The following is a 271657-nucleotide window of genomic DNA, read 5'->3' on the forward strand; positions in this document are numbered from 1 at the left end:
GAACAAAAAAAAAAGACCCTGACGGCACAAAAGGGGGCGTAAAAGGAACGTTTTAAAAACGAGGGGGAACAGGGAAATAAAGAAAAAAATTAGAAAATAAGGACTGCGAGCTAAAACAGAAGATGAAAGAAAATTTTTAAAGTCACAGCACTAAGGAAAGACAAGACATAATTAAAATAAGGGTATGGAAATAAAGAACAGCAAATGGGATAAAATGAGAAAGAAAATTTTTAAAGCAATAGTGATTAAGGAAATAAGGAAAAAAAATAAAAAATAGCACTGTGAAATAAAATGTAGATGCAGAAAGAAAATCTACAAAGGTATGTTGTAACGGTTCAAGGCTAGTCACGCTATTAAACCGAGGGCGGACGCTAGTAAGCCCTTTCCTGCCCCGCCGGGAGGGGAAGAAAAAGATAAAAAGCAGAGACACTTCAAGGTTGGAAAGTTGAAAAAGTTTTAATGAACTATAACAATGAAAAAAGAGTATAACAATAATAATGGAAATCACTACATATATACAAACATATGCAAAACCAAGATCGGACTACCCTGACGACGGTTACGTTGCCGCTCTCACTGCAGGGCGAGTGAAGCGAGTGAAGACTTCTTCGCTCCGGGAAGACCCGGACCGCTCTCGGAGACGGACGGGAACGCACGGATCGGGATCGAAGACGGGAGAAAAATGGACGGAGTCCTCTGCGGATACCGGCCCTAGCAGAAAGACGGCGAGACCCTCGTCATCTCCCAGCGTTATACTGAAAATGAAAAGTATGGGATGGAATACCTCTTTGGTCGCTTTTGGGTAACGTGTCCTGTCCGCTCCTCCCTGCGGGTGCGACCCCGATATGGCTCTTCGCTCGTAAGTACCGAGGAATTTAGCGGTGACCGGGCTTTCTCTAGGAATAATTACACACGAGAGCCTTTCTGTGTACCGTTTCCTACCGGTACCTCGGTAATAACTATAAACTTGGAGCGTTATCGGTCCTAGAAGCGCACGCTGCCTGCGAAACGTGCGGTTGGTATCGGAAAGTGCGCTTACTTAGAAGAACCTTACCTGAAAGTAAAAATCACTGAAAGGAACATTGCTTCTGTTTTAGTCCAAACCAGGACAGATCTCAAAAAATCAGAAGAAGAAATAACTATTTAAAGACAGTGAATGAGAAAAAGTAGGCATAAAAGAAACATTTGAAAAGCAAGGGTGTGGGGTTCCCACGGGACAATGGTGGGAACGAGGTACTGAACGAGCTATGTCCAGGCATGTCCAGGGGGGTGGTAATGGGGTGGTGATGAACTAGCCAATCATAATACAGAACAAGGGCCTTGGCTATGAGACCAACAAGATATGGGAGAAGTTGAAAAATAAGAAAGAATGCTGCACCTGCAAGATATAACTTTTTAGCATAAGCCAATCAGAACTAATATAGAGGCGTGTGAACAAAGCATACTAACCAATCATAATAGAAATGACATGTACACACAGCGTGTACAAAAACAGAATAGTATAAATGTACCCTCAGCTACGCGAATAAATGAGATCTGCTTAACGATCATATTGGTCTGCATGCATTTACTCCGTGCCCTCTCAACACAAGGGGTATTAGGGTAATAAAGGGAAAAACTAAATAATAGAGACAGCAAGCTAAATGGAAATGTACAAAGAAAATTAAAAAAGCAAGGGTGCTAAGAAAAGAAGTAAACACAGCTAAGGGACTAAAAACAGTCGTAAAAAGAATAATTAAAAAGCAATGTGTATTAGGAAATTAAAGGAAAAAATTATGAAATAGGGACAGCAAACTAAGAGATAGAAAGAAAACTGACAAAGCAAGGGGGCTTAGGAAACCGCGCCGCTGGCTCTGATGTGACACGGCCCCTGCCACCCGCCCTCGCTCCTGGCTCTGACACGGCACGGAGCCCCTGCTGCTACCTGCCTCTGACGTGAACCCCACCTGCCCCGCTGCGCCCCCACGAGCCCCCCTCCTGAGGGCTTTCCCCAGTACCGATGGCCGGTCGATGGCGCGGCCTCGCTCGCCTTCTCCCTCGGTGCGGCCGCAGCCCTGTGACGCTTCGTGACGGCTCCGCTTCTCTCCTAGCTTCTACTGGTCCCTCCGAGGCCACCTGATGCAGGCAGTACAGGCCCCTTCCCAGGCACCCACCTCTTTATAGAGGCCAGCAGCCTCAGGTGCCTCATGTGTGGGCCATCAGCCTCACTGCCTGCACCTGGAGCTCCTCCAGGCCTGGCCCACAGCCAGAGCCCAGCAGTAAGTGCCATGGCCTGACCTCCAAGGTTCATCAACTCTGGCCCTGGGCTCTGTCATGGCCCCTCACAGACTACAAAGCAAGGACAAGTGCAGCCAGGAAGGTTAAGGTAACAGCTGTGTTTATTCAGTTTATTCACATAACAAGTCCAGGCAGCGAGTCTGCTCCGCAGCTCTGAATCCTGACCCTCCCCCAGGACGCCTTGGCACTCGTTCCCAGAGTAGTGCTGGTCGGTTGGGCGGGGAACGCGCGGTCGTCGGCTCCTGGAGCGATGGCTTGCGGGGCACAGATGGAGACGGCCAAAAGTGACTAGCACGGTTCAGGACGCTAGAAGAGAAGAAAAAAATGGCAGCTGTCTGAACAGAACGCTGATAATAAGAAAGCATGAAGCGGGGAAGAGTACGGCAAAAGACTCGGGGAGCCGCACGGAGGTGCGAAAAAAGCGGCAGGGAGAGGAATAGAGGCGGCAGAAAGAGGGAGAGAGAGCTGGACGTACACCGACCGAAAAGGACGGGGACCAGGATGGAGATGCAGAAAAAACCTGTAAGGGGTGGCACAACATAGAAGAAAAAAGAACAGTGGCAGGAAGCTAGACCAAGAGATGAAGGAAGACCAAAAAAAGCTACAAAGACCAGGGAAGAAAGGGAGAAATGAAACTGCAGGGACAGGGAGCCGGGACCCGGAACGATAGATAGGAAGGGGCGAGGGGGGCAAAATGACGCAAAACAAACCGCATAGCTACACGGTAGGGCGAGAGAGAGAAGAATTAAGAAACAGGGAAATGGACACAGAAAAAGGAGAGCTAGAGAACAAAAAAAATAACTGCATATAGAAAGAACAGAAAGAGAATTCTAAAATAGGATCAACAGGGAGCCACAGATGGTGACAGGGAGAAAGGACAAAAGTAACTGGGTGCACGGTAGACAGGAAGGAATTAATGAATAAGGACACAGCTGGACTGAGACAAAGAAAGGCAAAGGATCCCACGAGCAACAGTGCGATTCAAAGACCAGGGACTGGGAACCAGACAAAGAAGCAGAAATTAAATACGAAAAAGCGATGTGCCGCAGGGCACAGAGGGAAAAACTGATACATAAGGACATGTACCAAGATGGAGTGCAATGAAGAACAGAAAAAAAAAATAGCTCTGAGCTACAAGGAACAAAGAGGAATAGAAGAACCAGGACCGGCAGCCGGACAATACAAATAGGGAGGAAATTAAAAATAGTGGCATGGAGCCAAACAGAAGTGGACAAATACAAACAAATACTGTGGGGCTACAGGACAGAAAATGGAAAGACGGAGCTGGACAGACACGGAGACCCAGGGAAAAATCCAGATGGTCTACAAAGGGCATACGGAGGCATTAAAACTGGGGACAGGGAGATGAATGGACGGGGACCGTGGAAAATACCGCCGGGTGCGGTAAGTGCGGCGACTGAGCTGCGGTACCTGCTTTGGGCCGCCGGCCTTCCCTGAGCATTTACTAGGCTGAGAAATGACTATGCCCTTCTCCCACATACGTGCAACCCAAGCAGTAATATTCATTGCCTCAGTACCAAAAATCATCTGAGTGTTTTGAGCGTTTCAGTCCTTATAGTTAACTGCTTTAAAAGTCTATTGGTGTTTTTTTGTCTGCGCCCCCCACCTGTGACGGAAGAAGGAGAAGCAGGAACAGGTTTGCTTTCCCGCGCTCTAAGCCCCGGGGATCGGCGTATCGGTCTGCACGTGGCGTCGGGGGTGACAACGATGGCGGCAGGTCATCAAATGCTGGTGAGAGATTTAAAAATAAAGAAAAAAGGAGAGACAGACGAGATCGTGAAGGCAGGAGAAAACAGACAGAAAGATACTGTGTGTGAGACAGATAGCTCTGTTTAGTAGGTAACAGGACATCCAAGCTGACCGAATGCGAGCGGCTGATGCGCGAAGGAGGCGTACGCTGGTGATCCTTGGGAGTTGTTGGCTGCTTTCTGCCTTTCCTCTCCGCTGTGCTATCGGTACTCTGCTCTCCTGCTTCTGCATACCCCTGAGGCTACCTGAGCAGGGCTTCTCTGCCAGCATGCTAACTGACTGGATGTGAACTGGGAAAATCAAGTGGGCCTATTGGTATATTACATGCCCTTCGTGGGCAACCGTAGAAACCTGGAAGTTCCGTCTTTGCTCTGCGCAGGAGCGTAGCTCCGCGCTTGTCGCCGAGCGGCGCGCTTGCCTGTCGGCCCTGTGGCGCGCGATACGCGATAGGCCGGAGCGGCGGGCCGATATGCTGGGCGAGTGGCTCGGTTCCTTTGGCTGCCTAATTTGCCTCCTTAAAACCATGGCTTCATCGCTCCCTTTCTTTATTTCAGACCCCTCTAAAGATCTCCTGCCTGCCAAGTCAATTTCAGCTACCAACACAGTTGAAATACAGAGCTGGTAGAAATCCAGCTGTTGAGCTGCTTCTGTGGCAAAAGACTTTTGTAACTTGAACCCCAGAATGTTTTGGCATCGAGGCTGCAAGGAGAGAAACGTGCCTCGAACTGCTGTGCGCGGTGAGATGTGGCTACCTCTGACGGACCCCGTTTTCTGCTGAAGCCGGAGCACGGCTCCTTTGTGAAGAGCCGCTGGAGCCGCAGGATATATGTCAGCTTTCCCTGTACCGGGACGCCTGAGAACAGCATCTTAGTCTGACTAGAGAGTGTTGCGGCCTCTTGTCCCGGCCCCTTGAGAAAATGACTCCCTGTAGCAGGAATAAACCGGCTACTGTCCACAGGACAAAGGAAAGACTTGGCGTTAACATATCATTAAGGCACCCAGGAGGGAACGGTTCCCTCCTTTGTCGCGTGCTGACTGACCTTCTTATGGCGCTCCGCTCGGCCTCTCCTTTGGTATCCGGCTCCCTCCTGTGCATCTGCAGCAAGAAAATAGAACCAAAGTACCCCAGCTACTGAAAAATACCCTAACAAACACTTAACGGTCCCCGTTCTGACTACTTTGCTAAATCGCTATGTGCTTTGCGTGCCAATCTGCCGTGCTTGGTCAGCTGCATGGGTGAGTACAACAAATATAGAAATATGCTTTATTAGCATACACCCCACCCTTTTCTTTCACCCATCGCAATAGCCACATCCCAGACTTACCCTTCCCTCAGCAGGCAAATTTGGGTTTGCCTACCGGACTCTACACCCACAGGCAGGGCAGCTCCGACCCACACACACACACACGCCCACTCCAATGCTACACGAAACGCTACAAACAAGGTGCCTCAAAGATCAGAGAAAACTCTCAGCGAGGATGACGACGCCAAAAGAGAAGAGGCTGCGGGGCGAGACCGCCTGCAGGACCGTGACGGGGATGTGTGGAGGCTCTATGGCGACCCCACAAAGAAAGTAGAACATCAGGGCCAGTGACAAGAAGTGACTCTCAAAACAGACAGGATGTATATGCGAGAAGCCTGGCTCCAAGACCTCACCACCTAACGATGCACGGAATAAAGCCCAGTCCGTCCAAACGGACGCCTGGAAAGAGGAGCCGCTCGTTTGGCAGCGAATTACCCTGCAAAAGAGGACCGGCCGGAATCTGGCAAGATGGAAGAGCGAACCACGCTTTAAGCTTGTTACACAAGAAAAGAAGCGCCTGATTGGCACTAGACTGATGAGTATAGGTATTCAAGACTCTAGGGATGGCGGCCGAGGTGCGCGGCGTGCTCCTTGAGCACAATGAAGACATCGAGACCTGAGGAAGTTCTGAGACGCACGAAACACGCCGCACAAACTACACAAACACACGTAGGCTGGAACTGCCCTGGCCTGCCACACGCTATCATTGTGCTGAAAAGGAACCCCCTCCCTGAGCCTGCCTAAAGTGGACTGTTCCTGCACAGCCCTCTCCCCTACACCAACTTTAAAACTCGAAAACCGCTTCCTGAAAGTGCCAACCTTGTCTCCTCCTTCCCACCACCAGCGCCTCAACTTAGCTTTCAGACGGCCAGGACTCCGATTCCATCTTCAAAAAGAAAAAATACAATCAGCCCATTGCATGAATCCTGCGGTCACCAGATTGCTCTTCATCACCTGAAAAAAAAAAAAAAAAATTACAATCCACACCTCACAAGGCTGTCACTCAGCGTCACAGCTGGCACAGACCTTTCCCACAACATCACCCACCTCGGATGCATCGTGCCATTACGTGCACCTGCTCCGTGCCGATTCCAGAGTCGGACGCTGCGGCTGTCGTCGTTCGTGGAGCTAGGATACCAAATGACAAGAAATTACCGTGCCACTGGCAAGAAATCACCAGCCCCCTGTTCCTACTCTCTACGACCCGGCTCACCTCAAATGCTCATCCAAGTCCAAAGGCTGCCCCGTACAGAACCTGCAAAACCAAGGAGAAACGCTCCACTGAGTGGCCACTTAATACTTTCCTATTAGACACCGACGCAGCCCACGACCGCCTCACCTTCTCAGACCGCGCCTTGGAACGTGGCTTTACCTCCCGGAGCCTCTGAGCAGCACCTGCAAAAACACAAACAAAAAGGCACGTGCTGAGACACTGCCCAAAACCACGGAACGCCCCTACCGGTCGCCTTCTAGCACGCCTTTACCGTGACAACTTGCCTGTCTGGCCTCCGGCAGTTTAGGCCGCCACGTTGACATTTGCACATCACATGTAAAACTCCAAAAACACGGGTCGCTTACGACTGCACCGCCAATAAACACCGGAAAACTAACTGCTGCTTCAGCCCACGAATCGGCACTCACCTTGCCCAAGAGTTCCCTGCTCTGCCCGTATCCCGTGGCGCTCCTCGCTGGGAACCTTCAATTTAAAAAACAAATACAATAAGGTAGTGTCTTCGTTTAGCCCGCACCCTGGGTTAAACATGAGCAGTATTTCTCTCTCCCAATGTCCCTTCCCCAAATGAGGAAGTGAATACGGAAAAAGAGAGGGAGACTTCATAAGAATGAAGTGAACCAGATTTAATGAAAGGAAGAAATCAATATAAAGGACAACACAAAAGAAACCACTGTATACTCATCCACAGACCACTGGCAAGTTGCTCCAGGAATCACAGCAAGGAAGAGAGGAGGGAGCAGAGGCAAGGAGAGCAGGAAAAAACCCCACCTCTTCCCAGCAAACCCTCTTTTACAGTGAGCTTGATGTCAGTGATATAGAACACACCTGGGGGCCAGTCAGGGTCAGCTGCCCCGCATTTAACTGCTGAGGGCTTTGATCACCATGGCTGGCAACTAACTGAAACCAAATCCCTATGAAATCAGGACACGTAGGCATATCACTACCAGTCATCTTCCCTCTAACGCCACACGGCGACCCACCTTCTTACGGCGCTCCGCTCGCCTCTCCTCTTTTGTCCTGCATGGCTCGTCCATCTGCATCTGCAAAGACAATATTGAGTAATTCACCTGGACTCAAAGCATCCCTGTATTAGTTCCAGACACCTGCTTCCCATTAAGGAATACCATCCACAGACCAACTCCAGCCTGCCACTAAAATAATTAATTCAAATGTTAAGCCTTACACAGAGAAGCCTCAACACCTTAGAGATTCCATCTGCCCAACTAGCCCTCTCGCTGCCTCTCCCAGAGGGCTCCAGACATCTCCTCTGCACCTTCAAAAGGTTACAGAAGTTACTGGCCTCACCTGCTGCAGACAGCTAATCCGTCCAAGGTGACTCTACAACCTTTACCCCAACAGTCTAGGCATATCAACATATTAACCATAGACACTTATAGCTATTCCACCTACCCCTGACTCTACACCCGCAGGCAGGGCAGCTCCGACCCACACACACACACACGCCCACTCCAATGCTACACGAAACGCTACAAACAAGGTGCCTCAAAGATCAGAGAAAACTCTCAGCGAGGATGACGACGCCAAAAGAGAAGAGGCTGCGGGGCGAGACCGCCTGCAGGACCGTGACGGGGATGTGTGGAGGCTCTATGGCGACCCCACAAAGAAAGTAGAACATCAGGGCCAGTGACAAGAAGTTACTCTCAAAACAGACAGGATGCATATCCAAGAAGCCTGGCTCCAAGACCTCACCACCTAACGATGCACGGAATAAAGCCCAGTCCGTCCAAACGGACGCCTGGAAAGAGGAGCCGCTCGTTTGGCAGCGAATTACCCTGCAAAAGAGGACCGGCCGGAATCTGGCAAGATGGAAGAGCGAACCACGCTTTAAGCTTGTTACGCAAGAAAAGAAGTGCCTGATTGGCACTAGACTGATGAGTATAGGTATTCAAGACTCTAGGGATGGCGGCCGAGGTGCGCGGCGTGCTCCTTGAGCACAATGAAGACATCGAGACCTGAGGAAGTTCTGAGACGCACGAAACACGCCGCACAAACTACACAAACACACGTAGGCTGGAACTGCCCTGGCCTGCCACACGCTATCATTGTGCTGAAAAGGAACCCCCTCCCTGAGCCTGCCTAAAGTGGACTGTTCCTGCACAGCCCTCTCCCCTACACCAACTTTAAAACTCGAAAACCGCTTCCTGAAAGTGCCAACCTTGTCTCCTCCTTCCCACCACCAGCGCCTCAACTTAGCTTTCAGACGGCCAGGACTCCAATTCCATCTTCAAAAAGAAAAAATACAATCAGCCCATTGCATGAATCCTGCAATCACCAGATTGCTCTTCATCACCTGAAAAAAAAAAAAAAAAATTACAATCCACAATCCACACCTCACAAGGCTGTCACTCAGCGTCACAGCTGGCACAGACCTTTCCCACAACATCACCCACCTCGGATGCATCGTGCCATTACGTGCACCTGGTCCGTGCCGATTCCAGAGTCGGACGCTGCGCCTGTCGTCGCTTGTGGTGCCTAGGATACCAAAAGAGACAAAATTACCGTGCCACTGGCAAGAAATCATCAGCCCCCTGTTCCTACTCTCTGCTATCCAGCTCACCTCAAATGCTCATCCAAGTCCAAAGGCCGCCCCGTACAGAACCTGCAAAACCAAGGAGAAACGCTCCACTGAGTGGCCACTTAATACTTTCCTATTGGACACGGACGCAGCCCACGACCGCCTCACCTTCTCTGACCGCTCCTCGGCAGGTGGCTTCGCTCCCCAGAGCCTGTGGGCAGCACCTGCAAAAACACAAACAAAAAGGCACGTGCTGAGACACTGTCCAAAACCGGAGCTCGCTGGTGCCTCTCCCCTTCTCACACTCCTTTACCATCCCAGCTTGCCTGTCTGACCTCCAGCAGTTTAGGGCACCACATTGACTCTTGCACACCACCTGTAAAACCCAAAAAATACAGGTCGCTTATGACTGTGGCGCCAATACAGCACCTGAAAAATAACTGCCGCTTCAGCCCACCGATCGGTGCTCACCTTGCCCGAGAGTCAGCTCCTGTGCCTGTATCCCGTGCCGCTCATCGCTTTGCACCTTCAAATTAAAGAAAGAAAGAATACCATAATCTAGGCATATCTCCACCAGTCATCTTCCCCGTAACACCACACAGCGACCCACCTTCTTATGGCGCTCCGCTCGCCTCTCCTCTCTCGTCGTGCACGGCTTGTCCCTCTGCATCTGCAAAGGCAATAATAAATAAGTCACACAGATGCAGAGCATCACTTTAATACTTCCAGATATCTCGTTCCCATTAAGGAATACCATCTACAGCCCAATTACAACCTGCCACGAAAATAATTAATTCAAATGTTAAGCCTTACAGAGAGAAGCCTCAACACCTTAGAGATTCCATCTGCCCAACTAGCCCTCTCTCTGACTCTCCCAGATGGCTATGTACATCTCCTCAGCACTTTCAAAACGTTACAAAAGTTACTGTCCTCACCTGCTGCAGACAGCTAATCCATCCGAGATGACTCTACAACCTTTACCCCAACAGTCTAGGCATATCAACACAGTAACCATAGACGCTTATCGTATTCCACCTACCCCTGGCTCTACACCCGCAGGCAGGGCAGCTCCGAGCCACGCACACACACACACAGAGTCTAATGCTACACGAAACACTAAAAACCAGGTGCCTCAAAGATGAGAGAAAACTCTCAGCAACGATGATGATGCCCAAGAAGACGCTGCGAGGCGAGACCGCCTGCAGGACCGTGACGGGGACGTGAGGAGGCTCTATGGCGACCCCAGAAAGAAAGCAGAACGTCACGGCCCATGACAAGAAGTTACTCTCAAAACTGAGAGGATGTATGCACTAGAAGCCTGGCTTCAAGACCTAACCACCTAAGGATGCAGGGAAAAAAGATCGGTCTGTCCAAATAGACACCTGGAAAGCAGAGCCGCTCGTGTGGCTGGCGATGACGCCGCAGAAGAGGACCGTCTGGAAACTTGCAAGATGGAAGTCCGAACCACGCTTTAATCTCGTTACAAAAGAAAAAAAGTGCCTGATTGGCACTACACTGATGAGTACAAGTGTTCAAGACTCTAGGGATGCCGGCTGAGGTGCGCGGCGTGCTCCATGAGCACAAAGACAACATTGAGACCTGAGAAAGTGCTAAGATGAACGAGACACGCCGCAAAAACTACACAAACACACGTAGGCTGAAACTGCCCTGGCCTGGCAAACACGACCATTGTGCTGAAAAGAAACCCCCTGCCTTAACCCGCCTAAAGGGGACTGTTCCTGGAGAGCCCTCTCCCCTACACTAACTTTAAAACTTGAAAACCGCTTCCTGGAAGAGCCAACCTTGTCTGCTCCTTCCCCCCACCGCTCTCCACCATCAGTGCCTCAACTTACCTTTCACATGGCCATGACTCCAATTCCATCCTCAAAAAGAAAAAATATAATCAGCCCATTGCATGAATCTTGCACTCACACCAGGTTCCTCTTCATCACCTGCCAAAAACCCAAAAATTACAATCCACACACAACAAGGCTGTCAGTCAGCATCACATCTGGCACAGACGGTTCCCCACAACATCCCCCACCTCGGATGCACCGTGGCATCCCTCTCGCGTGCTCCGTGCCGATTCCACGGTCGAATGCTACGGCTGTCGTCGATTGTGGTGCCTAGGATACCAAATGACAACAAATTACTATGGTACTTTAATGAAATCATCAGCCCCCTGCTCCTACTCTCTACTACCCAGCTCACCTCAAATGCTCATCCAATTCCTAAGGCTGCCCCGCACAGAACCTGCAAAACCAAGGAGAAACGCTCCACTGACTGACCGCCAAATACTATCCTATTAGACACTGACGCGGCCCACGACCGCCTCACCTTCTCGGACCGCTCCCCAGCAGGTGGCATCGCTCCTGTGCGCAGCGCCTGCAAAAAAACAAACGAAGAGACACGTGCTGAAATACTGCCCAAAACCACGGCTCGCCCGTGCTGGTCCCCTCCTCACACACCTTTACCATCACAACTTGCCTGTCTGGCTTCCGGCAGTTTAGGCCGCCACGTTGGCTCTTGCACACCACCTGTAAAACTCCAAAAACACGGGTCACTTATGACTGCACCGCCAATGAACACCTGAAAAATAATTGCCGCTTCAGCCCACCGATCGGTGCTCACCTTGCCCGAGAGTCAGCTCCTGTGCCCGTATCCCGTGGTGCTCATCGCTGTGCACCTTCAAATTAAAAGAAAAGAAATACAATAAGGCAGTGTTTTCATTTAGCTCACAACCGGGGCTAAACATCAGCAGCATTCCTCTCTCCCAATGTCGCTTCCCCAAATGAGGAAGGGCACTGGGAAAAAGGGAGACTTAGTAGGATGAAGTGAACCAGATTTAATGAAAGGAAGAAATCAACATAAAGGACAACACAAAACAAACAACTGTATACTCATCCACAGATCACTGACAAGTTGCTCCAGGAATCACAGGAAGGAAGAGGGAGGAGGGAGGAGAGGCAAGGAGAGCAGGAAAAAACCCCACCTCTTCCCAACAAGCCCTCTGTTTTATAGTGAGCTTGATGTCAATGAAACAGAAAACACCTGTGGGCCACTCAGGGTCAGCTGCCCTGCATTTAACTGCTGAGGGCCTTGATCACCATGCCTGGACACAAACTAAAACCAAATCCCAGTGAAATCAGCAACAATAGGCATATTACCAAGAGTCATCTTTCCTCTAATGCCACACAGCGACCCACCTTCTTATGGCGCTCGCCTCTCCTCTCTTGTCCTGAACAGCTCGTCCATCTGCATCTGCAAAGACAATATTGAGTAAGTCACCTGGACTCAAAGCATCCCTTTACTAGTTCCAGATATCTGGTTCCCATTAAGGAATACCATCCACAGACCAACTGGAGGCTGCCACTAAAGTAAATAATTAATTCAAACATTAAACCTTACACAGAGAAGCCTCAACACCTTAGAGATCCCATCTGCCCAACTAGCCCTCTCGCTGCCTCTCCCAGAGGGCTCCAAATATCTCCTCTGCACCTTCAAAAGGTTACAGAAGTTTCTGTCCTCACCTGCTGCAGATAGCTAATCTGTCCGAGATGACTCTATAACCTTTACCCCAACAGTCTAGGCATATCAACATATTAACCACAGACACTGATCGCTATTCTACCTACCCCTGACTCTACAATGCCAGGCAGGGCAGCTCCGAGCCACACACACACACACACGCATGCACACACACACAGAGAGTCCAATGCTACACAGAACGCTAGAAACTAGGTGCGTCAAAGATGAGAGAAAACTCTCAGCGACCATGATGATGCCCAAGAAGAAGACGCTGCGAGGGAAGACCGCCTGCAGGACCGTGACGGGGACGTGAGGAGGCTCTATGGCGACCCCAGAAACAAAGCAGAACGTCATGGCCCGTGACAAGAAGTTACTCTCAAAACTGAGAGGATGTATGCACAAGAAGCTTGGCTTCAAGACCTCACCACCTAAGGATGCACATAAGAATGACCAGTCTGTCCAAATAGACGCCTAGAAAGCACAGCCTCTCGTGTGGCTGGCAATGACGCCGCAGAAGAGGACCGTCTGGAAACTTGCAAGATGGAAGCCCGAACCACACTTTAATCTCATTACAAAAGAAAGAAAGTGCCTGATTGGCACTACACTGATGAGTACAGGTGTTCAAGACTCCAGGGATGGCGTGCTCCTTGAGCACAAACAAGACATCAAGACCTGAAGAAGTGCTAAGACGCACGAGACAATCCGCACGAACTACACAAACACACGTAGGCTGGAACTGCCCTGGCCTGGCAAACGCTACCATTGTGCTGAAAAGAAACCCTCTGGCTTAGCCTGCCTAAAGAGTACTGTTCCTGGACAGCCCTCTCCCCTACACTAACTTTAAAACTGGAAAAACGCTTCCTGAAAGTGCCAACCTTGTCTGCTCCTTCCCCCAACCTCTCCCCACCACCAGTGCCTCAACTTACCTTTCAGACAGCCAAGGGTCCAATTCCATCCTCAAAAAGAAAAAATAGAATCAGCCCACTGCATGAATCCTGCAATCACCAGATTCCTCTTCATCACCTGCAAAAAAAAAAAAAAAAAAAATTACAATCCACACACAACAAGGCCGTCAGTCAGCATCACATCTGACACAGACCGTTCCCCACATCATCCCCCACCTCGGATGCACCGTGCCATTACGTGCACCTGCTCCGTGCCGATTCCAGACTCGGACGCTGTGGCTGTCGTCGCTCGTGGTGCCTAGGATACCAAAAGAGACAAAGTTACCGTGCCACTGGCAAGAAATCACCAGCCCCCTGCTCCTACTCTCTACTACCCAGCTCACCTCAAATGCTCATCCAAGTCCAAAGGCTGCCCCGCACAGAACCTGCAAAACCAAGGAGAAACGCTCCACTGAGTGGCCACTTAATACTTTCCTATTACACACCAACGCGGCCCACGACCGCCTCACCTTCTCGGACCGCTCCTTCGCACGTGGCTTCGCTCCCCAGAGCCTGTGGGCAGCACCTGCAAAAACACAAACAAAAAGGCACGGGCTGAGATACTGCCAAAAACCGCGGCTTGCCCGTGCCGCTCCCCTTCTAGCACACCTTTACCATTACAACTTGCCTGTCCGGCCTCCGCCAGTTTAGGGCATCACGTTGACTCTTGCACATCACCTGTAAAACCAAAAAAAACCACATGCTGCTTATGACTGCGCCGCCAATACAATACCTCAAAAATAACTGCCGCTTCAGCCCACCGATCGGTGCTCACCTCGCCCGAGTCAGCTCCTGTGCCTGTACACCCTGTCGCTCATCGCTTTGCACCTTCAAATTAAAAAAAAAAAACAAACACAGAAATACCATAATCTAGGCGTATCGCCACCAGTCATCTTCCCTGTAACACCACACGGCGACCGACCTTCTTATGGCGCTCCGCTCGCCTCTCCTCTCTTGTCCTGCACGGCTCGTCCCTCTGCATCTGCAAAGACAATAATGAACAAATCACCTGAATGCAGAGCATCACTTTAATATTTCCAGACATCTCGTTCCCATTAAGGAATACCATCTCCAGCCCAACTACAGCGTGCCACTAAAATAAATACGTAATTCAAACATTAAGCCTTACACGTAGAAGCCTCAACACCTTAGATATATAGACACTTATCGCTATTCCATCTACCCCTAACTCTACACCCCCAGGCAGGGCAGCTCCGAGCCACGCACACACAGATAGACGATACACGGAATGCTACGAACGACGCGCCTCATAGATGAGAGAAAACTCTCTGTGAGAAGCGTGATGCCTCGAAAGAAGATGCTGTCGGAAGACACTTCCTGCGGCACCCTGGCAGGGATGTGAGGAGGCTCTATGGCCGCCCCAGAAAGAGAGCAGAACGTCACGGCCCGTGACGAGAACTTACTCTCAAAACCGAGAGGATGTACGCGCAAGAAGGCTGGCTTCGAGACCTAACCACGTAAGTATGTGGGGAAGAAATCCCAGTCTGTCCAGAAGGGACGTCTGGAGACCAGAACTGCTCGCACACCCAGGAATGGTGCTGCAAAAGAGGACTGCCTGGAAACTTAGGAATTGCAAGATCAATCTGTTCTTTAAGGTTAAACGAGAAGAAAGCGCCCGATCGGTGCTACGCCGATGAGTACGTGCGTTCGGGACGCTATGGATGGCGGCCGAGACGCGTGGTGTGCTCTTTCAGCACAAAGAGCTATGAGGACATAGAGACCTGATGTGTGTCTAAGACATAGAAGACAGACTATGCAAACTACACGACACACAGAGAAAGGCTGGAACTGCCCTGCCTGGCACACCCTATCATTGCTCTGAAAAGTAACCCGCTCCCTGAGCCTGGCCAAAGGGACTGTTCCTGGACAGACTTCTCCCCTACGCTAACTTCAAAATCCCTCCCTGCAATTCCCGACCTTGTCCCCTCCCTAGCACTGCTCCCTCAACTTATCTTTCAGAGGAGAGGAAGTCTCAATGCATCCTCAAAAAAAACAAACCCCATGGCAGCTAACTAGGGTGCTTCTGCTGTTGCCAGGTTCCTCTTCGTCATCTGCAAAACAAGAAAATACACAAGCACCAGCTGCGAGCATCACAGTGGTCAAAACCAACCTCTTCCACAACACCTCCTCCTCAATAGCAACCTGGTCTTAATTATACTTAGCCCACAGAGTGATGGCAATTTCCTCCTGGGATCACAACCATGGAGAAGAAAGGTGGAGGAAAAAGAGGGAGGAAGGAGGGGAGAAGAGAAGAGAGCACAGATCCACCCCATCCGCAGCAATCTTGCCCTTATATACTGAACCTGACATTAACATTATACAATACACCTGTGGACCAGCCTGGGGCAGCTGCCCTGGATTTAACTGCTAATGGCATTAATCACCATGCCACAGCTGGCCACATATTGAAACAAATTGGAACACAAAAGTGATTCTATAGAGTTTATCCCCACAAAAACAGTACACCCCCAAAAAGAACACAAAAAAAAAAAAACATAACCTTGTACCTTTTTTTTTCCTGTTGGAGCTCATCCCCACCTCAGCATATTGTCTTGTCAGAGCATGAAGTGCAGACGACGTGTGTCCGGATGATACTTGCATGTGAGGAACACATATTCATAAAGAGTCCAGATGTGTAAGACTAGTATCATTTTGTCATTTTATTAATCATAAATCTATTATATTGACCAACGCATCTGCAAAAAAACAACTTATAAATGCAGCACCTCCTTAGGGAAAAAAATGTGTCAGAAACTGAAAAAAAAATACAATTCAGAGCTCTCAACCATAACGGGACACCAAACACAAACAGCAACACCGCCGGGCTGACACCCCCAACGCCCCAGGCCCAAAAGCCCCCGCGGGGAGCAGGGCCCAGCCGCCCCGCCCGCCCCCACGATCCCCCCCGGCGCCAGCAGCCGCGGACCTTTCCCCCCCACGTGCGGGCACCGGGACCCGCCCGGCGCCGCCGGAGCCCCCCCGCACCGCCGCCGCTGCCCGACCCGCGCCGGCAGCGGCAGAGCCTGCCCGGCCCCAATACCGAGCAGCTGAGAGCCGGACGGGGCTGCCCCTGCTCCCCCCCGCCCGGACACGGGCTCGGCCCCAACACCCCCGCGGCGAGCCCGGGACAGCGTTCGGCCCAGGGCCGCTTCCGCGCCCCCCCACCAGCCCCGTGAGCGCAGAGCTCGGACCCCACCGGGGGATGGACCCCACCGGGGGATCGCCCCGAGGGGGGGGATCGCCCCGAGGGGGGGATCGCCCCTCCCAAACCCTCCGTGCCTACGGCCCCTCACCTGCTCCGACGCAGCGCCGCCGCCAACGCCGAGCGCACCGCAACGAAACTCGCGACCGCCCGCGCCGCTCTTGTGCGCCCGCGCCGCAACCCGTCCCCGCCGCGCCAGGTTGCCCGACCTTCAGTCGGCCATTTTGGGAACTTCAACTTGGCTACTGCGCATGCTCGCTAGCCGCCATTTTGCCAGATTGCCCAACCTTCGGTCGGCCATTTTGGGAACTTCATCTTACTACTACGCATGCCCGATAGCCGCCATTTTGCCAGGTTGCCCGACCTTAAGTCGGCCATTTTCGGAACTTCATTTAGCTACTGCGCATGCCCGGAAACCGCCATTTTGCCAGGCTGCCCGAACACCGCGCCCCTATCCCGCCCACCAGGGCGGGGTTCCGCAGGAGACCACGCCCCCGTCCAGCCCCTCGGGGGGGTTCCTCGGCACATCCCGCCCCTGGCACGCCCCCACGGGGACACCGCTAATGTCCCTGTGGGGGCATTAATAAACAAGAGAGTAAAATTAATAAACAAGAGAGTAAAATTAATTGTAAAAGTAACAGAAGTTTAAAAAGTGAAAGTAAAAAAGAGTAAATGTAAAAGAAACAAAAGTTAAGAAAACACGAAAACTACAACACTAAAACCCTAAAAAAAAAAAAAGATTAAAAAAAATTATGAAAGAGCTAGACAGCACGCGGTAGACCTACAACCCAGAAACTAAGGTGGATCTTCACGCCAGAAACTAAGGTGGACTTGGAAGAGGTAGACCAGTAAAAGAAAAAACAAAAAGCAAAAAAAGAAAAACTAACAAAGCCACCACTAATAAAGCCACCACTAACAAAGCCACCACTAACAAAGCCACCACTAACAAAGCCACCACTAACAAAGCCACCACTAACAAAGCCACCACTAATAAAGCCACCACTAATAAAGCCACCACTAATAAAGCCACCACTAATAAACAAAAAAATAAAAGTAATTGTAAAAGTAACAGAAGTTTAAAAAGTAAAAAATAAATATTAAATGTTAAAGAAACCTAAGTTAAAAAACCCTAGCACAGACACTACAACCCTAGCACACTAAAACCCAAAAGCTAAAATACAAAAATTAAAAAGAAAAATTAAAAAATTCTGAAGTTATAATAGTAAAAGTAAAAAAGACCTGCACATCAGAAACGAACGTAGACCTGCACGCCAGAAGGCGGCAAACCAGGCAGAAGAGGTACACCTGGAAGAAGTAGACCAGTAAAAGAAAAAGTAAAGAAAAAGCAAAAAAAGAAAAACTAATAAGCAGCAACGAAGCAGTGGCAACTAAGCAATAAAAAAGTAAAAGTAATTGTAAAAGCAACAGAAGTTAACGAAGCAGAAGTAAAAAATAAAAAGTAAATGGAAAAAGTTAACAAAAGCTAAGAAACTAACTAAAAAGCTAAGAAACAAACTAAAAAGCTAAGAAACAAACTAAAAAGCTAAGAAACAAACTAAAAAGCTAAGAAACAAACTAAAAAGCTAAGAAACAAACTAAAAAGCTAAGAAACAAACTAAAAAGCTAAGAAACAAACTAAAAAGCTAACAAACTAAAAAGCTAACAAACTAAAAAGCTAAGAAACAAACTAAAAAGCTAAGAAACAAACTAAAAAGCTAAGAAACAAACTAAAAAGCTAACAAACTAAAAAGCTAACAAACTAAAAAGCTAAGAAACAAACTAAAAAGCTAAGAAACAAACTAAAAAGCTAAGAAACAAACTAAAAAGCTAAGAAACAAACTAAAAAGCTAAGAAACAAACTAAAAAGCTAAGAAACAAACTAAAAAGCTAAGAAAATGTAAAAAAAATTAGAAAACAGATAGACTGCACACAGTACACCTGCATGCCACATGGAACGTAGACTTGCACACCAGAAACAAAGGTGGACCTGGAACAGGTAGACCAGTAAAAGAAAAAGTAAAGCACAACTAATAAAGGCACAACTAATAAAGGCACAACTAATAAAGGCACAACTAATAAAGGCACAACTAATAAAGGCACAACTAATAAAGGCACAACTAATAAAGGCACAACTAATAAAGGCACAACTAATAAAGGCACAACTAATAAAGGCACAACAGTAAAAGTAGTGGTAAAAGTGACAGAAGTTAAAAAAGTAAAAAACAAAGTGTAAATGTAAAAGAAACAAAAGTTAAAAAACCTAAAACTCTAAAACCCTAAAAAACTAAATCTAAAAAATTAACATTAAAGTAAAAAAAAACCATGAAACAGGTAGACTGCACGCGCTAGACCTGCAACCCACAAACTAAGGTGGATCTGCACGCCAGAAACTGAGGTGGACCTGGAAGAGCTAGACCAGTAAAAGAAAAAACAAAAAGCAAAAAAAGAAAAACTAATAAAGCCACCACTAATAAAGCCACCACTAATAAAGCCACCACTAATAAAGCCACCACTAATAAAGCCACCACTAATAAAGCCACCACTAATAAAGCCACCACTAATAAACAAGAGAGTAAAATTAGTTGTAAAAGTAACAGAAGTTTAAAAAGTAAAAGTAAAAAAGAGTAAATGTAAAAGAAACAAAAGTAAAAAATACGACAACTAAAACACTAAAACCCTAAAACAAGAAAAGATAAAAAAAATTATGAAAGAGCTAGACGGCACACGGTAGAACTACAAGCCAGAAACTAAGACGGACCTGGAAGAGGTAGACCAGTAAAAGAAAAAGTAAAGCCACCACTAATAAAAGCCACCACTAATAAAAGCCACCACTAATAAACAAAAAAATAAAAGTAATTGTAAAAGTAACAGAAGTTAAAAAAGTAAAAAATAAATATTAAATGTTAAAGAAACCTAAGTTAAAAAACCCTAGCACACACGCTACAACCCTAGCACACACGCTACAACCCTAGCACACTAAAAAACAAAAGCTAAAATACTAAAATTAAAAAAAAAATTAAAAAATTATGAAGTTATAAAAGTAAAAAAGACCTGCACACCAGAAACGAACGTAGACCTGCACGCCAGAAGGCGGCAAACCAGTCAGAAAAGGTACACCTGGAAGAGGTAGACCAGTAAAAGAAAAAGTAAAGAAAAAGCAAAAAAAGAAAAACTAATAAGCAGCAACGAAGCAGCAGCAACTAAGCAATAAAAAAGTAAAAGTAATTGTAAAAGCAACAGAAGTTAAAAAAGCAGAAGTAAAAAATAAAAAGTAAATGTAAAAGTAAAAAAAGCTAAACAACTATAAAGCCAAGGAACTAAAGCCACAATAATGTAAAAAAATTTAGAAAAGAGACAGACTGCACGCAGTAGACCTGCACGCCACGTGGAAGGAAGGTAGACCTGAACACCAGAAGGGAGGGAGACCTGAACGCCCAAATGTCCAAACGTTTCACGCTCTGACCGACAAAACAAACGAGACGGGAACCCTGTTCCAAAAAGGCGAATGACCGCAGATTGCTCCCGTGACAAAGGTGGCGGCCCTGAAAGCTATTCCTGCCTGCAATCGTCCCATGTCAGCCCTTTCACAGCCCGAACAACAATGGGCTCCGGGCTTGTTTACCTACCCAAATGTCCAAACGTTTCACGCTATGTCCAAGAAAAAGACAAGCCGAGAGCCAGGCTCCAAAATATGAACGGCCGCCGCCAGGCGCCCACCGAGGCGCTCTATTGCTCGCCCTCCTCAACAAGACAGGGAGAAAATACAACAAAAAAGCTTGTGGGTCGAGATAAGGACAAAGAGATCACTCACCAACTTCCGTCACAGGAAAACACACTCTACTTGGGGAAATTCATTTAATTTATTGTCAATCAAAATCAGAGTAGGGTAACGAGAAATAAGAACAAATCTAAAAAATACCTTCCTCCCACCCCTCTCTTTTTTTTTCCTGGGCTCATCTTGACTCCCAGCTTCTCTACATCCTACCCTCGACCAACGCAGGGGGACGGGGATCAGGGGTGCGGTCAGTTCATCACACATTGTCTCTGCCGCTCCTTCCTCCTCACGCTCTTCTTCTGCTCCAGCGTAGGGTCCCTCCCACGGGGCCACAGGTCCTGCCGTAACACCTGCTCCAGCATGGGCTCCCCTCCACGGAGCCACGGCTGCTGACAGGAGCCTGCTCCAGCGCGGGCGCTCCACGGGGTCACGGCTTCCTTCGGGCACACCCACCTACTCCAGCGAGGGGTCCTCCGTGGCCTGCAGGTGCACGTCTGCTCCACCGTGGACCTCCACGGGCTGCAGGGGGACAACCTGCGTCACCAGGGCTGCAGGGGAATCTCTGCTCTGGTGCCTGGAGCACCTCCTCCCCCTCCCTGCAGGGCAGAGAGAAAAGGATTAAAAAACAGGGAAAGGGAGCTACCGAGACAGAGAGAGGGGCAGAGGGCAAAAGAAACAGCGATGGGCTACAGGCCAGAGAGGAGGGAGGGAGAGGGAACCGGACTATGAGAGATGGAGAAAAGCAAAGATTTCTGATGGGCCACAGGGCAGAGATGGAGAAATTAAAAGAGGGGACAGTGAGGTGGACAGAGAGACACTGAGAAATACCAAAAAACCTCAGTGAGCTGAAGGGGAGAGACAGAGGAATTAAATAATAGGGCCAGGGAGCCAAGACAGAGAACGATAAAGACAAAACCAGGCTATAGGACAGAGAAGGAAGAAATTAAAACATAGAGACAGGAACGTGGAATAAGATAATACAGGAAAGAAAAGTGTATCTAGAATACAGGGCAGAGACAGAGGAAATTAGAAATAGGGACATGGAGCCAGACGGGGGCGGCGGTAATTGTGAAGGGCTAAAGGGCAGATGGGGTGGAATTAAAAAAAATTGGGACAGGAAGACAGACAGATAGATGGAGAAAGACAAAAACAGTGATGGGCTGCAGGACAGAGGATGAAAAAAAGAGGGACAGGGAACAGGACAGAAGTGCAGACAGAAAAAAGAAAGCAGAGAGGCAGAACAACAGAGAAAGAGAGGGACTTGGAGAACGAGAGAGGAAGAGATGCAGGGAAGCGAAAAAAATTACAGCTGTGAGAGAAAGAGAAGGTGGGGCAGGGAAGGACTGCGACGCAGAAGAGGGGCGACATGGCCCCAAGGGTCCAGGACTCACCACTGCTTCCGCCCTTGGAGCTGCTGGGAGAATCTGACAGTTCGGATGCATCTTCCTCTCTCTCTGCCTCCCTTCCTCCTCTCTGGCTCCGGTCACTTGACTCTTATCCACCTAAGAGAACACATTCGTATCATACAGCTCTTACAACACGAGGCTTCCCAGATACACAGCCTCACACATGCCCACGCTTCATGGCTCCCGGAGACCACCTCGGATGTTCAGCTCGGCCGGCCCGCTGCGTGCCGGCCTCCCTCAACTTCGGGCTCCGACGTGACCGGACCCCCGCCTCCGGGCAACGTCCACGCACCCTGCCCACCCGCCGCTTTCCCACGCGGCCCCCCGACGCCCTCCCGCTCCCCCGCACAAGCGGCCAGTTTACCTTCTGCTTTTGGCCCCCGAACCAGCTCACGGAGCGCCCGCTGCGGAGCCCAAAAACCCAGCTGCCGAGCCTGCTCTCCCCCTGCGGGGCGGCACCATCGCAGCCCGGCCGGCACTTTATTATCGCTCTCGCAGGCTTTACTTCTCCGCCATCGCCTGCACCGCCACGCCCGCCCCCCGAACCCCCCCGAGGCCCAAAAATCCCCCGCAGGGAGCCGGGCCCAGCCGCCCTGGTAGCGCAGACCCGCCCGCCCCCACGGACCCCCCCGACGGCAGCAGCCGGGGCCCTTTCCCCCCCACCACCCCGTGCGGGCACCAGGACCCGCCCGGCGCCGCGACCCGCCCCCCCCCACCCCGCCGGGAGCCGCGCGGGAACCGCCGCCGCGCCGAGCCGGGACCTGCCGCCGGGACCGGCACCGCACCGCCCCGGGAGCCGCCCCCGCCGCTCCGGGAAGTTGCGCCGGGACCGGCACCGCGCCGCCGCGCCGAGCCACAGCCGCGCCACGCCGGGACCTACCGCCGGGACCGGCGCCGCGCCGGGACCTGCGCCTGGACCGGCGCCGCACCAGGACCTGCCGCCGGGACCGGGACCGGGACCAGGACCGGCGCCACGCCGCGCCAGAAACCGCGCCGGAAGCCGCAGCTTTGCCGGAAGCCGCGCCAGGACGCGCCCCGCCCCGCCCCGCCCCGCGCGGCGCCGCGACCCGCCCCCGCCGCGGGCCCCCCCCCCCGCCGGGAGCCGCGCGGGAACCGCCGCCGCGCCGAGCCGGGACCTGCCGTCGGGACCGGCACCGCGCCGCCCCGGGAGCCGCCCCCGCCGCTCCGGGAAGCTGCGCCGGCACCGGCGCCGCGCCACGCCACGCCGGGACCTACCGCCGGGACCAGCGCCGCGCCGCCCCGGGAGCCTCCACTCCGGTAGCCGCCGCCCCGCCGGGAACCGCGCCGGGACCCGCCCCGTCCCCGCCGCGCCGGGACCTGCGGAGAAAAAAAAAAAAAAAAAAACGGAGGGAAAAAAAAAAAAGGTAAAAAAGCGGCGGCTGCAGTACCGAAATTTGACCACAGGGCGGCAGCAGAAGGCGCCGCCAGAGCGCCCCTCCACTGCGCATGCGCGACTCCCCAGGGGACCCCGCCCATATCCTGCCCCTCAGGGCGGAGTCGCGCAGTAAACCACGCCCCGTCCCGCCCCCAGGGCGGGGCTCCGTTGGAGGCCACGCCTCCCCCGTCCCGCCCTCTCGGGGCGGGGTTTCGCATGAGACCACGCCCCCCTCCAGCCCCTCGGGGCGGGGCTCCGCAGCACACCCCGCCCCTGACACGCCCCCACGGGGACACGGCCCCGCCCATTGCCAGCACTGACTGAGCAGCCATAGCCGCCCACTGCGCATGTGCAGTTGCCCAAGAGACGCCCCCCCCCCGCTCCTGTCCCGCCCGCGCCCCGTTTAAGCACCGCTCCCTCGGCAAAAACAGCGGCGGCGAACTAAAACGCAGCCGCCGAGAGACATTCTTAAAAACAACCGCGATTAAGAAAAGGACAAAATTAAAAAGTAGGCCCCGAAAACTAAAACGGGGATGGACAAATGTAAAAAGCGACGGCTGCGGCACCGAGCGCGGCCAGAGCCCCCCACCCGCAGTACCGCGCCCCGGACCCCAGGGCGCGCCTTTCCCTCGCTTCTCCCACCAATTGTCGCTATTTTTACGCCGTGACGCCCTCTGCTTTGGGGGACTCACCCGCCCCCCCAGACACACATGCCGCCCGCCCCACCTACCTGCTCCTCCACTGCATCCTTGCCCCCGCATGGGGGACATTCAGGTGCCCCGAATGACATCAGCACCACCCATCCGTCTCCCCGCTTTTTGTTCACCCCAAAAAAAAGGGCACTAAATGAGGGAAACAGCCCTGACCCCCACCTCCTTACTTTAGCAAGGCCATTTACGTGTCTACACGCCCCCTCCCCAAAAAAAGGGGAAAAAGATGGTGCCCTAGCAACCAAGATGGCCGCCTAGCAACCAAGATGGCGTCCTAGCAACCAAGATGGCGTCCTAGCACCCAAGACGGCGTCCTAGCAACCAAGACAGCATCCTAGCAACCAAGACAGCCGCCTAGCAACCAAAATGGCGGCCTAGCAACCAAAATGGCGGCCTAGCAACCAAGACGGCGTCCTAGCAACCAAGACGGCGTCCTAGCAACCAAGACGGCGCCCGAGCAACCAAAATGGCGTCCCAGCAACCAAAATGGCCGTCTAGCAACCAAGATGGCGTCCTAGCAACCAAAATGGCCGCCTAGCAACCAAAATGGCCGCCTAGCAACCAAAATGGCCGCCTAGCAACCAAAATGGCGTCCCAGCAACCAAGATGGCGTCCCAGCAACCAAGATGGCGTCCCAGCAACCAAGATGGCCGCCTAGCAACCAAAATGGCGTCCCAGCAACCAAAATGGCGTCCTAGCAACCAAAATGGCCGCCTAGCAACCAGGATGGCGTCCTAGCAACCAAGATGGCGTCCTAGCAACCAAAATGGCCGCCTAGCAACCAAAATGGCCGCCTAGCAACCAAAATGGCGTCCCAGCAACCAAGATGGCGTCCCAGCAACCAAGATGGCGTCCTAGCAACCAAGATGGCCGCCTAGCAACCAAAATGGCGGTCTAGCAACCAAAATGGCCGCCTAGCAACCAGGATGGCGTCCTAGCAACCAAAATGGCGTCCTAGCAACCAAAATGGCGTCCCAGCAACCAAAATGGCGCCCTAGCAACCAAAATGGCGCCCTAGCAACCAAAATGGCGCCCTAGCAACCAAAATGGCCGCCTAGCAACCAAAATGGCGTCCCAGCAACCAGGATGGCGTCCTAGCAACCAAAATGGCGTCCTAGCAACCAAAATGGCGTCCCAGCAACCAAAATGGCGCCCTAGCAACCAAAATGGCGCCCTAGCAACCAAAATGGCGCCCTAGCAACAAAGATGGCGCCCTAGCAACCAAATAAGGACAGGGAGCGGGAAAATAAGCGGGCACGGAGAGAACATTTAAAAAGCGACACTGCCGAGGCAAGACCAATTAGTAAGACAAAAGACGGCGAAATAAAGGCAGCGAAGGGGATAAAATAGACAGAAAAATTTAAAAGCGACCGTGATTAAGAAAAGAAGGAGAAAGTTTAAAATAAAGCCCCGGGAAAGTGAAACGGAGAAGGGCGAGGAAAGAAGAAGTTAAAAAAAAAAAAAAAAAAGGTAAAAAAGCGGCGGCTGCAGTACCAAAATTTGACCACAGGGCGGCAGCAGAAGGCGCCGCCAGAGCGCCCCTCCACCGCGCATGCGCGGCTCCCCAGGGGACCCCGCCCATATCCTGCCCCTCGGGGCGGAGTCGCGCAGGAAACCACGCCCCTCCCGCCCCCAGGGCGGGGCTCCGCTGGAGGACACGCCTCCCCCGTCCCGCCCTCTCGGGGCGTGGCTTCGCAGGAGACCACGCCTAGTCCTTCCCCTCGGGGCGGGGTTCCACGGGAGACCACGCCTCTGCTCCGCCCCCGCAGGGGCACGGCCACGCCCACTCCCGGCACTGAGGGCGGCAAAGAGCCGGCCACTGCGCATGCGCGGTTGCCCGGGGGACACCGATCACGTCACGCCCGCGCCCCGTTTGAGCGCCGCTCCCTCGGCAAAAGCAGCGGCGGCGAGCTAAAACGCAGCCTCGGAGACATTTTTTTAAAAGCGACCGTGATTAAGAAAAGGAGAAAATTAAAATAATAGCTCCCGAGAACTAAAAGGGAGATCGAGAAAAAAAAACGTAAAAAGCGACCGCTGCTGCACCCAGCGCGGCCGGGGCGCCCCTCCACTGCGCATGCGCGGCCCCCGAGCTGCACTACCGCCCTCCCGACGCGCGGGGGCGCCACCGCCTCACCTCTCCCACCCATTGTCGCGCGGTTTTACGCTCTGACACCCCCCTTCCTTGGGGGACCCCCCCCGTGCCCCACTTACCTGCCGCTCCGCTGCGTCCTTGCCCCGCCTCGGTGACATTCGGGTGCTCCAAATGACGTCATCACCACTCAGACCCCCTCCCCGCTTTTCATTCACCCCAAAAACACGCACTAAAGGAGGGAAACAGCCCTGACCGCCACCTCCTTACTTTAGCGACGCCATTTACGCGTGCACACGCCCCCTCCCCAAAAAAGGGGAGCTCTGCTAGAAAAGTAAAGGGAGGGCACCCCTCCAAATGGCTGCCCCGTCACCATCCCCGTCCTGCAGCCTGTCCCCCCCGGCAGCCGCCCCACGGCACAGGGACACCGTGCCAGAGGACGGTGCCGCGCCTCTCCCTTCGCCTCTGCTCCGCCTCGTTCCCGCGCTGGGACGGGCTCCCCAGGGCCACCGACGCCCCCAGCCCCTCACCCCCCCACACACCCGACACCCCTCGCTGCCCCCACAGCCAGGAGCCTCCGCACACCGCGCCGGTCCCTCACCCTCACAAACGCTTAACAACCTGCGGGCAAACCTGCGCCGGGGGTAGCCGCCGAGCCTCACGACACGCTTATGACAAGGCGGCTGAAAAACAGAACTCCCAGATTAGACTCCGGCACGGGCAAAAAACAGCACAGAAGAAAGCAGAGGAACGCAGTCAGGATAAGAGCCGGGAGAGCAGTTGAGCTAAAGGAGGACTCTAGGTAAACAGGTCAGCTCGAAATACAACGCATCCTTTAAAAGCCCGAGCGGTTTGAACGCTTAACATCGGCATCGAGACTCGCGGACACCGTTTTCAACACGTTCCTAACATAAAAGCTGTCGTACAAATTTTCACATAAGTTGTCGTACAAGTTCTCATGAATTAAGCAGATAAGAATCAACAGAGGTGAAAAAGAATTAAGAATAGAATAATAAATACTAGTCTATCTGACAAACACGGGTGGGCTTTCGCAATCTGTGAATGTAGTTCTCAAAGCTCCTTTGTACAATCCTGACCTATGACTGAACCGATCGTCAGGCAAAGCTTAATGAGTAGCTAAGTAGCAGGCCTACAAGTATTAATTTCTGAGGATTCTAGTAAAAAGGATGTACACTTAACCTTTTTTACCTTAAAAGAATACTCGTGGAAGACCAGCAGCCCGCAAACAGCTGTGCTTTACTTGCAGAGCAGGGGATTCCCTTGGGAAGGCTGCACTGAGAATAGTTCTCGCTGGCTTTTAAGATAAAGGAGCCCTGAGCAGTTCAGGGCACTCTTTGAGGCAATAAAGAAGTAAACCTGTGTTCAAGGGCAGTTCTGAACACAGAACTGAAAACAAGGAATGGCTGTTGATGGCTTGAGCCCACAACACTGTGGCTCTTCCCAGAACAGGGCGGGGGATGAGCCCTTAGCACATGAATGGATGTCCACGTTATATCAAACTGCCTCCTCCGGCCACCGGCACTGTAGCATTTCAATAGGGTACTAGAATAACAATAAAGGAGCCTCAGGGCTTTCCGCCCTCGCCCCCGCTGATCCCAGAGTCCCTGCATTCTTTTCCGCTGGCCGCAAATACTTACAAATAAGAATCAGTAGAAATAAGGTTCTAAATAGAATTTATTATACAACTTAGACTTTACTTGGTTTAGGCTAATACTTAGGAGACGCTGGTCAAGATGGGACGCTGACCACGGCAAGAACATCAAGGATGGGGTGTTGACCGGAGCCCAGGCGGAACCAGAAGATAAAGATCCGCTGACCGACGGAGAAGAACAGACTTCTGTGCGCTCTGGACAAATGAAGAAAGAGGAATTGAAATAGTTCGTGAAATTTTAACAGAAGCTCGTGAGAAGTCTGTGATGCAATTACTTATTAGTTTCTATATACACCGGTAGCGAATTTGAGTCACGTACCATTCGCTGCGGGGGTGGTCCAACTCTAAGTCGCTTCAATAAAGAACCAGCAAACCTAGAGACCCGCACTCTGCCAATTTTCTTTAACGGAATTCGCCACCTCAGACGGGACTCTAGGACACCGCTCCTCGCCCCGTATGTCCCGAGTCGCATGTTTTTCTTACGGCGCAGCTACCCGTCTGTCCTTGGAAACCGCCTCTGTGCAAAAAAAGCAATAATAAAAACAAAAACGGAATAAAAATTAAGTTAAAACATCCGTTTCCATCATCTTTCGCTCATTACGTTTCTACTGGCATCTAGGTGCTCAGCAGTTAACTCTACTGATGCCACATACGACTCAAAATCTAGTCACGCGCATAAGAGGCTATTTCCAACTCGCCCATAAAATGAGCAGGAGCAAACAGAGGACAAACGCTTGACCCCAAAGACCGTAACAGGCAGCCCTTCATTTATCCGGGGTGAAAGTTCCTTCTTTTAGCGGAAAGGAAAACTTTTCTAACTACCGAGGCACCGCTTCGGGAACGAGGCGTGCTCTGTTAGCTGCAGTTTTCCACCAGCTTTTCTGCGAGTTTGCCTTTTCTCTGGGTTTGAGGTGGAGTACCTGGAGGGTCCTCGAACTCCATAACGTTTCTGCCCACTCCCCCGGCCCCGTACATACCATTACCTGAGCAGAGAGCGGAATCGACCGCGCAGGACTTTCTTCGTGTGACGCAGAAGGCGACGCTGGGGAAATAAAAAAAGAGGCAGAAAATGAACCTGTTTGTCGCACCCGGCGGACAGGGGAGGATTCTGCCAGAGGGGCCGTGCCAGGCCAGGCCGCGCGCCCCGGGAGCTCCCACTGGACAGGTTCTCTCCCCTTTGCCAGGTACCAGGGAGACGCCGCTGCCTCGCCCGAGCCCCCTCGCAGCGGAGCTGCCCCAGCACAGCCGGGGGACACCCCCCGCCTCGCTTCTGCCCTCGGGAAGGGGACCGCGAGAGACCCTCCGCGCAGATGGAGGCGCGGATTCGGTCCCCCAGGGAAGAGGTCGGGCTCCCCGCCGGCAGGAGGGCAACTCACCTCCCCGCTGCTCGCTCCGGACGGCGGACGCCCCCCCGTCTCGTTCCGGCTCCCGCTCCCTCCGGTTCCGGCTAATCGAAGCTCCAGCTCCGCACTGAAGCCCCGCTTCGCTTCAGCTCCTTCTCCTTCAGCCCGGCTGCGACAAGGTCCGAAATCAATCGCTGTCACATCGGCACTTTTCCTATAAAACCTCATAGCTGTACGTCATATAAATATGGATTAGTTTGCATTATGGTTTAGTTAATATCCGTTCTAAAGTGGCGCGCAAAGAAGAGCGAGACTCAAAGAGGGCGTACAGGGTCTGAAAAGCACCCTGGCCCCCGGAGACCACCTTGGATGTTCAGCTCGGCCGGCCCGCTGCGTGCCGGCCTCCCGAACTTCGGGCTCCGACGTGACCGGACCCCCGCCTCCGGGCAACGTCCACGCACCCTGCCCACCCGCCGCTTTCCCGCGCAGCCCCCCCGACGCCCTCCTGCTCCCCTGCACAAACGGCCCATCTGCCTTCTGCTTTTGGCCCCCGAACCAGCTCACGGAGCGCCCGCTGCGGAGCCCAAAAACACAGCTGCTGAGCCTGCTCTCGAGCCCCAAAAACGCAGCGCTCCGCCTCTGCTGCCGACCCCAAAACCACACCAGCGAGTCCCCTCTGTCAGCTCCCGAAAACGCACCGCTCACGTCTGCTCCTGAGCCCCCCAAATTAGCCGCGCGAGCCTGTCCTCGAGCCCCAGGAACACAACACCTGGCCTCCGTTATTCGGGCCCCCAAGCAGCTCACCCCGCCTGCTTTCTGACCCCCCCTGCAGCCCCCACGTGCGACGCCGAGGGCTGGGGGGGGCTGCAGCCACCCCGCAGCCCTGCGCCCCCAGGGCCCCACGGGTAGTTTTGGGGAGCGCTCGGGAACCGCGCAGGGCCCGGCCGGCGCTTTATTATCGCTCTCGCAGGCTTTACTTCTCCGCCATCGCCTGCACCGCCGCGCCCGGCCGCCGAACCCCCCCCCCCGGCTCAAAAGCCCCCGCGGGGAGCAGGGCCCAGCCGCCCCGGGAGCGCAGCCCCGCCCGGCCCGCTCCCGGGACCACCCCACCGGCGGCAGCAGCCGCGGCCCTTTCCCCCCCGCACCGTACGGGCACCGGGACCCGCCGGCGCCGCCGGAGCCCCCCCGCGCCGCCGCCGCTGCCCGACCCGCGCCGGCAGCGGCAGAGCCTGCCCTGCCCCAACACCGGGCAGCTGAGAGCCGGACGGGGCTGCCCCTGCTCCCCCCCGCCCGGACACGGGCTCGGCCCCAAAACCCCTCGGCGAGCCCGGGGCAGCGTGCGGCCCGGAGCCGCTTCCGCGCCCCCCCCAGCCTCAGGAGCGCAGCGCTCGGACCCACCCGCGAGAGCCCCGGCCAGGGGATCCCCCCTCCGAGACCCGCCGTGCTCACGGCCCCTCACCTGCCGCGGCGCGGACCGGAACGAACCTCACAACCGCCCGCGCCACTCGCCGCTGCTCTGGTGCGCCCGCGCAGGCGCCGCGCCAGGACCCGCCCCCGCCGTCATAATGCAAAACTAATTCTCTGCTAACGTCAGGTAACTGTTGGCAAAACTGGGAAACTCTTTGTTTATTGAATTCTAATTACTGTCCTCACAAGCTCTGTTCAGTAGTACTAGTAGTGTTCATTCTTTTTCAAGAAATTAACACTTGAATTAAACAATGACCATGAGCTGCTGGACCATGAGCTGCTACAGCTCATCTTATCATGCACAAAGGTTGTTATTTCTGAAAGTCTGGGCATTTCTATGCCTTCTTTATGGAGAGGCTGCTACAAAACCGTGCAGAAAGGAAATGCATTTTGACTACCATAAATGTAAGACTTTGTGCTTCAAACACCTTACCACCAATGAAGCCCAGCTCATTGTTTCCATTTTACAAATAGGGAAACTGAGACACAGGGTGAGAAGGAGTTAGCCCAAAGTCAGCCTTGGCTTGATCTTGACTCAGATGCAGTCAGATGCACTATCCAGTGTATCACCAGTCCCTACCTCCTGTCAAGTTTGATATACACCCCGTGCCTAGTTCTTAACAGCAGAAGTTAAGAACAAAACATACCATGGCTAGTCCTGAGAGCTGCCTCTCCCACTTGCCCAGCTTTCCAACAAGTGACTTATGAGGAGACTCCTGCTCTAGCTTCCACAGCTTCTAGACCTTTTAATGGCAAAAGGTATCATTGGTTGCACATGAGATAAATAACATGGAAGAAGGGACATTTCTGGAATTTTATTGCCAAGTGGGAGATTTCATCAGGCGTTCTAGAGCACAGATAACTGTGAAACAGATAGCTGTAAGTACCAGGTCTGCTTTAATTATCTTGCACAACTAGAACCAGGACAGCATTGAGCCAAACCAATAAATCTGGAGGTTTGTCAATAAAATTTCAGCAGGAGCTGGCTCTTTGGAGCACACACACTCTCCCAGTACGATGGCTTCAGAAGGTGTTAATGTAAACAGACTCTCTCATTTGCATGCAGAGCACTTCATCAATGTACAATGTATTCTCCTTGACCTGGATCTCCTCCTTCAAGGAAAGCTGTCGGCGGCTCAGACCTTTCAGCTCTGCCTCAGCCTGTGCCAGTGTGTCCTTTAATCTAACAGGGAAAATACAGACAGAAATTAGTTGAAAACACATGGATAGTTTTTTGTGGGTTTTTTTTTTCCATACGGGATAAGAATTCTGAGTGAACAAAAAGATGGAATGGGATTCACAGAGAGACAATATCCACGCAGCTTCCCTTAAAGTGTCCTGCCCTTAAGGGAAAAGCAATTCCCAACTTTTCAGGGAGCATAGCTGGGACCCAATGTTACTTTCACTCATTAAATTAACCCAGTAATCTATACCACAGATTTTCCCCTCTTTCATCATTTCCACTTGCCTTTGAATATTTTTTGTAATCTCTTGAACTTCACTAATCAGCCTGTATTGCACTGTGTCATAACACAATTCCACATTGGGGCGATGGTTTCTTGCTTCCAAGCGGGTTTGAGCCACTTTAAGAGGTCCTTCTTTATCAGCAATTGCCTTCTTTAAGGCTGCAATGTTGTTCTCCTGTGAGGCAATCTCATCCATCACCTTAAATCCAGCAGAAAGAAGTGCTGCTTACAATGGGTGAAATCATCATAATCCTCTTTAACAGTTATAGTAATAACAATCAATCACAGTAACACTCATTAAGTTAAGAGGTTATTTCATCAAAGGATATTTTACAAAAGGTCAGCCGGGATTACGATTCCTTCACTGGAAAGCAGGTGACATTGTTCTGAGTGAAACTGGAGATTTATGCTCAGCAATTAATTTTTAACATTAACACTCAGTTTTTGTGTATCAAGTTTTGAGCACATTGACCCTGAGTTTATAAGTTATTAGGCTCTTATATCACAACTGTGAAAATTCTATAGGAGCCCCACGTAACTAAAAATTATAAGGAACCCTGACTTTACTGATGTCTGCAGCAACACCTACATCAAGTGAGTGATTCCAGAAATTCACCTCTGTAGTGGTACACACAGAGCTGAGAAAATAAAATCTAAGACGACTTTTGGGGGGGGGGGCAGGGAGGAAGGAAAATGTGGCAGGGGTTGCCATTATTGCAAAGGTAAAATTCTTAAAGCAAAGTAGCTCAGGCCACTGGATTGACAAAACAGGCAGATAACCCAACCCTTCCCACTTTTTCACTGACTGTCCCCTACCACTTACCATTGCAAGGAGTGTCTCTAGCTTGTGCTTGGCATCCTTGACTTCCTTCACCCTATTTCTAAATGCAGCATTCACCGTCTCACATTGCTTGCGCACGTCGTTTGCTGTCTGTGAGAGGATGCTATCAATGAGCGCCCTCAGTGCCAAAGAATTGTTTCTCTGCTTGTCAGCCTTTTCAACATTTACGGTTGAGAAATCTATCCAGTCTTCAGGGCTAACAAAACTGAAAGAGATTCAAAATAAAAGGTCATCAACTGGCAGCATCAGGCCCTCTGTGGCTTCATAAATATATAATTACTCCACAAAACCCAAAACAAAGCAGTACTATTAACTGCATGTCCCAGTGAGTGCCAGTTGTGCTGGGAATACTACAGGCACAAAATAAAGACCTTCTCTGTTGCAAACATTTCAGAACAAAGTAGACAAGGGTTGGATGGAAACAAATTTGCTAAACTCATGGAGCAACTTTGTGATAACTTTCCTTTCCCTGATAAAGAATTAAGCTGTTGTGGGGGAAACACAGATGATATAACCAATATTTCTTACAACACCTTTCATTAATTTAGCTGTTGTTACTAATATAATTCAGCTGTTACTATTAATAGCAGGTAACTATTCACGCAAAACATTCACTTGTACTCTCACATGGTTCACCACCTGTAAGACAGTCACTTACAGTTGGAGCAATAGTTGGGAAGCCAGCCGCCAGCTGTATCCCCAGAATTGTCAGTTCCTGCAGAGCCAATAGTGTCCTTTGGAGCCTGTCTCACACACACTACTTTGTCAGTATGTTTCCTCTTTTCAGCTCATTTTTCTGTGGTAGCTATTTCTCCATCTAAACCAGTCACACTAACTAACCCACACAGAAGGGGTGCATTTGACAGGTTAATGACTGAGTCAGAAACTGACTCCACACCTCATGTGTCCCAGTCCAGTGCTCTCCCCACTGGGACATCCTGGGAGAGGAGAGGAAGTTAGATTAGTAAATCTATTCTGGGTTTAAGAAACATGTGAAATTTTTCCCTCGCTACCTGTGAGCCTCAAAGACTTTTCAGTAAACTGCACTTCACTGGGACCGTGATTATTGTGCTTATTTCACAGACGTATTACACAGATACTAAAGCAATGGACAGAAGTATAAGAAAAAACAATCTACAGCAGACAGATGATGGACAGATACAGTCTGTTTTACACAAAGTTACTTTAATCTTGCTATTACTGGAACAGTTTATACTAGCTGTATAATTATCATATCTTAATTGAACTAAATAGCCACTTACTTTCCTTCTATTTGCCCTGCATTAGCAGCGTATCTGCTATCAGGAGCGTTGTTTGTCAAGCTAGCACAGTAATCATCAATCATCAAAGCCGTGAACTTGTCCTTTAGATCCGTTTCCAGGTTGTATTTTGCTGAACGGTTTAGTCTAGGAGGAGAAACAACCAGAGTCTAAGCCCAAGTGTAGGCGCTCACAGGTGTTCCTAACATGCATGCACACATGCATTAGGTAATACAAATACTGTTATGGAATTCCTCACGTATGAGCTGTTAGTTGCAAAGTCCCAAAATCTAGAGCATGAAGCTGCCTCCATATAAGCTGATGGTACAACTGCCATTGGATTGAAGGCACAGGACTGGATTACGAGACCAGGGATCGTGTGCAAGTACTTTGAGTTCTAACAAACAGAGCTTCTCACCATTACTGGTTGAATGGTCGGGATTAGGACCAACCTCCTGTCACTGTTTAGCACTGAAGGTAACTTTGGACCTGTGCTCAGCCTGACCCTACAGCTTCGCAGGATTATGGCTGTCCTACTTCTCAGCTACTCAGTGTTCAGTTACGCTCTTTGCCTCTGCACCTGATCTGCTCCTTGGTTTGTTCCAATGTGCGTCCAAGCAAAGCAATAACCCCCTGAAGGACTTCAACTTCCTTCACCAGTTCCTGTTCCACTTCATCATGCACCAAGTCAATGCCAGCTCGCCTCTGTCTAAACAAAAAGAGGAAAAGCCATCAGCCGCATTGTTCAAATGCCTGCAGCTAACAGAAGATGATGAAGCCCAGCTTTCCAAATTGAAGGCTTTTCTTTGCCACATGGGAAGTTTTTCCTTTATGGCCTTGGTTCCCCAGTGTCATAACACCTAAATCAAATTGTGACTCCACTGCAAAGAGAGGCAGGCCTTTAGTTTGCAGCCTTTTTTAGTATTTGTTGAAGGTTCATTACCTAGGGTTTTTTTCTCTCCCTGGATGCTTTTCTTCTTAATTATCTCACCTGTTCAGGAGACACTTTTGGGCAATGACCAGTGGCTCTTTGTAGCTCTCCAAAGATTTCTCCAGCCTTGTCTTCAAAGTCAACAGTACCTCTGTTTCATGAACAATTTGTTCAAGTCTGTTATCTAATTCTTGCTTCCAGAATTTTATTTCTTCCTGTCTCTGTTCTGCAGAATGAGAATTGCAAACAGGTATTAATACAAATCCATCTTATACACCAGAGCACTGTGGGTCAGATCTTAGATATATCTAAAAGTAGACTTATTCCGCAGTGATGTCCATGTAGTGCTGTAGGCTGATGTGTGGAGACAGTTTTGTAACACTGTGTCAGAAGGTTTGGTTGGAATAGCTTTCTGTGTGTTTCAGAGAAGTAATTTATTTGTTACAAAATAAAGAATCTGCATCAAAATATTTTTAAAATATTTTGAATTTTTCCATGAGATATATTCCTATTCATATATTCCTATTCAGTACCAACTAATTTTCTAAGTCCATCTTAAACCTATAGCTCAAATAAACACATCTTGACACTTGCAAAGCACATGAGATTACCTATTTTCTTGTTGACATCACTTTGGGTTTTCTGAGTTGTCTTTTCTGTTTCATCCAGCAGCCTCTGACTCTCAGCTATCGTGCGCTCTGACCTGGATTTCTGAGACTCTGTACTGGCACACTGCATCTTGTTTGCAATGTCCCATTCTGAGGGATGAAACTTGGGTGGAGCTTGCAACAGTCTGGCCATTGTTTTTTTGGAAAGTTTCTGGATATAACACAGGTCAGTTCTTGGAATGTGGAACCTGAAAACAGGAATAGCATTATATTTGGCTGCAGAAACAAGAAGGGGAGAAGGCAGGTCCATGAGGGTGAGAAAAAATCTCGCCCCTTTTCCCTCCAAGATGACACAGGTATGAAAAGAAAAGACTTCTTGCTCAAGGCTCCCCAAGACTTTGCTAAGATGTGAGAGGGAGAGTCTGGAGTGGGAGAATGAAGAAACAGAAGAATTTGGGAATGGAAGCTAGGAGGAGAGAGCATAAGAGGCTTGAAAGTGGAACTGAGAGGAAAAGATAGGGCTGTCTGCAACAGGAGGAGACACATGAGGAACGACAGAATTACTAAATGGATAATCACAGAAAACTGAGAGGAAGTGAACAAATCTAAGAGATAGTCTCCCACAGGTTGGAGCAGTAAAAACCTTTTAAGAATATGGCTGGAGAAGTGGATGAACTGTAGGTTATAAAAAAGAAACGCAATGGTCATTACAAAAAAAAAAAAAAAAAAAAAAAAAACAAAACAGGACCTGAAAAGCTGAAGGAGGAAATACAGCAGGTGAATGAGGAAACGGAAAAACCTAGGAAGGGCTAAAGCAGAACAAAGAACAAAGCATACTGGGGACACTGGTTTAATGTAGGGTGAAACCAATGCCCAAAATACATGCAAAGTCACAGCAGTTTGATTATCAATGTTCCTATTCTTGCACTATGCTCATCGAGTGTTCCTGAGACAACTCCTCACCCCAAATGCACACAGCTGCTCCTCAGTGATGCACAGCTTTGCCCACAGTCCAGCACAGGTACCCTTAAAACAATCCCCCTTCTCCCTCACACACCTCTTGGCTGACACTGCTCCTCACCTGGACTGCTCCCAAGGTCAGACCCTGGCCAAGTGCCACGTTGCAGTTCCCTTTCACTGGCGGGGGTTTGCTCCCAGCTGTCTTCCAGCCTCAGTCTCCACAGCAGCAGCACATAGTTTCTTTTTAAATGTGTGACTAAACATTCCAAGTGGTGGCTCAGAATAGCATGGGAGGTAAACAAACCGGTTGCTGTGGAAACAGCAACACCGCCTCAAGCAAGCTTCTGCTATTGCACCGGGTGGAAGAGGCACAGCACACACAGGCCAGCGGTGCTGCCTTTCACCCATGCCTAGTTAAGGGCTGCCTGGAAATAAAAACGTATTCTTGTACATTAATTGAGACAGATCCCACAGCTTCAGACAGTAATTTTTGATTGATTTATGGCAGAAATGCATGAAGATTGTGAAAGCAAATGAAAGGCGTGTTTAAGTATCTACCTATCTAAAACGTCCGTCATAAAATATCCTTAGCAGTGTGCTCCATCTTTGTGACAACTATATTCTTTTCTGGGACAAAAGATATTGGGAGCCAGACAGAAGAAATGAAGGAGACAAAAGAGCATTACATCAGATGGTACGGTTATGCCCCCCCATATAGCCCTGATGTAGTTTAGATCAGAGCAGGGTTTCTCAGAGTTCCCAACAAGGTTTAAAGAGATTGCAAAGTGATAAAGAAGCAAGTAGCATTGGTCAAAGGAAGTTGAGCTGGTCCAAGACAGAAAACTGGGAAGCAACTGCAATTGTTGGCTGCAAATACAGTGCAGTGACAGCTAGAAAGCTGCTAATGATCTTTAATTTCAAACAGAAGCTAAATTCACAGAATCACAGAATCAATCAGGTTGGAAGAGACCTCTGGGATCATCGAGTCCAACCATTGCCCTGACATCACCATGGCAACTAGACCAGGGCACTAAGTGCCATGTCCAGGCTTTTTTTAAACACATCCAGAGACGGTGACTCCACCACCTCCCTGGGCAGCCCCTTCCAATGGCTAATGACCCTTGCTGAGAAGAAATGCTTCCTAATGTCCAACCTGAACCTCCCCTGGCCAAGCTTGAGGCTGTGTCCTCTTGTCCTATCGCTGGTTGCCTGGGAGAAGAGGCCGACTCCCACCTCACTACAACCTCCCTTCAGGTAGTTGTAGACTGCACTAAGGTCACCTCTGAGCCTCCTCTTCTCCAGGCTAAACACCCCCAGCTCCCTCAGCCATTCCTCGGAGGTCAGACCCTCCAGACCCTTCACCAGCTTGGTCGCCCTCCTCTGGACTCGCTCCAACACCTCATTAAAACAGGTAACTACAGTGCCTCTCATGCCAGCTGCCATGTAAACAGAAATCTGCACGTACTCCAGAGGAGAAAAAAAAGGGGTTTCAGCTGAAGAAATGCTGGCTTATAGAAAAACGCAGGTATTTCAGAGTTAGCCAAAGAAAAATACAGGCCTCAGAAGACAGGGTTGACATTAGAGCTGAAGCCATTAGCCTGAGAGGAGAACAACCTAGAGATTCAAGAAGCAGCAGAGAATGGAGCACAAGGCAAGCAAGGCAAATGAGCAACACACGCTAACTGTGCAGGAGGACGGAAAGCTGTGGTCACAGACACTCAGAATGCTCCTGATTCACGAGGCAAAGCAAAACTGTGACTAGGCTGAACACTGCTCAGAATCAATTACATGGACCACTACCGAGGCAGACCTGTAAATCCATGTATCTGGTACTGCACACACGACGTCTGCAACTATTTGTACAAGAGAGCAATGCTTCTGCGGGCTGTCCTGGCTGTCCCTTGATTTGTCCATTCTGGCCCCCCTTGGTCTAGGTATACTCCCCCCCGCCTCCCGCCTAACGAATAGGTTTTTAAACAGATTCTTAACATGCTGAAATGAGTTAGTTGAAATTTTCTTATCCGTACTCTCAGTCACATTCCAAGGCTTTTAGTAATGAGTAAATTAAAGAGGGATGACGAAATGATTCATAATAAACAGAAATGCTGAGGTATTCGAACAGCATATATATGGTTCTCTTTATCACTCATGCTAAACACATTTACTGTCATATATACACACACACACAGAGCAGTTTTTTTAACTAAAAATACTAAAAAATCCAGCACAGGGCATACATTAGATATTTCAGTTTCATCATACAGTCTAATAGTCAAGGTTATTCATTTAGATCAGACTTCTTCTCTTAATGCACAGAACTATAGGTTTTTCTAAAATTATGTCACAGCACGATCTCCCTCATCTTCTTACATGCAAACCACCAGCAGTTAAAATCAGCTTACAGTCTTCTACTCCCCTGCAATCAGTTTGCTGGCAAGTACCAGGAACAAAAGCTCTTGGTTATTTTCATGGATTTTACTGTTATCTGCCACTTCATTCTAAAGAGAAGCAGTAAATCTGAAGAGCATTTGATATATTTTATTATAAATGGTCATCAATACAGAACCAAAGTCATCTTTATAAACATCTACAAAAAGCAGAAATGCAGGTTAAAAAAACGTTCTCTAGCGTGAGCAGAGGACTTGTGGCTTTCAGTTTTCATTTTCTATAAGCCTGTTCTTAGGGAATAAATCATTTCAAAAGGTTTCATTTCTTTAAAGTATGCTTTTTTAGTGGTTTTGTTTTTAACATTCACTCTAAAACCAAAGCTCTGTTGATTTAGCAAAGAGAAAACCAGAAAGGGTGACATATGGCCTTTTTATCCAGTAAATCTGGAATAATCCCACTGTATTGTGGTTTTAACACTCATTTAACTGAAAACAGAAACTAGTCCAAAGCATTTCAAAACTTCCACATCTTTCATACTTTTTTGGCATATTCTGTCCACCTCAGAGTCAGCATAAGGACTGAGCCAAGTAGTAAAGACTTCATTCCTCTCCACGCTAGAGTTGCTCTCCCCCAGAGTCCAAAGCGCACTACAGTCTTGCTTGTGTTACAACTGCTCAGAGGATTTTGTACCTTGCTAGCTCACCCCTTTCCTAGAATTCTAAATCATGCAAACACACAATCTCATACACAGAACAGCCCCAGCTGTTGCTATTATTCATGATCAAGAAATTAATCCAGGACTGCCAGTAGAGGCTTCAGCAAGCCCCTAAGCAAAAACTTTAGATTTGACCATTACAGACAAATGCTCTTGAGTAACACAGTAGTTATTTGTGACCTCGGTCAGCAGGTAAGAGGCTACATTCTCTTTCTGCTTTAAGAGAGCAGAATAATGCGTGTTTAATGTGTGTGTGCGCATGCATGTGTGCTGGAGTGGGGGGCAGGGCTGGAGGAGAGACAATATTACCCTAGTGGTTGAGTACTCCAGGTTGTTATTTGCTAAATGGAATTTTCCTTGTCATATTAACATGCCTCAAATTCAGATCAGGTATCAAGCAGGTGGCATTGGCTGAGAAACTACAAGTTGTATGTCCAGTTCCTACGGATGCCTGGTGCTCTATGAACTCGAATTTCTTTTTTATGATTGATACCAGCAAATTCATTAAGAATCATTCATTATTTCAAGAACAAAATAATAATAATAATAAAAAAAAACAAACCACAGAGAGAAGTAGGGTTTTTTCCTCTTCTGTCCAAGCATAACTCACGAGGCTGATTTCTCAAGTTTAGTGTGTCAGTGCTAAGGCTGGTGAGAATCACAGAGGTGAGAAAGCAGAATTCAAGGACTGCCTGAAGACTGTGAAAGACCTGAACATAGGACTCCAGTGAATTATCCTGTGCCTGGTAAAAACACCTCTGATTTTAGACTGCTGAGTCTCCTGTTCTATGCATTCTCTATGCAGAGCTTTATTATCTTTTTTGGCATGACACATTTAAGTTAGTGATACAGGAAGGATCTACAACAAGAACAATTAAACTCTTTACTGCTGCCCAGCCGCATTAGACTCGAACTGGAAGCACCTCACAGAGATCTAGTGTGATACTCACTCAGCCATGGTGAAGGCCAGCTCAAAGTTCTGCTTGTGATTAGCTGGGTCAAGCTTATTATAATCAAAGCTTCAGGAAAGAAAGAATGCACAAGAGCACAGAATGCCATCCCATCATTCCAGCTTGAGGAGAAGTTCTGGAGGTCAATGTGCTGCCACAATGAAAAAAAACCACGCACGTTAATGCAGCACAGGGAAACAGGGAAAAGCAGCTGCTTTTGCTCACTGCAGTCTTCTGTCCTTCTCTCCCACTAACCAAAGCAACAGAGCACAGGCTTTATGTTGTCTTTGAGAATAGTTCTCGCTCCTTTTAAGATAAAGGAGCCCTGAGCAGTTCACGGGGCCCTTTGAGGCATGAAAGAAGTAAACGTGTGTTGAAGGGCAGTTTGAAGACAGAACTGAAAACAAGGAACGGCTGTTGACGTTCTGAGCCCAGAACACTGTGGCTCTTCCCAGAAGGGGTGATGAGCGCTCAGCCTGTGAATGTTGATGGTATCTCGACCCGCCCAGTCCGGCTCCTGCATTTCACTAGGGCAGTAGAACAGCAATAAAGGAGCCTGAGGCCTTTGGCTTTCAGCCCTCGCCTCCTCCCTCGCAGAGTCCCTGCCTTCTTTTCCGCTCGCCCCAAATACTTACAAATAAGAACTAGTAGAAATAAGGTTCTAAATAGACTTTAGGTATTTTAGGTTAATACTTAGGAGATGCCGGCAGTGGAAACCAGACTCTGGTCAAGACAGGACGCTGGTCACGGCGAGAACATCGAGGATGGGGTGTTGAGCGGAGCCCAGGTGGGACCAGAAGATAAAGATCAGCTGACCAGCAGCAAAGAACGGACTTCTGTGGGCTCTGGAGAAAGTGAACTTAAACTAAACAAGACAGTTTTTAGAGCTATAAGCATATGCATGGATTCCAGTAAAAATATTCTACAAAACTGAACAGTTGCAAGAAAGCGCATCAGATAATAATAATTAAAAAAAAATTAGCAAAAACCTGCAGCGAGCGTTTGCCACGGTTCTTATGAAGGAGTGCAAATTTTCCTTCCGCCCCCCCATGTGAAAGATCACATCCAATCTACAGATCCACACAGCACCTTACTAAAAACATACTTAAGCCTGGTCTTTATGACCACTTTATGTTCTTTTTTACTTTATCAGAACAAAGTGATCTGATAGAAGATAACGCTTTCTAAAGCTTTTTCTGTGCTGTTACTCTAGAAGCAGGCTCTAAATATCAATTCCTGTTTTAAATGCTGTATCAAGGTAGCTGACATTTTGAGGTATCATAAATTTGTGCACATACACCTCTACGTTTCTAATTCTCAGCAGCCAGATGCCCTACTACTGCCTTTTAATTTCTTCTTTGCTCAATACCTGAGGCCCCCTGAAGAGTCTAGAGATCTCAAATAGAGATTTCTTGACTGGGGCTCCCTTTTGGGCCAACAGAGAGAGATGAAAGAGGAATTGAAATAGTTAGTGGAATTTTAACAGAAGCTCGTGAGAAGTTTGTGATGTAATTACTTACTAGTTTCTATGTAAACTGATAGTGAATTTGAGTCAGGTACCATTCACTCACTGCGGCGGTGGTCCAGATCTGAGCTGCTTCAATGAAGAATGAGCAAACCTAGAGACCCGGACTCTGCCAATTTTCTTTAACGGAATTTGGCACCCCAGATGGGACTCTAGGACACCGCTCCTCGCCCCGTACCTCCTGAGGTGAATGTTTTTCTTACAGCGCAGCTACCCATCTGTCCTTGGAAACCGCTTCTGTGCAAAAAAAACAATAATAAAAAAAAAAAGAAATAAAACTCAAGTTGAAACACCCGTTTCCACCATGTTTCATTCATTACGTTTCTACTGGCATCTAGGTGCTCAGCAGTTAACTCTACTGACGCCACATCTAACTCAAAATCTAGTCGTGCTTAGAAAAGGCTATTTCCAACTCGCCCATAAAATTAGCAGGAGCAAACAGAAGACAAACGCTTGACCCTAAAGAACGTAACGGGCAGCCCCTCATTTATCCAGGGTGAAAGTTCCTTCTTTTAGCAGAAAGGAAAACGTTCGTGACTACCGAGGCACCGCTTCAGGAACGAGGCGTGCTCTGTTAACCACAGCTTTTCACCAGCTTTTCTGCGCTGGCGGCGAGTTTGCCTTTTCTCTGGCTTTGACGTGGAGTACCTGGAGGGTCCTTGACCTCGCTAACATCTCTCCCCGCTCCCCCGGCCCCGTACATGCCATTACCCGAGCAGCGAGCGGAACCGACCGTGCAGGATTTTCTTCACGTGACGCAGAAGGCGACCCTGGGGAAAACAAAGGAGGCAGAAAATGAACCTGTTTGTCGCACCCGGCCGACGGCGAAGCAACGGGGGAGGATTCTGCCAGAGGGGCCGTGCGGGGCCAGGCCGCGCGCCCCGGGAGCTCCCACCGGACGGGTTCTCTCCCCTTTGCCAGGTACCAGGGAGCCACCACCGCCTCGTGCTGCCGCCTCACCTCCCTCGCAGTGGGGCTGCCCCGGCACAGACAGGGGACCCCCGCCTCGCTTCTGCCCTCGGGAAGGGGACCGCGAGAGACCCTCCGCGCAGACGGTGGTGTGTGGCGCGGATTCGGTCCCCGAGGGGAGAGGCCGGGCTCCCCGCCGGCAGGAGGGCGACTCACCTCCCCGCTGCTCGCAGCTCCTCACTGGGGACAGCCCTGCCCGCGCCCGGCCGCTCTTCAGCCATGCCGGGAGTGCGGCCCGGCCGACGGACGCTCCTGCTCGTCGCAGCTGCGGCTCACTTGGCCTCTGGCTAACGCACGCTCCGGACGGCGGGCGCCCCGTCTCATTCCAGCTCCCACTCCCTCCAGTTCCGGCTAATCGAAGCTCCAGCTCCGCACCGAAGCTCTGCTTCGTTTCGGCTCCTTCTCCCTCACGAGCTCCAGCTACGTGCGACAGCCTGGGCTTCGGCAAGGTCCGGAATCAATCACTGTCACATCGGGAGTTTTCCTGTAAAACCTCACAGCTGTACGTCGTATAAATACGGATTAGTTTGTATTATGGTTTAGTTAATAACTATTCTAAGCAAAGAAGAGCAAGACTCAAAGAGGGTGTACAGGGTCTGAAAACCTCCCTTGCCCCTGGAGACCACCTCGGATGCTGAGCTCGGCCCGCTGCGTGCCGGCCTCCCAAACTTCAGGCTCCAACGTGACCGGACCCCCGCCTCCGGGCAACGTCCACGCACCCTGCCCACCCGTTGCTTTCCCACGCAGCCCCCGATGCCCTCCCGCTCCCCCGCACAAACGGCCCATCTGCCTTCTGCTTTTGGCCCCCGAACCAGCTCACGGAGTGCCCGCTGCGGAGCCCAAAAACCCAGCTGCCGAGCCTGCTCTCGAGTCCCAAAAACGCAGAGCTCCGCCTCTGCTGCCGAGCCCAAAACCACACCAGCGAGTCCCCTCTGTCAGCTCCCGAAAACGCACCGCTCACGTCTGCTTCTGAGCCCCCAAATCAGCCGCGTGAGCCTGTCCTCGAGCCCCAGGAACACAAGACCTGGCCTCCGTTATTCGGGCCCCCAAGCAGCTCACCCCGCCTGCTTTCTGACCCCCCTTGCAGCCCCCACGTGCGACGCCGAGGGGTGGGGGGGCTGCAGCCACCCCGCAGCCCTGCGCCCCCAGGGACCCACGGGCAGTTTTGGGGAGCGCTCGGGAACCGCGCAGGGCCCGGCCCCACGCCCCTGCGGGGCGGCACCACCGCAACCCGGCCGGCGCTTTGCTACCGCTCTCGCGGGCTTTACTGCTCCGCCATCGCCTGCACCGCCGCGCCCGCCCCCCGAACCCCCCCGAGGCCCAAAAGCCCCCGCGGGGAGTCGGGCCCAGCCGCCCCGGGAGCGCAGACCCGCCCGCCCCCACGGACCCCCCTCGGAGGCAGCAGCCGGGGCCCTTTCCCCCCCCCACCCCGTGCGGGCACCGGGACCCGCCGGCGCCGCCGGAGCCCCCCCGCGCCGCCGCCGCTGCTGCCCGACCCGCGCCGGCAGCGCCACAGCCTGCCCGGCCCCAACACCGGGCAGCGCAGAGCCCGACGGGGCTGCCCCTGCTCCCCCCGCCCGGACACGGGCTCGGCCCCAAAACCCCCCCGGCGAGCCCGGGGCAGCGTTCGGCCCGGGGCCGCTTCCCCCCCCCGCCAGCCCCAGGAGCGCAGAGCTCGGACCCGCCCGCGAGAGCCCCGACCGGGGGATCCCCCTCCGAGAGCCGCCGGGCCCGCGGCCCCTCACCTGCCCCGGCGCGGCGCCGGCTCCCACGCGGCGCGGACCGGAACGAACCGCGCGACCGCCCGCCCCGATCGCCGCTGCTCTTGTGCGCCCGCGCAGGCGCCGCGCCGGGACCTGCCCGCTCCCGGCCCGCCCGCCCCGCGCCCCGTTTAAGCACCGCTCCCTCGGCAAAAACAGCGGCGGCGAACTAAAACGCAGCCGCGGAGAGACATTTTTGAAAGGGACGGCACCGAGGAAAAACAAATTATTAAAACAGAAGACGGCGAGATAAAGGCAGCGAACGGGATAAAAGTAAACAGAAAATTTTAAAAGCGACCGTGATTAAGAAAAGGAGAAAATTAAAAAGTAGCCCCCGAAAACTGAAACGGAGAAAGAAAAGGTGGAGACGGCTGCAGTACCGAAATTTGACCACCGGGTGGCAGCACTGAGGGCGGCCAGAGCCCGGCAGTGCGCATGCGCATTCCCCGAGCTGCAGTACCGGTCTCGGTCACCGGGCGGCAGCCCCGCCCCAGTTGTTCTTGCCTGAGCGCTCGCAGGATGAGCAGGAACTGGTGTTTCCGCCCAGGTTACACTTTCCCGCTTCACTCATTGCTTCGCACCTTCAAAATAACAAAAAAAAAATAAACCCAAGTGAGTCTTAGAGCAAGGAGTCACATCTTCCCTCCGACACCACGTGCTGACCCACTGTCTCCTGGCACTCTCCTTGCCTCTGTCCTGCTGCCCCTGGGCACGCAGCTTGTCCCTCTGCAGCTGCAACAGCAACATCAAACATAAAGCTGCCTGCTGCTCTGCGTGTCGTCCCTCTGACATCCCCTCCGTGCCCTGCCTGTGCTCTTGTTCCCCCCGTGCAGGTGGCCTCCGAGCTCCCAGGTGATGCACAGCCCTCCTCCACCTCCAGGGACATGCCCGAGGGTGACCCAGGTATGTCCCGAATCGAGTGCCACCCCAGCGAGGGCAGGCCTGGCCGAGCTGTGCTGACGAGCGGCAGTGAGGACAGGCCATCAGCACTGCCCACACCGGGGCTAGCCGTGCCTTCTCCCTGCGGAAAGCCCTTGGTGGTGAGGGGCAGGCAGTAGCTTGCCCATTGCCCGCCCAGCCCCGTGCCTGCACCTCTTCCCCCCCCACACACATTGCCGCCCTCTCACACACCCCGGCTTGATGGCGACGGCCCTCCCTCTCCTGGAGGGCGCTCAGGGCTCCGTGCAGGATTTTCTGCTGTGCCTGCATTGTGGGACAGCCACAGCAGCAGCGCCCCGCTGCCAGCGCCAGGCAGGACCCCAGACATGGCGTCTGGCCCTGAGCCTGCGCAGCGTCCCGGGGAGGCACGCGAGGGATGGGTGCATGGACGGCACCCCAGGCGTTCAGCTGCCCTGAGGACATGGTGCTGCCAGCCACCGCTTGGCCATGGACACTTTCTGAGGCCAATAAAAGATGTCAATTTTCCCCGAGTGCTCACCTGTGCCTGGTCCATCTCAGGAGACAGACGGGTGCAGGCAAGGCCCACGCCGGCAGGCAGAGCTGGAGAGCCCCTGTGCTCCCTCTTCTCCACGCCGCAGAGCCTGCGCCCCCTCTTCTCCACGCTGCAGAGCCTGCGCCCTCAGCCTCTACCCGTGCCTCGGGCGCTCCAGCTCCCAACCAGCTGGGGCCTCCGCTGGCCTTGCTCCACGGTTTCCATGTCTGCCTGGACCCGGGCAGCCCCAGCCCGCACGTGGTGCCCAGCCACGGCCTCCCCTGGGTCCAGCAGCACGCACGAACCCCTTCCCTTCCCCGTGGTGCCGCCCGTGCCCTTGCCAGCACAGCCTGGGCTGCGGGACTGCCCTTCCTGCCCGCGCATGCTGCCCACCCTGGCCTCCAGGGCCTTCCCCACAGCCACCGCTGCTCCCCGGCCACCCAGCCCCACCTCCTGCGGGGCGTCAGCCCACCCCCAGACTGGTGCTCAGCTCTTGTCTCAGCTGGGTTTCCTGGGGTCCCCGGCAGCCCATTCCTCTGCCCCGGCCAAGACCCTCCCAAGAGCTCTCTGCTCCGTCCCACGGCCAGGGGCGATCCCAGGGCGCCTCAAGCCTGTCTACCACCACGGGCCCCGGGGAGAGCCCGGCTGGCTCGTCCCAGTCCCCTGCTCCTCCAGCACGTCCCTGGCAACGACGAGCAGGAGCGTTTGTGCCCACGCCTTTGCGGGGACGCAGCAGCCCGGAGGTTGTCCCACCGCTCCTCCTGGCCTGTCTGGCAGACGGCTCTGGCAGGTGCTCAGATCGCCAGGAGTCCCCCCGCATCAGCAGGAGCGTGGCTCCGCACCGGCACAGCCCAGCTCCCCCAGCGCCGGGACGCTCCCCCGCCAGTCACACGCCATTTGGTAAACGGTTTAATGAATCAAGTGGAAGGACGGCTGCCAGCCCGAGATGGAGTTCACCCGCTGCTCTGCTTGGCCGCCAGCCTCTTGTCTCTCTCTTCAGCGATGGTCAGGCGGATGCCCTTTCCACGGGGCAGGGAGATCCATGGCTTGTTGCCCTGCAGCAAGGGGGAAGAAGTCACGAAACCCGGACGGGGCAGAGCTCTCCCTCTCTGGGGGCAAAAGCAGCAGAAGCCAGCCCCTGCCCGTGCTGGGCCACATACACATGGCTGTGGTATTGGCCCAGCAGAAGCCCCTTAGGAAGGTGCCAAAGGTGTACAGGCCTACGTGTGCCTCTTTCCATCACGTGCATGAAGAACACACCTCAGCCAAAACCAACGCACCATCCCTGTCCAGCCTGGACAAAAGGGCCCATCGGGGATGGCGAGAGCAGAGGCTTTGGGCGGGGAGGGCACTCTCAGAGCCACTGCCAGGTCACATCAAGATCTGAGCACTGCTCAGCACCCAGTTCTCAGAAGGTGTAAAAACCCAAAGGGCTGCTGCTTGAAAACGTCCCCACTCCTAAATTTACGGATGCTTCCCCTTCCCAGAGCAGGCAGAACCCCAGGGAGCGGAGCCAGAACCGATGCCAGCACCGGAACTTGGCTGTGTGGGAAGGCAGCTGCCTAAGGCAGACACCAACGCCTCTCTGCTCCAGCCAGCAGCCCCCACCAACAGGGGAGAACCCACCCGCCCCGTGCCCGCGCAGGCTTACCTTGCCAATAACAAAGATGTTGGAGAGCCTGGTGGCAAAGCTATTGCCGTTGGCGTCCTTCACGTGAACCACGTCGAAGGACCCAGGGTGTCTCTCCCGGTTGGTGATCACGCCAATACGGCCCAAGTTGGCACCGCCGGTCACCATGCACAGGTTACCTGGGATGAAGGAAGACGAGTGTGACAAGGGCTGGCACCAGGTGATATGGTGAAGCCTAAGGGCTCTTTGGGCTCTTTGAGGAGCACCGCTGGAGAAGGGCAGGGACAGAGCTGCACTGGCCCACAGAGCAGTCCTGGTGGCACCTACATCTCACAGGAACCCTGGCACACCTCGAGGAGCCAAACAGCTCTCTGGCCCCAAGGCTCATACCAAACATTCCCCCTCACCTTCTCGGTTGTGTCAGCACCAACGCAGTGCTCTCCCACCACTTCTCCTGGCACTGCTCGTGGTTCTGCACCTGAAACCTTCTCCCACAGGAAAGAGCCAGGAATCTCCCTACAGCTGCCCAGAGCTTTTCGCTCACAGGCCTGCGAGAGCCATGCTCAAGCACCTCTCCACCAGCTCGCTGCTTCTACCTGGTGCCTGCTTGCTCTTGAAATCGCTCCAAGTTCCTACGCCAAATGCCTCCCACTGCCAGCACATGGGAGGAATCCCTGCTCCAGCTCCAGATGGAGATGTCTCAGGGAAACAACCCCTTTCCCAAGGCTGTCACGACCTCTCTACTTTAGAGCAAAGATGTCTGGCATTTGTATTTAACTTCCACACTGCTCTCCACGGTGGGGATATGTTTTACATGGGATGCAAAGACCTACCTGTGTCAAACTTGATGAAATCTGTGATCTTGCCTGTCTCCAGGTCAATCTGGACCGTATCATTCACCTTGATGAGGGGGTCCGGATAGCGGATGGTGCGGGCATCATGGGTGACCAGATGAGGAATTCCTTTGGTGCCCACAAAGATCTTCCTCACCTTGCACAGCTTGTACTGCAAACAAAACCCACCACTGCTCAGCTGAGGCGCTGAGCAGCACCGTGGACCAGGGGACTCGTCCTCCAGAGCACCGCCAGCCACAGCAGGCCTCAGACCCTAAGCAAAACACCCAGACACTCCAGGGCTCGCAACAGGAGCCCAGGCAGCGACTTACCCAGCTCACTGCCCCGGCAATGCCTCGTAGGTCTGCCACGCAGCCATGCTACAGCCCCACCGCAAACCACCCACGCTTTGGGAACAGCTGCCCACCCTGGGCTTCGGCCTCCCCCGAAACACTGGCTGCGTCTTCCCAGGAAAGCCCATGCCAGGGCAGTTTCCTCATTTTGCCCTGAAAGCTGTCATCACACAGTGGAGGCAGAGGCTGCCTTTCTTCAGGACCCAAGAGAGATCTGTATCCCTCCTCCAGGGCACCCTGGTTTCCCTCCTGCCTTTCACCCCCAACTCCTTCACAGCCACCTTGGGACTCACGGGTCACCAAAGAGCGGTAGCCAGAGGTAAAAGCCTGTCATGGGGGGGCAGAGAGGCCCCAAACACACACAACAACCGGCTACAGCACAGTCAGCTCTCCCCTCAGCATCGCTGCACGCCTGCACAGCCTGCCCTTAGGAAGGGCACGTGAAGGAGACCACAGACTCACGGCTCAGGCACGCCAACATGCCTGGGTTAAGGAAACACGTGCAGGAGTCCCCGACACCCAGGGCCAGAGGGCAGTTTTGTAAATGCTTCCATAACAGAGCCGGGAAGGAGTTCAAGGCTTCTGCACCACAGGCAGTACCATGTTTCTGATCGCTGTTAGCTTGCAGAGCCCTACGCTAAGGCTCACCACGCCTCAGCAGAGCCATCCCCACCCCAAAGCTCCCTGGGAAGGTAACCCAGCTCACACCAACAGCAGTCACTTCAAGCACCAGACAATACACCTGCAGTCATCTGCGAGTTACTTTCATGTCACCAAAAGATTTCTGCCCGCCAAAGGCTTCACACCCCAACCCTGAAGGCCCTGATCTTCTCAAAGGTGGCACGGACTCAGCTTTCAGGGAAGAGAGCCAACAGCTCCTGTTCAGAAGATGCCAAAGAGGAAACACCACGCTGACCAAACCCAACCGGGCCCGGGCTTATGCCAAGCTGAAGCCCCTCACCTTGGCTTCTTCAGCTGTGATGCGGTGAACAGCAAACCGGCCCTTGGTGTCGTACACCAAGCGGAAATGCTCGCCTGTCTTCTCGATGCTGATGACATCTGATGTCAGAGAGGGAAATAAAAGAGCAGTTGTCATCAGTTACGTTACCCAAGACTGTAACTCCGCATGAAGCTCATGTTTAAAAAGAAGTAAGGACAGCTTCAGGCGTCAGTGACGAGGTTGGTATCTCCTCTTGACCACAGGCTCCCACCTTCTCCTAGTGCAAATGAGCAAAAACTGCCACAGGCTGAAGTCCAAACAGCAGTTTACGCACATGCAAGCAGGCAGTTATAGGTACAGACATCTGGGTTCGGTATTGGATGTGCAAGTAGCTTCTGGAAAAACTGAAATGGAAGAAGGAAGTCTACAGAACGTGGAAAAAGGGACAGGCCACTTGGGAGGAATATGGGAACGTTGTCAGAATACGCAGGGATGCAACGAGGAAGGCTAAGGCCCACTTGGAATTAAATCTCGCAAGGGACATCAAGGACAAGGCGGTGGCCTTCTTCAAGTACATCAGCAGCAAAAGGAAGACTAGGGAAAATGTGGGCCTGCTGCTGAATGAGAAGGGTGCCCTGCTGATGGAGGATATAGAGAAGGTGGAGTTACTGAGTCTTCTTTGCCTCAGTCTTTACTGCTAAGGCTGGCCCTCAGGAATCCCAGACCCTGGAGGGACGATAGAAAGTCTGGAGAAAGGAAGACTTTCCCTTGGTTGAGGAGGATGAAGTTAGAGATCATTTAGACAAACTGGACACCCACAAATCTACGTGCCCTGATGGGATGCACCCACAAGTGCTGAGGGAGCTGGCAGATGTTATTGCCAAGCCACTCTCCATCATCTTTGAAAGGTCATGGAGAACAGGAGAGGTGTCACTCTTGTGACAATGTCACTCCAGTTTTCAAAGGCCAATGTCACCCCACATTTCAAAAAGGGCAAGTAGGAGGACCCAGGCAACTACAGGCCGGTCAGCCTCACCTCCATCCCTGGAAAGGTGATGGAATGGCTCACTCTGGATGCCATCTCTAAGCACGTGGAGGAAAAGGAAGTTATCAGGAGTAGTCAACGTAGATTCACCAAAGGGAAATCATGCTTGAGCGATCTGATGGCCTTCTATGAGGATATGACCAGCTGGGTAGATGAGGGGAGAGCAGTGGATGTTGTCTACCTTGACTTCAGCAAGGCTTTTGATGCTGTCTCCCACAACACCCTCACAGAAAAGCTCAGGCAGTGTGGGTTAGATGAGTGGCCAGTGAGGTGGATTGAGAACTGGCTGAATGCAGGGCTCAGAGAGTTGTGGTCAGCGGCGCTGAGACTAGTTGGAGGCCTGTAGCAAGTGGTGTTCCCCAGGGTCAGTACTGGGTCCAGTCCTGTTTAACTTACTCATCAACCATCTGGACGAAGGGACTGAGTGTACACTCAGCAAGTTTGCTGATGACACCAAACTGGGAGGGGTGGCCGATACACCAGAAGGCTGTGCTGCCATTCAGCGAGACCTGGACAGGCTGGAGAGTTCGGCAGAGAGGAACCTAATGAAGTTCAACAAAGGCAAGTGTAGGGTCCTGCACCTAGGGAGGAACAACCCCATGTACCAGTACAGGCTGGGGGCTGACCTGCTGGAAAGCAGCTCTCAGAGAAAGACCTGGGAGTTGTGATGGACAAGTTCATCATGAGCCAGTAATGTGCCCTTGTGACCAAGAAGGCCAATGGTACCCTGGGGTGCATGAGGAAGAGTGTGACCAGGAGGTCGAGAGAGGTTCTCCTCCCCCTCTACACTGCCCTGGTGAGGCCACATCTGGAGTACTGTGTCCAGTTCTGGGCCCCCCAGTTCAAGAAGGACAAGGAACTACTGGAGAGAGTCCAGCAGAGGGGTACAAAGATGATCAGAGGGCTGGAGCATCTCTCCTATGAGGAGAGACTAAGGGAGCTGGGTCTGTTTACCCTGGAGAAGAGAAGACTGAGGGGGGATCTTATCAATGCTTACAAATACCTTAGGGGCGGGTGTCAAGAGAATGGGGCCAGACTCTTCTCAGTGGTACCCAGTGACAGGACAAGGGGCAACGGGCACAAACTGAAACATGGGAAGTTCCATCTCAATACGAGGAAAAACTTCTTTACTTTTGAGGGTGACAGAGCCCTGGCACAGGCTGCCCAGGGAGGGTGAGGAGTCTCCTTCTCTGGAGATATTCAAAACCCACCTGGACACGACCCTGTGCTACGTGCTCTGGGGGAACCTGCTTTGGTCCCTTCCAACCCCAACCAGGCTGGGATTCTGTGATTCATTGCAGTGCACAACTCCAAACTAAGTAACAACTCCTTATCTTTTCTTCAAATCCACCACAAATGCGTATTTCCCCCCCAACCCTGCCAGCCTCACAAAACATCCCCGCCGCCCAGTGCAGCAGAGGTACCTGCCCCAGCCCTCCCCGCTCACCCATGAAGCCTGCAGGGTAGGTGATGTCTGTGCGGACTTTGCCATCTATCTTGATGAACCTCTGCATGCAAATCTTCTTCACTTCGTCTCCTGTCAGGGCATACTTCAGCCTGTTTCGCAGGAAGATGATCAGCGGAAGGCACTCCCTCAGCTTGTGAGGGCCTGTCGATGGACGGGGTGCCTGCAAACACAAGCTTTCTGCTGGGTGCTCAAACACAACAGCAGCATCAACCATCCCCAGGGGAAGAACGCTACTGCCCTGACAGCTCTCGCAGCAGCACCCGAGGACGGCTGTGCGGAGCCTAACTGCTAAGCAGGCAGTGACAGGCTGCAGGTATCTTTCCTCGGTATTCACAGCACCTTTCCCCCGCCACGTCTGCCGGCCTCACAAAACACTGCCCCCGACACAGAACAACCATCTGCTGACCCACCCCAGTAAAGGAAAAACACAACAACAATCAGGTTAAAGGAGAGCAGCCAACTACCCCGCTGCCATAGCCCTTGCAAACGGGGGAAACACGAAAGCCGTTCGCAAAGCCCCTACCCCAAGCACCCCCTTCTCCCCTGCACTGCCCAGCTGCCCCAGCTCACACCACCCCCCGCGCAGCGCGCCCGAGCACCCCCTCGGTGCGACTGCGAAGCCGCCTGGGCCCGCAGAGAGCGGGCGAGGCCGCTGCCGCCGTCAGCCCGGGCCCGTCCCCATCCCCAACCCCAACCCCGTCCCGCACTCACGAAGACGCCCGTCAGCTTGTCCAGCATCCAGTGCTTGGGCGCAGCCACGCGCTTCAGGTGCTTCTTGGGGCCGCGGGCCTACAGGACGGGACGGGACGCGTTACGGGCCGCCGCCAGGCCCGGCCCCCCCAGCCGTCCCTCCCCGGCCCCCCCGGCCTCTCGCACCCCCCGGCCCTGGCTGCGGGCTCCCTCCCACGCCTCTCGACGCGGCGGGAGCGGCGGCAGCCAGCGGCGGGCTGCGGATGGCAGCGGATGGCGGCAGCAACCCCCCGCGCTCTCACCATGGCTGCGCTCCGCCGGGAAAGGGCCACCGCTTCCGGGCCGCCGCTGATATCCGCGGGCGCGGCGGCCGTGCCACTGGGCGCCCCCTGCCGGCGCGGAGGTGCAGCGCAGACGGGGTGCGTGTCCCCTCCGGGGGACACTTGCCGGGGGGGGCACGGGAGGGGGTGGTGCGGGAGGTGACGGGATCGCTCCCGGGCCTCGCCGATGCCGTGGGACAGCCCCCCACATTGTGCCCCTGCGGCTTGGGAGAGGCTGTGAGGGTGTCGGGGGTGGCACACCCCCCTCCGCCTCCGCGGCAGGACGGCGGGGCTCGGAGTCTCCGGCTCCCCGGGAGGCGAGCCGGGGGGGACACGTGTGCCGGGCCACCGCCCTCCTCTGGCCCACGGCACCGCCCGGGATGGAGCTGGGACAGCACGCGGCCCCCCGAATCCGATCCGGGCCTGAGCACCCGCTCCCGAAGGCAGCTCGGGGGTCAGCGGTCCCCGACCGGGGTCCCCGGGGAGGCTGGCGTGTCCCCTGGTGGAACCGAGGTCCCCGGGGCACCCCCAGCCCCCCGCACCCCACCAGGCAGCCGAGTGGAGCGGCCTCGCACCGGGCGGCCCCCGTCGGGTCCCCGCAGCATCGCTCCCGCAGCGGGGCGCGGGCGAGGCAGAGGTCCCGTCCTCGGGGGTGATACGATGGGGACACCGCGCAGGTGGCACCCCTGCCGCCACCGTAAAGCCGGGAGGACGCACGGGAGCGGCGGGGGGCAGACCCTCCTTCCACCCCGGGCCGCTTCCCACGGGGTCCCCCGCGGAGATGGACCCCCTTGTGTCCCCGCAGCCCCAGCGCTGAGCTGGACAGGGAAAGGGGCACAGCCAGGGGAACAAGGGTCCTTCCAGATTTTATTAGACAGCACCCTGAGACCTCCGCCTGCCCGGACCAGCGAGGCGGCTCCGCGTCGGGGCGGGCAGCGCAGCCCCACTCCCTCCAGCCCCGAGGGCGGCCCCCTCCCCCGCTCGGCCTGGCTCCGAGCGCTCCCTGCGCCCCCACCCCGCCCGCAGCACCGACCCTCGCCCCCCGCCCGCAGCCGGGGGGCACCCCGCGCCCTGCGGCACCGGACGGCGGGTGCCCGGTGGGGCGAGGCGGGAGCCACCCGCCCCCGCCGCTCTCCAGTCTCAGCAGCCGGCCGGCAGGTCCGCGGGGAAGTCGAACTCGTGGTGGCCGAGCCAGAGCTCCGGCAGCGCGTCCGCCCTGTCGAGGCCAAGCTCCAGCACCAGCACCCTGAGCACCTCCTCGTCCACCGGATCCGAGTCGATGATGCCGCTCCCCAAGCCCCAGCCGGGCGGCGAGCCGGGTTGCGGGGGGCGCCGGGCTCCCCCCGCGGCGCGGTGCTGGCTGTTGAGCTTCTGGAGGTGCACGCTGGCCAGGAACTGGGGACCCGCCTGCGGGGCCAGGGGGGCGGCGGCGGCGGCCGGTGGAGCCCCGCCGCCCCCGGCCCCGGCCCCGGCCCCGGCGGGGTAGCGCAGGGTCGCCGCCGCCTCGCGGTCCCTCGTGCCCCGACGGGGGGACCGTAGCGAGCTCATCTCCTCCGGGGCCTGCGGGGACACGGGGCGCTCAGCGGGGCGCAGACTGCCCGCCCCCGGTCGAGTGGGGTCCGGCGGGGTCCCCAGCCCGGGGGAGAGGCTGGAGCGAAGCGGGGAGCGGCGCCCGGCTCCCCCCGCTCTTACCTGGGCGGCCCCGCTCCCCGCTCGGCTCCGCTCCCCGCACGGCCCGGGCAGTCGCCGCCGCCGCCGCATTTATAGCGGCCCCAGTGCGGCCGGGCCGCGGGGAAAGGCGAAGCGGAGCGGGGCCGGCGGGCGGACGAGGCGGGCTGGGACGGGGCGGGACGGCCCCCGGGGGCGGTGCCGGCACCGCCTGCCCCTCCGGTCCCCGGCCGGACCCCCGTGCCCTCCTCTTCCAGGCTGGTTCCCTCTGTGTCCTCCCTGTTTGGGCTGGGACCCTCCATGTCACCCCATCCAGGTTGGTACCTCCCACTCTTCCCCATCCAGCCTGGACACCCCCAGCTCCCCCCATGTTCTCCCACCTGCCTCCCAGCCTCTGGGGTGGAAACCCCCATGTCCCCCCCTGTGCAGGCTGGGACCCCCCATCCAGGCTGGGACACGCTTGTAACACCTATCCTGGGTGTGGGGCAAGAAGGGGGTTCAGTTGGTGCCAGGGCTGGCGAGGGTGACATGGGCTAGTGCCCTCAGCCAGCTGAAGGGAGATTTGGGTGTGAGGGGGACCTGTTGAGAGGGCTCTGGGGGTACCCCCTGAGCCCTTGTCCCACCTTTTGCACTGAGCTGAGCTCCAGTTGTCTCTCCACATTGGGGGATATGGACTGAGATGGTGGAGGGGGTGCTTTACCCCATGCCTCCCTTTCCCCAGCTGTCTGTGGGTGGGCAACCTGGCTGGTTTAGGGTGCCATATCCCTACAGTCCCATCCTTGGGTGCAGCTCTCCCTGCACCTCACCTAAACCTCGTTTAGTGCCACAAAATTTGACCCTTGGGGGGGGAGTTTCCTATTGTGTATTTGTTTTCCCAGTTGTGTTCCTGAAGCAGCTCCCACAGCTCACAGCGCCTGGTGCAGGGACAGAGCATGTGGGGCCCTGAGGTGGGTCAGAGCGGGCAGCCAGCCAGCTTCTCTCTCTCTCATACCCCGCTTTTCTCCTGGCTAAAGGATCCCCAGGGCTGACATCTCCCCTGGGCACTGGGAGCCTTTGCTGTGCCCGTGGCAGCGCCAGCCTCCAGCCAGCAGTCACCACACAAGGCCAGTCTCCCCCCACCCCACCGCAGGAGGTGCTGGGGGGACGTGGGGGGAAGCAGGGAGGGGGTCAGGAGTCACTCCGTGGGGACATGGAAGCCACATCCAGATGAACTCCCTCCGTGCTGGATTTCCTGTTGTTTCGGATCAGCAGTGAAAAACAAGAGATCAAAACAGAGCCAGGCCAGGCTGGGAGTCCCTTCGTCTTGCTGTTTATTCCAGTGCAATCTAATTAAAGCAACAGGAAATATGCTTTCCCACAGCGACTGGATATCTTTAAAAAGAAACAGCACAAATAAAAGCTCTGCAGGCCAGGTGAAGGAGGGGACAAGGGCAGCAGAGGCCAGGCTCCATGGCCCGAAGGACCGGGAGGGATCTGCCCCAGATACCCCTGTACCTGTCCCCTTGCTGAGATGGCTCGCTGAGATGCTGAGTGGCAGCTCTCATGGGGTGCTGGGGCACCTGGAGCTTCATCTGATATGTCCTGGGACAGGAGCTGCCACCCTGCCCCGCATACCCCTTGACACTCTGGAGAGCATCCCCGGGGGCTGGGTCCCCTGCACAGGACTTCAGGAGCCCACCCATCGCCCTGGGGGTGCAGCCTGTGCTGCCTTACGTGATGGGGCTGGAAGGGATGGCCACAAACGCAACTGCAGATCTTGGCTCTCCGGCACTGGCTGGACACCCACTGAACGTGTCAAGTGCTGTGAAAAGAGCACTGGCAAGGCAGGGTGGGAGCAGGAAGAAAGAAAAGGGCTGGAGGACTATTTCAAATACTTTATTTAAAAAAAATTCCCAGTTAAAAACACAATGGCTGTGCCTTTCCGTGGGTGAGAGGCACAGCCCATGCCCCAGGCCCTGGCTGGCCCTCAGTGCTGCTCCCCAGGTGGGCAGCTCAGAGGCCATGCTCCTGCCAGGAAGGCAACGCGGTGCTGAGCTCCAGCTGGGGAGGGTTCACAGCTCTGAGCAGCCCCTCTCTTAAAAAACATTTAAAACCAGTTGTGAGAATAAACTCTGTGGTGTTAAAAGAGAAAGGAGCAAGGGAGGCTCCGCTGGCACTGGAAGGCTGTGGCTGGAGGGCCCACGCTACTGCCTGCAGAGAGCCACGGCGCTCGTGGTGCGCAGCAGCTTTTCTTCTTTAAAGAGGAAAAAAATCAACCAACCAACAGTAATTTCTTCCAAATTTCCCCCACAGCCACAAATTTCACCAGCTGCTCACATAAGCACGCCGTCTTCCCCACGGGAAATGCTCTTGCGGAAACCTGAGCCCTCCTTCTCTGCTAACCAACATGCTTCAGATTCCCTGCAAATAAAAGGAGGCAGAAAAGGATATTTCCAGTGGTATTTCAGCCTGACGCAGTGGCCCGGCCAGGGGGAAGGGTGCCAGCCCTACGCCTGACGGACCGGGCAGCGATACAGGAATCCCAGCCCCAGCGCAGACCCCGGTCCCCGCTGGCCCCCCGCTCTCTTCGCAGAGGCTGCTGCCCTCCTCCAAGCCAGACGTGGGGCACTCCCAAAGGGAGACCCTGCCACCGCTTCTGCTACGAGTTTCTCCTGCAGGCTGATCGCTGGGTCGGGATTCACGGGCCAGCACCGGAGGGGCACACGCTCACTCCCTGCTGCCTCGTCCTTCCTCAGGGCTGGATGCACCGCCAGGAGCGCACAGCATAGATACCTCCCTTCCAGCTCCAGAGCGATGCTGTTCCTCCTCCCCTCCTGGACAGGTCAGGGGGGAAGTCCCCTCCCTAGGACTGGCCTCTGCTTGGGAATGGACACCCCAGGGCACCCATGGCCATCCTATCTCCCACCCACCTCCTCTTACTCTGCTTCTAACGCCAGTACATCACCACATGCACAGAGAGTGAAAAGGGCTGCTAAGCTGTGTCTTGCTGCCCCCAGCTCCTCCTGGGGACAGGGACAAGACAGATGGGCAAGGGCATGGAACAAGGCTGGCAGGAGCTGGCCAGGCTCACCCAGCTGCCTGCCCTGGACTCCAACAGCTTTCAGTCTCCTGCCTGGCTAGAGCACTGTCCCAGCTCCTGAGGAAAGACACTAGAAGACGGCTGTTTTCTGAGTTGCTGCCACCAAGTTGGAGCACCCGTGTTTTCTTGGGGGCAAAGGATGGGAGCTGTGCTCCAGGGCGAAGCACTGCCTCAGAGAAAAGACTCGTGCCAGGGCTGACTGTGTGCCAGGGATACTCTTGCATTGCAGGGTTCACTCTCTAACTGACAAGCTCCAACCAAACCTGCATGCAGCAGGAGGACGTGAGCTCACGGTATAAAAATGCAGAACTTGGACTTTTGATGAAACAAAGGGTGATTTAAACCAAAGAGGCAGAGGAAGGTAAAATACTCTGTCAGGCTTGTAATGGCTGATAAGCACACGCGTGGGAAGTGGTAGCTCACCAAGCAGCGGTAACAGGACTGTCAGCAACTGGGAAGCATGTCTAGGAGTCAAAACCGGGCTGGGGACTGGAGAGGCTGGGGAAAAACTAGACTGGAGAACTGAAAAGCCAGCCATGGTGCAGGAGAAGGGCTTCATGCGAGCTCTCCTCTCCTGAACTCAGACACTGTGGTACGAGAGGGAATGAAAACCATACATCAGAAGCAGCTGGAACACATCCCCCTGAAAGCATCTGCTTCTCATTCAGCCCTACAGAGCCTCCAGGTCCTCCTGCATCCAAATGTTAACCCCCAGCTCCATGCAGTCCACTAAGAGATTTCTCGCTTATTGACAGGGTAATCCCAGCCATGGTACCTTCCCTGCATCCAGGCTGAGACCTGGGCTCCCACCCCCAGCTGCTTCTGTCTCGCTGTAATTAGCTGCCCTCCTCCGTAGGAAGCCTCTGCGCGGCACACGTGCCTGAGGCTGAGGACACCCACAACCACGTCCAGCAAGCATTTTATCTCATCGAATGAATCATAGATTCACAGAACGGTTTGGGCTGGGAGGGACCTTTAAAGACCATCTAGTCCAACCTTCCTGCCATGGGCAGGGACATCTTTCACTGGTGAGGTTGGTCAAAGCCCCATCCAACCTGACCTTGAACACTTCCAGGAATGAGGCATCCACAGCTTCTCTGGGCAACCTGCTCCAGCGTCTCGCCACCCTCGTTGCAAATAATTTCCTCCTTATACCCAACCTGAATCTACCCTCTTTCAGTTTAAAACCATTGCTCCTTGTCCTGCCGCTACAGACCTTGGTAAAAAGTCTCTCCATCTTTCTTAGAAAGCCTCTTTACATATTGAAATGCCGCAATATGGTCTCCCTGCAGAGCCTTCTCTTGTCCAGGCTGAACAATCCCAACTCTCTCAGCCTTTCTTCCTAGCAGAGGGGTTCCAGCCCTTGGACCATTTTCGTGTCCCTCGTCTGGACCCGCTCCAACACGTCCATGTCCAGGTGAGGTCTCAGCAGAGCGGAGTAGAGGGGCAGAATCACCTCCCTTGACCTGCTGGTCACACTTCTTTTGATGCAGCCCAGAATGCGGTTGGCCTTCTGGGCTGTGAGTGCACATTGCCTGCTCTTGTCCAGTTTTTCACCCACCAGCATCCCCAAGTCCTTCTCCGCAGGGCTGCTCTCAATCCCTTCATCCCCCAGCCTGTATTAATACTGGGTGTTGCCCCAACCCCAGTGAAGAACCTTGGACTTGGCCTTGTTGAACTTCATGTGGTTCACATGGGCCCACTCCTGCAGCCCGTCAAGGTCCCCCTGGAGGGCATCCCTTCCCTCAAGCCTACCAACCGCACCACCCAGCTTGGTGTCATCTGCAAACTGCTGAGGGTGCACTCAATTCCTTTGCCATGTCTTTAATAAAGATATTGAACAGCATCGGTCCCAGTGCAGACCCCCGAGGGAGGACCCCACTTGTTACTGATTTCCACTTGGACACCGAGCCATTGACTGCAACTCTTTGGATGCACCCGTCCAGCCAGTTTCTTATCCATCTAACTCTCCATCCATCAAAACCATCTCTCTCCAGTTCAGAGACAAGGATGTTGTGTGGGACCATGTCAAAGGCCTTACAGAAGTCCAGGTAGATGACATCAGTCACTCTTCCCTTACCCACCAATGCAGTCACTCCATTGTAGAAGGCCACCAGATGAGACAGGCATGATTTGCCTTTTGTGAAGCCATGTTGGCTGTCTCTACTCACCTCCCTGACATCCATTTGCCTTGACATAGCTTCCAGGAGGATCAGCTCTACGATCTTACTGGGCACAGAGGTGAGGCTGACTAATTGGTAGTTCCCAGTGTCCTCCTCTTCACCATTTTTAAAAACAGGCATGATGTTTCCCTTTTTCCAGTCACTGTGGACTTCACCTGACTGTCATGACTTTTCAAATATGATGATGATTGTACTTTTCAAGTATGACCTCTCATCATGACTGGCTGTTTATTTGCAGTGTCACCAATTCTTTACAAACCTGAATTTATTTTTAAAAAAACCCTCCTCTTAACAAGGTAACAGAAGCACAACCCAAGCCACTACCAGGCATATTGAGGCCATCCATCCATCAGGAAGATTTCAACAAAAACTGACTTTAATTTACGCTCTCTATGAGATAAGGTTTAAAGAGCTTGGGCATATGGCTCCTATTAAACTAGTCCATTCACAAGGACTCATCTTATGCCAGTGTCTTGCATATCCTACAGGCCAGACCGGGCTGGCCAGAACAGTCCATCTCACCCAAGACCCACTCACTGCCTGCTACCCACAAAAGGTTGGACCAGATGATCTTTGAAGTCCCTTACAACCTGGGATGCTCTATGATTCTAGTAAGGACAAGGCCCTGTGCGCCTCTGCCCAGCCAGAGGAAAGGCAATGGCAGCTTTTGCTAACAGGGACCCACAGCTCTGAGCTGATGTGCTACTAACACTGAGAATCCCAACTGAAGCAGGAGACAGATGGCATTGTACACAATGAGCAGCCAAGTGAATGTGCTTCATCTTTCTAGTCATCGAGAACGACTCCAACGAGCCTTCCTGAAGTCCCCTCTAAGAAGACCTGTAAGCCTGAAGCAGGAGTGTTGGTTTGGACATCTCACCTTTGATAGAGTTAAGAATTTCTTGAATTCTCTGTGGCTCATTGCGGTCTGGTCTGCAGCTCGGTGTGATCTCCAGCACGTAATCAGGACCGTACTCTGTGAAGAACTACAGGGAAGAGGAGAGGAGAGTCAGCAGAGAGCTCTCTGGCTGGCTGAGGCTGGAGGGAGGGCTCCCCATGGGTACCTGTTTGTAAAAAGGCAAAAACATTTTCTCCATCTGAGGGGCACATGTAACTTAACTACACCAAAGAGGTGCTTCTGCAGTGTCTGTGCCCACCTGAAGTTTGCAACTGCTACTAATTCAAGGGCCTGGGAAGCAGAACTCAGTGGTGCAGCCAAAAGCAGTCTCATGTCTATCCCCATGCTTTATTTGGGAAAGCTGTTGACACTCGTTTTACACACGGTGACCTGCAAACCTGATTTTTTAATGAACAAAATTAAAGTGCTGCCTATCAGATATCCTTCCTTTCGGCTCCCCGCCCCACCTTGCAGAGAGCTGCATTGACATGACTGTGAAATACCTGTAAGGAGAAAAATCAGTGTGCTTCAAGGTTAGTAATGTGTCTTTCCTGGCTGAGTGCTCCAACAGCGTGCAGTTGAGCCTGAATGAGAAAATCTGCAGTACGTGGGCTCTACACAGTAACGCAGAATCACAAATGACTGCCAGCAGTTTTACTTCACAAGCATGCAGTGCTGAGCAAAGATGCAGACACACCAGGGTTAAAAATTCAGCAGTGAAGTTGCAATCAGTCCTGGAGAGCTTCACTCCACCGCATGGGGAGCCAGTCCAGACTTAAAGCTATTGTACCGAAGACAGGGAAACTCACAGCATTATAGTTTCTCAAGTGATTGATGATGCACAGCGCTGGGGTTTTCTTTAAGGGTGAGATCGAGGTGGCAGATCTGGCAACCAAAGACCGACATCTCTGCACTAGCAGGGGCAATGAGGGCTTCTCCGAGCAGCCCCCAACATGCCAGTACTGACAAGCAAAGTGACGCGGCTCCTGAATGCTCCAGGTTACAGTCCAGCATTTGAAAGCAAACCTGAAATCATGCTGGGTTTACCAGCCTGTGAACTGCATCGTTAAGGAGCTGCCCGCTCTGTAAGCACGTCAGCTATCCACACAGAATGGGCAAGGCAGCTGGGTCAGGGCAGGCAACGTGCTGCCTACCTTGCTGCCTGCCAGACTTTTTTGTGGGCCAACACAATATTCCACTGAAAAGGGAGGAAAAGGCAGATTTTGACAGCTGCAGCGGCTCATTTGTGCAGTGCCAGCTAGCACCCCTCTAGGAGAGGCAAAAACTTCACACCCGACCGGGCACACACACCTTCCTGACTGTGAAGCAGCCCGCAGTGGCCACCTGCAGGCAAAAACACAAGTGTGGCAGCTGGCTCATGCCTTGGTTCGGTGCAAGCCCTACATGCCTGCAGGTCAGGAGGGGATAGAAATTCCTCTGGGAAGGAGCAGCCAGAGCACACAGGGCCACACTGTGCACCTTGTGACATCCTGCAATCAACTCATTCCCACATTGCTCTTATCCTTCAGGGCAGGAATCATTAACACAACAAATAAACTGTTCAGAGCAACAACAAACAGGCAAAACCTAACCACCTTCAGCAGTTGATTCCTACAGAGGAACCCACCCTTTCCACCTCCCACGTATACGAAAGATCCAGTTTTGTTTAAAACCTCTTTCTGCAGAAACCTGGTTAAAGGATCATATTTAAGCACGACACCTCTCAAAAAGCATCTCGTATCTGTAATCACCAGTTTCTATAATGGTGAATTTCCAGTTTCAATCCACACAAACACTTTACTTCCTCATGCACACTGGTCCGTAAGATCCTTAGACAAAGGCAAAAACATAATTTTCCTCTGTAGGCTTGAACTGTTTTGCACGTGCAGGTTTGTTTCTCTAGGGTCAATAACACTGATCTGCGGTTTGAGACCTATTATGAACCTATAGTTATTCCACCCAAATTCAGTCTAGATTGTGTCCCTCCAACCAGCTGTCCAGCCCTCCTGAAGACTTTCACAGAATCACAGAATCACAGAGTCAATCAGGTTGGAAGAGCCCTCTGGGATCATCGAGTCCAACCATTGCCCTGACACCACCATGGCAACTAGACCATCGCACTAAGTGCCATGTCCAGTCTTTTCTTAAACCCCTCCAGAGATGGGGACTCCACCACCTCCCTGGGCAGCCCATTCCAATGTCTAGTAACCCTTTCTGAAAAGAAATGCTTCCTAATGTCCAACCTGAACCTCCCCTGGCCAAGCTTGAGGCTGTGTCCTCTTGTCCCATCACTGGTTGCCTGGGAGAAGAGGCCAACTCCCACTGCGCTACAACCTCCCTTCAGGTAGTTGTAGACTGCACTAAGGTCACCTCTGAGCCTCCTCTTCTCCAGGCTAAACACCCCCAGCTCCCTCAGCCGTTCCTCAGAGGTCAGACCCTCCAGACCCTTCACCAGCTTGGTCACCCTCCTCTGGACTCTCTCCAACACCTCACCATCTTTCTTGAAGTGCGGGGCCCAGAACTGGACACAGGATTCAAGGTGCGGCCTCACCAGTGCCGAGTACAGAGGGACGATCACTTCCCTAGACCGGCTGGCTACACTATTCCTAGTAGAGGCCAGCACCAGCACTGGAACTGAGACAGTTCATACACGATCTTGAGCAGCACCCGGCCCCACGGCCCACTGCTGCTCAGAAACGCTTCAGAGCTGCACCGGGTACTTTCTGTAAGTCGATGAAAGCAGGGCTAAAATATAAAGCCTTGAGAAAGGCCTGGCTCTTTTCTGGCAAAAGTACGTGCACATCCTAAAGAGCTCTTTGAGCAAACAGGTGACTCCCCCTCCCCAACCCCTCTGTAATTACCTGAGACCAGAGTTTATTGGTGCCTGAGATCCCTTGCAAAAAGATGCGGACAGCCTCGGGTTTTGGGAACAAGCACCCACTATGCTGCTAGGACAGTGTGTTATTGTTACAGGAGTGTCTCAACAAAACAGTATTGAGTGGCAAGGATGCCGTTTGGATTAGGTAGAACGACTCAGCTCTTGCACAAGGAGAAGGGAGGGTTTGTCAAAGCTTTACCTCGTGATCGGGGATCTCGGAGGACAGCGTTCTCCCAAGGATGACCCCAGTCAAGTATGTCCAGCAGCGAGCTGTGTTGGCAAGGTTGTAGCCTCCTGTCTCCAGCCAGAATTGTGATTTTGGAGGGGGAAGAGTGGGGAAAGGGAAGAGAGAGGGAGAGATTTTAGTGGAAGGAACAAATCGTGGACGCAACACACGCAGTGTACTTGAATTCGGCTTACTTCATCCACGCAAGCTGTGCCCAGAAACTGCCTTGTGCACCTGCTGGCTACATGAAGCCAGGCCTGAATGACACTGTATGCAAGGGCAGACCTCCCAAACTGAACCCCAGTTACACCCAGCGTGGCACAAGCCAGGCTCCACCCAGCCACCATCTCAGACCCAGCAGGAGCCCCTGGCCCCATGCGCTGTGCTCTCTCCTGCCCCCAAGGAGGGGTGTTCAAAGGTAATGGAGAGAAGTGCAAGGGCAGCAGTGTGGATGGGGGATTGCTGCTTTTTAATGCCAGCCCTCGACCCACAAAGCATAATACACATGCCCAGCCATTCGCTGGTGAGCTCTTCAGCACTGTCATGTTTGAGAGGACAAATATGAAGCTCATTAGCACAACTTGTGACTGCTTTACAAGGAAACGAGGTTTCACCATCAGTATGGCAATGGCCAACTCCGTGGTAATGGTACATTACCACTGCAATCCTGCAAGAGACTCAGAAGTTTTTTTTCCAGCAAATATGACTAAAATAGTAAGCGAGAAAAACACTTTGAAAAGAGATGGAGACCTTATTTTTCAATGTTCCCTTCTCTTTGGGCTGTGGGGTTTTTTTTGCAAGCATTGACTCCTCCCCAATTTCCACATCAAATGCTTCCACAGGCTGCAGTGGTGGGACACTCCTTTTCATGAGTGACAGCAGCTGTCCCTCATTTTTTGACAGAAGTTTTGGGGTTTCTCTTTGCCTGAAAGGAGCTATCTCCAGCATACGCACAGACATGTCACAGCAGGACTGAACACTCATAACCTTTCCAAAACAAAGTGCATTAGGCACATCAAATTTTAGGCTTAACATGCTATACCTGAACTCCCTCATCTCAAAAAGGACAACTGCTAGAGCTGATATGGCTCCAGGCACAGAGATGGGGGGCTCTCCCTGCCACACAGCGGCTTTTGTTGTTCTGAAATGCTCTGCTGCACAAAGCCTGCCCTGTGCTCTCCCCACTGCACAAGCAGCTGGTTATGCAGCATGGCAGAGGAGCTAAATTAACCTTAGCTGCCGCTGGGTATCAGAGCCTTGCTGCGCTGTGCAGGCAGGCAGTCCTTTTCCCAAGCCTCTGCTTGAATCCAGACAAAATCATCCATTGCCAGATGCCCGAGGTAGGTTTGGGAACACAGCACTCACTTTTGAAGAGAAGCGCTGAAGGGCTAATGAGCAGAGATGGGAATCAGAGGTGCCATTGAAAAGTCAGGGTCAGTTCATCGGGGTTAACAGTCTCTGCTCTTCTCTGGAGGAGCCAAGCAGCCTTTAACTCAACATCTTAGGGTCAGGCTTGAGGCTTGCACCTGTCAGTATCAAGGATTTCAGGCCTGTGTGAAAACAGTACTGCACCAGAGTGCCCTCCTGATGCTGCCCAGCAGCCACCCTGCTAACCTCCAGTCCGTGCTGAGCCCAGGGGAACATGCTTGAGGAAGCGTTGCAGGAGGACAAACTCATTTCCTTGTGAACAGCGACACACATGCACTCACCTCCTCCCAGGATGAGAGTCGCCAGCTGCCACTGCAGGACGTACTTCAGGCACTTGCCCAATCCCTCGGGCGTCATGTTGAAAGAGCACATGGGATCTCCAGCGATGGTGTCTGCCCCCAGCTGCAGCACAACCGCGTCTGGGTTGAATGCGGCGTACACCTCCTTCAGCACGCTGTGGAGAGGAGGAGCAGTGGGGGTTACCGCAAACACAGCTCAGAGGGATGCTGCTGGTATGGCCCTGGCCCCTCAGATCCACCGATGCCTCTCAAGGTTCCTGCATTCTCTGTTCCTACCCTCCTCATACCAGTTACGCTCCCTCTGCTCCCAGTTAGCCTTCTGCCTCCACTACTCTCCTGCAGTACGTTTAGCTCTCAAAGTGCTCATCACAAGGCTGATGAAGGCAAAAGCATCACTGAGAACACAGGGGAGAGGGATCTAGTCCCGATCAGCTTAGCGGTAGCATCAAAGCACACGTTTATGTTGGTCACCCTGAGCAGAAGGGCTGCAAGACCAATCTGGGGCTTGTCTAAGGGCTTCACAAGAGCACCAAAATAAAGACAGCCACCACATCTCTGCACGAGCAGAGCATACCACAGAAACTCAGCATCCAGCTCTAGTGCCATCATTCTCATGGCAGCTCTAAAACTTTTCATCCCTGGCTGCCTTTGTCTTCAAAATTTTAAAGACATCAGGCTTTCCAGAAAATAAAGAAACAATGGCACACTTTGGCCCCCTTTCCACACAGCAGCTATTAATAACAATGCACTTTAATTGGACTCCGTGTCATTCAACTTCCTGAAACAACAGGCAATTATCTGTGTGCCACACCACCTCGAAAGCAGGATGGGAGTTTATCTACTAGAACAAAAGCGATCAAACACAAGCACTGTAATTTATAGAGAGGCAAGTTCACACGCTCTGAGATGCCAAGAGCAAACTTCCTCCGCACTTATTTATATCACTGTGCTGCAGCAGATCAGCCTCCACCGAGACGGGGGAGGCAGTTGTCCCCGGCACCGAGGGGGTGAGACTGTTTTGCACAGCGTCTCCCTGGCTTTTTGCTCCAGGAATGCCTCATCTGGCACCAGCTCGGCAAGGAGCAGAGGGCTGCCAAGGAGCAGGTCTCCTCTCACCAGCAGCGGACACAGGAGAAGAATCGAGGAAAGGCTCTGCACAGGGTGTAGTCAGCCTGCAGAAACCCGTGTCAGAGGGAGTCACGTGCTCCAATCACGCCATGGGTTTGGGAGGCACAGGCAACCATCCTCAGACATCTGCTGGGTGAGACACCCACAGTTACAGACATCACTGTCTCCTGGCCAGGACAGAACTCTTCCTCTTTGCCCACGAGATCTCAAACTTTCTTTGTAGATGCTTTGGTCACATGCAGGTTGGAACCTACGGTAGGTTTTGATGTCCTTCAACAGGGAATACGTGCAACAGGCTACTCCTGACGGGGCTCCTAACCCCTACTCAGCCCCTAAAGCTGCCCTGCCCTTGGGAAACACGTCCCCCGGCAGGACACCAGCTCAGTGACAGAGGGGCCTGCTGGCAGGCAGTTCAGTCACTGGCAGACGTTCAGCCTTCAGCCTTTTATCCTTCCAGCATAGATAAAAGGTGCTTGGAAAACACCTTTTACTCAGCCCCAAACATATCTCCCACAGATGGTCAGGGTTCAGAGCATTTATTTGAAGAAAAAGCATCCAGCCCTAAGTCCACAGCTAAAACGTACTTGTCCCTTCTCAGTCTTTCCTTAACCACACAAGGCTGACCCGTGGCAAAGAGACCCTCCAGCCACCCACAAATGCCTCTGTATATTCAGTTTGCCTCAGGATTCGGACAAGAGCTCTGAGACCTCTTAAGACCTGTGTTCATTGTAATAAAAAACTGTAACAGGGGAAGGGGCAAGCCTTAAGGAAGGACTGTAATTAAAAATAGTAAATAAACAAAATCTGTGCAGTCTCTGCTCTCTAAAATCCCATCCAAGTAAACTATATCAGAGCAAGAGGGCTTACGTTTCACAGATCTGGTAATATTTCTCATCCTGAATGCCATCTTGGATAGGTACATTCACGCTGTAATAGCGACCTTTCCCCAGGCCAACATCTGTCACATCGCCAGTGCCTGAAAAACAGAAACTCCCCATGGTTAATTATGAGGGAAAGGGGATCAGAAGCAAGAGAAATGTGTAGGATGCCTCAGATGCCAGCAGAGAGGCAGGACCTTTGGCATGCTTATGGAGAAGTCCCCTTGCCACCACCAACAAAGGAGTGGTTGGATGGACCTGGTTCTCGCCCTCTGCCCGGTTCTGTCATGCAGCTTTCGAGGGCTGCAGGCAGCCGCCCAGCAGGGGCCCTGCGCAGAGCTTCGCCACAACCAGAACGGGGGAAATGCCAAACACGCGGTTCCCCTTTCCTTCCTTGTCCTGGGTCAACAGGAGAGACAGCGAGACACCTCTGCTGGACAGAAGGGATGGGACTTGCCTTTGCTGGGGCCTCGTCAGCAACGCGTGAACCGAATTAGCACAAACCTCACAAGTTCAACTTGCCTGGGAAAAATCCTGGTGAAAACTTGTGCAGAGAAACAGTCATGACTTTTGAGGTGAAACTAAAGGCATCTTCAACTCCTGCCAGAAAAGGGAAGAGAAAAAATCTTTCATGCATCACGCACATAAATAACAGAGTCTGAACACACAAATGAGCCTCTCAATAAACACGGGGCAGCAAGCAGAGTAGGAAAGGAATGAACAAAGCAGAAAACCAGATGTGGCTCAATAAATCCATCCTTAATCAATAAAGACCCGAATTCAACACCAGCAAAGATCACAACCAAAATGAATTTGGCGGGTCTCACGCCAATCAGTACCAAAGGGATCTCAGTATCTCAGGTCAGTGCCCACGTTAGCAGTGCTTGCCTGGCACTCAGCCTGCGAGGCTGGGGGAGGGATCCGAGCAGGGATGCCCTGGCCAGAGCTTGGCTCTGATTAGAACCAGAGCTCCTGGGCTCTCTCGCTTTTTCTCAGCGCTGCTGCGGTTCAACACGCCTTTTCTTTTCCTTAAAGGCATATTAAAACAGGGGGAGTGGGGAGGGAAAAAGAAGTAAGAGGAAACTTAACAGAAACTAAATGTGGGGGGAAAACGGAGCAAAATGAAACACACCATAAAATTTAGGAGAGCAGGAAATGTTAAATGGTCTTGAAACAATGTCCCTGAAGGAGAGAGAAGTTTCAGCAAGGCCAGCTCTGGCTTTAGTTTTATAGCGTCAAGCCTTCTTTTAAAAGCACCGTTTACTACTGACTGCTTCCCTCTTGCACTGGTGGCATCAAACAATTAAACACTGTCAGCAGCTGTTCTGCCGGGATGGGAAACAAGGGACTGGGGCAAGTGCTTGCTGGAGAGCCACTGGCAGAGGGGATTATTGGAATGGGAACACGCTGTTTGTTGCTTTAGGTACAAGACTGCTGCGCAGACCGTCAAGAGGGGTCTGATGAGCAGCACAGGGCAAATCCATAAAGCAGGACAAGGCAGAAACGGACTGAGGGAACCTGACCGCACTGAAAGGAGGCAAAGCCACGGCTGTTGCAGCAGGTAAAGCCCTGCTGCCCCTTCTCCCATTCCTCCCCCTGAGCAGCTGTGCTGTCTGCAGCCTGCGCTGGGCCTTACCATCCCCATGATGCAAATCCAAATCGATATAAAGGACACGGTCAAATTTCTGGCGCAGCCGCAGGATCCCCAAGACGGCGTCATTCAGGTAGCAGAAGCCAGAAGCTTCATCTCTGTGAAAACAATGTCCACGAGGTTGAACATCGCCAACGCAATCGCCACTGATCTTGGCGTTGGCACTTTTGCTTTGCAAGTTTCCACCTCGCAGGGGCACAGAGGAGGACGAAGAGCCCGGCCAAGGCGCAGCAGTGACCAAGGGATGGGTCAGGAGCAGCTTAAAGCATGGCTGGGAAGCACAGAGAACATGACTGCTTGTGCCAATTGCTTCTCAACCCTGGGCTTGCTGGCAGCTGGTAAAGCATCAGCTGGCTCTGCTGCAGAGAGGCCCTGACCCATGAGGGGATTGGCAGGGTACCTCTGACCATTTCACTGTTGCACAAATAAAACGTTACCTTTCTGCACCTGAGGTATTTTAAAGAAGTTCAGAGCCACTCAACTCAAACCCAGTCTCTGCTGTACCTCCTCTCCCTCTGTGGCAAGAGGACGGGCCCCTTGACAGCCCTGCTTGGCCATTTTCCTGCAAGTGCTGGACAGGCATGGGCAGGCAGCCATTCCATCCCTGCTGTCCAGGCCACAGCTCCCGGGAAGGTCCTGGCAGTGAAGGGCAGGTCCAAGGCAGTCCCAACACTCTGCTGCTCTGTTCCAAAGTCTTGGGGCATGAAGGTTAAGCCTCTTCCCAAAGCAACACTCTCCCTTCTTCCCCACTCTCCCCAAACAGGATGCCCCACATGCAGTCCCTCACAACACAGCTCCTAGGCTCAGCCAGAAGAGAGCCCCAGCAGCCAAAGAGAGGACAGATCTTGCATGGAAGGATTTGTCCCTGAATACATTGGGGGCAGCTTCCATATTGCTGACATCAAAAGAATAAGAAATTTTCTTAATCTCTACTCCAGCCTCACTTCGAAGTCAAGTCCCCATCACCACTTGGCACTAGCTGACTCTTAGGTCAGCCCTGGACAGCTGATTTAAACCAAAGCTTTATACCTTGCAACAGGAGTGTCCAAACCCCCCCTCCCCAGGCTCAAACGACTCCAGGATCTAAGTTGTGCCTCTTGGAAATGCTTCTCGACTTTCAGCCACAGCACTCGGCTCATTTCCCCTGACACTCCCCTGCTCAGCAAACAGCTGCAAACGGTGGGAAGCAAGCACGGGGTGGCAGAACTGCAAATGTCACGGGGCACAGATACTTCCCAGTGACTCTGTTCAGTTACAGCGATGCTGAGAACTGGGATGTTAGCAGGTATCCTGGGAATCTTCCTTAACTGTGATTACACACCGTACTCCTCCCCTCCTTCCCAGCCCACAAGGAAGCAAAGTGAACTATGTCACGTTTCGGGCACTCTCTCCATGCTATAACACACGGTCTCTTTCAAACTCGAGGCCAAGCAGAGCAGGACACCAGCTCGGACAGAGGCTGACCAGCGTCAGAGCTGCAGCTCAGGGCCAACGCTTGGGATTTCTGCCCCCACAGATCCACACAGCAGAGCTCGGACTGTCAGTGCCATAAGGGAGGGCACGGCTGGGTCAAGAAAAGGCACCAACTCAGCATTGCACCTTCTGCCCCAAAGGCACACCAGTGAACTGGGAGCTTCAGAAGCCCCGCGTGACAGTGGTTACCATTCCTACCTTTACGACCTTGGAAAGTAACTAAGCCACCAGACAGCAGGTCTTTTTTGACAAAAGGACATGTATTTTGCTAGGACACAGGTCCTAGCACCAGGCACCTGCACTTGGGTGTCAGTCTGGCTGGACCTTCACACTGAACTGGCACCTACCACAGCTGCTGCCTACCCTGCAGCATCCCATGCCCCCTCACTGGGGTGACTGGGAAGGCTCCTTTGGGATCAGTAAGTGTCAAAGGCCTTTTTTAAACAGACTGCTTGCTTCCCAGAACAGTGCTAATAGCACAGCTCAGTGGCAGCAACACTGCTAAGATTTCTTCTGTTACAGGCGTTTTATAAACCATTGCAATCAAGATAAAGGAGAACAGAAGATATTTAAAAGCCATCCCTCGTGGGAAGAGCAAGAGGGCTCAGCTCAGCCAAGCTACGCTCTCTCCTTTCTCAGCAATCTGCAGCTGAGCCCATATTCAGCAAAGTGTTGACCAGAAGAAGGGTCCTGATGAGACATTGCCATCGCTGAAGTTTGCACGCCACCGTTACACCTCCAGAGCTTCTCTGCCAGGTCAGAAAAGTCACTGGAGCGAGAAGATAAACCTGCACACTCATGTACAAGTTGTTAGACATGTGGTTCGTGCTAATTTCTGGGGCTCCCCAAGGAAACAGAACGGCTCTGCAAAGGCTAGTTAGCTGGCGACAGGGAAGGGTGCTGTCTTGTCTGCATTTGCAGACAGGCCTCATGTTTTGGCAGATGGGGGACACAAGTTATAATAAAACATACATCCAAGGAAAACAGGGAAGCCATGGAAACAAATTATTTTACCACTACAGAATCACAGGATTCAGGGACGAAATTTTTACTTCCTCTCCTGTTGTTCTGGAAGATCGTTACTGACATTACAGCTCAGAGCAAACAGCCACCCACAGAGCATGGGGAAAACCAGAGGTCGGTCCTGTACTTTCAAATCTCTTATTAAGAAACCAAAAAAGCCACACAAAACGATCTGGGCAACATGCTGCCAAGCTCCCATTCTCTTCCAAGTTGGGAGCAACACCCATCGTCTGCCTCTCCGCAGCCCTTCTCTATGGAATTTGCAAAATCAATTCTCATTTGAACCAAGTATCAATGGATGGCAGGACACCTCTGAATACACCTGCCACAGACCCGCACTGCAGTCCGTGATAGTACCGGGACGGGGCAGGAACCAGCCTACTCTCAGGCCTCTGCCCTACACCCTCCTTCTTTCCCATCTACCTCCTGCCTTCCCTCATCCCTCTCACTCCTGGCTCCCTCTTCCAGCTGGATCGCCACGCCCTGAGGGTTCGCAGGGAAGCTGGGAGCTAGGAGGTGGGGTTCAGACACCAGGTGAGAAAACACAAGGGAAGAGATTGTTTTCTTACTTCTTTGCATGATGCCACCCTCCAGGCCAGTTAATCGCTACCTTGCACTTGCCGTCCAGCAGGCACTGGGCTGCGGTGATGGTGGCTCCTCCCACGGCTGCCGCATACTCAAAGATCCCTTCGGTAGCCGGACAGTCGTAACCTGCAGGTAAGAGTCTGCGTGTCAGACACAACTGACATTTTCCTCTGGGGGAAGCACATTCTCTTTGTTTTGAGCTCTCTCCCTTTAACCACTGCTCTAACTTTCTGTTCCAGGCGCAATGAAAAAGCCATGGCAGAAAACCCTCACAACAGGTATCAGATTTGGACTCACACAGCAGATTTAGGGGGCGTAAGTAGGAAAAAAATTGTATTGGGTTTGTGTGGCAGTTTTCGTAGCCAGGGGCAGGCTGCAGGGGTGGCTTCTGTGAGAAGATATCAGGAGCTGCACCGATGTAGGACAGAGATGGCTCCAAGACAGACCCGCCGCTGGCAAAGCTGAGCCCATCAGCAATGCTGGTGGTGCCCCTGTGATAACACATTGAAGAAAGGGTGAAAAATGCTGCGCTGCAGCTAGGAGAGAGGAGTGAGAACGTGTGAGAGAAACAGCCCTGCAGACACCAAGGTCAGCGAAGAAGGAGGAGGAGGTGCTCCAGGTGCTGGAGCACAGACTCCTCTGCAGCCCGTGGTGAAGACCATGGTGAGGCAGGCTGTGCCCCCCAGCCCAGGGAGGTCCACGGTGGAGCAGATATCCACCTGCAGCCTGTGGAGGACCCCACGCCGGAGCAGATGGGTGCGCCTGAAGGACACCGTGGCCCCGTGGAGAACCTGTGCTGGAGCAGGCTCCTGGCAGGACCTGTGGCCCCATGGAGAGAGGAGCCCAGGCTGGAGCAGGTTTGCTGGCAGGACGTGTGACCTCATGGGGGACCCACACTGGAGCATTCTGCTCCTGAAGGACTGCACCCCGTGGAAGACCCACGCTGGAGCAGTCCGTGAACTGTAGCCTGTGTGAAGGACTCACGCTGGAGAATTGTCTCCTGTGGAAGGGACCCCACGCTGGAGCAGGGCAAGACTGAGGAGGAAGAAGCAGCAGAGACGTGTGATGAACTGATCGCAACCCCCATTCCCCATCCCCTTGCACCCCCCAGCAAGGAGGGAGGTAGAAGAGCTGGGAGTGAAGTTGAGTCTGGAAAGAAGGGTGGATGAGGAGTAAGGTGATTTTAGTTTTGTTTTAAATTCTCACTATCCTACTCTGTTATTAATTGGCAATAAATTGAATTATTTCCCTAAGTCAAGTCTGTTTTGTCCGTGACAGTAACTGGTGAGTGATCTCCCTGTCCTTATCTCGACCCACAATCTTTTCCATCATATTTTCTCCCCTACCCTATTGAGGAAGGGGAGAGAGAGCCCATCTTGGTGGGCACCTGGTGGCCAGCCAAGGTTAAGCCGCCACAAAAATCAACAATCAAAATGTGTCCTTGCACTCAGATGAGGTTAATGGTTGCTGGGTTAACGGCTAGACTTGATGATCTTAAAGGTCCTTTCCAACCAAAATGATTCCATGATTCTATTATCATTCACAGATGGGTCCTGAACCAACTTCTGATCTGTGTGCCTGGCTAGCCTGACCTGCTGGTCCCTCATACCAATCTTGCAAAAACACTCCCAGTTCTCTAGCTACTCTACCAAGAAAGCCCTGACATGGTCACCGATGTATCTCCCCCCTAAAACAGACATCCTGAAAGGAGACAGGCATAGATATGCTGCAGGTCTATAGCTAGAATATGATCTTCACCTATTCCTACAGCAGCCTCCCTGGAGCCATTCCCCAGCCAGGCGTGACCCCAGGGCTGCTCCTCTGCCTGCAGACAGATCAGCTTCAGAAATGGAAAGGGCAGATCTAGGGGAGACTCACGAGATCAGCGCAGATTCTACACCACTGCCTCAGTGCCAGCTCACTCCTCCTGCTCCTGGAACTAAGACAGCACCCACAGCCACCTCGCCTGCTTTAACTACTGCCTTGCTCAGGCTGTCTTTAGTCCAGGCAGGCAAGAGCCTTCTGCTCAAGACACAGGCAAAGTCACCAGGCAAACAGCAGACACTCTGGTCGCCGGCTGTAGCTTCAGGCCGTTGTTCACGCGTGCCCTCCACCACAGCAGGCTCGTGGCAGCCAGTCTCAGCTCTGTTCCAAGGGCAGCAAGGGCCTTCTGTACTGCCCGAGATCCACAAAGCAGAAGCAAAAGGCACTGGTTCCCGCTGTGCAAGGGACAGGCCGAGCTGCACGGAGCAGCAGCGTGAGGCTGAGAGTACCCTCTGCTGGCAACAGTGACAACGCCAGCCTGACAGGCGACCGCTGGCTGATGGGGTTCAGCAACTCCCCATCAAAGAGGGTTTTCCTCCGCAAACAGCCCAGCAGCCCACCTGAGCTCACCCCTCTGTCTAAGCTCAGCTCCAGCAAAAACCACCCTGGACCTGACACTCAGTTAATCTCTCGCTGAAGATACACGTCCTTACCCAGTCCGTACTCCACGGACTCCGGATGGTCATCGTCCCCCTCCTCACTGACCTTCTGCAGGTGCTGCAGGTAGGCATCTGTGTGGAAGCTTGCCATCTCCTCCATGGAGGCCACTTTTGGCTTGACTATCCTAGGCAGAGAGGAGGAAGGGAGCATGTCAGGACACGAGGCTCCAGGGTTCAGCTGGAGCACCCAGCTTCAACCTCCTCAGACTAGGGGCCTTCTTTTGAAAATTACTGTTGAAAAGGCAAACAAAACCCCCTCCTCCTCTCACAGTGGACTGTCACTTTGAGTGAGAAAGCCACTTGGCTGAGCTGGAGTAGGCCTTTCCCCCAGCTTGGCACTGTCTGCTGTGCCCACCCCAACAAGGAACGTCTGTAGGTGTTGCCTGCGTTAACCTTTCCACTTTGCTTCAAGTTTTTTTCCCTTTTCTGCATGTTCTCCCAGTTTGAGCAATCTCCAGCAGATCCAACATTCTGGTTACGCAGAGAGGAAACAACAGAGTGAAAGCATCTAGGCCCAGCCCAGTGCTGCAGCAGGACACCAGCCCGCTGGGTCAAGAGCTGAGCGGCACCTCTTACACACTCTTAACTCCGCGTGCGTTCAAAGCAGAGACCGTCTCTGTCCTCAGCAACTCGCACATCACCTTTCCTGGGTTTGGGTGCTTTGCAATCTGTCTAAACAAACCTTGTGACACGTTGAAGCCCTCTCCAAACGTCAGACTCTGCAGGCACACACCGGCAGCACAGTACAGCTCCATTGCTACTGGAAGAATGTAAGAAGCTTCCAGTTCCAGGCCAGCCCAGGTGCCAGGCACCTCTCACCCTATGCCAGGGTGAACAGCTGTTTGGGTCCATCTCTGTGATGGTACCTGCAGCCATTTCCCAAGCACACTACCAAAATGACCAAAATGAAACAAAAAAACCTTTAAAAAAATAGTCCAATAGGACTTTCGAGCCCTGCTGAACTGTAGCATGGGATTTTTTAAAGATTTTATTAGATGCTACATCAGAGAGGCTGAGCTAAGCCTTCTCTTTCCCTTCATATCCCCCTGTAGCAAGAGCCTAATGGGGCAGGAGGGGTCTCACTCTTCCGCCTCAGACCTCATATTGTGTTCTCTCCTGAACAGCACCAAGACCTCACAAAAAGTCTCCCAAATCAATCACAGCACAGCCAAACAACATGGTCCCTCTCAGCATCAGCACCAGCCAGTGGATTCGGAGCAGTGCCAACACTTCTTCTGCTCAGAGCCACAAGAGCAGTGGGTGACAGCGTGCTCTACAGAGAAAGCACAAGGCAATTCGTGCTCCATCGGACCAGGAAGGGTAACCATAAATTACGTCTGCCCTAATTACCATAATCTTGACCATTTAGCAAAACAAGCAGATCACACTGTGTGGGGTCCTAGAACCACGCTGTCAGCAGAGACAGCCTAAGACCTGCAGTTACTCAGTATCTTCCAAACCTTAGCAGAGAAGAAAATATTCTCTTCACAGAAAACGGGAGCACTTACTTCATCTGGTCAAGTAAGGAATACGCTTCAATCAACGAGTGTACCATACTGGCCTAAAAAAAGAATAATAAGCCCATGAGAGCAGCTCTAGCGCAGGCGACAGAAGCACAGCAACCCGGGGCTAAACGACTCACAGCAGAGGCGTAACCGTGACTTCTCCCAGCAGCACAGCTAAACCGGCACCAGCCTGAGCGGGGCCCGGGCAGGGCGTCCCCACGGAGGGGGTGCAGCCCGCAGGCTGTCCGTGGGGGGAGCTCCCGGTGGGTGCGGGACAGGCCCAGCAGCGCGCTGCTCCTGGCGGGGGGGCGCCTGGCAAGTGCCCAGCCAGAGGCGGTGTGCGGGGACGGGCCGGCTCCCCCTCCGGCCCACGCTCCCCCTGCCCAGGGCCGGGGTGCCCGCCGCCGCTGCCCCTTCCCCCAAGCTCCCCGCAGCCGCCCCAAAGCCCCCGGACACCCCGGCAGCCTCGCTGGGGTCCCCTCCGCCGCCAGGCCTCACGCCCGCGCTCCCCCGGCCCCCACGCCAGGGCCCTCCGTTCACCCCCGCCTCCCCCGCCCGGCCCCGGCGCGGCGCTGACCCGCTTGGGCACTTTGCAGAGGGAGTCGCAGAGGGTCACGTACTCCGGGCTGTACACGTACACCGGCACCGCCGCCATCAGGGCCGCCGCGCCGGGAGGCCCGGCCCCGCCGCCCGCCCGGGGCACGCCGGGACGGGCAGTTCCGGCCGCGGGGCCCACCGGGAGCCGTAGTCCCTCCCGCAGCCCCCGGGCCCCTCGCGCCCTCCCTCCCTGCCCAGCCCGGCCGGCTGACGAGAACAGGCCACACACTCGCGTTAGAGACATTTTATTGGGGCCCCCACCCCACGCAGCTCGGGGGGGGTGTTGTTTTTTCTTTAAAAACGTTAATAACCGTAATTAAAACAGGCCCGAGGCCTGCACGCCCCCCCTGCCCGCCCCGAGAGGGGAGGCCTCCCGTGCCCCGCTCCCCCGAGGAGCCCCACAAGGTGCCCAACACTCTGTGCTGGGGCTCCCCGCACCGACTCCCAAACGCAGCTCCCTCCTGATTGTCCCGAGAGAGAGAGAGAAGCCAGGCTGGGGCTCACGGCCTCTCGCAGCCTCCTCTGCCTGGGGCAGGGTTACCACGTGTGGACGGATCAGAGCGCAACACGTACAGAACAGCTGCTCCTGTGAGGAAGCAGCCCTGAGACAACCCAGGAACTACTCTCAAGCCCCGCTTTAAGGCCAAACAGACCCGGAGACCAGAAAACACACAGGAAAACATCAGTCCCTGAGGGGAGCTGCTCCGGAGCTGGCCTGATCCACAGGAGAGTGGCAGAACCGTGTGCATGGGGCCATGGCCGCCCCGGCACCGGGCCACGGCCACCCCCGCACCTATAAAAAGCAGCCTGGGGAGCGAGTGGCCAGAGCGGGCAAACACAGCGTGGGGCGGCTGTTCACACAGAAGGGTGCGCAGGAAGGGCATCATCACCCTACCAGCTCAAGAGGCAAGTCCAGTTGGTGGTCATCACCCTCCCAGAAGGAGCTGAGCTATGGTATCCACCCAGCAGAAAGCCGCATCCTCTGCACTTGCCAGAAGGGATGTGGCAACCCACACAGAGGCCCCACCAAAACAGGCAGCCATTGAGGCTGCAAGGCATGCCTGAGCCTCCCGCTGGTAACAGAGGGCAGTGGTGAGAACAGCTGTGTGAGGTGGGACCAGGGGGATGATCTGCTCAGCCTGGTGGCAGAGCTACAGGAGGAAGTAGAAAGGTTAAGGAGCATCAGGGAGTCTGAGAAAGAGACAGGCTCGTGGAACCAAACTCTGTCCTCCCTGAGCCAGAAACAGGAACAGGACCAGAAAAAAACACAAGATCAAGGGGATCCTGTATCCTCCCCGCGCCAGGCTGAAGGCAGTAGCTTAAAGGAAAGGAGTGAATGGAGGCAAGTCCACGCTGGGGGCAGCAGGTGAACCTCCTCCTTGCCCACCTCACCTTCCCAGGTGCCTCTGTACAACAGGTACAACCACAACCAGGTTGCCTCTCCTGTGCAAGGCTGTGGCAGCTGGGGCAGATGCCAGAGCTGAGCATTGAGAGCACATCTGTGATGGCACAGCTAACTCCGAGCCAAGCAGCCAGCTCAGAGCTGCTTCACAGGTCACATACGAACTCGGGAACCTGCGACTTACCGATCAGCAACACTGCCAGGGACAGAACAGACGGCACGGAGGGGCTGCCACCGGCATCCCCCAGCCAGCCAGAAGCCCTGTCCTCATAGCTTGGTGGTAATAGGGATCCGTTACCACCTTGGGCTGCTCCTGGCTCCCACAGCCTCCCCAGCTCTGCACACCAGACCACCCATGAGGGGGGGACGAGGGGCTGTCTACTTCCAAGCAGCACAGCTGTAGCTAGGTTGGACTGTTCTCATTTTGGGTGTGCTGGGAGAGAGGCGCAGGCGGCACCCCCCTATTCCTCTAACAAAGCTTTTCCATCAGCAGCAGGAAGAGCAAGAGCTCCAGCCTACACACTAGTATAAACCCCGCATATCTGAAATAAAAAGCAGCACAGAACAGGTTAAAAACATCGTATCTGCTGGAGGCAGGAAAAGCATGAGCTGGCCAGGGAGTGCCGCAGTGCCGAGCACACACGCTTGGTGAGGGGGGCCCTTTCCATCTCCCTCAAACACAGGCCCCTCTGGGGGTGATGGCCCAGGAGGAGCTGTGCAGGCAGGCACTTTTAACACAAGCAGGCTTCAAAGCTCAGCCTTTCCCTGCCGGCCCTTGCTCCACAGGCTCCATGCAGGCACAGGTCAGCTTAGCACGTGTGCCTCCTGCAGAGCTACTCGGAAGAGCCGCTCACCCACCAGGCCGGGACTGGGAGGAGAGATGGCCACGCAGGCTGCCTGCAAACTAGCCTAATGCCCACCTTTAAAAGCCGTATGAAACAACCCTCCCGTGGCACCTGCAACCCAGGGAGAGGAGCTGCAAGAGCTACTGCATGGAGCAGCCATCGGTGGGCAGGAACTCATACACGTACATGGCCGCCGACTTGGACAGGTAGGTCATGGTGCCGAACCGACCGCTCGGCGCGCTGTCGTACAGCAGGCTGCAGATGCCTGTCGTAGGATCCTTCTCCAGCATGTGGTCATCAGCACCCAGGGCTTTCTGGATTTTGGACAGGGAAGGAGAAAGGCAGCATTAGGAATAAGGGCAGCCCCCTCGCCGGTTTCCACCCCAAGCACTTGCAGTGTGACACGTCGATGGTAAGCTGTGGGAGGAGGACACTATGTCTTTGCTGTGCCCCATGAACACAATGGTGACAAGAGGCAGGACCCTCCAGATGGCTGAACCCTGTGTAGCTGGGTGCAAGCTGTGGCCCCTGTGTGAGGCCTGGCTCCTACCTGCTCCTCATAGAAGAGGTCGTTGGCCATCTGCAAGATCTTTTCCACAGCTATGATGCCACCAATGGTGTGCACCTCCATGTCGACCAGCATGGTGAGCACTAAGATAGCCTCCACCAGCAGCTGCCTGTACTCTGGCTGGGGCACGCGGTTGAGGACCGACTCCACATGCACAGCAAACTTCATTTCCCCTGGGGTCATCTGTGAGGAGGGAGAAAGAAACTCACCTAGAGCACTGTATCACCAGCACAAGTCCTGAGCTATGCTGGGTGCTCACCCAGGGCAACCCAGCACCCAACACCAACCCACCTGCCCTGTTTCCCCTTCACATAAACCTCCTACCTCTCTGGTTGTTGAAGAGGGGAGAACAAAGCCCTCCACAGAGAGACCATGGCACTGCAGAACAAGGAGAGACCATGGTTAGCACTGTACTAAGACACACAGGTCCAGCCCAACTCACTCCCACTCGCCCTCCCGAGAAGGAGCTGTGCCCAGAGCTGCTTCAGCTGTGGCTCCAGCCCTGCCCCTGCCTGGCCAATGTATAAAGCACCTGAGCAGACCTAGCCCCCCTCTGCAAGGGTCAGCACAATATAAGGTAGGTTCTGTGTGCCTACAAGGCAGCTCCAGCTCTTCCCCAGCTTTCCAGGGCCAGCTGTAGGCCTTGTCCATGAAGCACGTATCTACACACTACCAGGGACCAGCCCAGAGTTCCCATGTGCCCCTGGCAAGGCTGGTGCCTGGGACCACAGGCTCACGTGCATGGAGAGGAGCCAGCCGGACATCCAGCTCACCTTCTGCAGGACCTTCCAGACCTTCTGGTAGAAGCCCACAGGGACACGGTTAAGGGCCCCATCCAGCCGCCGCCTCCGCTGCCACTGGCCCTGGCGGCTGTCCTTGCTGCCGTGGTCTTCTAGCATGCTTGAAAAGGAGCCCTTGCCCAGCAGCTCCGAGTGCCCAGTGGACTGGGCAGACAAAACAAGGACCACAGAGACTGCTGCAAAGTTAAATACCCCAAAAGGACGCAGCCCACTGCTGCCCAAGAGTTTGTGCTCACCCAGCCTGGTTCCCAGGGCAGAGCTGCCACCCCCCTGCCCCCAGCAAAGCCCACCCTGCAGCCCCAGCTCACTGCAGCACCCCCCAGAGCACAGCTCCTTTCTGCAGCTACTAACAGGACAGACCCCCGTGCATGCAGCCAACAAACACAGGTTACCAGAGAGGACTTCAGGTCAGCATCCCCAGACTGCAAACCGAGGGGCTGAAGGAGAAAGGGAGAGACAAAAATCAGACCGTGCCGGAGCAGGGCAGCCGTCACGGCAAGCAGGGCAGCAGCAGCACGGACCAAGCTCAGGTCACCGGGCAGTTACCCCAGGGGCTGTGGTTAGCTGGAGATTGAGGGGTAGCTTCGAAAGGCGAGCTGTGGAACATCTCACGTTAGCATCAGAGGGGAAGGACTGCGCCAGGGCACAGAGCAGCTGCGGGGCCCCCACACGCGGGTGCTGCAGCAGCAGTGGGCTCACGCCGGCTGGCACACAGGAGCAGGGCTGCTACTGCTCTGTTGGCTGCTGGCACAGGCAGGGATTTAGTCTCAGGCAGACTGAAGGGTCAGCAGCAATGTCACTGCCCCTGGACGACCCTCCTTGCCCCATATGTGGTCCCTCTGTGATGTCAGGTTTCACACTGCAGCAGGTTGGCCATAAACCTGCTGCATCAGCCTGGTCCCTGCAGGCCCTGTCTCTTTGAGGACAGGACCCCTCCTAGAGCTCATGACTCCTCCTAGATACACATCAGGCACCAGAGGAGGTCCTTGTCACTTGTAGCTGGGCAGGAGCCTCTTCTGCCAGAGAAGAAATAGCTGGGGAGGCTATAGGCAGGATCCAGCAATCACCAGTGAACTGCCCGGCACAGCCACCGCTGGTCATGGTACTGGAAACATCACGCCATCCTGCTCAGCAAGTTTTTGTGGGTATAATGGGATCTATTTGTCCACAGCAGCTATGGAGCACAGCTCCCAGCTGGTTGTAATGCCAATACACCCACAGCTTAGAGAAGCCTTCCTCCCTGCCAGTCCAAACCTGGCTGGTCCCACTCAAAGGGAAGCTTCCCTGAAGGCGGTGGGGCAGTGCCAGCCCTGGGCCCCCAACGGCATGTCAAGCCATGCCGACCTCTTCCCAGAGAGCCAGCCTCCTTTCCCCGTCCTGAACAGAGCGACCCTGAGCCTGCAGAGAGGGGAAGCCAGCTCATTGCTGCAGCAGCTTGCTCCGCGGGTTGCTTAGGAAAGCTCATTAACACATGCACGCTTGGAAGCTGCCCCGGTGTGTGGCGTGAGGGATAAAAGCTGAGGCTGCAGGAGCACCAGGGTGGCTTCACCTTATTCCCAGTCAGAGACTGCCTACGTTTATCCAATTGCTGCAAGAAAGGAAGGAAATGGAAGTTTCTGCTGCTGCAAGGGGCCCACCAGGACACCAGCCACGCCTGGGATGCTGCGTGGTCCTCCCCAGCCCTGCGCCTTCTCAAGCACCCCTGCCCTCCTCCCATACTGCACTGCCAGAGCAATTACGCCCCCCCCCCCAACAGATTTACCCCAATTCTCCCCCCATGGCAGGACTGGAGCCAAAAGTTGCTCCTGGCAGCAGCTGTAAGCTCTCTGAAGCCCAGGAGCGAGCAAGCTCCTGCTCTCCCATCAATCCTGCCTGTCCTGTAGCTGCTTGTCACCCACAAAACCCGGCAGGAAGAGCCTGCACCACCTGCCCTCACCTGTTTGATCTCACTTTTCAGCCTGACGATGCCAGCACGCTCAGGCTTAGTGGCCCCAACAGCCCCCACCTCACAGATGGAGATAGCGGTGGTGAGCGAGGAGTCGACTGATTTCGCTGGAGAGGAAGAGAGGTCTAGAGTGGGTACCACGGCTCAGCGCACAGACACCCCTCGTCGCTGCTCGGGCACTGGTACCTCTGCACACCCCTGCCCTCTATCCCAGCCAGCACCAGAGATCCACAAGCACAGCACAGAACTGCTTCAATTCAGGCCTGATTGGGCCAAGTACTGAATTAAGCAAAGCCTCAACGGCCACAGGACTCGGGCTCGATCCCCAGAAACTGGCTCAGCGCAACCCTGCTGAAGAGCACGGCTTCTCACTGGACCACTGCAGTACAAAAGCAGCTGTGCTGAACATGCAGGAGAACAGGGACGTCCCCCACGGGAGGGAACACCTGGAGCTGGCCACGCTCTGCACTGGGACCCAGCTTTGCCCAAAGATGCTCTCGCAACCCTGCTGAGAGACTCACCGCTCTTTTCCACCCCAAACTCCTTGCCAGAGAGGATGTGGTAGAGGAGGTTCTTCATGTCCGACGGGCTGAGATTCATCAGGTTCTCAGTGGCTTCTCTAGCTGGAGAGAACAGAGTTGGGATGTCGAACCCTACTTCACAGCCCTCCTGGGACGTTTCTACCCTACACCCCATTCTGTTAGCAGGGGAAGCACTGGTACAGGAGCTCATCCTCCAAGGACGTACACTAACTCCAGGTGTTGCCGACAACAGGGACTCTTCCCCATGCCAGCCTGAAGACGCGCCTGAAGAGAGACTGCAGCGAATTCACCCGCCCACGCTGCCTGAAAACAGTCCCAGCTACAGACCCTGGCACTTTCATGCAGGGTCTTGTCCTGGCGCTGAGCTGCCCATTTTTAACAGCACTTCTCCTTCCTGGCTGACAGGGTGCCAAGCGCTGTAGCACCCACCCCAGCCGGGGTGCCATCCGCGCTGCACGTACCTGAGCAGCGCAGGAAGTGCGCCAGCTCCGTTGCCATCACCTGGATGATGAGCCCAATGCGGATGCGGAACATCTCAGCAAAGAGTGCAGGCTGTGTGCGGATGTACATGGCCAAGTACACCATGATCTCCTGGAGGGGAAGAGGCAGATCACCCCACTGCTGCTCGCCAGGGCAGACACCCAGCTGTGGGGTCCCCCACCGCCCCGGCCCCTCACCTGGGTGAGGATGGACACACTGAGGTTCTTCTCGCTGGCTTCATCAATGAGGCGAACAAGCTTCTCGTAGGGGATCGGGCTGGGGAGGGAACAAACAGCAGAGCAGGTGAGAGGCAGCAGAGCGAGCCCTGCATCCCTCCTGGTCAGTACAGCCTAGAGAAGAGAGATACCGGCTGCGGACAGCCACCCAGAGCCACTCCTGCCCGCGGACTCCAGAGCAGTCCCAGTCCCAGCCCAGCACATGTGGGGAGGGAGAGGTGCCACACTCACGCGGAGATCGTCTTCTCGCGTGGCTCTGGGGGCAGTCCCACTGTCAAGTGCTTCTGGTGAGACAGGAGGTCAGTGCAGGCCTGTGGACAGAAAGGGTCACCCCAGGCATCACCAACAGCTCAGGGCTTGGGGCCTCAGCACAAGGCAGAGGGAGAGAGAGCTGATGCAGCCACGGTTCGCCTGCCCACTCTGCTGCCTCCTCCCCGACAGACCTCAGCCTGCTGGAGGCCGGCTGCACGGTTGTTACCTCATCCAGAGCTTCCACCTTCTTCTTGAGGATGCCAGAGATGTAGCGGATCAGAGCCCACTGGCGCGTGTCCCCCACCCGCACGTACAGCTCAGTGAGGAGCTCCTTGACGGTGGGGCCAGGCTCGCTGTCAAGCCCCGTGTGCCACTCAGGCCCCCTGCAGTGAAGGGGATGCTGGGTTATAGCCAGCAATCTGCCCTGCAGCAGCTCCCTGGCGGCCCCCAGGCTCTGCAGGTTGGGTCACATGCATGGCTGTGCCAGCTCGCTCTCTGCTCAGCCAGCCAGCAGGACTTGGAGCTCATCGTACTTGAGGATGTGGAGCATGTAGAGGATGTCCGCTTGTTCCTGCAGCGTGGGGCAGATGCGCAGCTGGTCCACCAGTGCCTTGCAGTCCACGTTGCCATCGTCATCACGGGGCAGGTTCATCTCTGCATAGAGTGCGTGGCTCTGGGGGAAGGGAAACCCACGCTCCTGGTCAGCACTGCCAGTACCCCGCACCAAGTGCTATCTGGTCATGGAGCCAAGGCCATTCACCCATGGATATTCCCCCTCACCAAACACCAAGCCTTCCCCATGCAGCCCTGCAAGGACCCTCTGGCTCCAGCTGAAAGGATGGCACTGCTCAGCCAGTCCGGGAGGAACAGAGCTCACCTTCCCTTCCATGTCGTGCTGGTGGGGTGAACTCAGCAGCTTGACTGACTGCTGGGACGCCTGGAAGATCTTGCTGGGGACGTACATCCCAACATCTAAAAGAAAGCCAAGGTTGGCTCAACCTCAACGCCAAGCACCACTGCTGTGCCCCAAACCACCTCACATCTGACACTCTGCTCCCCCATCGGCCCCTGCAGAGAAGTCAGCTGTGGGTGAGGCAGCCCCTGCCCACCCAGTTAGAGGAACACCCTGGGGAGCTGCCACCCCTTATCATTCAGCAGTTTCCATGAGGACTGCACAGGCACCAACTGCAAGATACTCCATGGCCAGGACTAACATGATGGACACAATGTGCCTTTGCCCAGGCAAAGGCTGGGTTGCTCTGCAGCCCGTGGCACATTCCTCTGGTGCCCCCAGCATCACACAGCCGGGAAAGCTCCCAAAACACCTCATCCTCACCCCTGGGCTTCAGCAAAGGTGCTGAGGCTGCTGGATTTACTCACTCTGGACATGAAGGTCCTTGGCCTTGGACGCCAGGGACATGAGGTCGCGGGTGGTGTGGACAGCAGCCCGGAAGCGGCTCAGCCCTCCCCGCTGGGCGGTAGGAGGGAGGTTTGACTGGGGAACCGTGCGCTGCAGCAGGTGGTCCAAGTACTGAGCAACCTCGTCGTACGTGTCCGCTGGAAGGGGAGGCAGAGGAGGGGGGGTTCAGTTCACCAGGGCCCCCCCAGACCCCGGAGAGCTCCCCAGTTGTGCCTTGGCAAGGGCAAAGCTTTGCTGGCTGCACAAAGCGAGAGCGTGGGGCTAGTGCTGGCAGCGAGATGGACAGATGGACAGTGCCAGCAGCCGGGGGCTCACAAAGCACGGCAGCCGCAGCACCCCTGCTCCTGCACTACCCCGCTGCCAGCTGGGGCCAAACGGGCTCCCTCCAAGTCCCACCTGGATGAAGGAAGTGATGGGGCTGCAGTACATGTCTGGTCCAAGCCTGCACAAGGACAGCGGGGTCTGCTCAAACCCCACAGTGAAACCCTCGTGCTCTGTCCCTCTGGGGAAGAAGGGCAGGCACAGCCAGGGGCAGCCTGGCCAAGCAGAGACCACTTAGGAGCACCCCAGCACAACAAGGGCCTCATGTAAGCAGGACTCCAGCTCGGGAGCAAGGCAGGGTGGGTTTTTCAACAGTTCTTTCTAACTAGAAATTACCAGTTTCCTCTAATTAGGAGTTGGAGGAGTTACAGCTCCTGCCTTGCTCTCTGCCCAGCCTCCAGCGGCTCCCATTGCTCCCAACACATCAGGAGCTCCAGAGCCACCACTCGCTAACTGAGCACCCTCCTCCATGCTGCAGAGGCCACGTCTGTGCTCAGCCGGGAGGTAACAGCGCTGCCCAGCAGCGAGGGGTGCCCCGGGGAGTAGATGCCCCATGCCAAGACAATGCAATACAACACAGAGCTGTCGAGGCACTTCCAGCCAGTGGGCCAGGGCAAAGCCTTGCTGCTCTCCAGCTGGCAGACAAGCCCCATGATGTGTCTGCCCCAGGAGTGACCTGCAGACTGCATCTGAGGCCAATAGCATGGCATCCCCCTTCCACACCTGGCTGGAACGCCTCATGCCAGCGCCTGAAGGCTCAGTGGGAGTCCCCCAGACATCAGGCCTGAGAACATCATGGTGCCTGGCTGCAGCATCTGACCCCAGGAAAAACTTAAAATTGGGCATCTTCTAGCTGCTGTGGAGAGGCCAGGCACACCCCGTCTCCCATTGGGGCTGGGGGGAAGCAGACACCTTGGAGAAGCCTGGGTGCAGCCTGCAAGGAGACCGCAGGTGAAGCGAGAGGAGGGCAAGAGAAGTAAGTATTCAGAGTCACAGCAGTGCGTTGGCTACAGCAGCAGCAGAGGCAGAGCAGACTGATGGGAAGACTGGGAAGATGACCAACACTAGGTCACACAGCCGGGAGGACGTACCCAGGCCTGCTTGCAAGGGGAGCAGCAAAACTTGCACCCCACAATGGTCTCAGGACAAGGTGGGTCCATCACGCTGTGACGGGCCAAGGCCCTCTCAGGCACCCTATCCACAGCAGCAAGGCCTCAATTTGGCACCCGCTGGAGGAGCTCTGCCCATGGAGGGTCAAAGGCTTCAGGAAAACAATAAGAGATTTCTTGGGGACATGGTGGCTCTTCCCCACCATCTTGGGCACTGTACCATCACTTTCTGCACCATCACTTGTCCACCAAAGATCCTCAGCCAAACCTCCCGAGCGGATGCAGTTTGACGAGCCTTTGTCTCTTCCCCACGCAACAGCCTTTGAAGGTTGGAGCGGCTCATTCCAGAGTGTCCTCCGTGCTCTTTACGGCCACATCCACCAGCCTCAGCCTCGTCTGGTTGGGAAGCCCCTCTGGTGAGGGGGCTACAACAGCTGCATCAATTCACCCCACTGGTGTCACCACAGGCGTCACCCAGACAAAGTTAATTGATGGAGAGTCAGATGGGAACAGAAACATGGTGAAAACCCAAGTGTATTAAGAACACAGTGGCGGACACTGGCAGAGAGGTTGGGTGTTATAGGTTTATGGGTGAGTTTGGCGTTTGCCACGCCACAGCAGTGACTGGCCTGTTCCCCCTTACCATCCTCTGCTATCTGCAAGCCATGCAGCCACTCCTCCGTGTCTAGCTCCTCAAAGCTGTCAGTGCTGAGCTCGTAACTCTTGGCAAAGACCTTACCCTCTGGCCCAGGGTCCATAAAGCTGAGGTGCGTTCGGCACGACGTTGTCAGGAACTCCGACAACTTACCCGTCTGGATCCTGGGTGAGAGGAGGGGAGGTCACACAGAGAGGAACGGGGAGGCAAGATCCTTGGCTTTGCCTCCTGGAGCCAGGGCCGGCCCTTCAGCAGGGAGAGGCGCTTGTGCCCAGGAGCATACACGTGCCCCAGTGCCTGCTTTAGCTGTCTGCAACTTCTCCAGCCACAGGTGGGCATGGAAGGGCTGCCCAAAAGCTATTAGAGGGATCCTGCGGCCAGGAGTTTAAACAGCATGAAGACATATGCCTCTCTTGCATCTCCTCTGTTGGGATTGTAGCCCCAGGGTGCACTTACAGCCTAGCACATCCCAACGTACCCTTCACAGCTTGTTCCCCAACAGCTGGTGCTCAGGCCCAGCAAGTACCCTCCTAACCAGGCTCTCGGAGGCCACCAGCCCTCTTCCCCTCCTGCATCCCAGGAAGCCGTGCTCACCTTGCACCACCGAAATACCCGTCCTGCAGCTTCCGCAGCGTTGCCAGCACCGTGGGGTGCACACTGCTGCCAGTTTCATCTGTTGGGGGCAGAGACACAGGCAGTCAGGCTCTCCCGCTCAAACAGGCTCCCAGAAGGTAATACAGGGCCAGGTGGGCATTCAGGCACACAAAGCGCCATGGCATCAGCCAGACCCTTGCTTTGGGGTGCACAGCCAGGCCGTGGCACCAAAAGCACCACCCAAAAATGGAAATTCAGGACTGTCCAGGCTGGATTCCAGCAAATCCAGGCAAAGACACGCTTCAGGCTCCTGGGATTTCACCCTGGGCTGAAGCTGACAGTACCAGGCAGCAGCACCCAAAGAGCCCCCTGCTCTGTCCCTGGCTTTCACACAAGGCAGCGGAGGGGATGCTGCTGTCAGGGGCAGAAGATACCACAGCAAAGGGCATGCTCAAAACACTAAGGGGATTTCAAGTACACAAGGAGAGCCAAAAAGGCCTGAAAGCAGAACAGAGTCCCTTCCCTGCACCAGGCTCATGGGGAAGCTGTGAGCTGCTCCAGAGAAGCCAGTTTTGCTCTGCACCATTGCACAGCTCTCTGCTCCTTCTGGTTTGCTGTTTTCCCCTCCCTGTTGTCTAGGAAAGCCTTTAGCAGGTAAAGAGTCAAGATGCAGGAAGAGCCCCAAGAACACTTTTACAGGGGGATGATTCTTTTGATCTTGCTCCCAAAAGGCCTCCCAACAAGCCTAGCTGCCCAGAGACTGAGCACCTCCATGCCAGCAAACATCTCTTGAGCTGCAGGCACTAGTGCTTGGCAGGCAGTGCCGGGAGCTGCCAGGACAGCTGCCAACTCAGCGTGGCTCCTTTGAGCAGTAAGCTCTTTACAGGACATTACTGGCTGTTCCAGCCCCACCGTGTCCCCAATACCGAGACAGTCCCCCATCTGCCCACCCCTCTCCTCCCACAGAGGCTGCTTCCCAGGGCTGCTCTACTCAAACGCCTTGCAAGGCCGGAGGATCTATACCGAGCATGGTGTGGGAGATGGGGAAGGTGATGGTTGGCCGCCCAGTCATCCTCCAGCGGCTGCAGAGGTATGAGAGGTCTGTCCTCAGCATCTCCACAATCATCTTGTTGTCGAGAGCCAGGTAGAAGTGCTGCTGGTCTATGAACTGCAAGGACAGCAGGAGAAGTGAGCGGCCCTTCCCACAGCCACCAGGTCCCTTTGGTGCCACTCATGTTTTCCCACAGGCGCTCGGCCAGGCCAGCCACACAGTGCACCCAGGGGAGATGCTCCTTTGCACCAACAGCTCACCCCACCTTAGCTGGTACGTGCCAGTACAGCCTAGCAAGGAACCCTCAACCTCCAGGGCAGCTACTGGCCACCAAAAACTATCAGGAGATAACACTACACCTCAGCAGCAGCATCACCCAGGCCCCACACAGCTGGTTTGTGCTGTGCCTATCCCAAGCAAATACGCACTTCCCACAGCGCCACGCTTGCAACCCTGCTTGTCCCCTGTCCTGCCATCAGCCTCCTCCTGGTGTCCTTGTCAGGGCGAGCAAAGAGATTTTCACCCAACACTGACCATAAGGCAGCTGAAACCACCCCCTCCCAGCACACACACAGCCAGTACCACCAACTCTGCTGCTTCACGCCACAGAGCCGGGGCTGCTCTGCCCTCCCAGGCTGTTCAGAGGGTGCTGGGCCATCCCTGAGAACCACTCAAGTGCTCAGCCAGTGGAGAAACCTCCTGCCCAGTTCCAGATCGCATGACAGCTGCGAAGGAGCCCATGCAACGCGACCCACCTCCGGGGTAAAGGTAAAGATATTCTTCCTGATTTTGTAGAGTTTGGAGGTCCCAAGGACGCCCATGTGCCGGTAGGGCCGTCCCGTCAGGCACATCTGCTTGTTGCGGCCTAGGAGGGCGGGAGGAGGAGGAGGTTTTAGTGCAAGCTCCTCACGAAAGGGGACGATGCAACAGCAGAGACAGGCCCCTGTGCTACCAGCCAGCACGAAAAGGCTGGTTTGTGGTTGGGGTACCCCAGGACCCTGTGTCAAGTTGGCACAGCTCTACGGGACAGTGATACTCTGTCCCCCAGCCCTGCCCAGGGGGCTAGGGATACCCAGGCCCTCCCCAGGGACTCCTGTTGAAACAGGGACACACAGCCCATCTCGACCTCCGCAACATGCCACACATCCAGGTCCTTGGGGATGACAGAAGCTGGGGCAGGGCCAGGGGCTTCCCCCTGCAGAGGGCTGGCTTCCCAAAGCTGACAGCACTATCAGCACTCCCATTGCTCCTGGATTACTAACAAAGCCCAGGATGGTGCAGCGACAACATCGCCCCTTGGTCATGTCAGCCCTGGCAGCTGCTGGGCTGCTCCCCTGCCCCCTTTGCCCATGTCACACTTGGCCTTTTGGGGGCTTAAATTAGCCAGCGCGTGCAGCCTACGGCGGATCAGGTTTCTCCTTTGGCCCAGGCTGGGTCTCCAGCTCCTGCACAACAAGCCCCACGCCCAGGGGATTGCAGCATCAGGGAATGAGCATGCAGAGCTCTGGAGCACACCCTCCCCTCACACTCAGCCCCACCAACCCTCCAACAACAGCCATCCCACCTGAGCTACAGGCTCTGTAAGCCAGTGACTGCTAGGGAACCCTTCTCTGGGGTCTGGCTTGCCTCCCTCATTGAGATCTGCATACAAGAACAAAAGCTGGCTCCTGCCCACACCAGGTCCGTCCTATATGGATCAGAGCCTCTGCCTGTCCCTAGGGAGACTGTGAAACTGCAATGCCAAAGCTTTATTCCTTCCGGAATCACCCGGAACAGCACTGCCTGTCACCCCAGTCCCCCTTGGGCAGGAGTAGCTTTACCAGACCCAGGAACGGGTGGCAGAGCCCTTATCAGCCAGGCAGAGAGCAGCAGGGCAGGACATCAGCATCTATGAGCAGGAGTGCCAGCGGATGGGACACTTCCTTCTGCACCCCCTTTGCTGCAGGAGCATGGTGCACAGCTCACCTAGCCGGGCATAGATGTGGCTGAGGATGCGAGCAGGCTGCACTCTGATGGGGTAGACATCTGCCACAGTCTCCACGTCGATGCCCTCCTTCCTCAGGACAGCCTTGATCCCCTCTGTCTCTGCCAGGATGCACACTGTGGAGGGAAGACAGGCTCAGTGTGGCAGGGGCACAAGGGTGTGACAGCACTACCCCTGGCCTTTGTGGACACATACAAGGTGCCACGTCACGTCCAGGCAGCTGTCTGGAGTCCCTCTGGGAACGAGTTCCCACTGCAGAGGTCTGCCTTGCTCCTCCTAACACTCTCTACACCCTGCCTCCCCCGCTGAGTGGCAGGACAGGACAGTTTTCAAACTCTCTGCAGAGGAGGCTGTAGCAGGTGATATTTCTCTGGGGCAACACAGGGTAGAGTTGAAGGACTTGCACCCCACCTTATACCCACCTTGCCAGGGCTGAGATCTGGCTGCGCTGGCAGCCACTCAGCAAGCAGAGCCACCCCCATGAATTCCACACAGGCAGAGTCCCGAGGCCTGCCAGGTACAGGAGTTTGGGACCAGTCCCTTTCCCTCACCTTGGACCACCACATCGGGCTTGGGGACAGTTGCAAACCGGCGGTTGAGGGGATCTATTTCACCAGGAGCTAGAAACCCCTGAGGAAAAAGAGGTATGAGGAGATGAACATTTCATGGGCAGGGTAGAACGGGTGATGCCTACAGACAACCCACCTTTAAGGGGTCCTGGGGGATGGAAGTGACAACTTGCCCATGCTAAGTGGCTCAGGGTGGCAGCATTTGCCCTTTCAGACCTCAGAGCCTGGCCCCACAGCCCTCCCCACCTCCAGGGGTGACCGTACCTCGGCCATCAGGCAGCCCAGGATGTAGAGGGACTGCCCCCACATGAGCGGCAGCTTGCCCATGGGTATCCTGTCCACAGTGTGGGGGTTCCTGTACTCCTCATCCACCTGGAAGACAAGCCGGGAAATCAGGGAGGGATCCACAGGATGCTGAAGAAAGCATCATCACTGCATTCTGAAGTCCAGCAAAAAACTTACCGACTGTCAGCAAAGCGCCCTCGTGTATGGGGGCAAGAAATGCTTTGGGGGAAAAGAGCAGTTTATCCAACACGGTTTTGTAACAGCTCGAAGCTACACTTATTTTACATGGGGTTTCCGTGCACTATATGTGCTGCTTTACTAACGATTTGGGTTAATAAGCAGTAAAAACTTAATTATCTGGTAATGAGACATTCCTGCTCCCACCGTAGCTCAGGACTGCTCACCTTCTCCGGCGGGACGCTGTACAGCTCTGGCATCAGGCACACTCCGTTCTTCCCCTTGATGAGAATCCCCTCAAGGGCTTCCCGGTACTCCTGCACCTGAGAAGAGAGGAGAGGGGAACTGCCCCGGGTCATGGCTCCCTGCATCCTTCCCCCGCATGTCTCCCTTGCCAGGGACTTCTTTCCACTGGCCCAGCAGGTCCTGCCTCCCTTACCTGCTCCATGTTTCCGCTGAAAATCCCATCAATCATCAAGTACGCCCAGAAGAGAGGCCACTCACACTCGATGTTCTCAAACAGCTTCAGCTCAGCAGGTTCATAGTAGGAGCGGTTGGGGTCCTACAAGGAGGGCGTGACAGCAAGGCAGGTGGGTGGCAGGATCCCCTCAAACTGACAGGGCTCCTACTCCCAAGACACCAGCCTCAAATGCCCTCCCAGTCCTCCTCTGCAGATGATGGCTGAGACAGAGCCAAAAACAGCTTCACCTCCAGGCTGTGTCCTCTCCACCAGCCATCCCCTCCCAAGTCCCCTGCCAAAGGGACTCACCCTTCCTGCACAAAGGGGGCCTACCCAGTCCCCAGAATAGCACCCCAGAGCCTTGTACAACAGCACAACATCCCCTTTGCTGCACTGGGGACACCTCTGTCCCCTTCGCCTTGTCAGCTCTGCCCCAGCCCCTCAGCACCTGCCTCCTCCAGCACCACCAGGCTGTCCCAGCCAGGTGAGAGGGCTTGGGTGGGTCACGCAGGGCCAGAGAGCAGGGTCCCTCCTGCCATTTGGTGTGGCTACGAGCCTGACACAAGGGAAATGGTCAGGATGGAGAGCTACCTTCACCGAATCCTCCCACCCCGGGTGCACGGGGTGTAGTGCCCCAAGGGACCTGTGCTTGACCCTCCCTGCTGTTTGCTACAGAGAAGGGAGAGAGCTGGCTTTAGCAGACTGTCAGGCAGAGGGGACAGCAGGGACAGGGGAAGCAGACGTTGTCTATAGTTCCTGCACCGGCCACAAGCTCCCAATGCCCATCTGACCCCAGCCAAAGCTCGTGAGCGCTGGGAGGGTCAGACTGTAGATGCTGCTGCTCTTCTCTGGCTCTGGAGAGACACAGCCACCCCGGCTGCCTTTTATGGTCAGGTCTGAAGAGGTGCAGCAGAGGAGAAGCATTTAGAGGCACTCATGCCCGAAGGAGCCCCACTAGGTTACGCGCCCTACAGCCGGTGATGATTTAAGAGCTTTCAAGTACCTTTTCCTGGTTCTGTGGTTATCAAATGCAACTGTTGCTTCTAAAATTTTCCCATTTTCCCTCCTCAAAGCAGCAGAAGAAAGTCTCCGCTTGCTGTGCTGAGAGCCAAGCGTGGCGTACACAAGCTGCCTGCTGTCCTGGGAGAGGCAGGAGCAGCTTTGTGACCTCCAGTGCTGCCGCAGAGCCAAGGCCGTCAGGGAGGAGCACTGCACAGTCGCCTCCGCAGGCCCCCAGCCCTCGCTCAGGGCTTGTGCAGCCCCAGGAGAGACAGGGAAAGAGCCCACCTTGGCTGGGTTCCCACACACGGCAGTGGCCCTCTCTTCTCCCAGCCTAAGAGGTACATAACACCAGCAGGTCCCAAGATGCAGGCAGAGCCAGCCTCTGCCCATCTGCTACGGGCGTGGGTGGGAGATGCCACCTCTGCAACGGGCTCTGCCATTTTGGGAAGCCTTGTCCAGACCCACGACACTACCTGGGGCTACTCAGGGCTCTCATCTTCCCAGTGCTCCCCACCACAGCCTTTGCGCTGCACCTGGGTGGGCTGCAAATGCAACCTAGGGCAGCTGCTGCTTGGCACTCAAGGTCTGGCAGGTGGCAGGGCTGGGGACACTTACCTCTTTGGGGGTCCTGTATCCATCCCGGAGGAAGCGGCAGCAGCCATAGCGCCCCTGGAAGGGAGGGAAAGGGGCTGAGCAGGAGGCACAGCATGAGATACCTTGTACCTTCAGTGAACAAGCACGGGGGGGTCTCCTCCAGCCAAATAGCCCCTCACTTGCTCACCTAGTGCTCAGGCACCAGGATCACAGCCTAGGAACACAGTACACAGGACTGTTTCTTTGCACACTGCTGCCTCAGGTCATAGAGACTGGGAGAGGACATGCCCCAGCACCCCCTCCCCAAGCCCGTTTTTGGGGAGAAAAGGGCTACAATAGTTTGGACTGCAGCTGTCTCCCAGGAATCACAGAATCAATGAGGCTGGAAGAGCCCTCTGGGATCATCGAGTCCAACCATGGCCCTGACACCACCATGGCAACTAGACCAGGGCACTAACTGCCATGTCCAGTCTTTTCTTAAACCCCTCCAGAGATGGTGACTCCACCACCTCCCTGGGCAGCCCCTTCCAATGGCTAATGACCCTTTCTGAGAAGAAAGGAAGGGTAAGACAAGGGCAGAGCTGCTCACCTGTAACTTCGTGATGATCTCTTGCTTGGTGATTTCCACCAGCTCACTGTCCTCCACAGCGAATGCTGGGTAGGAGATGACAGAGAGCACGCTGGCGTCCACCTCCTTGGACGTGGAGGCCCTGGGCAGCATTGAGTGGAGGATGGACTGGGCGAAGGGGAAGGAGGGGTGGTTAGGTTGCCAGGCCAGGCATTGTTTACACCACAACCCCAGCAGATCCCAGTTCACTCTGCGATGGCATAAAGCCCACGCAGGCCTCACCTGGCAGTGCTGCACCTCATCCGACAGCACCCGGATCACCGACTGCGGGCCTCCCTTTGCTCCAAAGAGATCCAGCTCATCCAGTGCCTCCAGGGCAGCCTGCAACCAGGGCGAGACCCAAAGCAGCAAGTCCTCCACCACGCTGCTCATCTCTAAGAGCTCTCACCCCGTGCCAGCCCCTCTGTGTAACGCACTGCCCAAATTTAAACAAACTCAAACCCTGCTGTGGCTGCAGAGCACCCCGGTCAGAATGTGACCACATCTCCAAAGTCACTGGTAGCCAGACATCAACAGGGCCCTGGACGTTTCTCCCACACACCCCAATTAATTTCTCACTCCCAGTTCGGGCAAAACTCAGGCAAGAAGGGCACAGTTTTATCCCAGCACACAAGGAGAAAGGTATTTCTCCCCAGGATCCTACCACTGCATGCGGCATTGAGCCTCAATATTCAACATGCTCAGCCTTCCCTGTAAAAAAGCGCCACAGGGCCACCAGTGCTCCCCGACACCCGCCCAGCACCTTTCCCCGGCTCACCTTGGCCATGCCAACGGAGCTGGCATTCAACTCGGTGATGCCCTGGTTTGTCTTGTCCCCTCGCTCCCATATCCCGAAGTCCTGCGCAGAGGCAGTAGCACGTTGGAGCAGGCACTTGTTCACAGCACACCCAGAACGCCATCGAATCCCACCCATCGGTGGTGCTCCCAGCCCATGCTGTGGGACTCTGCCCACTGGGGCTCAGGAGGGACCCACAGCTGCCCCTAGACACCAGCCCACCACCTGCACCCCCGGGGCACACTCCCCTTCCCCAGCATGGGCTACCCACCGCAGTTTTGTAGGCTGCTTCAATGTAGAACACGAGGTTCTGGATAAAGTTGACTTCATCCAGGCTGTGAATTATGTGGAGGCCTGAAGCAGGGGGAGGAATTCACATCAGTCACTCCAAGGCCACAGGCATCCCTAGGAAGGGGCTGCAGTAACCCAGGCCGGACCCTTCCTCCTCACTGCACGCCTGCCCCATGGCAGCCACGTCCTTGCTGGCTCCCATCCCCATCCCCACCCCCACCCCACCACGGCAGCTCTGGGGCTTCAGGCAAACAGGGGCTCTCAGAAGGACGGGCATCGAGGGGCCCAAATCCACCTCGGGTGCTGTGAGCACAAGAAAACAGTGAAGTCGGGGAGGCCACCACAGCAGCCTGGCACCCAGGAAGCTGCACCCAAACTGAGAAGGTGGAGAGCCCTGGAGATCAGCATGCTCAAAGCTGAAACGGCATCCCTCAACAGCGTCACCTGAGGCCGTCATTTGCGCCAGCACGAGCAGGTAGAGGGAGGTGGCATCCATCTGTAGATGACCCCACTCGTGGTCCCCCACCACAGTGGCACAGGTGTGGGTGTTGTACTTGGCATGCAGGCTGTCCCTGGTGCTCTGGCTGTACTTGAACGCCTCCACCTTGTCCACCTTGAGAAGGACAAGGAGATGCAGGGGTTCATAAAACGCTGTCTCCAGAGAGGTCTGGCAGCCTCAGAGCCAAGGGTTGCCCCATGCTCTCAGTCCAGCATGGGGAGCCACGCCTGGTAGGGCAGAAATTCTACAGCCCCCAGGCTGAGCCCCTCCATGCACCAAGGCAGTGAGTGCAGGCTCATGGGCCACCCTAGTGCATGGCTGCGGCCGTGGAGGGCCCACAGCCACACCTGCACCATGGGGAGAGAAAAGGGTCACCCCAAAAGCCTTCAGGAAGAAGAGTTGCAGAGTCCCAGCGCCAGCCAGACCACAAGACAGGGAGCAGCTGGCAAAGGCTCCACTGGCCACCAGCCCACAGCACTGGGACTTCCATCACACCAGGGAGAGAAGCCAAGTCAGAGCTTATTTCAAGACTTGCTGGAAGGAGGCCTTCCACCCTGCTCATCAGGGAATGCAGGGGAGAGCCTGCACAGCTGGGCCTGACAGTCTTTGTGGTAGAGCTGGGCTTTGAGGAAACCACTCCACTCTGGAGCTCCCCAGCCCCTACCTGTCTCATCATGCACTGGAGCAGCCCCCGCATCAGCTTCACCACACTCTGCATGAACAAGGAAAACAGCCTCGTTAATCCCCATGCAGCCAGGAGAAGCCCTGACTCAGGACCAGCTGGCTGCTGACCTTTGCGGGGCTCCAGCGTCCGTAACCGGAGCCCCTGCTCACATTTCCGTGGCCCCTGCTCCTTAGGCGATAGCAGAGGCAGGCAAGATTTCTTGGCCTGCCGGCAAGGCCAAGCTGCTGTGCCGTGCAGGGGAAGGGAGGGCACGGCCGCAGGACGCCGCTCCCCAGCCCCTGGGAGAGGGGCTGTGTCCCCAGATCACCCCAGAGCCAGAGGGCTGGACGCCGCAGCTGGGCTCCAGCGCGCTCTGGGAAGAGCTGGCTCTGACACCCCTTCCTATTGCCCCCCGTGCCTGGGGACAGCCCTGTCCCCGTCCTCAGGGCACAGCCTTCCGCGGCCTTTCGGCCCCACAGTTGAGCCGTGCCAAAAGCAAACCAGCGGGAGGTGACGGCCGGCTCCCCAGCGCCACCGGCCAGGCTGGCACGGCCGGCGCGGGCCCTCCCTCCACCGGCTCCCTCCTACCTGCTCCAGCTCGTAGGCCTTGGCCTTGTCCTCGTCGCGGTCGGCGTTCTTGCGGTAGGCCAGGCCCAGCCCCCACACGGCCAGGATGCTGTAGACGTTGTCCCGCACCCAGGCATCCCGGTGGTCGGCGCTGGCGGGGAGCAGGCCGGTCACCGCGTCCTGCGGAGGGGGGACACACCGGGGGGCCGCGGCCCCTTCCCGGTTAACTCCCCGGCCCGGCCTGCAGGCTCGGCGGCGGCTCCCCAGGCCCAGGGGCCGCCGGGGCCCGCGGCGAGGCCGATCCCGCCCCCCGCCCCGGGCAGGCCCCGCACCTGGTGCCGGAGGATGGTCTGCTGCACCAGGCGCGCGTAGCCGTCCAGCCGCACGCCCGAGTTGCTCCGGCTGCGCATGGCGGCGGCGGCGGGACCGGGCGAGCGCGGCGGGACGGGGCGGCGGCGGGAGCGGGCGGCGCCGGCGGGCACCGGCGCTGAGGGGACGGGACAGGACGGCCCGCCCCGCCCGGGTCCTGGCAGCGCCCCCGCCCGGGTCCTGGCAGCGCCCCCGCCCCGCCCCGCGGCACCTCCCGCTCGCTGCCGGCCGCAGCCCCTCCCCGAGCACCGCGGCACCTCCGCAGCGGCGTCCCCGCCCGCGCTGTCCCGCGCTCCGCGCCGCCGGCGGCGGTCCAGGCCCGCGGGGCGCTCAGTACCGAGCGGACAGGACCCGCCGCCATGGCGGCCGCGGAGGGGGGCGGTGGGCGGCGCCCCCTGCCGGGCGGAGGCCGCGCAGCGCTGCGGGCGGACACGGACACGCGTGAGGGTGTGAGATCGTACAGACGGACACACGGACACGCGTATGGTGTGGGGTCATACAGACAGACACACGGACACGTGTATGGTGTGGGATCGTACAGATGGACACACGGACACGCGTATGGCGTGGGGTCATACAGACAGACACACGGACACGCATGCTGGTCTGTGCATACAGACAGACACACGGACACGCGTATGGTGTGAGATCGTACAGACGGACACACGGACACGTGTGCTGGTCTGTGCATACAGACGGACACACGAACACACGTATGGTGTGGGATCGTACAGACGGACACACGGACACGTGTGCTGGTCTGTGCATACAGACGGACACACAGACACGCATACCGGTGTGGGTGCATGGTCAGACACACAGACAGAGACGTGGACATGTGCATAGGTGTTTGCACGCACACGCGGAGGCGTGGACGTGCACACACATGCACGCATACACGCACCCCCCCCCCCCGCACGGGTACACGTGCACAGGCAGACCCGTGTGTGCACAGGCATCCACGCACACGCGTGTGTACACACCTGCGCATACATACTCGTGCACGTCCATGTGTACACAGCACACGTACATGTGTGGCACATACAGGCACACACAGAGGGGTACGTGCACACATATGTGCATCCACATGTGTACACACACTTACATGCCTACACATACACAACACGCACATCTGTACGTGCACAGGCACACACACACACACAGCCCATGCACACGCACACGTACGCACACGCATAGGCACAGGCGTATCTGTACACCTACACGTACAGGCACAGGCTGACACGCATGCGTACGCGTAGATGCTCACATGGGCGCACCGGCAGCGTGCGGGTGCAGTGGGCTTCTGGGGACCCCAGCACCCCTCACCCTGGGGGCCAAGTGGGTGCTGTGGCGGACTCAGCACCCACCAGGCGAGAGGCAGGAGCCTGCGGGTGCCACACGCCGCCCTGTGCCACCCTGGGGCGCACGTGGCCCTGGCACCCGTGTGACCTGCCCTGGCAGAGGCGGGCAGGGGCAGGAAGCTGCGGGACGCGGGCGAGGGGCAGCAGGTTTATTGCCGGCACAGAGCACCGGTAGCGGCTGAGCCGCGGCGGTGCCCCGGGGGGCTCGGGGGCACAACCCCTCCCGGTCGGGCCCCGCGAGGCACGCAGCTGCCGAGCAGTCCCGTCCCCGCGGTGGGCGCACGGTGCACCCCGCTCTCCGGTGGTCCCGGCGCAGCGTGGGATTCCCTGGGGTTGCAGATGGCTGTCAGCACTCGTACTGCGGTGGGGCACAGCGCCTGGCCCTGTGGGCAGAGCAGCCACGAGCGCTGTGCCAGGGTCCCTGGGAGGGGGGTGTCCCCGGGGCGGGGGACAAAGCCGGGCTCTGCTGGGGCTCGGCCACGGCAGGTGCCTTGGCTGGGGGCACTGGGACTGGGGCGCATGGGAGGTGCCTGGGCTGAGGGCAGCGGGGAGTGGCGGAGGGGTGGGGGGTCCCAGGGTGGAGAACTCCCACAGCTGAGGAGGCTGACGGGGTTGGGGTACCAGTGGGGTCCCACGGCTGGGGGCATCGGGGTACATGGAGGGGTCCCAGGGCTGGAGACACTGTGGGGATGGGGATACGTGCAGGGTGTCAGGGGCACGGGCTAGGCTGGGCGGGGGGGGATGCAGGGGCTGAGCCGGGGGACATGCAGGGGCCGGGCAGGGGTCCTCACTCACCTACAGGCCCTGGTGACGCACTCGAGGCTGTGCTGGCAGTGGGCACCCAGGGGTCTGCTGCCCACCATCCTCCAGAAGGGCGTCATGCGGGGCAGCCGGGGGGCCGCATGCCCCCACACCGCCCGAGGCTCCTGCAGCACCCAGAGGGGCGCATGGGGTGGGGAGGGGGCTACCGAGCCCCCCGGCCCCCGGTGCCTGCCCCCTGTGCCCGGACCCACCTGGAGGGAGCCGGGGAGAAGCAAGAGGAGGGAGAGGAGCAGCGCCAGGCGAGTGGCAGTACCTGGGGGGGCAGGGGGGGCCCCGCTACCTCGGCCGGTGCCCGGCGCGACCGGGGCCAAGGCTGCCATGGTGCCGCCGACTCCAGCTGTCCGGCACCTCCGCTGGGCACTGCTCCTCCCCGGTCACAGCCCTGCACAAATATTTGAGTGGCCCCGGGCGGCAGGACAGCCCCTTGTCACCCCCCCACCCCGGCTGGGAGCTGCCAGCGCTTCTGCGGGGCATCCATGGGGCACCTGTGAGGCATCCGGTGCGTGGGCATCACCATCTGCCTCCAGCTACAGCCCTCGGCGGGGTGCCTGGGGGGCAGCTGTGCTCCACAGCTGGGTGAGCTCCACACCGGGTGCTCCCCCCTTGCCGTGCCCAGCCCAGATTTGCCCCAATGCTGGTAGGACATGTGGGGCAGGTCATCCCCTCCCCGCCTGGTGTCACCCCAAAGGATGGGGCATACGAGGTGGCAGTGCCCGCTTGGGATGGGCAGCAGGAGGGGCAGTGAATGGGGACCAGGTGAAGACAGAGCAAAGCCCCAGCGTGGGGTTTGGGGCAGGAAAAAGGGCTGGGAGTGGGGCAGGCGGGGGTAGGGATGTGCTGGCTGGCCTGGGGGAGAGCGGGGGGCTGGTGCAGCCCCCAGCATGGGCAGCAGCCCCACAGAGCCCTGCCAGAGCGCGGGGTGGGGGGATATCCCCAAAGCTGGAGCTCCTGGTGCGCCCCGCGGGGCTGGCGCCGATGGGGTGCCAGGCTGTGCCTGAGGGGTTCGCACGGCTGTGGGACCCGCAGGAAGGGCCACCCCCGAGGTGCAGCCGGCGGGGGGCCCTGCATCTTCCACCCGGCGCTGCCCTGGCAGCCCCGGCGCAGGCACGGTGCCGAGGTCAGACTGGGACAGCGGCTCTTTCCCTGAACTGCTGCTCCTCTGTCCCTCTGGCAGCTCCTGCCCCGCCACCAGCGCAGAGGAGATCACGCTGCTGGGGCAGCCCCTCGGAGCCTGGGGGTACCCCGGGGAGGGGTCCAGCCCAACAGTGGGCACAAGAGCCCACTGGCACAGCACGTACAAGGACACAGGGCTGGGACAGACAACGCGGTGCCCGTGTGTCTCTGGGCGCCAGCAGGTCCGAGGGGTGCCCACCGCGGGCCGGGGCGCAGGTCCCTGCTAGGGGCAGCACTGGGCACAGGCATCCAGCAGTGCCCAGGGCTGGGAGCGTGCCTGGCTCCCAAGCCTTTCGTCATCGCTTGCCTGGATGAGTCAACACCGCACGCTTAATGATTGACAAGGGAAAATCTTCCCCCGGGGTCAGGTCCATGAGCTTCCAAAAACGCAGATGATGTTCCCCTCCTCACAGCCTCCTGGCTGGAGGTGGCCAGGATGAAGCCAACAGGGGACAAGGGGCAGGAGAGGAGCCTGGGGCTCTGTGGCTTCTCACTCTGCCAGGATGGGGGACAAGCTCTGGGGCTGGTGGGTAGGGGAGGGATGGGGGCTGGCAGCACCCTGCCCCCAGCAAACACCCACAGGAGGGAAGTGCTGAAACATCCCCATGGAGCTTGGGCCAGCACTGAGAGATGGGCTGGAGGCCAAGGGAGAGAGGAGACCCTGGTGAGAGCCATGAGCTGAGGATGCAGAGGCAGTGGCAGTGCCACCGAGCGCTGGGGACAAGGATTACAGCTGCCACCCATGCCTCGCTGCTGAAAGGAGGGGAACTTTGCCCCAGCTTGGCAAACACAGGGCATCGTGCCCAGGAACAGGCAGGTTTGCCTGCAGACACCTTCCCAAAATAACTTTGGCAGCCAAATGCCTTGGCCAGGGTGAGAGACAGCCCAGGGAGACCCTGCTCATCAGTCCCCCAGGAGTTGTCCCGGATAGACGGACACAGGGCATCTCTTGACCCCAGCCCCACCAAGGCAGCTGCCTGCAACCACGTCAGGTCCCCTCTGCCCCAGGACAGGTCTATGCTCCGAGGGAGCCTTTTCTCCCAGCTCCTGCCTGAACCAGCTGGGATTTACCCTCTGCACACAGCAGGGAGCAGCACCCACCACCACAAAGGTGGCTGCACGGTGACAGTCTATGCCACCCTGTCCCAGGGGGCACCCACTGCACCCCAGGGACAGAGCAAGAACAGGCCAAGATGGTCTTTAGCAAAATCCATCAATTTATTTATTTACACAGTCAGCAATAAATAGAGGGAAGCCAGCAGCAGGGGTGCTGGGAGTGGGACCGACCCCTCTGAGAACGGGGACAGGCCAGGAGCCCAACAGAGCCCAAGCCCTGTGGGACAGCAAGGGTGCAAGAAGGCAGAGGGACACCGCGATGGGGGTCCGACCCCTGGGACAGGGTGAGACCTAAGCCCTGCTAGAGGGCAAGCCAGGAGGTGAAGGACAGGGGTGGCAGAGGAAGCAGCAGGCAGCAGCACAGGCAGCTGCCTGGCCCCCAGCACTGGGAGCAGAGCTGGCAGCTCGGGTCCCTCCAGTTTTCACAGCCCCCCAGAGCAGAACTGCGGGGGAGGAGAGGGGCTTCCCCCCCCACCCCAATTCCCAGCCCGGTGAGACGCTGCCGCAGCTGGGACTAGACAGGATGGGGTGCATGTGAACTGGGAAGGAATCCCACAGGCAGGCTTACGCCGGCTACTGACAGCACCAGCTTGGTGCCAAGCACGGGGACACCTGGGCCGCTCACCCTCCCTGCCCTTGCTCCACCAGGAGATCCCCAGCCACCTCCTAAGAGCTTCATGCTCCAGTCCAGGGACACAGCTCTTCTCTGGGAGCATCAGGCCAAGCCCCCCAAAAACAGGCAGCGGCCATGGGGCTGCAGGAAGGACAGATGCCACGGGGCAACTGCCCCAGCACAGGCTCCTGCCTTTAAAAACCTACAATTTACATAAAACTGCCATTGTAAAACCTTCCCACAGAGCAGTGCCATGCGGGGAGCGCGGGACAAACCCACCCCAGGCAGAGCAAGACAAACCCTAAAGTCCAGGTCCGGCAGGGACAGGCAGAGCCCGAGGGTGACGTGCCGGGGCAGCGGGCGTTACCGGCAGGTGCAGGACTCTGCGATCATGTTCTCGTACTCCTTGTAGAGGATGCCACCGTCGCGCTCGATCATGAGGACGCTGATGGGGCTGTAGCGGTACGGGACGCAGGAGGGCCGGGGCACGTTGGCATCCACCAGCTGATGGACGAAGCTCTGCACCACGGCGTGGTTGGGCGCGTGGTAGTCGTAGCGGAGCAGGCGAGGGCAGGCGCCCTTGCAGTAGCGCGGGTTGTAGCGGTGGGGAGCGATGATCCAGTGGTCCCAGCCCAGCTGGGCGAAGCTGACGGGGAAGGGGCGCAGGGAGCAGTCGCTCTTCTCCCCTCCCTGCTCCCGCAGGTAGCCGGGCAGGTCGTGGGCCAGCGTCCCTGCATCGCGCCGATGCCGGCGGGGCTCTGCCGCCGGAGGTGCCAGCCCAGCCCGGGTGTCATTGAGGTAGAGGAGGAGGAAGGGGTGGCTGGGGGCCACGGGGGCATCGCGGCCTCCCGCCCGGCCGGCACGCACGCAGACGTGCCGCAGCACCAGGCTCCCCGTGCTGCCGTCCCCAGGCACCAGGAAAGGGGTGACGTCTGCTTGGGCCCAGCCATGGCGGGGGCGGGCAGCAGGGCTGAGCAGCACCCCGGGTGCCTCGCTGGTGGCCGCCAGCTCCAGGGCGCAAAGGAGGCGACCGCGGGCCAGTGGCACGCTGGGCAGGTAGACCACGGTGGCTTGGAGGAGGTGCTCGCCCTCGGGCTGAGCCTCCAGGCGGTAGGTGAGGGGCTGCACGTACCAGCGACCTGCGGGGAAGCAGCAATCAGTGCCCCCCGGTATGGCACAGCACCAGCACAGCCTTCTCCCGGGGTGCTGCTGCGGCCCCGCACGGCACAGAGCCCGTGGCGTCACCACCCTCAAAGCCCGTAACAGCCAGGTGCCCCACACAAGGCAGGAGCCTCGGCGAACAGCAGCCACGTGCCCTGGCTTGCCAGTGGGGTGAAGGGCAAAGAGCGGCTGGCACGATTCCCGTCCTCTGCACCACCACCACCAGCCTGGCACAGCATCAGGCAGGATGGGAAGGGGAGAGGGGCACACAGGGCAAGTGATGCACTTGCTCATCTCACCCCTGCAGCAGGGAGAGCCCGGGCCCCCTGCCAAGGGGGACCCCACGGCCAAAAGCAGCCCCGCAGGGCACAGGATGTGCCAGCCCTGGCCGGGACAGTGCAAAGAGGGGGAAGGAGGGTGGCAGAGACCCCAGGGCTCAGCCCGCACTGCCCTTGGTGCCCCCTCACTCCTTACCTGCCCAGGGCTGACCCCCGCGGGAACTGGCCCGGACCAGGCGGACGGTGTTGGTGCCCAGGCTGTGGCCGCGGCGTGGTCGCCCTTCGCGGTCGGCGGCGTGCCGATAGAGGTTCAGCATGTAGCGCAGGGGCTGCCCGCTTGCTGGCCCCGCTCGCCAGCCCCGGCTGCCCGGTGCCCGCACTTGCAGGGCCTCTAGGAGGGGCAGGGAGGGGACGGCAGGCAGGGAGCCAGGGGGCAGCAAGGACTGGTTTGCAGCCCAGGAAAGGGGCACAGCGAGGAGGAGGAGGAGGCTGGTGAAGGGATGGAGCAAAGCCATGATAGGTGTGGCGGGGTGGGCGAGGGGGGCAAGGTGGGGCTGGCCGGCAGCAGGATTAGGGGGAGCCTGCAGTCATGCTTCTTGCCCCTGGAGAGGCAGAGCTGGTCGCGGGCACCAGCAAAAGGAAACCCCCAAGTGCTGCCAGCAGCTATCAAGCCAGGACAACCATGCCAGGTGCGTCAGCCTGGCACAGGAACAGGAAGGTGGGGGGGGCTCTGTATGCAAAAAGGGGTGCAAATTCCAGACTAAAACCCAGACCAGGGGCAAAGCCAGCCGGACAGGAGCCTGGCTACAGGGGCTGTGAAAGTGCCGGGGCGGGACAAGGGGGTGAAGGGGGGTGGGTGGGAAGGACCAGCTCGCTCAGCCCACCTGCGCCTGGCCAGCCTCCTCCTGCCGGGTACGAGCTCCCTCCCGGCCGCGGGGCCCGTTTTAAAGGCACGGCCCCAATCAGGGTTTAAAGGGCCAGGAGCTCCCTGGGTGCCGGCAGGGGCTGGAGCCCGGCAGGGTGCTCCGCTGCGGTGAGAGCCCCCCGGGTCCCCCCGCCCCGGGCCGACTCTCCGGCAGTGGACTCGGCACCTTCGTGCCCATCGCTGCAAGCTGGTACACAGAGCCTGGGGGTCTGCTCCCAGAGCGGCCCCGCGGCACAGCCGGTCTGCCCCGTGCCTCGGTTTCCCCAGCTGAGAGATGGGCATCAAGCCCAGGGACGGTGGCACTGAGGCATATGGGTGGGCAGAGCGACCCGGAGCCCAGCAGCGCTGAGCACGGCTGGGTCAGCTGGTCGTACCCACGCTGCGGGCACTGCCATGCCGCAGCTTCGCCAGCTTGGCCGTCCCAGCTCCGAGGTCTTTCTGCCAGTACCTGCCCAAGGCCGGGTGGTTGCGAGGGTGATGCCGACCCTCTCGCTGGCACGGGTCATTTGAGGCATTGCCCTTACAGGGGACTTTGTCCCCCAGCCCCAGTGCCGCTCTGTGGTGCTCGCTCGAGGCAGGCTCCGTGGGTGCACCACAGAGCGGGGTGGGGGCAGCCATGGCCCATGCCCCCGGCAGAGCGCCTGGCGTGGCGCCCAGCCCCACAGGGCACCGCTGCTCTCCTGCTGGGATGGAGGGGCCCGGGCGGGTGGACACTCTGGTTGGGAACCAGTGGTGCAGGCACAGGGGCATGGGGGGAGCTGAGGGTGTGTTGGTGCCTGCTTTGCCCCGGGAGCTGCCCTCCCTTCCCAGTGCCAGCCGGGCACAGCGGTAAGGGCTGGGAGGGCCACATGGGGGGTGCTGGGGCGGGGGGGATGTGGTGCTTAATGGGGTGTGGGGCCACGTGACGAGCCAGGGCACAGAGCCCTCATGCCTGGCTGGGCAGCCCTGGTTACTCATTTGGGGAAGGACACGGGGGCAGCCAAGCCTGGTGGAGGCTGGGGAAAGTCCGGGCATGGCAGGAGCTGGCCTGAGTAGGGGGCATGGCAAGGGGGTGGCATGGCCACGGGGGAGAGCAGGAGAGTTGGGCCAGAGGTGGACGTGTTGAGGCCATGCGAGGGGGGCCGTACATCACTGCTGGGTGGGCTCCAGCGCCACAAACAGCCCAGGGATGGCCCCGTCCCTGTGCCCAGGGACCCCCCGGCGCAGGAACGGGGCACACGTACCGGGCTGCCTGCAGCGGGCTGCACAGGGCACAGGCAGGGCTCAAGGCAGGCGCTGGTGGACGGGGGCTGCCAAGAAAACCTCGAGGGACCCTTCCTGCACCAGGGCTGAGCGAGCCGGGGGGAGCTCGCCGGCCCGGCCCGGTAGCCCACCCTCCCGGGCCGCAGCGCTGCGCCCGCCCAGCCTGCAGGCAGCCGGGGCCGCGGGCAGAGCTTTCCGGGCCAGCTGCGCTGTCTGGGAAGGAGATGAGTAAGAGCCGGGGCCCCGGGCGGGAAGGGGAGGAGCGGGGCTCCCCCGGGAACCAGCACCGATCCACTCCCACCACCCCCAGCTGCCGCCCGCCGCCTCCTTCCCCTGCCTCAGTTTCCCCAAAGGGGCAGAGCAGCCCCTCCTGGACGTGGTGGGGGAAAGGCGGAGGTGAAGCACGGCCATGCTGCCACACACGCCCCCAGGCGCCCGGCAGGACGGGGTGGGGGCCGGAACGGGCAGCCAGACAGGAGCTGGCAGCGCGCGCTCGCCCGCGGGCAGCGGGGCTCAGGGCGCCAGCGTGGCTGCGGGGCGGGGAGCCGCGGGGAGCCCGCTGCCCTGGGGGGCTGTGGCGGGTGCTGCGTCACCCCACTGCCACCCGAGCGGGCACCCCCTCGCACCCGCGTGAGCGCTGACGAACTGCCGGCCACCGTGCTGGGCCAAGCTGTGCCGAGCTGTCCCTAATGGTGCTGGGCCCTAGTGGCACCATAGTGTTCTGGGCCAAACCGGGTTGTGCTGTGCTGAACTGTGCCAGGCCAAGCTAAGCCAGGCCAGGCCATGCTGCGCCAAGCCGAACCGTGCCAGCCCTGCTTGTCCATGTCAACCAGAGCTGAACTGCATTGAGCAAAACCGGGCCAGGCCAAGTGGAGCCAAAGCAGGTCAGGCCCCTGGCCATGCCACACTGTACCAAACTGAACCGTGCCAGCCCCATGTCATGCCATGCTGAGCTGAGCCAAGCCAGAACGTGCCAACCCAGCTGAGCTGCACTGGACCATGCTAGGCCGAGCCATGCCAGGCTGAGCTGAGCCAACTTGTGCCATGCCGTGCCATGCCGTGCCGTGCCGTGCCATGCCATGCTGAGCCGTGCCATGCTGTGCTGTGCCATGCTATGCTGTGCTGATCCGAGCCGACCCGTGCCATGCGATGCCGTGCCATGTCGTCCCGTGCCTAGCCGAGCCGAGCCGAGCCGTGTCATACCGTGCCGAGCCAAGCCGATCGCCGCCGTCCCCCCGCGCCTCATTGGCGGCGCCGGAGCAGCCCCGGTGCCGGGCCGGCCCCGCCCCGCCGCTCGGCCCCGCGCCGCTCAGCCCGGGCGGGGTGTCACTTCCTCCGCCGTGCGGGGCCGGGCCGGGCCGGGCCGGGATGCGGCGGTAGCGGCCATGGAGCGGGCCGAGGGCCGGCCCGGCGCCCCCCAGTACGTGCATGTGCAGCTGCAGGGGGGCGCGCCCTGGGGCTTCACGCTGCGCGGGGGGCTGGAGCACGGCGAGCCCCTCATCGTCTCCAAGGTAGGCGCCGCCGGCCGCGGTCCCGCGTGGGCTCCGCGGCATCGCCCCGCGATCGGCCTCCGGCCCGCGGCGGGGCGCGGGGGGGGGGGGGAACACCCGGTGCGCGGCGGCGCTGGGGGCGCGGGGAGCCCCGGCCGCGGGGTCGCGCGTCCCGGCGCGGCGGGGCCGTGGCGGTCACCCGCACCCCCGACCCCCCGCGACCCGCCGCCCCGAGCCGCGGGGGAGAGCGGGAGCCGTGGGGGCCGAGGGGGCGGGGGGACAGCCCGGGCCCGGCGGCAGGAAGAAATTCCTCCGGCACATCCGTTGGGCTGGCGGCGGGGGCGGCCCCCGCGGCCCCATCGGTCCCGTCCCGCGGCAGCGGGCAACCCCCCTCCGTGTGCCCACCCGTGGGTGCCACGCCCAGGGGCACCCCTGGGACCGGGCTCTGCGGGGACGCTGGGGGCCACGGTGGGGAGGACCGGAGTCCGCCCCGTCCCGTCACCCCGAAGCGCCCGGGCAGGGCCGTGCCCGGGCCGGGGGGCTGGTGTCGGGGTGCCGTGCCAAGCGGGGGGGCGCAGGGCCCGGCCGCCCGCGTCCCTTCCGCAGCCGGGGAGGGCGAGGGTGGGGCCCCACGGCCGCGACGTCCCGCCGCGCAGGGGGTCACCGATTCCCGGGGCCCCGCCGGGGCATCGCCCTCCTGGGAAACCCGCGGGGAGCCGGGCAGCAGCCGCGGGTGCCCCAGCGCCCCGTGCCCCCGCGGAGCCCGGCCGAGCGCTGGTCACTGGGGCTTTGGCTGCCTGCCCACCCGGTGCCACCGTCCTGCAGGGCCCGGGCGCTGGCGGGCCGGGCTGTGCCTCCCTGCCCCGGGCCGGGCTGGCTGCCCCCCGGGCCCTCCACGCCCTGCGCCGGGACGCGGGCAGGATGGTCTGGCTGGGGGAGCTGGAAAAGCGGCTCCGGTCCCTGCCCTGCGCCCCGGGGTGGCACCGCCGGCGGGCGGGAGCCAGGGGCCGAGGGGGCCGCTGCCCACCCCCCGACTCACTGCCGGGCCTCGGGGTGGTGGGTGCCGGTGGGTCCGCCCGCTGCTGGAGGAGGGGATGGGGGCCGGGGAACGTTCCCCACAGCCGCTGAGAATGGAGGGGGGGGTCCTTGCGGGCCGGGGGTGCCAGCCCCCGCGCTCCCCCGGCCGGGCCGCCGCTGCCGCGTGTGCTCTGCAGACAAAGGGGGCTTGTTCCAGGGCTCTGTGCATTCAGGGGAGGGTCCCCCGGGGCGCCCGCTCCGCCGCGGCCGGCCGAGGTGTGTGCGTGCCGGCCCGTGCGGGGAGGGGGCAGTCCCCGCCTGCGGCGTGGGGGGCCCTGGGCCCCGCGCCGGAAAAGGGAAGGGGGTCCTGGCGCTTGCTGAGACTGTTTGGCCTCTGAGCCCGCCCGGCTGGGATCCCTTCCTGTGGCAGAGTCCTATGGTGGGGCTGGCGTGGGCTCCGTGGGGCTACTGAGTGCCCACCCTGGCACAGGCCCTCCCCGGGCATATCGGGGGCAAGGAGGGAGGTCTGCCTGGGGCAGGGTAGGCACAGCTCGGGCTCTGCCGTGGCTGTGACTCCTTCTACGACAAGTCTCTCCTGGGGCAGGCAGATGTTCCTGTGAGCCAGCTGGTGCCCACCATTAGGGCCCAGAGTGAACACCAGGGGTGGTGACGGGGAAGTGCCCGGGGCTGGCCCAGCCAGGCAGGGCAGCAGGCGGCGGGGTTTGGCTGCCAGCGCTGAGTTCACTGGTGGCGAAGGCAGAACAAGGGACTGTTTGTGCCAGATTTAGCTCCTGGTGAGCGATGCCAGGGCTGAGCCGTGTCCGTCCCGGCGTGTGTGGTGGCTCAGACGCGGGTGCAGCCCCAGCAGTGTCCTACACTGGGAGGGGGGACCTGTCACCACTGACTCAGCCCCATGGCCATGGCAGGCAGGACGGGGTGGGCACGTGGCCGGGCAGAGGGCTGGGGTGAAGGTGCAGCCTGCCCTGCCTGCCTGCTCCGCTGGAGCAGCCCGGCGGTGGGCAGCAGCGTGGCAGGGGTTAAACCTGGGAGCTCCAGCGGGTGCATGGTGGCACTGGGAGCCCATGCAGGCAGCTGGGGCTGCGTGCCAGGAAGGCAGCCCCACGGCTGACTCCTGGGTGGGAGGGCAGCCTGCCCACACCAGCAGGCGCATCAGGCTGTGCCCACCCTGGGCATGGCATTGCGATCCCCAGGTCCATGAACAAATGGGAGAGCTGTGGGGCGCTGGGCGCAGCCGTGCCAGGCAGAGCAATGGGGCAGTGCCGGGCTGGGCAGGAGGCCTGGCTGCCCCTGCCTGGCTCCCCAAGTGCCATGTTGCCCATGGGCAGGGGGATACCCCCTGAGCCGTGCCCGGCACTGGGGCTGGGAAGCGGTGCCCGGGGGCACATGTGTGGTGGCCGGCCTGCTGGGGAGCCATGGGTGCCTCCTGGCACTGGGGACTGGCTGCCGCTCAGGCTGGGTTGCGGAGACGGTGCTGCGGATGCTGTGGGCAGAGCTCGTTTCTCTGCTGGGCTGGGAGCCGCAGGGCAGGGTGAGGAGCCCCTGGGCAGGGTGGGCGCAGGAGCCCCAGCACAGGGCCAGGCCAGCTCTGCCCATCACCCTGCGAGTGGCTGTAGGGTCCAGCCAGGTCAGGCTCCACATCCATGCCAGGCATGGGGTCACGGGGCACCCCAGGTCCTGCCCCGTGCCGCTGCCACCACGCAGCCCAGCAGCCGGGATTGCTTGCCAGCCCTGTGGTTTGAAGGGCTGGCCATGGTGATCCCTGGCCATTGGGAACAGCAGGATGGGCAGAAATGAGTGCCAGCACCGGGCGCTCTGCCTGCCCCAGCTGGGCACTGCCCATCCCAGGGCTGCCCGTGATGCACCTACTTGCTGGGGCAGAGGGGATGAGCTGGGGCCCCTCCATCCCGGCAGCACCGTGACCCTGTGTCCTCCAAGCCCCGGCAGTGTGGGGCACCAGGCTCACTTCGGCCGTGGGTGCCAGGATGGGGTAGGTGCGTGCTGGGGCTGGGGACAGCTCGGCACTTCTGCTGCTGGCTCCCTTGGGCGCACATGGCGTGATGGCATCCTTCGGGCACCGAAATAACCGCGGGTGCCCAGGCAGGGCCGACGTGGGGCTGGAGCAGCGGCGGGGGGCTGGCATCCGCGCCGGACAAAGGGCCCTTGTGCTGCCCGCGCCTGCGGGGGAATCTGCTGGGATGGGACATTTTTCTTCTCCCCCTCCCTCCTCGATGCCCTTTCCTTGCTCAGAAATTCATGTGACCAGGGCAGGGAGGGAGCCCGGCACCGCAGATCCTCCACGGTGCCCGGGGTGCAGACACCCGCTTTCTGAAGCCTCTTTCTGCCCTGGCACCTGGCAGCAGGGGCGCATCCCCCGGGGTGTTCCGGGGGGCTGGACCCCCCCTGACGCCCCTGTCTGTCGCCAGGTGGAGGACGGGGGCAAGGCTGCGCTGTCCCGCCGGCTGCAGCCGGGCGACGAGCTGGTGAACATCAGCGGGACGCCGCTGTACGGGTCCCGCCAGGAGGCCCTGATCCTCATCAAGGGCTCCTACCGCACCCTCAAGATGATCGTCCGCAGGTTGGCAGCGCTGCGGGTGGGGGGCAGGGGGGCATCGCCTGCACGGGGCACTGGCAGGAGCCCCTGTCTCCAGCCTGGAGGTGCCCCGTGCCGGGGCGGGGGGCAGCCCCACCATGGCTGCCACGCGTGGTGGGTGGGGGGGGGGTCCCCCAGCCCGGTGTGCCGCCAGCGGAGCCGGGGCAGTGCGGCAGCTCGCCACCCCCTTGCTGGGCGGTATCCTGAGCGTGGCCGCTCCTCTCCCTTCCTGCCTGCTGCCTGCCTGGGAAAGGAAGGAGAGGCAGGGCCGGGCCCTGCAGTCGTCCCCCCCCCAGCCCCGACCCACATCCACTCCCCGGCTGCGTCCGACTGGGCTCCAGCTCTGGCAGCACCAGGGACTGGGGCGGCGCAGGGCACTGGGGGGGCCACGGGGCTGTGCCGGGGCTCGGCATCATCCATGGTGAGTTTGGGGGCTCTGGGGGGAAAGGGACCCCTGTGCAGACCCTGCAGCTTGTCCCTGCCACCCTCCCTGCCCACCCGGCAGACGCTGTGGCAGCGCCGGGCGCTTGGGGGGTACAGGAGATGGCATCTGCCTGCATGTCTGTGCGGTGGCACTGGGGGGACTGGAGACCCCCATGGCTGCCTGGCACGGGGGGTGGGACGGGGCCTGGCACAGGACGCCTCCCCGGGGACGTGATGTGGCTGGCGCTTGCTGCAGATGCTGAGGGACCGAGGAACAAGGGGGGAAGGTCAGGCTTACGGTGGGGACACAGATGTGGCCCCGGGGTCCCCTGACGTGCCTGTGGAGCTGGTCCAGTCCCGGCAGGGACACTCGCCCTGCCCGGGCATTGCCTGTGGACTGCACTGGGGCCCCGTCCTCGGTCCCCTGTTGATGCTGGCAGCAGGGACGCTGCAGGCAGGGGAGCCCTGGTAGCTGGGGGGACCTGTGGGATCCCCCTGCCCTGCACTGGGTGCTGGCAGGGCTGGGACCCTCCTCGCTACCGTCCCCCTCGGGCGGGCGCTGGCCTGGGGGGGACAGGAAGCCCCGTAGGAAGTGACTTCAGCCCCAGTTCCTCGGCCCCGGCTTCCTCCCCATTCTTGTCCTCTCCTGCTGTTGCTCTTGGCAGGAGGACTGTGCCCGTCCTCCGGCCCCATTCCTGGCACGTGGCCAAGCTCGCCGAAAGCCACCCCGACATCCCCGCCATGCACTGCCCCGCTGACGCCTTCAGCCTCTCCTGGCCCTCAGGGTGTGATGTCAGGTGAGACCCCCGACCCACCCGGGGGCACCCTTGGGACCGTGCGAGGGGAGGGGGCGGACGGGGTGCCCGTGTGGGTCGGGGCAGGGCGGATTCGGGCTAGGTGCTCACTTGCTTGTCCCCTGCCGCTGCCGGGCGTCCCCCCGCATCCTGCTGCCGCGCTGCCCTTTCCCCCGGCAGGAAGGGGCTGTGGCTCCGCCGGAGCCGGCCGGGAGCTGCCTGCCCCGGTGCCCCCCTGCCCGAGCGGCAGGTCCCGAGCGGCCGGAGGCACGCGTGCCCTGTGTCCCCGTGCCCGTTCCCGCTGCCAGCGCCGAGGCAGCCTTGGCGCTGCCTGCAGACCCGGGGTGAAGAACAGGTTGGGGCTGTGCCGGTGGGTGCCCCTGTATCCCGGAGGGGGTGTATGTGGTGGGGGGTGTTGGCTCCCCGGGTTCTCGTGCCTGTCGGAGGGGTGGTGGGGAGCTGGGTGGGGGGCGGCAGGCACCCCTAACGCCGGCGTGGGGCCGGGCGGCAGCGAGCTGTCCCTGCAGTGGAACCCGCTGTCCCGGCACTGCAGCACCGACCGGAGCAGCTCCATCGGGAGCATGGAGAGCCTGGACCAGCCCGGCCAGGCCTACTATGAAGGGGACCCCTCACCCGTTGACCAGGGCATGTACCACAGCAAGCGGGACTCTGCCTACAGCTCCTTCTCCGCCAGCTCCGTCGCCTCCGACTGCGCCCTCTCCCTCCGCCCCGAGGAGGCCGCCTCCGCCGACTCCAGCCTCCAAGGCCCCTGCAAGCCCCCTGACGGGCGCTACCTGAGCACGGGGGCTGAGCCGCCCGCCAGCCGGCACCCCGAGGCCTGGCGGGTGCCCGTGCCCCCCCAGCCCCCCATCAGGAGGGACAGCCTGCGGGCAGCCCCGGCCGGCGGAGGGGACGGGCGCCGGGCGTCGGTGGCGGCTGACATGCTGCACGCCAAGGGCCGGTGGATCTCCGACACCTTCCTCTGCCAGCGGGACGGGGAGGCGGAGGCAGCGGGCGGGAGGACGCCGGCGCCATACCCCACCAAGGACCGTCTCTCTGCCGACCAGTATTACATGCTGAGCTCCCACCCGGACCGGTGCCCGGCCGAGTCGCTCCCGGGGGAGAGCGCGGAGCCTGGCGACCGGCTGTACGCGGACGGCAGCGTGCACCGAGTGCTGGATGCCGCGGCGGCAGGCGACAGCCTGCAGCTCTCCCCGCTCAAGGGCCACGCGCCGCACCGGCACAGTGCTCCTGAGCAGCTGCTGGCCTCCCAGCTCCGCTCCCTCCGGCTGGGCACGGGCAGCGGGCGAGCCTCACCAGCCCCCGACGGGCACCGCTGGACCCTTTCCCCGCTGCACCCCGACGGCAGCCGACCAGGGGCCACGGGGGCCGCCCAGGACCCCCTGCTCTGCCTGGAGCCGTGCCGCCGCCTGCCGCCTTGCCGCTTCTGCCCCGAGCCCCAGCCGGCGGGCGGGCAGGACGGGCGGGGGGCCAGCCCGGTGTGCCGCACCGAGGGCCCGGCAGAGGAGGAGAGCCGGGCGGGGGGCCGACGGGCCGGGGGCCCTCCCCACCGCTCCGCTCAGATGCGCCGCCGCAGCGACCGCTTCGCCACCAGCCTGCGCAACGAGATCCAGCGGCGCAAGGCCCAGCTGCAGAAGAGCCGGGGCCCTGGCGCGCCGCCGCCCGGCGAGGAGCCCGTGGAGGAGGCCGACGAGCCCCCCGAGGGCAGCGTGCCGGTGGAGGGACCCCGCGCCCCGGCCGAGCGTCTCAGCCCCACGCTCAGCGAAGATGGCAGGAACCCCGGCTGCTCGGGGGACCGGGGCATCCCCACCCCCGACCCCCTGCTGGTCCCCAAAGGGCCCCTCACCCCCGAGCGGGCGGTGCCGACAGGCCGGGGCCGCTGGCGCTGGTCCCCGGAGCACAAGCTGCAGCGGCAGTGCTCGCCCAGCCCTGGCGAGCTGGAGGGCCATGGCCAGGGGCCAGTGGCCCCCGGCTCCCCGCCGCAGGGCGGCGACGAGGCCGTGCTCCTGCCCTTCGCTGACCGCCGCCGGTTCTTCGAGGAGAGCAGCCGCCCGGTGCTGCCCCGGCACAGCAAGCCCCCGGCAGGGGATCCTGGTGCCTTCCAGCCGCCCGGCCCCGAGCGCCGGGACGCCCGCCGCCTCTCCGTGGACCAGCCCTATGGATCCCCCTCGCCCGGCCGCCCCGGCTCTGCCAGCCCCTACGCCGAGTGCTGCCGGGAACAGCCCCCCTGCTACAAGCCGCTGGGAAGGCCGGGGGAGCTGGAGTACCTGCGGGGCTTCTCCTATTCCTACGGGGGTCCCCTGCGCCCAGAGCCCTGCCGCTACTGCGGGGGGGACCCGTGCCCCCCGCCGCTGCCCCGCGGCCACACGTGCCGCTGCCACCCCCAGCCCTGGGTGCGCTGCCCCGACTGCTGCTGCCCGGCCCCCCGCCCCGGGCGAGAGGAGAGTGAGGCCTGGCCCCCTCGGAGAGCTTTCGCCCCGGTGAGTGAGCCCCTCGGGACCGTGCTGGGGAACAGCACTGGCACTGCCCCGCACCCCCAGAGCGTGCCCCTGGCTTGGGGTGGGGGGTACTGTGCCCACGGGGGAGCCCGGCAGACTCCCTGCGCACCTGGACAGGGATGGATCAGGGGGTGCTGGGGAGCCGGGGTGCTGGGCAGGGAGAGGCTGACGCTGCTTTCACACTCCCTCTCCTTCCCCCACGCAGGAATTTCCTCTGGATGAGTGGGAACCGCCGGCGATAACCAGGAAAACCAGCCAGTCCATCAGGTGAGCCCGTGCCGCGTGCCGGGGCGTGCACGCCACTCAGCAGGGACCTCTGCCAGGGAGGCGTGGGGACCGCTGTGGTTGTGGTTGGTGATGTACAAAGCGCTTCCCTTAGTATCCCGGCCACAGCCACGCTGCGCCCTGCAAAGTGGAGCCACGTGCCGCCTTGGGCAAGCAGGGCCCAGGGGTGCGAGGGGGTGCCCATAAGGGTGTAGGTCCCTCCTTACCCATCCCCAAAGGGCTGGGGGCATCTCTGGGGGGGCTGTGCCCAGCACGGGGGCACTGTGAGAGCCCAGACTTCCCCTGTCAGCGGGGCTGGGTGACTCCAGCTGGGGAAACTGAGGCAGGGGTGGGCATGAGCTGCTGGGGGGGTGACTGTCTGGGGGGGATTGGTGCCCCCTTCTCTCCCCAGCGAGCTCTCCCGCTACCAAGTGGGCTTCCCGAGGCTTGGCCCCTTCCGCCCCTGCTTTGAGAGCGCCGAGCCGGAGTGGCCGCCCTGCTACCGGACCACGTCCACACACGACCTCTCGTGGGATGGTGACCGCCTGGCCCGCTCCCCTGAGAGCCCCCCAGACCCCCTGCACCGCCCGCTGCGGGGCAGAGCCTTCTCCGAGAGCCACCTCAACCTGGAGCCCGCCAGCCCCCGGGGCCGTGACCGGAGGGACCTTCTCCATGCCAAGCTGGACCCCCCCAGCGTCTCCAAAAAGAAGGGTCCCCCACCCCCGCGCCCGCCTCCCCCCAACTGGGAGAAGTACAGGCAGCGCCGGACGTCCCAGCACCTGCCAGATGGTTCTAGGCACGGCTCTGCCTTCACCGCTGCCGCCCCGGTGCCGCCCCGCAGCATTGCTGAGGCTGTGCGTGAGCGGTCACAGAGCCTCACCGGGGAGCAGCGGGGCCGGTCCCGGGGGCTCGCCACTCGCCCCCCTGGCCCGCCGGGTGCCTGGCCCCGAGCTGAGCCCCCCAGATCGCTCCGCAGGACGCCCGAGCCTGATGCTGGCAGCGCTGAGATTTGCAGGCAAGTGCTGCCATGGCGTGGGGGTGGGAGCTGGGCTGCGGGCACAGCTAGGGCATGGGGTGGCTTTTGGGGCCACGTGGCACTTTGAACCCTGCATCAGAGCATCTCAGTTGGGCGGGCTGTGGGGTATTCTCGGGGTGGGGGGTGTCCCTGACCTCTTTGCCTGGGGCGGGCACGGCCCTGCGTGTCCCTGTCCCCCACGGGTGGGCAGGGGAGCTGACGTGGGTGCCCCTGGGTGGGTGTCGGCAGGGCGGCGGGGGCCAGGGAGGAGCGGCTGAAGGCGAAGCACCCCTGGGAGATGGAGGAGCAGCCCCAAAGGCTCAGCCAGAACCAGGAGCGGGGCTGGGCTGGCACCCACAGGGTGGGTGAGGGCTCCCTGCCCCTGCATGGTGGCCCCGGCCCCAGCCACCCCAGAGACACCCAAGGCCAGCCCCGGAGCAGCGGAGGAGGTGAGCTGCCAGGACGGCCGGCCCCAGCCCCACCGCGTGGACTCGGAGGAGCTGCTGTGGGACGTGGTGGGCAGGGACCGCTCGCTGGCCAGCATCCTGGCCCCCTCGACTGCCCTCGGGACCACCGCCGAGGTGATGGGCGAGCTGCTGGTGGCAGGGGAGCAGCAGGCCTGGCGGGAGTGTTTCCAGCAGGACTGGCGCCGGGAGGCCCTGGCGCAGGACAGGTAGGGCTGGCGCGGCGCCGGGCACCGTGCCGAGGACGGGCTGCACCCCGCCGCCCCCCGCGCTGAGCCCCTGTCCCCACAGGCACGGCTTCGAGCCCATCTCGCCGCCCCCCGGGAGCACGGCCAGCTCCACCGCCTACCCTGCGTGCTGCAGAGCCGAGCTGCTCAGCAAGGCGAAGGAGCTGCCGGAGGTGGTGGAGGGGAGCTCGGAGGATGAGGAGGCGGACAGCGAGCTGGTGGAGAAGAAGGTAAAGCGGGCACTGCTGGCGACGATGCCTTTGGGGTTCCCCACTGCCATCGCCAGGTGCTCGTGGGGACCAGGGGCATTGCCAATGCTCAGAGGACTGGGGCATCACTGGTTGCTGGTGGGAACTGCGGGCATTGCTGGATGCTTGTGGGGACCAGGGACATCACCAGGTGCTTGCAGGGACCAGGGACATTGCTGGATGCTCACAGGGGCTGGGACATTGCCAGATGCCTGTGAGGACGAGGGGCATTGTTGGGTGCTTCTGGGGCCTGAGAGCGTCACTAGATGCTCATGGGGACCAGGGGCATCATCGAATGCTCGTGGGAACCGGGGACATTGCCAGATCCTTGCAGGGACCCGGGGGGATTGCTGGGTGCTTGTGGGAACTGGGGGCATCACTGGGTGCTCACGGGAACCAGTGGCATTGCCGTATGCTCACGGGGTTTGAGACATTGCCAGATGCTCGCAGGCACTGGGGTCATTGCCAGTAGCTCCTGGAAACCAGGGCATCGCCAGATGTTCGCGGTCTGTGGTGCCCAGTGCAGCGTGGCACACCTGCACCCCTGTGCCCGTCCCCTAGTCCCAACGGGGGTGGCCCCAGTGGCACGTGACGCCTTCCCTCCGGCAGCTGCAGCTGATCGAGAGCCTGAGCCGCAAGCTGGCGGTGCTGCAGGAGGCACAGCGGGGGCTGCAGGAGGACATCAGTGCCAACGGGGCGCTGGGCGAGGACGTGGCTGCCCGCCTGCAAGCCCTCTGCACCCCGGGGGAGTTCGACAAGTACCGCCTCTTCGTGGGCGACCTGGACAAGGTGGTCAACCTCCTGCTGTGCCTCTCGGGGCGCCTGGCCCGCGTGGAGACCGCCCTGGGCAGCCTGGGGCCACACACCCCCGCCGAGGACAAGGTGGGCACGAGGCAGGGGGCACCTGCGGGGCGTTGGGGTGTGGGACCGCCCACCAACGCCGCCCGTCTCGCCCGCAGGTAGCCCTGCGGGAGAAGCAGCGGCTGCTGGCGGCGCAGCTGGAGGACGCCAAGGAGCTGCGGGAGCACGTGGGGCGGCGGGAGGAGGCGGTGGGCGCCATGGTGGCGCGGTACCTGCCCGCCGAGCACCTCCAGGACTACCAGCACTTCGTCAAGATGAAGTCGGCCCTCATCGCCGAGCAGCGGGAGCTGGAGGAGAAGATCAAGCTGGGCCAGGAGCAGCTGCGCTGCCTGCGCGAGAGCCTCGGCCAGGCCCCCAAGGGCTGCTAGCCCCCTGCCCAGACTTCCCCCAGGACCCTGGCCGTGGCCCCAGCTTGCTGCCAAAGAGCATCCGGCCCCTGGGGGCTCTACCTGCATCCGTCCGGGTGTCTGGCCCCTGCCTTTTATTTATTTTTTGGGGGTGCCAGTCCAGGTGCTGGCAGGGGGTATCATGCCCCAGAGCTGCCCTGGTCTCTACGGCCACCCAGCACTCTGTAGCCCAGCAGGACCAGATGGATGGATCCTGCCACCCCCCCCCGGGTCTTTCTGTGCCCGTGGGGGACCCTCCAGCTTGTCCTGGACACCAGTGCCTGTCCCGCAGCTGGTGCTGCACCATGTGCCTTAAACACCCCCCCCCCGGCTGCCCCAGGGCATCCCCACGCAGCGCCTGGAAGGGTTAAACCATCCTCGCCCTCCATCGTGTCTGTTTGTCCAGCTCCGGTGGGAGCTGGAGGAATTTCGGCCCCAGCATCCTCTTCCTCTCCATTGTGTCTGAAACAATGGCCCTGGCCAGCGGGTCCTTAACCCATTCCCCGCTGCTCCTGGGCACCACGAGAGGCCAAGGTGGGTACTGGGTGGGTGCTGTGCACCCCTCTCCGGGGGCACGCTGTGGTGGGCGCCCCTGGGATGGTGCCCTGCCAGGGCATGGGGTGCTGGGAGCAGTAGACCAGGGGCTGCGGGTACCACCTGCCACCAGTGCTGGGGCATGGGGACCACCCGACCTCATCCAGCCCTCGCTTCCAGCTTCTGCCCCAGCACCGGGAGGGATTAATAGAGGAAAAACCATGCTAAGGATGAAACGGGGCACCTGTCCCCCTCCTCTGTGCTGCAGCAGCCCCAACTAGCACTTAGACCTCACCCTGGGTCGCCCCGCCTCTGTCCGTCTGTCCCCACGGGATGGGCAGGCGCCGCGATGCTGATTTTTCACAGGGGTTTCGTGCAACCAACAGCAGTTTGGGGCAGGGGGGAAGCGTGTTGGGGAGGCAGGATGGGCGCCAGCCCCTCTGGGGGTGGCCACAGCTGGGCAGCCCAGCCCCAGGGTGCAGGCAGTGCCCACAACCGCCTGCTTGGCACAGCAGCAGCCCCCCTGCATGGCTGCTCCCTCTGTGGGCCCCCCCCCCAGCCCACTGAACACTACACCCCACACCTACCTGGCCCTGCCCTGGGATGGTGCCTGGCAGGAGCAGGGTCCCCCACATGCCCCCTGTCTCAGCCACCCAGCGTGCCTGCCCGGGGATGCTGCCAGGACCAAAGACTGCGCCCCTGGGGGGTGGGGGGGACACGCTGCTCTCAGGGGGGACTGGCAGCCCTCAGCAGGTCACCACGCCGGGGGAGCGTGCCAGTGCCAGTGCCAGTGCCTGTGCCCGTGCCCATGCCTTACGTGTGCCGTTGTGCCTCTCTCACACTAAAGGAGCAGCAGCAGCTGCACAACTGTCCGAGCCGTCTCATGTGGTTTGTCACTGCGTCCTCAGCCAGTCGCACCGGGGCTGGTGGGTGCCCACCGTGGGAGGATGCTCCAGCTGGGGTGCGCCAAGCCCTGGCAAGGCCTTGGGACCCAAATGTCCCCGTGGTGCTGCAGGCACCCGGGGTGCTGCCATGGGCAGGGCGTTCGCTGTACCCAGTGCCACCGGGGTGGGTCTGGGCAGGGGCCAGTGCCTGAACCCCGCCTCAGGGGCACATGGAGAGGGCACAGCGCTCGTGTGACAGTTGCAGTGCTGTACCTGGCACTCAGCATCGCTGCCGGAGCGTTTGGGGTGGCACCGGGTTGGGGGTGGCAGTGCCCGGGGCGGGTGGGGCAGTGCTGCTGAGCTGGCTCCGGGGGCACGCCGGCAGCTCGCCCCAGCACGGCGGGCCGGCGCGGGTGGGCACGGTCACCGTCCCCTCGCTGGCCAAAGGTCTTCCCCGGGCCCCTGCGAGCCGGCTGGGCTCTGCGGAGCGGGGCCTGGCACCCCCCTGCCAGCGCCTGGCACCCCCCAGCCCCGGCCGGGCTGGGGCAGCCGCGGCGCAGGGGCAGCACCGGCCGCTGGGTGGCGCCAGCACACTCGTGTGAGCACGGGCACGCGTGTGAGCACGGGCACGCGGGGGGGGCGTGAGCACGGGCACGCGCGTGAGCACGGGCACGCGGGGGGCGCGTGGGCGTGGTGTGTGTGAGCACACGCGCGTTGGCACGGAAACACGGGGGGACGCTTGTGCGTGAGCCGTGTGCGCGGGGTGCACACACATGCGCAGGGGTAGGCGTGGATGCGCGTGAGCACAGACGGGGGCAAACGCGTGCACACACGTGGGAGGATGCAGGTGACTGGCCGAAAGCGCGCTGAGCGTGAGCGCACGGCTGCGGGGGGGAGCACAGGCACACGCACGCCTGCACACAGGTGAACGCATGCACGCACACGTGAGCACACACCGCTGAACACGCACACACAGAGGTGAATGCAGGCACACACGTGTGAGCACGCATGCACACACAGGTGAGTACACGCTGTGTGTGTGAGCACATGTGCCCAGGGAGGAGCACAGTCCCATGCTGGGGAGCACAAGCACCTCTGGCGAGTGACTGCACCTGCGGGTGAACACACACAGGTGAACGTGTCCACATATGTGATGTGCACATGCGTGTGTGCACACACAGGTGAGCAAATGTACAGGCAGGTAAGTGCCCATGCATATCATTCCTGTGCGCGTGTGCGTGTACAAGTAAGCGTGTGGAGGCGTCAGTGCGTGTGCTCACCCGTGCCTGTGCGTGCCCATGCGTGTGTGGCCGTATGCACACATAGTTGTACAGAGGCAGTGTATGTGCTCGCCCACGCCTGAGCTGTGCATGCCGATGCACGTGTGGGGGTGTGCACACATATGTGCGTGGCCACAGTGTGCACGCTTGCCCGTGCCATCCACGTGCATGCCTTTGCCCGTGTGGGTGGTGCACATGTATGTGCACAGCGGTGGCGCGTGTGCTCACCCACGCCTGTGCACACGTATGGGCACGGACGTGGCGCATGTGCTTTCCCACGCCCGGGATGTGCGTGCTTGTGCACGTGTGCCTGCGCGCACACACGTGGGCACGGCAGCCGTGCGTGTGCTCGCCCGCGCCCGCGCACGCACCTGTGCACACACACGTATGCGCAGGGCAGCCGTGCACGAGCTCTCCCACGCCCGCGCGCGTGCCCGCCGTGCCCGCGTGGGTGCTGCCCGCACGTGTGCGCGCACGGCCGCGGTGCGGGTGCCCGCCGTGCCCGCGTGCCCGGGGCCGTGCGTGGGCCGCCCGCGCAGCAGCGCCCGCCGCGCCGGAGCAGGCCGGGGCTTGCGGCGCAGGGGCAGGGCCGGGGCCGCCTGCAGAGGCACATCCCGGCGGGGCCGCGCTGCGGGCCGGGGGGCTGCGGGCCGGGGGGGGCCGCGGGAGGAGCGACCTTGCACCGGCGGCGGCTCGGGGTGCGCAAGGTGTGTGCGCGGGGGGGCCGCTCCGCCTGCCCCCGCCCGGGCGCGCTGCGGGATGCTCAGCGGGGACCCCGCACCGGGCAGCCCCGAGGCTGGAGGTGGGGTGCGGGGCCCGCAGCGAGGGGGGGGCTGCGCCCGGGAGGGAGGGAGGGAGAGGGGGGCGGCAGCGCCGCGGTGCCCTCGCTCCAACCCCCCCCCGCGAAACGCTTGTTGCTGCGCGGGGAGACGGCACCGCGTCTGCCGGCAGCTGCGGGGGGGGGCGGCGGGGCCGGCCCGCGGGAGCGGCGTGGGGCGGGCGCGGCGCCGTGGGGTGCCCCCCGCCACCCCGGCACGGCCGCCCCGCAGCCGGCCGCGCTCACCCACACAGGTAGGTGCCCCCCGGGGCGGGCAGGGCTGCCGTGGGAGGATGGCTTCCCCCGCATGCGGGGAGCCCCGCGCCCCCCCCCCCCCAATCCCACCCGCAGCCACCTGCTTGGGGCTGGCGACCTACGGCGCGGGCCGGGAGATGCTCCCAGCCCTTCCCGGCTGCCGGTGCGAGGTGGGTGGTGGGAGGCAGGTGCTGCTCTCCATGGAGACCCCCCCCCCCCACACTCCCTCCCCGGCCACGGAGGGCAGTCCCGCACCCTGGGCATGGGCACCGGGGGGGGGGAGCTGGCGCAGGCTGCGGCAAGGGAGGTGCACCCCAATGCCAGGGCATGGGGTGGCCGCAGTCTCCCACGACAGAGCGAGGGGTGGCGTTGGGACGCCGGGCAGGGTGAGGAAGAGTTGGGACACTGGAAAAAGGCAAGGAAGGACAACTTTGCCTGCGAGGAAGCCACCCTGAGCGGCGTTCCTGGGCGAGGAAGCGCCGTCTGCCCTGATTTCTAGGATTGCACCTCCCGGCTGGCGGAGCCGTAGAGGGTGAGGGGCCGTGCACCCCCTTTCAGGGCTCTTCCTCCACTCCTGGGTGTCCTTGTCCTCCCAGGGCTGTCACAGGAGGCGGCAGAGCCCTGCACCAAGCTGGGTGGGAAGATGGCTGAGAAGCTGGTGCCCGCGGACCTGTTCCTGAGGAAGACCCGGGAATCGGTGTCATCCCTGGACTCGGACAAGCTGGCACCCATCTCGCCGGAGGCGGGCGGCGAGGAGTCGTCCGACAGCGAGGGCGAACAGGAGGACAGTTCCCACAAGCTCATCCGGAAGGTGTCCACCTCGGGGCAGATGAGGAGCAAGGTCAGGGGCGCGGGGGCCTGGGGCGAGGGGCTGGCCGGGGCGCGGGGTCCCTGCAGGGAACAGGGGGAGGGGTTTGCCCGCTCTGGGGTGTAAATCAGTGCCAGGCACTTACTGCTCGCAGACCCAACCCAGCCAGTGCCCGGGACTTTACCCCACTGTTCAGGGACAGGGTGTCTCCCATTCCTGGACCCCCCCACCCCAATTGCCTTCATCCCTGGGTGTCGCCCCCCACCCCCGGGGAAGGGGGGCTCTTTCGCGACGGCTCTGCCCCACAGATGCTCTGGGGGCGAGATTTAGGGTCATCGCGGTACCACAGGCTCCGGGGATCCCGCACCCTGCTGCAGGCAGCGCGCGTGTGGGGCCTGGTGGGCGGCAAAATGGAGCCGGCATCTTTCCCGGCGCCCCAGATTGCTTTGGCTGTGCCAGCTCCCCCGCGGGCCCCGCTCCCACAGCCCTCCCTAGAGCCAGCCCCCCATCGTGATTTGCTGGGTGGACGGGGACACCTCTGAGGTTGGACACGACACTCTCACCTCCCGGCTGTTGCCATGAGGGCAGCTTGTGTGTGTGTGTGCGCGCGCGCAGCTTGCTCAGAGGAAGCTATTTTGGTAGGACCTACAAAAATACAGGGTGCAGCACCTCTGGCCGAACAGGAGTGGGTGCCTGGAGGTGTTCTAGGTGGGGACGGTGAAATGGCCAGGCACCTCCTGCCTGAAGTGCAGGGAGAAATACCCTGGGCTGAATGGCCAGGTGGGAAGGGGCGAGAGGAGGAGGTTTTTGGGGGGTGTTTTGGGGAGGGGGGGGCCCAGGCACGGCGTGGGGTGGATGCTCTGGCCGACGTGCTGGGTGAGCGGTGCCTTTGCATCCACCTCCCGGCTGCGGGGAGGAGGCGGTGGCGTGAGTCAAAGGCGGTGCCCGCAGCGGGTGGGCATGCGGGGGCTGTGGCGCAGCGGGGGGGACCCTCGCCCTGGGGCCATGCCAGAAATCCCCCCGCAGCCGCCTTCTGTGGGGATTTGGTGGCCGTGCCTCCCCGGGGAGGGGGGAGAACCGAGACAACGCTGCGGGGGGCTGCAGTTGTGGAGCAGGGGGGTGCTCTGGGCTCTGGTGTTGGGTGCCGCAGGGACAGAGGGAGGCAGCGGGGCCGGGGTGGTGTGCCAGGTCCGGTGGCATCCCGGGGCTGGGGCAAGCTCCCTCCCACTGTCCCCAGCCTGGCTGCTGTGCCAGCCTGGCACGGTGGCACGAGGCGGGCAAAGGGCGTTTGCCCGGGGTGCGGAAGTCACATGCTTCCAACCTGGCACCGTGGTACCACTACCACTTGGTAGGGGACGTTTCTGGGGCAGGCAGTGCCGGGGGGCTCTTGCCGAGTCTCTGTGGCGGCTCAAGGAATGTACCTCAGTTTCCCCTTTGGAGCGGGCTGGCACATCCTCTGCCTGCTCCGACCTGGCTGCCAGGTGGGTGCCGTGGGCTGCGCCGGGGTGCAGGGTGTTGCGTGGGGGGCACGGTGGTGAGCCAGACCGGTGGGCAGGGTCCCGGGTCCCAGGAGCCCTCAGCACCTGCCTGGCAGGGCAGCAGCAGCAGCCGCTGGCGTTTGCCACGCAGCATTTGCCGTGCCGGAGGGGTTTGCCGTGCTGCGGAGCACGGCGGGTACCGCAGGGAGTCGTCAATGCCGGGAACCCGAGAGAAAAGGGCGGCCAGGGCCTGTGCCCGTGTCCTGAGCGTGCTGTGAGCCCCCAGCCCAGGCATCGAACCCCTCCGAGCCATCAGCCGGTCTGGCCTCGCCGTCTGACAGGCGACGCGTGGGGAAAGGCTGAGCGGAGCTGCCGGCTCCCCGCCTGCCGCGGCCGCTGCCCGCAGCGTGCCCGGCGTCGGCAATGAGCCATGCGGGAGGCGATGCCGCACAGTGTGCCGGGGAGGCGGGCGGCGTGACGGGTGGGCGGACGGAAGGGACACGGCTGGGTTAATGGCTCAGGGAGCTGGGAGAGGGGGAAGAGAGGGGTGAGAGCTGGGCAGGGCTGGCGCTGGAGGCGGCTGAGAGCAAGCCGTGCGTGCATCCCCCCCAAATCGAAGTGTTTTCAGTGTCGGGGTGCTGAGTTTTCCCCGGGGATCCCTTTGCCTTGGTCCGGGTGGGCAGGACCACGCTTGCTGGCCTTCTCCTCGCTGGATGGGCTCCTCTCTTCCCTACGGAGACAAGGGTTTTGGGATGCGATTGCTGCCGCCGCCCGTGTCGGGCTGCCGCTGGCTCACAGCCGTGCCATGGCACACGTGCTGCCTGTGCCCCCGGCCGTGCCGCGGGGCAGCCCGAGGGGTGGGCAGCGCGGGAGCCGCACAGGCACCTTTCTCAGCCGCTTCAACACCTCTGAGCACCCACACGGGGTTGGGATGGGGGGGAACCATTGCCTGCGCCACAGAGACTGGGGCAGGTACCTAATTAGAGCACAGTTAATGAGGGAGAGTCTGGTGCCAGGGCTGCATCTCCCCAGAGACAACCGGGTTAGCGGTGGGGGGGGCAGACTGGCCTATTTTGTGACCGTCGGTGGCAGTTGGGGTGCTATAGGGGGTGTACAGGAGCCTGCCATATTGGGGAGCTGGGAAGGGTCGGGACCCCCACCCCATTGCCCACCCACACTGACTGGGGGGTCCCTGGTGATGGGAGCGAGCAGCTTCCCCCACGCCAGGGTGTTGTCCAGCCCCACAGGGACAGGGGTGGGTGAGGATCATTTTGGGATCTGCTGAATTCTTCCTGATCGCTGCTCCCCATTCCCAGCGCCCCCCCAAACCGCCCATTCCCCCATCCCCTCCTCAAACCTCCCCATCAATCACGTCTCCCCACTCCACTCCCCCAGCTTGGCTTTCTCCAGGCTGCCATTGCCGGGGCGCCCCGCGGGTCGCTTTGTGCGGGCTTCGGCGCGGAGGCGGAGAGGCCATTGTGCTCGGTGACAATGACAGCTGCCAGCCGCAGGTGCCCCCGCCAGGCTGAATGGCCCCAGGATGGATGGATGGGGTCGTGCTGCCACCCCCTCCTCCTCCTCCGCACCGCGGCCGGGGGCTGCACCAGGATTTGGGAGCGCAGGGGCAGAGCGGGAGGGGGATGCTGCGCTGCACCCCAGCGCCGGTCCCCTGGGGGCCGAGCATGGGGGCAGGGGCGGTGGGGAAGGAGGGAGTGCCAGCTTGGGGTGCATGGAGACACTTGAGGTGCTGGCAGATGGCTGGGGGGGGCTCATCCTGCCTCGGCGCTGCCTGGGCACGGGCTCCCCAGCAGCTGAGCGGAGGCGGGCAGCGATCCGGCAGCTCGGCTCGGTTCGGCTCCGGCTGTGAGGAGCTGCAGCGAGTGACTGGTCCTGGGGTGCTCGCGCCAGAGCCGGGGGCTGCAGGCACCCAAGGGGACACGGTGGGGCGTGTGCCAGGGATCAGGGCATTGCCCCCGGGGTGGGCACAGTGCGCACGGGCATGGTGGCAGGGGCACGGCTTGTCTGCCATTTAGAAAGGGGGGATGATGTCCCCAAATTCCTGATGCCGGGGTACATCACAGCCGCTCTGTGGGGCTGGGGGGCCCCACCAGCATCCTCCCGGAGGCTGGGAGCGGTCAGTGGGATTACTGGTACCCCGAGGTACAAGTCCTCATGGTTCTTACTGGAGGCACTGGGCACCCCGCCGGCTCTGGGTGCCCCAGGGATGGGTAGGGGTAGGGGTGTTGGGGCGGCTGTGGGAGTTCCAGTAGGGCAGTGCTGCCGAGCGGGCTGTGGGGAGGGCTGTCTGCTGAGGGCCCGATCCCCGTCACACGACAAGGAAAGCAATGGGGGGCCCCTGGGGCCAGGCCTGGAAACCTCCTTCCTGCAGCGGGAGGGTGGCACGTGGCTCCTGGGTGGCATGTGGCTCCTGGGCAGCACGTGGCTCCTGGGCAGCACGTCGTCCGGGCTTGACACCGGTGAGGGGCTGGAGCGTCTCGTGTGGGGAGAGCTGGGGCTGTTCAGACTGGGGGGGAGGCGGGGGCCAGGGGGTCCGTGGTGATGTGGATAGGTATTTGAGGGGGAGGGTGCAGCAAAGGGGGAACCGGGCTCTTCTCGGTGGCGTCCGCCGCTGGGACAGTGGGCACAGATTAAAAAAATAGGAAATTGCATCTGAACACAAGAAAACACTTTTTCTCCTGTGAGATTGATCAAACGCTGCCATGGGCTGCCCAGGGAGGCTGTGGAGTCTCCATCCATGGAGATACTCAGGGTCGAGCGTCTCCATGGTCCTGGGCAGCTCCAGGTGACCCTCCGGGCACCAGCCCAGAGCTCCCTGCCAGCCCCAGCCACGCCGTGGCCAGCCGGCACCAGAGCCCATCCGCACCCCAGCTGTGCCCCGCGCTGCTCCCGGCCTGGTGGCACGCGGGCTGGCGAGGGGACCGGAGGGTCACTGGGTCACCCCCGCAGTGGGTCCGTGCCACGGGGCACAGTGACGCTGCCTGGCACCGTCCCTGCTGCAGCAGGGCAGGGGAGGCTGGGCTTGCCCTCGCTAACCGGGGCTCGCCGAGCCAGCGCCTGGGGTGTGAAGATAGCCCCGGTGTGGCCAGCCGGATGTTGGTGAGGTTTCTCAGACGCGCTGCCCTCTCCCCGCTCACATTTTCCATTGTGCAAGCGCCGCGCTCGCCCGCCGGCGGCTGGGCAGGGTGGGGGAGCTGCGGTGGTGCCCGCTGGTCCTCGGGCACAAGGGACGGGGGCACCGGCACACCCCTCGGGGCTGGCGTGGGATGCCCGCCGGTGGAGCGCTTGGGACCGGAGCGGCTGTAGATGGGGAAGCACGAGCTCGTTTCTAAAAAGCAGTTGAAGGGCGTGACTGCTGGAGGATGAGGTGCAGCGGGGATTGCCCTTCTTCTGGGGGCTCCTTCCCTCCTTCCTCTCCTCCCTGTTAATCCTCCATCCACTTTCAGTGGCCTGAGCGGTGCCTCGTGGCACCACGTAATGGCACGGCAGGACCAGTGCCAGACCCTCCTTTCAAGGACACCCCCCAGCAGTGGGAAGGGGGATTTGGGGTCCTGCAATGGCAGCAGGCTGCATCCCCGGGGCGTGCTGATGGAGTTGAGCCTGCGGGGCCGTGGCACCCCCCGGGCACCGAGCACCCCGGCTGCCTGGTCCCGGAAGAGCTCTGCTGTATCGCAGAGCCTGATAACGCTCCCAGCCGACGCCAGCCCACGGGGAGCCCAGCAGATGCGGCAGTGCCGGCGGCCCCGCGGCCGGGCTGTGTGCAGGGCTGCCGGCTCTGCCCTGCCGTCCTGGCACCCGCCGGCTCGGGACGGGGACGAGCTCTGACCCGAGCGGACCCTGGCGCGTGCCTGGCAGCCTGCTGCGTTTGGAGGAGGGCGGCTGCCCGGGACGATGCTGGTGCAATGCAGGTCGGTGCGTCGGCAGGTGCTCGGTCCCCTCTCCTCCTCCCCGGGCAAGTCATAGTGTCACCACAGGGCCAAGCGGGTCCCGTGAGGAGCGGTGTGGGGCTGCAAGGCGGGTGGGCAGCCAGCGTGGTGCCCACCAGCCGCGTGTGCCAGCATTCCCGAGTAACTCAGCCTTCCTGGCCCTTCTCCAGCAGCTCCATTGCTGTCCAAGCTCATCCCAGCAGGAAAACCCTCCTGTCCCCGCCGTGGTCAAACCTGGCTGCACTACGGGCTCGTCCCGGGGTGGCAGTGGCAGAGCTGGGAGAGCGGGGTGGGGGTTCAGAGCAGCATCCCGGGGCTCTGCCTCAGGGCTGAGGGAAGAGCTGGCGTTTCGGGGTGCACACTGGCCTGGAAGGAGCCCTGCTGGGGTACGGTCCCGGGGGGGCATGAGCTCCCTCAGGCTGCACTTCAAGCCCCCTGCCACAGCCAGCCTGTGGCACGATGGCCCCTGGGGACCAGCGCGGTCCTGGCTGGGCACGCTGCCGGTGTCCAGCCACCCTCCTGGGGCTGTTTTTAGCTGCGTCCCCCCGGGCCCCGGTGCCGCTTGCCCTCTGCCAGCTCTGACTGAGCCGGAGGTGGCCGTTTCTCCGCAGACACTGTGTGGTTTCGTTCTTGCCTTCGCCTCCCCATCCTGTGTCTCTGGGACCCCACTGGTGCTGGGCGCACCCCAGGTGGTGCTGAGCCCCCCGGGCTGCAGGGAGCAGGGGGGGTCCCTGAGATGGGGAGGTCTGGGGTAGAGCCGCGCGGAGAGGAGCCAGCCTGGGGCTCGTGTCCGGGCAGGTGGCACATAGCTCTGGGCTTCGGCACGCCGCCTCACCGCCGCTGTGCTGGCACGGAGCCAGCGCTGGCTCGGCCGTGGCTCCCTGCGGTGCTGGCTGGTGCTCAGCGGTGAGCGGAGGGGCCAGGGCTCGGCGCGGGGCCGTGCAGCAGCTGGCGCAGAGCTCCCACCCTCGTGTCCCCAAAAGCTCTGCGGGAGGAGGAGGCAGCCCCTGCCCCGTGCTGCGGGGGCACAGCTCCTGCTCCTGGGAGCTATAGGGTACCTAACAGCCACCTGCTATAGGGGCTTGTGTTATCGTGGTGGCTCTGGAGCCCTGCTCGGGGCTGCGGGGGAGCCCGCGTGGCAGGGGCGATGCCACCCCGGCACATCCCGCCTGCCGCTCGCCCCAAGTGCCGGCCTTGCCCTCCCCACCCCTTTCCTGTTTGCGAAGGGGAAACACGGGCTCGCCCACGCTGCCCGCTGCAGCGTGGCTTCCCCGTGGCCAGCTCTGTGGGTGGCCCTGGCTATCCCGTGCCTCTCGGGTCTCCTTCTGTCCCCAGTGCCAAAAGCAGGGGTCCAAAACCGCCGAGCCACCGGGGCTGCCCCCGGCACAGGGCAGCACCGGCTGCTCCTGGCTGAGACCCACGGACAAACCATCGGTGCCTGCTAATTTGCTGCTAATTTGCTGTTAATTGTGCCTTGTCGCCGTGCGCCGGAGTCTGGTACAGCCGCTGTGGTGGCTAATTGCGGCGGAGCAGCCGAACGGGGCTGCCGGCGGCGTTCAGAGGAGATACGATCAAAGATTAGGCAGTGCCAGGGCATCTCTGCCACCCCGCTCGGCACAGGCTCGTAGCCGCACTGCAAACACTAATTAATTGAGCCTTGTAAACACTGCTGCGAGGAGGGTAAATATTGGCAGGTGCTGTGGAGCGGGGAGGGCAGAGGATGGGCTGCGGGGATGCGCCGCGCTGCAAGGGGATGGAGGCTCTGCCTGCGGGGGGTTGCCCATGGCCCCGGGGTGTCCCCTCCGGGGAGGTGGGGGTGCCAGGCGGGGCTGGGGGTGCCAGGCGGGGCTGGGGGTGCCAGGGGTGCCAGGCAGGGCTGGGGGTGCCAGGTGGAGCTGTCCGCATCCCTGCCATCCGCTCCCCAACCTAGCAAAGAGGCTGGGGCTGCAGTGCCTGGGTGATGCCACCTCCAAGACATGGTCCTGGTGGCTCTGGGGCATCGGTGTCCCCTCCAAGGGAGCTCTCCCAGCCCCAGCTCTGCCCTTGGCTTTCTGGGAGCTGCAGCAGGTCGAGGCTCTCCTGGACGCTGCTCTGGGGATGGGGAGGAGGCGGCCCAGTGGCTCTGTGCTGCTGGAGACCTCCAACCGCCAGCGCTGCTGTGCCCAGCAGCATCCCCCCACGTCACGGACAGTGCCCAATGCCCAGGGTGTGCCGGGTGATGGACATCGTTTACCTGCTGCATCCAGCTCAGCGTGAACCCCAGAATGTCCCATGTGTGCTCTGGGCACCGCTTAGCTCCTGGGGACCCAGGGACTGGCGTCACCGGAGCTGGGGGCGGCTTTGGGGGTGCTGGGGGCGGCTTTGGGGGTGCTGGGGGGGGCTTTGGGGGTGCTGGGGGCTGTGGGAGCTCATGGCCCTGTGGTCTCTGCAGAAGAGTGTGAAGGAGGGGCTGCTGCTGAAGCAGACGAGCTCCTTCCAGAGGTGGAAGAGGAGATACTTCAAGCTGCGGGGCAGGACGCTCTATTACGCCAAGGATGCCAAGGTGGGCTGGGGGGGCTTGAGCCTGTGAGCCTGCGGAGGGGCCCGAAGTCCCTGCCTGGTGCACTGGGGCGCTGGTTTCTCCCCCGCAGTCCCTGATCTTCGATGAGGTGGACCTGTCCGATGCCAGCGTGGCTGAGACCAGCACCAAGAACATCAACAACAGTTTCACGGTGAGGGAAGCGCGGGGCTGCTCGCCGTGCCCCTCCGCCGCGGCCCCTCGTGGGGAGGCACCGCAGACCCCCCATCCCCGCAGAGCCGTGGGGCACCCCACAGCATGGCCTCGTGCTGCTGGAGGTGGCACCGGCGGTGGCGTGCCGGGGTTTGCTGGGGGCTGCTGGCGCGGAGTGGCCTCGCGAGGGGACACGGGGACGGTGGCTGTTGCAGGTGATCACGCCTTTCCGCAAGCTCATCCTGTGTGCGGAGAACAGAAAGGAGATGGAGGACTGGATCAGCGCCCTGAAATCTGTCCAGAAGTGGGAGATCCACGAGGTGATGCAGGCAGGGGCTGCGCGGGTGCCCCCCAGGAGCCGGCGGTGCCTCTGGGTGCTGGGCAGGAGCTGCCGCCCCAGGCGCAGCCCTGCGGTGGGGACAGGAGCCGGGAGCGGGGCTGGGGGGGCTCGGGGGGCCAGGAGGGAGGGGGAGCCGGCGGGGTTCCCTGGGCACTGACGGGGCAGGGCTGTGCCCCCCCGCAGGCCACGCAGTTCAACATGGAGCACTTCTCGGGCATGCACAACTGGTACGCCTGCTCCCACGCCCGGCCCACCTTCTGCAACGTGTGCCGCGAAGCCCTCCCGGGGGTCACCTCCCACGGGCTCTCCTGCGAAGGTCAGCGCCGGGGTCCTGGGGGGGGAGGCTGTGGCTGGGACTGGGGCGGGTTACCCTCTCTGAGGCCGGGCTGGAGCAGGAGGGATGCGGGGTGATGCCCGCTGGCTGCCGGGACAGCACCGTCACCAGCCACCGAGGGGTTGGGGACCAGGGCTGTGCGTCCCGCCGGGACCGTCCCTGCTCCTCACCTGCTCCCCCCGGCACAGTCTGCAAGTTCAAGGCGCACAAGCGCTGCGCCGTCAGAGCCACCAACAACTGCAAGTGGACAACCCTGGCCTCCATCGGCACCGACATCATCGAGGACGAGGACGGGGTAAGCAGAGGAGTCGCGCGGGGGACCCTGGCAGGACAGAGCCCCCAGCAGAGCTGGCCTTGCTGTGCCCGAATCAGGAGTGGGGGGACACCGTGGCACCCAGCTGTCCCCTGCGCTGTGTGGCCTCTGGGCATGGCTGCGAGGGTCAGGCGGGCAGGGACGAGAGGGCACGGGAGGGGACCAGGGCTGCCTTGCCCTGCTGTGGGGCATCATCCCCGTGGCCCGTGTCACCGTCCCTCAAGCATGCGGGGGCGGCAGGGGTGACGTGCCGTTGGCCACTGCCCCTCTCTGCAGGTGGCCATGCCCCACCAGTGGCTGGAGGGGAACCTGCCCGTCAGCGCGCGCTGCGCCGTCTGCGACCGGACTTGCGGCAGTGTCCGGAGGCTGCAGGACTGGCGGTGTCTCTGGTGCAAGGCTGTCGTAAGGATGTGTCTGTCCCTGTCCCCCCCGCCACGGCACAGACAGCACGGCCCCTCCTGGCTGCATCGCTGGGGAAACTGAGGCTGGGGGCTTTGGTGCTGCGTCCCCTGGCTTTGCTTATGCACTTGTCCCCATGTCCCCAGGTTCACAGCGCCTGCAAGGAGCTCTTCGGCAAGAGGTGCCCCCTGGGCCAGTACAAAGTGTCCATCATCCCACCAACGGCCTTGAACAGCATTGATTCGGATGGTGAGTCGTGGAGGGGACAGGCCTGGGCTGCGGGTGGGGGGACGGGCTGTCTGGGACCGGGCTCTGAGCTCCTCTGCAGGCTCTGACTTCAGTGCTGTGCCCGCTTTCCTGTGGGGCGCCAGGAGCACCACCATCAGTAGGCTCCAGAGTCAACGCCCCTCCCGGCCGCACGCTTGGTTGAAGGCTGGTGCCTCGTGCTCTGCCCCAGGGCTGCGGCGGTGCCATGCTTTGGGGTGGCACTTCTTCCCCGCGCACGGCTTCGGCTCCTCCTGCCGGGCTGCCTCGTGGTGGCCCTGGTCACGGTGCCGCCGTGCTGGGGTCAGCCCTGAGCGCCCGACATGGGGTGCCGCCCATTGCACCCCAGTGGTTCAGCGCCTTGCAGGGCAGGATGAGCCCATTGCTGGGGTTATTTCTCAGTGTTTTTTGGTAGTGCAGAGCACAGCTTCCCCCTGGCGCGGGGGCTGTGGGGTGCTGGGGAGGGAAGCGACGCGCAGCCCGGGTAGACCCCCCCGCTGTCTCCCTCGCCCTCTCCGGAGGGGCCCAGCTGGCCTCCACCGAGCAAAATCTGTTCTTCTCCTCCGGATATTTCTTTCCTTGTTCTTTAATGGTTTTCGCTGCTCGGCTCAGATGGTGGCTCATCTGCTTCTCGTTACTCATCGGGATGCTGTCAGGGCAACCGTCACGCGGCTTCTCCTCTGGTGGCGGAGCCGCGGCTGCTCTCGGCTGGGCCCTGGCACTGTCCCTGCCCCGTCCCCTCGCAGCGGCCCAGTCCGCCGAGGCTGGCCCGGCTGTGGGGCAGGCGGCTGGGCTCCGCTGCCGCGGGTCGCAGCCCGGCGGGGCCTCATCCCCGCTGCTGCCGCGCTGTCCCCCGCGTGCGGTTGCCGCTGGCAGTGGCTCCTCCGCGCAGCCCCCGCTCTGACCCAGCAGCCCCGGGTTTGGCTTCGCCAACCCGCTTGCTCGGTTGGGAGCGGCGGTGGGGGGATGCTCGGGTGGGCGGTGGTGGGCTGCGGGGCACGGCTCCCCGTGCGGCGGCAGCACAGGGGGTCCCGGTGGCTGCGGGACCGGGGAGGGCTGGTGCTGCCCCTGCCGCAGCATCGCCGGGTCTGCCAGGGGAAGAAGCCAGCGGGCACCGGCCCGTGGCCCATGAGCTGGGGTGGCCATGCTGTGCCTGCGGCAGGTGTGCAGGCCGCGGGCCAGCTATCGATCCTTCACTGCCTCGGGCACGTCTCGCTCCCCATCTCATTCCTTTAAGAGCTCGGTGCTGGCTGCCAAAGCCTCCCGAGGCCTCTGCGTCATTGGCACCCACCCCGCCGGAGCCCTGGCAGGAGCAGGCGGCAGAGCTGGGTGACAGTACAGCCCCCCGCACCGCGGCTGGTCCCCTGCGTCACCCCGGCTGCCGGTGCCACCCCTGGGAGCACCCCCGGGTGGGACTGTGCCCTGTTCCCGTGAGGTTTTGCTGGGTTGGTCCCAGCTGGGTTGTTGGCATGGGGAGGAACCAACCCTCCTGTGCGCCCACCACTGTTGCCCCTTTCGGAGTGGCAGGCTGGGGACACGAGCCAGCTCGGTGACACGTTCTGTGCTTGCAGGGACAATGATGGAGCAGGCACCTAACTGGGATCTGCCCTAGTGCTAGCCTTGCCCCTCCTGTCTTCATCCCACCCCATCCCCATTGCCATCTCTTGCTCTTCCTCCCGCCCCTCACCATCCCCTGGGCACCCTGGTCCCTGTCCCTCCTGCCTGGCCCCAGCACCCTGCGGGTCGGGCACGGCACAGCTGGGGTGTCCACGCGCCTCTGCTCTCCTCAGGTGCCTCCACCGGTGTCCCTGGGGTTGGGAGCCGGGGCTGGGGGCTCACGCGCTGGGCTCGCCGCAGGTTTCTGGAAGGCCACCTGCCCCTCGACCTGCTTCAGCCCTCTCCTGGCCTTTGTCAACTCCAAGAGCGGGGACAACCAGGGCGTCAAGTTCCTGCGCAAGTTCAAGCAGTTCCTCAACCCGGCCCAAGTCTTCGACCTCATGAACGGGGGCCCGCACCTGGGGTAAGCGCTGCCCTGGGCACCCGGGGTGGCCCGAGGGGTCCCGGCAGCACCCGGCACGGCCCCAGCCCCTCTCCTGTCCCCGTCCCAGGCTGCGCCTCTTCCAGAAGTTCTCCACCTTCCGGATCCTGGTGTGCGGGGGGGATGGCAGTGTGGGCTGGGTGCTCTCAGAGATCGACGCCCTTGGCCTCCATAAGCAGGTGAGCGCAGCGCCTGGCATCGCCGGCAGGGCTGGCACCGTCCCCAGCGCTGGCACCGCCGCGGCCGGGAGCCCTGCCGGTGCCCGGGGTGCTGCCGGCGACGGGCATGGTGGGGGTGGGGTATCGTGGGTGCCTTCAGGGGCTGCCCTGAGCCCCCCGCCCCGCCGCTCTCCCGCAGTGCCAGCTGGGCGTCCTGCCCCTGGGCACCGGCAATGACCTGGCACGGGTGCTGGGCTGGGGCAGCCTGTGCGACGACGACACGCAGCTGCTGCAGATCCTGGAGAAGCTGGAGAGGGCCACCACCAAGATGCTGGACCGGTGAGCGTGGTGCAGCCCCTCTGCTCCCCCTGCCCGGCACCTCTCGGGCAGCCTGTCCTCGCCCCCTGCCCGCGTGTCCCCGCACCGAGGTGCCGGGAGGTGGCAGGCAGCCGCGGTCTCTGCTTGGCAGGTGGAGCGTGCTGACCTACGAGGCCCCCAAGCAGTCCCCCCCGGCCCTGAAGGAGGAGGAGAACGGGGACTCCAACATCCAGGTGGGCACCGCTGGGGGACCGAGGGCTTGAGATGGGGAGGACAGGCTGGGGGGCAGGTCCCCGCTGACTCCATCACCCAATCTGGGGGCACACAGGGTGGGATCGCACAGGGACAGGTCATGCCGGGGGTCCCTGGGGACTGGGGCTGTGGGGGGTCTCAGCCTGGCACGGGCACTTGGGAGCAGGCAGAGGGGCGAGGTGGGGCTGGCCTGCTACCGGCAGGCTGTTTGGGACTCTTCGTGTGCTCCCCCTCTACCCCTTGCCTCAGTTTCCCTCCTGCTGTGGCTGAGCGTCCCCTCTGCCCGGCGGCATGGGCACGGCCGCCCCGGGGCTGGGGGAGCGGGCTGAGGAGGGCTGTTCGACCCCGCTCCAGGGCTGGCCGGGCAAGGCTCCGTCCTGGCGTGGGGCACCCACAGGGTACCATGGCTCCAGCGGTCCCCCCCCTCGCCTCCCCCCAGGCCCACATCTCCCACTACGCCGACTCTGTTGCCTTCCACCTGGCCAAGATCCTGGAGTCGGACAAGCACTCGGTGGTGATCTCCTCTGCAAAGTAAGGGGGGGGCCGGCGATGGGGGTGCCGGAGCCCCTCTGCTGGGCTGGGGTCATGTCCCCGGGGGTGCTGAGCCCCCCCAGGCCAGGCTGTCCCCTGTCTGGCCACCAGCGGCTGCCAGCTGTGCTGGTGTCAGCACCGGGGCACTGCCCCTCCGGTGCAGGGGGCCGTCACCCCAGCAGCCCCCCGGCTGGCATCTGTGCCTGACTGGCCGTGCCGTGTCCCTTCCACCCATCGGCTGCTTCCCTCGGCAGGTTCCTCTGCGGCACCGTCAATGACTTCGTGGCCGAAGTCGGCCAGGCTTACAAGAGGGCAACAGAGAACAAGCAGGAGGCCGAGCTGATGGCACGGAAGGTGGGTTGCAGGGGAGCCGGAGGGCTGGGGCGTGCTGGGCGGCACAGCCCCCGGCAGCGGAGGGGCTGGGGTGCCCAGGCAAGCACGGGGTGCCCAAGGAGCTGCCCAGCCCTGGCGCTGGGCAGCGGCTCGTGCCGGGGTGCTGAGCACGGTGGGGGTCCCGCAGTGCGCCATGCTGAACGAGAAGCTGGACTCGCTGGTGCGGGAGCTGAGTGAGGAGGCTCAGGCCATCGTGGTCCCCGAGGGGATGGCGCAGGCCACCCCTGCTGACACCAAGGACCAGGAGAAAGGCGGCAGCTTCAACCCCAGCCCCGTGCCGCGCATCTTCAAATCCAAGGAGCAGCTCATGCTGCGGGCGAACAGCCTGAAGAAAGCCCTGCGGCAAATCATCGAGCAGGCGGAGAAAGGTGAGGGGGCGGCGGGGGCTGGCAGCTCCCACGGCGCTGCCGCAGCCTGGCACGGGCTGCGGGGCCACTGCAGCTTGGTGCTGGACCCGTGCCTTGGCTTCCCCCTCTGAATCCTTGGGACGGCAGCAGTGCTGTGCGATCCAAGGGCATCAGCCCTTCTCTAGTGCTTGGTGCGGCGGAGTGGGGGGGTCCCCAGCGCGGGGCAGAGGTGGCACCCTGGAGCCTGCCTGGCACGAGCCCACGAGGCTGAGCCGGGGAGGGGGCACAGGGCCATGGGGCTGCCCGGGACTCGCTGTCGTGCCCCTCCTTGCATCCAGCTGTGGATGAGCAGAACAAGCAGACCCAAGCCTACCGGGGCAGCACGGGCCCCAGCAAGAAGGACAGCTCGGAGGAGCTCAACAAGGAGGAGGAGAGGCTCAGTAAGATACCAGTGGGGCATGTGGCTTTTTGGGGGGACATGGGGGTGAGCCATGGGATGGGCTCAGGGTAAGAGCCAGTTCAGCAGCTGCTTCTTCTCCCCATCTGGCCAGGTTCCCGGCGGGAGACGGTGACCTCTGCCTCTTCCTCCATCATCCTGGACCGGCCGGACTCCTTCAGCAGCTTGCAGTTTCCTGAAGACCCCAGTGCCCTGTGAGTCAAAGGTCCTGCCTGCCCCGAGGCCCCTGGCCCACCCTTGGTACCCATCGTGGAGCGGGAGCAGAGCTGGGACCATGCTGCCTTTGGGAGATGGCTGCTGAGGCATCCTCTGCCCGCCGTTGTGGCATCCCTGGCCCCCAGCCCTCCCTGGCCCGGCGGTGCCCACGCTGGGGAAGCCAGCGTGTGCCCGGTGCAGGATCTCCTGCTGCCAGTCCCTGGGCCAGCCCTGTAGTCATGCTGGGAGCTTGGGGCTCCCCCCTTGCCTGGGTGTGCCGTGGGTGTCCCACCACGGGGACCGAGGGCGCTCCAGCCATCCCTGCTGGCTTCGGTCAGGCTCCGCCGGGCCGGGCTTCCCTGGGCCAGGCTCTCCCGGGTTTTATAGCCGTCCCCCGGTGCCAGCCCGGTGGTTGCCCGTGCGGCTGCCTCCCAACTCTCCCACCCTCTCTGCTGCTTTCAGCCACTTCTCAGAGAAATGCGTCATGAATAACTACTTCGGCATCGGCCTGGATGCGAAGATCTCCCTGGAGTTCAACAACAAACGGGATGAGCACCCCAAGAAGTGCAGGTTGGCTGAAACCCCCCAGATTCCCCCAGCAAAAACGTACCCCAGCCCTGGCTCTCCGATGTCCACACCGGGAGGGACTGCCAGGGTGCCGGGAGCCACGGGGTCGGCTCGGGGCTGCTGTGCCTGGCTGGGGACCCCTTCCTGCGGCTGGTTTTCCACCTGCACCCAGTGCTGGGGCGAGCACTCGTGGGTGGGCAGCAGATTGCGAGCACTGCTGGGAAGGGAGGGGGCAGCTGCGGCTGCCGATGCCCCCCCAGGTGTGCAAATGGGTGCAGGAGGATGTGGTGGGATTTACCCACCCTGCACCAGGATAGAGGAGACATTGCCATGCCAGCGTGGAAGGGTGCATGTCTGGGTGCCCGCAGCTCCTGGGAGTGTTCTGGGAGTGGGGAAACTGAGGCAGGCACAGGGCAGCGGCCCAGGCTGGCTGGTTCAGCCCAGTGCCCCGGGGAGGGCGCAGAGCCTGCGTCAGGCGGGGGGGAGCCTGCAGCCCCTCACACCCATCCCGCTTCGCCCTGCAGCAGCCGCACCAAGAACATGATGTGGTACGGGGTGCTGGGCACCAAGGAGCTCCTGCAGCGCACCTACAAGAACCTGGAGCAGCGGGTGCAGCTGGAGGTACGGGGCCGGGGGGACACAGCTTGGGGTGGGGGGCAGCAGCGCAGTGGCCCCCCCAGGCTCAGCCCTCTCTTGCAGTGCGATGGGGTGCCCATCTCGCTGCCCAGCCTGCAGGGCATCGCTGTCCTCAACATCCCCAGCTACGCCGGGGGCATCAACTTCTGGGGAGGCACCAAGGAGGACAATGTGAGTGCCAGCACCACGGGGTGGGGAGGGGGCACGACCTCCTTCCCGCAGTCCCAGGGACCTGGGAGCCCTCGGCCAAGGGTCTGGGGTGTCCCTGCCTTGGGCCTATGCAGGGGAAAAAGCTGGGTCCCAAAATGAGCCCAGTTTGGGGGGCGTCTCACTTGTACCGGTCCTCTACAGAACTTCGGGGCTCCATCCTTCGATGACAAGAAGCTGGAGGTGGTGGCTGTCTTTGGCAGCATCCAGATGGCCGTGTCGCGGGTCATCAACCTCCAGCACCATCGCATCGCGCAGGTGGGGGCGAGGGACCCTAGGTGGGGCTGGAAAGCTTTTGGGGCAGCAACGGAGCCTGGGGCAGCGTGACCCGGCCAGGCTCCTGGCTGGCACCGGCACGGCGCTGCGAGGCGTTCCGGCTGGAGCCAGCGCTGTGGTGCCAGCTGCGATGCCAGCTCCCAGCTGTCCGCCCCACAGTGCCGCGTGGTGAAGATCACCATCCGGGGGGACGAGGGCGTCCCCGTGCAGGTGGACGGCGAAGCCTGGATCCAGCCGCCCGGCATCATCAAGATCCAGCACAAGAACCGAGCCCAGATGCTGACAAGGGACCGGGTGAGCTCGGGGTCGCGCAGCCCGCGTAGCGGGGCCGTGCTGGGGCGCGGGAGGTGGGACAGGCTGAGGGGGCCATCTCCATCCCCCGCAGGCGTTTGAAAGCACCCTCAAGTCCTGGGAGGACAAGCAGAAAGGGGAGAGCTACCGCGCGGGCGCCCGGCCCCGGCTCAGCTCCCAGCAGTCCATGGAGTACCTGACCGAGGAGGAGAGCAGCCTCTTGCAGCAGGTCGCACGCGCTGCCGAGACCCTCATCGCCAGGTCAGGCTGCGGGGTGGGGAGCTGGTGGGGGGCTGCGCTGCGGCCGCCTGGAGCTCCGGGGGTCTCCTGGTCCGCGGTACCCGTGGCAGCTCCAGCCCCTCTCGCCGCAGGATCCACGAGGCAGCCCAGGCTCACGGAGCTGTGGAGCAGGAGCTGGCACACGCCGTCAACACCAGCTCCCCGGTGCTGAGCGAAGCCCTCTCCAACAAAGCCGCCGGCTCCTCGGAGGTGAGCTGGGGCTGGAGGTGCAAGGCACCCTTCACCTGGCCCCTGCCGCTCAGGGTCACCCCTCCGTGCCCCCCCGGGCCCTGCCGCTCAGGGTCACCCCTCCGTGTCCCCCCAGTTTCTCAGCAGGAATGCGGCTGTGGAGGTGGTGCTGAGCATCAGGGAGCTGTACACCGAGACCAGGGCCTTCCTGGAAGGGAAGGCGGTGAGTGAGGGGGTCTGAGAGCACCCCGGTTCCCCAGGCAACACCCCTGCCCTCGGCCAGCACCTCTGGGGTGGCAGCAGGGCTGGGACGGTCCCTGTCCCCCCAGCTGGACTCGCTGCCGGCGGAGGAGATGCTGCAAGGCCCCCTGGGTGCACTGGGCCGGGAGCTGCAGCGGCTGCTGGACATCCACTGGCTGGGGCCCATCGCCCACCCCGCAGAGGAGGTGGGTGCGCAGGGGGCCGGGGGGCATCGCCCACCGGGTGGGACCGGGGGGGCTGTGGCACCTCACTCGGACGGGCTCCTCGCAGGATGGCGCCGGCAGCGCCAAGGGCAGCTTCAAGCTTCGCCTCAACATCCCCAAGCCCAGGAAGGACAAGGCACAAAAGCAGAAGACCAACAGCGCGCTCCCAGGTAACGTGGGCAGCGTGCCGGGCAGGGGGACAGGCGCAGCCCACGCTGGTGGGGACCTACCCCTCAGCCTCCTGTCCTGGGCATGCTGTGGAGGGACCCTGGGGAGGGGGGACAGGGCATGTCCTGGCTGCCTGGGAGTGGCACCTTTGTCGCTAACAGCTCCTTTGAGCTTAATGTTCCTGCCAATGAACATGCAGATCCCCCACCACCCCTGCAAGGGGGAGTAGGGGGTTCTGGTACAGCTCAGCCCTGCCCAGGGCTGGGGTGTCTTGTGGAGGGGAAGAAGCTCAGATGCTCGTAAGTAAGCCAAGGAGAGGAGAAGCCTCTCCAGCCTGAGCCTGCTGCAGCCCTTGGCCCTGCCCGAGCTGGGGGTGGGAGGGGGGACGCTGGCTGCAGCCTGCTGCCATCACTGCCTGCCCTGCTGCGTCCGCCTGCCTCCGCGGGCCCGTCCACCTCTGTGGTTTTCCTCCCTGCTAGCTGACAAGTGGGGCTCCGAGGAGGTGGCAGCTTGGCTGGAAACGCTCGGTTTAGGGGAGTACAGAGACTTTTTTGTCCGGCATGACATCCAGGGCTCTGAGTTGATCCTGCTGGAGAGGAGAGACCTGAAGGTACAACCCGCCCCTTGTGCCCCCGTGGGACACCCAGCCCTGGGGAGCACAGTGTCCTCCATCCCTCCTCTCCCTGGCCCTCATGGCAGGGGGAAGGCAGGTGCTGACCTGCACCCAGCCCCCCGGGGCTGAGCTTGCACCACTCGCTTTGCTTGCGGCAGGGGAGGGGGCTGGCCCCAGACCCCACTTGCATGGCTCTATCCACCTGCCCAAAGCAGGATCAACAGCACCGTGCCCAGGCACGGGGACATGCTTGCGAGAGGACAGCGGGCTCCCAGCCATGACCGTGCTCTGGGAGCAGGGGGTGCAGGGCTTTGCAGCCTCGTCCTCCACCCTGCGCCTTCCCGGCAGCAAGAGCCCAGGCTGGTCCCCCGTGAGCATGACAGCTCCCCTCTCTCCTCCTGCAGGACCTGGGGATCACCAAAGTGGGCCACATGAAGAGAATCCTCCAGGCCATTAAGGAGCTCAGCAACCCGCCCTAGGCCAGCAGCAGGGCAGCCACCCAGCCCAGCCCACCCCCTGGGCTGGGTGCTGCCCCTTGGGACCAGGGGACGGGCAGGGGGGCTCCAGGTCCCCACCGTGCCCCATGTGTGTGGAGCTCCCCTGCTTGCCTCGCTTTGTCTGTTTGTCCTCTGGTGTCCCTGGAGCTGCTGCTTCTCCCCAAGCCTGTGGGGCTAGAAACACTACAGCGGAGGTCTAGCCCCATAAGCAACATGGCCTGACGCCCAGCCCACGGCAGGGTCACTACAGGAGCTTGGGCTGCCCTGGGTGTGCCCAGGCTGGGGCTAAAGCAAAGATCCCCCTTCCTCCTGTGGGTATTGAAGCTGTGTAAATATTTGGAGAAAAGATACTCATTGCTGCTGCTTGTGGAGTGTCATTACTCAAGGGAAGGTGCAGGGTGGGTGATGGGGACCTGGCCCCTTCCAGCCTTCACCCCTCAGCTTCCTGCTCTCACCCCTTCTTGCTCCCCATCATCCAACCCCCCCCACTCTCACCCTCTGCCCCAACCCAGCAAGGGGAACCACAGCCCTGGGGCTCAGCATAATCTCCACCCCCATCCCCTACCCTGTCCCAGCAGCCACCACCAGCACTTAAGACAAACACGATATTTTATTGACAACTCCACATGACCTTTTTTCCCGCCCCCCCCTCCCCTCTTATTAAAATTGCTATTATTTATGTACATGGTGCTCCCCTGCCAGGGAGCACCCCGCTATTTACAGGCTATTTACAGAGACAGGGCTAGCTGCTCTTCAGTCTCTCCTCCAACTTGAGCATGTCCATAGGGGTGACTTTGGCAACCTCAAAGAAGACCCTGGAAGGAACCACGTTGGCTTAGAGCTCAGCCACAGCCCTGGCACCCACCCACCAGGGCCCCCTGCTCTCTGCAGCACCCAAGGGTGCGTGCTGGTGGTGCCTGACGCAAGGCAGAGCCCGGTGATGCTCACCTGTGCGAGTACTTGGTGCGCACGGCTTTCAGCTTGTCACGGGGCTGGTATGTGAGCAGGAAATTCAGCCTCTTCACGAGGGGATGCAGGTCCTGGGAGCTGTACCCACTGTAGTACTCCAGCGTGGGGGTCTGCAAAGGGACAGTGGGGCTGAGCTGGGGCCTCTCAGTGATAGTACAGCCATTATCTTCCCTCTCAGTGATATTACAGCCATTATCTTCCCTCTCCAGCCCCCCACATCTGAGCACAGCCTCAGAGCATCACCCCTGCACACCGGTCCGTCTGCTCCTGCAGGCCCGTGGTGCCTCCCAGGGTGTCTCAGTAGGAGGGGACAGCAGGTTGGGCAGATGCTTACCCAGCCACCAAGGTTCTTCATGGTGAGAGCCAGCAGCAGGCAGCTGGCAGCCAGCTTGGAGGAGCTCTCCCGGGCATAGTCGTACTCCTGCAGGGTCATCTCGCAGAGGAAGCGGGCCAGCGTCAGCGTCTCCATGCTGGCATGGGCGCACTGCAGCCGGGCAGGCAGGGCAAGGCTTAGCCTTTTGAGCAACGCTGCTCCCCCCTGCCCAATCCTTTTGGGATCTAGAATGCTGCCCCAGGGGCACAGGACACAGATCCCACACCCCCAGCCTGCCACAGACCAGCATCCTCACTCCTCAGCCCTGTTGGGGGGGCCTGGTCCAACCCTCCTCGCTGCCAGCTGGGAGCCCCAGGGATGCACATCGTCACCCGGGGAGCCAACACGAGGGGTGACCCTGACACCAGCCTGCCCCCCTGCTGCACCCACCTTGGCAAAGCGCCGCAGGAACCGGTAGGGGATGGGGATGTTGATGTCGAACTTGAGGGTGCTGAGGATGCTGATCTCCATGGCAATGAGCTCTTCCCGCTTGTAGGCATCGTCGCAGATGTAGAGGAAGTCATCCACGCACGGCGGGCACCGCTCCTGCCGGGGCACAACTGCTCAGCACCCTAACGGGGGCTCATCCTGGCAACACTCAGGAAATCCTACCAGTCTGCAGGCCCTGAAGGGGCTCATGTCCTGCCAGACCCCACAAGGACTGTCACAACACCCAGTGGGGCTTGTGTGTTGTCTGCGCTGCCCCCAACCCTCAGCTCTAACCCCAGGCCTCGCTGGCATGAGGTGAACTCAGGTGTCCTGGTGGTCTCTGCAGAGCAGAGAGGAGCCAGGTGTCCAGCAACACCAGGAGACAGGACCCAGCCCAGGGGGACTGCATTCACTGCCCCTGGGATAGGAAGGGGTAACATGAGGACAGACATGCCACCCCAGCACCTCTCAGGGCAGTGGCCTGGCACCGCAGGGACCTGACCTGGTCTTCTCCAGTAACCCATGGGGACCAGAGATGCCCCCTCTGCCCCAGCACCCCAAGAGCGCACGAGGGGTCACCTCAAATTTGGAGGCGATGAGGATGGCGGTGGAGCCAATGAGCTGCAGCTTGTCCCTCATGCTCACCACCTCCACCAGGTAGTGGTCCACCAGCTTCACAGCCAGGTACAGCGTCTCGTGGTTCAGCTCAAAGTTCTCCTGCAAGGATGTGGGCAGGAGGGGGTGTCAGGCAGAAGCTAGGCCCACCTGCCCCCCACCAGGTTCCCTCACAGGGGCCAGAGGTGCCCATGGGGCCAGGCTCGGAGGGAGAGATGCAGGCTCATCCCCAACCGGTGGAGGGGGATCAGCTCTGCACCAGGAGCCTCTGCCGGCATACGGAGGTCCCACACGCCAAAGGCAGGGAGGGGACTGCTCTGCAGAAGGCCGTGCCCCGTCCCCATGCCCACGTACCTGCACCTCCACCATCCAGTCCACCAGGATGGCACGCATGTCCCTGCTGATGTCTGGCTGCTTCTCCATGTAGTCAGGGAGCACGAAGTTCTCCTGCCGAGGTACCAACCGTCAGGGACTCGCCGCCACCCTCAAACGAGACCCTCCCACCATGTGCTCAGAGCCTCTGGGCAGTGGGTGGCCCTGCCCACACGGTCACCCCTTCCCTGGGCAGTGCTGCCACCCCCTGGCCACGCATCATCCACCTCTCTCCCCCGCATGTATTCGAAGATCTCCTTCGCATACTCCGCATTGGCATAGGGGTCACCCAGCTGCTCATTGTCTATGTCCTCCACTGCTGGTACCTGGGGGGATGAGGGAGGCAGAATAAGGGGGAGGCCCAAGCTCTGCGGGTGCTGGTCACCCCTTCAGGGCAAGGCTGCTGCACCTCTGCACCCCCTTTCCCATCTGCCCCCATCACCCTGCAGCCCACTCCCCACTCTTTTCCACGGGAAATCTTTGGAAGGAAGAAGGTGTGGGGGGGTTTACCCCCCTCTCCAGCTTCCCATCACACTGGCCCGAGTATCTCCAAGGCTCAAAGCACTGCCTGGTGCCCTGGTGTCACCAGCAGCCGCTACAGACCAGCACCATCAGGATGAGACTGGGGGCCAGGCTGCAGCCCAGGGTCCCTGCCCTCTCCTTGGAGGGCTTCAGTACCTGCGCAGGCACTGGCTCCTCTGGCACAGGATCCTCCTTCTGCTCTGCTGGAGCCTCCGTCGAGGAAGTTTTCTTCATTGACCTGGACAGGACAAGAGTGCAAATCATTGCTGGGAGGGGGCTGGATCTCCTGGCTGAAAGAGGTTCTCCAGAGCCCCTTGCTGCTTCAGGAAGGGGCTAAACGACCCCTAAAATATCCCCATAGAGACTCTTAGAAACTTTTAGGTTAGAAAAGATGTTTAAGATCATTGAGTCCAACCATAACCCAGCACTGCCAAGGCCACCACTAAGCCATGTCCCTCAGCACCACATCTACACATCTTTTAAATACCTCCACGGATGGTGACTCCACCGCTGCCCTGGGCAGCCTGTTCCAATACTTGATAACCCTTTTGGTGAAGAAGTTTTTCCTAATACCTAATCTAAACCTCCCCTGGCGCAACTTGAGGCCATTTTATCTGCTGTGTGCTCTCCCCATCTGGCTCAAGGTCTCCATTGCCCAAAGGAAGCCCCCACCACTGCTTGTTCTTCCCCAGGGGACAGGTTTGCAGGTGCTGACCCTGCAGCATCCCCCCTGCTCCAGTCCTTGTCCCTGTCTCCCCTGACTACTCACTTTTTCAGGTTGATCTCATTGTTCTTGGCCACCCCCAGGGCAGCATGGGCCCTCTGTGCTTTCTGTGGTGCTGCTTTCACAGCCTCCTTCTTCCCTGCCACCACCTCGTTCTTGTGAGCCTGTTTGGGTGAGAATGTGGGCATACAGAGGTGTGCCCTGCATGGAGGCCTCTCCTTCTGCTGACGGGGCATGGCACAGCCCCCACTCTGCATGCTGGAGGGGACACCCAGCCCCGCTCTCATGGGAGCTCACAGGGGGCACCACCCCCACCCCACAGAAGCACTCACATTGGTGATGTCCTCGAACGCCGACCTCTTCTTGGGTGCGCCCTGGGGTAAGGGTGGAGACCTCTTGGCCTGAGAGTTCTCCTCCTGCAATAAAGGCTGTTAGAAGATGGGGGCCAGCTGCCCCACAGGAGCCTCCCACACCTCTTGCCCAGCTCGGGACTCACCGTCTCGGGGTCGGTATTCTCTGCAGCAGGGCCCACCTTGCCTGCTCGGGGCTGCTTGGTGCTCAGCACCTTGGCGTTGCGAGGCAACGGCATCTTCTCCCTCGGCCTCTGTGAGCAAACTGGGAGCAGAGCGGGGCTTGATGCAGGCAGCTGCCCCCAGGGACACCCCAAGGGCTAGGGGCAGAGCCACGAGGCACTGGTTCCTCCTGGGGAGGACTGCAGCAGGGACAGACCCCAGCCCCCTCCCTGAGCACGGCAGGCAGATGGTGCCCCGAGGCAACCCCGGGGAGGGCGCAGGTCTGGCCAAGGGTGCGTGGAGGGGCTGGGGTGCTCCTCTCGGGGGAGGGGGACACGGAGCCCAGCGACCTCCGCCGAAAGCACCCTGCTGGGGGGGGGGGGGGGGGGGGCAGCTCCCTGCAAAAGGGCTTGAGGGGTCCCACTCCCTTACCCACCCCCAGCACCGGGGGGAAGGGTCTCGGGGTACCCCCGCACCCCAGGGGAGCGGGACCCCCCGGGACAGGGGTGCCCACCCCGGCCCTGCCCCTGGGCGCTGCGGAACGGGCCTAGGGGTAGCGCGGGGGGTCGCCAAAGGGCCTCAGGGGACCTCACTCAGTAGCCGCCCCGCTCCCCTGCACCCCCCAGCCCCTGGGGGTCCCGGTGGCCCCGGGAGGCCCCGGTGGTCCCGGGGGGTCCTGGAGCCCCCACTCACCTGCGCCGCCGCCCCACACCCGGCCCCGGCTCTTTTGAAAGTAGCAGCTCGCAGCGGCCGGCCAGCACTGGCCGAGCGTCTCCCAATCAGAGCGCGGGGCGGCGCCAGGCGGCGGCCAATGGGCGAGCGGGCAGGGGTGCGGTTGCTAAGGGGCAGGGCGGCAGGGTTTAAAATTCAGCCCCAGCAGCCAATGGTAGGGCGGGTTGGCGGCGAGGGCGGGGCGGGCCGGCCGAGACGCGCGGTGATTGGTGGGAGGGGTGCCATTTAAACCCGCCTCGCTGGGGCCGATGGGGAGGGTGTCATAGCGGCGTGGGGGCCGCGGCAGCTGCCTGGGTGGGACCTGCGGCGCCGGGGAGCGGCCCCGGCCCTGCCGCCCTTCACGGGGGGACGGAGCGGCCTCCGCAGGCCTCTGGGCCGAGCAGCTCCTGTGAGCCGGTATCACAGAATCACACAGATTCACAGAGTGTTGGGGATTGGAAGGGACCTCGAAAGATCATCTAGTCCAATCCCCTGCTGGAGCAGGATTACCTAGATCGTGTCACACAGGAACGCGTCCGGGCGGGTTTTGAATGTCTCCAGAGAAGGAGACTCCACAACCTCTCTGGGCAGCCTGTTCCAGTGTTCGGTCACCCTCACCGTAAAGAAGTTTTTCCTCAAATTTAAGTGGAACCTCCTGTGTTCCAGCTTGCACCCATTGCCCCTTGTCCTGTCAAGGGATGTCACTGAGAAGAGCCTGGCTCCATCCTCATGACACTTGCCCTTTACATGTTCATAAACATTAATGAGGTCACCCCTCAGTCTCCTCTTCTCCAAGCTAAAGAGACCCAGCTCCGTCAGCCTCTCCTCATAAGGGAGATGTTCCACCCCCTTCATCATCTTCGTGGCTCTGCGCTGGACTCTCTCTAGCAGTTCCCTGTCCTTCTTGAACTGAGGGGCCCAGAACTGGACACGATATTCCAGATGCGGCCTCACCAGGGCATGTGTTGCGAATGGGTGATTTGGAAGAACACGGGGTGATTTAGGGGGTGACTTAAAGAACGCTACCAAAGGTGTCGGCAAAAGCGGTTTTGACGTGGTGCCATAAAGGTGCGATTTAACGAAGTTCAGTGGCAAGGTTCACTCTAACTGCACTGCACAATCAGTTGAGCCATGGTTCAAAACTACCAAGGCAGGGTCAAAGTTACGAAGATGAAACCAAAGTTACTGAGGCACAAATCAGAGTTACCCCAACCTGCGTGCGGTATCAGTCACTCACCAGAGATCGGCAGCTGGTGGAAGTTCTCAGCCTCGAGGAGCAGCCGCGCGGGTGTCCCGGCTCGAGGGGAGATCGCCGCCAAGCAGCCGCTCTGCTGAGCCAGGAGGGCCCAGAGGAGGCTCGCTCAGGCTGCTGTATTTACAGAATAAAGTGGTTGGTTTGCAGTGAAATTACACGCGACGGGAAAGGTACGCATGAGACTCCTTGTACCCACAGCTTGCTTTGTGCCTCGATAAAGGAGTCTTGGAAAAGCCACCCACTTTTCATGTGTTAATCGCATGTTCCGAGCTCACACGCATCGCTGCTCGCTGTGTCACTGCCCCTGTGTGGGTTTTCAGAGAACAGATTGGAACTAGAGAAGCTCTTGGCTCAGTTTATGGCTCAGGCTTTTACCTCCTTTGGAGCCTGAACCAAACTACCGCGAGTTTGGTTAAGGGGTCAAGTGCATCTGCCACCCGGCCAGGCAGGGATGGCACCAGCAGCCACCAGCTCATCCCTGTTGGTCGATTATCCTTTGGGATAATCCCACACCCATGTGCCACTGTTGCCCGTGGAGCTGGTGGACCCCTTGCTAGGGAAACATCCCAGTTCCAGCTTCTGAGGGGACTTAAAGCTGCTGCCAGGGGCCATGCGGGCAGGATCAGTCCTTTCTTCGTGCTGACAGGCATCTCTGTTAATGTCTCTAGCAGAGAGACTTGGGGCCATTGACAGCCACGAGCAGCAGAACAGCTTTGGGGTGCACCATGGCTGAGGGATGCTCGCCAGGTTTAAACCTGGGTCCCACAGGTCTTGGGTACCTTCAGTCCCCAAGGCCAGTCAGGGCTGCTGTGGCTCCAGCCCGTCTTGTTTCCTCCCGGGCCACTTGTCCTCTCCAGCCTCAGCTTCCCTGGTGCCGCCGCTGCCGTCCCTGGGAGCTCCCCGCGGTTCGCTCGCCGTCGGTCTGGAATCCTTGTGGGACCTGGGTGTCTGCCTCTCCTTGCGCATGTTGGGGCAGCGCACACTCCAGCCAAAAACATGGGTCGGGTGCGAACTCGCCAGGCAGAGCTGGGGTGCATCCCACCGCCAACGGAAACACGGTGCATCGGCCTGTGGGGTAAGATCTCCAGCCAAAAACCCCCATCCCAGCCTGCCTGCGGCTCTGCGGGGGCTTGGGCAAGCTGCCGCTTTGGGACGGGCCCGTGTCTGCCCGTCCTGCCCAGGCTTGGCAGGGGGAAGCCGGCTTTTCCAGTCCCCGCAGTGCTGCCGTGCTGGCGCTCCCCGGGAGGCTCTCCGGGAGCCCGGCCCCACCGCAGGGGCTGCGGCTCGCACCGCACATGCTGAAATCCCACCTGGCCGTTGGGGGGTACTGGAGGAAAGATGAGGGGAGCAAGAATGGGACCCTGCAAGGTGGACGCCAGCTGTCCAAGCATGGAGGCAAGTCTGTGGTCTGAGTGCTGCCCGTCATCTAAGGATGCTGGGGGCCAGTTTGAGGCGAGAGCCCCAAACTTTCCTTGGGCTCTGGCATCCCCCAGCAAGCCCCCAAATCAGGCAGGATGCTGGTCCTTGCCCCCCTCCTTGGAGCAGGAGCAGAAGGCTGCTGCATTGCCACGGCTCTCAGCTCCGCACCAGGAGAGCATCCACCGCCGAGCACAACGCGGCTCTGGCCACAGAGATGGGGCCGGTGCCTCCCTGGTCCCCAGCACACCACCGATGCCAGCAGCTGGGTGCGCTGGCAACCCCCACAGCTCTCTTGCTGCACCCAGCCCAGGCACTTCATGTGGGGTGGCAGATGGAAAAATAGACCCTGCTACGTGCTAGCTCAAGAGCATTGGTGCATGGAGTGTCCCTACGGTGAGAAGAGCTGGGTTGCTGTGTCCATCCAGTCCCTTCCCACAGCACTGCAGAGCCTGAGCTGCCTTTTGGAGCTGGAGCAGCCCCCAGACCCAGCCCGGCTCCCTGGCACCGTGGGGCTGCCGAGAAGCCCCTCTGCCTGGCATCTGGGGGCGTGCGCTCCAGGATTGCTTACCAGACAGAGAGCCTCAGGCTCAAGAGAAAGAGCAAGGGCAGGGAAGCGTCGGTCATGGGATCCACACGAGTCCCTTTCCCCCCTTTCCCTTCCCCAGGCTAAAACCTTATCCGTTCCCATGCTAAAACAGGCCTAACTTGTTGCTCCCCATGGCCCAGCGCCAGAAACACCGGCGGGCGGCGAGGAGCTGATCCGCACGGGGGGGCTGAGCTTTGCTGCTTCCTTTTTCCTCCCTTTTCACTATCAATGGCAGACATCAAGGAGCGACGAGCTGTTGCATTTATTTACTGGAAAAAGCCCCAGCAAGTGAACCCCGGGGCTCTCCTGCCAGTGGGGGAAGCATGAAGGGAAGCACAGAGCAATGCAGGGTGACAGGGCTCCGGCGAGCCCGCAGGGAGGGCGGGCCAGCGCCGTGCCAAGCTGCTGGCCAGCGCCGTGCCAAGCTGCTGGCCGCCCCAGCGCCGGCTGCGGCTCCCCTGGGGATACCAGGGCTGGGGCACGTGGCATGGTTGGGCTGTGCTGGGCGATGCTCTCCCACCCGCTCTGCCTGCATCCTCCCTGCGTCCTGGCTGTCTCTGCCGCCGGCACGCTGCCCCAGCGCTGCGGGGTGTTTGCAGCACCGGGGGTGGAAGCCAGCACCCAAGGAGAAGCAGGAGCAAACAGGCTCAGGGTGGGCTCGGCCTGGCTGAGCAGGGTTAAGCACTAGAGCCAGCCGATGCGAGCCGAGAACAGGGAGGTTAGCTTAGGGTTAGCGGCGTGTTTGCGGCAAAGGAGCCAGCGGCCCCACGAGCCATCCCGCAGCCCCTCATCACACCCAGGGTCTGCATCTTACCCCCGGGTTTGAGGTTTCCAGGCTGGTGGAGCAGTGGGTCGATGGCCACACTGGGGCTGCCGTGGCCCTGTTGCCACTCGGGATGCCCACTCACCCCGACGAGCCCAAACTCTTGTGTCTCTCTGATTTTAGATCCCACTTAGCCTCCACCCCCCACTGCTCTCTGGCCATTTTCTTCCAGTTCTTATTTGGTGGCCGACTTGATCTTGTGGATAGCGTATGGGCTCGACTCCTTGGGCATCCAGATCTCCTCCCCGCCGCGGCCCTGGTGCTCCGCTCCCTCCATGGCTGCCGTCAGCTCAGGGCTGAAGATGCTGTCGGTGGCTCGGTAGGTGCGGGTGAGGCGGCGGAAGGAGGAGTCCGAGGAGCTGTCGTCGGGAAGGTCTTCGTCCTGCTCGTCCCGCAGCTTGGTCCTGCTCAGCTCCGAGTTGCTCCCCAGCTCTGGGTCTTTGAGAGCCTCCCCCACCTCCTGGAGGAAGGTCCTTTTGGGGCTGATGATGCACAGCAGGAGCATGAGGCCTCCTGAGACCCCGCAAAGAAAGTAGAGGCCAACTTTCTCTGGGACACCTGAGGGTGAAGAGCAAAGAGAGACATGAGGGTACAAAACTCCTCTGCAGCCTGCGGGGTACCAGTGCCTGGGAAACCTGCTGGGGACATGGGAGGAAGAGGAGGGGAGCAGGGATGCCCTCAGCACCCAGGCTGCAGGGACAGGAGAGACCCTGCCCCCGTGATCGTGGAAGCATCACCCAGAGCCTCATCAGCACCCACCATGTCCCAAAATGCCCTTTTCCACACGGGAAACCCCCCTCGGGAGGCAGGGTAGGCAGCACAGTGGGAGGAATCATCTCGCCAGGGATTCAAATGGGTAATTTCTCCTGGCAAGGGAGATTTTTGCCTGTGGAGACGTGTTCTCCATCAGTGCCCCTGCAGACAGGGCAGGAAGGAAGGAGACCCGGCGGGTAATTCAGCCAGTCTGAGAAGGAGGGTCTGCGGGCAGGACAGCAGCGGCACTGCGACCGCCGATGCTGCGGGACCTTGGGGCTCATTCAACCTCCGAGCTCCCGCCCTACATGGTCCCCCCCAAACCCAGCACGGGCGCTTGGTGCTCTCCTCCCTCGTGTGCCTGCTGACCCTGCCGGAGGGGTCTGGGCTCTGGCTGCCTCTGAGCCGAGCCCCGGGCTGAGCGGGGCCGTCACGGGACCTGAGCCACCCTCCCAATCCTGTCCCGCTCCCCCGGGTGCTGCGTGAGAGCCGGGGAGGCCACGTACCCCAAAGGTGGGCAAAAGCTGCCAGAGAGCTAGTAAAAATCATCCGGTCTTCCCGGAGCCTGGAGAACCTGGGCCCTTTGTACCAGCCACCTGCAGCGAACAAGGGGACGCGGGCTGAGACACGGGGTGCTCCCCAGCGCGCCGCTGCCCGGCTGCCTGCCCCTGCCTGCCTCCTTCCCCACGCCACGCTCCTTCCTTCCTGCACAAGCGCTCGTCTGCCCCTGGGGATGCTCCCCAGAGGGTCCTCCTCTCCCCTGCCCCCAGCAGACCACGTCTCTCCAGCCCCTTGGACGTGGGCACCAACCGATGGGTGGCTTCAGCCACGGGGCAGCAATGCTGGGACGGAGCTGCAGGGCTCGTGCCAGCGGCGGGTACCACGGACGCAGACGGGCCATGGAAGGGGCTTCACCTGGGCGCGGACACAATGCCACACCGCTTTTGGCATAGCCTCCCCCCACGTTACCGTGCATGTAGTCCGAGAGCACGAAGGGGTCCGAGGTGTCAGGGCCCACCTCCTCCAGCAGCTGCTTGGGCACTGCAAGGAGAGCACGTGCCGAGCATCACCACCCGCCCGTCCCCAGCAGCCCCCCGCCCTCCCCACCTGCGTGGGCACGGGGTGGGCGCAGCGGGGACGCAGCTGGTGGCCCCCATGCCCCAGCCCCGCGGGCAGCTCTCACCGCAGGTGTAGGAGACTCGCAGCTGTTTCTTTGTGCCGGGGAGGCACGGGTCCCCGAAGGTGGCCTGGTCAGCAGCCACGGTGCAGTTCCCCTTGCGGTGGCACTTCTTGGAGACCCTCCGCAGGGCGTCCGGAGCCAAGCACTCTGCAAAGACACGGTGCGTGGGCCCGCGGGCAGACCTGCCTGCCCCTGCCCACCGGGCACCAGCCAGCTGGGGCCAAGGGGCACACGTACAGCCTGACAGCATACTTGTGCCACGCTTTCTGTGTGGCTCCTGGCCCCATTTCTGGCTTGAACTGTTCCTGCGTACCTATATGGGGTCCCCCAGTGTTCAGGGCATCGCACTCCGGTTTGCCTCGCAGGAACCGTCCGTAATTTGCAGAATAAATGGCCAGGACAGATTTTGGTCGGCACTGCAGCCTCAGCTTGTCGTTCTCACACACGGTCTTGACCCGATGGTTCCCTGGGGAGTAACACCGCGGGGTGTCCCAATGCATCCCGAATCACCTGCAGCCCCCTCCTCCCTTAGCCCAGCCAAGGCTCTGGGAGCTGCCAAGGGCAGGGCTGGAGGAGGGCTGTGAGATACAGGAGCAGCTCAGACCCCCGCTGTGCCCCTGCCTGAGCAGCCGGGGATGGGGAAGAGCCCATGTAGCATTGCCCAGACCCTGCTCCACCTCACCTGGCCGGCACTTGTAGGAAGTGATGAGGTACTTGTGTGTCCCAGGGCACGGGTCTGGCCCGAAGACTTGGCTGTGCACTGAGAACTGGCACCACTGCTGGTCCTGGCACTCGGCCAGCAGCTTCTGGAGAGCAAAGCGGGGCAGACGGGAGTGTGGGTGAGGAGGCCGGGGGCTGTTCTCACCTCCTCTCCCTCGGTGCCACCACCAGGCTCAGGGAAATGGCTTCTCACCCTGCTCCGTGTGTCAGTTCCTCAATCGGCTCCTCTCCTGCACCCACACAGCTGGGTGCCAGCACGGGTCTGCCAGTGCCTGTGCCCGCAGGCCAGCACCGCGCCACGCCACGCGTGTGCAACCCCCATGCAGGCACGCGCTAACGCAGTCCCGTGCAACACCCGTGTAGGTGTGCGTGCCGACACGGCTCCGTGTGACCCCCCGTGCTCACTGACACGGCTCCGTGTGACGCCCCGTGCACCGACACGGCCCCGTGTGACCCCCCCCCTCGCCCCGTGCTCACCGACACGGCCCCGCGTGACCCCCCGCCCGCCCGCCCCACGCCCACGCCGCGGGCCCCCTGCAATGCCCCCGCGTGGCCACGAGGTGGGGCCGGGTCTCGCACCTCGGGCTGCCCGGGCAGGTCCCCGCGGGACCGGGGTGGCCTTTGCTGCTGTCCCCGCCCGCCCGGACCCGCAGGGCAGCCGTGGGCTGGCCGTGGGCTGTGGCTCTGGCATCCCCGGGGTGCTGGCCACGCTGCCAGGCTCCTCTGGCAGGGCTGCCCCACCTGGGACCTGCCGCAGAAGGTCTCGTTCACCCTGATCCCCCAAAAGTGTTCCAGGAAAAGGACCCCAAGGGTGAACCCCTACCGCAGTGTCCCTCGGGGCACGGGCAGGCTGCGCTGCCTGTAGCCACCCAGCCCGGTGAGCCGGGCAAGGAGGGGTGTGCGGCCCCGTCCCGCGGGCCCCCCGGCCCTTACCAGGTGTGCGGTGGCGGACGTGCACTCGGTGCTCTCCTGGGAGGCGTTGATGGGGCTGGGGCAGAGGTTGGGGCTGGGTACTCGACGCCCGTAGAAGGCACCGAGGATGCTGATGGTGGTCTTGCGAGGGCAGACGATGAGGAGCTGCTCCCCATCGCAGGTGTGGGCGGTGTGGTTCCTCAGCACCTTGCGCAGGTACCCTGGAAGGGGAGAGCACGGGCGGCGTCACGGAGGAGACACCGGGACCACGGCAGTGGCAGCGCTGGGGTTCCCGACAGCCGGTGACAGCGAGGACGTAGTCAAGGGTTTAGAGAAAATCAGGCTTGTTATGGAGAGACAGGGAGGGGAGAGCAAGGATGAGCCAGAGCTGATCACCCAGAGGTGATCACCGGAGCCGGGGAGAGGACAACGCTTTCTGCCACATGATGCCATGAGCTGGAAGAGAGAAGGGTCCAGCGGCTGCTGCGAGCTCCCGCTGTTGGCTGGGTCGGTGTGAGCCACCAAGTCACCGTCTGAGCCCAGCTGACCCCAGGTGTCTCTGCCGGAGAAGCCCAGTGCATCGGTGTGAGCTGTTCCCAGCCCAGAGCCTTTCCAACAGGCACTCACCTTCTCTCCCTGATTTCCCAGCGCGGGGTATTTCTCTCTTTTAATCCCACCAGTTTGTATCCCAAACCCCTTACCCTGTTGTTTCCCCTACGAGGGACAGTAGGGTGGGGCTGTCCTGCCCACCCTTTAAGGGGTTTAACATGCAGCTATCAGCTCTGACTGGCATCAGCCGTGCTGGGTGAGCGAGGAAGCTGTTTTAATAAAGCTCTGCAAGCTGCCAGGGGAGCTCTGAGCAGGCACTGGGTGCTGGAGGAGGCTGGAAAAGCTGACAAAAAGTGATGTGTAGGGCCCTGGACAGAGCAGTTTGCATCAGGCCTTTGAATAAAACAAAAGCAAAGGGGAAGCATCGTTCTGAGACTGGGAGGTGGGGAGAGGGCAACCAGTACCTGCCAGGCAGGACCCTGGGCTGCCGGGTGGGTCACAGACCCCGATCCCCAGCTGTGGGGTCCTTGGGGGGACTCACACCCCAGCTCCAGCCCAGTGCTGGGGTCCAGGGCAGGACACGCACCCTGTTCCCCAGCCCGCAGCGTGTCAAACTCCCCCAAACCAATACAAGAAGGTGGGAGCACTGGCTTCCAGCCCCACGCTTCTCCCTCTGTCCCTCTGCAAACTGGTGCCAGGCTCAGCTGCACAAAGGGCCCCTTTCTCCTTCCCTGCTGTTGCTAACCCTTCAGCATCCACGGCCAGCATCCCTCCCTGGGAGATGTCACCCACGGCCAGCATCCCTCCCCGGGAGACGACGCGGCTGGGAGCTGTCCCCATTGGAATTAACCTTTCCCCAGACACGGGCAGCTGCTGGCATTGCTCGGCTCCTTGCTCCGTGCAAGCTGGGATGAGCGAGCGGGAGGGCCACAGCCTGGCACAAGCCAGCCCTTGCTCGCTGCTCTGTGCGCTGGAGGCAAGAGGAAAGGAGAGGGTGGGAGCAGACAAGCTGCTTTAGCCGGGTCAAAGCTCCAGTGAGATGCAGAGATGCTCCTTGGAGGCCACTGAGCTGGATCAGCCCCTTGGGGTGCAGAGCCCACAAAGAGGGGGGCAGGACAAGCCCCGTCCTGCCCCTCTCCTCCGATTGTCCCATATCACAGGATGCTGGGGACCGTGAAGGGCACAGGACCCTGCCTGGGCTGCTGGCTCCATCGACTGCATCCCCCACAGCAGCAGCTGGGCTCTCGTGCAGGCTCTGGAGCCACCCGGGGCTCGACTTCTGCCTGGCACTGGCTCCGAACCCCCCGGCCCATTGGTGGGGCTGCCCAAAGCCCCCACTGCTGGGCCAGCCCTGGGCACAGAGGGCCCAGCCAAATCCTGGGGATGGTGGAGGACCCGGAGGAGGAACAGGGGGAGAAGTGGGTTTCCCCAAATCCAGCCTGCCTTGCAGCAGGCACCCTCCTCTGCTGTGGGGCTGGCGGGCAGCACCGGTGGTTTGTGTTCTAACAGGAGGCTCCGACAGCACCCCAGGGACAGGGGTTTCTCCATCACACCATTTCGGGGCAGGGAGCAATTGTGGAGGTGGTTTTTTTTGAGTGAAACCATGGCAAGGTGGCTGCTGGCAGATTTTGTGAGTGATTCCGGTCGCCGCTGACTCAGTCCCTGATGGTGCGGTCGTGCCGTTGGCTCTGCCCAGATGAAATCACATCCTCCCTGCCGCAGCCCGCCCTGCCGTCCTCGGCGCATCGTGCTGGGCTCTCGCGCCGCCCGGCCCCAGCAGCGCAGGGTGGAAGGTGCGCGTGGCTGTTTCTAGAAGATCCCTCAGAGGAACGGCGGCCCCGGGCGCCCAGCCTGCCTGCATCCGTCCTGGCTGCCCCAAGCGCTGGGGCACAAGGGATCCCACATTTCTGCCATCTATAGAGCTCACTGGCACTGCCCTGGGGAGGGGATCTGGCCCTTGCTGTGCCCTTTGGCAGGGCACCCCGCAGCCCCCCTACTCACGGGTGGGTCTGCCTGGGGACCGCAGCCCCCGGCTCCGGCCAGGGACCGGGTTGTGCTTCAGCCCATCTCTTCCCTCGCCTTCTCAGAACAGCAAAGGCTCCAGGAGAGCCCTGGTGCTCCGGGAGCCTTCAGCCCCACACACTGCCCAGCACCAAGGGCATGAGCATCGTGGCCGGAGGGGTCCCAGGAAAGCTTGGGCACTGTCTTAAGATTTGGTGGTTTGCATTTTGCCTCCACACTACCCAAGGGAGTGCAGCGGTGGTGGGGGGAGCCGCTCCCTCGCTCATGCCGGGGCTGAGGGACAAGCACGGGGTGTTTTCAGATCCCAGCCCTGCCGTGGGGATAAAAAAAACCCATTTTTTTTTGGCAAACTCCCTCTGGCCTGCTCTGGTTTGTGCCTCGCTTCAACCCCATCAACCCGGCTGTCGCCTCGCCCTCCCCTCACAGTGGCACGGTCCCCCGCATCCCTCATCACCCTGCCCGCGACCCGACTCACCGGAGAGCTCCGGGCTGGCCTCCAGCCCCACGGCCAGGCAGAGGAGGACCAGGGCTGCTGCTGGCCCCACCAGCTGGGCCATGGCGCAGCCGCTGCTGGCTCTGCTGCGTCCCACCGGGCAGCCCCCTCCGGTCCGGTCCCCGGCAGTGGCTGGCACCGGGGCTGGCAGTGCGGGGACAATGGCTCACTTCTCTGTCCTGCCAAAGCGCTGGGGCCGGGCGGGCGCCTGTGTACCCGCTCTTTGTCTGCTGCCCAGGGCGAGGGGCTGCTCCGGGCAGCTGGGGCACGCTCAGCACAGGGACACCTCCCACGGGGAGGGAGGACGTGTTTTCAGAGGCGCCCCGTGGGGTGCGTGGGTGCCGTGCCTTGGCATCGCCGTCGCTGGCAGAGAAACCGGCAGCCCCTTCGCTCCCTCCCCTGCTCCCCCCGAGCAGAGGGATGGGGCTGGCGAGGTTTCCAATGTGCCCTTGCTTTCTCACGGACACGGTGAGGCAGAAATCCGGATACGTGTGCGCCGTAATCTCCATCTCAGCAAATGTCCGGCCATTGACCGCTTGAGGAGGAAGGGAAGGGCCGCCCGCGCTGCCTCCGAGGAAGGCAAACGCCCTCCCTGCACCCAACGCCGCGGGCAGGGACCTCTCTGCTGCCGCCCTTCTGCCCCCACAGCCTCCCCAGGGCCGGGTATTGGGCACTTCAACATCCGATGAGGAGGGCACCGTGCCATCCCCGTGCCCCCCACCCTGCTGCTTCGGCTCCCGGCTTGGAGGGGACACAGCGGGCAGGAGCCGCCGGCTCTGCCTGGCCGCGGTCAGCAGGGACAGCAGCCCGGGCAGTGCCGGGGGCCAGGGTCTCTCCGCAGGCCCAGCACCGTGCGGGGAGGCAGCGGGGACCGGCACGCATGGCCGGGGGTCCGCAGGGGGAGCGGGCTGGGCGCCGAGCTCGTGCTGGGGGTGCTGCCGCGGCCCTGCTCGGCACTCACAACGCCGTTAATCCATCCCTCTCGCTCACGAGAGCGTCGGGCCGGGCTTCCTGTGCCATCAGTGGAGTTTCAAGTTCTCCAAAAGCTTCGATGGGACAGAAAGAAAAATGCCCCCCAGCCCCTCCAGTGCAGCCGCTGGCGTAAGCACCACCCTGGGCTGTGCAGCGGGACCCAGGAGAAACACCTCCCTGGGGAGCCTCCTCCGGGAGCTGCACAATCATTTCCCAGACTAATTGCCTTGGAGTGGATGCTTTTGTATCGGGGTTTCATTATTTTTGGGGAAGTCTGAGCTTACCGGAGCTGGGCGGGGGCTGAGTCAAGCCATCAGGGTCCCCGTTTTGTGCAAAGCTTGGTAGCAGCTGTGGGGTCCCGAGGTGGGAGATGTGACGCGCCCATGAGAGGAGTCAAGCCCATGGGTGCTGGGAAGCTGTCCACGCTGGGACAGCAGCCAGGGAGACCCGATGGTGAGCGCTTCCCTCCCGCCCTGGGGAGGGCGAGCTGGTCATCCTTCCTGCGGAACAGCCCCAATTCCAGGAACGGGGCCCTGGGGGGGGTCAGCCCTGAGACATCCCTTCCCTCCACCCCCCGGCTGGGCGGCTGCCAGCGGCGCGCTGGGGTTCCCCGCTGCGCCCCGACACGCTCCAGCCTCCTCGGCTGTTTTGCAATCCTTCCTGCCCCAGCTCTGGCCCTGGCAGAAGAGCCGGTGGCTGGTGGCCAGGCTGCCCCACTCGGCTGCCCTCAGCCCTCGCCCTGCTCCTGGCAACGCGGGGTGCCTGGGGTAGCCCACCCGGGGGGACCCCTGGGGCAGTGGGCAGGGAGGGGAGCAGAACCCTCCCTCCTCCAGCTGCCCATCGCGACGCAGCGGCAGGAGGGGGAAGGCAGCGGGAAGGTCAGCTCGGTTCACCCCAAAGGGACGCAGAAGTGGCCATCCCTGGGGCACGGGTGGTGGGAGGGTGGTGAAGGGGCAAGGCAAGACCAGAGCAGCACGCGGAGCGGCAGGCGAGACGCTTCCTCTGCAAACCCCCCTGCTCCAGCTGGGAGGTGACGGCAGCGGAGCCGGGGCCGCTGGGCCACCAGCCCACTGCTCGGAGGCAGCGGGGCAGCGCCTGGGCGGGTGCGATAGACTGGAAGGGGACCCGTGAACGCATCCAGATAGACCTGCGCTGAGTCACGGCTGGGAGGCCCCGCAGCTTCCCCCCTCCCCGCCGCAGGTCCCGGCGCACCCCATTGCTCCTCCCCGCTTCAAAAGGAAGGAAAGGGCGAGCCCCAGCCCTCTGCGGGGTGCGAGCGCAGCCGAGGTGCCCTGGCCGCCAGCCCTCCGACAGCCTCCCCCGCCGGTGCTCCGCAGAGGACGGACCAACTCACCCCAGCAGTGGGCGGCCAGCGGTCGGTCCCCGCGCTGCCGGGATGGAGAGCCGGCAGCACAACGCCGCCAAGGAGCCCGAGATCGAGCTGTTCGTGAAGGTGGGTGTCGCGGGGGACGGTTGCTCCTCGGCGGTTCCCTGCAGGCTCGTCCCCACCCGGGCGCAGGCGGTGGCAGTTCGTGGGTGTCTTCGCGTTTTGGGAGGCTGGAGATGGGCACCAGGTTTGGGGCCGCTGGCCATGAAGGCTGGCTAAGCGGGTGCCCAAAGGAGGGGACCAGGCACGGTGGCGCGGGGACTGGTGGGGTGTCACGCCCAGCATCCGAGAAGACGCCCTGGTCTGCGGTGGTCACGCATGCCGGGGGGACGGTGCTGCTGGAGCCGCTGTAACGAGGGAGCGGGCACACACGCACCTCTCGAAACCCAGATAAGACAAGCCCCAGCCTGGGAACGGCAAGCAGGAGGGCTGAGAGCTGCCACTTTGGCTTCTCCTGCGAGCTGGGGTTGCGAAACAGAGCGCGGAGGGCTCGGGAGCCGGCGGGGTGCCCACGCGTGGGCGGGATGGGGTGGCTTCGCAGCGCAGCCCGTGGGGATTGTTTGCTGGAAACGGGTTTTTTTTTCCCCCCGCAGTTAAGCAATTGTTTGAAAACTTCCCCTGGAACATTTTAACACTTGAGTTCAAAACATCTGCAGCGGACACACGTGGTGTAGAAAGAGGGGAGATGAAGCTGGTGGCTGGTGCCTGCGTGAGCCAGCAGCGATGCCAGCGGGGCCCTGGACACGCTGTCAAGTGACAGCGACCAGGTGATGCCTCCCTGTGCCACCACATCGGGGTTTTAAGGGCAGTTTCCCCACAGCCTCTCAGCCCCGTGGGCTTCGCTCCCCTCTGAGGGCAGCCTGGTGCCCAGAAGGACCGTGGTGCCCGGCCAGAGGCAGCGGCTGCCCCAGCGCAGTGCTGGGCACTGCCCTGTGCCTCGCTTGGGTCGTAGTTGGAAATACGTGTTGGAAAGGATTATCTGAGCCTTCATGGGAGGGATCTCCCCATCCCCTTGCCAAAATTGTGGCGGTGCTTGCTGGGCACCCAGCTTGGCTGTGCCGAATCCAGACAAGTCTGTTTTCTTGGTGAAAGTAATTGGGGTCTTGAATTCCCTTCTTAGTACCCTTTTTTCCCCAGGGTGGCTGGGGAGAGGAGGAAAACGATACATGAGGTGACTGCAATGGCGGCAGCGCAGTCAAGGGGGGTTTCAGAGGGAAGGGAAACAGAAAACAAAGCAGCAGCGTCGTCAGGACTTCCCCTGCGCCTTAACTTAGCGCGAAAAAAAAACCCTTCTGGCTTGTCTGTTAACAGACAAATTGATGCTGTGCCGCCTCCTCCTCCCAGTCAGGACCCAGTTTTACCCCGGTCACAGCAGCTCCCGGCTGCAGACGGGCACCCTCCCGTGCCACCGGCACCTCCCCTGGGCTGGGGTCTGCCCCGAGACATGGCTGCTGCTGTCACCCACCATAGCCATAAATCAGGGGGAGTTTGGTGAGGACGGGGAGCACGCAAAGCCGCTCCCACACCGCCTTCGGCTCGGTGCTGGCAGTCCCCAAAGGGCTGCCGATCGCTCACCCTGCGCTGGTCCCACTGGGAGCATCGGGGGCTCTCCCTGCCCCTCAGCCCCACGGGGCATTCAGCCACCCCAAGGCTGCTTCCCGGCCGTCGGGGTGGCTGTAGGACCCGTGGCAGGTCCTGGGGGTGCTGGGCACGCGGCAGTGCCCCAAGCACGCAGAGCCGCCCCCTCCTCCCGCGTGTTTCATGCCGTTTCACCGAGGCAAAACCACAGGAACTGCTACATAACTTCGGGGTTTTGATGCCTCGTGCAGCCTCGGGAGGCCTCACAGAGCTGGGGCTGAAAACCTGCACCTCCCTGGGGGTGCTGCGCCAGCCCACGCTGGGCTTACCCAGCATCCAGAGGGGAAAAGAGCGGGGAAAGTCAGTCTGGGGGGGCCGCAGGCTCCACACCCCTGCCCCGTCCCAGGGGGAGCAGGCGGCTCACTCCGGAGAGGGAAGTGAAGAGCCGTGACTTCCCCGCCTGCTGCTCGGCTTCTGCTGGGGAGGAACGCGAGTGGCTACGGGTCTGCTCAGACCCAGTTCTCCAGAGCTCCCCTGGCTCCTGGGGGGCTGTCCCCACGGCCATGGGGGTGCCAGCGGGGCTGCCTCAGAGCCCCGTGCCCCTGGCAGTGCCCGAGCGCTGGCGGGGCTGCCCTCTGCTTCCTCCAGATAAAGATTTGGCTCTGAGCATCCCAGGATCTGCCTGGCTTAGTATTTTTTTTTTTTTTTCTCCCTGCAGAGGCCACCCTGATTTTCCTTTCACTCTGGTCCAAAATTCCCCACCTCTATTTTTAAAAGACAAGGGGAAAACCAGCCTGAGCTGCTCAGAGACTGGAGCTACAGGACAAGCACAGAGAAGCCTGGAGCAGGCGAGCACAGCCTGAGCCCAGAGCCACCCCGGGGAGGGACGCCCCAGCCACCCAACCGTCCCCTCCAGCTCCACCGCTGCCCCTCGTGTGGCTCCACCACTGCCCCTCGCTGCCTTGGCTCCCCCACAACAGCTCCTGTGGGGACAGGATAAATTGCAACGAAACCCTCTTGCTCCCAGCCCCATGCTGGGCGAGGAAAGCGAAGGGGAGCGCGGCTGCCCTTCCTCTGCCACCAGCAAGGGCCGTCTCAGGAGGGCAGGGAGGAAAGCGTCAGCCCTCGTGCTGGGCAGCCACAAAAAGCACCTTCTGAGCTGTCGGCGTGGGAGACGCTCCAGAGGATGGCATTGATGTGGCGATGGAGAGGGGACGGGGAGCAGAGGTGCCCCGCTCTCCTGCCGATGGGTAGCCCTCGTGGCTGTTTGCTGACTCTCCTCTCCAGCTCCCCCACAGCACACCCGATACACCATTTTATCCATTACCAAAGCAGCCTGATTTATTAGATTATTAGAAGCCAACACGGGACGCTCCCAAGTGGCAGCTGCCCAGGAGCATTTCTCATTAACAGCCAGCAAAAAGCCTCACGTGTGAGTTCAGCTTCGCTCCTGGGTATATCCCAGGGAATCAATACATTTCTCAGTTCCCATTTCCTTTCTCAGGAGCATCATTTCACAACAGCTGAACATAGGAAATACCAGTTAAAAGTGATTTTCATTCCTGTGGAAGGACTAAAAGGTGTTGGTGTAGTGGAAAAGCAGACCACCCCCTCCAGCTGCCCGCTCAGAGTGCCGGGGCTTTGTTTTGATCAGTTTACCATCTCCCTTAGGGTGAGTTTGGGGCTGGTATATCTCTCCTCAGGTTTCTGGGCACAGGTAGATACAGACAGGTGACCTGTAGCACTTACCTCCAGCCCAGGACAGCCAGGCACAGGTCTCTGCATCTTCTGCTAATGAAGCATCCTCAGGCGTCCTGTCTTTGGGGCCGCGGTGAGGTGCGAGCTCTGGAGCCACCTCCAGCTGCCCACCCTGGATGTTACTGCTGCTCCTTGACATCTGCACCCCAGATCCTCCCACATCTCGTCACCATCCTGCGTAGCCTCTGCACTTCAGCTCACCAGCTGATACCAAAGCTGAGCACAGAGCTGGGGGGCACGAGCTGTCCCTCCAGGGCTCACCCCCAACATGAGCAGCATCCCTCCATGAAGGACCTGGTGTGAGCCATGCTGCTCCTCCCTGCCACACGCGCCCAGGACCACAGTTCAGGCAGCTGAGGAACCAGTTAATTCTCTTACAGTCGAGTTTCCTGTGAGCCATTTTACCTCTCATATCGCAGCACAGCTTCCCCCTCTGAGCAGCATCCGCACCAGCTTTCACTCACTGGGGGAATCTGCCCCGTTCCCCTTGGCCACGCTCCTTATAAAGGGTTTCAGCCCTTTTTGCAAAGGGTATTTTCAGCTGCTACATGACAAGGAAATGGGCTTCACTCCACCTTGGGATGGCTGAATGGGCGTCAGCTGGGGGAGACCCTGGTGAGGGAGCTCTGGTGGGACTCAAGCAGGTTGTCCAAGCTCCTCAGTTTCTCGTGTCCCCGCTGCTGTTTGACCCCGTCCCAGTCACAGAGCAGCCCCCCAAGTGCTGAGGCGCCGCAGCTGTGTCCGTGCCGAGGGGGCGACAGGGACTGTCTGCGCAGGATCGAAGCTTTGGGGGCTGACACGCGGCTCTGCTCCCCCCCGATGCTGCAGATCCACCTCTGCACAGCCCCGCCGCCCCCAGCCCCTTCTCCTCCCTGAGGCCCAGGGGGCTGCTTGGGTGGTTCTTGGCCACCATCAGCCCGGGGAAGTCATGCCTGGGTGCGTTACTGCGCACAAAACCGGAGGCAGACACTAACAGCACACGAAAACAAACGGCTCTTTTCCTGGCAAACATGAGCACATTTCCCTTCTCGCCGCACTCTCCTGCCCTCCCAGCCAAGGGACCCTCCCTTCCTCCCCGTCCATCAGCAATCGCCCTCAGCCTCCTTCCCCTGCCTCCTCCTCCTCTTCCTCCCAGCTTTATCTCACATTTCTGGGAAGGATCCGACCTCGGGCATCCTGAGGACGCTCTCCGATGCTTCCCAGGGCCACGGCTCAGGGAGGGGGTCCTACAGCTGAGCCCCTGCGGCTCCAATGCTCGCCACCCCCAGGAACCCTGTCTGGGCTGGGTGAGCCCGGCCGATGGGTTAAGTCCTTGTTTCTCTGCTTTCCCGCAGGCTGGTCTGGATGGAGAAAACATCGGGAACTGCCCCTTCTGCCAGCGCCTCTTCATGGTGCTGTGGCTCAAAGGGGTCAAGTTCAACGTCACCACGGTGGACATGACCAGGTGAGACGGCACCATGGCCCAGCCCTGTGCTGGCAGTGGGGTGAGACACCCCAGGCTCGGCTCCCCCCATCGCCCACACCGCTGCCAGAGTGCCACCGCGAGAGGGACGGGGTGACAGTCCCGGTGACAGTCCCTGCCGTCACACTGCCCGTCACACCGTGGGGTGCAGGGAGGGCCAGCACAGAGCTCCAGCCACGTGCCAACGTGGGCACGGGGACCCCGTTCTGCCGGGTGTGGGTACGAGCCCGATGCCACACAGGGCAGACCGAGGGCTGAGGGGCACCTCTCAGCACCCAGACCCAGTACAGCGTGCGAGCGGGGGTGCTCCCGGTCCTGCGCCCCCTCCCACACACCCACCGCAGCCTTGGCCGTCGCCCCGGGGGGGCTGTCGGGTGCAGCCGGGCTGCAGGCGCTGAGCCCACTTATTTCCTCCACCCCAGGAAACCCGAGGAGCTGAAAGACTTAGCGCCGGGCACCAACCCGCCCTTCTTGCTGTTCAACAAGGAGCTGAAAACAGACTTCATAAAGATCGAGGAGTTCCTGGAGCAGACCCTGGGCCCACCCGGGTAATTGCAAGCTCGCTCCTTCCCCGCTCAGGGCCGCAGCGTTGCGTAGTGCTCGGCAGATTGGGAAACCGAGGCAGGGTGCTGGGAGGTGCCTGAGAGCAGCTCGGGGAGGGGGCTGTCTCCCCACGCAGCACCCTGGGCCGTGCTCTGCAGGGCCAGGGGCTGCGATGCCGAGGGGCTGCGTCCCCCGGGGAAGGCAGCGGGTCGGGCTGTGAGGGGACGGGAACGGGCTGGGATGGAAAACAATGGGAGGAAACGCAGCGGTGCCTTGGTACAGGCAGGGCTGGGGGACGGGGAGAGCGGGGACATCACTGCAGGCGTGGGGACCGCCCGGGAGCTGGGGGGTTTGCAGCTGGCCGTGGCAGTTGGTGTCGAGGCAGAGGGGGAACGCGAGCCCCCCGTTGCCCACCCGTATCTGCTGCGCTTGGCTGAGCGAAGGCAGCCGCCCTCGCTCGAAGGCAGCGGCGCAGCTGGCCCCGGGGCTGCCCCCCCGGGCCCCCCGTGCTCTCGCAGGGCGCTGCCCGCAGCCGCCGAGCCAGCCCGGTGCCCTCCCACCCCGTGCAGAAGAGGAAGCTTCATGTGCCTCGTCATCCGCCTCCCCGACGTGTCTGCCCTTGCAGCACAGCAAACGGGAGCCTGTCCCCGAGGGAGTCACGGGAGCTTCTGCCCCCCCAGAGCCCTCCGGGTGTGCCTGCGGGCACAGCTCTGCCCAGGGCGCTGCTGCCACCAGCGTCCCCAAACCTTGGCGTTTCTGCCCTGTGACTTTCCCCTGGCAAACACCCGAGACGATGCAGCTCCCAGGGCGGCGGCTCCGGTCCTTTAAAACATCACTGTTCACCCACAACCTGCTGAGCATCACCCACCACCTGCTGAGCATCACCCACCTCCCTCAGAACCAGCCCTGGGCACCTCAGCCCAGGAGATAATGCAGCTGAGGACCACGCAGCTGAATCTCTGCCTCCATCCTCGCCTGCGCTGACACGAGTGTCTCTTTAAAGGTATCCACGCCTGAGCCCCAAGTACAAGGAGTCCTTCGACGTGGGGAGCGACATCTTTGCCAAGTTCTCAGCATACATCAAGAACCCACGGAAGGAAGCAAATATCAGTGAGAAATGCGGGTGGGGGCTGTAGGGCTGCGACCTGCCAGGCTGGGCCGGGGGGAGATGCTTTTGTCTGCGGGCAGATCCTGCTGCGGGGTCAGGCTCCTGCTGCCTTCCCCAGCAAAGCCTCCTCGGCGGCGGAGGAGCGGGCAGGAGGGGTGAAGGCAGCCCTCTGCTCCCCGGGCCAATGGGTCCTGGAGGGGAGCACGGGGTGATGCCCTTGGGGTCCCTGGGAGCAGAGGCTCTGGCCGGGGTCCGGTGCTGTGCACCACCGGTGTGTCCCTGAGGGCTTTGTCCCCGTATGCAAAGCCCCGAGAGGTTCAGCCGCCCTGGCACAGCCCCGGGCACCGGGCTAACGGCACTTGTTTCCCTGCCCACCCAGACTTCGAGAAGGCTCTGCTGCGGGAGTTTCATCGGCTGGATGTCTACCTAAACACCCCTCTGCCTGAGGAGATCGACCAGGACAGCGTGGAGGACATCACCGTCTCCAAGAGGAAATTCCTGGATGGCGACCACCTGACGCTGGCGGACTGCAACCTCCTGCCCAAGCTGCACATCATCAAGGTACCGGCACCGGCTCCCAGGGCCGGGGGGGGGCACCCACTCCAGGAGAGGGTGACAGGGCGGGGTGATGAAACAGGGGGCTGGAGGTCCCGTATTTGTCCCCCCCGCCAAGCCAGAGCGCAAACCTTCCCCATGTCTGGCAGGTCTCAGCCTTGTCCTCCTCTCCTCTCTAGATCGCAGCCAAAAAGTACCGTGACTTCGAGATCCCAGCGGACATGACGGGCGTCTGGCGCTACCTCAACAACGCCTACACCTGCGACGAGTTCAGCCACACGTGTCCTGCCGACGAGGAGATAGAGCACACCTACGCCAGCGTCGCCAGGAAGATGACCTAGCCCGGCTGCGGGACGCGCAGCAGCCCTGCCCCGGCCGAGCCCTCTGCCTCCGCCGTCCTGGCACAACCGGACCCTGGCCGAGGGAGGGACTGGAGGGGGTTATGGCACCGCTACTCCCCACCTTTCAGATATAGCGCCTTGCTTCACAGCCCCCCGCTGCTCCCTCCTCCCGCTCCGCCGCTGGCTGCAGCCCCCGAGCACCGTCAGTGCCCACCTCGTGTGCGGACCGTTCCTGCGTGGCTGCGGTGGCAACTGCACCCCTGCTCCCCAAGAACGGATCTCGCAGCCTGTGACCACGCGTCAGGGGAAACGCTGAGTGTGACCCTCCCGCAGCGGCACTTTGGTGGGAGGGATGAGACCCCCGAACGGCTGGGCCAGCCCTGCCGCCCCCCCGCTGCTGGAGCCGCTCTGCTCTGCCAGCCCTGCGTGGTCCCGGCCATCCCGCACGCTCGGGAAGAGGCGTCCCGGGACCCCAGCGCATCGCCTGGGCTCGAGCCTTTTGAGTTCGCCCGGTTGCCCAGCACAGCACCCCGCAGCCTGCGTTTGGGCGAGCCCTCCCCTCCACCAAGGCGCCCAGGCTCCGTCTGAAGGCACCGAAAGGCTCTGCCCCCGGTAGTTTATCGCAGTGACAAATTGCTCTCGCTGCTGGAGAGTTGTAACATGGGTCCAGCTCCCCATTAGACAGGGGGCAGGAAGATGGTGGGGATGACGCTGTGGGCAGGGAAGGAGGGGTGCAGGGACTCACGAAGGGCTGAGGATGGAGGGCTGAGGATCAGGGCGTCCCTCCCACGTGTGCCAGCACCCAGGGCCACGTGCTGCTGGCTGCAAGGTCCCGCCTGGCTCCTGTGAGCTGAGAAACCCCTCCCTGCCTTGCAGGACGCTGTGGGAGGCACAGCCATGTGCAGCCCCAGCTCCGCTGCCCCATCCCTGGTCCCCACCAACACTGGGAGAGGGAGGCATGGGGTAGGGCATCTGTCTGGTTTCCACATCCCGTCACAGGACAGCCTACGAGAGCAGCCAAGAGCTGCTTTGCGAAGCGCTGTCTGTCAGAGATAGGTGGGCAGGCTGGGCGCTCCCTGGCTCAGCGGGCGCCTTCCCATCCAGTGCCGCTGCTGCGAGAGGAGTCAAAGCCGCTCTGCAGAGCCACAACAACCCATCCTCCCCCATCGCATACCCCCAGCTCCCCCAAGGGCTCCTGCCGGGGCCGGTGAGTTCAGCCAGCCCTCCCCAGCCAGCCCCGCAGGCGAAAAAAATACTGTACAGTGAGCGTGGGGGGTCCTGCGGGACACGGCGACAGCAGAGCCCCCAGCCCTCACTGCCATCCCCTCTTTGCACTAAACGATGTGTCCTCGCAAGCCTGCTTCTGAGAGCACCGGGTTTGGGGACTGGGTTTGTTATTAACGGGTTTGGGTTTGTTTGGGTTTTTTAAACTAAGAACAGCAATAAACTCTATTTTAATACGCCTTGCTTGTGTAGTGTCAGCGCACGGGCCAGGGCCACCAGGTGTGGGGGGTGGAGGGGGCTTCCCCACCGTGGGAACCCTTTTGAGAATTAGCACAAGTGAAGCTGTAGCTCCCCCGTCTCTGAGGAAAGGGATGCTCTTAGGTCACCACAAAAACAAGCGTTAGGCACACGGCTACACTAAGGCAAGAAGTCCCTTGCTGTCTGACCGTGTTTAACTGGAAACCAGCTGGTGCTCCAGGGGCTTTCCAGCATCTCACCCTTTCACCCATCCTTCCTCCAGCGCCTGCCTGCGCACAGCCCCCAGGATGCTCCCACCAAGCGCCGGGAGCTGAGCAATCCCTTGGCCTTGTATTTCCTTTGCCTCAGACACGTGGCCAAGCTCCCAAAGCTCTGGAAGTCCCCGTGAGTCAGCCAGGCGACAAGAGCAGCCCCTGTGCCTGCGCGTCTCCCAGACGCACCAGGCAGCGTGCCGTGCCGGGGGCCGGATCGCAGGGCTGGGGTCACGCTGTCCTGCAGGGCTCCAGTTCTGCCCCAGTGACTTTTTCTGCAGCATCAGGAAGCCCAGAGTGTCTAAACTGGTGCTGACCCCGCTGGTCGGTACCGGCACATATGGACCAGGACCACAGGGTGGATGCGAAGGGGTGTCATCGGCCCCCAGCCCAGCAGACGGTGGCTGTGGGCGCTGACCTGCACCAGTGAGGCACGGCAGGGCACCGCCGCAGCGAAGTCCCCAGCACACAGTGCAGCTGGCCGGCGTCACAGCGCCGGCTCTTGCGGCTCTTGGGGAGGCTCGTACCAGCCCTGTGACCGTGAGCAGAGCTCACCCCATTCCGGACCATGCCGGGCCACCCAGCGCGCACTGCTCGCTCTGCACGTGAGCTGCAATTCCCTCACTTCCTCGTACGGTGTCAGAACATTATAGAGTGTGGCGGGATGCTTTGTCTGCCCCAGGCTGGCTGATTCCCAGGGCAATGATTTCTGTCATCCCATCCCTGTTTTCCAGCTGCTCCCACCCCCGGGATGCCATGTTTCATGCCATATAATGAGAAATCCTGGAGGCAGGATCATCACCCCTGCTGTCAGGACACGGGCAGGAAGCACGGCCTGGGGAGAAGGCGGGGAGACCCCCTCCAACATCGTGTGAGCATCACCCAAGATGGTGTGTGCCCAGCTCAGAGGGCAGCTCTGCCTGGGCCATCACAAGGGCACCCAGCACGGGGCCGCTGGCTGGCACGGCCCCGCTCAGCAAGCCTGGGGGCCCGCAGTCCAGGTCCCTTGCCAGGTACACAGGCACATGCCAGACCTCTTGGAGTGGCTGCAAGGATTCGAGGTGGCTCGGGCTGTCCCCGGGCGCGGGCAGGACAGAGAGCGGGCAGAGCAGGGTGGGCACAGGGCCGGGGCAGACCCGGGGGGGGCTGCAGCCCAAGGTGCTGCTCTCTGCACCTCCACCTCCCACGTTCTCGAAGGCAAATAGGGATCTTCCTTCGTTCTGGCAGCCGGCAAAACGTTAGAGCTTCGTTTTCCACTGTCATTTCAGGAGCCGCCGTCTCCCTCGTGTTTGTTGGGCGCTTGATTTTCTGTGTGGCAGCTGCAAAAGTCCCGTTAGCCCCCGCACAGCAATTTTCCACTATCCAATACTTTTACAGGCTGGCAGCTGAGCTCTCTGAGAATTAGTAATAAGAAATACCCTCTCGCATAGTCCCAATACTGCTATTTCTAACAAAGAGCTGGTTTTGACTGCGTTCCCGTTGCTGCTTTGATCTGGCACTGGCAGAGGCTGAAAACACTGACGGCACGGAGGGCAGCCGGGACCGAGCCTATCGGTCACGGTGAGTCAGAGCTCTCACAAACCTCTGCACCAAACGCCTCCGGGCACCGTGCCGGGGCCGTGGGCCCGAGGCCAGCACGGGAAATGGCAGTCGAGCTCCGAGGCGGTGGGTGCTGCGGGGCTGGATGTGTCAGGACCCACCTCTGGCTGCAGCGGGAGGGGGGACCCTGCGAGCACAGGGTGGCAGCTGGGTGAGTGCGCACGCTGGAGCCCTGCGGCAGCGATGGAGGGACCTGGCCGGGCACCCTGCTGCGTGGGCTTGGCGGGGGCTGGGGGCCAGCCCTGGGCCCAGCGGCATCCTCCAGTGCAGCCCTGTCCTCCAGTGCGGCCCCGTCCTGCCCAGTGCGAACGCCAGGCCAGGGAGAGCGGAGCAGGGTGCGATGCAGACATGCTTCACCCAGGCCCCGAGCTGCGTATGGCGGTGGCAAGTCTCCGTTGGGGCACGCCAGGACCTCACCCAGCATCGCACCTTCTTGCTGTGGCTCTGCAGAGCCCCGCTCGCACCTCTGAGGTGAAGCAGAAAACCCCTCTCACATCCACACGGAAACTTCAGCTGCTGAAATGCCATCTCGAAATGTCACGAGCCTTTCACCTTTTTCCACTCCGCAGGAACATCTGTTTCATACAGAGCGGGGACGTCTCAGCTGCTTCAACCACCCCCTGGGCCGGGGTGAGTAACTCCTCGATCACCCGCGGGGATCCCAGCACCTGCCAAAAGCTCAGGAAAGGACTGGTTTTCTTTTGATCTTTAAAGCCCTGGCAGGCTGTTACCAAAGCACTGGCTGTGCCCCGGCGTGAGCCCAGCACCCACCAAGGTGGCTGTGGGAGCCGCTTCAGTCCCCTCCCAGCAAACCGCCCCGGGCTCGGCGGGTGCAGCCCGGGCTGGACGCACGGCGCACGCGCTTTGCTTGGCCTGGAGGACCTCAGGCTTGGGCTGCGGCTCCTTCCCAGAGCCCCACGGCACAAACAGCAAGGCAGCTTTGACTGAAGCTCCTGTTGAATGGCTCCTCACAAACACCCTGCCACCAGGCAGGGGCCTTCAGGGGCGCTGGTGGAGCTGGGGGCCCCATTGGCCGTGCTGGGGATGGGGCTGTCAGTCAAACAGGGCCCCACATGTGTAGGGTCCCACTGTGACCCTGAGACACACCGGAGGCTATGCAGCACAGAGGGGATGGTGACCAAACGCCACGATGAACGATGGGAGAGAGCAAGCCCTTGTCACCTCTGTTCACTCCTAAACAGCCAAACCTTCCCACGACCAAGGACAGCCCAGGACTGCTGCAGGATGCTCGGAGTTGTGCGCCTCCACCTTCAGAAGTTATCAAGGCCAGACTGGAAAAGACCTGATGAACCTCATCTGGCCTCAGGTTGCTGACCCTCCTCTAAGCAGGAGGAGATTGCTCCCAAGGCTCCCTTCCAACCTTGACCTGCTGTGTGGGGACACGGCACCGCTCTTACAGAGATCGTTGCCTGCCAAAAAAGCTTTTCACACAGAATCACACAGAATCAACTCGGTTGGAAGAGCCCTCTGGGATCATCGAGTCCAACCGTTGCCCTGACACCACCATGGCAACTAGACCACGGCACTAAGTGCCATGTCCAGGCTTTTCTTAAACACCTCCAGAGATGGTGACTCCACCACCTCCCTGGGCAGCCCCTTCCAATGGCTAATGACCCTTGCTGAGAAGAAATGCTTCCTAATGTCCAACCTGAACCTCCCCTGGTGAAGCTTGAGGCTGTGTCCTCTTGTCCTATCACTAGGTGCCTGGGAGAAGAGGCCGACTCCCACTGCGCTACAACCTCCCTTCAGGTAGTTGTAGACTGCACTAAGGTCACCTCTGAGCTTCCTCTTCTCCAGGCTAAACACCCCCAGCTCCCTCAGCCGTTCCTCGTAGGTCAGAAAAGGAACTTTTTGTCCCCTCTGTCCCCTCCACCAGATGCCTGGGTGCTGGACAACAGTTTCTCACCTGTTCCCAAATCTGGCTCAAATCTCACGAGTCCGGGAGCCTGGATTTGTCCCCCAGAGCAGAAACCCACCGAGCTGAGCCCACTGGAAAGCACACCGCCGCCCAACCCTGGGGGGAGAGGGTTTCCTCTCATCCCCGTGGCTGCAGGCACAGCCTCACAAACACACCCCGCAGGGACGACTGCAGGGCAGGGCTCCCCAGAGGTGAATTGCCCCAGTGCTGGTAGAAGGAACGACAAAACCATCCAGCGGTTGCTGAAGAAACAGCTTTTTCCCACATGACAGCAACACGCAGACCAGCTGCGGGTGCGCTTTTCTCCCAGGGAAACCCCAAGCTTTCCCAGCAGGATGCTGCTCTGGTAGTGCTGGTTCTGCAACACAGAAAGAATAAGCACAGACGCCAGTTTTCCTTAATAAATTAGTGTTATCTAAAAAACAGCTCCAGTGCACCATCAGTATTTCCAAAGTAAAAAAAAAAAAAAAAAATCTCCTCTTTCATTAAAGAGGTTTATGTGTATGTATGGGTGTTAGTATATACACTGTACACACACCCACATACAGATGGATAAATAGATTTTGGGGCTTCACCTTTGGTGTGTTTTCCTTACGCTTTTGTTCAAGAGCACCAAAACCGCAGAGGGAAGCTCCGAAGGTGCCGGTCTCGCCCGTCCGTGGCAGCCCTGCCCGGAGCGTGCCCGTGCCCGCCTGCGCGGGAGCCTGCCCCGCTCCTGTCCCCAGCACGGTGCGGGCAGGTCCGAGCAGGGACCGGGGCGGCACCTCGAGCTCTGCTGGGTGCTGTGACCTGGGTGCCGGGAGTGCCCGGCATGCCCCCGCCTGCTCGCTATGGCTCACCATCGGCTGGGGGACGTGGCTCGTAGCCGCAGAAGGCAGCTGGCCGCAGGATGCCGGGGGGCATCTGGCAGGGGCTGGGCAGGGGGACGCCCAGCGCTGCCCGCCCCAAGTCGCACTGCTGCATGGTGCCGTCACCCGGTCGGGGCTCAGTCCCACGGCCATGCAGGAGCTGGGGGGCACAGACAAGCTGCCCTCCGTCCTCCTCCTCGCTGGCTGGCAGCTTCACGGAGCTGAGCAGCACGCAGTGCCCTGCCATGCCAACGCTCTCCCGCAGCTCCTCCTGGCTGATGCTCCTGCCCGGTGTGGGCAGAGGAAGGTGGCTGCCCACTCCCGGGGCCGGGCACTGGCATTTAGAGTAAAGCTGGAGGTGCAGGGAGAGCCACGGCTCGGACGGCTGGTAGTGCCCGTCACCTGCGTTGCTGTCTCTGGTCAGTCCCACCGGCACCGGCTGCTCCAGCACATCATCCCCATCACGCGCCTCCCCATCCTCCTCCAGCGACGGTGGGTCCCAGGAGCCCGCGGTGTGCCCCTGCTGGCTGTGGGTGCAGGATGGGTCCCTCCTCTCACAGCAGTCTGGCCCAAAGCCGTTGGCACAGTAGCCACCGCTGTCCTGGGAAAGGCTTTGGCCGAGGAGCAGCGGGGCTGTGGGTGCTGCCTGCCCGGCTGCGGGCGGCTGGGAGGGGAGCACGGTGGGCAGGAGCAGGGCGAGCGAGTCCTCTGGGAGCTCAAGGGTGGGCGCCCCCATGATCTCGCTCAGCTCCCCGCTCAGCAGAGCCTGCGGGAAACACGCAGCGGAGCAGTCAGCCTCCGCCAGCCCGGGGGTGATGGCCCCTGTGCCCTGGGGAAGGACCCGCGCGCCCCGGACAGCCTGTGTGCCGTGCTCCCACCCCGGAGGAGCGCAGGCAGGGCCCTGCTCACTATGGCACGGGGGCTCGGTGCCATGGATGGTCACAGAAGCCATCCCACTGCTGCTTTTTGAGCTGCTCCTCAGCTGTCAGAGGCTGATGGAAGAGCTCTCGCTACTCAGAGACTCGAGCAATCCCCGCGCAGGAGCCGAGAAGAATAGGAACAGAGTAAAGGGGGCTGGCTGTGAGCTGTGCCGGGGCAGGCAGAGCCGCCTGTCACCTCCTCTCCATGCTGGCACTGGGGACTTCAGTAGCTTAGCAAGTTGGTTTTGTCCCCAAAGGGCTGCCCAGCCCGGCTGCTGCCATCCCCAGCACTGGGATGCAGGGTTGCAGGGGGGAACTGGGACGTGGGGAGCAAGGCTGTCCTGGCGACTGTTCCCCAGGGCTCAGTCCTGCCGACGCAGAACACGTTTTGGATCAGCTCGAGCCTCTCCGAGCCTCGGGGGTGCATTTACCCCAAGAGCAGAGCAGTGAGGGGCTGCATCTCACCCGGGCCAGACCGTCCCAGGGGAGCAGCCCCGCTGTGTGCTCCCCTTCCCCTTTTCTCCCCTTCAAGCCGTTGCAGACGGACAAGCAGCCAGGCAAAAGCCAACCACCTAGAGCAGGAGGCTCCTAACACCGAGGGCCGTGCTTGCAGGATACGTGCTGCCCGAGACACCCCCCTCCAGTGTGACCAGCGGCCGATGGACGCATCCCACCAGGATCTTCTCCTATGCAGCAAGGCCTGGGGGTTCGGTGGGTCAGACAGCAGGGGAGGCACCCGGGCACTGAGACACGTTTGGTGGTGCAGGAGGTGGGGGGAAGGAGGTGCTGAAACCCTGCAAACGCAGGGGACCCCGGCTTGGCCACGGCACGCGTGGGGCAGAGGCTGGAGGGGATCGTTCACTCACAAGTGTTTTCGGGAGGTGCGTCTCCGAGGGGCTGGAGAAGACATGCAGCTGGACAAAGCAGAGCCCAGCCACGCTCAGCAGCAGGAAGATGGCGCTCAGCACGGCAACGAGGACCCAGGGAACGCCTGCCAGGAGGTCACAACAGGCTGCAGGGTGGAAGGACCCCAGCCAGCATCCCCCCAGCCTGACCTACGCCAGCGCTTCCCCAGAGCCCCCGCGGCAGGCTGGGGTGTTCAAGGAGGAGATGTGGGGCAAGCACGAGCTGGATGGCAAGAGAGCATCTCCTCAGGAAAGGTCCCTCGAGGGCGTTAGTGGGCCACCAACCCTGACCAGAATGGCTGGGGGGGTGAGTGACCGACACCCCCACACATGTCTGTACCGCAAGCAGGACCTGAGATGCAACCACAGCACCTGAGCCAGCGAGAGATCTCCCACCTGCGGGGCCCGCCGGTGTCACCACGCACTGCTCGGCCTCCCGGCTCTGCTCCCCGGCCATGCCCGCGGCCGCCGTCCGGACGCAGTACTGCGTGCTGGGCTTCAGGTACCTGAAGGTGCACGGCCCTTCCTCCCCGCTCCGTTTGCAGGGCACCTGGAAGCAGAGGGGACGCGTGGCCGAGGCGGCTGGAGGAGGGGTCTGTGCTCCACTCCCCTGTGCAGCCCTGACACCCCACTTGCCCCACGGCGTGGAGCACAGACCCTCCCTCCCTCAGCTCCCAGCGCATCCCCTTAAACACCTCCTGCTTGCTTTCTTCTGAACAGAAATTGTTACAGTTTTCTTATTCACGCAGCCTGGAAGAGGGAAGGGGTCTCCTGCCCCTCCCACATCACGAGCCCTGAATGAGGAGTGCAAAGCACCTCACGCCCGCTTGCGCTGCGGGGTGCGGGCAGGGCTGGGGCAGCTCCACGGGCACGGGTACCACCAGGAAAGCTCTTGCAAGCCCCGAGCCTTGCCCACCCCCCCACGTACTTGCTGGACGAGCACGTCCCCCTCGTAGAGGCTCAGCCAGTACCACAGCTTCAGCAGCACGCGGTCAACCGGCTTGTAAGAGCCGTCTTTGCTTCGGTAGGGAGTGAGCGGCATGATGATACTGACGCTGAGGATGTGGCCCTGGAGCAGCCAGGACAACCTGGGGGGGCCCACAATCGCTGTAGGGAGGGAAAAAAAACATGGAGATGGAAAATAAGCCCTTGCATACAGAAGGCAGGCACTTCGTTTCTCCAGAAATGATGTTTTTCTGCTGGACATCCCACGCCCAGCGCACAGACACTGCCTCAGCTCTAGCTGGCCTGTGACTGGGAAGGGGCACGTGCCCGCACCTCGCGAGCATGGCGGCCGGGGCAGAGGCAGTGCCAGAGGGACGGCTCCTGCCTTCACCAGCCTGCGCCGGCTTTACTTGGGCTGCAACAGAAACGCCCTCGCCCAGCACCTCCCAGACCCGGCAGGCACGGACAGGGGATGCTCTCAAAAGGCCAGCCTGGAGGGGTGTCCTCTTTCCCACCCCATCTCACTGCATTCTCCAGAGACCCAGATTCTCACAGTGCCTGGGCTCCCCGCCATGGTCCTCACCTCACTGCGTCTCCTCTCCCATCTCCTCGCTCTTCACCCAGCCCTTCTCCAGCAGCTCTGCTCCCACCCCTTTCCTCCAGGCGGGGCTCTCGGCACTTCTCCCACCAGTATCTTCACCTGATTTCCCACCGTACCCCACCAGACCTCTCCAGGACCCCTCTCCCTATTGGCCCCCCCGGGAAGAGCAGAAGCCCGGCCGAAGGAGCTCCCTGGTCCTTACTGTCTCTGTAGGGCTGCAGCTCGCTGGAATAGGCCCACCCGGACAGCTCGCCTCCGGCCACCGCTCTCACCCTCGCCCAGTAGATATCGTGGATCTTGTCAAAATACAGCTCGCACGCCCAGGAGGAGCCGGTGCTGTTCCCCCAGCAGGCATCTGCCTTGGTCCAGCGAGAGGTTCTGCTCATGGGGAAAACGCAGGGATTCCTCCTCGTCAGCACCTTCCCAGCCGAAGAGGAAGGCTGCCCAGCATCGCCGCCCTGTGCGAGGGCGAAGCGTGGGAGAGCACGGGCACCCTGGGCTGCACCAGGGAGAGCGCTGCCAGCCCAGTCCCCCCTCGCTGGCAGAGCTGGGACGGCGCCCAGAGCGCTGCGCCCTGACCTGTGCTCCCCGCTGCAAGGAAAAACATGTCCACGGCAGAGAGCCCACCGAAGGGCCAGAAACATGACCGAGGGGCTGGGGCAGCTGTGGTACGGGGGGGCTGAGCGAGCGGGGACTGCTTAGGGTGCGGGGTCTTAACGTGATGGAGTAAAGAAGGTGGAGACTTCTCAGTGGTGCCCAGTGAAAGGACAAGAGACAGCGGGCACAGGTTGAAATACAGGAAATTCCATTTAAGCATAAGGGAAAAAAAAAAAACCAAAACCCAAACGCAAAAGCAACCTGTTTTGCTTTTTACTGGGAGGGAAGCAGGGAAGGGAACAGGCTGCCCAGGCAGATTGTGGAGGCTCCATCCCTGAAGGTGGGCACACCAACAGGACACAGCCCCGAGCTGGCCCTGCCTGAGCAGGGGCTGGAAGAGCTGGTCCCCAGAGCTCCCTGACAGCTCTGCCAGATAATAATCCTCTGGCTACCGGGGGCCCACCAGCCCTCTGCCGGGTGCAGGGGGGATGAGCCCCCTCCTCCCACTGTCCCACCTACCGTCTCCTCCACTCCACCTGGTACGTGGCATCCCCGGGCGAGCCGGGGTCCGGCTCCCAGCGCAGGCGGACGTGGAAGTTCTGTGCCTCCAGCCTCACGTCCCGCGGGGGCTGCGGCGTGCCTGGGGAGGGGACGCAGGGGGTCAGGCAGCACCGCTCTGCTCCGCAGGGCCGGCTCCTGGGCTGGTCACCTCACAGGTATCGCGGGGCCTCCCCCCCACGCCATAACCCCCAGCTTCAGCCCCGCACAGGCAAACATCGACTCCCTGCCAGGCCCAGGCCAGCGCCGCGCTCAGCGTCCGCACCCCACATCCCAGGAATCTCTCGCACCCCCTGGAGCATCGAATCTGTGGTCCCGCGAAAGGCACCCACAGCCCGACGTGGCTGCTCTGACCCGGGGGGTTTCCTTCCCGTCGCACCCTGAGGACCACTCGGTCCCCTCCTCCCTGCAGGTATCCTCTGGGAGCCGTCCCCGTGCAGCCCGGGTCACCCCAGCCCAACTTACCCTGGAGCAGGGTGCAGCTGGCCAGGGACAGAAGCAGGCTCAGGGCAGGGCTCATCCCGCCGGGCCCCGTCCATCTGCCCCTGGCCCTACGCTGCCACGTTGGGTGCCGCGGGGAGAGGACGGCCGTGCCGGAGCTGTTCTGCCTCCCACAAACACGACGGGCAGCTGGAACCTGCGATTAGGGAGGATATTTTTTTTCCTGAAGCCGTGGGCAGTGACCCCCGCCGCAGGCAGCCTCGCACACGGAGGTTGTGTGCCCAGCAGAGTGGCAGGGGACACCGTGCTCCCTTTGGGACGTCACCGGGACGGGGGGTCTGAGAAAGCTCCTGCCCTGACGCTCCCACCGCGCTGGCGGTGACGCGCCCTGCCCCAGGTGTGACTCACACCGGCACAACTGGTGACACCACCGTGACACCCACATCCCGCAGCCCCCGCGGGGCGGGGAGGGTACCACGCACGCCGGCACCCGGCCAGGCAAAACGGGGCACCCCAAGGCACCCCCGGGGTGCCGTGCCCGAGTGGAGCCCGCAGTCCGTGGGAGCCACGGCAAAGGCTGGTCCCCCCGGGCACCCTCATCACAGCCCCGGGGGGTGGCTGGGGCAGCGCGGTGGCACGTTACCTCCCAGCCTCCTCCTGCCTCTCACCACAACCTGGCCAGCAGCTCCTTGCCTTGGCCTTGCCCCACCACTCCGCTACTGCGGAATTTATTTCCCTGCTCTTGCCGATATGGAGATAACCTTCCTCTCCGGGGGGAGACGTACAAGGGCTTTGAGGCCACCAACGCTGACCTCCCGGTCATGGGGACACATCCCCTGGCAAAGGGGGGGAGCCTGGGGCCACCTCCAGAGCAGACAGGGGGGAGCATCTCCCTGGCCGGACCGGGCATCCGCAGAGCTGGCTGACTCCCTCTTGCCTCTCGCTCTTCCCTTTTATATGGACTCGGCATTAACACTACGGACATGACGGCCTTGGCAGGTGTGTATGAAACGCCTTCCGCATGTTTTCTGTCCCTTACAACCATTCAGAGCTGGGAACACGGAGGAGCAGCCAGCAAGCGGGGACGGGCGGCTGCGAGCTCTGGGCAACGGCTCCGCGGGGCGAGACCTCCGCGATGCCGGAGCGCAGGCGGTGGGTTACGGCTTCCCCCCGCCCCGACACCAGCACAAGCCCTCCCGGCATTGCCGCAGGCCCCCCGTGAAGGCAGCAGACGTTTCTCTCCGGGGGGAGAAGGGGCCCCCAGGACCGTTCGCGGGACTCGCAGAGCAGCACGTCGGCTCCCGGGGAGAGCCGGGGCCGGCTGCCGGCGCGGGCAGGGAGGAGGCAGCACGAGGGTGGCCACAGGATGGTCCCCGCCAGCCCCCGCTGACCCCAGCACACCCGGTCCCCTCCGCCCTCCTCCACCACTGCCCCGACCTCGGGCCCCGCAGCTGCTCACCTGCCCCTGCCGCAGCAGGAACCCGCTGGAGCCAACGCGGCGGCGTGTCCGTGCCCCCCTCGCTGGGTCAAACACAGGCGCCCGCAGCTCGGCACCCCGGTGTCGGGCTCCCGGGGTTCGCTGGAGCCATCACCAGGGTCTGCCCAGCTCCTGCCCAGCTCCCGGGCCCCCTCCAGCCGGGGGACAGGCTGTGTCCCCCGTGCCACCGCGCTGGGAGGCTGCAGGACAGGTCCCACCGCACGGCACAGGATTCGGCTGCGCTGGTTCGTGCCGCTCTCCTGGGCCAGGGGTTTTTGTCTGTCTTCCTTCCTTGTTGACGGTGTCTCATGGGGCTGGAGGCTCCCGGGGCCGGCTCAGCAGTGCCCTCTGCGAGCGGGTGGCGAGGCACAGCCAGCACCCAGCACCCTGCCTGCACCCAGCACCCACATCCCCCTTGCAGGCACCATTAGTGGCTCAGGGACAGAAGACAGCAGCACAGAGACCGGCCCAGGCCCAGAGGCGACACGTGGCAGGACAGACCCCACACACCTGGGGCCAGGACGCCCCCCAAAGCCAACACCGGGAGGTTTATCCACGCCCACACCAGTGCCCCAGGCTGGGTGCGCAGACCCGGGACCCCACGCCCTGCTCTGCCCTGGAGACCCCGAGGAGCCCACGCATGGCTCGGCATCACCCTGCGAGCCCCGCGCCGGGGACAGTGGCAGGGCTTACGCTTTCCGAGAGCGTGATGCTACACCCCCACGAGAGCCATCGCCGCCGGAGCTCTGCTGGGTGCCCAGCTTCACAGCAAGAGCCCAGCAGTGGCTGAGTGCCACCCCTGGGGCGGTCACCAGCCCCTTCACTGCTGTCCCTGCGCTGTGCCCACAGCGCTTGGCAGCCCCTGCGCATCCCACGGCACGAGTGGGGACAGGGCCAGTGCCTGGGGGGACAGCAGCCCCGCAGCCGGCCAGGAACAAGGACACACAGCCAGCACCAAACTGCCCAGACTCTTTAATACCCCCTGCATGGAGAACGCCTGCTTGCTGCCCCCCCCCCCCTCCCAGGACAGCCAGCTGCCCCCGCTTCTGCCTGTGCCACTCGTGGGGCAGAGGGGCCGGGCAGCTGGGGAGGGCAGGGACGCCGATGGGGCTGGGTGACCGCGGGGACAGGAGGGGAGGGCAGCAGGGGCAGCAGATGCCTCAGCTGTTGCGGCACACAGACAGGAGTGTTTGAAGGGCTCTGCCAGTGCTGCCGAGCAAAAGCTCCTTCTCCCTCGGGCACCGGCTCCGCCGCAGGCAGGGCCCAGCACCACCCGCCCCAAGACAAGCACACAGCCGCCCACAGCCCCTCGGCCCCTCTCTCCTTTGGGGCAGAGGTGGGGGGACCCCGTGGCAGCTCAGGGGGGCTGTGGGGCTGGCAGTGCTTTAGCTGCAGCCCCAGCCCCACACGCAGGGTATGGCCAAGGATGGGAGCACCCACGGCCCCCCGGCGTGGTGCTGGGTGGCACAGGGGCTGCTGCGGGCTGGTGGGTCCCTGCCCTGGCACAGGGTGCTGCAGGGAGCAGGTGACTCCAGCGGCAGCAGCCCGGCGCCCCGGGGCTGGAGGCACGGCGGCTGCTCCTGGGGGGTGCAGGGGGAGTGGGCAGTGCCACGGTGGGACCGGGCACCCGTGCCCGCCACCGCCTCGCCGGGCACCACCGTCTCCGTCCCTGCCTCCCCGCAGCGCCAGGAGCCCAGGCTAAAGCTTCCCGGGTGAAACCCATCCTCCGAAGGCCTTCTCCAGGTACCGGGCCACGGCCAGCGTCAGGTGGTCGTTGTAGGCGGCTGCCACGAGCTGGACGCCCAGCGGCAGCCCCTCGCTGCCCAGGCCCAGTGGGCACTGCGTCACGGGCAGGCCCAGCACGTTGAAGATCGCTGGAAGAGAGAAGGGCTGCATCAGAGCAAGCGCAGCGACGGGGGTAGGCCCCTGCCTGCCCCCCCCACCCCACGCTGCCACGCCGGGCTCCCGGGAGCTGCTCCTCGTCAGAGCAGGGCAGCCGGGGCAGGCGGTGCGGAGACATGGCGACGGGACAGCGCTGGCCAGAGGCTCCCAGCACCCACAGCACACGTGTGGGGACACACTGGTGTGGCACTTGGAGTGGCATGCCAAGAGCTGCCCTGGGACGCTCCTGCCCCAGGCACCACCCCTCCACTGCTCCAAAGCCAGACAGCATCGCAACGCGGCGCCGGCACCAAGGAACTCGGGCCGCAGGGAAGCCACACAGAGCCCCAGGCGGCACCCGGGAGAGGCCGTGGCTCTCGGGGCCCTGCTAACCCGCAGGGCACAGGCACGTCCCTCCGGGGCAGGGCGGCCCCCGAGATCAGACGTGTCCATCAAACCTGCCCCGCTGCCCACAGCAAGCACCAGTGTCCCCAGCGTTAAAGCATGGCCACACTTCCTGCCCCGCGTTGGAGCAGCGAGACACCCCTCTGCGCTGCAAAGCCCACAGTCAGTGATGGAAATACTCTGGGTAACATTAGGGGTTGGAAGGGACCTCTGGAGATCATTGAGTCCAATCCCCCTGCCAGAGCAGGACCAATCTAGGGCAGATTACACAGGAACGCATCCAGACGGGGCTTGAAAGTCTCCAGAGGAGACTCCACAACCTCTCTGGGGAGCCTGTTCCAGTGCTCTGTAACCCTCACAGTAAAGAAGTTCTTCCTCATGGTGAGGTTGAACTTCCTGTGCTCCAGCTTGCATCTATTGCCCCTTGTCCTATCGCAGGGCACCAGTGACAAGAGGTTGCCCCTTTCCTCTCGACACCCAGCCCTCATATATTTATACACATTAAGCAGATCCCCTCTCAGTCTTCTCCAGGCTAAAAAGCCCCAGGTCTCTCAACCTTCCCTCGTAAGGCAGATGTTCCAGTCCCTTCATCATCCTCATAGCTCTCCGTTGGACTCTCCCCAGTAGATCTCTGTCCCTCTTGAACTGGGGAGCCCAGAACTGAACTCAACACCCCAGGTGAGGTCTCACCAGGGCAGAGTAGAGGGGGAGAAGGACCTCCCTCGATCTGCTGGACACACTCTTCCTAATGCACCCCAGGATCCTGTTGGCCGCCTTGGCCCCAAGGGCCACAAGACGCTCTGGATCCCAGCCCCGGCTGCTGCAGCGAGTGAAGGCTTGCCCGGGAGCCTGCCCCACGGCCCTGCCCCATGGCCCAGCAGAGGACCGGAGCTCTCACCTGTGTAGGCGAAGTTGAAGGGCCTGCATATGGGGGAGTGGTGCCGGGGAGCGACGGTGGGGTGCGGGGGGTAGAGCAGCACCCCGTCCGGCCCCAGCAGGGCCTCCAGCTCCTCCCGCAGGCTCTCCCCCATGCTCACCAGCTTGGCATTCCCTCCAGGGTTGAGTTTCATCACCTTCTCCGTCAGCCCCAGCGCTGCAGGGCGAGGGCATAAGCAGCAGAGAGGGAACAGGACAGCGGGTTAGGAGGCCAGAAAGGGCCTTGCCCGGCCACACGCAGCACCCCCAGCTCCCGCGGGGCCCCCGAGCCCCCGTCCCTGCCCCGGCACGGCTCTGCGGGCAGCGGCTCCCCAGCCGTGCCCAGGGAAAGCCCTTCAGCTTCCAGGTTTTCCAGCCACTGGGATTGAGCAGAGCTGGCGGAGTGGCCTCAGCGCTCGTTAGAGCGGCATGACAGCGCTAATTAGGGTTCTCTGGTACCAGCTGCTAAGAAAGGAGATGGGCGCAGACCCCCGACCAGCTCCCCCTGAGCCCCAGCAGCAGGGCAGGGTGCACAGCAGGAGCAAACCCGGCCTGCAGCTCCGCCGTCCTCCCCTCTCCTGCCCAGGAGACCCAACCGCAGTCATTAACGATCCAGCCCACTCCCCCTCCAGCACACGTCTGACTCGAAGACACCGAGTGTCATTACAAAAAGCCAGCCTGCAGCTGCTCCGTGCCAACCCCGGAGCCCCTCCGGGGGCACTCGAAGGGCACTATCCACCTCACAACCCGCCTGCCCCCCCTGGGCTTACCGATAGCCGGGAGGGTGTGGGACGACATCCCCACGAGCCACTTCATCAGCTCCCACAGCGGCCACACCGGCTTCCCGTGGTCGCCCAGCAGGTCCGTGAAGAGCTGTGCCTCCTGCGGGGAACGACAGGCTGGTTACGGCCGCGGCACCTCCGGCTGCCCTGTGACCCCCACACGAGGCAAGAGGTGCCCGCAGGGGTGTTACGGGGCTCCGGCACCGATGCAGGAGCAGCTCTCCCTGCCAGGGACAGTGAGAAGGGGACCCTGCTCTGCGGAGGAACAGCCCCTCCTCTGGCACCATGCTGGGGGTGATGCTCTGGGTAACGTCTCCTGGAGGCATTTACTGCTCTTACACAGCTGTGGGACCAGGGAAAAGCAGGCAGAGGGGGCCAGGGATGCCCTCCTTAGCAAGGGGGGGTTGGTTTGTTTTTCACCACTGCCCATGCAGAGCTATAATACTCCCCAGAGTTTATTTTTGCTACAAAACACCTCTGTGCGTGCACAGAGCATGGAAGGCAAAAATAACCCGTGCAGACCTGCTGCTGAGCAGCTGCTAATCCACCGCCTCGGCATCCTGATGGGCACTAATCCCCCCATCAGGAGCTGCAGCACGGGGGCATACGAGCGAGGCCAGACATGACCTGCTCAGCACCGACCGCACGGAAAAGGCTCACGGCCTCTCCCCCCTAACCCGTGCTGCTCCTGTGCTGGGAGCCACATCGTCACCCCAGGGGCTGTGTGGCTTTGGGAAGGGATGGAAGGAGGCCTGGGGGGACAAACAGAGCGGAGGAAGCCCCGGGGCAGCTCTGGGAAGCCTACAGCCCTCCACGGCTGGCCCCAAACAGCCAGTTCTTCCCTGCTGCCACGGAATTTGTGCCTTTGCCAGCTCGGTCTGACACACCTGCCCATCGCTGTCCTTGGCCGACATCATGGCTGACCAGATCTGGAAAGAATACTTCATCTTGTGGATGGCCACGCGCCGAACTTGGACCCCCAGCTCGCCCTCGAGGTGCTCCACCACCTGAGGGGAGAGCGGAAGGGTTTGTGTCCGCAAGGACGTGACGTGCTGCAGTCAGACCAGGACAGGAGAGAGCCCAGGAGCGGCTTCTCCGCTGCCCCGCGGCGATCCCGCAGCTCCTGCCCGCTCCCCTCTGCCCTCAGCAGCGGGACCTCCCCAGCTTTCATCTCCGGGCTCACCCCAGTGAGAGCCAACCTCTGCTCCTTCCTACCTTCTTTTGGGCCTCCAAGATCTCTTTGTCCACAGGCGACACAAAAACGGACCCGCCGTCATGATCCATGCAGTGAAACTTTATTTTCTCCAGTGACACCTTTTCATCGAGCTTCAGCCTGGGAAAGGAGCGGCACTTTGCTCACAAACCCATCCCTGGCTCCTCCCCGGCTGCCAGAGCTGCTCACACGCATCCCCAGGACCCCGATACGTCCCCAGGACCCCTATACATCCCCCGGACCCCCTGCTCTGCCCAGCCGGGGGGAAGGATTGTCCCTGAAGGCACAAACGCCTGCTGCCCACAACCCACCCAGCCGCTCGCCCTCCCAGCTAGGGCTGCAAATTTGTTGCTGTTAGGAAAATCCTCATCTCTCAAGATGCACCTTGTAATTACAGACCCCGGCCACGGCCGAGGCTGGGATTGCACCAGAGCCACAGAGACACAGAACTGGTAATGGAGAAAGCAGCTGCTTTACACCAGTAACAAGCAACGCAGGCGGTGCAGACCCGTCCTGTGCACCAGACAGGAGCGACCCGCTGCGCTGGGCAGGCAGCAGCCGAGCCCAGCTCAGCAGCTGGAAGCAGGAGGAGACTCACTTGCTGACGGCGGGCCCGGCCATGACCCTCAGCATGGGCTCGAGGTCCTCTGCGTAGCGGCACATGGGCCCCGTGCACAGGAACGTGGTCCGCAGCCCTCGGGCGTTGGGGAACTGGCCGTCGTTGGGCACCACCCCTGCGAGCACAGAGAGGGACGCTGGGCACCACCCGTGAGCACCCGCCGTGCAGGGGGACGGCACCGGGGCACGGGGGGAAGCCGTCGCCCAGGGACTGCACCCATCGGCTGCACTCACGAGCTGATGACAAGGTGCACAGGGTGGGGAAAGGAGGGGAAGCACCCAGCTGGGACACTGACTGCCAGGGAAACACCCCAGCAGCAGATCCGGACCTTGGGAAAACATCCCACGCTGAGGACGCAATACCGGGGTAAAACACCTCCCACCTCCCACGCGCCGGGTGTTCTGCCACCGAATGGCTCGCCACGGCCACGCCGTGCTCACGCAGCGGGCTTGGCCCGTGCAAGATGTTGCCTGTCGCCTTACAGCAACCCCACCAGAGACAAGCACAGGAGTGTCCCAAACAGGTTCCTCGCACACCCCGCATGCCACCTCCCGGCATTTCTGCGGGGAGGAGGGGAGAGGAGACCCCCCCGCCCGCTGTACCTGTCGTGGGTTTATGGCCGAAGACTCCGTTGAAGAAGGCAGGCATCCGGATGCTGCCGCCGATGTCGGAGCCCACACCTATGACCGAGCAGGCGGCCGCCAGGACGCTGCCCTCCCCGCCTGCGGGGGAGAAAACACAGCGAGAAACCCACAGGCTTAGAGTGCAAATCACCCAGCAAGGCAGCGGCATCTACAGGGGCCCCTTCGCGCGCAGAGGGCGTGGGAGCCACCCCGGCAGTAGCCACGCTGGGGACAGCTGGGGAGCGTGGGCCACTGGGACCCTCCTGCGGAAGGGCCACAGCAGCACCGCTGGTGTAGGACAGCGTGAGCCGAAGCGATGCCGGGTGTAATATCCAGGAGGTGCAAAGCAGCTGGACCTCCAAATGGCTACCGCACCGCCCAGGAAAGAGGCCCGTGAGCCCTGCAGGAGCCCAGCAACAAGTTAAAGCAGCCTGCTGGGCTGGTACTGGGAACTCTCTCCTTGCTGCATTTTAACTCGCTGCTCGTGCAGGACCGTGCCGAGGTGCCGGGGCTCACCTGAGCTGCCGCCCACGATCCTCTGCAGGTCGTAGGGGTTGTTGGTCCGGCCGTAGACCCTGTTGCTGGACTCGTACCACATGCACAGCTCGCTGCAGTTGGTGACGCCCAGCGGGATGGCACCGGCCTGCTTCAGCCGGGACACCACCGTGGCATCCGAGGTGGCAATCACGTTGCGGCGGTTGACCAAGCCAGACGTGTTGGGCATTCCTGCGGTGCCAGGGTCGACAGATGGAGGGAGGTGTCAGGGCCAGCTCCCTCAAGATCACCCCGGGGGCAGGAGGCTGCATGAAGCAGGTCCCCAGCGAGGGCAGCTCCTCTGAGGCACCACAACCCCCCCGCAGCGTTTGGGTGCTAAAAGCGAACACAGACCCAACGAGCCCAGCGCAGGGGGGTGCAGATCAGGGAGAGGGAAGCTGCTTCCCTCCAAGCGTCCTGCCAGAGCCACCCACCACCCCGGGGGGCACGTGGCCGAGAGGGAGCGAGTCACAACCTGCGAAGCTGGAGAGAAGCACGGGCAAACCCACCGTGCAGTGAAAAGGCCTCCTTGATGGTGATGGGAACCCCCAGCAAGGGGAACTTCTCCTCCAGGGAGTCATCGCCAGGGCCCTCCGCCAGCAGCTTGTCCACCTGCCGGGCCTCCTGCAGGGCCTCCTCGAACCTGCAAAGGAGCAACCGGGGGGATGCTCCGGCGCGTCCCTCCAGCCCCGAGGGCGTGGCAAGGAGCGGGCGGCTCTGCCGGTAACGGAAGGTGAGGCTGCCCCAGCTCTTCCTCACGGCCCTCGAGGTAACCGCTCGCTCCGCGCCCGGCCGTACCGCGGCCGGGAGCGCCCGGCACCAACGCGGTGCGGGGCCTCGCTCTGCCCGCCGGTGCGGTGCAGCCCTCCCGGCCCGGGGAGGCGGGGGGCCCGGAGGAAGGCGGCGAGCCCCCCGCCCCGCCCCGCCCCCTAGCCCGGCTCACCTGTCCTTAACGACGGCGTTGATGAGGGGGTTCACCTCCCTGATCCGCTCCACGTACGCCTCCACCACCTCGGTGCACGTCACCTGGGCACGAACCGCGGGGAAACCACCGTGAGCCGGGGGTGGGAGCGGAGCGGGGCGGCCGCCGGGACGCCGCAGGGGGACGCGGGCAGCGCCGGTACCCCCGCCGCCCTCCCCCCCCCCCGGTACCCCCGCCCGCCCCGTGCCCACCTGTCGCGCGCGCAGCCGCGCCGCCAGCCGCCGCGCGGGCAGCAGCAGGAGCGGGCGGCGCGGCGGCGGGACGGCGCGCGGCGGCGCCGGGGGCGCGAGCGCCAGCAGCGCCAGGCAGGCGCGCGACAGCAGCCGCAGCAGCAGCGCGAGCCACCGCTCCGCGCGCGACAGCGCCATGCCCGGGCCCCGCCCCGCCCCGCGCCGCCGCGGCCCCGCCCACGGCGCGGAAGTGACGCCAGCGCGCCGCGCCGCGACGCACGCGTTGCCGTAGCAACCTCTCTACGCGCGGGGAGGCCTACCTCGGGCCTCGGTACGCGGAGCGCAGGGCGGCGCTCGGCCCGCCGCGGGCTGCGAACGGCGGCTGCGGTGCCGTAGCCCGTGGAGATCCGCCCGTTCCTGCTCTGGGGGCGAGGGCAGCGGGTCTGGGGTAAATACAGCAGCCGAGGCCGTGTCCAAAGCCTGTCTGCAAGGCCGAGCCCTGCACGCAAACAGAGCGGGGGTTACCGGCCCACAGGACCTTAACGCTGATCAGCTTAAAGTTGCCATCGAGTTATATTGTTCCCTTCAGTTTTAAACACTGAGCTTCATTCTCAGCCTTCTCCCCTTATAAATGACAACCATTAATGTACTTACTTTCAAACAAGCGCTGAGATTTTTCAGTCGCTTGATTACAGGAACTGGAAAAGCACTGGATAATCCTCAGCCCTCAAGACAAAGTCACAAGAATCAATAATGCTGGGGGAAAAAAAAAAAAAAGCATGTCTTTTAAAGCAAGTATTTAAGCAGCATCTGGGCTGGCCTTGTTACATCTCTTTCCGTCCACATAGTTGGCAATTAAATTATCAGTGAAAAGCAAGGAAGATGAGGGGATACATTTCTTGAGAAAATCTATTATGACCGCAAAGTCAGCAAGTCAGCATTGATAAAAATAATCTGCCACGTACACACCCTGGGAGGATATTGGGTTGACCTCTGTCCCATAAAAACCTAAGCTGAACATAAAAGGAAAGTCACCTTGATAACTGTTCTTTTTTTGCGAACTCTTATCAAAGAGATCTTTTTTTTGCTGCCTAATGCAAATGGAAAAGAGAAGGGAAGGGAAAGCTGCTTTCCCTGCTGGGAGTTAGTTTCCTTCGCCCTAGGAAAGCGCAGAAAGCTGCTCCCTCTACCATTGTTCATGGTAACCCAGTGGAGCTTCATTTCCATGAAAAATGGAAAAATGGGGCAGAAATAAAGCACTAAGATCTGGAAGGCTAAGGTCAAAATGATCGAGACTGCTTTTCAATGACCAGAACCAAGCAAACAAGCAAACACCACCCCATGTGCACACCTCAAAGCCAATTATTTCCCATCTGATTAAAAAAAAAGCAGCCAAGAGCAAAGAGGTTGGAAATACTCCACAAAGCTCCCACATCGCAACCTGTCCCACCGGCTTTAACCTAAGGTACGCCAGATGGTTAGAAGAAAAAACATGATTCAGGGTCTTGCACTCCTGGAATTTACTCCTGTCATTATCCCCAGTTGTTTCATTATTACTAAAGGCTTATAAAAACACAAGAGATTAGCAAGAGCGTGCGGAAAGCTGGAGCAGTTCTACTCACTGGATGTGTCCATGTTGTAACCGCTAACGGGCCAGGCAAGCAGGCTCGGCGGCAGAGCTGGGCGCTGGTGGGAAGCAGAGGCGCATGCTGATGGGCAGTACGGTGTCCTGGCTGCCTTCACCGAGCTCACAAAGGCTGTTCTGGATCTTCTCCCCAGTGCTGAAAAAATGCCTTTTGTGAAATTAAGAGGAAAAAGAGCCTGACAGCACAACTCTTTCCTTTGCAAAATGAATCGTTTAAAACTTACCCTTAAAATAAAGCTTCAGAGAAAACCAGGTTTTGTGTAGAACAATGCTGGGGTGGGGGAAGAGGGAAGGGACATTTACAGGTTCAGATTTAAACAACTCGGATGCTTAATTCCCAGATGATCCCAGAAAAACACCCCACATTTAAAGGTGGTTCCTCCGAGCCTGCTCTTAACCAGATCCACCACTGAGGGCTGCTCTGCTCCACATTTCCATCAGCTGCCTTCTTGCAAGCTGGCCCAGAGCCAGGCCGGCGTTGTGCGGCTGTTGGGTACCGGTGTGGTAACACTCGGGGTTCGGAAAGAAAGGCCTCCGACACTGCCCCCACGCTTGTGTTACTCCTGACACTGAGCTGAGGAGGTGCAGAGGGAAGCTGAGCTCAGGTTGCTGCAGGAGAGCCCCATAACGGCCCACCAGGCTGGAGCAGTGGGGTCCCAGCTGCCAGGCACGGCTGGTGCCTCCTCCTCCCAGTGTGGTTTGGACTCAGGATGGGTGCAGGGCCACCCAGTTATGGGGCAGGTGGTGGCAACTGGTGTTCCCCACCTGTTGTGGGAGTCCTCTTTGCGGGGATGCTCCCCTGGGACTGAGCCGGGGTAAAACGCCGCTGTGGGGCCACCACCCACAGACCCGCTGGCAGAGTGGCCGTGGGTTTTGCAGACTGTCTCCATTTAGCTCACACCCAGGGCTAAACAATAGACAGCTTTTCTCTCACCCAACATCCCTTCCCTGACCGAGGAAGGGAATTGGGAAAAGGAAGGAGACTCATGGGTTTGAAGTTAAACAGATTTAATAAAGAAACCGATATCAATAACAACACAAAACACACAAAATTATACTTCTCTGTAGAGCACTAGCAAGTTGCTCCAGAAAGAGCATTCAGGAGGAAAAGAAAGAAAAATGGCCCCCCTTCTCCTCACCAAGCCCTCCTTTTATAGTGCCCCTGAGGTTAATGTCCCAGCACACACCTGTGGGCAGCCCTGGATCTAACCGCTGATGGCCTCGATCACCAGCCCACAGCTGGGCACACACTGAAACAGAATCCCAATGAAACCAGGACACAGACAAAGCTCTCCCAGCCCGACCTCCATCCCAGCCTGACTGCAGAGGGGCTGGGACAGACGGAGCCTCGCACGTGCGGCTGCTGGCACGATTGCCCTCCTGCATGTGGCCGGAGCCGCCGGCAGCGAGGGGACGGCTTCCCTGCGGAGCAGAGTGGTGGGCCGGGGAAGCCGGGTGTTCTGGGGCTCCCCTTGCCCGCTGCCGTGCAGCGATGGTGCTGAGCACCCCCGGGCCGGGGCAGTGCCGCGGGAGGTCGCTCTGCCACCGCCGTTCGGCGTCCCTGGCCCCTGCCCCGCAGGGCCGCAGATGTTCCCGCTGCACGGAGCCAGAGTACACTGTGTTCGCCCAGAGTCCTTGATTAAACAAAATGTTTATGCATGCCTCTGCTCCGATGAACCTCTTGGCTGGCTCGCACGAAGCCTGCTCTCTGCCGCGGCTCCGGCTGCGCCGGGGCACAAGCCCCAGCTGCCAGGAGGTTTGGGGAAGGGGCTCCCGTTAGGAGCCTGCTGGTCTTCTTGGGATGGTCCCCACTCCAGGAGCCCCCACCCTCGGTCCCTGCACTCCCAGCTCTGCTACGAGGGGCTTTGGCTGCTGGGGGACATGGGTACCCTGCAACCCCTTGGTGCCAAGCGGAGCTGCTGACCCCTTTGAGGGGCTGTGGGGGGGTCAAGCTTTGCTTCTTTACCCCGGGGGTGTTGACACCCACCCCATGAACCCTCTACCCCTTTCCCACTTGAGCAGGGTTTTGGGGTGCATCTCGAGGTTTCAGGAACACCTTAGACCTTTCCTGGGCTCCGGGGTGTCTCCAGCAGTGCAGAACACAGTTCCCGACACTCTGCCTTCTCAACACCCTCCTGGTGACCACCCGCTCACCATGGCCACATACCACACCACGGGGTAGGGTGGGCCACCTCCAGCACCAGCCAAGGCGATGGCAGGGCCAGCACCCGTTTCCAGGGCTCCCTACTTGCAGCTCCGTCTCCTGTCCTGTGCAGCCAGTGTTGTCCGGGATGTGCCCGCGTCCTTCCCTGCCCGAGGGGACTGTTTGTGCCAGTTCTGCACATCTGAAGTTAACGGGGGACAGGCTGCATACGGCCGCCTGGTCTGTGCCTGCACTGCAGCCCTCAGTCAGCTGTGCCATCATCAGATTCCTGGTGTTGCTCCTGCTGATGCCTCCAAACCCCTCGGAGGGAGTGGGGTGTCTCCCCCCCAAGCCATTTCTCCTGTGGGGAAGGAGCCGCATGCCTTGGGCAAGGGGGCACCAGCATGTTGAGGCCATTTACAGCCCTGCCAGGTGAAACCAAAGGCAATGAGAGGTGTTTGGAGCTTAACGGGGAGCTCTGGACGCAGATGTGACTCGGGGTTGGGTGCTGGAGTTGGGATCTGCTCCGCGGACCTGAGAGTTGAACAGTGCCTTGGAGAGTGACACTATTCTGTGCTTGTGTACGTGCTAAGGGTGTGCTGGGAGAGTGGCACGAGATGGAGCATCCAGGCGTGAGGGGTACCCAGCAAGAGAGGCCAGCCCTGCATGTCAGCCAGCCCGGGGAGGAGCGGGGAGAAGGGGTCTGCGGGACTGAGACAGGGCCAACAGCAAAGCTCAGAGCTTGGTGCCTTGCCTTCGGGAGGCCAGAAAGGAGGAGGAAATGCTGATGGCCACTTTGATGGTGACAGTCCCGCGCCGGCTCCCAGCCGTGACCCACTCCCTGGGCAGGCTGCAGGATTGTTTCCCAAGAGCACTGGCTTTCAGCAGAGCCGGTTGCCCAAGCAGCTGGCGTGCCCCTGCCAAGCCGTGTGCCACGGCCCTTGCGAAACGCTGTTGATAAACACTCCAGGGCATGCCAAGTCCTGCAAGACGACAGCTGATGTGCTCGGGCTGCAGGGAGTGCCCCTTGGTGAGAGGAATTTTCCACTCCTCTCCGGCAAGTGTGTCTGACCCCGCTGGGGTACTGTCCTCAGGCTTATCTGTTGGTGTCCCGGCAGCCCCTGTAAACCCTTCCATGCAAGGGCTGTCCTAAGCACAAGGTAAGGGGTGGCTGGGTCGCCTGGGGTATGGTGGCACGCTACAGGGCTGGGCTGGGGTGCCACCATCCCCAAGGCGACCCAACGTCCCCCATCTCACCTGGGGGCTGTTCTTGTGTCCTAGCAATGAACTACCCATTAGCTTTCCTCTTCCAAGTGTGTGAGCCAAGCTGGGGTGAGCGCTGTGCTGGTCCAGTCCCTGTCCCAGCGACTTGCTTTCAGCGACGCTGGTCCTGTTTGTGTGTGTCCTGGGGGGCTCTGGGCGACCCTTGCCAGGGCCCTCCAGGCTGCCTGGGTCAGCTCTGCCCTGCTGTGTCTTCTGGCGTGTTCGAAACGTCCCAAAGCCCAGCAGGTTTGTAGTGTGGAAAGGGTGTGCTCCATCCCGTGCTGGCTGAGGTGTGGTAATTAGCGTGGTAAAACACAGTTTAATTTGACCAGCTAACGTCCTGGCACTGCAGCTCTCTCCGTCTGCCCTGCAATCCCTCGGGGCTCTCCACAGACGCACGTAAAGCTCTCGATAAATGAGGGCTGAGCTTTCTCCGGGGGCTGGTCTGGTGCTGGGGAGCATCGTGCCAGGCGGCGCAGACCTGGCCGGTGCACGGTGCCACGCATGTCCCCGGGCGACTCCGCTCCGCCATCGCAGCCTGGCATGAGCTGCACCCCACAGCTCTGCGGGCGAGGGCTCCGGGAGGACTCTGCTTCTCCCCTTTTCCCCTTCCCTTCCTCCCTCCTTCCTCTCTCCCTCTTGCTTCCTCTTTCTGTTTCTTTTTCTCGCATTCCTCCCTTTCTTCCTCTCTTTTTCTGCCTCCTGGACATGCCCCTACTGCCACCCTGGTGCCCCTGTGCCCATCCCTCTGACATCTGGGCTGGCCGGTGTGACACCCCTGCCTGGGAAGGGTCCTCCGGCAAAGCCCCAGTGCATGGAAGGGACCTGTGCCCAGGGCAAACGCCATCACCCCATCAGCCAGAGGGGCCGTTCTCCTGTGTCCCCTGTCACCGAGGCTGAGGTCCCTGCGTGGGGCGGACAGGGTGGGCAGGCAGCACACAGGCATGGCTGGGAAGGCACCTCTGATGTGGCAGCTGTATATAACTGCACTCGCCACACGTTGTGGCTGTGCTGGCCCAAGGACACGGGCGGATCATGGTTTTAATGCAGAGTAATTGCTATTATTACCGAGTTGGCATCATGGGGGAACACGTCAAGCTTTGGACACACCACCTCCCCTCCTGTGCTGTGCCCACGGGGCGTCCTGTGGCTCACATGGAGGTGGGACAGCATGGCAGGTCCCTGCCGGCAGCGGCAGGCACGGAGGCAGACCCGGCTCCCATCAAGGGTGCCTGTGGGGCAGGAGGAGCCCTCTGTGCCCCCTTCCTCCCTGTCCTGGCTTGGGCCATCCTCTCCCCCTGCAAGTTAGAGCCACCCTGGGGCTGCTCCCCGCTGCATTACCCACAGCAGTGTCAGCAGAGCTGGGACGGCACCTTCGCTGTGGCCTCAGAGAGGAGGTGGTGGAGGAGGAAGGAAGGTTTCCTTCGCTTCTGTGCAAAAAAGGCCGGCAATCCCCCAAAGCCAGATTTTCCCACCTGGTAGAAACAATTCCCAGCTCACAGGTTTCCTCCAGGGCTCCCTTGTGCTCGAGTGCCGTCACCTAGAGCTGCCTTGGCAGGGCACCTGCCCGTTGCCTGACAGGATGAATAAAAATGATTAACTGGGCTTTTACGCCACAGTTAAGCGACTGCTGTAGTTACAGGATCCAGCCAGTGTCACAGCTGCTCGCAGCCCAGGGCTGTTCGTACCAGTTTGCACCACGTGTGACATCGGTGCCAGCCCGGCCAGGCACTGCCGTGACGGAGCAGCGCTGCTGCTCGCTCTGGCACTGGTGGCAGATCGGGGTCTCCAGTCCCTTCCCAGGTCCCTGCAGGCTCAAGGCTGGGGACAGAGGACAGGCTACTTTCCCCCCTCACCCCCAGCTCCTGGCACCGTGGCTTGCAGGGCGCAAGGGCAGGAGTGGGGCACTTGGTGCCGGCACATTCTCCACTGGGGAGAGGCAGAGCTTGGGCAAAAGGCGTCGGAAGAGGCCGCAGGTCCTGTCCTGCCCCCGGGTACTCGGGACACGGTGTTCTCTCTGAGCGACGATAAGGGCAATCGATAATAAAAACAGGTGTTGGGATGTGAGCCCGGCCTCCAGGCAGCGACCTTCGGCAGCCGGGTTACCGGGGCAGGTGCGGGCGGTCTTGGCAGTGGGGGGTAAACACGGCTGCTGGGCGCAGGCGGCTGAGCGTGCGGCCAGAGCTGCCCGAGCGCGGCTGGCAGCCCCGCGGCGCTCAGCCCAGCACACCCCCGGGGAGCTGCCCCCGCGCCAACGCTGCTGCACCGGCTCCCGAACACGCACCGAACGTCGGTAAAGGGCTGGGGCAGCGCCAGGCTCCCGCGACCGTGGAGGGATGGCGTGCCGGTGACCCTGCCCGCAGCACAAGCGCGTGGAGAGGCACGGCTGGCCGAGCCTCCGGGGTAATCCTGAGCGCTTACATAACGATTCGCATGCACAGACCGCTGCGCAAACATGACCCACTTCCCGAGAGCGCGGCCCATCCCAGCCAGATCCTGATAAAGCAAAAAAAAAACCCAACCCAACGCAGCGGCTGTACCCGGGCGGTCGAGAGCGTCGGGCCCTCGGGAAGGTTTGCAGTGCCCTCGCCGAGCGGTGGTCTGGGGCTCCAGCTCCGCGTAACAGCCTGGAAGGTTCGAGCTGGCCGAGGGCTGACGTGGGTGTCTGTCCTGCACCAGGTTCTGGCTCTTTCTGAGCTTCTGGGAGCTGCAGCTGAGCTCAGGGTTGTGCAGTTTTCCAGGGGAAAAGGGCTGCGGGGCCGCACACGGTACCACTGGTGCCCTGCCCCAGGAGGAGAGAGACCTGACCCAGCCCCACCGGGGTGAAATGACCTTTTTTTGGGGTAGCAATCAGAGGATCCCAGCCTCAGGCTGGACTCTTGCTGCCTGATGAAGTTACAGGCTGTTTCTTTCTCTGCTGCCCAAAGAGCGCTTCCTTCTCCTGAACACGGCCATGACGAGGGGCTCAGGATGTGCTGTTCCATGTCATGTCCTCTGTTTTGGGGACAGGGCAGCATCACCCCATCAGTACTCACCGTGGAGAGGCTCCAGCCATGGCTCGGGTACGCCACAGCACTGGTGGGCACCGTGCCCCTCGCACTCTTCTCTCCCACTTAGGGTCCCGTGGGGACTGGTCCTTATCCCAAGCCTGGATGTGACACTGGCTGACCCCAGCTCTGCCAGCCCCATCCGACGGTTCCTGTGCTGCCACAGTCGTGTTTGACCCTCTCTGGGCATCCCAAGCCCTGCACATCTTCCCAGATCCTGTCCCATCAGCTTCCCTCGAGCAGATGTCCCTCCGTGTGCCTCCGCACCCCCCGTTGCCCCCAGCTGCAGCAGGACCAGCGCAGGACCCCATCCCTGCTGGCACCACATGGAGGGTCTCCCTTGGCTGGGCTTTGGAGAGGTGAAGGCTATTGCTGGCACGGTTGGGAGGACGTGGGCATCACGGCTCCTTCGGGGAAGGCTGACTCTTGCATGCCATGACTGTGCATGAGAAGAGGAACTCGCTCTTGCGTGCAGCACGGGACAGCTGGTGCTCGGAGGCACGTGCTCCCCCGTCCGGTTGGGAAGCCCCTCTCCTTCCCGGCACCTCTTGCCCTGCGCATCCCTCCTCTTCCTCTGGGCACGCAAAGCAAGCCACCCGCTCCAGCCCTCTGAAACTGTCTGCGGCAAAGACCCACTGAGAAAAGCCTAAAAATAGCCTAGAAATAGTGGAGGAGGAAAAAAAAAATGCTCTTTATCACTCAGCAAACAGCAGAACCAGTTGCCACCCAGCAAAAATGAGAGAGGAACTGGGAGTTAAAAATAACGTCCGCTCGCAGGGAGCCAGCCCGGGCCACCGAGTTCCCAGCTCCTCTGCGGGCAGCCTGCCTGCCGTGCTCGTGGGAACCGGGCGCCTGCCCCACGCCCGAGCACCGCGCCCCGCTGGGCTCCCATCTGGGGGACGCGGGGACCCAGCCGGGGTCAGCTGGACGCTCTCCATCGCTGCGAGGACAGCTGCCCCGTCCCCGGGGAGCCGTTCCCCCGTGGGGAGCAGCAGGATGGCGTTAGTCCCGATACACCGGGTACAGCCGGTACCACCGAACGCCAGCTCGGGCTGCCGGGCTTCCAGCAGCTGCTGGCGTGGAGAGCAGGGACGTGGCCGGGGAAGCCTGGCAGAAGCCATCAGTGAGGGGAGCCGGCTGTGCACGTCCCCTTCGCGGGCCTGTCCCAGCCGTGGGATGGCTTCCAGGCTCTTGTGTAGCACAGACGGGAACAGCCTGTTCACCGCTACGGCCCCCCGGGTCTGATCCAGAGGGTGCGGTGCCGCCTCGCGAGGTTTCATGGTGGGAAGGGGCAGCATTTTGCAGCGACGGGGGGAACCAGCCCCTTGCAGCCCATCCCTAGCCAGAAGGCATGCAGGCTTTTGGATGCCTGTGGCTTTCCCTTGGAAGGCGCTGGAGGCACTCAGAAAGCGGAGTTATATAAAAGCTCATTTACAGAATTGGGTCAAGTGGATCCGGCAAGTGCCCAGCACACCCCGGCCCTCCTGCGGCGGGCAAAGGCCGGCTCCCTGGGGCAGGGAGCAGCTTGCTTCAGGTGGCCAAGAGCTTTGCCGGGCTCCTGGGGAGCAGCAAAGCCAAGTGCTCCTGGTGTCAGGAGTCTCTCCTCAGCTTGGCCTCACACACACCTGCGGGCCTGGGGCAGCGAGGAGGCTCCTGGGGAGCCCAGCTGCAGCAGTGATGCCGTATCTCGCCCTCCCAGGAGCAGCACAGCGTGCAAAGTGGTGAATAAATACCCCAGCCTCTGCCCATCACCCCCCGGCAGGACGGCAGCCGCGTCCCTGGGGAGGACCGCTGCTCTGGTGTCCAGCCAGGGATGTCCTGCCCCTGGGAAGCTCTTCCCAAGCCCGCAGCAGTGGCCGGGGTAGCTCTGCCTTCCCGCAGCCCCGACGGCCCCGAGCGCTGCGCATCCCGGCTGCCTCTGTGGAGGAGCCTCACAGCTGGGAGCAGGGGGGCTGGAGGCTGAAAGGGACCCCGCAGCAGACTAACCTCGCCACTTCCACATCCCGCGGGCTGGGTTTTCGCTCCTGTCTTGCGCCCGTTCAGCATCTGGCCCGCTCCTCTTGTCTCCCTGCCAGGGGCTCCCGCGGGGCTGGTGGGAGGCACAAGAGAGCAGACAGCATCGCGCGGTGTCTGCTGCACGGGGAGCCCGCAGGAGCGGGTGGAGGGCGTGCTGCTGGCACGGGGGAAGGCAAAGCAGGGCTGGAGCCTGAGTTCATCCCCAGAGCTGAAGCCTGAACCTGCCCTCGTCTCGGGCAGGTTGAAAACAAGTCTGCCCTGAGACCACATGAAAGCGCACGAGCCCGGAGCGTTCGTGCTGTCTCTGATCTCGCCTGTTCCCCGGCGTGCTCGGTGCGGAGCCGCCGGGGTTGCACAGTTCCCAGGGACACCCTGTCCCGGGTGAAGGCAAACCGCACCGGCTGCCGCAGAGCCTGCGCCCACCTTTAAAACCCTGCGGGGACACGTCCCACCCCATTCCCTGAGCAATCTGTGGGGTGCCTCGGTCAGCCCCCCGGGGCTCTCCCCAGCCCACAGAGCGGTGGCAAGTTCCTCCTGGGATCACAACCTTTGAGAAAAGAGAAGAAGGAAAAGAGATTGAGGAGAGAAGAAAGGAGAGCCAAGAGCCCCCATCCCCCCAAGCCCTCCCATTTATAGTGACCCTGAGGTTAATGTCCCAGCACCCACAGCTGGGCACACACTAGAACAGAAAAGTGAGTCTATACATTTTATCCCCGCAAAACCAGGACAATCAGACACAGGATCGGGCCCTCAACACAATCCCTTGGACAGGGGCAAAGCCTGTGCTAGTGCTTTGGCCTCGGCCCAACCTTGCCTGTGTCCCTATAGTTGCTTGGATGCCCCCAGTTGCTGCTGGGAACTGGAACCCTGTGTCACTGGTTGAGATGCTCCGGCAGCTGAAGGGAGATGTGATACAGCCCCAGTAAGGGGTGTGGGCACCAGCTGTGGAAAAACGCCCTTCCCTTTGGTCAAGTAGGGGTGTCCCCTTTGTGGGGTGGGCTTTGTGCCACCCTGGTGCCAGTTCAGAACAGCTCTGCTCCCAGTGCTGCCGCCGCCATCGCTTCAGCCAGGTGTAAAGGAGCGGGGCGGCCTCGGAGGGTCTCTCAGCATCGCTTGTTCTCCCCTCGAGCAGAGCGCTCTGCGTGCCCCGTGTCCTCGCCTCCGGTGGCCGGGAAGCGGAGACACAGCACCGCGCCGCGCTGGGGAGTGGCACCTCTTTGGGCTGGGGTGCTGTGCGGACCCTCCTGGTCCCCGAGCGGGTGACATCCCGGCACTGCAGCCTGGGGCAATGCGGCACAGGCCGCCCGAAGGTTACCCAGACCCACTTCCCATGGCCGCCCTTGGGCACGGCCGCGCTGGCATGCTCCCCTGCGTACGGCTTGCCGGGGCCTCGCTGTGCCCCGTTGGTCTCTGCTCCGTTCACAATGGCTACGTGCAGGGCAGATAAGGGCTGTGCAGGGGAGGGTGAGGACACGCTGCCAGGCTGCACGGTGGTGTTGAACCCTCGCTCCCTGCCCTGCAGCGGGCGGTGGCTGGTGCAGGGCACAGGGCGCAGGGTGCAGGGCACAGGGTGCAGGGCGCAGGGTGCAGGGTGCAGGGCACAGGGTGCAGCCCGGAAGCCACCCTGCCGCCTGCCCGTAGGGTGCCCGGGCAGCATCCCTGAGCCCATCGAGGGCGGGGGAAAGCAGGAGCATGGCCAGGAGGTGGCAGCAGCCCCTCACCGTGGTGCCAGGCCTGGAGTGCAGGGCTGAGACCCCTGTGCAGAAGCGTTCCCACGGCTCTGGCCCCTTCTCTGGCAGCAAGGAGGGCACAGGGAGAAGAAGGCAGAGCTCCGCGCAGGGCTGCGAGGGCAGATGGGCCGGAGGGGGCTTTGGTGGCGCGGGACAGGGACCGGGGACCCAGCTCTGCACGGCGCCGCTCTGAGCGGGCACAGCTGGGCTGGGGTTGAGCATCTCGCCGGGCCCTGCGAGGCGTTGTGGTTTGAGGCAGCGGCGTGTGGAAGCCGGAAAGAACAAACTGTTCAGCCGCCAGCCCTTCCAGCTTCTGCTTTCGAAGTTATCTAAGAGCCCAAACAAACGTGGCAGGCGCTGGCTCGGCCACAGCTGGCCCAGCCCGGGCAGGCACAGCCCGTCCCGTTCCCGTCCCCGCAGCCGAGCGAGCTGTGCCGGGTCATGGCTCACTGCTGCTCTCCGTTGGGTGGGCAAGGGGCTCCGCTTCCCCCTTCCCCACCGCAGCTGCCACCCAGGGCAGGGTAGCTCCCTGGGCATCCCTCTCCAGCAATGGCTGGCGGCCACTTGTCCCTGCAGAGATGGACGGCCTCCGGGGTCTGGGAGGGGTCCCCTGGCACTCTGCTCCATCCTGGCCACCAGCAGGCAGCCCGGGCTTGCCGTGCCAATGCCACGTGCTGGGGTGCAAGGGCAGGGTGGAAGGACAGGCACAGAGATGCCTGGGCCAGCCTGGGTGAAGGAGGAGAGCGCTGACCCACCACCCCTGGGTGCTTCGGTGCCACCCTCGGCTCCGGAGATGGGCGCAGGCTGCTGGAGCCCGCAGCCTGGGGAGGACCCACGTGGTTCAGCCATGTGTGGGGACAGGGACAAGCCTCCGTGTCCCCAGACAAGCTGTGAGACCAAGCAGCTGCCAGCTTGGGGGATGCAGGAGGTGGCTGCAGACGGTGCAGAGAGGGGGAAGCCGTGCCTGGAGCTGGGCAGCAGCGGGGACCCAGAGCTGGGTCCAATGGGTGGCCCTTCAGCCCCGGCCCGTGGCAGAAAGAGGAAACTGTGGGCTGTAACCAGCTCTGCAAAACAAGGCTGAGCTGTGGTGTCTTGTCACAAGTGCCGGATTCGCACGCGGGGTGCAGGTGGGAGGGGGAAGTGGGGAAGGGGTGGGGAGCCCTGTTACGTGGAGCGAGTCCTCCAGCCTTCCTTCCTGCGGCCGTGGGCTGAGGGTATATAAACAGCTGAGCTATAATTATCTGGGGCTGGTGAGCAGCGAGCCCGAGCTCCCGGCTGCCACGGGCACGGCTGCAGGGCTGGCGGGCTCAGAGCTACCCGGGGCGGGCAGAATCACAGAATCAGCCAGGTTGGAAGAGCCCTCTGGGATCATCGAGTCCAACCATTGCCCTGACACCACCATGGCAACTAGACCAGGGCACTAAGTGCCATGTCCAGTCTTTTCTTAAACCCCTCCAGAGATAGTGACTCCACCACCTCCCTGGGCAGCCCCTTCCAATGGCTAATGACCCTTGCTGAGAAGAAATGCTTCCCCCCAGGCAGGGACGGCACGGCCCCCCCGCTTGCTGCCTCTGCAACAGCAATGACGGGGCTGTGGGGACCCCGAAGAGGGGACAGAGGCTGTGTGGGAGGAAAGGTCTCCATGGAGGGGCCTGGAGGCTGCTGGATGGTTCTCCATGGGCAGGAGGAACCATCAGTTTACATGGGGCTGGTCCAGGACTGGTCCGGGACTGGTCCTCATCATTGTGTTTCCCATCCAAAACTGCCACCGTTTGTGGAAGGCTGGTGCAGGAGGAGGCACCTGCCTCTGCAGTCCTTTTCATTTGCGTTTTGACCATTTTGATGTGTCTCACGAATCCTGCCCCGTTTCCCAGGGAAGCCCCTTGCTCCCCTGGCAGGTACCCGCTGGGGAAACAGGGGATTCGTTGTAGGGTGGTTGCTCTCTCCATTGCACTCAGGGGACCCAGGACGCTCGGTGTTTCCATGGACAAAATGGACACCTGAGGGTTTTACTGGACTTTGATCTTCACAAAATTTGGGCCAGAGGTTCTGCAGGACGCGTTCTGAATGCACCAATGGCCATGATGGTGCCCAGCATCTCTGGGTGCAGGCAGATGCTGCCCCTGACCACACCAGCACGTGTTCACCAAGGGTGGGAGGAGAGGAGAAGCAGCAGGTAAGGGTCAGGTCAAGGCTAGGAACTGTTGGGAAGGGTGAGAGGGTGTTTTGGCTGGTCCTTGTGTTGGAGAAGTGCCAGTACGGCGGTAAGCCAGTGCCGAGAGGGAAGGACCAGAATGGGTTTGGAGATTGTCCCTGGAGCAGATGGAGGAGCCCGGTCTGGGGTGGACGGTGGCTGCGTGGCTCTGGGGACACACCTCGGCTTTCTGCGCCCACACGTGGGTCACATCGGGCCGGGCTGTGACAGCTCTAGGTTGGGCTGGGACTTCTGCAGCTGATGGGAAACGGAGCTGGGAATGAGGAACTGGGACACGGCACAGAGACACCCAGTCGTTGCAAAAGGCTCAGCCCGGGGCCGCTGTGAGATGTGGGAAGTGCTCGGGGTTAGTTTATGCTTAACGTCGCCAGCTCCTCCAGCCGCCCCGCGCTCAGCTGAGCAGTGTTTGCTTTCGCTTCCCCGCCTGGTCTCCAGGACAGACAAACGCTGGGAACTTTCCACTTCCACAACAACAAAAACAAAAAGAGACGCAAGAGAAAACAAAGTTCAGATTTGGAAGTAAAGAAGGAATCCGTCATTTCCGACCCAAAACAATCCACACTTGGCAGGGAGCTGGGCAGGGAATGGAAACAGCCACCTGAAAAAGCTGAACTGGTCACAAAACAGGTCCTGGTGGCCCTGCTGGGCTGCCCAGCTTGGGGCGGGTGGTCTCTCGGGTCACCCCCTAAAGCCCAAAGGCTGGGCTGCCAACCCCAGGGAGATGTTTTGGGGCACAGGCACGGTCCCTGCGGAGGGTTCGCAGCGGGGTCAGGGCGAGGAGAAGCCCCTGCCCCGGCGCGGGGGCCGGGAGGGCAGCACAAGCCCCTGCTGAGCAGCTCGGGAGCCAGCCAGCGCCCGCAGCCCCCTCTTACCTGCCCCGCTCCTCCTCTCCTGCAGGGAAGGGCAAACCCGGATTAGCTGCTCCCAGCACATTCCAGGTATTCACCTCATGGGACTCCTGCTCCGAAGACCTTTGCTGATGAAAGGCACAGACCTGAAACAGGCGTTTGGCTGATGAAAGAAGCGGTGGAAGTTGCCAGCAGAGCAAGTTCCCTGTGTACTTGCATCAGGCTGCCAGGTTTCACTGGGGTGAGGGGCACGGCCAGCACCCTGTGCCCTGCAAAGCTCCTGTTTGTCCCAGGGACCTCCTGCCTCAAAAAGAGAGGAGGGAGCTGCCGCTGCGGTCTGGTCCTGCTGGGGTGACCGGCGGGGAGCTGGAGAGGGTGGCAGCGTCTGTGTGGGTGCCCTGGGAACAGGCTGTTCTCTTTGGGGCTCTTCCCCACGCGGCTGCCCTGGGGACAGCGGAGCAGGGACGGGCTTTGGCCAGGTCTGCTGCAGGACCTGCGGCTGGAGGGTAAGGGGTGAGGATGCTGAGGCTCCGCGGGTCTGAGGGCACCGTGCTGCAAGCGGAGGCACCACCCTGCAGGGCCAGCACGAGCCCACATGTCCGGGTGGGCGCCCACCCACACGGGCTGACCAAGGACTTCTCTTCCATGGGAGCAAGCAGAGGGTGAAACTCTCCCGCTGCAGTGGTGTGATCCTGAAATCACCCCTGAAGATGCCCGTCCAGGCTCCACTTTGCCAGCTGACCCATGGTTTGGGGGATGAAATCGCTTTGATTTTGGAGCACGCCGTGCCTACACCAAGCAGCTCTGGTGGCCAGCGCTCCCTTCAGCAAGCCCACAGCCATCCATCTCCCCAGGAGCCGCCCCGTCATGGTGTGGCAGGACCTGCCCGGTTCACCCTCAACCACAGCCCGTCGCAGAGGGGCTGGGTGTGGGGGGAGCTGCCCCCAAAGCCCAGCCCGCTTGGGGGTGAACCCCAGCTCCGTGCCTTTCCTTCCCTCGTGTTATTTTCTCCCAGCACAAACACATCTGGACTGGCTCACGGGCTGTTTTCTTCCTTGGGCAGGGAGTTGTGCCAGCAAAGCAAAGCTTCTTCCTTATCCCTCCCCTTGCTAATTGTTTCCGTATGGCTCTGATTTCACCACGTCCCGGAGCAGGGCTGGGTTCCCTGCTTACAGAAAGTTGAAAACAAGGGGTGAGGCACTGGCTGTTGGCAGGAGAGCACGTCCACCCTGCGATGCCCTTGGGGCATGGACCAGCTTCCAGGCTGGGCTTTTCCAGGTGCCTGAGACCTGTGGTGTCTCCTCAGGGAATGAAGGACCAGGGAACGTTCCTGTTGGGGCAGCAGGGACCCAAGCAGGGCTGGGGACCCACGGCAGGGCTCTGGCCGTGGGCACTGTGCCGCTGACACCTCTCCTACCCCTTCTCGTGGGCTCTGGGTCGCTGCTCCTGGGGTGATCCGCAGAGCAGCAGAAAACAGCTGGCCCCAGTGTCTCAGCCTCTGGGTGTCATCCAGCCTTGCCAGAGGTGAGCCAGTGCTCCCAGCGCTTCCCCTGCACTGGGCCATCCACGCAGACCTTGTCTGGGGTGGGTCAGGGTGACCTGGCTCCGGGGGAGCCCAGCCCCATGGCCCGGGCTGTGCGCGGGGACCCGTGGGGGCTGTGGGGCTGGAGATGCTCGGTGGCTCACAAAGACCTTTCTGTGTGCGCAGGACTCGCACCGCTATTGTCCCCCGTCCCAGTTTCGGCGCTGGCTGCGCACACTGCTCGTCTTTCTAGGTCAGAGAAGAGGGCCTTTGTGTGCCAACAACAGGGGCTCTCTCCCCGTGCGGGGTCTTTCCCTCGCTCCTCGGATCACGCTGCTTTGTCTGCGCTGGTTTTGACCGGAGCATGAAGCACCTTCTCACGTGCCCCCGTCCTCCCGCTGGCGCTGCCAGGCAGGGAGATGCTCTCCGGCCGCAGGACTCTGCCACCCAGCACCCCGGGGTAGGTCTGTGGGGATGAGAAAAGCTCCATCAACCCCGAGCTGGAGCAGGGGCCATAGGTGGTGGCCGTCTCAGACCCCAGGCTGCTCAGAGACCCTGCAGGGCTTTCCTGGGGCATTCAGAGAGCATCAGCCCGAGGTGGCTTTGAAGCCAGACCTTGGCTCTCCCAAGGCAGGATGATCTCTGCAGGAGATGCAGAATTACCCACCGCCCCAGCAGCATCTCAGGGGCTGGCATTATCCCTGGTGTCTCGGTGGGGTGTGCAGAAAAGCAGGAAAGTGGGACCAGATGCGATCAGGGATGACGGCAAGGGTGGGCAGGGCCACAAGGCAAAGACAGAAGGGCAGGCTTGGGAGGCGGCCAGGAGACAGATTTTTGCTCACAGCAGGGTGAGGGCTGTGAGCAAGGAAATCCGCTCTCCCATCGCCTGGTTCATTCCTGCTGGGCTCAGGGACAGGATCCGAGGGCTCCCCTGGAGCGCGACAACCAGCTCCGCTATGCGCTGTCCTTCCCGGGAGCTTGGCCCCGCAGGGACGGGGCAGCGGGACCCACGGCGTGCCCTGGGTGCATACCTGCATCCCACGGGATCTGAACCCCAGCGTGAGGGGGGGCGTGGGGTTTGGGAAGGGTACACAGCTCAGCCCCAGCGCGGCCGGCAGCGATTGTGGCAAGGCTGCTCTCTCTCCTGCTATTCCTTGACTTTTTTTTTCCTCCTCAGAACCCAGTGTCCAATCATTTCACAGCCCAGGAACATCACCGCTTCCTCTCATCAGCTAAACCGGTGTCCTGTGTGGGATAGGGGGTGCGAGGAGCTGCAGGCACGTGGTCCCTTCGCCATCTGGCCGCTTCCCCTCGCTGCACGCTCCCCGCTGCTGCGGTGATGTGACATGGTGCGTGGGCTGCGTTTGAAATGCCCGTCTGATGGAGACACACGCTGAGAGCTGGGAATGCCGGTAGCCGTGCGCAGCCCAGCATCTCCCACCTTCCCACGGCCGGGCGCGAGGGACGCCGAGCCGGCGGGCACCGTGGCTGTGTGTGGAGCACCGACCCCCGACGGCGGCACCCCTGCCCACGCTCCACCCGGGCAGAGCGGGGGGAAGCGGCGTGTTGCGGGGAGGGAGCCAATGTGTCCACCCCGCCTCGGACAGTGGCACCGAGAGGAGATAAGGCCCTTTCCCAACATCAGCCGCACGCTGCTGTTTTCCAGCGCAGCCTTCAGGGGAAAACCCTCTCCGCTGCGTACGTGTGCGCAGGCACGCAGCCGCGGTGCGGCTCGCCCCGTGCCCCCTGCTCCGCATCCTCCTGCAGGGCTGCGGCAGCACCTCACATGTCCCCACAGGCCACCCCAGCTGCAGGGACGGGTCCAGCCTCATCTCCACGGCTGCTGGGGCACAAACACCCTGCCCGTCCCCACGGGCCCCGCTCTGGGAGCACCCTGCCACCCCCAGGCACACATTTTCTCTCTCCCCTCCCACCTGTTTCTTGAGGTTTCACCCTTATTTCAGCAGGCAAAAGCAACTGCCTGCCTTGCACCTCCCCTGCCTCTCCGCATCCCAGCTGTCCTTCCTCTTGTTTTCAGCCAGCCACTCTCCTGGAGCTAAAAATAACGAGGAATTTACAGCCCTCGACCTTGAACTCGGCCAAGCGCAGCGCTCCTGCTTGGTGCTGCGTCAGCAAAGCGCTTGATGGCTCATTCCGGGGTTTCCTCGCATCCCTGAGAGTCCTTTCCCTGGGGGCACAGCGTGGGGATGCCGGCGGACTGGCATCGCTGTGACAGCTGCTGCGAGCTGGTCATGTAGGAGGGGTGAGATGTGCCACGGGGGCACGGGGAGCCTGGCGGTGTGTGATCCCGGGAGCTCAAGTCCCCAGGATGTCATGGGATTTGGGTTTCTTGCCCTTGCAAGTCACGTATTTTCACCATCTCTCGAGTGACGTTTCCTTTAGGGACCTTTTTAGCATTTATTTAGAAAAGTTTCCAAGTTTTCCCCACTATAATTGGGAATGCAGGAAACTCACTATTTCTGTGTCATTGTCTTTAAAAGGAAAACTGAGACTGTCACATAATCACGGGACTCCCGCAGCCAAAGCCTTCAAGAAAGACACCCCTCCCCACCCAGCCCCGTCAGGTTTGCCGGGCTCGTGGCTGTTTCAGCGATGTAACGAGTCTCCACGTCTGTCCGCTGTCAAAAAGGAGTTTGGAGCCTGCTTGCCCCTGCCGTAAGGAGGATCAAACCTCACAGATCCCGTGGGACCTGCCCCGGTCTGCGCTGGCCGAGGGCAATGCCTAACTCCACCAAGGCTGGGCTAATGCCATGACTGCCCCAGTGACACACAGTGAGCAGCTCTGGCTTTGGGCACGTGGCCAGCAGCCCAAGGTAAGAGGCTCCTGGCCACACCAGCCGCACCACCGGCACTGTATGTCACCCCAGGAGAGGGGACGGTCCCCGTGGGACAGGCCAGGGCTGCACCTTGCTCTGCGCCTCCAGGACTGGGGGGTACCCAGCCAGAGTGCTCTGGGGCGCTGGGGCAGGGGCTGGCCAGCCCTGGCGTCTCAGGGAGAGGGTTGAGACATGAAGGCAGGATGGCGTCCCTGTCCATCAGCCTCACGGCCTTTGTCTGGCTTTCTGCTTTTCTCCTGTGGCCCATCTCACGTGGGGACACCCTCGCACCGTGCCCATGGGGTCTGGAGACGGGGCACACGAAGTTGTTCGAACCGAGCAGCCTTGGCTCATCTCGCCCAGCCCACATGCCTCACTCCAGCTCCTGAAGACCTTGCTCTGGATTTTGACTGTGTCCAAAACCCCCAGGCAGCCCCAAGAGCTCATAGCGAGCACCCAGTACCCCCAGGCAGCCCCAAGAGCTCATAGCGAGTACCCAGTTCCCACCGGGGAGCCGGGGATGAAGCGCTGGCCGTGATCTTCCTGACACGGTGTTTTCTCTTGCGGCTGCTGCGAGCTGCAGCCCCGCCGTTCCCCGTCCGGCTGCCGATGTCCCTGCTGCCGATGCTGGTACCAGCCGTGCGCTCTTTGCGGCCATCACCGTGGCCTCGGGTGCCTTTAGGTGCCCGGGAGGCTGACCCCGCTCTCACCTGGTTGTAGCCAGCAGCAGCCAGCATCAAGGGGTGGCTGCAGAAGCTGTCCCTGCATTTTTCAGTCGTAGCTGCCTCCCGTGCCTGGTGTCCTCTCCCCCGCCTGGCCCGGGGAGGCCGGGAGAGGGGAGCCGGAGCCCGTCCAGCTGCCGTGGTTGTGAAACCCGTGAGTCAGGGAGCCCCGGGGACGCGGCACCGAGATGCCGAGCAGTTCCCTGGCCTTCTGCGGGGCGGCCGGTGTGCTGGGGAGGTGGCAAGGGTGCGGGGAAGGGTGCGGGCAGGCAGAGCTGCTGCTGCTGCTCGAGGGATGCCGCTTGGGTATGTTTTTGTCCATGTTTTTTTTCCCGGAGAGAGGCTCAGCTCGCGGGAGGGAGCCCACGGGGAGCGGGATGATTCATCGGCCGCGTTAAGCAGATTTATGAGGTTATTTCTCAAACGAAGCCTGAACGTGCGTGTCATGCCATCCTGGCCAGGGCTGCAGCACAGCAGCAGCGCCAGCGGCGAGCCGCCAGACCTCAGCCCTTCCACAGAAACAGCTTCAGCGGGCGATAAAACGCGATAACCAGCAGCCCCTGCTTCGGAGCGGGTCTGTGCACGAGGCCACGCGTGTGTGCCGGGCTGTCACTGCTGCAATCATCCGCGGTGCCCTGGGTAGAGGGGGAGGTGGTAGGGGCTCCCCCAGGGCTGGAGGGTTTTGAGCTGTGGTTGGGGATTTCGAGCTGGGGAGCAATTTGCTGGGAAAAGCTGCGATTTCTCCTCTCTCCCTTGTCTTCCAACACCTGAGTTTCCCTGCGGGGAGCTGGCAGCACACTCTGGAGCTGGGGCCCGCTGCCCTGCAGAACAAATGTCCCCTTGGACAAGCCGTTGGGGCCACAAATGGTCCCTGAACGGTGCCCTGCCAGGAGTGGTGGTGGCTCTGAGAAGCTGCAGAGCGACCCGTGGGATCGTGCCCAACCCTGGGCACCAGCAGGGAGAATGGGGAGTGCCCACGGGGGTCAATGTGGGCTCCCAGGACAGGGAATTGCCCTTGGCTCCAGCTGGGAGCCATTGCTGGGACTGGGCTTGGGTAGTCCTGAGGAGTGCCTGCTCCTGGTCCCTGCCCGAGTGAGCAACGTGTTTGGGGACGGGCCAAAGGAAATGCTCCGAGCAGCCGGGCGATGCTTCTGCATTCATCTCTCCACCAGCACCACCTCTGAACCGCGAGGGTTAAACTCGGGCGTCCATCCAGGCTCTTCTGGGAGGTGCTGAGACTTTCCATTGCCGATGAGCTCTCCCAGAAAACATCACCCATCCACTCGGGTGAAACATCGGCATCTCCTCCGCTGCCTCCCCGTGGTGCCACCGCACCCCCGGGCCCCCCAAGGCCACCCCGGCACAACGCCCGGCCGGGGCCGAGCCTGAGCTGTTCTGCTAAACCAGCACAAAACGGGTCCTGGGACGTTCCTGCCTGGGATTCGTTGTAAAGCTACTGATGAGGTTCCAGCCTTCCAAGAAATGTGTCTCTGGAAGCTGCCCAGTGGGGAAGAGGACAGACCCGGAACATCACAGCAGCGAGGGGAGACGGAAAACAGGCTGGGAATAACAAAATGATGATATATATAAACACGCTGGGCAGGAAAGCCAGTGCTTCAGCCCGTGTTCTTGGATTGTTGTTGTTGTTGTTAATCTTTGATTTGGAAACTTGCTACTATTTATAGCCCTCCTCTTTCCCCGCAGCGGTTAGCGATGCTGATCCCTTCCAGATGCTGGTTCCTCGCAGGGCTGCAGCCTGTGCTGGGGGGCCGGGGGGCTGCGGGGCCGGCCGGCACCGTGGGGAGCGGGCTGGGGCTCAGAGAGGAGCTCCAGCATCACTGGCCCCCACCGACGACCACCCCTAGCAGGGGATGGAGCCCCCCGCGATCCCGCTGACCTGCAGGCACCCGGGGACAGCTTTGAAGCGTTGCAAAATCGGGAGATTTTGCAGCATCGTGGGGAGAAAACCGCCAGCAGTGTGTCGGCGTTGGGGTCTGGGGGCTGCCAGCTCCTCGGGGAGCCACAGGGGATGCCCGGGGACCCCAGGCTTGGATTAGCAAGCAACAACATTTCTCGCCACGACGTTTTTTTAGGAGCTGTTTCACCTTTGCCAGCTCCCGTCTGACGGAGGCTGAAGAGCTCCCTCCAGACCCCCAGCCCTTCCCAGGCCAGACATCCCTGGGGCAGGGATCCCTCCGGCCCCACGGCAGAGCACGGGCACCCCAGCTGCACCCGAGTTTGCCCTCAGTGCCCACAGCAGCATCTCTGCTCTCCATCCCCCCCCCGGGCTGCAATCCCCGCGCAGGAAGGGGTGAGCAGCCTCAGCACCCGGAGCATGCGTGGGGAGCGAACCCCAAAGCGGGTGCTGAGGCTGCTCACCGAGGGGGCTGCTGTCTGTCTGTCTGTCCGTCTGGGTGATGGGAGCTGGGCAGGCAGCGAGTGCGAAGGGATGGGTGTTTGGGGCAGGCAGGACCAAGCAGCGTGCCCAGAAGGATGGAGGAGCCCCCTTCCCCTGCAGTGACTGCCTCACAGCCCTCCTCCCTGTATCCTCATCTGCCCCGGAGCTGCTTTCTGGGCAGTGAAAGCTTTTGCTGCTGCTTGTTTGAGAGCCAGTTGGCTCCACTTGCCCCTAAGGGGGCCGGGATTTGGCCAACCGGCAGCAGACTGGTTTGCTAGCAGAGTGCGGCAGCACGTCAGGACGAGTTGCATCTGCAGAGCCCGGGATCCTGGTTGCCCGCAGGTCCCCAGATTGCTCTCGGGATAGAGAGGCTCCAGCGAGAGCCCAGTTTGGCACAACCCTGGGTCTCCGGACGGGCCCCATTGAGCTGTTTTTCCCAAGGGCAGCCCCTGAGCGCCCAGGGACCGAATGCCTCCCGGGGCAGCTCGGCACGGATGGTGCCTCCTGCGTGTGGGCAAACGTGGAGCCCTCCAAACCCCACCCGGGCTGCCCGGCTGCGGGCACAGAGGCCACGCGGAGTTTTGTGCTGAGGCACTTCCTATCCCCTTCCCTGGCTGTGAAGGGCTTGTGGGGCGTACTGAGTCTGGGGGGAGAGGGCTTGATCCTGTCCCCAGCTGCACACACTGCCCCGTCCCCTCCAGGGGGACTTGGATCCTCACGGGATGGTGCAGGCATCCCAAAGGGGCTTGTACCATGGCTCTGGCCCCGATGAGCCCTGGGGCGGTTGGGACCCGTCAGGGCCACGCAGCAGAACCGCTGAGCCGAGCCCTGAGCTCACGCTGAGACACTGCAGAACCGTCTGAGAGGTGACGTCTTCCGCCTTCCCTGGAAAAGCTGGTGTAAGGCTGCAGCCGTGAAGTGACGGGCGCTGCTCGTCACACCAGGGCCTCACTGCCAGCCCCTGTTGCCCAAGCTCTGCCTCATCGCGCTGGCATCTGAGCTCACTTCCCCCAGCTCCCCGCGCCGCAGCCAGACCAGGTCTGCCTGGAAACCCCGTGGCTCCGGGGCTGGCAGGGTATGGGGCTGGCAGGGTACGGGGCTGGCAGGGTCTCCGTGCATGGGACTGGGGCACACAAGTGCGGGGCAGCATGGGCAAGGACTTGGGGATGAAGCTGCAGCTGAACGGGTGATGGAGTGAACCATCCCACAGCCCACGCTGCGCTGCCCCGAAGGGAGCCCAGCATCCCCGCAGGGCTCCGATGTGTCCTCGGCTGCTCCCTGCACGGGCAGCCCTGGTCCCTGGGAGGTCCCTGCTCTGCGTCACGCCCTGGTGCCATCTCTCCCCACCTCGAAAGACTGAATGAGCTGTAGGGTTCCCATGGAAAATATGAGTCCGGGCTTCCCTGCCCGCGCGGGGAGGTTTCGCGGTGAGTCAGTGGCTGGTAACCAGGGCAGCAGCACACAAACAGGCAGCGCCGGGGCGAGGGGAACCCAGCGGGACCGGGGACAGGCCAGGAGGGGCCGGGGGGACCGGGGGAGCTGGTGGTGGTTACCCCCTTTGCCAGGGATGAGGAGGGACGTGGGATGTCTGAGCACCCAGTGCTGGGCTCTGCTCAGAGATGGGGTGGGGGTCCAGAGCCTCTCTGAGAAGCTCCAAGGAGAAGTTAGCCCGCGGCTCAGGGGAGCGAGCCAAAGGCTTCCAGGAGCCGCTGCTGCTGTGTGCTGGCGTGGGCAGAGTGGAGCTTCCCTGGGGGGGCCCCGGCTGATCCGCCGCAGCCCGGGGAGAGGCTGGGGTTCAGTGAGAGCTGTCCTGCACAGCCCCGCGGAAATCGTGCTCCCACGGGATGTGCTTCTTTGGGCTGGTCCCCCTGCTTACCCACTCCTACGTCCTCCTTGGGTACCGAACGGGCTGCGTGGGCAGCGGTGGGTTATTTTAGGGCTTTTTGAGCTATTTTGGGCAGTGGCTGTCAGACACCGTGGGCAGGCAGGAAGGGCCAGGCTTTGGTTTCTGCTCTCAGAGCAGTGCTCGGGTTGGAGATGGGGATGGCTGGGGCAGGGCAGGGCGGAAGGAAGCCTTGGGGTGTCCGCAGAAAGCAGCAAAGGAGACCCGGGGAGCTGGGGGATGCTGGAGAGGGTCCCGGATCCCCCAGGAACACCACCCCAGGGGCGAAGGCTGCGGGGTCAGCTGCAGCAGAGCCCCCGTGGCGGGGGCCCAGGAGAGAGGAGAAGCCATGAAGCCGTCCCTCGCTGGCCCTGGCACAGGATGGGAGCAGGTGGCAGGGCCAGCGTGTGCCCACGCACGCTCCTCCTGCTCCCGCCCCGGCCTGTAAACAAGCCCCAGAACGAAGATCTGAGTCACCCACCAGCTCAAAACCACCCAAAGATGGTAACGGGCCGACCTGCAGCTCCTGCAGCGCGGCCGGTCTGGGGCTCAGCGGGGGCTGTGGCAGGGACACGATGTCCGTGTGCGGCCGGGGCTTTGCAGGACCCCGCGCTGGTGGGTCCCGCAGCCCTTCCCGGGGGCACATCCAGGCAGAGACAGCCGGCTCCGCTTTCAGCCCTGGGGTCCTCCCTACCAGGCTTCCTTCACGCTGCTCAAGCATCTTCTGTGGGATCTCTTAGACCTGCAAATTAGGGTATTCCCAAAAGGAACAGCAGAAGCGCAGTGCCTGTTGCCAGGTTTATGGCTTCAGCTAAAAATAACCAGTCCTGATGCAAAAATTAAGCTTGAAACAGGAAGAAAACGTTCTGGTTTTGATGTGACTGGGAGATGATTCCTCTTGGAAGTGGTTTGGGCTGGAAAGTACCTTCAGTTTCTTCCCGACCTCAAAGCACACTCTGGGCCATGAAGGAACCCCATCACCTTCCCAGCCCAGCTCCTGACCCCTCTTGGCCACGGGGGTCTGGGCTGAAGGGACCCCGGGGTGGTGGAAGGGGATGGTTCCTCCAGCCCTGGGCAGAAGCAGGTCACCCCAAGCCGTGGGGCAGGGACGCAGCCCAGGGACGGGCACGCTGGCTGCCAGACCCTGCTGCTGGTTGGGCACCCACGCACTGCAGGGGCATCTTCTCTCCTTGCTCAGATCCCCTCCAGCCCTGGAAGATCTAACCGGGCAGGCAGAGGGGAGGGCAGCTGGCAGAGGTGACTGAGGTGGACTGGGAGCTGCTGGGACTCGGGACCGGGGAGGTCAGAATGGAGCTGGATAGAAACTTCCCAAGAGAGCTTGTCTCGTGGTAGCAAGTACATCTTGTGCAGGGCTGGGGTGTAGCGGGAGAGCGTCGGCGCTGCTGGTGGTTTAGTACTGGGGAAGCAGAGCAGCAACGTGTCATTGTACCAGCCCTGACCCGGCTCTGCCGCTGCTGCTCTGCTTCCCCAGCACAAAACCGTGGAGCAGTCACAGCCCCAGTGATCCGGGTACTATGGGGTGCCCGGCCCAAGGCCCAGGCTGAGGGTCTCTGTCCGTGCTCCCACGTCCCCGTGCATGTGCTCCTTCCCCCCTTGGCACGACGCTGCAGCCCGGGGCGGTGGGGAGGGCTCCTGGGCAGCCCTGCTGCAGCAATCCCCTTAGTGTAATCCAGCTCAGGGAGGGATTTGCTCTCTGCGGGGAGCAGGACCTTCCTCCCCTCCACGTTCAGCAGATGTGTGAGCACTGGCACGGCTGCGCTGCAGGGCAGAGCCGGGGCTGGCCAGGGGTGCTCTGGGGTGCTCCTGGGGCTCAGCCCTGCAGGGACAGCGGCTGCCTGGCCCTGGGCACCGGCTGCTTTGCTCCCCCGCAGCACCCCGAGGGGAGCAGGCAGCGGGGGCAAGGGCAGAGCAGGAGGATGGGTGCAGGCTGCCTTCGCTGGGTGTGGGCTGCCTGTGCTGGGTGGCTGTGTGCTTCTCGTACGTGTGACATTAGGGAAGAGCGAGCAGTTACGGGAAGCTGGGGATTTTTTCCATTTCCCCGGGGCAGCTGGTAAGCTTTTGGGCAATATTACTTCCCAGGCACTGCTCCACCACACCAGGAGGTTTGTCACCCCTGTCTTGGCCTGTAGCAGAGCTGGGAGCCCCAGCCATGCAGCAGGACCCCTCCGGGACCTGGAGGTGGAGGACAGGCAGGTGACATGGAGGGACAGAGGCATGCAGCATCCCTGCTTCAGTCTCCTGAAGGGAGCAGAGCCTGGGCGCTACCAGCCGGGCCGGGTGCCAGCGCCCGCGGGGCTCAGCTCCGGCAGCGCTGGCTCAGGCTGGAGAGATGCTGGCACGGAGCCGCTGTCCCAGGGTAATCCCTGTCCCTCAGCAGCCCACGGACCAGACCCATTTACTGCACAAACCCCTAATTCCCTAATAATCCGTCCATTACCGGCAACGTTACTGGGGCGGGAGGGGAGCTGGAAAGCCAGGCGGTCCCTTCCCACGAGCGGGGCACCCTCCTGGCAGAGGCAGAGCTCTGGCCGGTGACACCGGCCCTGGCTGTCCCCCAGATGACACCCTGCCAGGGAAGGGGCACGGCCCCGGGATCAGCAGGGCGCTTTGGCACTGTCAGTCTGTCCCCGGCCCCGTCCATCTGTCCTGCTCAGCCAGACACTGGGGCACCCGCAGGCAGCAATGCGGAGCCCGGGGCTGGGGGTCCCCTGGGGAGGGGGGACAGACAGCAGGACATGCGCCTGCCCCGGTGGGGTTCCCCTTCCCCGGGGCAGCGGCTGCTGATGAGACAGCGAAGGGGCGATGCCAGCGGTGATGCAACTGGAGGAGCGGGGGCTGTTGTTGTTGTTATTGCAATGACACCACCAGCAGTCATTGCCCGTCTGCAGGCAGCCGGTGGCTCGGTGTTCTCAGGCTCTTTGCAGCCCGGCTGCCTGGATCCCGGCCCCGCTGCCCTCAGTCCCGGGGCCGCGGGCTGCATGGGGCCAGGGCTCCGGGTGACCCCAGCACCGGTGATTTCCACCCCGCCTCTGCCGCCGGACCCGTGCCCCCAACACGCTGTCATGGGCTGCTGAGCTGCGCATGCCCTGAGGCCTCGCACCAGGGTTGTACTCGCATCTCTGGAGCCTTCAGCCATCCCAGGGGCTGCCCGGGGGGACGAGGAGGCTTCGGTCCCTCTGGGCACGGAGCTGTGCTCTGTCCCACCCGGTGTGGGACGCCTTTGGGTCTGTGTCCCTGGAGTCACGGCCCCAGGAGTTCGCTGCACCAGGACCTCCGAGCATCCTCCCGTTAGCGCAGGTCCCTGCCACTGTGCCGTCTCTCCGCCTGTCCTGGCCTTACGGCACCGCAGCTCTGTGCCCTGGGGTGGGCAGCTCAGCCCACCCACTGCTGTCCCTCGTGCCCCCGGCCATCGGCACGGGCTGTGCCCGCATGCCCTGCTCTGTCACCCACTGCGTTCCCAGGTGAGTGCTCCCACCCCGCTCCACCCCAGCCGCTCTCAGGGTTTGTACCACGCTGGGGCTGAGCTCTGGCATGCGGAGGGGGGTGCTTGGGGCAGAAGGTGCCCGTTTCCCTGGCACAGCCAGGGTGGCATGTCCCCAAGCCCCAGCTCCAGCCCCGCAGGAGCCCTGGCCCTGCTGCCCCGTCCTCCCTGCCGCTGCCCAGCCAAATCCTCTTTGTGCCTGGCCGGGGGTGGCGGGGAGCGGAGGAGAGAAGGGCTTTGATGTGCCACTTTGCTCGGCGCCACGGCTCCTGGGCACAGCGGGCTGGCACCAGCGGGGCCGGGCCGGGCGGCAGCTTCAGAGGCGCCTCCGGCTCACAGCCCAGCACGACGCTGCCTTGTTTGTGCCTGGCCAGGCCGGGGCAGTCCCCGGCGCTCGGCCCCCGCCGCGATATGTTCCCAAAAAGGCTCACGGGGAGCAGCGGGGCCGGCGGCGGCTCTGCCCTGGGGGATCAGGGCCACGTGTTGTACGAGAGAGCAGAGGCTGCCCCAGGGCTGGGGAGGGTGCAGGGGGGACGGGGAGACCCCGGGGGCGGCCTGAGGGCCAACTACAAAGCCTCTGACTCCTGCATCGCTGGAGCCGTCCAAGAAATTGGTTTAATTGGGAGCCTCCATGGGAGGAAGCCAGTCCCGGCCGGGAGCTGAGGTGGCCGAGAAGCAGCCGCGGTGCCTGGTGGTCCCTCCCCACTGCTGAGCACAGGGCAGGGGCTGCGTGAGCACAGTCCAGGGCGCAGGAGCCAGACGGCAGCTCTGGTGTGGGGCCGACACTGGGATGAAGACAGCCTGGAGAGACCCAGCTGCTCCTGCCCAGGACGAGCTCTCTGCAGTGGTCCCCAAGCTGCCAGCAGTGCTCCAAGGAGTCCCATCACACCACGACAGGGTGGCACCGAGGCTCGGGCCTTCCTGAGGCAGAGCCAGGGCTCCGCATGCCCCCTGCTCGCACCCACTCATCCTGCGCACGGGTTGCAGGGGTCTGACCCCCCCCACTTGGCTTAGCCCAGGCTGAGGGGGATGTGAGTGAACGGGGGAGCTAAAAAGGGCCCCCTGATGTACGGGCTTTGCCGCTGGAGCAGATGCACCAGCCCCAGTACTACAAACAGGCATCCCCAGCCCCGTGGTCACCCCAGTCCCGTGGTCACCCCAGCCCGGTGGTCACCCCCGCCCCGTGGTCACCCCAGCCCCTTGGTCACCCCAGCCCCATGGTCACCCCAGCCAGTGGTCACCCCAGTCCCGTGGTCACCCCAGCCGGTGGTCACCCCAGTCCCGTGGTCACCCCAGCCCCATGGTCACCCCAGCCCGGTGGTCACCCCAGTCCCGTGGTCACCCCAGCCCCATGGTCACTCCAGCCCTATGGTCACCCCAGGGAGGTTGCCCAGCGGATCCGAGCCTGGACTTTGCCTTTGCCCCCACCCTCCCCGAGCCTTGAACTTTCCACAGTCCAAAGGTTTCCCTCCTGGAGAATGAGTAACTGGGTGCTGGCAAGGCAGCAGCCGCTGCCGCGGCGCCTGGCAGCTCCAGCCCCCCCACACCTCCCCTCTGGCCCCTGGGAGCATCTTCCCGTGGCACCGACCCGGCCGCATGTCCCCGCCACCGCACAGCCTGTGTCACCCACCATCGCCCTGTGCGGGGAGTGCTTTGGGGTGCTGCAGGGAGGGCCGGGGAAGCCGAAGGGCTCCAGCATGTGAAGACCCTCCTGCCTGCCTGCATTGGCCGGGCTCGAGCACCCTCGTGGCCCTTCTCCCGAGGTGTGGGGCAGCAGAAGCAGCGTGGCTGTGGGCAGGCGGTGACGCTTGCGCTGGAGTCGGCTGCTTGGAAATGGGACCACGCTGGTGTTTCATGCTCAAGAGCATGGGATGCTCCTGGGGGTCAGGAGCCCCATTTCATGCCGCTGGGATCTCTCAGACAAGAGGTTTAGCTGTGTGTCATGGTTTAAGGCTGGGCTGGCTATTAAACCTCTGTGTTTGGCTCAAAGGTGGCCAAGGACTACCTTTGACCTTGCCAGTGTGTCTTCTGTGTAGGCATGAAAGAACTACCAAAATGGTTGAGGGGAGAGCACGGGCACGTTTGGGGGAAGTTTCTCTGGGGGCGGAAGGGAAAGGCTGGAAGCGTGACACTGCTTTGCACGGGTGCAAGCACAAGCAGAGCCCACACACCCCGCAGGAGGTCGGTGGCTTCTCGCAGACCACCTCTTGCCACCTCCTCTGAGCCTTGGGTGTCCCCGGTGCTGCAGCGAGTGGGGCTGACGGGGCCTTTTGTGGGGGGATCCTTTCTCCGAAACACCGGGGAGGGTCTGCAGGAAAAAGCAAAGACCAAAAACCGTGGCAGGGACTCCAGCTTGTGATCCCCCAGCCCCGGAGCTCCCCCAGCCCCAGAGCTCCCCCAGCCCGGCAGATCTCCCCCTTCGGGGTCAGCCCTTGGCCCTGCAGGGCTGCGGCGGCCGGTGGCAGCAGGCAGAGCCCGGGCAGTGGCTGATGGGGTGGAGGAGGGCTCGGGCAAAACAAACACGCTTGAGCTGCGTCCCCAGCCAGCTCCAGGGCCCCTGATCCAGAGGCCCGTGACCCCGCTGGCTGCAGGGCAGCTGCTCGCTGGATGTGCCCCTGCAGCCCCGACCCCGTCCCCTGCGCAGGGTCCCCAGTTTGGAGGCTCCACGGGGTGGGAAAGGGGGGACCTGGCTGGTCCTAGCCCAGCCTCAGGGCAGCAGAGAGGGGTTCAAAGCAGGTTCCCGAGGCAGCTGAAGTGCTGGGGGGCTGCAGGGGTGTGTGCCCCTTCGCAGGGGCCATCCCCAACGGACAGGACCCTGGGAATGCGGCGGCTGCCTGCCCGTGGTGGGGGCTGATGGCAGGGGGGGCAGTTCACAGCGGGTGATCAGCTGTCTGACCCTGCCAGGGTTTGTTGGCGCCTTCACCACCGCCTCCGGGTCCCCAAACAGGACCGGGGGCAGGGACCAGCCATGGCGCGGAGCTGCCCACCACACCGGGAGCGGCCCCACGCCAGGGCTGAGCCGCGGCCGTGCCCCGGAGCCAGGGGTGGCCGCGGTGCCAGGGCGGAGGGCAGGCAGCGGAGCGGCGTGTGGCTGGCACCCACATTCCTCTCCTTGTACGGTGCCCGGGCGGGCGGCGGGTGCCCTCCTCCCCTCCACGCCTGCCGCGGCAAACACGCATGGCACGCAGGAGGTGATGGTGGCGGCTCTGGCTGTGCCACCACCTCGGCAGGGACACGCATCCACCCCGGGAGCAGAGGGGCTGTCACGGCTGATCCCCCGTGCGATGGGATCTGGGCTTTGCAGGGGCAGCGAGGGGGGTCGGGCGCCTCGGGGGTCTGTCCCGCCGCCGCAGATGGCCCTCGGGTGACGCGGTGGGAGGGTGACCTCGCGTGCCACCGGCTGCGTCAGCAAAGGGCTGTCGCAGGAGGCACAGGAGCTGGCAGCCTTCCCTGGCCGCCTTCCCTGGCCAGGGCTGTTTGTGTTTGCTCAGGGATGTTGTGCCTGGTCCGTTCCTGTCCCGGTGGCTCTTAGGCAACCTCCCTCCCGGCTAATCATTGCCGGGGCTGGGAAGGCTGGCAGGACAGACCTTAAACATTGGCCGGGGAACCCGAGTGCTGAGCTCAGGGGAAATTTCCATGGCAGTGTTTGGGGACAGAGCTGCCCCCAGCGTCACCCCTCCCGAGGTCACCAGCCAGCTGCCTGCCCCTTCCCCGGGCACGGCCGCAGGCAGTCCTGGCTTTGGGGTGGCAGCGGGACGTGGAGGGACAGCACGGAGTGGTCAGCCTTCCCTGGGGTGTCAACCAGCCCGTGTCCCCTGGGCTGCCCCTGGGCTGCTCTCCGAGTGTCCCCCCGGGGCAGGACAGGGTGGGCAGCTTGGCTGTGTGGCAGCGGGCCGGGGTCCGAGCCATGGGCAGCCCCTGGGGAGGGGTTTCGTGGGACAAGCCAAGCCGCTTGTGCTCGGGACCCTCCGTGTCCCTCTGAGGCAGCGACCACCTTCTGTGACTCGTGCCCTCTCGCAAGCCCCAGCAAAGTCCTCCTGGAGCCCGGCTGCCTGCACTTCCCACACTGATTTTCCCGGGGATTACGCTGTTTCTAATGATCAATTAAGGCGAATTGGCTAGGTCCCCCAGGCTCCTAAATCCTGCTAATCCCTGGCACCCTCTTTAACTCCCACTGCCCAGCCATTGTGAGGCCGACCCGGGGTGGAAGCACTCGCTCCGAGCGTGGCTCTCCCGACACGAAAGCCTTCCGCGTCCCTGGAGAGTTTGTCTGGGCTTGAGAACTTGCTGTTTCTAATGGAATTATTTGTTCTGGTGCTGTTTGCTCTGAGCGAATCTCCCCTTCTTGGCAGGAATGAGGAAGTTCACTCGCTCGGGAACGTGTTACTGCTCAGCAGCCTTCTCATCGCCTCTAACAGCCCCCGTGAACCTTGTGGAGCGTCACACTGGCTCTGGCACAGACAGGCAGGAGGAATCTCGGTTTGTTGGTGTGTCTTGTGCACTCTCTGCACCCTCCCGTGTGACCCAGCTGGTTCCCACCCTCCTCAGCTCCTCTTGTAACCGATGCTGCTGTTTGACATCATCTCCCATTGTCTCTAACGCAGTCCTCAGACGCCGCCTCCTCCCTCTCCTCCACGCTCAGCTCCCTGGGGCTGGCCAGCCTTGTGGAATCCTTTTGTGGCTGTGCAATAGCAGGTCCCACCACCGTCCCAGCCCTGGGAAGCATCTGTCCCGAGGATTGCCCTGGCACACGAAGCCACCTCACCGTGGGGACAAAGCCACGGCTTCCCACGTGCTGACCGGGGGCAGACGGCTCCTCTCTGGGCTCCCCTTTCTCCAGCGGCTGGGGATGAAAGCATGGCCAGTGCTGCCAGCTCCCCTTGTGCCACACAGAGGGACCTCTGGGGACAGCTGCACCCAGCGTCTCGCCCACCCACAGCATTGGACCAAGCCGAGAACACGGCTGCAGCCCACGGGCCACCAACCATGCAGCTGTTCAGGGCATATTTTTTCCCCCAATGGGAAAACTCATCCTGTGGTCCCCGAGGCTGCAGGGGGGCACCTGCGGGTGGAGAGGAGGGGCTGGCTGGGGTAGAAGCACCAGGGAGGGCACACCCCAGGGGCAGGCGGTGTCCCAGCCCGGTGCACGGTGCGCCCTGCACGCCCCATCACCGGGGCTGCCTGCGGTCCCGCTGCCTGGCGACTGCCCGCTGTTTATTTCACTTCCTGACGCTGGCAGGTGTCTGCGGCCGGGTGTCAGGGCAGGGTGCCGGGACCACAAACGGGTGGGGACCACGGCGTACCCGCCTGCCCGTGGCCCCCACCGACGCCGAGCCCCCGCAGTGCCGGTGCCCACGGGCAGGCAGGGCTGGCGCAAGGCTGCACCGTGACCGCCGTGGGCAGGTTCACCAGCAGCTCTGCCTGAGCCTGGTCCTGGTGCCCACACACACACTGGAAACAGCTCCCTTCCCCGCCGCCTGGCCTGAGCCTGGGGCCTGATCCTGATGCCATGTGGCCTCTGCAACCTCATCCCCAGCTGGGGACTATCTGTGGGAGCGCCGAGGTCTCAGCCTGGCCCTGCCCTGGAGAAACCCCCTTCCCAGAGGACATGAGACACTGCAGAGGGGAAACTGAGGCACGGCAGAAGGGCGGGTACCGTGGGTACTCGTGCTGCTTTCAACAGGAACCTCCATTTCGTAGCACGGCTTTCCCTTCCTGAAGGGTCCCTAGGCCTGGGAGGGGTCCCAAGCCCCGAGATGGGCTAACCCCAGCCCGGCCAGAGGTGCGAGCTGGTCTGGATCCACAGGGAGAACTGGGCTGTGAGGACTACTTGGAAAATCCCAGCCAGGCGTTTATCTGCGAGGCTCCCGTGGGGCTGGGCCGGGCCGGGACAGGACGTTCGAGGAGCAGGGAGGGACACTTGCTTTGGCTGCCGCTGAGCCTTCCCAGGCGGGCCCCGGCGTGCAGAGCCCAGCGGGGCGAGAGCAGGAACACGCAGAGCTGGGGGTGCCTCCCCACGTACCCCTGACCCTGGGGCAGACCCCAAACCCTTCTGCTCTCCCCATGCTGGGGGGGCCCTGGAAGCTCAGCCTGCCCCAGCAGGGTGGGGAGAAGAGAGACACGTCCTCACCCCATCTCCCATTCTCTCCCCCTTCCATCCCCATCCCTATTCCCATCGCCATCCTCATCCCCATCCCACCTCACCCCTACTCCCATCCTCATCCTACCCACATCCCCACCCCATCCCCATCCTATTGCACCTCCATCACACCTGCCTTAGGGCCTGGCTCCGTGTCCCCTCCTCCTGCTGCCCCTGGTCCCCCTCCTCAAGCAAGGTGCATCCCTGCTGGGGGGGGACCGGGGGGGGCTGACTGGCACCCGCGCTGCCCAGGGGATAGCACTGCCGAGCGCGGTGCCAGCGGGGCGGGGGGCCCTTATCTCCCTTGGGTGCCGCACACCCTGTACCGCTTCCTCCAGGGCTGCGGCACGGGACAGCGTGTCCAGAAGGACCGGGCTGGCTGTGAAGGGTGTTTCCAAGCCTTTCCCATAACCAGAGGGCCTGGGAAGGGTGCGGAGTGTCTTTGGGTGATGTGGGGGTGTTTGTAGACCTCCTCCGGCCCCCCGATGCAGCAGGAGCTGGGGAGCAGGCCCTGTGCACCCCGGGGTGGGGGGAGCAGCCCCTTCCCCTTGGCCACTGCACCCACAGGCTTGCTGGGTGCTCAGCCCGAGGGTTCCGCTCCCGCTGCTCCCAGGAGACCCCCAGGACAGCGCCGGGGCCCGGCTCAGCCTGGCACAGCTCTGCGGTGGCATGTGCCAGCGGCAGGGAGGGGTTCCTGGCGGGGCTGCCCTGTGCCATTGGCTGGCGCAGTGTCACACCACGCTGCGGGGACACGGGAAGGCTCTGCCCACCCGCGGGAGGAAGGCTGAGCTGGAGCAAGGGGTTTGGGGCGAGGGGGTTTTGCCGAGCCGTGATGAGCGGGGTCTGCCTGGGTGCCACTGCCCGTCCCCCAGGGCTGCGGGGAGGGGACAGAGGACGGGGAGAGAGGTGGCAAACAGGGCTCCAAACACCATCACTGCATCCCTCGAATGCAGCCTGGGTGTGAGGTAGAGAGCCCATCGCTGCAGCCCAGCCCTTCCCCGGGCGGAGGGGTGCAGAAGGACGGGCAGACAGTTCCCCAGAAGCCCCAACACCCCCGTAGTGTGGGGCCAGTGCAAACACAGCTGGTGCCCCATTGCCCCGGGGACAGCCCTGCCTGGAGAGGCCCGGGCAGCACTGGGGGTGGGCTGCGTGCGTGCCCCCAGCTCGCTGCAGCGCCTGCGTGTGCGAGGGATGCGCGTACACACGGTACGGGGGTGCCTGGCCCTGCTGCACACGCGTGCACCCAGCGGGGACAGCAATCACACGCGTGGCACTTGCGCGCTCCAGGCACACGCTGAGCCCTGCACTAGTGCCGGGGCTGCCTGCGCGGGGCTGCGGCGGGGCCCCAGCCCTGGGGCTGGCGGGGCGGGGAGGGGACAGGCAGCCGTAGCGGTTTCGAGCCCCCGTGGCCTGTGTTTTGCTGTTTACGCGGCGTTTCCAGGGAGCCAACCGTCCTCAGCGCCGGGCGCGCCGTGACTCACACCGCGCTGCGGCAGAGACCGCAAGCAGTGCTGCTGGCAACGCAGGGTATGGCCACCTACCACCTACCCCGGGCCACTGCTGGCCCCCTTCCCTGGGTTGGGGGTGTCTCCAGCTGGCCCAGGAGTCGTGCCCAGGGTATAAAACCCCAGGGGAGGCTGCTGCCCCTAGCTTCAGCCATCCTGCCAGCTCACACGCCTCCTGGCACCCACCAGCCTTTAACCCTCACCCAAACGTCGTAGCCACCCAGCATACCCAGAGATGGAGGGTGGTTGTTTTTTTTGCCCTCTCCCCCCTGCCCATGGGGTCAAACCCAAGGCTGGCCCATCCTCTGACCCTCACACTGTGTTCCAACATGGCTCAAAAAAAAAACCAACCCAAAATAGATCAATGATGTCTGTGAGAAGCAACAGAACAAAACCAGAGGAGAGAGGATGAGCAGAGCTGGGCTGGGGGCGCATGCAGCCCCGCACAGCCTGGGAAGAGCCTCCTCCCTGCTTGCTCCCCCTGCACCCCCCCAGGCACAGGCACAAGGACCTGCAGGCTCAGGGCCCCTTTCCCTACCTCACCCCCCCACCAGGAAGGGGCTGCCTGCTCACATCTCCGAAATCCCATCTTGGCTCAACCCCCATCCCAGCCACAGACACGCAGCTTGGGGCGCAGGTTTATACAAAAAGTAGAGTTTATTGCCATTTCTGCCTAGATTTACACAACTGTATCACCGCTTCCGACGTCCCAAGGGACATCCCGTCACTTCCCAGAGAGCTGGCCGGGGACGGGGGGGAGCCCCGAGCACAGGCCGGCTCCCCCCACCCCAGCGGGCTGGAGAACAGCCCCTGTCGTGGCCCTGCCCAGCGGCCAGCCCGGATCCTGCCAGCGCTGCCGCAAAGCTCCGTCACGGTGGGTGCCAGGGAGGGTGAATCCGTCCCTCCCCGGGGCCGCTGGCAGTGCTGGCCACCCAGCCGCAGCCACTCGCCGTTCCAGTCTTGCCTCGAATCCCCCAGCTGCACAGAGACGGGCACGGCTGGCCCAGAGCAGGGCACCCACGGCCTCGTGGGCACCGCTCGCTCGCGTGCTTACACACAGACATGGCTACAGAAGACGCCCAAACTAATAAACAAGCTTTTTTTCCTTGTAATCCCCACACTGGTGTGCGTACAGCCATGCACTACGCCGCAACCGCCACCGCGGTGCCGCTCCGGTCTGGGTTCCAGCGCGCTCCCGGGCGGCGAGCGGGACAAATCTGCATTGCACTAAACCACGGTCTTCCTCCAACGTCAGGCTTGGCCAGAGACCCCCCCGCACAGCGCAGCAAAGGCACGGGGCTCGGCGTGCACTCCTTCAGCCGTGGGCTTCCCTTAGGGTGCCAGAGGCCGCCTGGCACTGCCGGGGTGCCACGGACGCCCAGGTCCCAGCAGAGCCCGGGATGGGCAGCCTGCAGATTTACTCCTGGCACAGGGCGGGTTGGATGGGGAGGGCTCAGCTGCCTGCGTCTCCCTCGCAGAAGAGCATCCTCGTGCCGGACGCAGCCGCTTGCTCTGCTGGCTGGCCGGGGTTGCCCGGGGAGCACGGCTCAGCGCCGGGGTCTGGCAGTCCTTCGTGTGAGATGAAGGTGGAAACGATTTTGCAGGAGATTAAGTAGAAAGAGTTCTGTGGCTCTGCCCACCCCGAGGACAGAGCCACCTTACACCGCAGAGCCCCCCGAGTGCTGGGCCGGGGCGGCCGCCCCCGGGCTCTGCTCCTCCGGGCACAGCACCTCCGTGGGGAGCCGGGACTGGAACTTCTCCAGCTGCTCGGGGCTGGCGAGGGTCTTCAGGAGGCTGTTTTCACGCTCCAGCTGGGAGTTTTTCTCCAACAGTTCTTTGATCTGCTCTTTCAGGACCTCCACCTCCTCCCGCACCGCGTACATCAGGTGATTTTTCACAAGATCCTGCAAAAGACCATCAAAGAGACTGATCACTTGATGGTTATGCCCTGGGGTTGCTCCTACCCTGCCCCACAAAGCTCTGCCCCAGCCACTCTCCAAGTGCCACAAGGGCCTTTCCCAAAGGCTGTCCCTCCCCATGCCACCCTTGGCACCCAGGCCAGGGCTCGGTGCTCACCCAGCGTAGCCCCCCCAGGCCAGCACCCACAGCGTCCCTCCAGTCCCCCCAGCTCACGCTGCCTCCAGAGGCACGCTCCAGCTCCCCCCCACCCCATTCGGGGGTCTGGCAGGCTGCGGTCCCCTATCACCCCTGGGACCTGGCTGGGTCACCCCCACATCCCCGGAGGGTCCCTCCCAGGTCCCCCCCTCGCCGGGCTCCCTGCGCACTGCGGCGCTGCCGGAGCCAATGAGCTCAGCCAGCTGCGGCAGGCAGACAAAGGAGCTGCTCTGCCCAGCAACAGGCTGGGGAGCAGGGACCCCCCTCCGGCCAGAGCACCCACCCGGGGAGTGGGGACCCCCCTCCGGGCAAGAGCACCCGGGGGGCCCCGGAGCGAGGTGTGCGGGGGGGGGGTAGCGCTGCGGCTCACCATTGCCTGCTCGATCTTGTTGTCGATGGCCACCACGCTGGCTCCGGAGGCACTGGAAGAGAGCGGGGGGCAGAGCGTGAGCAGCGAGCCCCGAGCACCCCCTTCCCCGCGGGATCCAGGCACGGCCCGACCCCAGGCTGCAGCTCCCCAGGGCTTCCCCCTTCGCTGGGGGCCAACACACCGGTGTGTCCCCCCGGAGCAACAATGCACCCGGACCCGCCCTGAGCGGGGGCAACGCCGCGGGCTCTCCGGGGCACCGAGACGCCCCTTCACCGGGGGGCAACGCACCCGGCCCCCCCAGCAGCAACCCAGCGAGGCGGAGCGCGGCCGGTACCGGGGCCACCCGTACCTGTTGTCGAGCTTCACGGAGACCACGTCCCCCCCAAGCAGGGAGGAGAAGAAGGAGATGGAGAAGTTGTGGAGCTGGTAGACAGCCACCTCCATGGGGGACTGGTACATGCCGGTGCTCATGGCTACGGCTGCGGCGAGCTACGCGGCCAGACGGGACGAGCAGGACGCACTGCGGGTGCCCCCCCCGCCACCCCCGCTTATATAGGCGGGGTCCGCCCCGTCGGGCGGTGCCAGCGGGCCCGGGGCCGCCCGTCGCCCCACAGCGCCGCACCCGGGATGGCCCCGGTGCTGCGCCTCGGTCCCCGGCACGGCACCCCCGCACGGCACCGCGACCCCCTGGTACTGCACCCCTGCACCGCACCCCTGCACCCCACTGCCGCACCCCTGCGCCTCCCCGTTGCACCCCAGCAGAGCACGGCCCCCTCCCAGTGCAGGACCCCTGCCCCCCAGTATTGTGTCCTCGCGACGCTCCACCCCTAATCTGGACACCCAGAGCCCTGCCAGCCCGCCCGGCCCTGGCACCTCCCGGCCCCGCACACTCCGCCGCAGCCCCCCCGCCTCGGGATCCCCTCCCTGCGCTCCCCGCACACAGCCGGGACGGGGGTTCAGCTGTGGGGGGGAAAACGCGGCGCAAAACAAGCCCGGGGCCGCCGTCGCCCCGCCCGCCCCGACGTGACCCCCCCGGGGCTCCGGGGCCGCGCTCGGGCCGGGGGGGGGCCGCCGCTCCGCGGCCGGGGCCGGCACTGCAGGGGAGGGGGGGCCCGATCCGGGCGGGGTGGGGACTGGGGCGCCCCGGGGTGCTGGGGGAATGCTGGGGGTGCGCAGCCGGGGGCCAGGTCTGCGCGGTGTGGGCGCGGGGCGGCGTCCCCCCCGTGCACACGCGTGTGCAAGCGCCGGGGTCACGCCGGTTCCCCCACCGCACCCACAGAGAGACTCGCACACAGAGCAAGCGTGTCTCCTCCGTGGGGCGCAGGCAAGGCCCCCCCAAACGCCCCCAGCAGCACGGGGGTGCTGGGGCTGGCGTTGCCCACCGCGGCGGTGCTCCCCCCGCGCTCGGTTGCCCTCCCGGGCTGCCCCGCCAGCTCCAGGGCTGACCTCTGGACCGGGATGCGGCGGGACTTTGCTCAGCACCCGGGCGGTCGCCCCGCTGATGCCACTGCCACCGACGCCGCTGGGCTCGTCCTTCGCAGCCAGGGCGGGTGCTGATGCTGAACGAGACCCCGCGAGAGAGCCCGTGCCATGGCGCAGCGTCCGAGAAAGCGCTGGCAGGGGCTCCTGCACCCCAGAGATGCTGCACAGGACCCCAAATCCCCTGACCCAGGGGGTGCTGAAGGTGCCCGGCACCTGGCTGGAGGGTGCCAGCACGGGAAGCGCCCCAAAGACCCCCCAACTGGCAGGTGTGCTGCCGTGCTTCTTCCTCAGGGAAAGGGCCGAGGGTGGGCGGAGCTTCCCTGTCAGAAAGGGAAACTGAGGCACAGTGCAGCATGGCTGCTGCTTAGAGCAGGTCCCTGCCAGCTTGCTCCCCAGAAAATCACCCCCCCACTTCCCAGGGCAGGATGAGGACCCGGTGTCTGGAGCGGCGAAGGACACAGGCACCCTGCCTGGGACACTGTGCTGCCCGGGCACGCGCAGGTGCCCCCAGACCCACAGGTTTGATGTGGGGATGCGAGAAAGCACCTTCTCCTCCCTGGTGGGGACTGCGCATGGGAGGGGTCCTTCTCCCCAGAGCACACGTGTGGGACCCCTTCGTCTCTCTGTCTGCGGGGGATGGTGCTCATCCACCCGTGCTGGCACCAGCCTGGCCCACGCCAAGCCGCTGGGCAGGGGCCGAGCAGGGGGGCTGGCACTGCAGAGAGCAGGCACGGGCTTGTCCCCCCGCAAGCCCCGGGGCTGGCGCGTGTCCCCCCGCCCTGCCCGCAGCCAGGCCCTACTCACCAGTCCCTCCTCCTGAAGAGGCTCGGGGAGTACGGCGGCTGGAAGGCCATGCCGGCGCGCGGACCCCTCTCCAGCCCTCCGCTCCCCTGGCAGCGATGCTCGCTCTGCCCGCAGCCGCGTCCCCGGGCCCGTGGGGTGGCAGGGACAGCCCGGGTGCCAGCCGCATCCCGGGGCCACGGCCATGGGGTAAACACGCCGGGCGCATGACCTCAGCCGCGCTCAATCGGCCCTTTCAGTGGCCAGTGGGCCAGCGTGTCAGCCCGAGCCACCCCGAGCCTCGCCGGTGCCGAGCGCGGCGCGGGCACTGTCCCCCTCCACGGGCAGATGAAAGGCACCCTGTGTGCACTTGTCCCCGGGCAGCTGGCGGTGGGCAGGGTGGCAGCCCCCGTACACGGGCACAGCTCTGTCCCCTGGCCAGGACAAGCCCAGGCCACCCACGCTGGGGTCCCGTGGCTTGGTTCGACCTCGCAGCTCAGGGGAGCAGGGGAGAGGCATTTTCCCACCCACGGTTGTGCTGTCTCCTGCAGAGGGGTGGGCAGCAGCAGGGAGAAGGGGTGGGCAGACACCAGCTGCCCCTAGCCCTGGCAGCCGTGCCTCAGTTTCCCCAGCTCCCCACCTCCCGTGCTGCAGCACCCCCAGCCCCGGCCCAGCCCCCTCTCGGCAGGTCCCCCCTCTGTGGGGATGCAGCCCACCCCCGGCAGCCCCTCGCCCGCACACCCGCTGGGGCACGGGGCTTCTGCTGCAGGCACCTGCATGGGCGTGGGGTGCACGCGAACACGGGCACCCCTTGCAGCCCGTGCAAGTCGTGTGTGCACACACGCACACACGCCCTGCACACGCAGGCACACGCAGGCACACGCAGGTACACACAGGCACACGCGGGCACACGCAGGCACACACAGGCACACGTGGGCACACACAACCTGCACACACAGGCACACGCAGGCACACGCAGGCACACACACCCTGCTCACGCAGGCACACACGGGCAGACCCCCGCAGACTTGCTCACGCTCCTTGCACGTACAGGGGCATTTTCTAGCCCACGCGGGCACGGCCCCTGCCCACAGATGCACACCCTGCCTGCACGCACACGCTCGTGCATCCCACACGCACACGTGCGTGTGCACGCACACCCCACCCCACGCCCCTCCTGTGTGCCAATGCCTCCCGCACGTGCTGCAGTGCTGCCCCTGCACACCCCCTCCTCGCCCTGACTCACGGCTCACGCACACGCACCCCCCCCCGTGCCCGCACACGCGGTGCAGGGGGGGGCACCCCCAGCCCAGCTGGCATCGTGGAGGTGGGAGCAGCAGCCCCCCGCTCTCTGCCGGACCCTGGCTTGTGCTTGGCTCTCCCCAGGGACCCGCGCAGGAGCCGCTGCCCATCCAAACGCCTCCCGCAGCAGCAGGGTCCTGCGTGGGGCTCCAGCTGCGTCCCGAGCGGTGGGGGGCCCTTTCCCAGCCCTGCTGGCCCCGGCCCACAGCCTTGCCGGGCTGCTGGCCCCACACCAGCAGGGATGCTGGGATCTGCTTCCTCTCCCACCGCCCCTCTCCCGCTCCTCCGGGGCCTGCAGAGCAGGGTGGGCATCGTCCCTCCTTGCTCCTCCTGAAGAGCAGGGCACCATGGACTTGCTGCTGCCCTGCGGCACCAGAGGCCACGGAGACGGGCGCCTTGGAGCAGGCTGGGCGAGAGGGGCAGCAGCACGGCAGCTCTTGCCTCATGTGTGCAGCTCTGGGAGGTTCGGCAGGCAGGGCTCCGGCTCGTGCCTGTGGTTATTTTGGGAACAATAACAGCAGCCGCGATAGAGCGTAATTGTGACACTAATTGCTGCGCTCTCTGGGGGAAAAAAAAACCCCGTGGCTGTCATCGAGCAGCTAGGAGAGGTGGTGAAACCAGGCGCTTGCTGCTGGCACCCCCAGCAACGGCCCCGCAGGGTACCCCAAAGCTATGAGCAGCCCCTCAGGCAGCCACACACAGCCTGTGCCCCGGCCGGGCGATGTCAGCCCCGATGGCCGAGGTGACGTTTAGGGACAACCCCGCAGAGGCACGAACGAACATGGCTGGGCTGCAGCCGATGGGATCGTCCCTCTCGCCTCCCGGCACCCCACACCCACACCGTGTTGTGGGTCAGGGGATGCAGCCCCATCCCGTGGCCCCAGGGACAAGATGTGCTGCTGCACCAGGCCTCGTGCGCCGAACCCGTGCCAGGCTCTGTGGTGCCACACACCAGAGGATGCCCTCGCCCCATCAGCTGCCGGTCCTGGCTCCCCAGCCCCTGCTCTCCCCCAGCTCCAGGCCTTCCTCGCTGCTCCGCGGCAGCGTTCCTGCCTTTCCCTCTCCCAAGGCCTCCGCTCAATGGGAGGAAGGCGCTCCAGAGGGCCCGAGGCGTGGGAAATGTTTATGGCCTGGCCTCGGAGACACCGGAGAGCGAGACGGGAAAGGCGCAGAGCCAAAGCTGCCCAGGCCGCTCCGCAGAGCCAGAGCTCCAGCTCAAGGGGTCAGAGCAGAAGGGCAGAGGAAAAGCCACTGCTCGCAAACACGCGGCTAAGAAAACGCTGCCTTTCACCTCCTGAAATCCTGCAGCCGTGGCCGTGCCGGCCAAGGGGACCGGGGATGCCAGCGCCAGGGCCAGCCGTGCCCAGGGGTAGCCGGGGGCATCAGTGATGGCTGGGGCTCGCGGGAGCCCGTGGTGGGAAGGGCTGGGTGGGGGACAGGTCTGCGGAGCCCCCGTCTCGCCCCACAGCCCTCTCCTGCTGCGGGGGAGGGAGGGGTGACGCCCGGGGGCTGCCCAGGGGCAAGCAGGCAGCTGTGTCACCTGCTGTCCCACTCCCTGCGTCCCCAAGCGCTCGTGGGGGGCTGGGGGCCGGTCCCGAGGGCTGCGGGGCCACGCCAGCTCTTGGCCAGCTCTTGGCTTCCCCACCCTGAAGGTGTCCTGGCCGAGGTGTTTACTGCGGACCTGGCTCACCCCCAGCTCAGCCGGTGCCTTCAGGGGCTGTGCGGGACCTGCGGCAGCCCCTTGCAACCAGGAGCCCTGTGATGTGGGAACCTGGTTCGTGCCCACCAAGGCCTTGGAGGGCTCATAAACCCCCCAACCCAGCACGTGCTGCTCCAGAGCAGAGGGCAACCCCTCCTGGGCACGTCCGTAAGGCAAGACCCTGCCTGCAGAGCCCGTGCTGCTGGCCTGGCTGGACCTAGTCCCAGTCCCAGGGCTTGGGGACACCACAGCAAGGGGGGAGAGCTGCGCAGGGCGGTCACGGCCTTTGCGATGCTGGGGAAGCCCAGGGAGGGTTTGCAATCGGGGATGGCCGATGGGGGACCTGTCCTCCCCTCCCTCCATCACTGACCAGAGGCAGAGCAAGCTCCTGCGGGCGGCGGGGACCTGCGGAGTGCCGGGGCCGTGGGCAGGGGACAGGGCTGACCCTCCGCTGGCAGCGGGGCACGGGCAGGGATTGGGGTATGGGCAGGGGATGGGGCACGGGCAGGGGATGGGGCACAGGCAGGGATTGGGGTACGGGCAGGGATTGGGGTATGGGCAGGGGATGGGGCACGGGCAGGGATTGGGGCACAGGCAGGGATTGGGGCACAGGCAGGGATTGGGGCGCAGGCAGGGGACGGGGCGCGGGCAGGGATTGGGGCGCGGGCAGGGATTGGGGCGCGGGCAGGGATTGGGGTACAGGCAGGGGATGGGGCACGGGCAGGGATTGGGGCGCAGGCAGGGGACGGGGCGCGGGCAGGGATTGGGGCGCAGGCAGGGGCCGGGGCGCGGGGACTCCTCCGCCCCGCTGGGCTGGCGGCGGCGCGGGCGGAGGAGGGACCCTGGCAGGCTCCCCCGTCCAGCTGCTGGGCTGCTTCCTCTGATAAAGGCGCTTGGCTGTACTCCCAGTTCTGTGTTTGCTGGCGTGCGAGCGCACACCCCGAGCCGGCCTGCTGAGAGCTGCAATTTTTTCTTGCTCTAACTTTGTCACCGGCCCCCCTCTCCCTCCCGTGTGCCCCGGCAGTGGTGCGAGGAGGGGGTCAGAGATGCCCCGGCTCCGGCACAGCCCTCCCTGCGGTGCTGTACCGAGGCCACGGCGTCCCCAGGCGTGCTGGGGCAGGAGGGGAAGAGGGAAAAAGGCTGATCTGTGTTTGTCCACACCAGCCCCCCGCTGCCCCCTGCGCCCGCCCAGCCCCTGCGGGGTCCCACGGCCACAGCACGTGGGGGGAAGGCGTCAGGGATGGCACAGCCCTGCAAAACCCCCGTGGCATTCCCACGGCATGGCACGGCTGCAGCGGGGGGAGCAGGGCCAGCCCCTGGCAGGGACGCCCAGCCCCAGGGCAGAGCTGTCACCCACAAATCTGTCCGCAGAGCAAGCACTTCACACCCACGGGCCCTGCGGGGTGGAGTCCCGTAACTGAACCCCGTGTTGTCACCTCCCTTGGTGGCCATGCCCTGCCCCGCAGGGCTCCTGCCAGCCTGTGAACGTCACGCCTGTCCTCGCCCCGTAGCCCCCTGTATCCCCTCGGGCTGGATCACCCCCAGACCCTGGCTGCCCTCCTCCGGCCCGGTTTTGGGGTACCGGGGACAGAACGGAGGTGGCCGTGATGCTGAAGGGACCCCCCGCAGCACCAGGGACACGCAGTGTCCTGCAGCCCCCGAGCGCGGCGGGCAGGGGGCTGCCGGTGGGCGGGGGGCTGCCAGCCCGGGCTCTGCCCTCCCCGAGGCCCTCTCTGGCACAGAGCCGGCTTCTCTGGAGATCCCCAGCCCGAGAGAGGAACCCCAAGGCCTCCAGCACCCGCCCAGAGAAATGCCCGTCCCCTCCGCAGGCTGGCACGGGCGCTCCAGAGGCAGCTCGGTGCTGGCAGCTGCTGCCCCGCGGCGTGCGGGAGCGCCCGGCTCGCTAATTGGGGAGCAGCTCGTTACATAACGAGAGGGCAGAGGCTGGGAAGCTGCGAGAGAGCAGCGCGTCAGCACCCTGTGCGACCACACGCTGCTGTGCCAGCCCAGAGCGAACCACGGCCAAGGACACCCCTCCATCCTTCCCCGTTCAGAGGTGCCCGCGCGCTCTCCTGCCTGGCCCCGTGGGGGTGCTCGGGCGGAGCCCAGCACCCCCCAGCCCCGTCCCCGTGGCGGGGTGCGGAGCCCGGCCAGGCACAAGCTGGGGGGGGCTGGGAGCCACGAGCCAGCGCCCGCAGGAGGTCAGGCCGGGACGCGGCGGGGCCGCGCGGTGCCAGCACAGCCCGTTATTAATACCCCGCCTGGCCTTTGCGAAGAATCCTGGGCATCTCGGAGCGGGGACGCTGCGTTAGAGCCCGTCCCCCGCTGACATTTCAGAGCAATAACAACACGAAAGACAATAAGCTGTCAGCGGGACGCATACCTGCGGCGCTGCCGTGGCTCCCCGTGTGCCAGCCATCACCCGGCTCGTGCCAACCCTTGGGGACAACCTGAGACCGTCCCCTGCCTCCAAACTGCCCAGAGCAGTCCTGCTCTGGGATCACCAGGGTGGGCTCGCTCCACGCCTTGTCCTGCCCCGTGGCATCAGCCACCCCGCTGCCCAGCTGGCCAGGGCTGCGAGCCCCCGGGGCCAGGGGGTCAGCTGGGCAGGGGGCGCTCAGGGCTTCTGCTCTGCCCCCGGAGTCATTGTGCAGCAAAAGCCCCTCAAATGTCTCCGTCTGTCTAAGCATAGACAGAGGATGACGAACTCCTGTCCCCAAGCCAGCCATGTGTGGCACCTGGATAAATATAACCCAGCGCTCGCTGGCAAAGCTGGACAGGCTGCAGCCTTTAATGCCCCTCCAGACCTTGCCCCCCCCCACACCCCCGGGTATCCTCTCCCCTCCACAAACGGGGTCTCTGTCGCTTCCCAAGGGCAGGATCCGCCTGGAACCCCCCTCCCTTGGCAGCCACCTTACGGTGTGCACACACATGCCGCCGTCACGTCCCCTGTGCCCACACACAGCTGCCAGGCTCTGCAACAAGCGCCCTGAGCCCCCGTCCCACGCAGGTCATGGTGCCCCCCATGCTACAGGGCCGGCTTTAACCCTCTCCGCGCTGGGAGGCAGCTGGGAGGCGGCACGGGGTCCCAGCACAGAGGAGCACACTGGGGCACGGCGTGCCCGCAAAGGCCTTGCCCATGGCACCCACGGCTGCGCCGTGTGCCCGGTGGGAGCTGCCATGCCGGCCAGGCTGTGAAAGGCTTCCCCTGTGAAAGGCAGCGCCTGAGCACCCGCAGGAGGCTGAGGTGCCTGCGCAGCTGGCGTTGGCATCACTAGCCTTGAGCTCAGCCGTGCCAGCCCCCTTGGCTGTAGCCATGTGGCCAGGGGCAGATGGATCCATCCTCAGGGGCTGGAGGTGCTGAGCAGGACTCTCCAGTGCTGCAGGGCACGTTGGGGAATCTCCTGGCTGGAGGGAGGTGGGTCTCGCAGACGCAGGCAGGGACGGGCACAGTGTGGCACACGCCGCCACCAGCCCTGCCGAGCCGTGCCGAGCCGTGCCAAGCACGCTGTGCCACAGACGAGCCCCGGCCACGAGCCCCCGCAAGCCCGGCCTGCGGGGACGTCGCCCTGAAGCCTGCTGGGTCCCGGGCGGGGGTCTCGTGGGGTCCCGCGATGGAAGCCAAGGCGGGCACAGCAGCCTGGCATCTCCCGGGCGATGGGAGGACTTGGGCACGCCGAGGTCAGCTGCCCCCCGGGGCTAAGGCTCCCGCTGCCGCAGCGAGAGCTCCCAGCACCGCGCCGGTCTGCAGGGCTGGGCCAGCCACGCTGCGGGACACGGGCCAGGCCACGTGCAGCCCCGTCCCACGAGAGCAGAGCAAACACCCGGGGCGCTGGTCCCGAGCGGGAGGGTGGCTCAGAGCCCTCCCCGGGCAGTGCTGCCCCGCGGGGCCGGGGCTCGGCTGCCCGCTCCCACGCCCACCCCTCTCTCACGGCCCCTCGCCCCTCAATGCCTCCTTGTTGCTCCAGCCCACTCGGCCGGCAGGAATGCGCTCCCCGGCCCCGCCGCCCGCGATGCCCTTTACGCCCTGGCTCCATCTCCTCCTCCTCCATCGCTGTTGCAAAGTGACACCCGACAGACGGGCACAGACGGTGCCGTGCCACAGATGCCACCCTGGCACCTCCGCCTGGGCAGCTCCTGCTCGCCGGCCTGACCCCACAGTGGGGATGGTGGTCCTGCCCGGCTTCCCCCACCCCGATCCCCCCTTCCCGCAGCTCCCGGCCTCCCTGCCATGCCCTCGGCCTGCCCAGGACCTGGGGGAAGGCAGCGCCCAGCCCCTCCAGGGCTCAGACCCAGGGGTGGGTCACTGCCCACCCTGTTCCGCGGAGCAGCAGGTCCCGCAGTGCCCGGGGAGGGTCTGGCTGGGCAGGGACGTGCCCCCGCCGCCCATCGCAGGCTGGCCAGGCTGCCCGACCTTACCCAGGAGGGCTGGGCAGGGAGCGCTGGCACGGGCTGGTCGGTGTGGGCGAGCAGGTTGGCACATATCTCCTCTCCCCATCCCAGAGCCAGGCGGGGCCCTGCTTGAATCACACACCCGGGAGGGTGCTGCTCTGACCCCCTCCCACACCGCCAGCTCCCCGCAGCCCCCCAGCCCCAGGAAAGGTGCCACACGGTCACGGGGCTGCTCTACCCATCCCCACGCTTGGTCAGTCTCGTTGCCTGGGTCTTGGAAGGGTCTTGGATGAGCAACCCTGGGATAACGCTGACATTGTGGAGGGATGGCAGAGACCTTTCTGCCCCCAGCGCCAGCATCTGCGGGGGGCTGTGTCACTCAGCCAGCACGGTGGCAGCTGGCCTCCCTATACCTGGTGCTTCCGTGCGAGCTTGGCCCCTTGGCACTGCCCAGGTCTCCTTGGAGAGCAGTTCACAATGCCCCCTTTTTGCACAGGATCCCACGCACTCCCCGAGCAGGAGGGCTTCCTGCAGGAGTGTCAGCCCTGTCAGCACTTGGTCCAGAGCATCCCTCCCTCGTGCATCCCTCCCAGCATCCCTGCAGCGAGCAAAGAGCACGGAGAGCCTGGCAGGGACCTCCCAGCCAGGGCAAACCCCCAGAGACAGGCTGGAAACGCTGAATGTTGTCCGATACCCCCAGCACCGATCTGACCCTGACGTGCAGACCCAGCACGGGCTGAACTGTCTCCAGCAGCCCCAGAGCCAGACCCGCGCTCCAGATGCAGCTGCTTGGTCCTCCCGTGCCACGCTGGACTCAGGCCACGCACGAGTGTGTGCATCCACGCGACCTCCCCCTCCTCCCGTGCTGGTGTAGGAGCACATCAGCTAAAACAAGGGGCACAAACCTGCTCGGGTTCCACAGTGCCAGCAGCAAGGGTGCCCTTATCAGGCCTGTTATCGGGGTGTTCCTCTGGCACCCACAATCCCCTGCTTTGTGTGCTATCACCTCGTGGGTATCTTGGCTCGTTCCCCAGGAGGAGAAAGTTCAGGCTGGAGCAAAACAACAGCAAACACAGGTGTGGGCACACCTGCCCCCAGTGCCCGGGGCCGTGCCCCCCAGCTCCCCCACGCCGTGCCACCCAGGGGGGAAGGGGGATCTCCCAAGCAGCCTCCAGACCCTGCCTGGGAGCAGGGTGCAATGGAGGGACACCACAGCTCTGCACCACGCCATGGCACAGCCTGTCATGGACAGGAACACCCAGAGCCTCTCGGGACACAACCCACGCCAGGGTATGGAGGACAGGCGTGGGTGCTGCAGCGAGGGGCACCGAGGGGAACAAACCCCCGTCGCCTGGCACCTCCGCTCGCTCCCTACCTCAGCAGAGCGGCCCGGTTCTCACCAGGAGCACCGTGGGTCCTGCTCCAGCACGGACCAGTTCAAAGCAGCAAGCTGTGCCCACACCGCTGGGCACTGCCACCGCCTTCCCCAGGCGAGCAGCCGGGTGCTTGGCTCTGACCCCCAGCCCCGGCAGCCCGCGCTGGGGACGGCGTCTCGCTTCCCCTCGATGCCAACTGGCTGCAGCCTCCTGCAGCGAAGGGAAATCTCTCGCTCCTGTTTTCCACCTGGCTGGGTGGGTTCGCTGCTCGGTGCCGCCGGGAGCCGGGCGGGTGCCGGGCGCCTTGGCCAGCGTCCCGGCTCCTCCTTTCCCACCTGAGCGGCAGCTCAGCGTTATGTAAGTGCAGGAAGAGCCTCTCCGCCGAGGAGGGCTCGGGGGGAGCAGCCTGCTCAGCGCCAGACGCTGGCTGGGGCGAGGAGGCATGCGCGCACCGCCTGGGTGGCTGGCACGCGTGGGGCAGCCACGTGTGAGCCCACCCGCCTCCCCGCGCCGGGCGCCTCGCACGCCCGTGCACGGCCCAGCAGCACGCCCACGGGCACGTGCAGGGAGGGCAGGGGACAGCGAGGTGTCTGCGAGCGTGCCCCACCTGTGCTGCCCAGCTGCGTGCTACCTGCCCGCACATCACCCACCCGCACGCTGCCCATCCACGCGCTGCCCCACGCACGGCGGAGGAGCGAGCCCCGGAGCTGCTGCTTGCCCTGCCACATACACACCGACAGGCCACGTGTCCCCTCAGCCCGGGGAGGGCAGATGCGTCCCACCTGCTGATGCCACAGGCAGCTCGGGGTGCTCCCACCCTGCGGCTCCCTGCAGCAGCCCCTGGGCCACCTCAGCTTTCCCGAGGCTGAGCCGGAGAGCCCCGGGCCTGCCAGCCCGCAGCACAGGCTGCTCCCCGCTGTCTCACCAGCCCTCCATGGTGGCTGGGCACCAGGGCCAGGCCCATCGCAGAGCTGGAGGTGCCAGTGCAGGACCTGAGACAGCTCTGTCCCCTCCACGCCCCTGGGGACCCCCTCATCGGCCGGTGACCCTGCCGGGTGGCAGCCCCGGGGACCCCCGTTCGGCCTCCTCTGCCCGCGATGCCAGAGCAGGGGGGGAGCCCGCACTCCTGCCTTCCCCAGCGCTGGCAGGGCGAAGCCCAGCCCCTGGCAAGTGCATGACGCCAGTCCTGGGCACGTCCCGCTGCTTGGGTGCAGGCTGCCCCATCCCAGAGCTGCCTGCTCTGAGCTGAGCGAGCAGCTCAGTCAGGGGCAGAGTCACTTTCCAGGGACGGGAAATGTCACCCAGGCCAAATCAGTCTCCACTCAGTCTCCTCCAGGGAGAGACAGGGAAGCTGCTGAAGGAGCAGGACCTGGCAGCAGGACTCTTGGGCTCCCTACCCGCTTTCTCACTAACTCTAAAGGTGGCTTTCGAGGCAGCACAGCTGTTTCCCAAGTGACAAGCTGCCCCTCTCCACGCAGGACTAAGAGGACGATGCCCGTTTGACGCTGGGCACTGTCCATGCCCCTGCAGGCAATGTCTGTGTGGGTAAGATGTAGCCAAGGAGATGAACACAGAGTCCGGGGGCCAAGACACACAGCTGGAGGCTGCTGTCACTGCCCGGACAGGCACGGGGCACCAGCAGAGGGGCACCGCTGGCCATCACGGGGCAGAGCCACCGGACCTGCGCCCAGGGACTGGGCTGGCACCACCCATGGCGGGCAGACTGGGATCCCTGCCACACGCGGCCGCTCGTGCTTCTCCCCACCCAGAAACCCCCAAGGCTGCCACCCTACCCAGCTCCAGGGTCACACGGGTGCCCCTGCCCCGGGGTCACACAGGTGCCCCTGCCAGCCTGGGGGGCTGCAGGCTCCACGTCTCACCCCGTACCGCCAGCTCCCAAGCGCGCAGCCAGCCCGGGTCCAGCTCCAGGGGCACCGGCACCCCCTCGGCGCCCGCCGGTGACACCCACCTGTGGAAGAGCAGGAGGATGGAGAGCAGGGTCTGGTCGATGTTCCTGTTGCAGATGCCCTGGTTGAAGAGGTAGCAGGGGTCCCGCACGACGGGCTCCAGCGAGTCCTGGCGCATGATGGAGCTCAGCTTGTCGGTGTTGAGGTTCTGGCGGACCAGCTGCTCCTGCAGCTGCCGGAAGCTGCTCACCGTGGGGCTGCCCAGGTTGTTGTTCTCGCCGCCGGCCGCCTCCTCCAGCCCGCTCCGGTTGGCCAGGTCCAGGCAGCAGCTGCAGCAGTCCAGCCCCACGGGCGAGCGGCACTCCTCCGCGGGCGACGAGGACATCCCGGGACCCCCCCCCCCGCGCCTCGCCACGGCGGCGCAACCGCGGCCGCTCCCGGGGGCCGCGCAGGGCGAGCGGCGACGCGACCGGCTGCCGAGCGCCGCGCCCGCCCCGGCCCCGCTGCGCCGCCCGCCCGGCCCCCCCGATACACCGCCCGCCCCTTTCCACCGCCCCGCTCCGCCCCACTGACCCCCCCCCCCCCGCTACACCGCCCGCCCCGTTCCACCGCCCCGCTCCGCCCCCCCGTTACACCGCCCGTCCCCGTTCCACCGCCCCCCCCTCTATACCGCCCCCCCCTCTATACCGCCCCCCCGGCCCCGCCGCCCCCCCCTTCAATACCGCCCGCCCATCCCCACCGCCCCGCTCCGCCCCGCTGCCCCCCCCCGCTACACCGCCCGCCCCGCCCGGCCCCGTTCCACCACACCCCCACCCCGCTACACCGCCCGCCCATCCCCGCTGCCCCGCTCCGCCCCGCCGCCCCCACCGCTACACCGCCCGCTCCTCCCGCCCCGTCCCCGCTGCCCCCCCCCCTCCTCGCTCCGCCCCGCCGCTCCTGCCCCCGCAGCCCCGCACACCCCCCGCGTGGGTCCCCGAGGTGCTTTCTGCCCCCACCCCCCCCGGCAGCCCTGAGCCGGCAGCGGGCCCTCGGGGATTGGGGGGTGCGCGGCCCCCCCGAGCTGGCGGCGGGAGGTGGCCCGGGAGAGGGGCCGCGGTGGCCCCAGCGCCAGCGGGGACCCCCTGCCCGCTCCGTGCCTCCTGGGGGGGGGAGCAGAGGGGCTCAGCGGGGCCGGGTTGGCTTCGGCAGGGACCCCCCCCCGAGGCTTTGGCAGGGACCACGCGGCTCCAGAGCAGAGGGAAAAGGGGCAGAAAAGCCCCCGGGATGGCGGATGGAGCCGGGGTCACCCGGCAGCACCGCCGGGGCTGGGAGCCGCTGAACCCCGAGCCGAGAGAGGCACAGGTGGAACATGTGCGGGGAGAGTCGGGGTGGGCCAGGCCGTGGGGGCCGTTGGGGTTTGCCGGCAGCGTGCTGGGGGCTCTGGGGGGACGCAGGGGGAACGGGAAACTTCTGAGTCCTGGCAGGAGCATGTCCCCCACCAGTGAGCCACACTGGTCTCTGTGGCCTGGCGAAGAGCCGATGGGGCTCATCGCGCTGCCCCGATGGTGATGGGATACAGGCCAAAACCTGCAGAAATGTGGGGATGGCTGGGCTGGGACACCCGGGATGAGGAACGGGAGGACACCGGGGTCCCAGCAAAGGAGCACACACAGAAACTGGGTGAGAGAGGGCAGGCAGCGTGCGTGGGGCAGCTGGGCTGGGCTGCCATCACCGTCGGTTGATGACCCCTCCAAGCCAGCTGGGACATCCCTCACCCCATCGGAGAGGAAAACATCTGGACAAAACCACCGGGAGCTGCTGCAGAAGGGCTGGCCAAGGATCTGAGAGCAGCGGAGCTGCCCGAGGGAAGGAGCAGGCAGGCTTCTGAGAGCCCACCCCGGGCAGGAGGGGGAGTGGGGGCAGCGGGAGGAAGTCTGCAGGGAGGAATTGCAAAGGGATTGACGGCAGGAGCCGCAGAAAGCAGCGATCGGAGGAGAGCAGCGGGTCTGAAGTGCACAGAATTGATAAGCAGAGATAAACCAGGTCAAAATCTGGCAGGGCAAAGCCACCAAAAGCACCGGGGCAGCCGGGATCCTGGCGCTTGTGTGAGATGTTAACAGGGCAGCTAATGCCGCTGAAGGGAAGGCAGAAGCGTTCAATAAACATTTCTGTTCCCTATTTGGCGAGAAGGAGGAAGAAACATTTGCATCACATGAGGATGAAGCACTTTCCAGTCCATTAGTAACCAAGGAAGGCACAGGACAGCGTCTGCCACAGATAAACAGCTGTAGAAGTGTCCAAGGAGACCTGTGGGCAGCGCTTCTCGTTCTGTGTCAATCCAGCAGTCCCGGGGACCGGCCAGGATTCGGCCCTGCCAGTGGAGTGGCACTAGCAGGGGGTCCAGGCGTGGGGCGGGGGTGACCGGCAGCCCTGGGAGGATGCTGGAACCAGGCGAATTCCTGAAGGAGGGGGGACCCACAGGCTGCCACAGGGGCGTCCCCTCTCTCTGGGGCGCTGGTGGATGCTGAGGATTGTTTTCAAGGTGTTTCCTCACCCCTTCCAGCGGTCGCCGAGGCGCTGAACCCCACTGGAGGGAAGGGAAGGGAAGCCGAGCCTTGTTGATCAACCCTGCGTGGGGTGTGCCAGCAGCATCGGCACAGCCTGGCAGCGGGGCTGGCGAGGGGGTCCCTGGGTGACCCCACTGCTGGTGAGAGGGTCCCTGGGTGACCCCCACTGCTGCCAGGGCCCACGGGAGCAGGAGGGTGCTGAGGTTTCTTCTCTTCCCTCCCTCCAGCTGGAAAACACCCCTCGCAAGCCGGGGAGGGGGGGGCCCTACCTGGTGCCCTGGGGGGCTGCGGCCCCGGGCAGAGCTGTGCCCCACACCGGGGGCTGTGGGGCGGGTGCCGGGGGAGCGGCGGCAGGCTGCTGCCCTCCCGTGGGCACAGGGGGTAGGACACGTCCCCTGCTCGCCCCCGGCCCCCCGGCTCTGCCCTCCGCCGTGCCCAGGCCGGGTCCTGCCCGTCCCCGGCGGCCGGTGCCCCCGGCCGGGCGCGGGGCTCCCTTGGCGCAGCGGCCGTCGGGCCGCCCGTCGGGGCTGCTGCTGGTCTCGGCAGGGCGCGTCACCTCCCTCCGCCGGGAAGGAGCCCGGGGTACGGGTCAGCGGCTGCTGCCGGCTCCTTCTGCCCTTCAGCGGCGGTTCCCGGCCCAGCGCCCCCGGAGCTGCCTCCCGGGGCTCTCCCAAACGGGAGGGGCTGCCCCACACCAGCCCTGCCGCTCCCCGGCCACCAGCTCCTCGCTCCCCATCCGCAACCGGCCCGTGTCACAGGCTGCCACATTCTTGCTCGCGAGCCTCGCAAGCCACGACAGGCTCCCTAAAGCCCCAGATCCTGGAGCCACGTGATGGGACGAGGCCATCAGCCGGGAGCAGGCATCCAGCCCTGCTGCTGGCGGCGGCAGCTGAAAAGTAGGTTTCCTATGTTTAGCTCTGGCCTTTTTGGGTCCTGCTGTTCTCAGGACTGGGACAGTGCTGATTGCTGCCTGCAGCCCCACGCACCCGCTTTCCTCAAGGGCACCCGGCTGCGCCGCGCCCCAGGCGAGGCAGCCCGCACCCAGACACGGGCAGAGGCCCTGCCAGCCCCCAGTCACGCCTGGCACAGGCCGATAAGCCGGAGGGAGCGAGGACTCGCTGAGGGAGCAGGGGACGGCTGAGGCCGGTGCATTGCACCCAGAGAGGCTCCATGTCGCTCTCTTGGCTCTAAACAGGGTTCCCTTCTCCTGGCTGAAATGTGGGGTGCTCTGCTCCCGGCTCAGTGCAGGGACCCCAGCCCTGCCCCTGCTTCTCCTGCAGCCCCCCCAGGCTAAAGGGGCCGACGGGCTGGGAAGGGGAGCTGTGCCATGGAGGGACCCGGGCTCAGCCAGCCCCGTGCTGGCCGTGGGCTGAGCAGCTCCCTCTTCTCTTTGCAGGGAGACCCCAAGCCAGGAGCTGTGGGCTGCAAGGTCTGTCCAGGTCCCACGGCCACAGCCCACCTTCCCAATGCAACCCTCCCCGGGGGGCCTGGGAGAAGAGGCTGCACCCCGTCCTGATCTCAGGGTGTCCCCAGAGCCACTCTCTCTCCTTGCAGATCCCTGCTGCAGCTGGGTCAGCGCCAGGCAGGGCTCCAGGCGCAGTCTGGCTGTGCCGCTTTCCCCATCCCTTCCCCACTGGTGCCTTGGAGGGGGCCGGTTTATGTAGCGGGGCCACGCGGTCCAGGGGAGCTCGCCGGCTGCCGGCCCCGCTGTCAGGCAGACCCCCCCTGCGCCTCCGCAGGGTGCTAAGAATAACCAGCGCCGTCAGCAGCCGTGATATTTGCAGGCGCCCGCCGGTGCCACCCCCTCTCCAGGCTGCTGGGCACAGGATGCATCTGCTGCCTGACGTCAGCCGCCAGCCTCGCGGGGGGACGGGTGGGCAGAATGGGGGGGGCATGTGTGGCTGGTGAGGGGGGGCCTGTGCCCCCCTCCTGCCGGGGCTGGGGCATGAACGCTGTGGTGGGACACGGGGGTATTGCTGCCTGCATCCGTGTACCCAGCGTGGGGACCTGTCGAGCTGCTGGCCCACTGTGTCCCGCTTTTCCTGGTGTCCCACAAAGAGGTGCCTCGTCCTGAGCTCCGCGGGACACCCAGGAGCTCGGGGAAACCTCCAGGGCTGGGTGGCCGTAGCTCTGCCTTCCTGCCCGGCCCTGCTCCACAGCTGCCAACAGAGCCGGAGCCACGTGCGAAGGGACGGGGACCCAGCCGGGCTCTGTTGCCTGGTGAAGGGTGTCCTCCATGGCGGGGGATGAGACACCCCGGAGCTGCCCGTGGTGGTGCAGGGCGGTGTGTGGGGCAGCTCCCTGCACACCTGAGCAGCCCCTTTCCCCTGGGCATGGGGCCGTGGGGGCTGGTGCAGCTCTCCTCCAGGTCTGCCTGAAGCCCAGCTCTGCAGCCGGCAGAGGAGCGGGGCTGTGGGTGCCCCCAGCTGCTGCCACCCTGTTTTGGGGTGTCCCATTGAGCCCACGCTCTCCTGAAACCCAGCTGCCGATGTGGGGATGGGGTCAGGCAGGGAGGGGGCAGGTCGACAGAGAGGGGACCCTGCTCCACCGCAAACGTGGGTGGGACGTCCCCCCCAGCCCTCCTCCTCCGAGGACTTGCAGGCTATGTCCCCCCCAGCCCCAGCCTGTGCCCTCGAAGGGGTGGGTCGTGCTGGGACACACCAAGGGCTAACGCAGCCCTGGCAGCTGCCGCGCTTGCATAAGGGTGACGGGGGCCTTCCTCCCGGCGACGGTGAGTCACGCAGCCCGCGCCAGCCTCGCGTGTTTTCCTCTTTGTGTAACGCTCCGGCAAATCATTTCAAAAGCCGTGACAGGCCCCGGCCGAGGAGCTTCCACCACTGCCCTTCCTCCGGTGCGGGGACGCGCACGGCCCCCAGAGCGACCACTGGCACTCGGAGGACTCTCCCAGCTGGGCCAGGGGCAAGGGCTTGTTTCAACGCAAGACTTCCCAGCTCACTCGGGAGGGGTTAAAGTCAACTGGGCTTCCCCACTGGGTCGGTGCAAGCCTGGGAAAGCCTTGCACGGGCTGGGGCGAGCAGCCCTCGCAGCGTTAAACTGCCCTCGGGCTCTGCCAGGCGCACGCAGAAGGGTGGCAGGAGCTTCAGGGACACACCGCTGGGGGGTCTTGAAATAATTACAGCCACGCAGAGGTGCGGGTTTGTTGCTGGCCAGCTCTGTGCTGCTCCTCCGGCTTAGAAATCAGGTGTTGGAGCTGGCTGACTGCTGCCCGTGGCTGGGGATGGGGAAGCCTCTGGGAGCGCGGGCGAGGCTTTGCCCGGAGGCTGAGCGGGGACGAAGCCACGCGGCGGCTTGGGCAGCTCTCAGCGGTTTTTTGGAAGCGTAACACAGGCTGCGTGTCCCTTTGGTGAGAAAGAATTGCTTGTGCTGGGGGTATAAAGTCCGTGGCTGCAATTAGACACATCACACCGTGGTGAAAAACGCTTCCCGGGGTGCCGGTGGGTGACAAGCCACCCCGCAGGGCCATGCCGCAGGCAGGTGCCCCTCTCCCCTGTGCCCAGAGCTTCTCGCTCAGCCGCTCCCCTGCCTCAGTTTCCAGCCTGGACTCTCACCTTGTTCTCGCACGCCTGGGAGGTTTCTCCCTCCCTGCTGGCATCTCCACGCTTTAGGAATGTCACCCCATTCCCCCATGGGCTGCTCCAGGTGGAACAAACCCCAGCACAACGTGGAGGAGATGGTGGCAGCTGGTGGGTGGAGCAGGGAGGACCCGGGTCATGGCTGGGGGCTGAGGAGAGGGTGGGCACGGCGGGCACGGGGCACGGGCGATGCTGGACCATACCGGGATCGTCCGAGGTGAGGAGGGGACGTGGCGCAGCTGGGGTGCTGCAGGGGATGCAGGAGGAGGTGGGAGCCACCCCACATCCCCACACCCGTGGCAGCAGCAGGCAGCAGTCTGGAGGGGAGCGCAAACGCCGCCAGCCCCGAGCCTCTCCTGGGCACGTGTGTGCCCGCACACATGCACATGCTCATGCCGCTTCCCCTCCTCATCTTCTCCTCTCTGCGGGGCTTCTCTGTTCTCCAGCCGGATTTGGCAGTCACGGCAAGTACCAGGAATGTCTTATTTTTGGTGGCATTTGAAAGAATGTACAAATATTCAACAAGACATTTATGTCTTTCCCTTGGGGCTCGCTAGCTGTTTCCCCACGGCAATAGACTCCGGTTTTGAGCATTTTGAATCCTGAGCAATGCTTTTGGCCGTGAATCCACCTTCCCAGCCCTTTGGGAGGGAAAACCCTCGTCTAGATGGACAAAGGCTCTCCTGGCGCTGGGCTGTCTGGGCTGGGTGCTGCGTGCCTGGGCTGGGCGCAGGCTGCTTGTGTTGGGTTCACTTCAGGTCATGCACACCCAGCACCAGAGCCTGGGGCCAAACCCTGAGGCAGCCACGCGTCCCGTGGAAGACCCATCCCAGCGTCCACCCTCCTTTGCCCCGTGGGTGGCAGGGACCCCGGCTCATGGCTGCATGTCCCCAGACGTCATTCCCAGGCGGATCCCGGCTCCGTGCCATGGCTCTTCAACTTGCTGCCGTGGGACGTTGGGAGCCAGGTCCTCCGGCCACCCCTGGCAGCCAAAGGAGCATCTCCTCCAGCCACATGGCCTGTGCTAGCACCAGGCAGGGACCGGTGTGTGCTGCAGACGGGCTCACCCCCAAGGAATCCTGCGCCGCCCTTGTCCTGGGGCTGGCAAGTCCCTTGTCCCTCCCGTGACAGCGAAGGAGCTGCTGTTGTTTACAGACGCTGGTGGAGGAGGCGTGACACAGCAGCGGTGCTTCCGAAACCACCTAATCCGAGGTATTAAAAACCGATCATCCCTGCAAAGCAATTCACTTCCCTGGAAAGCCCCCGCGGTTATGGGATCGTTGTTAATTCACGGGAGATATTACAACTTATCGAAAAGACAGAAGCAGCACAGCCATGGGTATAATTTCTAATTCTGCCTTTAATTAACAGTGGTGCTGGGTTGCCCAGCTGTGGCACTGCCAGGAGCTGCCACACAGTAAATCCCCACCTAAGACAGTCACTTGAGTGACCACGGAGATTGGGGCTTTATTAATATGAATGAAGTTGCATTATATTTAATTGAGTGTGGAAACTAATTTAACCGTGCTCAATGCTTGGCCAATCAGTGCCAAAACCGATGGGCAAAGTCTCGTTCTTGCCAGGTTTTCCCGTGATCAGAGGATGATGATGGAGGCTGCCCGAATCGGGGGCATTCCTGAGAGGAGTGAAGCCTGTTCAGAGTACGGGGGATCAAACAGGGACCTGTGGCTCCAGCTGCCCGCTCGAATGTCCCCGGGTGATGGGGGTCCACGGGGACGGTCCTGCTCACAGCCTGGCCAGGGGACAGCAGACCTGTCTCCTCTGGGTCCCTCCACATTGGGCTGCCCAGCCCACGCGTGCCCATGGGCACACGCTGTGAACGCAGACACGCACAGACACGCATCGGTGTGCAAACCCTGACACGCGTGTGCGAACACACATGTACATGCGGAGTGGGCTTGCCGTGCTGGGGCAGCCAGGAGCAGGGCTGGCACCCGGACTGGCACCCGGGGATGGCACCCGGACTGGCACCCGGAGCGGGTCTCCGTCGCCCTCTGCAGCAGCCACTGGATGGCAGCAAGTCCCCAGCGCTGGGCCACCAGTGCCACTGGGAGCGGGGAGCTGGGCTGGATGGTGCCGGGCAGGGGGCCAGGGGGCTTGTGGGGAGCAGGCGAGGGGACGTGGTCCCTGCGGTGCCCCGGGGGGCAGGAGGGGTTTCCCTGTGGTACAGGGTGGCCGGAGCCAGGGTGCCCCTTATCGAGCCCGGTGAGGTCTTGGCATGAGGGCTGGTGGCTTGGGGGGCAGTAACAGGGCAGAGGTGGGATCTGCCCTGGGGACAGGGCAGATCCCGCTGCAAACAGCCCCGCGGTGCTGGAAGCTGCCCCATGAGTGGTGGGCACAGAGCAGCCTGCACAAATGCCAGTGGTGAAGACACCGTAGCGTAAATGATGCTCCTGTTTGGCCCCTCTTGAGCCTTTGATGCTAATTATTGGAGGCTTAATGAAAGCACAGGGGCTGCAGTCCCTGTAAACACAGTGGGGAGAACAGCCCTTAAAACTGCACATATCTCAGGAGATTCTGCAGCAAACGGCTTCTGATCCTAAAGACCCCCCTTGCACAGAAGCGTGCGTTTGCACGGGGTGAGCGAGGCACCCGGACCTGCCCCCAGGCATCTCACACCCCTCTGGCACTGTGGGACTTCGCAAGAGAAAAGCAGCTCTCAGCCCGCGGCTGCAGGAGCCCAGATGGGCACAGAGCTCCTCTGGAGCCGTTCCCAGGGGCTGTGGGATGCTGCAGTTCCAGTTGCAGAGGAGACAAAACCCAGAGGGCTTTGCCCTGAGCGGGTGAAGCCTGCCCACAGCTTTGCACCCAGTGAAACTTCCTGGAGGTGGCTCTGGGTACAAGCTCCACAGTACAGCACACGACGAGAGGGGCGAGGGGGGAACACACAAGGAGAGGTTTGAAACCTGCGACACAGCTGACTTACCCGGCCCCAGCGAGACCACGCAGGGCAGTCAGAGCTGAGCACTGTGAGGGCTAGGAGGATCCAGGGCATCACGGCGTCGTGGGTCCTGCTGGGAGCCAGGGCCACTTGTCTCCATGATTTTGAGGTCACGAAGCCAGCCCCAGGGAGATGGCGGGGGGGAAATCCAGGGGGAAGGAGCTGCTTGAGCCTGATGCTCAAACCGGCGCGGTGCAGCCTGGCTACGGCTGTGCAGGATTCACAGATCCCCCCGAAATACAGATGAAGTAACCGGGGCGCTGGCGGTGTCGGCACATCAGTAGCAGTGCGGGGATTAAAATTTCTAGTGCAAAATAAGCCGGGTAGCAACAGGCTGTGCTGTGAAGGGGCTGGTGTTTGAGCAGCGGGAATGGCTCAGCAGAGAGCTGGGGCAGAGCAAAAAAATAACCAGCATAAATAGTTCATGGATGAGATAAAATAAAAGGCGGCCCCTGTCCCCAGGCTCTAGCGGAGCTGGTGGGGTCTAGAGGGAGTCTTTGCTCTTGTGCTTCAGAGCTGCTGGATTTTCAGACCTGCCCATTCTCCAGCAGAAGGAAGTTTTTGGCACCCCAGTCCTTAGCACATCTGTGAGTGTTTGTGGGGGCACCTGGGGAGGAGTGTGCCTGGCTGGGAGATGAAGATGCATTTCTCCTCAGCGCGTTCCTGGTGCTGTGTGCTCCCAGTACCCTGCCCTGAATTCCCCGAGGGTCTCGAGGCAGGACTGGTGGAGAAGGGCAGGAGTCAGCTCTATAATCAGAAGGAGTGTTGCTTGGATACACTGCTAAGCAACCTCAGGGCTCTTCAGGGCTGGAAATAACCTTCTGTTCCTTCCCCAGCTCTTCCTCTTCACCAGCATCAAGCTTGAGCGGTGTGCTGGGACCGTGAACTGCAGCCTGGGGTGCTGCTGCGGCCACGTGGAGCCCTGCCAAGGCTCAGCTGGAGGGGACCTGCTGGCAGAGCATGAGGAGAGGGACATGGTGTGACGGCTCACGTCTCGCTGGGGTGAGGGCTGCCCTCGGCCAACATTTGCTCAGCACGGGGTGCTTTGCCCATCAATTGCCAGCACAGAGCCAAGGCACACCCAGCATCAGCTGTCCCACCCAGGGGACCTCAGGTGATGCCCGATGGACCTAAAGTCCCATGTTGAGCTGACCCCAGCCTGATCCCTCTCAACATTTGTGACGTTTGTGCATGCTTTGGGCATACTCCTAGTGCTGAGGGAGGGTCGCCAGGGCCACGCACAAGCATGGGGATGGACCCCAAATCCCCTCTGCCTCAGAGAAGTCCCTCTGTACTAGCAGAGTGCCACGCACTTCAGGTGTCCCTCCTGCATACCCCTGTGCCCCTGCTCAGGGTGCAGGTGCCACCCCAAGGACAGGCTCAGGAGGGGGGGACAAGTGACTCTGGGAGGGGGGGACAGTAACGAGCCCGTCCTTGCCGGCGCGGCTCCAGCATCGCTCACAGTGCGACTTCCAGGCTTTTAATTAAACCTCCATGAAACACCCATTTGAGATGCTTAATTTAAAGTGAGAGCTAATTAATTTTATGGGCCTGTGCCACGTCTGTTTTATTTCTAAATTGATGCCTGGGATGTGATGGCGGGGAGGGCAGGGAGCAAGGCAGCCACTGGCTCTCGGAAACCGGCCAGACAGGCACGGCTCGTAAATGCGGCTGGTGGCCCTGCACCAGGATGGCAGCCGTGTGCGTGGCTGGTGGCCCTGCGCGAGGCTGGTAGCCGTGCGCGTGGCTGCTAGCCCTGTGCGTGGCTGGTAGCCCTGTGCGTGGCTGGCTCTCACCGCTCCAACCAGATGCCCAGCTGAGAAGGGGGGAGAAGGGAAAGACGCCGGGCTGGCCCCTGTCCTGGCTGGGCCGTGCCCTGGTCCTGCAGCAGCTGAACCCATGTCCAAGCACCGTGTGCCAGGACCGGGCTCTACCCCACAGCGGTGTCCCTGTTCCTCAGGGACCAGCTCAGCACGACATGGCCTCATCAGGCATTTGCTCCCCTTGCGAGGACCATTCCCCCCTCTTTGGAGCAGAATTAGGGCCAAAGCTTTGCTCTCCAGTGCTGGCCCCCACGAGACACCCAGCTCCACTGCGAACACCCCCACGGCCATGGAAGCTTGGGGCAGATTTTCAGCAGCATCTGCTCAGCCCGGGGATGCTCAGACCATCCCCGGGGTGCTGGTGATGCTGATCCCAGTTGGGAGAGCACCAGCGTGGGGGCCAGCCTCCACGTGCTCCCCCAGCCTGCTGAGCCCCGTGGCCGGGGGGACGGCAGTGACCCACCGCACAGCCCCTTGTCACTTGCTGTGGGGACACCAGGAGCCAGAGCATGGGACGTGGAGGGCAAAGCTCTTGCCTGGAGCAGCCCAGGACTGAAGCGATTTGGCTGGACAGGGGAAGGGGAAGATTTCCCTGCCGGAGTTGCCACCATCCCTGGGGCAGGGGAGGGTCTGTCTGCCCCGCGCACCAGATCTGTCGGGACAAGGTTACAGGTGGCTCTGGTGAAGGTCTGCAGGTGCTGGGTCCAGCTGAGCTTCTGGCACCGTGCCCTGTCCCTGCAGAGCACCGGAGGAACCGAGGTGGGCTTGTTCTCGAGGGCCTGGCAGACCTGCAGCCTCCTGCTTTACTGCTGGCTGTAAAGGGCCTGGCGCTAAACTGTGACTGAAAACATGAATCACCTCTCTAATTAAACAGAGTTCCTCCGCGCCAGGAAATCTGTCTCTTTGTCAGGATCTTTGTTTTTAAAGGGGCATAAATCTCAGGCAAGGCTAAAGATTGGCTCCTGGACCCTTCATCACAGAGCAGCAGTGATTTATCCTGTGCACCCTGGCACCAGAGAAGGAATAAAATTAATAATAAATATTTATTTATAAGCCACGATAAGCCTGAAAGTGTCTAAACACCTGCAGGAGCAGCATTATCATTCTGTGAAGCGAGCTTGCTTTGGCTCTGATGGAACACCGATGGATGCCGTGCGCTGCTCCGCGGTGCCCTGGCTCCTGCTCTGCCCCGCTCCTGGGAGCAGCCTCACCCCCGTTACTCGTCCCATTTACTCATAATGCCTCACTGGTGTTTACAGAGGGTTCCCGGGGAGCTCCCTCGCACCCACCAACCCGTGGGCCAACAGAGCCTGCAGGAAAGGGGTGAAAGGCGCTGGCACACAGTGCGAGGCGTTCACCCAGGAAGGGATGCTGAGCTGCCACCAGCATCTGAGCAACGCGAGGAAGGAACGCGGAGCAGCTCAGAGCAGGGGATACTGCAGATGTTCATGTTCCTACAACGAGGAGGAAGAAAACCCAGCCCTGAGCCTGCTGCCCCTCCGGTGTGTGCTGCTGCACAGCCACTGTGGAACACGGCCCCCAGCCCAGCTTTGCCACTGGCAGATGCGGCCCTAGGGCCCCTGTCGGCGTTTTCAGAGGCACCGGAGCAGGGATTTCGCTGCCCTACAGCCTGGCCACGCCGGCCCGTTGCTGGGCGAAGGGGGGCTGTGGAGCCCACCAGGATGTTCCCAGCACGCCGGGTTGTAGCGAGTGCCTACAGGAGCCGCAGTGACAGCCCGGTTCCCTCCGCTGCTGCATCTGGGAGCTGTGGGGGGTTTGGAAGCCTTTCTTCCCACCATACCAGGAGGGTCCTCTGTGTAGACGCTGATATAAAACCTACCAGCTCACTGGGTGTTTTTAAGCCAGTGACAGGAAGGAAACAACGTCATTGCCTTCAACAACCACCAGCCCTCACCCGTGTGACGCAGACCGTGTGGGCGTCCGCAGAGAGCTGCGGCCCAACAGAGAAGGCGGTGGCAGCCGGGGCCGTGGCCTGCTCGGGGCTGCTCGTGGCCAGGGACGAGTGCTGTGCGTGGCTCTGGGGCCATGGGTGGCAGGACCGACCCAGCTGTGCCCCGGGGCGCTGGCACTGCCATCCTGCCGTGCGTTCTGGGGACCTCCGCAGCCCCGCGCCCGCGTCCCCCCTTCCCCGCCCCCCTGTCCCATCTCGCTCCGGCTCTGTCGGTCTCGGCGCTGCCCGAGGCTGGCGTTGCAGGAGGGACTGTCAGGCTGGACGTGGTTTGAAGCAGAAGCTCCTGACACACCGTTAGCATGTGGAGATGAGAGGAAGTTTGCAGGAGCCGTGGGAGCTGCGGAGTGACGCTGCGAGGAGCAGCTTGTGAGCAAGGGGAGGGCTCCAGCCCACCCGTCCCCCTCGGGCACCCCGCTGGGGTTGCAGAGGGGCTGGGGCAGAGCCCTCACCCTCACCCTGCCATACCCCCACGTGGGGCTGGGGCAGTGGGGGGCAGCTGTGCAGTAAGATCCGCCCCACTTGGGGGCAAAGCTTTTGCACTGAACCCTGTGGAGTTCTCGCTGCCCTATTTCTGTGCTCCTGTCGCACGCCGTGGCCTCCCCCAGCACAGGAGGGGCAGCTCGCAATCCTCCTCGTGCTCCCTCTTGCACAACAGGGTGGCTCTGGGAAGAGGGGGTCAGTGAAAGTGGGGATATGGTGGTACCTCTGGTCCGGGACTGCAGCCCCCCGGCATCCTCTGGCAGCCAGTGCCAGCTCGGGACCCCTCCCAGGTTGGGGGGGATGTGAGACGTATCGCAAGTTCCAGATTAATTGCAAGTTCAATGACTGTGTGCATTAATATTTAATTAGCCATATCTTTCATGAATATGCACGACATGCAAATGCGAGAGGGAGCAAGCAGTGAGATGGGGTGTAGGCACAAACGCGGGAGGGGAGGCAGACAGGAGGAGGCAGAGCTGGGCCCAGCAGCCCCTGCTCCTCGGGGACCCGCTTGTCCCCACAGCCTGGCGCATGGGGACCACGGATGGAAGGAGCTGTGGGACCGTGGGATACAGCCTGGGGCTGGGGAGCTGTGGGGCCTGGGGTTGGCAGCACGCACAGCCGGGGTCGTGTGTGCATGTTGGTGACAGGGACACGTCTCTGCCACGTGCGAGCGTGCTCGGGCTGTGCGGGATGGGCTGGGTCCTCATGGCGAGGAGAAGCGAGGACCGGGACTGCGGGGGCCACCGAGGTGCCGAGGCGTCCGCGCCAGCACGGCTTGGGGTCGGGAGCTTCAGAGCCGGGCTGGGGACCCCGAGTGCCTGGCGGGGTGGCGGGGGTCCCTGCGCCCCTGCCGCAGCGCCGCACGCCGGGGCTGCCATGGGACTGCCATGTGGGGGCTCGCAGGGACAGCCTCATCACTCATTACTGTTGGGGTTGTTATTGTGATTGGTGTCAGCAGGGCCTGGTTGCCACAGGCACTTACTGGGGTGTCACATATCTGTCAGCACAGCTCTTTTTATGACTTGTAATTACAGCATGAAATAGCTTTTTTTTTTTATTTTGGCATTAGGAAAAGCTATTATGATGTGGGGATAAGACTGCTACTCTGCTTAATTCTCTCATAAAGAACACTGTCCGTGGAAGTCGGTGGCTCCCGGGGCACGAGGGTCATGGGTAGCTGAGGCAGCCATCCATCAGCTGGCCCCCGCCTCCCTCCGAGACTCCTCCACAGGGTGCAGCACCCCGGCGAGGCGGCCCCGGGCAGGCCAGGTCTCCACCTCTGTACCGTGGGTGACGCTGCTTTTCCTAAGCGTTGCTGAGAGCAGCTCAAGATGAACAGAACATCCTGCCTCAGACTTTCCAGAAGGATTATTTTGGTCCAAAACAGCATTTCACATCAAAATGTATGAAGTGTGTATGCTGGACTCCTCCCAAGGAAGACACAGATGTCTCACCTCGGGCTCTGCCCTGGGAGGACATCACCAGCCCATGTTTTGGTGTAAGTGTGGTGGTGAAGGGTCAGTGTCACCCCCAGGTCCTCTGCACGTCTGCCCACCGGCCCTCCCGCGGCAGGAGGTGAGGGGCTGATGCTCCTGACGTCCTGCAAGCCTTGACCTGGTTGTCCATCAGCCTTCTCCCCAACTCGTTTTCTGGCTGCTGCTGAATGCTGATTTTAGAGATGTCAGAGATGGCTCCAAGGTCCCTCCTGATCTGTAACCACCAGCGCTGAGTTCAGCATCATGTGGACCTGGCACAGATTGTTTTCCTCTGGGTACATTTAGGGATGCCAGCCAGGGCACCTGGTCTGATATGACCCACAGTTACTTCAGCTTGATTCGCCTCCTCTGATCGAGCTGCTGCAGAAAACCACGAGTCTCCCCAGCACTTTGACAGTAAAGACCAACACAAAGGAACCGCTGACCTTCCCTCCTGTGGCCTCGGCGTCCCCAAGCACCTGGTACCCCTGAGCCACCAAGCTGGTCCCACCAGTTTCAACACCTCTTGCTTTTGGCAGATTTCCTCTCTTTGATGCTTTTTCTTTCATTTTTTTTGACAACTTGTCTCATTTTTACATAGTTTCCTAAAATTCAGTATCTGTACAGGGGAGCTCTTTGGCCTGCCCTCTCCCTCTGCAGCACCAAACCTAGCTATGCTGTGGTCCCTGTCCCAGAGCGGCTCACCCACGGACACAGCTTGAGCCAGGCCCTGTGCGGCACTCCACACCAAGTCCAGAATAGCACCTTTTCTTGGGGGTTTTAGACATTTGTGCCCAACAATGTTATCTCTGCATCCCTCTCCGCCTGCCTACCCTGACAAGACAGCAGTCAGATCTATACAGGGTAGCTGATGTCTCCTGCTGTCATCTTCCACTTGAAATCTGCAGTTTCTCTAATCCTCGTTAGCTTTTCCACGTCAGCCCTATCATTATGGCAGTCTGGGATTTTCCCCTGCAGGCAGCCTGGTTTGCCTTGCTTATTTATTGTGATGGCACATCTCCCCCCGGGCTTTCCAGAGGCAACTGAGTGCTGGCTGCATCCGCCCCTGCATCAGATCAGCCTGGACCACGTGCCCTCCTTGCTGCCTTCCCGTGACCTCGCGTTTAAATCCCCCTGTGGGATGGCAGGGATGAGAAAAGCGTTTCCAGGCAGGGAGAGCCAGAGGCCTGGGCTGTGCGCGGGGAGAGGGGCAGGCAGAGAAGAAAAGCCAAGGAGCGTGCTGGGGAGGGGGCATGCGCCCGCACACGGGGTGCGTGGCAGAAGGGTCCGGCACCTGGGGGGCTGTGGGGCTCTGCACGACGGCACACGGTGGTGCCTGGGAGGGGGGGGGGTCCCCTCCCCTGCCTGCACCTGCCAGGATGTGGAAGCCCACAGCCAGCAATTTTATCTCCTTCCCCCCCTTTTGCTGCCTGTGCCAGCTGCGGTCCCTGCAGCAGCGTGTGATGCTTTATCGAGGCCTCGTCACAGCGGTGGGCTGATACGAGCAAACCCTCCAGGTACATTTGGCTTCAGGGCTTATGGGCTCAAAAACCCACGTCCACTCTGACCTGCCAGTCCAGAGGGCTCCTTTCTCTGGAGGGAAGGGAGGGTCACCTCCTGCTTATCTGTCCACATGTAGTCTCACTAGATTCGGAGGAGGTCCTGGTTCCCCTGGCAGGGCTTGAGGCAGCGCTGCTCTCTCGTTCCTCCCAAAAGTGGTTCAGAGAAAGAGCATTTAATAACCAGGGAGGATTAAAGTGCCTTCAGGGGAACACCCCCATCATAAGTTAAAAGCAGCTGATTCAGGATGGTTAAAGCCCAGATTTTCCTCCTGCTGATGATCACTGGGCAAGGCGAGCACTGAGGATGGTGTTTGTAGTACGAGCAGCACCCGATGGCTGCACTTAGCGAGCCCAAGGTGCCAATTAGGGGACAATTTACGGCTCAAAGTGATTCAAGAGCTGCTCTGGGCTGCCTGGGCAGTGCAGGCTGCAGGTCATGCTCGGTGCAGGGCAGTTGGGTCCCATCACATGGGCAGCTTGGCAACGTGATCTCCTGAAGGGTCCCGTCCCCCTGCCTCACCTCTACTGGCCCCTGCAGACACGCGGTAGCCCAGGGCTATGTGGGGCCACGCTCTGCAGTGACCGTACAGGGATCCCGAGGAACACGCTTTGCCACGGACACTTGTCAGAGGAGCCCAGCCCTGCTCGGTGGGGTGTGAGGAGCATGTAGGGGTGGGTCTGCTCTAGCAGGGGTCCCTGTCCGGGGGCATCCCAGCCCACCCTGGAGGACAGTGAGCGATGGGAGCCTGCCCAGGGCACGGAGGTAAGAGGCTGGAGGAGGGGGCACGCGCCTCTCTGGGCCCAACAGCGTTACAGAAGGATAGCAGAGGGAAGGCTGCCTCATGCATTTATTTATGAGCCATCAGCTATCGGTCACTTGGCCTCTCGAATATGTTTATCACATTTGAAGTCATTCTTGGAGGGGTCAGGGAGGGGGCTTGTCTGCAGGCACTGCCGTGGCTGCGCTGCTTCCCCCTCTCCAGTCCCTGTTTGAAAGGGATTCGTTTAAAGCATCAAAAGCACTTGCTTTAAGTCAGCGTTTGATGTTCCCTCAGGCCAGATTTATCTGAGCTTACAAAGGCGGAGGCGTGCGCGCAGCATTAGCCCCTCGCAGCCCGCTGGAAAGCGTGTTGGCTCCGCGGGGCTGGTGTCAGCTACAGCTGCAGACCCCCCCGCAGGTCTGGCCCCGTGCAGCTTCCCTGCAGACCCCCAGCCCCCGGCCCTGCTCGGGGCTCTGGCGAAGGTTTCCCACGGATCGTTGTCAAACGCACTTTTGGATTCGGTTTCGATTTCTCTGCTGCTTTTGCCACTGTGCAGCAGGCGGTGCCGGTGTCGAATGCATTTCGTGGATTCTTTTAAATATTTTATCCCCCTGCGCTGCACAGATCTTAACACTAATCCTCCCTTCTGAAAAATGTGTTTAATATTTCTGAACCCGCCGTTCCCCGAGTATTCGGCCTCTGGGATCCCTTGTCCTCCTGATGCCATGTCACACATGTTTCTAGAGAACAACAGGCTTTGAGAAGGAAATAAATTACATCCTTGCAGTGCCTCAAATAACAGGAGTTGCTCCATAAATGATGGGATTATATCTACTCCGAGGTTTAAAACCAAACTCGAGATGCTGTCACAGAGGGACACGCATAAAGGGGAAAAGACATTTACCCACAGAGCAAATGCCCAGCTTTGGTTCTGAAGTCGTAGTTCACAGGGTGGCTGAGGTGTCAAGGGACCCCAGGAGGTCACCTCGTCCAGCCCCCACCCCGAGCCGCTTGCCCAGGACCGTGCCTGGGTGGTTGGTTTGCGTTTCTTGTCAAATTGGGAAGTTTGGCTCAGAGATATTCACCCCATGGTAAGTGTAAATTCAATTTAAATGTGAAGTTAACTATAGCAGAGCTCTGTCAAACAGAGCTGAGATCACTCGCCATGGGGTGACAAGCTGGGTTAGCAGATGTCCTCATGATCACTTTACCTGATTCAGAAGTGACCGCTCTGTAAAATCACAGACCAAATAGCTGAGACCTTTCCTGGCTGATGGAGCCCGTTGCACCGGGGGGGTATTGCAAGGGGATGCTGCAGGTCTCCCCCCTTGACGCGGTGCTGCCCAACTGCTCCATCCGTGAGCTGGAGGGGGAGAAGGGGTGTTTTCTGTGAAGGGTTCAGGCTGCCAGGGCTTTAAGTACTGATAGAAACACACCAGGTTCGGAGCACGGCGGAGAGCCGGGGGTCAGCGGGGTGTGCTGGGTGCATTGGCCGCAGGCTCTGCTCCCTTGAGGATCTCCCGGCTGCTCCTGCCCTTGCTCAGGAGCCGGGACGTGCTGCCTGCATGGGCAGGAGGCCGGGATGTTGGGAGAGGCTTAAAAGCTGGTCTCGGGGAGGGTGGGCCTTGTCAGAAGGACTCACTTCGCTCTGCAGAAGCACAGAAGAGCGTGGCAAGATTAATGTGACGGGGCACGGCTGCAGCTCGCGCTGGGCTGACTGGCTGTGTCATCGCTTCCATTCCACATCCATCGGTGTTTCTGTCACCGCTGGTACCCGCGCTACTGGACTCGCCTCCCTGGTTATCCTTCCTCGCTGGATCTCCGTGGGCAGAGGCCCTGAGGGGGCCATTTCGGCTGGAGGAGCAGATACCCGTGCTCAAGGACTGCGAGACTCCCTAGGAACCCAGAGCTGCACGCGGGGCAGACCTGCTGCCGCTCTGAGGAACGTGCCCAGCAGGAAGGAGCAAGCAGCCACACAACCTCAGCACAGGGAGAAAGGTCCTGCCACGTCTGTGAAGGGGCTGACATGTGAAAAGAGCATCTCCAGCCCCCAGCAATACCACATTCTCCCACAAACGTCTTTAAGACCTTTTATTTAGAGATGCAGAGCTGGGAAGCTCACGCCGCTGTCCTGGGGTGTCCTTGGCAGGACGGGGTGCCACCGAGGACAGGGCAGCCGAGCTGCTCTGGGCAGAGACAGCTGCCTGCAAGAAGAGCCCGCGGAGCCGCAGGAGCTCGGAGGCTGCAGACGTGGGGCTCCGGCTGGGTTTCGGGGTGCCGGCAGCAGTGGGAGTGCTGGCAGCACAAACAGTCGTGCTCTCCTGCTGCTCCCTCAGAGCAAGTCCCTGTCATAAGAGCCACTGGCACGGAGAAAATGGAAAGGTTTGGGAAATGCTGGGGTGGGCAGGATGGGGATGCTTTGCCCCACAGCCTGTGCTGCCAGGCTCCGCTGTCTGCGTGCCGCTGGCATCACCTGTCCCGCTTCAGCGAGCAACGAGCATCCTCCATGGCCAGGAGAAGGCAAGAGCAGAGGGACAGAACGAAGGGGAAGCCCCACATTGGCCTCTTGTGGGTCAGATCACGCCACCAGCCTTCAGCAAACCTCTGCTCTCGCTGAGCGTGACAGCTGGGGACCCTGATGGATGAAGCGTTGCCCTGACACCCTGCACAGCCCATCGCCTTTGTTCACGGAGAGAGGAGCAGGCATCTCTTGTGAGGGGCCCTTAAGTGTCTGTCAACACCAGAATTGTCTCTCCCTGCAGAAGTACACAAGCACAATTGTTTGCAGCTCCAGAATGATCGACTGCCTGGATGACAAGGGGACGTGATGGAAGGAGGGCTACAAACGCTCAGGACAAAGGCAGCCATGAACTGCCCAGATAATTGAGTGTCCTCATGGCTGCCTATTCCTAAGGACAGTGACAGACTCACCCTTTGCTCAGACCTGTGCCTGGGCTCGGCTCCAGCCCCTGCGTAGCTCCTAACCCCCCTTGAGCTCCGGGACAGGGGAGAGGATGGGGTCAGCTCAAAGTCCCGGTCACAGTCCTCATCTCCTTCTCCATCTTAGGTCACCCCTGCCCCTGCACTGAGCCAGCACCGAATGAACCAGACTGAAGGAATGAGACAGCTGAAAATAACCCCTCTTCCTTTTCTTCCTTTTTTTGGGGTTATTTCTCAGTTGGATTTGTTCCCCACTCTGGTTCACAATGCTTCCCCCTGCAGCGGGGGACAAATGATCAAGGGCAGAAGAATGAACTCCTCAAGACTTCCCTGAGGACACACAAGGTCTGTGCCAAGCCGTGCCAGGAGGGCCAGGGGCACTGGCTGGTGGCCACAGGAGGTCTGTGCCAAGCCGTGCCAGGAGGGCCAGGGGCACTGGCTGGTGGCCACAGGAAGTCTGTGCCAAGCCATGCCAGGAGGGCCAGGGGCACTGGCTGGTGGCCACAGGAGGTCTGTGCCAAGCCGTGCCAGGAGGGCCAGCGCGATCGTCCCCCCCTTTCCCCAGCCACGCTGATGCCCGGCGCGTCCTTCGGGCACCGTGGGAGCGCAGCAGAGAGGCTGGGAAGGGCCAGGAGCGCGCCGGGCTGCAGGCAAAGCCAGCGCTGTCCCCCGGCCGACGGGCACAGCCCAGCAAGCCTTGGGACCCCGGGGTGTTGCCGTCTGATTTGTTTAGCAGCCAGCCTGAAAAAGTGGAAATTTAAGCGTACGCGATTTGTTAATGGCAGCATTTTCCCCCCGAGCGCCCTTGGCTCGTGCCAGTCGCCAGTCACGGGCTCACCGTCCCAGAGTGACTCTGACGGTGTATTTTGTTCATTTAAATTCTGTTATATTTTATAGGCTGAAATAATCTGTGTGAAGTTTAATTTTCCATCAGCTTTTGCAGCTCCAAAGAGTCGGTCAAGGCTGGTGAAGGTTTGTGGGGGGAGTACTCAGCATCAGCCCTTCCCTGCCCAGAGCCGACTCTGCCCCAAATCACCCCGGGGGATTAAGCTGGGGCTACACAACCACTGACCTCAAAAGTCAGATCACACAAAGCCATTTTGTTAGTGGAATGAAGCGTTCTGTTCCGCCGGACCTAAAGCGGTTGGGTTTGATACCCAGACACGGGGGTGCCTCCAGCCCTCGATGGGCAGAGCCGGGCGGCCTCGCCCTGAGCTGCCCACAGCCCTGCTCTGAGGGGGCGAACCCGAACCCCCCTCCCCACCTGTGAAGCTGTGGGATTTCTGGCGTATTTTGAGTGTTTTTGTTTTTTAGAGAGAGGGGGTTAGGTGTGAAAAACGAGTCTGCCTTGGAAAAGGAAAGTGTTACTGGAATGGTGATTTAAAAGGAGTCAGCAGAAACCTAATCACAAACAAGACGCTACAATTAAACACAAATATTTTGGTTTTTAACCCCGAGGACTGATAAAACGTTGTGAAGCAGCAGCGGTGCCTGTGGGAACGCAGGAGCTGGCTTTCCCACGCCCGGCGGAGGGGAAGGCAACGGCGCCCGCGAGGAAGGTCAGTCCTCAGCCTTTCCCCCGCTTCCCTGGGATCGAGCATTCCTGCCACACCAGGGACACGCAAAGAAAGGTGATTTGGAGATCGGGGCAGCATTCCCAGCGGGCTGGCTGCACGGGAGCCGTGCCCCGGGGTTCTTCTCCCAGCGAGGGGCTGCTCCAGCTCGGCCGAATCGCAGGGTGTCCCTGGAGCAGGGTGTCCCTGGAGCAGGGTGACCCCAGAGCAGGGTGTCCCCAGAGTGGGGTGTCCCCAGAGAGGGGTGTCCAGCCCGACACAGCGGCTCCGGACCCGACGGCCGCTCCAAGCTCCCCGCCTTGGTGTGCCGGGCTTACAGGGGAGCAAAGGAAGCACGGGCAAGAACGCAGAGACGGAGCCAGGGTTCCTGAGTTTAAGCTTTGGGGTGTGTTTATTTCCAGAGAATCTGCGTTCAAATAAAAAACCTGGGTAGAGTAGAAAATCTTTTTACTTGGAGTGGGTCTGCTCTTTTCTGGTGTCGCTGGCACTGGGAGAGGTTTGATCTTTTCATGCAGGCTTCCTTTCAGACTCATAACTCTCTGTATTTCTCAGGCCCAGTAAATTCGCAGGCTTTGGGGCAGCGTCATTAGAGGTGGGGAGGAGGCACAGCACAAAAATGCCCCCTGTGCTTCTACAGAGAATGCAGCACAATTATTTTTTTTCTTTTCAAACGAACTCTGTGAGCCAGACAGGTGCTTTCCATTGCAAATTGGGCAAAACTGGGCCGTTTTAACAAACCGTGTTGGCTCCAGCAGATGGGTACCTTCAGACAAGATGTGTTTTCAGCGGTGGCACAGGCTGCTTCGCACGGGAGCCCTGCCAGCGCCATCCCTGCTTTGCTGCTAACAGCCACCGGGATTTCCTCTGCCTCCCTCCGCTGCTTTGCTCCCCCGTGTCTCGCTGATCCTTGCCAGGCTCAGGATGTCTGTCAGCTTCCAGAGATAATTTGTTGTTGCTTTCTGCGTCCTTCCACGGGACCATGTGTGTTTGCTCAGGTGCTGTGTACTCAGTGCTGCGCGTCCGCTCTGCCTTAGCCCGGCTGCTCCCACCAGCCTTCCGCGTGGGTCACATCCATACCTCGGTGCTGTGGTTTCAGCTGCCTGTCCTCGCTGCTGCAGAAGCTGTGAGCTATAGAAAATGCGATCCAGGGCATCAGACCTCCTTTCTGTTCAGGAGGGGTCTGCCTCCCACAAACCAGGAGCTATTTTTGCTCTCAGAAGCTGTTGGAAGATATTGCTGAGACAGCTCCCGCTCTTGCATGTGCCATCTGGAGCATGTGACACCACTGCCCGTAGCAGATAAGAGGGTTTTTTCTTCTCCTCTTTGCTTTTCCCTTTCATCTGGGCCGTTGCAATTCTGCAGTTTGCCTGCTGTGATCAGAGGCGGCCCAGGTGGTGAACGCAGCTGCCTCCAGCTCCTCCGCGCAGGAACAGGCTCTGCACAACTGCCATGGACCGCATTTCCTCACTGCTTCAGCCCGTAATCCCTTCTCCTCTTTTCCTGCTACCTGCTGGCCTCCCCCATCTCACGCACCATAAAATCTGAGCAATCCCAAACCGCAGCCGTAGGCAGAGAGCAGGTGGGGAGCGCAGGACCAAGCACCTCGCCCGCCGAGCCCCACAGAGCCCCTGCGCACTCAACGCTGATCTACCGGCTCCTCTCGGCCACCACTTCACATATGTTCACCAGGACAAGGGGTTGCTCCAAACTCACACAAACCAACAGCACAGAGGGACGGGAGCCCAGGAGTTTGGTGCCGGGTGTGCTTTGGGGCCAAGCTGCTGTCCCAGCCCCACGGCGTGTCTCTGGCTGCGGGAGCGTGGCTCCCCGTGAGGACGCAGGCAGAGACTACCCCTCGCCTGGCACCGGGCAGTTCCCGGCCCTCCCTGTTCCCGTGGTTGGAAACAGAGCTGTACCGATCCCTGATCGGGTTAGCCTTGTTTGTTTTTGTGCCAACAGCGCTCTTAAACAAATAACCCCTTTCTCCTCCACCTCCTCCCTGCTATGTTTACGGCCATCAACTTCAGCAAGCTCTGCCTTGGTCCCACCTCCCCCTGCAGGGTTCCTCACCAGACCTGCAGTACGCTTTGCAGGGAGCATTCTCCCATGCACCCCGTTTCTCCCACACCGGCCCCACCACCCTCCCCTCCCTCCTTCATCTCCCACCTCTCCCTGACACTGACAGCGCTTCCAAAGCTTGGCCCATCCTCCTCCTCACCAGCACACCGCGGCTTGTGTGGGAGGGCTGGGAAGAGAAACTCAACGTGAGATGGTCTCCACGACTGACTCGGTCCCAAGCCAGCACTCTCCTATCCAGCCTGAGTCCTGCAGCCAGGACCCTTGTGTCTTTGTCCTTGTCCTTGACTCTCCCAGCTCCAGCAGCTCATTCCCTGAGCGGTGACAAACCAGATGCTGTACAGAGGTCCGCGTGGATGAAACCTGCAACGACTCCTAGTTACAAAATCAGCTTCTCTGTGATGGCTTTGGCTTCTCCTGTAGACACACAGAGCTTTTCACACCCAGGGACTCAGGCTGAAACCTTCTCCTCTGCCTGAACTGACATCCCTCTTCCTTTAACTCTGGTGGGGAGGTAGAAGCCTTCAGGGGCCTGTTTGGATCAGACCATTCAGATGTAGACCTGCGCCCTAAATGAGCAGGTCAACACTCTGGAGACCACCGGTGATCTCTGTGGTGTTGTGCCCCAGCCTGACGGTGAGGGTGGCTGGGCCAGGCGCAGACCCCCTGCACAGACCCCCACCCCGCACACCTCGCCAGCCCCTGTAGGCAGACAAACCCCACAGCCTGCCAGTGCATCTCACTCTGTTACTCCTCACTTGGGTACCCCATTTCTAACGGGGATTTTTACGGTTCTCTTACCTTTGTCCCAGAAGACTTCACTTTTTTCCAGGTGTTTGGAGCCCCTGGCAAGGAGCTTTGCAGTGTTTATTTTCCAGATCCACATACCACAAGCAGACACCTCATCACTCCCCTCTGTTTCCCCGTGGGATGACAGCAGAGAGAAAACCGAAGGGGAGTGGGAGGAAACCCAGCTCTCCCGCGGGGTGTTGGCTGTGCAGAGGGACGTGCCAGGAGCTGGTGCCAGACTCGGCTGGTGCCTCCCGTGGCGATGAACACCCCCCTGCAGAGCCGCCCCTCGTAGGCAGTGGGAAACTTTTCTCCTCCTCCTGCACCCTCACTCCGCAGCAAGTGTCCCTGCTAGGCTGGAGCCTGCCCGGTTCCCAGCACGACGCACCGGCCCGGCTCCACGTTTAGCCGTGGCAATGGGAGCTCTCTGCGGGCACACGTGGCTGAGGTCTTTCAGCTCTGCTTGGCATTACCTCCCCCTTCCTTTTCCTTTCAAATATTCATGTTTTTTTCCCTCCCCCGGGGCTGGCTCCTTGCCTTTCCGCGCTCTTCCGAGGGCTTGACACATTTGCAACCCACTAATGAGGACTTTCCCCTCAGTGCAATTAAGAATTAGGTCTTTTTCCAGCTAGCAGCGGAGATAGGCAGCGCAGCCTTGGTCTGGCCTGGGTCTCCACTGAAGCTGGAGGCAGCTGAAGGCCTCACCAAGCAAGCAGGGGAGCGGGGCTGTGCTGGGGAACGTCCCCTCCTCTGAGCAGTCCCCTCTCCATCCCACTTCTGCTGGGGAAGGAGGGCCATGTGCGGTCACGGGCAAGAGCTGTATTTATATGTCCCAGCCACACTCGTCGTAGTTCCCCTCCCCAGACTTATAAATCCAGCAATGGGCGAGAATTCACCCATCGCATCAATTAAAAATCCACTTCATTTTTATTTTTTAGCTTGAAGAGAAAAAAACAACAACAGTGCCAGGAAGGTATTTAATTATACCTCATGATTGCAGATTTTATATGCCCAAATTGGAGTGTACTGTATTTAATTGAATTAGACATTATAAACCTCCCGTTATCCCCTTCAGATGTTGATAAACCCGAGAACTTACAACTCGCTTTATTTGTAGCTCTTGCGACACCAAACTGCTGTTATTTATATGCTTCTAAGCTGGTTCTAAACATAACAGATTTTTATTACGTTCTGGCCATATGCCCAGAATGGGTAAAGTTTGGGGAAAAAAAAATTGAAAAAAAAGGGAACTTCTCTTTCTGTTTTTCTCTCCTCTGCCCCTTCCACAGAGTGACTGCACAAGCTGTGAAAAAAAAAAGTGGGGGGTTAATTGCTGAAGAGGTCGTGTTAAATACGGTCAGCGGCTCCTCTCAGCTGTCGAAGCGCAGAAATCTGCGCCAGATGCTGCCCCTCGTCCCAGCCCCCCTCGCAGGGTTCGCGCTTCTGGAGGCTCCTGCCAAGAGCAGGCTCTCTCTGACCCCTTCGGGGGCTGCGCTGGGGGGTGGGCGCTCGGGCTGCGAGGGGGGGACGCTCACAGGGGCTCCTGCAATGGGGACAGCAGCAGGGGAAGCACCAGGGTTGCTGGGGTGGGAGACAAAGGGCCAGGGGACTTTTTTCTGCCGGTGGTGGATGGCACAGATGGGTGAAGGCTGGACTGAAACTCCCATGAACTGGGTGCTTTTCCCACTGTTTAAAGAGAGAGGAGCTTTGGGGTGAAGTGGTCAGCAGGACCGCGCGTCTCTGCGAGCAGAGGAGCCTGGGGTGGGTGTTTACAGCCGTACCCAGGCACCACAGCCCCGCAGCAGCGTGCAGCCCCGCGGTGTAGGACCCCAGCACCCCTGCGATGTGGGAAGGATGTCCTAACTCCTCACGTGCACGGCTTAGAGTTAGCACCCGGCAGAGCCGAGCAGGCAACTGGAACAGAAAGTGTTTTGTAACCGAACAACAGAGGAGGAGATGATGAGCTGGACACACACGTTATTATTTCAGACACTTCTTTGATGATGCTTTGACTCCAAACTCATTCAACTTTAGGATGAAAAATGTCAAGCTAATAGTTGTAGTGCAGAGCAGAGCTGCTGGGAGACTTTGGAGCTAGAGGGAGATGATGTGAAAGTTAGAGAATTATTTTGTATGCATGTTCCTTTTTCTTTTCCCAGTTCCCCTGAGGCTTTTCAACTTATAAATCTGTGCACTTGTGTGGCAGCTACACTGACTGGCTCTGTCATGTCCATAACCCATGTCACGCAGCGTCGCGGAGAACTCGTTGACACTGGAGAACACAACAGCTCATCCCAGTCCCAGGCCTGCTTGGCATCTTCTCTCAGGGATGTCTTCTAAATAAAAGCTGACCTGAGTACCCAGGATGGGAGCAGTGGGGACTGCTGAAGAGTGGAAAGAAGGTTCCTCGTCAGAGCAAGCTGAAGATCCAGGACAGGAATAGCAGCGTTTGCAGTAGATTGAAATACTTTGGCAGACCCCAGTGAGGAGCACTGGACAAATTAGGCAGAATTCAGCACTGGGAGACTGTCATGTGTCCACTCCTGAGCCCCTCAGCTGAGACCAATGTCCCGGTGGTGAGTGTAAGCAGGCTGCTGGCCACGCTGAAGCCAGGGTGGAGAAAGGACACCTCCATCTTCTCCCTTGGGTGCCCTTTCTCAGCGGGGGAGTGCAGATCCTCTCCCATCTAAAGTTCCAAGTCTGTTACACCTGCACATTCCTGATGCCTCCTTGACCTGCTCCTGGGCATGGTGGGCTCTGCCTGGTCTGGAATGGACAACCCCAGATGGGAGACAGAGCACATGGGCTGGCAGGGTCAGGGACCCACCCCAGCACCCCCCGGCATGGCAGGCACAAACCCCCTGCCCCAGCACGGAGGGTCGCCTGCTGCGGTCCCCCACCACGCTGTCATTAAGCAGGGCAGGTTTCAAAGTGCTGTTCCTCTATCCAAGGAGGAAAGAGCCTCCCCTGATTGATCGCACTCTCCCCAGCAATTAGCTGCTGAACCCACTAATGCTCTAATGAGTTCTCCTCATTAAAGAGCGAGCAGCTCAGCGCTGGGGGCCAGCAGAGCACGAAGGCAATTAGAGCATCGCCAGCCCCTGCCCACCCACGTGCCCGGCTGAGGACACAGCCTCTCGGGCTGCTGCCTGGATGGGATTTGTCACTCCAGCCCCCTCCCCACCTCATCTGCCATGGGTATGAGAGGAAGGGCCCACGTGAGATCAAGCTGTATGGCAAAGCGGTCAGTGTTCGTGACAACCAGCTTCAGCCAGAGCCCTGGGTACCCGCGGGAGCAGACGGGATGCTTTCAGTTTCCGTAGGAATGAACAGCCGAGACGTGCACGTGAGTATGCCGTGGAAAGTGAACCTCTTGGGAGGCATCTGTGGAGTCTTCGTGCCGGTGTTTGAAAGGGGGAAGTTTCTCTAAACCAGTTTTGACTCCGGTTCTGTAAGCAGATCAGATCTGAGCAAGCTCCTCTGGGCCGGGGATTCACGGGATGAATTCAGGCAGCAATTCTGTTTGCAGGTTGTCAGCGAAGAGGCTTTGATTTGGAGAAACTTCTTCATTATTCTCCATTATCCAGAGAACCTCTTGATGCTGATGGGCAGTTTGCAGATCGTTTGCTGTGGCAGTCGCCCTTGTGCTATTTGCGTCGTGGGGTCTCGGGTCATCGCGTGACACAGTCTCTGCGCCACGATTTCTGCCTAAAACTTCAGCAGGATTTCATACTGGCTGCCGAGCTTTCCGTCAGGGTTTTCTCACACGAGGAAGGTGTGAGCAAGCAGGCCATGTGTGTGACAAATGGCTGAGCGCCTGCGATCGCCCCAGATGACAAGCCACGATGGCTTTATGAAGTGGGACAACCTGCTTTTACAAACATTTTCACACCTTGTGAAGGAGATGAGCTCGCAAGCTGGGAAAGCAGGGCAGGTCTGCCTGGGAGCTTTTTTCCCCCCAGCTCCACTGGTTAGTCCGATGAAAGCTGCCAGCTACAGACGTAGCATGCACGGGTTAAGGGCTTTGTAAGAAAACAGAAGAAAACAGGCGATGTGATCGTTGCCATTCCCAAGCCAGTGCCAGCAGCGTGGCTTTGGATCACAACCATCTCTTCCGTTCTCCATTGCTGGATGGACCCAGGGGCAGCCTCGGAGGCTGGCACCATAGCACCCACCTCTGTCTCCCTCCTGGGCATCCACCCCTGCAGTGTATGAGATCTTGGCATCATTTTACTTCACTTTGCAGAGATTTCACTAATAAATGCCCTGCAGCCAAGGGTTATTCACAGCACGGGGGAGAGCAGCTCACGGGCACTAATTTTAACGTGGCCAGGCCAAGCCATCTGCCCCAAGGGGCTCGAACCTGCCCCATCTGCCCCACACATCTTTCCTGATGGCCAAAACCTTCCTTTGAAGACCAATCGTTATTTATAGTTTTTGACCAGACACAAGAACATTTGCAAATGCTTTTCAATTAAAGTAAACCCCAACATTTTCTTCTAATTTCTCTGTGCAAAACGAAAGCCAGCTCGCTGCTCTATTTTTAGCTTCCCCACAACAAGCCGTGTGAGCGGGCGAGAGGAACGGCATGCTGATGAGGAAAGTGATTATGCTCCCAACCTGCCGTCGTCCCTGCAGACGAGCTGTGCTCAGAGGGGTGCCCTTGCTGGGGTCTCACCCCGCTCTGGCAGAGGAGCAGCGCAATGCCCCAGGCAGGCAGCAGCGGGCCTGGGGAAGCTGTCGGTCTCCTCCTTCCTGCGAACAAGAAGTTCAAGTCTGCCGAAGAGGTTGGGAGTGGACCGAGTTCTGTTGGTTCCTGGGCAGCATCGTCCCGTTGGGCCAGGGCAGCCCTGCTGCGGCAGAGCCCACCGTATGGGGGGTTCAGGGACGCGTTTGGTCTCTCTGCTGACTCGCTTTTGCCTTTGAGTCAAGGTTTGAGCTTAGGTGTGCTGGGAGAAATTCCCATTGCGAGAGCGAAGAGGAGCCCCTGTTTGGGAAGGAAACGTTCACAGGCAGTTTTGGCCCGATGAATCATCCTGGGAGGAAGATGGCAAGACCTAAAGCGTGAATGGATGGCAGGGAAGGGCGGCACATCAAGCTCCCTGAAATACGCTACCAAAGAAGGAATAAGCTTGACCTAGATACATGAAATAACACGGTCCCTGGCAAAGCGCTGCAGCAGGAGCGAGAATTTCACATTCATTAAAAACCCAGCTCACTCGCTGCCCACAGATACAGCCAGCCTGGAGTTAGACCTGCACAGGGATGAAGCGGCTTCAGCAGAAGCTGAGCCCAGATTACGCGGTGCCGCAGTTGGGCGCGGGGTTGGTAAGGCAGCCCCGGGGCACCCGGGGCACCGGGACCCTGCCTTTGCCCACCCGCCAAGGGCTCTCCTCAGCGCACACAGGCCTGTAGCTCGCTCTCCAAATCTGGAGGCATTGCTTTCAGGAACCCCTCCTGTCCCCAACACGCACCAGCCCCGGCAGAGCGTGGTGGTCAATGCTGGCAAGGGTGCGTGAAATCTGGCTGTCGGCAGGAACAACGGTGACTCGGGGACCATCTCCTGGCAGTACCTGGTCACCATGGCTGGTCTTGCCCCGCATGCAGGCTGTTCTTTGCTGCCAGGGCATTTCACCCTGGCAGCTTCAGCTCAGTCCCGGCGTGTGACGGCAGCATGGGCAGCCTGTAAGGGCACGGTGGCACGCCGGGTTCTCCTGCGAAGGTCAGGGGCAAGCTCTGTCTCACACTCCCTGCCAGACTCTGGCTATTTCAGCTTGTGGGAGCATGGCTGGCAGAGCTGCGCTTTGTCACAGACAGCCCAGCCCAATGCATCCCCTGGCCCCCCACGGTCACCAGCATCGCCAGCAGCAACCGGGGTGACCCACTAGCCGAAGGGGACCTGCTGTCCCTTGCAGCCAGCGCATCCCAGGAAGGGGATGTGCTAACTGGGGCAGAACAGGACGCAGAGGCAGCAGGCAGCCCCAAGCTCACGTGCCCCAGGAGATGTCACCCAGCTGTCCCCTAAACTCTCTTCACCTCCATGAGGGGCTGCTCTGTCCTGTTGCCTGTGTGGGAAGAAAAGGGCTCCAGAAAGCGTTTTATTTGGGCTCGGTGTCCCCCAGAGCTGTGCACCGCTGGAAAGCACCAGAGTGCCACAGGCCCAGGAAATTACCCTCCAGCGCTGCCGGGGAGGGGTCTGCTTTGGGGGAGCCCTGCAAGCATGCAGCCCCAGGCCTCGCTGGCTGGGCCTCCGCCAAACCCGCAACCAGCGTGACCGCAGCAGGAGGAGCTCGGCCGCCCGCCCCTCGAGGGCACCATCGCATTAATCTGAAGTGAAAAGGTTAAGGGCTCAGTGTGTTTGGCTTTTCCTGCTTTGATGGCTCTGTTTTTCTCCCTGTCCTCTCCTGACCTTATGGGAAACTTATTAAGAGCATCTCTCTGGACACCGGCTGTGGGACCACCGCAGCGAGCAGAGCAAAACCTCTGACATAAATTAAAACGATGCATAAATTTACAGGTGTAAATGCAAAGTTTCAGCAACTCAAAGTTGAGTAACTTCAGGCCCGTGATGTCACTGGGAGGGGGGGGCGGAGGGCTGGTTCGTAAAGCTCATACACGATATGTGGTTATTTTTTTTTCCCCAACCTTGCTAGAAACGGCAGCGACACAAGTGGATTCTTGGTGGACTCTCGGTGAAGCGCGTCCCTGTCCCGTGCTGCCCCGGCAGTGCTGCTCAGAGGAAGAGCTTCGCTTGAGGTAGAAATGCTGTTTCCCCCTCCTGCAGAGGGGAGAAGCCCCCGAACCCTGCACCTGGGAGCTGTTTCCCGAAGGTGCTGGAGGAACTTGGTTTGCACCGTTCAGCATG

General features: G+C 61.2%; 15 protein-coding genes and 2 long non-coding RNA genes across 35 annotated transcripts; 3 read left to right on the forward strand and 14 right to left on the reverse strand.

Moving 5' to 3' along the window:
• Positions 1 to 14206: 14206 nt before the first annotated feature.
• LOC137674520 (uncharacterized) lies at positions 14207 to 14600 on the reverse strand. The gene is made up of 3 exons (XR_011049823.1): positions 14516 to 14600; positions 14369 to 14421; positions 14207 to 14271 (listed from the first exon to the last, which is right to left on the reverse strand). It is a non-coding gene; the product is annotated as an uncharacterized lncRNA (long non-coding RNA).
• Positions 14601 to 20675: 6075 nt separating this feature from the next.
• LOC137674549 (uncharacterized) lies at positions 20676 to 22962 on the reverse strand. Its single transcript, XR_011049831.1, has 3 exons — positions 22878 to 22962; positions 21983 to 22093; positions 20676 to 21187 (listed from the first exon to the last, which is right to left on the reverse strand). It is a non-coding gene; the product is annotated as an uncharacterized lncRNA (long non-coding RNA).
• Positions 22963 to 31469: 8507 nt separating this feature from the next.
• On the reverse strand, positions 31470 to 45106 carry LOC137674526 (tektin-1-like). 12 transcript variants are annotated; one of them, XM_068419962.1, is made up of 13 exons: positions 45032 to 45106; positions 43443 to 43786; positions 42966 to 43087; positions 42353 to 42554; positions 41486 to 41657; positions 40793 to 40943; positions 35783 to 36027; positions 35232 to 35397; positions 34821 to 34949; positions 34244 to 34387; positions 32964 to 33186; positions 32143 to 32339; positions 31470 to 31857 (listed from the first exon to the last, which is right to left on the reverse strand). In XM_068419962.1, exons 6-13 carry the CDS (start codon positions 40798 to 40800, stop codon positions 31698 to 31700), a joined length of 1272 nt encoding a protein of 423 aa, XP_068276063.1. In that variant the 5' UTR covers positions 40801 to 40943; positions 41486 to 41657; positions 42353 to 42554; positions 42966 to 43087; positions 43443 to 43786; positions 45032 to 45106; the 3' UTR covers positions 31470 to 31697. The 12 variants fall into 12 exon arrangements, with proteins under 12 accessions (XP_068276063.1, XP_068276062.1, XP_068276058.1 ...); XM_068419961.1 differs by having other exon boundaries at positions 41486 to 41637; positions 42313 to 42554; XM_068419957.1 differs by having other exon boundaries at positions 42313 to 42554.
• A 2268-nt stretch (positions 45107 to 47374) lies between these two features.
• On the reverse strand, positions 47375 to 97541 carry RPS4X (ribosomal protein S4 X-linked). 2 transcript variants are annotated; one of them, XM_068419785.1, is made up of 7 exons: positions 97537 to 97541; positions 53459 to 53536; positions 52727 to 52907; positions 50256 to 50353; positions 48942 to 49113; positions 48130 to 48287; positions 47375 to 47533 (listed from the first exon to the last, which is right to left on the reverse strand). In XM_068419785.1, the coding sequence occupies exons 1-7, from the start codon at positions 97537 to 97539 to the stop codon at positions 47432 to 47434; spliced, it is 792 nt and encodes a 263-aa protein (XP_068275886.1). In that variant the 5' UTR covers positions 97540 to 97541; the 3' UTR covers positions 47375 to 47431. The 2 variants fall into 2 exon arrangements, with proteins under 2 accessions (XP_068275886.1, XP_068275885.1); XM_068419784.1 differs by lacking the exon at positions 97537 to 97541 and adding an exon at positions 53740 to 53822.
• Positions 54794 to 55550, reverse strand: CITED1 (Cbp/p300 interacting transactivator with Glu/Asp rich carboxy-terminal domain 1). Its single transcript, XM_068420020.1, has 2 exons — positions 55450 to 55550; positions 54794 to 55317 (listed from the first exon to the last, which is right to left on the reverse strand). The coding sequence occupies exons 1-2, from the start codon at positions 55516 to 55518 to the stop codon at positions 54898 to 54900; spliced, it is 489 nt and encodes a 162-aa protein (XP_068276121.1). The 5' UTR covers positions 55519 to 55550; the 3' UTR covers positions 54794 to 54897.
• On the reverse strand, positions 57285 to 77844 carry HDAC8 (histone deacetylase 8). 5 transcript variants are annotated; one of them, XR_011049817.1, is made up of 12 exons: positions 77763 to 77844; positions 77146 to 77198; positions 75632 to 75762; positions 73139 to 73280; positions 70059 to 70171; positions 68945 to 69022; positions 68412 to 68520; positions 66399 to 66571; positions 64663 to 64757; positions 61568 to 61673; positions 58928 to 59091; positions 57285 to 57825 (listed from the first exon to the last, which is right to left on the reverse strand). XR_011049817.1 is itself a non-coding variant. In XM_068419782.1 (11 exons), the coding sequence occupies exons 1-11, from the start codon at positions 77795 to 77797 to the stop codon at positions 57803 to 57805; spliced, it is 1101 nt and encodes a 366-aa protein (XP_068275883.1). In that variant the 5' UTR covers positions 77798 to 77838; the 3' UTR covers positions 57285 to 57802. The 5 variants fall into 5 exon arrangements, 2 of the variants coding, with proteins under 2 accessions (XP_068275883.1, XP_068275884.1); XR_011049818.1 differs by having other exon boundaries at positions 73180 to 73280; positions 75684 to 75762; positions 77720 to 77838; XR_011049816.1 differs by having other exon boundaries at positions 77720 to 77838.
• PHKA1 (phosphorylase kinase regulatory subunit alpha 1) lies at positions 77969 to 98918 on the reverse strand. Its single transcript, XM_068419781.1, has 33 exons — positions 98787 to 98918; positions 98476 to 98634; positions 97888 to 97935; positions 97169 to 97337; positions 96705 to 96787; positions 96416 to 96496; positions 95881 to 95979; positions 95620 to 95766; positions 95052 to 95105; positions 93414 to 93536; positions 93202 to 93297; positions 92777 to 92884; positions 92495 to 92573; positions 91925 to 92059; positions 90715 to 90824; positions 89932 to 90076; positions 88909 to 88987; positions 88399 to 88478; positions 86190 to 86366; positions 85687 to 85781; positions 85343 to 85482; positions 85036 to 85192; positions 84789 to 84868; positions 84519 to 84597; positions 84303 to 84432; positions 83821 to 83922; positions 83291 to 83406; positions 82904 to 82942; positions 81747 to 81791; positions 81328 to 81498; positions 80879 to 80932; positions 80537 to 80737; positions 77969 to 80300 (listed from the first exon to the last, which is right to left on the reverse strand). The coding sequence occupies exons 1-33, from the start codon at positions 98862 to 98864 to the stop codon at positions 80127 to 80129; spliced, it is 3633 nt and encodes a 1210-aa protein (XP_068275882.1). The 5' UTR covers positions 98865 to 98918; the 3' UTR covers positions 77969 to 80126.
• A 5353-nt stretch (positions 98919 to 104271) lies between these two features.
• BMP15 (bone morphogenetic protein 15) lies at positions 104272 to 105862 on the reverse strand. The gene is made up of 2 exons (XM_068420021.1): positions 105544 to 105862; positions 104272 to 105047 (listed from the first exon to the last, which is right to left on the reverse strand). Exons 1-2 carry the CDS (start codon positions 105860 to 105862, stop codon positions 104272 to 104274), a joined length of 1095 nt encoding a protein of 364 aa, XP_068276122.1.
• Positions 105863 to 108869: 3007 nt separating this feature from the next.
• SHROOM4 (shroom family member 4) lies at positions 108870 to 121239 on the forward strand. The gene is given in 11 exon segments (XM_068419814.1): positions 108870 to 109025; positions 112466 to 112617; positions 113721 to 113852; positions 114361 to 116350; positions 116574 to 116635; positions 117045 to 117647; positions 117897 to 118047; positions 118049 to 118320; positions 118403 to 118568; positions 119196 to 119468; positions 119546 to 121239. Coding segments are annotated over 11 exon segments (4197 nt in total). The 5' UTR covers positions 108870 to 108899; the 3' UTR covers positions 119816 to 121239.
• Positions 121240 to 124246: 3007 nt separating this feature from the next.
• DGKK (diacylglycerol kinase kappa) lies at positions 124247 to 143051 on the forward strand. Its single transcript, XM_068419815.1, has 29 exons — positions 124247 to 124444; positions 132265 to 132375; positions 132464 to 132544; positions 132759 to 132863; positions 133067 to 133199; positions 133406 to 133512; positions 133807 to 133932; positions 134076 to 134178; positions 136051 to 136213; positions 136302 to 136410; positions 136589 to 136728; positions 136859 to 136940; positions 137399 to 137490; positions 137745 to 137844; positions 138011 to 138251; positions 138569 to 138670; positions 138782 to 138881; positions 139345 to 139452; positions 139974 to 140070; positions 140149 to 140256; positions 140437 to 140550; positions 140728 to 140862; positions 140954 to 141120; positions 141231 to 141348; positions 141464 to 141550; positions 141657 to 141773; positions 141859 to 141961; positions 142439 to 142569; positions 142977 to 143051. Exons 1-29 carry the CDS (start codon positions 124247 to 124249, stop codon positions 143049 to 143051), a joined length of 3453 nt encoding a protein of 1150 aa, XP_068275916.1.
• Positions 143052 to 143811: 760 nt separating this feature from the next.
• Positions 143812 to 148354, reverse strand: CCNB3 (cyclin B3). Its single transcript, XM_068419786.1, has 12 exons — positions 148279 to 148354; positions 147570 to 147688; positions 147406 to 147489; positions 147119 to 147237; positions 146506 to 146587; positions 146055 to 146153; positions 145810 to 145902; positions 145420 to 145557; positions 144802 to 144957; positions 144373 to 144522; positions 144018 to 144148; positions 143812 to 143884 (listed from the first exon to the last, which is right to left on the reverse strand). Exons 2-12 carry the CDS (start codon positions 147660 to 147662, stop codon positions 143812 to 143814), a joined length of 1218 nt encoding a protein of 405 aa, XP_068275887.1. The 5' UTR covers positions 147663 to 147688; positions 148279 to 148354.
• Positions 148355 to 151820: 3466 nt separating this feature from the next.
• LOC137674527 (protein eva-1 homolog C-like) lies at positions 151821 to 159457 on the reverse strand. Of its 2 annotated transcripts, XM_068419968.1 has the most exons (8): positions 158991 to 159457; positions 155966 to 156165; positions 154995 to 155118; positions 154626 to 154778; positions 154316 to 154459; positions 154102 to 154173; positions 153639 to 153728; positions 151821 to 152937 (listed from the first exon to the last, which is right to left on the reverse strand). In XM_068419968.1, exons 1-8 carry the CDS (start codon positions 159070 to 159072, stop codon positions 152555 to 152557), a joined length of 1248 nt encoding a protein of 415 aa, XP_068276069.1. In that variant the 5' UTR covers positions 159073 to 159457; the 3' UTR covers positions 151821 to 152554. The 2 variants fall into 2 exon arrangements, with proteins under 2 accessions (XP_068276069.1, XP_068276070.1); XM_068419969.1 differs by lacking the exon at positions 153639 to 153728.
• Positions 159458 to 161274: 1817 nt separating this feature from the next.
• Positions 161275 to 170175, forward strand: LOC137674498 (chloride intracellular channel protein 2-like). Its single transcript, XM_068419894.1, has 6 exons — positions 161275 to 161433; positions 166038 to 166147; positions 166588 to 166713; positions 167712 to 167818; positions 168196 to 168377; positions 168551 to 170175. Exons 1-6 carry the CDS (start codon positions 161377 to 161379, stop codon positions 168710 to 168712), a joined length of 744 nt encoding a protein of 247 aa, XP_068275995.1. The 5' UTR covers positions 161275 to 161376; the 3' UTR covers positions 168713 to 170175.
• A 4636-nt stretch (positions 170176 to 174811) lies between these two features.
• On the reverse strand, positions 174812 to 179877 carry LOC137674438 (interleukin-20 receptor subunit alpha-like). Its single transcript, XM_068419787.1, has 7 exons — positions 179823 to 179877; positions 179319 to 179439; positions 178405 to 178580; positions 177585 to 177763; positions 177053 to 177206; positions 176618 to 176742; positions 174812 to 175597 (listed from the first exon to the last, which is right to left on the reverse strand). Exons 1-7 carry the CDS (start codon positions 179875 to 179877, stop codon positions 174812 to 174814), a joined length of 1596 nt encoding a protein of 531 aa, XP_068275888.1.
• A 2366-nt stretch (positions 179878 to 182243) lies between these two features.
• Positions 182244 to 189597, reverse strand: FAAH2 (fatty acid amide hydrolase 2). The gene is made up of 11 exons (XM_068419930.1): positions 189421 to 189597; positions 189191 to 189273; positions 188757 to 188890; positions 188230 to 188439; positions 187693 to 187812; positions 187070 to 187205; positions 186474 to 186591; positions 186146 to 186265; positions 185247 to 185358; positions 184460 to 184654; positions 182244 to 183149 (listed from the first exon to the last, which is right to left on the reverse strand). The coding sequence occupies exons 1-11, from the start codon at positions 189595 to 189597 to the stop codon at positions 182974 to 182976; spliced, it is 1581 nt and encodes a 526-aa protein (XP_068276031.1). The 3' UTR covers positions 182244 to 182973.
• Positions 189598 to 225451: 35854 nt separating this feature from the next.
• Positions 225452 to 240707, reverse strand: TSC22D3 (TSC22 domain family member 3). 2 transcript variants are annotated; one of them, XM_068419777.1, is made up of 3 exons: positions 240299 to 240707; positions 227299 to 227350; positions 225452 to 226717 (listed from the first exon to the last, which is right to left on the reverse strand). In XM_068419777.1, the coding sequence occupies exons 1-3, from the start codon at positions 240619 to 240621 to the stop codon at positions 226472 to 226474; spliced, it is 621 nt and encodes a 206-aa protein (XP_068275878.1). In that variant the 5' UTR covers positions 240622 to 240707; the 3' UTR covers positions 225452 to 226471. The 2 variants fall into 2 exon arrangements, with proteins under 2 accessions (XP_068275878.1, XP_068275879.1); XM_068419778.1 differs by lacking the exon at positions 240299 to 240707 and adding an exon at positions 227648 to 227910.
• On the reverse strand, positions 230249 to 233789 carry LOC137674544 (tetra-peptide repeat homeobox protein 1-like; the record flags this gene model as incomplete). The annotated part of the gene is made up of 1 exon (XM_068419993.1): positions 230249 to 233789. A coding segment is annotated over one exon (951 nt), but the record flags the coding sequence as incomplete, so codon positions are not given.
• Positions 240708 to 271657: the final 30950 nt, after the last annotated feature.

Source organism: Nyctibius grandis, chromosome 29, assembly GCF_013368605.1.
Source record: "Nyctibius grandis isolate bNycGra1 chromosome 29, bNycGra1.pri, whole genome shotgun sequence".
Lineage (NCBI taxonomy): Eukaryota > Metazoa > Chordata > Aves > Nyctibiiformes > Nyctibiidae > Nyctibius > Nyctibius grandis.

Coding starts and splice junctions, on each gene's coding strand:
- RPS4X (XM_068419785.1), bottom strand. Junction 49,114..50,255: donor TCACAGCTGAAGAAGCCAAG/GTGAGGGGCTTC, acceptor TTTTGTTTGCAG/TACAAGCTGTGCAAGGTGAG. Junction 48,288..48,941: donor TTTCATCAAGTTTGACACAG/GTAGGTCTTTGC, acceptor CCTTCATCCCAG/GTAACCTGTGCATGGTGACC.
- LOC137674498 (XM_068419894.1), top strand. CDS start 161,377: ATGGAGAGCCGGCAGCACAACGCCGCCAAGGAGCCCGAGATCGAGCTG. Junction 161,434..166,037: donor AGATCGAGCTGTTCGTGAAG/GTGGGTGTCGCG, acceptor GCTTTCCCGCAG/GCTGGTCTGGATGGAGAAAA. Junction 168,378..168,550: donor CCAAGCTGCACATCATCAAG/GTACCGGCACCG, acceptor TCTCCTCTCTAG/ATCGCAGCCAAAAAGTACCG.
- LOC137674438 (XM_068419787.1), bottom strand. CDS start 179,877: ATGAGCCCTGCCCTGAGCCTGCTTCTGTCCCTGGCCAGCTGCACCCTG. Junction 176,743..177,052: donor GACACCGGCGGGCCCCGCAG/GTGGGAGATCTC, acceptor ACCTCCTGGCAG/GCGTTCCCTGGGTCCTCGTT. Junction 175,598..176,617: donor CGCACCTCCCGAAAACACTT/GTGAGTGAACGA, acceptor TGTTTCCCGCAG/GCTCTGCTGAGCGGGGAGCT.
- CITED1 (XM_068420020.1), bottom strand. CDS start 55,518: ATGCGGCGGCGGCGGCGACTGCCCGGGCCGTGCGGGGAGCGGAGCCGA. Junction 55,318..55,449: donor CGGGGAGCGGGGCCGCCCAG/GTAAGAGCGGGG, acceptor GTGTCCCCGCAG/GCCCCGGAGGAGATGAGCTC.
- HDAC8 (XM_068419782.1), bottom strand. CDS start 77,797: ATGGCGGCGGTGCCGGTGTACGTGTACAGCCCGGAGTACGTGACCCTC. Junction 70,172..73,138: donor GGGTGGCATCATGCAAAGAA/GTAAGAAAACAA, acceptor TTGTTTTCACAG/AGATGAAGCTTCTGGCTTCT. Junction 61,674..64,662: donor CCGAGATCCCCGATCACGAG/GTAAAGCTTTGA, acceptor TCTTCCCTGTAG/TTCTTCACAGAGTACGGTCC.
- DGKK (XM_068419815.1), top strand. CDS start 124,247: ATGGCTGAGAAGCTGGTGCCCGCGGACCTGTTCCTGAGGAAGACCCGG. Junction 136,941..137,398: donor ACGGGGACTCCAACATCCAG/GTGGGCACCGCT, acceptor GCCTCCCCCCAG/GCCCACATCTCCCACTACGC. Junction 140,551..140,727: donor AGCACCATCGCATCGCGCAG/GTGGGGGCGAGG, acceptor TCCGCCCCACAG/TGCCGCGTGGTGAAGATCAC.
- BMP15 (XM_068420021.1), bottom strand. CDS start 105,862: ATGGCTTTGCTCCATCCCTTCACCAGCCTCCTCCTCCTCCTCGCTGTG. Junction 105,048..105,543: donor CGGGGGTCAGCCCTGGGCAG/GTAAGGAGTGAG, acceptor GCTTCCCCGCAG/GTCGCTGGTACGTGCAGCCC.
- FAAH2 (XM_068419930.1), bottom strand. CDS start 189,597: ATGGCGCTGTCGCGCGCGGAGCGGTGGCTCGCGCTGCTGCTGCGGCTG. Junction 186,266..186,473: donor TCTTGGAGGCCCAAAAGAAG/GTAGGAAGGAGC, acceptor CTCTCCCCTCAG/GTGGTGGAGCACCTCGAGGG. Junction 185,359..186,145: donor CCAAGGACAGCGATGGGCAG/GTGTGTCAGACC, acceptor CGTTCCCCGCAG/GAGGCACAGCTCTTCACGGA.
- LOC137674526 (XM_068419955.1), bottom strand. CDS start 36,089: ATGGACCTGCCTTCTCCCCTTCTTGTTTCTGCAGCCAAATATAATGCT. Junction 34,950..35,231: donor CAAAAGTGTCTCCTGAACAG/GTGAGATAATTA, acceptor CTTTTTGTTTAG/ACAGAGGCGAGCTGGCATTG. Junction 34,388..34,820: donor CAAACCAAGGAGCAGATCAG/GTGCAGAGGCAA, acceptor TTCTCCTCCTAG/ACTAAACCGTTCAGCAAAAT.
- LOC137674527 (XM_068419968.1), bottom strand. CDS start 159,072: ATGGCCCAGCTGGTGGGGCCAGCAGCAGCCCTGGTCCTCCTCTGCCTG. Junction 156,166..158,990: donor GGCCAGCCCGGAGCTCTCCG/GTGAGTCGGGTC, acceptor CTCCCCTTCCAG/GGTACCTGCGCAAGGTGCTG. Junction 153,729..154,101: donor GCTCTCGGACTACATGCACG/GTAACGTGGGGG, acceptor TGTTCGCTGCAG/GTGGCTGGTACAAAGGGCCC.
- CCNB3 (XM_068419786.1), bottom strand. CDS start 147,662: ATGCCGTTGCCTCGCAACGCCAAGGTGCTGAGCACCAAGCAGCCCCGA. Junction 146,154..146,505: donor AGGAGCCAGTGCCTGCGCAG/GTACTGAAGCCC, acceptor TCATCCCCCCAG/GTACCAGCAGTGGAGGACAT. Junction 143,885..144,017: donor CGCACCAAGTACTCGCACAG/GTGAGCATCACC, acceptor GGTTCCTTCCAG/GGTCTTCTTTGAGGTTGCCA.
- PHKA1 (XM_068419781.1), bottom strand. CDS start 98,864: ATGCGCAGCCGGAGCAACTCGGGCGTGCGGCTGGACGGCTACGCGCGC. Junction 85,782..86,189: donor CAAGGACCTTCATGTCCAGA/GTGAGTAAATCC, acceptor GCTTTCTTTTAG/ATGTTGGGATGTACGTCCCC. Junction 84,598..84,788: donor CGCGAGAAGACGATCTCCGC/GTGAGTGTGGCA, acceptor TTCCCTCCCCAG/CCCGATCCCCTACGAGAAGC.
- TSC22D3 (XM_068419777.1), bottom strand. CDS start 240,621: ATGTCCTCGTCGCCCGCGGAGGAGTGCCGCTCGCCCGTGGGGCTGGAC. Junction 227,351..240,298: donor ATCCTCCTGCTCTTCCACAG/GTGGGTGTCACC, acceptor GCTCTCTTCCAG/TGCCTCCGGAGCCAGCGTGG. Junction 226,718..227,298: donor ACAAGATCGAGCAGGCAATG/GTGAGCCGCAGC, acceptor GGTCTTTTGCAG/GATCTTGTGAAAAATCACCT.